General features: G+C 42.5%; 6 protein-coding genes across 12 annotated transcripts; 2 read left to right on the top strand and 4 right to left on the bottom strand.

Moving 5' to 3' along the window:
* The first annotated feature begins 18,459 nt into the window (after nt 1-18,459).
* Nucleotides 18,460-24,117, top strand: MXD3 (MAX dimerization protein 3). The gene is made up of 6 exons (XM_047090609.1): nt 18,460-19,990; nt 20,244-20,349; nt 21,001-21,030; nt 21,158-21,272; nt 23,350-23,533; nt 23,608-24,117. Exons 1-6 carry the CDS (start codon nt 19,921-19,923, stop codon nt 23,721-23,723), a joined length of 621 nt encoding a protein of 206 aa, XP_046946565.1. The 5' UTR covers nt 18,460-19,920; the 3' UTR covers nt 23,724-24,117.
* A 241-nt stretch (nt 24,118-24,358) lies between these two features.
* PRELID1 (PRELI domain containing 1) lies at nt 24,359-27,746 on the bottom strand. Its single transcript, XM_047090596.1, has 5 exons — nt 27,490-27,746; nt 26,700-26,925; nt 25,342-25,455; nt 25,150-25,228; nt 24,359-24,918 (listed from the first exon to the last, which is right to left on the bottom strand). Exons 1-5 carry the CDS (start codon nt 27,579-27,581, stop codon nt 24,770-24,772), a joined length of 660 nt encoding a protein of 219 aa, XP_046946552.1. The 5' UTR covers nt 27,582-27,746; the 3' UTR covers nt 24,359-24,769.
* Nucleotides 27,747-27,838: 92 nt separating this feature from the next.
* Nucleotides 27,839-30,104, top strand: RAB24 (RAB24, member RAS oncogene family). Its single transcript, XM_047090622.1, has 9 exons — nt 27,839-28,118; nt 28,200-28,348; nt 28,432-28,500; nt 28,704-28,782; nt 28,891-28,958; nt 29,035-29,134; nt 29,349-29,399; nt 29,539-29,601; nt 29,727-30,104. Exons 2-9 carry the CDS (start codon nt 28,232-28,234, stop codon nt 29,789-29,791), a joined length of 612 nt encoding a protein of 203 aa, XP_046946578.1. The 5' UTR covers nt 27,839-28,118; nt 28,200-28,231; the 3' UTR covers nt 29,792-30,104.
* Nucleotides 30,105-35,788: 5,684 nt separating this feature from the next.
* NSD1 (nuclear receptor binding SET domain protein 1) lies at nt 35,789-179,585 on the bottom strand. Of its 3 annotated transcripts, none has more exons than XM_047090549.1 (23): nt 179,514-179,585; nt 176,639-177,582; nt 113,520-113,655; nt 104,993-105,165; nt 100,123-102,694; nt 84,400-84,524; nt 82,062-82,332; nt 80,756-80,865; nt 78,251-78,326; nt 75,849-75,967; nt 74,759-74,902; nt 72,410-72,533; nt 65,112-65,312; nt 63,621-63,800; nt 57,620-57,776; nt 55,881-56,086; nt 51,798-51,910; nt 47,063-47,332; nt 45,605-45,721; nt 44,192-44,333; nt 41,255-41,361; nt 39,306-39,510; nt 35,789-37,707 (listed from the first exon to the last, which is right to left on the bottom strand). In XM_047090549.1, the coding sequence occupies exons 2-23, from the start codon at nt 177,563-177,565 to the stop codon at nt 36,077-36,079; spliced, it is 8,106 nt and encodes a 2,701-aa protein (XP_046946505.1). In that variant the 5' UTR covers nt 177,566-177,582; nt 179,514-179,585; the 3' UTR covers nt 35,789-36,076. The 3 variants fall into 3 exon arrangements, with proteins under 3 accessions (XP_046946505.1, XP_046946496.1, XP_046946514.1); XM_047090540.1 differs by lacking the exon at nt 179,514-179,585 and adding an exon at nt 178,716-178,877; XM_047090558.1 differs by lacking the exon at nt 179,514-179,585 and having other exon boundaries at nt 176,639-176,728; nt 177,469-177,581.
* A 25,892-nt stretch (nt 179,586-205,477) lies between these two features.
* FGFR4 (fibroblast growth factor receptor 4) lies at nt 205,478-215,888 on the bottom strand. Of its 3 annotated transcripts, XM_047090641.1 has the most exons (18): nt 215,791-215,888; nt 213,254-213,397; nt 212,310-212,573; nt 212,138-212,218; nt 211,848-212,014; nt 211,162-211,285; nt 210,462-210,652; nt 210,191-210,329; nt 209,674-209,867; nt 209,420-209,565; nt 209,212-209,333; nt 207,936-208,046; nt 207,659-207,849; nt 207,137-207,259; nt 206,977-207,047; nt 206,616-206,753; nt 206,262-206,367; nt 205,478-206,163 (listed from the first exon to the last, which is right to left on the bottom strand). In XM_047090641.1, the coding sequence occupies exons 2-18, from the start codon at nt 213,342-213,344 to the stop codon at nt 206,017-206,019; spliced, it is 2,406 nt and encodes an 801-aa protein (XP_046946597.1). In that variant the 5' UTR covers nt 213,345-213,397; nt 215,791-215,888; the 3' UTR covers nt 205,478-206,016. The 3 variants fall into 3 exon arrangements, with proteins under 3 accessions (XP_046946597.1, XP_046946604.1, XP_046946588.1); XM_047090648.1 differs by lacking the exon at nt 215,791-215,888 and having other exon boundaries at nt 209,470-209,565; nt 209,828-209,867; nt 213,254-213,632; XM_047090632.1 differs by lacking the exon at nt 215,791-215,888 and having other exon boundaries at nt 213,254-213,632.
* A 13,371-nt stretch (nt 215,889-229,259) lies between these two features.
* On the bottom strand, nt 229,260-261,282 carry ZNF346 (zinc finger protein 346). 3 transcript variants are annotated; one of them, XM_047090668.1, is made up of 7 exons: nt 261,088-261,282; nt 248,235-248,338; nt 247,571-247,663; nt 245,671-245,815; nt 241,608-241,793; nt 234,758-234,851; nt 229,260-232,280 (listed from the first exon to the last, which is right to left on the bottom strand). In XM_047090668.1, the coding sequence occupies exons 1-7, from the start codon at nt 261,260-261,262 to the stop codon at nt 232,193-232,195; spliced, it is 885 nt and encodes a 294-aa protein (XP_046946624.1). In that variant the 5' UTR covers nt 261,263-261,282; the 3' UTR covers nt 229,260-232,192. The 3 variants fall into 3 exon arrangements, with proteins under 3 accessions (XP_046946624.1, XP_046946616.1, XP_046946631.1); XM_047090660.1 differs by having other exon boundaries at nt 241,608-241,841; XM_047090675.1 differs by lacking the exon at nt 234,758-234,851 and having other exon boundaries at nt 241,608-241,841.
* Between the last annotated feature and the right edge of the window lie 7,398 nt (nt 261,283-268,680).

Here is a 268,680-nt window from a genome sequence, read left to right on the forward strand (position 1 = left end):
GAAGTCAGTCACTCAACTGACTGAACCACGCAGGTGCCCCTCTTTCCATGTATGATATTTCAAGAAACATTAACTTTACATATCAGAAACAGCTTTTTTTTTTGTTTAACTGCAGTATTGGCACACAATATTACATTAATTTCAGGTGTACAACATAAGAAATTGGCAGCGCTGTTATGCTGTGCTTACCACAAGTATAGCTGCCATCTGTCACCAGGCAACGCTATTTTAATACCATTGACTATATTCCCTATGCTGTACTCTTTATCCTTGTGACTTATTCATGCCATAACTGGAAGCCTGTATCTCCCACTCCCCTTCACCCATTTTGCCCATCCCTCCCCTCTGACAACCATCAGTTCTCTGTATATCTGGATCTTCTTTGTTTTGTTGGTTTCAGTTTTCACATATTAAAGAAGTCATATGGTATTTGTCTTTCTCTGATTTATTTCACTTAGCATAGTACCCACTGGGTCCATTCATGTTGTCGCAAATGGCAAGAGTTCATTTTTTTTTATGTGGCTGAGGAATATTCCACTGTGTGTGTATACTACATCTTCTTTATCCATTTGTTTATCAGTGGGACACTTGGGTTGCCCCTGTACCTTGGCTGTTGTAAATGCTGCAATGAATAGGGGTGCATATATTTTTTCGAATTACTGTTTTTGTTTTCTTTGGCTAAATACCCAGTAGTAGAATTACTGGATCATATTGTATTTCTGTATTTAATTTTTTTTATTAAAATTTTTTTTAATGTTTATTTTTGAGAGAGAGTGTGAGCAGGGCAGGGGCAGAGAAAGGAGACACAGAATCTGAAGCAGGCTCCAGTCTCTGAGCTGTCAGCACAGAGCCTGATGCGGGGCTCAAGCCCACAAACTGTGAGATTATGACCTGAGCCGAAGTCGGATGCTCAACTGACTGAGCCACCCAGGTACCCCTCTATATTTAACTTTTTAGGGAACTTCATACGGTTTTCCACAGTGGCTGCATCAGTTTACACACCCACCAACAGTTGTTTGAGGGTTCCTTTTTTCCCCCCCCACATCCTCACATACACTTATTTCTTGTCTTTTTGATTCCGCCCATTCTGATAGGTGTAAGATCCTATCTCATTGTGGTTTTGATGTGCATTTCCCTGGTGATTGTGATGTTGAGCATCAATTTATGTCTGTTGACCATCTGTCTTCTTTGGAAAAGAGTCTCTTCAGGTCCTCTGCCCACATTTTAGTTGAATTATTTGTGTTTTTGGTGTTGAGTTGTACAACTTTATATGTTTTGGATATTAGCTGCTTATTGGATAGATTGTTTCCAGATATCTCCTCCCATTCAATAAGTTGCTTTTTCAACGTTTTTTTTTTTTTTTTTTAATTTATTTTTGGGACAGAGAGAGACAGAGCATGAACGGGGGAGGGGCAGAGAGAGAGGGAGACACAGAATCGGAAACAGGCTCCAGGCTCTGAGCCATCAGCCCAGAGCCCGACGCGGGGCTCGAACTCACGGACCGCGAGATCGTGACCTGGCTGAAGTCGGACGCGTAACCGACTGCGCCACCCAGGCGCCCCACAATAAGTTGCTTTTTAATTTTGTTGATGGCTTTTAATCACTGTACAAAGTATTTCTATTTTGGTGTAGTCCCAATAGTTTATTTTTTACTTTGATTTTCAAAAGAGTAGCATTGTAAGAATCTTATGATCATTATTTGGCATTGCTTGACTTCAGTCAATAATACTGGCATTGTGTATGTGCACTAAGATCTTGCCCGTGGGCTTTTTTTTTTTCAATGTTTATTTTTGAGAGAGAGACAGAGTGCCAGTAGGGGAGGGGCAGAGAGAGGGAGACAGAATCCGAAGCAGGCTCCACGCCCCAGGCTCCAAGCTGTCAGCACAGAGCTGTACATGGGGCTTGAACCCATGAACTGTGAGATCATGACCTGAGCCCAAGTCAGACGCTTAACCAACTGAGCCACCCAGGCACCCGGCCCATTGTTTTATCATGCTTTATTTTGATTTCCGACTTTAGTTCCATCATGGAATAAAGGCTAATTAATTCAACAAGTCTTTGTTAATAAACTAGTATGTACTAGGCAATAGGCAAGGGTTGCAGAAGTACAGGTCCTGCCTCTGTGGAGTGCAAACTCTGGCTGAGAACATAGATTGTATGATCCAGGATCCAGTCTGCACAATATGCCACACTAAGTATTTCAGACAGAGGGCACTTAATATAGGGGGTTGGTCATGGGGGTGTGGGAAGGCTGAAAGAACAAAAAGGGGCCCGAGATACACCAGAAATTCAGTGTGGGAAACAGATATCTCCCAGAGGTATCAAACAGAAGAGGTGATGTTACCAGAACCCTGGAGCTTGGAGGGCCCTGTGGTTGGTGCTGAAACCTGTGAGCATATGGAAGCTGGTGGTTACTTGGACTTGCAAGGGAGCCACAGCATTGGTGGGGAGGGAGCCTGGGCAGCTGGGCTTTCTCAGACTGCAGGGCAAGTTTCTGGTGCTGGGAGTGCGGGAGGCAGGAGCCCTCTGGCACCTGCTGCTGGCCTTGGAAGAAAGCAAGTCCCTTTTTCCTGCTTCCTCTTCCATCTAATACCTCCTCCCAGTAGCAGAACTCAGCAGGAGGCCAGCTGATTAGGGAGCCTGGGAAACGGTGCAGAGTTCCAGACCCAGAATCACACAACAATATAGGAAGGCAGGCTTGAGGCTTAGAGATGGTGGGTGAATAACCTGCAGGCAGCAGGCTGCTGGGTGGGAGACCATCTGGAGGGTGGACGCCAAGGACCCTGGATTGGCCACCACTGCAGATGGTATTCATACAGAGAGAAACCCACTTCTGTGCATGTATTGTGTTGGGTTTTCTTTAAATCAAAGCTGAACCTAATCCTGGCTCATGCAAGTGGGGATTGGCGACCAGAGGGAGAATCTATTATGTAGAAGGAGGGAAGACTTGAAATGAGTAAGTTGGTAAATTTAGAAGGGAGTGGGATCCTGTGGAGGGAGAATGTTAGGAGGGATATGGGCAAACCCTTGGCTGATGTGGAGTCATGTGGTGGAAGTGACTGATACAGAATAAGCTGGGGGACTTGAGTCACGTGCCAGTGCAATGGCACATCCTCATGGTCTCAGCTGACCTCCTTGGGCACCACTGCTTGGCTGACATCTCCAGATCTCTGGACTCCTGAACCAAGATTCACTCTGCCTGCGAGAGCAATTTCAAGTTGTGTGGCATCACTGCCACCTGGGAGGGCAGAACAGGAAGCCGACAGAAATTACTTGGGATTTTGGTTCCAGAATTGGTTTTAATGTTTTAAAATATGCAATTACTTGCTTTTCTAGTCTCCTTGCTCTGTGATTCTTGTGTCCTGTGTCTTTTTTTTTTTTTTTTTTTTTTGGTTTTGTGGCAAAACCAGAGCTGTCAGGCAGCTTCTCCAGGTTGGCAGGGACACTGGCCCTTGGAGCTCCAGCCACCATGTAAGAAACCCCATCACCTGAAGTCCCCTGCCAGGGAGCCCTGTGGAGGCACTCCAGCTGACAGTTCCAGCTGGTGTCCATCCTTGGCCACTGGGGCCCAGGTGCCAGATGTGCAAGGAAGGAGCCATCTGGGCTCCTGCATCAGCTGTTCAAGTCATCCCAACAGAAGCCCAGATGTCATGGAGTGGAGATGAGTTCACATTTCCATGCTTTTTTCAAATTCCCAGCCCACAGAACCCGTGAGCATAAAAATGATTGTTGTTTTACACCACTAGGCTTCAGGGTAGCCCTTTACGCAGCAGAAGATGATTGGACCACATACATTCCTCGCCATCTCTTAATTTCTCTTTCTGAACTTCCGTTGGAGGTAGAGGAGGGGAAAGGGCATTCAAGTGGTCTCGGCCTTGATCATCCTGTGGTCTTGTGTTTTCGGTCATCTGGTTGTTGGAAAGTAGGCATTTCCCACTATAGATGTGAGCCTTTAGCCAATAAATACCTCATGTTGACTCTGCAGTCCACATTTATGACATTTGGACTAAGAGCATACATGCCTTCCTCCATTAACTGACCCTTGGGGATAAGGTACCCACCTCTTCCCACTCTGGCAGGCAAGGGAAGGGCAGTCCCTACACATACAAGGCCACAGGTTTGTATAATCAGGGTAAGTGGCTCCTGACCTACTGGACCTACTTTAATATACAACAGACATGCTGTGCACCTTATAACTAGGTGAATTCTTCAGAGTGTTGGGTGTTGAAGCCTAGGTCTTTGAAAAACATGAGCATTGCCCTTTCTAGTCTCAGGAAGATGGGATGCAGACATCCAAATGACTGGCATAATTAGACCATGATTCTAAGGATGGGGTCTGTGGGTCACCAGACTGCTGGTAGTGGAGCATGGGAATATACATTTTTTTTAATGTTTGTTTATTTTTGAGACAGAGGGAGGGGCAGAGAGAGAGGGAGACACAGAATCCGAAGCAGGCCTCAGGCTCTGAGCCTGACGTGGGGTTCAAACTCAGGAACTGTGAGATCATGGCTTGAGCTGAAGTCGGGCCCTTAACCGACTGAGCCACCCAGGCGCCACGGAATATTCATTTTTTTTTTTAATTTTTTTTTTTTTCAACGTTTATTTTATTTTTGGGACAGAGAGAGACAGAGCATGAACGGGGGAGGGGCAGAGAGAGAGGGAGACACAGAATCGAAAACAGGCTCCAGGCTCTGAGCCATCAGCCCAGAGCCCGACGCGAGGCTCGAACTCACGGACTGCGAGATCGTGACCTGGCTGAAGTCGGACGCCTAACCGACTGCGCCACCCAGGCGCCCCTCATTTTTTAAAAAATACTTATTTTTGAGAGAGAGTGCATGCGTGTGAGTGGGGGAGGGGCAGAGATCGAGGGAGACAGAGACACAGAATCCGAAGCAGGCTCCTCACTGCACAGAACTGGATGTGGGGCTTGAACTCATGAACCATGACACCATGACCTGAACCAATGTCAGACACTTAAGTGACTGAGCCACCCAGGTGCCCTAGGAATATGCATTTTTATTTATTTATTTTTTTTTTTTTAAATTTTTTTTCAACGTTTTTTATTTATTTTTGGGACAGAGAGAGACAGAGCATGAACGGGGGAGGGGCAGAGAGAGAGGGAGACACAGAATCGGAAACAGGCTCCAGGCTCCGAGCCATCAGCCCAGAGCCTGACGCGGGGCTCGAACTCGCGGACCGTGAGATCGTGACCTGGCTGAAGTCGGATGCTTAACCGACTGCACCACCCAGGCGCCCCGGAATATGCATTTTTAATAAGCACTTGAGGGGAATCCTATGTGCACACTGACAAATCCAGATTTAATTTGGGGTGGCCTTTTCCAGCTGTCTTGCTGATGTTGGTTAGAAGTTAATAGGAGTCATCAGGTGGCACTTCTAGAAAGTTCTTTGAAAGGGCTGGTTCAGCCTGAAGCACACCCTTCTGCCCTACCCCTCCTCCTTGCTGGAGTGTCCAGCTGATGTTCGGAAGTGCAGTGGCCCTCTCAGACTATGAGGTGAACTTTGGGACAGACTTCTCATGCTAAGGATGGGCAGGCAGAAGGCAGGAGCTGCCGGTCTGCAGCCCTCCTATCAGCCTGCACTCCTGATGCTAAACACTTCATTAACATGAGAGAAAAACGAATCTCTGCTTGGTTAATACATGGGTTGGCCTTTTACCCTCACCTAACTCAGTTTCTAACTGGTGCATGAGAGATTTCAGTTATTTAATGAAAATACCAATTTCCTGAAACCATTCTGGGGATTCTGAAGAGTCTCTGGAAATTGATTTTTTTTAAACCTAGTTAACCGTAATTTACATTACCCAGTGGGACCTAATTCTTCACTCAGAAAGGTTCAAGCCCTATTTGAAAGAAAAGAAATAGCTAGGTTTTCAAAGTATTTACAGTTCTGCTGTTCTCTCGAGCACCTTGACTAAGAAAACCTGCATTTTATTCAGCTGCACTCCTGCTCAACCTGTGGCTTGTCTGGCTCTCCTCTGAGCCCCCAGGTGTGCAGGGGCGGGAAGCCTGCCTGCATTTCTGACGATTTTCCCATTTCTGATCAACTTGTGGCCTGTGCCTTTTTATCTGCACCAACAGAGGTACCATCTCTCAGATCTAGTTGGTATTCTCCCAGAGTCTTCCGGTGCCATGCCCTCTATTGCTCCGGAGTGTTTGAGGCCTGACTTCCTCTGGTCTGCCCCTGGATCAGCACACCCACCATTTGTAGGGCAGATCACATACCCGCTTCCCCAGACCACAGAGATGGAAAACAGTGTCTTATTTTAGTTCTTGTTTCCTTGAGTGCTATCTAATGGAGTCACTTCCCATTTATTCTTTCAGGCATGGTGCTTACCCTCTGAATAGTCTCATCCTGTAGATGTGGGGTGTTGTGGGTGTTTTTTGTTTTTGTTTTTTGTTTTTGTTGTTGCTTTTTCTGCTTAAGCTTTTCTGTCCATATGTATCTGACCTGTAGAAATTTCTCTCAAAATTGTGGGGTCTGAACAGACCATTTGTGTGTTCTTTTTTCTAATAATGGGTTTTTTGGAGAGAGACATAAGGGCACATGTCTTCCATTGAGGTCTGGTCTATATGCTGGCATTATTCAGTTGAGCTTTTTCTTTGTGATGTGAAAAGTAGTCAATTTCTGTAGGTAGGGCTTGTGGTTTGAAATTGTGTAGTCTTCAGAGGTAGAATTTGATGTATCTTTATTAGATCAGCTTTATTTGGTTGTCCAGATACCTCACACTCTTCCTTTGTGTGGTTTGTGTGATTGATAAAAACTGATCGAGGTTGTGCTCGCTTTGGCAGCACATATACTAAAACTCAACTGAGGTGATTTGTTTTTGAGCACTGTTATTTTAAGTAACTTTTAATTTATGCATAACATACAGAGTTGGTATTTTTTTTTTTAATTTTTTTTTTTCAACGTTTATTTATTTTTGGGACAGAGAGAGACAGAGCATGAACGGGGGAGGGGCAGAGAGAGAGGGAGACACAGAATCGGAAACAGGCTCCAGGCTCTGAGCCATCAGCCCAGAGCCCGACGCGGGGCTTGAACTCACGGACCGTGAGATCGTGACCTGGCTGAAGTCGGACACTTAACCGACTGCGCCACCCAGGCGCCCCAGAGTTGGTATTTTTTAATGTTGTTTTTTCCCTGAGAGGTATATGAAGAAGTGCTTGATGTTTTTCTTGATCTAACTGTAATCCTTTCTTTCTCTCTCTCTAATCGTACAAGCCATACTTGTACAAAATGAAGCCCTCTTTGATATCTTGTTCCAACTAAATTAAATCATTAGTATTAAGGAAAAATATCCCCTGAGAGATCATATAGATTATAGGCTAGCAAATCACCAGAAGATCTTGATAAGATGATGATTCTTTGAAAAAAGGACATATTGACCTGCCTCATCTGTAAAACTACCCAAAATAGAGGTCAAATGTTAATGATTTTTTTAAATGTTTTATTTATTTTTGAGAGGAAGGGAAAGAGAGAGCATGAGCAGGGGAGGGGGCAGAGAGAGAGGGAGACACAGAATCTGAAGACAGTCTCCAGGCTCTGAACTGTCAGCACAGAGCCTGACGTGGGGCTTGAACTCACAAACCATGAGATCATGACCTGAGCTGAAGTTGGATGCTTAACCGACTGAGCCACCCAGGTGCCCCAAATGTTAATGATTTTTTTAAAACTTATTTTTATTTTTTTATTTTAGAGAGTGTTAGCTGGGGAGAGTGGCAGAGGAGGGAGGGAGGGAGGGAGGGAGACAGAGAGAGGGAATTTTAAGCAGTTTCCATGTTCACGGGGAGTCCGACATGGGGCTCTGTAGGATCCTGACCTGAGCTGGAATCAAGAGTCCATGCTCAGTCAACTGGGGCCCTGAGGCGTCCCAGTGGTGGTCAAATGTTAAGCAAACTGCTTAAATTGTATTTTTTAAAGATGTTAATTTGTTTTTAAGAGAGCAAGGCAGAGGGTGAGTGGCAGGGGAGAAGAAAGAGAGAGGGAGACACAATCTGAAACAAGCTCCAGGCTCTGAGCTGTCAGCACAGAGCTCAACGAGGGGCTCGGGAATGGCGAGATCATGACCTAGGCCGAAGTTGGATGCTTAACTGACTGAGCCACCCAGGCACCCCAGTGTAAATTGTATTTTAAAAAAGTACTTAAGTAATCTCTGTACCCAGTGTGGGGCTCCAACTCATGACCTCGAGGTCAACAGTTGCATGCTCTACCGACCAAGCCAGCCAGGTGCCCCTATGTACATGATCACTTTTAAGTGTAAGCTTGGTGACATTAAGTATATTCACAGTGTTGTGCAACCATCACTGCCATCCATGTCCAGAACTTTTTCATCTTCCCCAACTGATATTCTACTCATTAAACACTAAAACCCATTGCCTCCTCCCCACAGCCCCTGGTAACTTCTGTTCTACTCTTGTCTGAATTTGCCTGTTCTAGATACCTCATATGTTCAGTCATGTAATTATTTGTCCTTTTGTGTCTGGCTTCTTTCACTTAGTATATGTTTTCAAGGTTAGGGTTTCAGTGTCATCAAGGTTAACGTGTATCAGAATAGTATGGCCGAACGATATTTCATTGTATGGATATACCACATTTTATTCATCTGCTGATGGACACTTGGGTTGCTTGTACCTTTTGGCTAGTGTATGTTTGAGTCCCCGCTTTCGGTTCTTTCGGATAGACCCAAGAGTAGAATTGCTGAGTCATATGGCAATTCTGTGTTTACCTTTTTGAGGAACTGCCAGACAAGCAGCTTTACTTTCCCTGGCACTGTAACTCTTTGCATAGGCTCAGAGTTCACCCTCCTTCCTACCAGGGTGTCGCTAGATAAGCTGGACTTGTGACCACACCAGTGCCAACTGTGCCTCACTCAGGGCTGGTCGGCACTCTCTGAGCACCTGTGGAGAAGGTGCTTGTGAAGTGCTCCAGGGAGCCGGTCTGTTGCTTGTTTGATGGTCCTTCCTGAAGTTCAAGCCTATGGGTAGTAAGGAGATCATTTTCTGGCAAGCCAGGCACATTGGCAAAGTTGGGGATCTCAAGAAAGACGACGCCTGTCCAGTTAAAGATTCTGTGAAACCTGGTAGCAGCTGGTGTGATAGCCCTTAGTTCCTGAACGCAAACCGGAGGAACTCAAAAGGACCTTACAAATACTTCTGGCATGCGGCACCTGGGTGGCTCAGTTGGTTGAGCGTCTGACCCTTGATTTTGGCTCAGGTCACGATCCCAGGGTCATAAGATCGAGCCCCACGTTGGACTCTGTGCTGAGCATGGAATCTGCTTGAAATATTCTCTCTCTCTCTCTCTCTCTCTCTCTGTCTCTCTCTCCCCCCTCCCTCTCTCTCTCCCCCCTCCCTCTCTCTCCCTCCCACCCTCTCTCTCCCTTTCTCCCTCTGCCCCTCTCCCCCACTCATGCTCGCTCGCTCTCTAAAAAAACCCAAATACTTCTGGCAGGATAGTAGTTGTAAAAAACTATGACCCTTGGGGTTTTACCAATACCTGGCCTCAGTGCCAGGGTCAAATTTGTCAACTACCCAAGGAAGTCTCTCCATGGAACAGAACAACCCTTGCTTCACCTCTGTAGAGAAAGCATGCCAAATAGCACTGCACATCAAATAATTATATAAATTCAAAACCATGGTGAAGATTTTCACCTCACTGGTGGACTTCTTGGTTCCCTGCCATTTTCTTGGGTTGAACACATTGGCTTCTCCAAGGAACAGTGTTGTTGGGGTTGAGTTTGTATAGGCATGCCTCGTTTTATTGTGCTTCACTTTATTGTGCTTTGCAGATACTGAGTTTTTTTAGGAATTGAAGGTTTGTGGCAACCCTGTGTAGAGCCATGGCACAATGTTGGTGCCATTTTTCAAAGTAGTGTTTGCTTACTTTCTGTCTCTGTGTCACATTTTGGTAATTCTTGAAATATTTCAAATTTTTTCATTATCATTATATTGTTTATGGTGATTTGTGGTCATGGCTCTTTGATGTTACCATTGTTTTTGCAGCACCAAGGACTGCGCTCTTGTAAGACGGTGAACTTAATTGATACATGTTATGTGTGTTCTGACTGCTCAACCAGCTGGTCTTTGCCCCTGCTCTCCCCCTCTCCTTGGGCCTTCCTGTTCCCAGAGACACAACAATATTGAAATTAGGCAAATTAATAACTCAACAGTGACCTCTGAGTGTTTAAGTGAAAGGAAGAGTCTCATGGTCTCTCACTTTAAATCAAAAGCTAGAAATGATTAAGCTCAGTGAGGAAGGCATGCTGAAAGTCAGGCCTCTTGTGCTGAGCAGTCAAGTTGTGCATGCAAAGGGAAAGTTCTTGAAGGAAATTGAAAGTGCTACTCCAGTGAACACATGAATGATAAGAAAGTGAAACAACCTAATTGCTGATAGGGAGAAAATTTGAGTGGTCTGGATAGAAGATCAAACCAGCCACAACATTCCCTGAAGCCAAAGCCTAATTGAGAGCAAGTCCCTGACTCTCTTCAACTCTGTGATGGTTGAGAGGTGAGAAAGCTGCAGAAGAGAAGTTTGAAGCTGGCAGAGGTTTAAGGAAAGAAACCATCTGCATAACATGAAAGTGTAAGATGAGGCAGCAGGTGCTGATGGAGAAGCTGCGAGTTATCCAGAAGATGTAGCCAAGATAATTCACGAAGGTGGCTACACTACACAGCATTTTCCATGTACACCAAGCAAGCAGCCTTATATTGGAAGAAGATGCTATATAGGACTTTCATAGCTAGAGAGGAGCAGTCAGTGCCTGGCTTCAAAGCTGCAAGGGACAGGCTAGTACAGGTGGTGACTTTAAGTACGAGCCAGTGCGGGTTTTTTTTTTTTTTTTTTTTTTTTTTTTTTTTTTTTACACCATTTCTTACCACTTTTTAAAAACTATTTCAAAAATCCTAGGGCCTTTAACAATTATACTAAATCTACTATGCCTGTGCTGTATAACAGATGGCATGGAAATCTGCCCTTCCACCAATATTGATTGGACATGCTAAATGGGAATCCATGAAATTGCACAAGCCCATTCTGGTTGTTAATTTGCTGTAACACAGCCCCATATGGAGCATACTGGAACTTATGGCAAAAGCCTGTGAGTGCCACCTAGTGGCAATTGCTGGGATTTGGGACCAGAAAAATTCCCATTTGAGAGATAGTTACTATTGGACTTTGAGATTTTTCCTGTGACTAAAGGACATCAAATAATTTTGAAACCTGAACTACCCACAATGCCTCTGGTGACGTTGAGGAAGTACTTTAATGGGGAGGGTAATGCCCAGAAGTATTCCATCATAAAATGGAAATGGTTTATATAGGAACAGGCCACCAGGAGAATGAGAGGAAGTACTCATGAGTAGGGAGCCTCTTTTTCCCTATGGTTGATTCTGGAACCATCTTAGTAGCTGCTGGATCCTATGGCTGCTCAGGCAGCACCCTGTGAAAAGCTCTCCATTGACCAACAAAGAGTTGCTTGGTTTCTGGAGGGTAGTTCCATGGTAAATGGACAGCTTCCTGTTTAGAAGCCCACTACTCTGATGGAGAGTGTCAAAACAAATCAGTTCATTGGGCTGAGTTGTATGCTGTTTTTCTAGCAATTATGGAAGAATTGAATAAAGATAAAAGCCCCTATGTTTGCATTTTTATTGACTTACAGGCAGTAGCCACCACGTATCTGGCAAATCAGACTGGTGCCAGTAAACCTGGGGGTGGGGGTGGTACAAATGGATTGTGACAGGAACAGACAGTTACTCTGTTCTTGGCTTAGCCTATTCCGTGGTAGACGTAAGTGCTCAGCATTAAAAGGACTGGAACAGAAGACATGAGAACTATATGGACTGTCAGATCATATATCCTCCAAGGAACACATTTTACAGCCCATAATGTCCAACAGTAGACAGAGGGATGTAAGTTTCAGAGGAATGGTTTGTTGAAAAATTGGAACAGGCAGCTGAAACTTTTTTTTTTTTTTTTGGTCTAAAACAGGGAAATAAAGGCATGAAGGACTGGCTTACACACCTCCATGAGTGTGTGCTCACACTTAACTTGAGGCCAAGGGAGGGTCCCCACTAGAGAGATTCCTCTGCTTTTGGGGACGGATTTGGAGAAGAGGGAATGGGAAGAATGCTGGGATCACTGTCCTTTTTAATTTTTCCCACATCACCTCAACTTCCTTTGTCCTACCTGATACAGTTGGTCCCAGGACCAGGCCTGCAACTGCAGGTGCCAGAAGCAGGGGGATCCCTAAGTAAGAAACTATACCTTTAAACCTTTATGGCAGAATTGCTAAGGGTCTGATGGGGTAGGTTTTGCCTTCACCACATCTGGCAAAATTGGGGCTACCACTGAATGCAGCTGTATTGCCGAGTGGTGGTCTAGACAGGTTCACCTTAGTTCTGTACCTGTTAACTCCAACCTTCCCCCCACCCCTGCCCTGACATGGAAGAGGCCTGAAAGGGGGGGGGGCATATGCTAGACTAATATTTCTCCTGGCAACCTGGACCAGCAGTGGCCAAACCTAATACCCCTTCCAAAGGTAGAAAAGTTAGGCGGTCAATGGAGAAGAGGAGGAATGGTAGCTGGGGGTAAAGGAGTGAATGAGTGGCTTATGCAGTGAGGGAAATGCAGGATGGCTTTGGCACTTGGGGAGAGGCTCAAAGTTGGATGTTGTTGTCTCTCAACCCGGTTACACCAGGTGCCTGAAATGGTGGAGATGCATGTTGCTGTGAGACCACTCTTGCTTTTGGGACCTAAAAAAAATTGAATGGAATGGGAGTCTGCAAACCTGAATGGTATCACTCTGGGGGACATTGCAGTCACACAGTGTGATGATGGACTAGATCAATTGTTAATGCCTGAGTGGGACTCTAGTAATGTGCCAGAGCTTTTCAGGACACATGTGCCAGCACACTCGATAGGGTGTATCACTGGGCTTATTACAGTACTGATACTGATAGATGTATTCAGAAATTGAATTAAAGCCTCCCCAGGAAGTAACACAGATGGAAAATGGCCTGAGAAAGCACTGTATTTACCTCAGTGTCAGCTAATTTCTTTTCTTCTTTTTTTTAAAATTTTTCTGTCAGAGCCTTTTCCTGCTTATTATTATTTTTATTTGAGAGAGAGCAAGAGAGTGTGCACGCGTGCACGCAAGTCAGGAAGAGGAGTATAGAGAGAGGGAATCCCGAGCAGGCTCCCTCAGTGCAGAGCCCGACATGGGGCTCAATCCTGTGACCCTGAGATCATGACCTCAGCCAAAATCAAGAGTAGGATGCTCAACCGACTGAGTCACCCAGGCACCCCAACGCCAGCTAATTTCTAAGCTGAATAGTTCTGCTTAGAACTAGTTTATCATAAGATATGGTGGTGGGGGATGAATAATTAAGACAAAAATATGAAAATGTATATACTGGCTTTATAATAGTGTCTTTAAATCTATCCCCACCTCCACACTGGCCCCTCCAAATCTTAGGGAGTATGATTATTTTGCTGTAAGAGTCTTGGCTAGAGACAAGGGTGGCATTTAACTTCACCACAGAAGAGGCCTCTGTCTTCTGCCCTCAGCTCTTGGAAGATGGTCTTTGTTTGCCCAGAGGCTTAGGCTAGACAAGGAATGGCAATGTGATTTAAGGTGAGGCTTAGGGTCACATGGTAGCAGCCCACTGGAGACTTGAGATCAACCATATGGGGGCTTAATTAATCATGCCAATGTAATGGAGCCCCCAAAACTGAGAATGAGTCTTGGAATAGCCTCCCCAGTGCACAGTACTCTATGTGTATTGTCACACATTGATATTGGGAAAATAACATGTTCTGACTGCATGGGAAGAGGGTGTGGGAGTCCTCATAGTATCTCACAGTTCCCCAGACTCATGAGCTTCTTTCCTTGGCCAGTCTTCCTCTGTGTCCTTTTCCTGTAAGAAACTGTATAATAGAGTGTATACAGTGAGTATTATAGCATTAAGTGGGTTCTGTGAATCCTAACAAGTCCCCCCAGTAGTTGTTTTGGGAATCCCCTGAACTTGCAGTTGGTGGAAGAAGTGACCGTGGTCTTGTGTAGATTGTGTTCACTCTTACTCTACGATTAGCTAAATTCCTCACAAAACTCTACTCAAGAGGAATCTGAATCTTAAGCTGTTTGTTCTGTCAGATAGGGAAGGACTTGGTCTCTCAGGAAAATAGATAAAACACACACACTTTGATAGACTTACAGTCTATTTTTCCTCACTTTTATGTTCTAGAATTACAGAATTATAAAGCATATTTTCTTCTTCTCATGTCTTATAATCAAGAGAAAATATACTCAGCAGAAGTTTCACCAAAAAAACCCCAGTTACTGGAATTAGCAGATAAGGACATAAATGATTGTAAATATATAAAATAATTGGAAAAGAATAATAATAGGGATAGAGAAGGGGTATAATGAGTTGAAGAGTATTTCTCAAAAATTCTTGTCTATCCAGAACCTCAGAATGTGACCTAATGTGGAAATAGAGTCTTTACAGATATAATTAGGTTAAAAATGAGGCCCTAATATTGGGCCCTAATCCAGTGACTGGTGTCCTTACAAGAAGAGGGAAACGGATACAGAGAGACACAGAGGAGAGGGCCTTGTGAAGACAGAGGCAGAGATTGAAGTGAGGCATTTGCAAGCCAAGGAATGCCAGTTGCTAGCAGCCACCAGAAGTGAGGAGGGAGGCCTGGAACAGATTGTCCCTTAGAACCTCAAACCCTGCTGACACCTGGATTTTGGACTTTCAACCTCCAGAACTGTGAGAGAATACATTCTTGTTGTTTTAGGCCATTCATTTTATAGTACTTTGTTATGGCCCTAGGAAATTAATACACAAGGTAATGAGATATCTTAGGATATGGTAGCAAACTTTTTAAAAAGGACCAAATGGAAATTCTAGATCTGAAAAATATAGTAGCTAAAATAAAAACCACAATGGATGGGCTAAACACCAAATTGGATGTTACAGAAGAAAGAATAAGTGAACTTGAAGACAAATAAATGGAATTTACCACACTGAAGCAGAGAGATTAAAAGAAAAAAACAAACCTGAGGGGTGCCTGGATGGCTCAGCTGGTTAAGCATCTGACTGTTGAATTCGGCTCAGGTCATGATCTCACAATTCATGAGTTCAAGGCCCTCATTGGGCTCTGCACTGCCAGTGCAGAGCCTGCTTGGGATTCTCTCTCTCTGCCCCCTGTCTCTGCCCCTTCCCCTTGTGTGCACACCCCCCCGCCCCCGAAATAAACATTAAAACACGTTTTGTTTTGTTTGTTTGTTTAACTTTGATGGATATTATTTTGCTTTGTTGTTTTTTATTTTAATTTTATTTTTTAAATTTACATCCAAATTAGCATACAGTGCAACAGTGATTTCAGGAGTAGATTCCTTAATGCCTCTAACCATTTAACCCATCCCCCCCTCCCACAACCCCTCTAGTAACCCTTTGTTTCTTCTCCATATTTAAGAGTCTCTTATGTTTTGTCCCCCTGTTTTTATATTATTTTTGCTTCCCTTCCCTTATGTTCATCTGTTATGTGTCTTAAAGTCTTCATATGAGTGAAGTCATATAATATTTGTCTTTCTCTGACTAATTTTGCTTAGCATAATACCTCTAGTTCCATCCACATAGTTGCAAGTGGCAAGATTTCATTCTTTTTGATTGCCAAGTAATACTCCATTGTGTGTGTGTGTGTGTGTGTGTGTGTGTGTGTGTGTGTGTGTGTATACACACACACACACACACATCTTCTTTATCCATTCATCCATCAATGGACATTGGGCTCTTTCCATGCTTTGGCTATTGATAGTGCTGCTATAAACATTGGGGTGCATATGTCCCTTTGAAACAGCATACTTGTATCCCTTGGATAAATACCTAGTAGTGCAATTGCTGGATCGTAGGGTAGTTATATTTTTAGTTCTTTTGAGGAACCTCCATACTGTTTTCCAGAGTGGCTGCATCTGCTTGCATTCCCACCAACAATGCAAAAGAGATCCTTTTTCTCCTTATCCTCGCCAACATCTGTTGTTGCCTGAGTTGTTAATGTTAGCCATTCTGACAGGTGTAAGGTGGCATCTCATTGTGGTTTTGATTTGTGTTTCCCTGATGATGAGTGATGTTGAGCATCTTTTCATGTGTTGGTTTGCCATCTGGATGTCTTTTTTGGAAAAGTGTCTATTCATGTCTTTTGCCCATTTCTTCCCTGTATTATTTGTTCTTTGGGTGTTGAGTTTGATAAGTTCTTTATAGATTTTGGATCCTAACCCTTTATCTGCTATGTCATTTGCAAATATCTGCTCCCATTCTGTCGGTTGCCTTTTAGTTTTGCTGATTGTTTCCTTCACTGTGCAGAAGCTTTTTATTTTGATGAGGTCCCAATAGTTCATTTTTGCCTTTGTTTCCCTTGCCTCTGGAGATGTGTTGAGTAAGAAGTTGCTGCAGCTAAGGTCAAAGAGGTTTTTGCCTGCTTTCTTCTAGAGGATTTTGATGGCTTCCTGTCTCACATTTAGGTCTCTCATCCATTTTGAGTTTATTTTTGTGTATAGTGTAAGCAAGTGGTCCAGGTTCATTTTTCTGCATGTCGTGTTCCAGTTTTCCCAGCACCACTTGCTGAAGAGACTGTCTTTCTTCCATTGGATATTATTTCTTGCTTTGTCAAAGATTAGTTGGCCATATGTTTGTGGGTCCATTTCTGGGTTCTCTATTCTGTTCCATTAATCTGAGTGTTTTTGTGCCGACATTAAAAAATGTTTAAAAAAAAAAAACCCAGGGGTGCCTGGGTGGCTCAGTCGGGTAAGCGTCTGACTTCAACTCAGGTCACGATCTCACGGTCTGTGAGTTTGAGCCCCGCGTTGGGCTCTGGGCTGATGGCTCGGAGCCTGGAGCCTGCTTCCGATTCTGTGTTTCTCCGCCCCTCCCCCGTTCATGCTCGATCTCTCTCTGTCTCAAAAATAAATAAACGTTAAAAAAAAAAAAAAGCCCAGACCACACTAATAACATCACTTAGCATTGATATATTATGAGACTGGGAAGCATACATGAAATTGGGATCAAGGGAAAGAAAATCGGGCAGGAAAAAATATTTGAAGAAATAAAGACTGAAAAACTTTCCAGAAACTCACAACATTCTTAAGACAGATACAAAGAAGTCACACCCAGGTGTACCATAGCCAACAGCTGAAAACCATCATCAAGAGAAAACTTAAAAGCAGATAGAGGGAAATGACACATCCCTACCCATCCTCCCCACCTGCCCTGTTTCCTGAGAGGTAGGTGTTGCTTCCTGCCCCCCCCCCCCCCAGGTGGTGGCCCTGACCTTAGTCTCCATGCTGTTTCTAGCTTGAATCCCACCCGTGACTTTCGGGATGAAGTCTGGTCTTCAGTGTGATCACTGTAGTGCCCTTGCAGCTGCTCTGTCACTTCCCACAACTTCTAGTTGGAGTGTCTCTAGTTTTTCAAATGTGCCTTGCTACCTTCTTCTGGGAACTCTCCTTCTTCAGAATCCCTCCCTGCCATCTTTCCCTCCATTCCAAGATGGACCTCCTGGGTCCTAGAGGTCTGAGTAGTAGGTTTGTGCCTGCACTGTATGGGTACTGATGTTAGTGAAATAAGATTGGAAATTCATTCACAAGCCTTGTGTGGCATCCTTTCTTCAGACATAATTGACTGTGGGTGAGGGTTTAGAGAACCAGTCAGCCTACTGTGGGCCTTGCCAGCCTCTGTGGAGTCAGCCTGCACCATGCTCATTTTCTGTATGCTAGCCACATCGGCCTTCTTTTGGTCTGCATGCAGTCTTTTCAGCCTCAGGCCTTTGCACCTGTTGCTCCTCTGTGTGGAATTCTACATACCTCCTATACAGAGATTACACCTCGTCACCACTTGCCCAGAAAAACCTCTGACCACCTGGATTAGGACACACACATGCTTCTAAGAACTTGCCTTTACACTGTGTCTTTTCCTATGAGGACCTGTCCAAGTTGTAACTCTTTTGTGTGATTACTATGTCGATCCCTATCCCTCTTGCCTGTGAGCTCTGCAAAGGCAGGAACTCTGTCTGGTTTTGCCCATTTTGTATTCTCCAGTAACCAGCACAGAGTCTGGGGTCCAGTAACTGCTCTGGTAATACCTTGTGAGTGAATGGATGGGTGAATGGGTGGACAGTTCCAGCAGTAGTGTGGCTCTAGAATGTTAGTGGTTCCTCTAGGAGTGACTCCTAGAGAAACCCGAAGGTTTTTCCCCTCAAGGACTAACTGCTTTGTATCATGTGTTTCCCAGGACTCTTTTTTTTTTTTTTAATGTTTGTTTATTTTTGAGAGAGATACAGAATGCAAGCAGGGGAGGGGTAGAGAGAGAGACAGAATCTGAAACGGGCTCCAGGCCCCGAGCTGTCAGCACAGAGCCCAACGCGCCGCTCGAACTCATGATCAACTCAGGATCCGCGAGATCATGACCTGAGCCGAAGTCCGAGGCTTAACCAACTGAACCACCCAGGCGCCCCCCAGGACTGTCTCTTAATAAAAGAATCCTCCCTCTCCTCCTCCCTCTCCATTTCACACTCAGCCCCAGCCTGGCTTAATTCTCCACCCTGTAACAGCTGCTTTCATCTTCCTGTCTCCACGGTTAGGACTGTCACTGTTCCCGCAGGTTTGGCACACCTACTGGTGCTGCCCTTAGAAGTCACTGCATATACTCCTTTAGAAAGCTAAAACGTCATGTTAAAGAAGTGGACCTGAACTCAGGCAACCAGGGGCTCAGTGGGAGGAAGAAACCTGCGTCTGGTTGCCCTGGCCTCAGAAGTCAGCTGCAGCATACTGGGCACAGATGGGCAAGGGCTCTTGTCCTGCGACAGCGCTGTTGTCACAGGGCTTCCTGAACTTACAGGAGTGAGATCACTTCTCAGTCACACGGCTGAGAAGCAGCAGGGACAGGAGAGGAACCCAACCTTGTCGGCTCCAGAACCCAGGGCTCCCCTACAAACTAAGTCGCCTGCTTCCAGAGTATGGCCTGGTTTGTGAAGTTGGTACCCCCTACTGACATTTTCCTAGCAACAATAGTTTCCCTGCAGATGAGGGGGAGGAGGAGCCAGGAGACCATTCCCCTTCACCACAATAGGAAGCTGAGGCCTAGCAGGGGTCTACAGGGGCAGATGGCAGGCAGGCTAGGGCACAGACCCCCGAGCCTTGGGAGCTGGATCCGTGCCCCCTCCCCTGGCGCCTGCGCACTGCAGTTCCGTTCCCGCCCAACCCCGCCCAATCGCCCGGGTTTTCAAATTTGAAACCTGCTCCTTTTCCCGCCCGAACTTGTAGGCCAGCGGAGGGGGAGGGTGGGGCCGAACGCAGCCAATAGTGCCTCACAAGCTCCCCGGCCCCGCCCTGAAGGTGACGACAGCAAGCCACAGTAGGCAATGGGCAAAGGTGCCCGCTGGCCCCGCCTCCGTGGCGCCCACGTGCAGGAGTCGAGCTGGGGCCTCCCAGAGACCACGGGTGCCCGGATTACCATTCTAAGGGCAGAGTCTTCGCTATCAACTCCGGGCTGGAAACTGAGGCCCTGATACTCCAAGTAGTCAGCGTGGGGTCGCTGAACTTAATGGGCAAGATGCGGCCCCATTCAGCCTGGGGACTCACTCAAAAACTGGGCCTGGAGGAAGCGCCCGTGGCAGCCCTGGGAGTCTGAGGGGCCGGGCTGGCTCGTGGAGGTGGGCTGCGGTTCCCTGGTCCCTTTCCAGAGGGGCGGGGCCAAGAACTGGGCCGTCCGGGGGCGGGGTGTCTCGGAGGCGGGGCCGGGGCCCCTGTGTTTGTTGCACCGTGTCAGTTACATTGTAACAAAAGTGGTGCAGCCGCTCTTCGGGCCAGCACCTTAGGCCCGCCCGCCACCAGCTGTCTCCGACATGGAACCTGTGGCCAGCAATATCCAGGTCCTGCTGCAGGCGGCCGAGTTCCTAGAGCGCCGCGAGAGAGGTGAGGAAGAAACATTGGTCAGACTCCAGGTAGCAACCTCGCTGACACAGGCCTGGACTAGACTTGGCTCCCAACTGGAAGGATGCATGCATGGCCTTAGGCAGTAACCCTGAGGCACCTTTTCTCAGTTTGGCGGGGTGGTGGGGTTGGGAAAATGGCCCTGGCGCCAAAAACCCTTCCCTGACCGTGCCTTGCCAGGGGCGCCTGCAGGGACCAGCCCCAGCCTGAAGCGGGCGGGGGCTGTCTCTGGCAGAAGCTGAGCATGGCTACGCGTCCCTGTGCCCGCACCGCAGTCCGGGCCCAGTCAACAAGAGGAGGAAGCGATCCCCCCAAGCTTCTGGCACGCTGGACAGTGGGCGGTGAGGAGTGCTGGGGACGGTGGGGAGAGGAGGGGGGATGGGTCCCTTCATCGGGCCTCACCTTTGCCCACTTCCTCCTTGTTGCTTGCATCTTCTGGGCCAGATCCTCACTCTGGAGGCAGTTCAGACCTCTCCTGCCATCTCCTCACTCCCCTCTATTCGTTCAGGGACTATTTCTTGAGCACCCCTGTTGTGTCAGGAGCTATAAATAGGATACTTCAGGGTCCTTCTTCCACTCACACTAGCACACTCCACATCTCACCCCACTCGATTTCTCCCACAGGCTTCCTCCTCTTCTCTCGTGTCAGCCCTTTGCACATGCTATTCCCTCCAATTTTAATGCCTCTCCTTCCACTACCCACTTTGGATAGCTTGTTTCTGGCCCAGCTCAACTGTCATCTCTGCCCAGGAAGCCCTTCCTGACTGCTGGTAGGTGGCCTCTTTCGGACCCCACAACCACCTGGGCAGGCCTCCCAGCTTTTGGCCCCATTTGTCTCTTTCTCTCCTGGGGATTCCAGTGCCCAAGGCCGGCACAAGATCCCCACATTGGGCTAGTTTGGAGCAGACAACTATAGTGGATTTTAAGCCCCTGGGACTGAGGGTGTGGTAGTAGCTGACACCCCCTCACCCCATCCTCCCTGGCATTGACAGGTCTGTGCACAACGAGCTGGAGAAGCGCAGGTGAGTCCTAGCTTTGCCTGACATCACCAGGCCCCAGGAACCACCTCCCTCTGGCCTCCCCTCCCCTACTGCCCCTGTGGCCAGCAAGGCTGGGCTGGCACTGCCCTCCAGACCCCTTCCCCTGCAGGAGGGCCCAGTTGAAGAGGTGCCTGGAAGAGCTAAAACAGCAGATGCCCCTCGGGGCTGACTGTGCCCGGTACACCACACTGAGCCTTCTGCGCTGGGCCAGGATGCATATCCAGGTATGGAGCTACCCCTGCACCCTGGGGCCAACCTGCCAGAACTCCTGAGAGGTATAGTAGGGAGGGGCTGAGTGGAACTGGGGAGAGAGGCCTGAGGTCATAGGTCAACAGTGTGACATGGGACAGTTCTCTATGCTTTTAGCTTCCATATGTGTGAAGTAGGAAGAAAAGCAGAAAGTAAGGATTGTTATGAGGCTTGAGTTTGCTCAGTAAATGTTCACGGCTATTACAGCTATTATATCACTTCAATCCTAACTGGCAAGTCACTTAGCCTCTCTGGACTTTATCCTCCTCTGTAAGGAGGGACATGTCTGTTGACAATACTTTGATGTGTCATGTGTCAGGGTCCCTAGAACTGCAGAGGGCTGGTTTTCACTCTCTCACTCTCCCATCCTTCAAGGCCTCTGGTTCTGAGCCCTCTACTCTGATACCATTTTGGAGAGTAGTTCCAGAGGCCAGGAGAGGGGAAGGTCAGAGGAAGTCAGTCACCTATCCTCCCAGGGCCCTTCCGCTGCCTGGGCTAAGCTCAGCACCCCCTGGTGGACAGGAGTGGGGTATGCCCCAGGCAGCACCCCTACTCCCACCCCCAATGGGAGCTTAGGGAATGGACTAAAAGTGGCCTTGGAAACAAGAGGCCTTTTCTTGTCCTTTTGGCCCTTTTGGCCTAGGAAGAAATGGGGGCACAGGAGGCTAAGGACCAAGCAGCACAGCTAATGAGAGGCAGAACCATAACCCAGGCCCAAGTTCCCTGATTTGCAGTTTCCTTCAAGTGTTTATTGAGCACCTGTTCTACCAGGACCTGTTGTAGGCACCAGGGGTTGTGGTAGAGAGATCCAGGTGCTTATGCAGCAAGTATATCACAGTGTAGGGAACGTCAGCACCACCCCATAGTGCCTGCATCCCTGAACTCTGTTGAAGGACACCCTGGTCAGGTAGCAGGCCCATTTCTCACATGGAGCTTGCCTGGCGTGGTTCTTGGAGAGATAATGTGTGCCCCTTGGGTGCTGGCTGGCCCATGGGCAGGAGCTAGGGATTGCTCCTTCCTTGAAGTCCTATATCCCCTGTCCTGGCCCTACCTGTTTTGCCTTCTCCAGGCCGTCTTCCATCTTGCCCTAGAATGTTCTTTGTAGCACATAGATCTCCTTAGGTCTACTGCTGGAAACCTTCCGTGGCTCTTGACAGAACAGTCCCAGTTCCTGCAAAACTGCAGGCCCTTCACAACTCAGGCCTTGCTACTGGTCAGCTTTTGGTCTCCCATATCCCTGTGCCCCACCAGAAAAGCTTAAGTCTCTATGCTCTTCTCAGTTTCCCTCTGCTATGATGCTTCTTCCTGCCCCATTTTGCCTAGGCAGCTCTTACTTATCCTTCTGCACCCAGTACAAGTGTCCCCTCATCCAGTACTCCCCTTCTTGTTGACTAATGCAGACTTCTGCCCACCAAAGGCTCTGGTGGGAGGACCCTTGGCCCTCCAAGTCCCTGGAACCCAGGCTGGCAGAGCTTGAGGAGGATTAATGCTGAAGGCACAGGGTTCCTGGGAGAGTCTTGACTAGGAGTCACAAACTGGTACCCTCGGTTCGGTCTACAGTTTTCTAAAAATTTAAATTAGTTGGCAGCACTTAAAAGGACATTTGACATGAAAAAGTCTGACTTTCCAGCTTCTCTTAAAGAAATTAGGATGTCTGGCAGCACCAAGCCCATTTGCATGTGGCTGTAACTGGCTATTACCTGGAGGTGGCCACCTTGAGCCGTGGTGCCCACTTGCAGGTGTGCGGCAGTCCTCTCCAAAACCTGCTGCTCGCCACTACAAGACTCCTTTCACATCGCTGGACCAGGCTCTGAAGGCCTGAGATCGTGGTGCCCGCCCTCCCCAACTCCTCAACACGAGAGCGTTCACAGGCCATTTACATGGGCCCAGAGGGCAGGAGGGCTGGCTTCCCGGAAGATGCGGGAGCTCTCTGGGGCTCAAATTTAGACACCCCTGGTCCGGAGCGGACAGTCACTGTTGAGGTGTGGTGGGATGAGCCCCGGGCCCCCAGGCAGCTGACCCCACAGCCCCTCGCTCCCTTGGGACCTGCAGAAGCTTGAGGAGCAGGAGCAGCAGGCGCGGCGGCTCAAGGAGAAGCTGCGCAGTAAGCAGCAGAGCCTGCAGCAGCAGCTGGAGCAGCTCCGGGGGCTGGCGGGGCCAGGTGAGAGGGAGCGGCCACGGGCAGACAGCCTGGACTCTTCGGGCCTCTCGTCGGAGCGTTCGGACTCAGACCAAGGTGAGTACCCCGAAGCTGAGGGGTTGTGTAGACTGCGTGGGCCGGGTCTGCTGACTGGACCCTTCCCTGTGTAGAGGAGGCAGAGGTGGACGTGGAGAGCCTGGTGTTCGGGGGCGAGGCTGAGCTGCTGCGGGGCTTCGGCGCAGGCCAGGAGCACAGCTACTCACACAGCAGAACCACCTGGCTATGACCTTCACCGCCCCAAAGTGGGCCTCTACCCTCAGACTACTCTCCGCTCTGCTGGCAGGAGTCCTCCCCAAAGCCTCAGGGGCTGCTCGGAGTCACCTCCTGTTGCAATGGACTAAAAGGACCCTTGTGTGGGAATAGGTGCCTGCCCCCAACCTTGCCGCCGGCTGTGCCTCCTGGGGGAGGGGTGCCTGGGTTTCCCCTGAGCCCCACGGGGCAGGCAGCTTAGGCCTGGGCCACTCTTCCAGGCCTTTTTTTTGTAGCACTTGGCTCTGCTGTCCCCAAGGGGGCAGGAAGCCTCTTGGGCCCTCACATTCCTTCCTAGACAAGGCTCTCTGGCCTTTGTCCCAGATACTGTACAGTATTTTCATTAAAAGCCTCTTTACTAACTTCCTGTACATGGTCTTGCCCGATGAAAATGGGGAACTCCCAGCCGCAGACAAACTGGAAAAGAGGAAATGAGATCAGTAGCCATTACTGACACTGTTGACCATACCAGCAGTGTCCCTTTAATTTTCACAGTTGGGGGCTGTCCCCAATTCATAGGCGGGACGAGGCTGAGTGAGATGACTTGCCTGAGGTCCAAAGCCAGGAAAGCACGGAGTCAAGATTCAAACTAAAGCTTTCTGACTCCAGAGCTAGGGCTGACTGAATTCAACAAGTATTTATTGAGTGCCTGTTATGTGCTAGGCATTGTTCCAGGTACTTGGGACACATCAGAGAGTGCAATAAAGGTCCCTGCCCTCATGGAGCTTACAGTCTAGCATTTATTACCACTGCATCTGCACAATGCCTGTGACCCTGGGCACTTCACTGCGCCTCTCTGTGCCTGTCCTCAGCTGCCCGATGCGGGAGTAAGCAGGCCCAGCTCAGACATGGTAACATGCCTGGTGCACTGTAAATGGCAAACGGGACACCCACCCCCAACCCACCACCCAGACAGTAGAAAGGGCTGGAAGTTGACTTTTAATAATAAAGTACAAGGGGGAAAAGGGTGGAGGGATTTGAGCCGGGTGGTCAGGTGTCCTACCGCACCAGGGCCTGGGCTAGCTACACAAACTGCTGCTGCTGCTGTTGCTGCTTGGTGGCCGCCTTGCTGGCAAGGTCCTTGGCCTTCTCTGTAGCTGCCAGTGCCGTCTCCTTTGCCTTCTCCTTGGCTTCCTTGGCTGTCTCAACAAGGGTTTTGGAAGGGGCCTCACCTGCAGCAAAGGGCAGGGGCTGGCTTCAGAGAATGCCAAGAAGACCTATTTCATCACCCCTCCATGACATTCACCCTCTTTGGGCCAGGCCCCATTGGAAAGGTGGTATTTGCCCCAGGGGAGAGATCAGGAGTCCCAGGCTTAGAGTGGGGTGGTGATAGCCACAGACTCCACACAAATCAGGGCAGCTAGGACTTGACTCCAGCTTCTCTTTGTGCCCAGAGCCCTCACCTTGCAGCTTGGCCAAGATGTATTCAAAGCCCTTCATAGTCTTGGTCACATTGCTTTTGAACCGGGCAAGGCCAAATTCCTGGCAAAAGAAGAAAGGGGTAAAGATTTGGAGCTTCCCACCGATCCCTAGCCAAGCCTTTGTGCCAAATGCCTGGGCCCCCAAAGACCCAGCACCCCCACAAAGCTGCTCACCTGGACAGCTCTGGAGACACCAAATAAACTAGAGGAGACCCAGGCTTCCCGGCGGATTTCGGTCCAGCCGCTGTTATCAGAGTTCACACAGTAAACACATCGTTCCTCCACCACCTGTGCGGGGAATCAGGCCAACCACAACTGTGGGGGTGTCTTTCACTTTACCAAACTTGCACATCAATGTGATCCCCTGCCTCTCTTTCACAAGGTAAGGCAATAAAATGAAAACCTACTTCTTTCACTTACTGTATGCCAAATCTGCATTTTAGGAAGAGCAAGAACATAAAAAAGGCCATTTTGCTAACACCTCTCCTCTCTCTAACTCTTCAAACTAAAAGGCATACAGACTCGAGATCAGTAGGGTGCCTTCCAGCTCTATCCTGTCCTGGATTTTGTTTGCTAGGTTTCCATGCAGTGCTTTTAGCCTGCCTTCCACCACTACAGCTCTTGAGCTCCCATTTCCAAAATGGAAATCTGGCAGTCGTCACAGCTCATCATCAGAGAAGTGGACCAGTATTTCCAAAAGAAACACTTAAAACACATATCTTGACAGCTGGATCACTATCTTTGTAATTTATAAAAACAGGTTATGCCCTCGGGATAGTCTGCTGTGAAGCCTTCAGAAAACTCTGGGGGAGAATATCAAGGTGCCTGCTCACTCTGTGACCTTGCAGGACACTTCCCCTCTCTGAACCTCACTTCCCTCTTTGCATAATAGAGAGTAATACCCACCTTTCCAGGGTCACTGTGAAGATTAGCTGAGAAAGAGAACGAAGAGTTCTCTGAAAGCTTTTAGAATATTCACAAGCGAGAAAATACCGCACTAGCTTTCTTTCAAGTTTTCAAGCTTTTTTATATGCAAAAAAATCAAAACGTGTATGAACCTCTTCCACCAAAATCTCAGACAAAAATCCATTACATAAGACAGATAAATAAATGTCTTAATAAACATCATAAGACAGAACTCCTCTAATTATGGGGCAAGAGGCCCAGAACCTCTCCCCTCTGAGGCACAAAGGAATTCCTTATGGCTTGATGGACTCCTGTTTGAAAATTACCACCTCCCTTCCTCAGCATCACTCCTGTGAGCCCAAACTATACATGTGCCAGGCACAGTGAGGGTACTCTGTATTTAGTACTTGGAACAACTCTGTAGAACACGTACCCTCAGTATCAATGAGTTAGAAGACTGGTCCAGAGATACTAACCAGCTGAAAAGCTCATCTGAGTTACACTCTAGAGCTATCACTCCCTAGTAACCCACATCTGCCCCAGACATAGAATTTCCTTCATGGCTCCCTAGCCACAGGTACCTGGAGTTTTCTACTTCTGGGGGAACAAGGGGAGGGTAGTCTCACCATCAGCCGGGCATGGTTGATGTTCCAGGTGAAGGTGGTCATGGTCTGGTTCTGCGGGTCCACAATAGAATCCTCCAGGATGTACACCGAGTGAGCAACATTGGCAGGAAACAGTCGCTCGGCCCAGCGGGGCATCCTGTTAGTCTTGGTCAGGAGACGCCGGGACAGGAGCTTCTGGTCAGGGGTCACCTCCCGGTGCACTATGTCTTCCGTCAAGACATGTTTGCTGCAAGTATCAGAGTAAAGGTGACTCTAGGGAGCATGCCGCCTGTTGGGTTTCCCATTTGGAGCCTCCTGGCCCAGAATGGCCATGCCTTCCCCAAACTTGGCACGATCACCTGCAGTGATAAGTGGCGTGCCTCGGACCTGATCTAGAGTTCGTTGAGCCTATCCGCAGGCAAATTCCAACTCCCGCCCCCTCACTGACCGGTCCAGCTGGACCTCATGATTTATTACACCCGTGGAGAATGCCACAGGCACTGGAGTTGGCCAACGCCCGGATTTCCAACCTCAAGATCCCTCCCAACTCAAGTTCCCCCGCCTCTTCCTGTCTCACCACCCCGAAATGAGAGAACCTTGGACTACAGCCTCAAGTAAACCACCGCCCAGGCCCAGCCTCTTTCCACTACCTTGCAGGCCTGGCCGCTTCCCGGATAGGGTTTTCTTAACTTACAGATGGCCACGGTTCCGCCGATCCCCTACCTCCGACTCGATGTCGAGTCCTTCCCGGCCCCACACTTCGATCTCCAAACAGCGAGAGGGGAGGACTGCTCTTTCCAGGGCCACGTACCTATAGGGATTCGGGTACCGCTGCCAGAAGGCAGCGAACACTTGGTCCCAGGAACTCCGGAGCACGCTCTGGCCCAGGAAATACTTCACCATCGTCCCGGCCTGGGCGGGCTCAGCATCCAAGCAGCATCAGGGGTGCAAAGCCCGGGGTGGGCACGCGGAGGCCGGGCCGCGGCTCGGCGCACGCCCTCCAGGCTCGCAGCTCAGTCACCACCGCACCGCGCCCAAGAAGCCGCCGCCGCCATGAGGAGTTGTCCGGCTGCGCGCAACTTCCGGCGCATCCGCGCAGTACCCACCACTTCCGGCGCCCGCACACGTGATCCCTCGGCCCCGCCCCTCCCTCCTCACCCCTCCCCCTCCCCCGCGGGAGTCGCTGAGCTGCGGGTCTGACCCAGGTTGAAAGGGCCCCAGGTTCCGTGGGGAATCCGTGCGGGAACGACGCCTAAGCCCAGCAAACGAGCTGGGCGGTGGCGTGCGGCGTGCGGCGCCGTTAAGGGCGCTGCCGCGCGCGCTCTCAGGCCGCCCCGAGTCCTGGGGGGACTTCGAAGGAGGATCCGCGCCTGGGGCCAGAGAACGGGGCAGACGGGGGCACTGCCGGAGGCCGAGCCGACGCAGTGTCTCCAGTCGTAGGTTGGTGCCTGGGGTCGGGGACCGAGGTTTGGGCGCTGCCTGCCTGAGCGGAGATCCGGGTTTGCCTCCGCCCCCGCTCAGGACCCTGACGCGGGTGAGGCGGCCCCGGGAGCATGAGCGGGCAGCGCGTGGACGTCAAGGTGGTGATGCTGGGCAAGGAGTACGTGGGCAAGACGAGCCTGGTGGAACGATACGTGCACGACCGCTTCCTGGTGGGGCCCTATCAGAACGTGAGTGCGCTCCGCGGGGCCGGGCACGAGTGGGAGGGAGCTGACCGGCACCCGCGGCCCTGATCGCTTCCCCCTGATTGCAGACCATCGGGGCCGCCTTCGTGGCCAAGGTGATGTCCGTTGGAGACCGGACGGTGACTTTAGGTATTTGGGTAAGTCCCCTGGGCAAGTAGTCCTGAGATCACCCAATCCTGAGGAGGCTTAGGTTCTCCTATTACTGACTGACTTGTCTCTTAGAGGCCGTTCTCTAAACCCCAGTTTAAAAATAGGGGTCTGAAGGATGTGATAGTAGTTTGCAGTCTTGGGGAGTAGCTCAGTAACTCAGGCCAGGGCTGAGCCGCCCCCTGCCCTTCAGGACACAGCAGGCTCTGAGCGCTACGAGGCGATGAGCCGAATCTACTACCGGGGTGCCAAGGCTGCCATCGTCTGCTACGGTAAGAGAGGCTCTGGCCTGTTCCTCAAACAAGAAGGGTTGGGTGTCAGGCCGGCCTTAGAGAACAGCCCCTGACCCTTGGTGTGTTTCCTGTGCGTCCCACATCAAGACCTGACGGACAGCAGCAGCTTTGAGCGGGCAAAGTTCTGGGTGAAGGAACTGCGCAACCTAGAGGAGGTAAGTGCCAGACCTCACCAGAGGACCAGAGGCTGGTGGTCCATGGGAGTGACCCTGACCTTGCCTTCTGCTCCAGGGCTGTCAGATCTACCTGTGCGGCACCAAGAGTGATCTGCTGGAGGAGGACAGGCGGCGTCGACGTGTGGACTTCCACGACGTCCAGGACTATGCAGACAGTAGCTATTCCTCAGCTCTCTGGGGGTGGGGGAAGTGGCTGCTTGGGTGGATCATAAAATAGGGACTGCCTTAGCTGCCATGGCAAGATCCCTTGGGAAAGTCTTCTGGCCTCCCTGAATGTGTGGGGTCCATTAAGATTCCCTGAATTGCTAGCCTTCCCCTTTTTGTCCACCTGATTCTCAGGTAGGAGGCTTTAGTCATTTCTCCTTACAGATATCAAAGCTCAGCTCTTTGAAACATCCAGCAAGACAGGCCAGAGTGTGGGTGAGTGCTGTCCTGGGCCTCACAGCAGAACAGGCAGGGGCACCAGAGGTGGCAGAGAAGAGCCTAGAGGGCTGGGTTATTGGGTGATTCCAGGGTTACTGGCTTTGAGCCCTCACTGACTTGTCCTTTTTCCTGCCAGACGAGCTCTTCCAGAAAGTGGCAGAGGATTACGTCAGTGTGGCTGCCTTCCAGGTGATGACAGGTGTGTGCTTCCCCAGCCTCTCTGGAGACTTCCTCTAGGCCCGCTGCATCTTGCCCCCTTCACAAGTTACCTGATCCCCAAACAGAACGGTGCTAAGGTGCTAAGTTGCCACCTCTCTTTGACAGAGGACAAGGGCGTGGACCTGGGCCAGAAGGCAAACCCCTACTTCTACAGCTGTTGTCATCACTGAGTCACCACCGCTCAGCTCACCTGGCCTGGGGGGCTGAAGGGGATATTAAAGGGATTCCCCCAGAAGAGCTAGACCTAGCTCTCATCTGGGGTTGAGTGGTCAACTCTCTGAGCTACCCCCAGTCCCCATGGCAGCAGGGGTGGCACCTGCCTGTGCTGGCCCATGGAATGGAGGCAGCATTGGTCTGACTGATGGGCACGAGGAGGGTAAAGGCTTATTTGGACCCAGGCTCCTGCCCTGGACAGCACTTGTGTCTTCAGATTATTTAAGTGGCTTTTGATTTGTAAATAAAATCAATGCACTGTGAATCACACTCAGCCCCTCTCCCTGCTGTGCCAAGACACCTAGTTCTTTCTGGGACCACCTGGCTGTCCTAACTTCCTATATTAAGGCTCCTACCAGCTCTTACTCTTTTGGAAACCAAGTAACTTCACCCCAGGGATGCAGCTGAGATAATAGAGAAACAAAAGGGCTTTTTCCTGTTCTTTAGGGGAGACAAAGATAGGTGAGAGGTTGTGGCTGGGGCAATGCAAAGCTCACGATTCCATCTTGGTGTCGAGAAGAGCAAGGTTTAAATGGTGTCCAGAGATCAAAGGGTCAAGTACTCCTACCTCAGACTGGCTGGTTCTACCACTACTGTCATGTCTAGGTCCATGAGTCATGTCTGTGGCTCAGATCCTAAGCTTCTCAGCAATATCTTACAATGTGGTTTAATGGAAGAAGAATCCTACATTCTGCAAGACAGAAAGGTCTTTTAGATCCAGACTGGGATCCAGTTCAGCTGTCAACAGAAAAGGGACCTGAACTCAGCCTGAGTTTCTCACCTGTAAAATGAGGTGACCATCACCCAGTTCAGGATGCTGAAGATCCAGAGCAAAAAGTAACTCTAGGACTGAATGCTTGTCTTCTCACGCTACCCCCCACCCCCCCGCCCCAGGGCTTTGTGCTGAAGGGGTAGGAAGTTCAGGACTAGGTCAGAAGGAGAGACAGACTCCCAAGATTCCCTCAAAGTATATTTTTGGGCCTTAGAAGTATCAGGCATTACTGTACACAGGGCTGATGCTTCCTCTCCAACTAAAAAGCATATGGCAGTTCTTCCTAGTATGGGAGGCCTGGGCCAGGTCTTCTACAGTGCCTAGCACCTATCTCTGAAGAACTAAAAACCTGGCTAGAATGGCCAGACTCACACTCAGAAAGTACTATGGTTCCACTTCCCTTTTTAAAACCAATTCCTCAAAATACCCTTCCTTTATGGGTAATGGGAGCTTCCTGTATAGGGGCTAAAACAGACACCAGCCATTCCCAAAGGAAGTGAAAAACATTCTGGCAGATGGTGGCTGCAGGGAGAAAACCCACACAACTCCTGGGAGATGCTTAGAGGAGAGGCTCACCTCCACCAAGTCCCGGACCTGGGAACTATCTCAGGGGCTGGTTCTGCTCTCACCCAAACACATCCTCCCTCCTGTTAAAGCTACATCTCCCCACGGACAACAAACAAAACACAGGGCAAGGGCCATAAGAGTAAAGTTAAACTTTACTTTACAGTAATTTTTCTATATACAAAGAATTACAGTACATGTTTATGGGGACTCCTACAGGGCTCCCCTCTTTTTCACTAAGAGTTTCACTTACAGCTGACCATCTATGGGGGGAGGGGGCAAAAGACCAGTGATGGACCTCAGCCGACACCCCCCCCACACCCCTTTCTTAAAAATATAGAGATCTCTATTGTCAGCTTGTTTCTTTGCCAAGACTTAGCTGCTCTTCCATGAGCTCCTGTGTGCTGCACTCATCCATCTTCAACACACTCCTCTACATGCACACACAGGCAGCACCCACCTTGGACCTGGAGACCGCCTGTTCTCTGCCCCTCCCCTGGAAGTTTAAAGCACCAGGACCATTCACTTCTGCTCCTACTCCCTGGGCTCATCTCCTGTCCACAAAGCTTTACTGGACTTCCAGCGTGTTACACCTGAAGCCCCTCAATAGCCTGAAGTTTTGAAAGCCATGGGAAAGCAGCTCCAGAGAAGGGACCATGTAAGAGTTTAACATGATTTTGCTTATGCTGGTAGGAAACATTTCTTCTCAGGCGGTGGATTTCTAATTAAAATAAACTCTTTCCACCTCCTTAAGAAATATTACCCTTAGTCTTCATAAGCAATAGAGGTGCTCCCATGAGAGTGGAAGAGGTAGAGAGGGGCAGAAGGTAACCGAAGGAGAACCCCACAGTAGGAGCTCTCTACCAACCTGTCCTAGGCAGTGTGGACGGAGGCTACACCAGGTGACAAGGTGATACCAGCCCTGAGAAACTCAATGACCACCCTCGTCTGGATACAGCATCTCTTCCATTTAGGACTGCGCTGAACCACTCCAGGGTTGGGTGCAGGATTCACTGAGGCTCTGCCTTCTCTAATAGAGCCTCAAAGAAACCATTCCACATGAAATTTCTTCCTCCCAAACAGGAACCCGGGTTTCTCAAGTCACCAGTCCCTCACCCCTTGGCAGTGCTTATTTATACCAGAAAATTAGCACCATCATTACATTTTTTTGTGTGTGTTCAAAGCAATTATCTATTCTTATTTCAATTGTACTACAGCAACCTCTGGCCCTGCTGCACTGGCCCTAGGAAGCTCAGCTGAGAGCTCACTGGCTATAGCCAACGAAAGTCTCATGCAGCAGCTACCTAGCTCTAAGTGATCTGGAATGTCTAGCACATGAAGCAGCCCAAGCATTATTCAGCAGGAAAAGGGGCTGTGGCAGCTCCTTTCTTGTCATGATCTCAGGTTAGGACACTGGGTCACTCTGACCTCCTGGTTGACAAACCCCAAGAGGATGACAATATCCCCCAAAAACCCTTAGGAGAAAACCCACTTTCTAAGAGCTGAGGGCAAAATCCATCCACATTTAGTGCTTTCCTGATTCCTCTCCACAGGGGAAGCTGCCAGGACCAGACTTCCTTCCTGCCATTCTGTTCTCATGATGTGACCTGGGAGTCCAGCTCCAGTAAGTAGATGCTGCTGAGCCTGGAAAAGGATCGCTGATGCACTTCGTGCCCTGACTGTAGTGTGGGGTAGAGAATGTGAAGATAAAATAATTATTTCCATCAATGCTAAAGATGCAGATTTGGTAGTTTTTCATTAGAGGATCAACACAGTGATTTAAATCACCTCAAACTCAGTAACTTCAGGGGGAAGCAGACATTTAAAAACCTGGGATGCTTCTGTAGCAATGACAGCTATTTTGCTATTACAATGGGTTTGCTCCAGGAGAAGCAAATGAGGCTTTGAATTCAAATTTCAACAGTTTTTCTGACTTAACAGGGCTAGGAGACATATTGGTTCTTTAGCTACCTATGGAAGCCAGCCATGGCTTCCCCCTCTGAAACATTTCCTGAGGACTGGCTTAGAGGCAGACGCTCTTGAGATCCTGATTTCCAGGTCCTTGGCCAAATACCAAAATACCATCCTGCACAAAGATCAGGAGTTTCTAAGAGAAAAGCTTTCCTTTTAACTGCCAATTCACGCCCTCTGGAAAAAAGGTCTCAGTACAAGACTCCAGGAGAGTCCCCAAGGGCTGGCAAGGTCACTCCCTCACCACTGTCCTTCATGCAAGGGTCTCAATTTCCCAACAGTCCAGTCCTTCTAACTCTGCTTCTAATTGTATGGTGACTGCTTTCATGATGTTAACAATCTGGTATCAGATGCTGCTATCAGTGGGCCTGATAGCTCAATTTCTAGTTTCCATTCCACCTAAGAGTCTTTCAGTAACCCTCACAAAAGCCTGGCTGTCCATCCATTTAGATAAAGAACTGCCACCATCCCCCACCCCAAACCAAGCACAACTCAAAAGTTGTTTTCCCAGGCAAGTCTGGAAGGAAGTTTCCAGTAAATGGTGGAGAATGGAAAGAACCAAAACAAAATCACAAAGTGGCCAATCATGGCCCACCTTTCCCTTAACTCCTTGTCCTAGAGCGGCTGTCAAGTCAATTACCTACCAAAGCCTACTTCAGAGAAGCTATTTAAGGATCAAACTTCTCCACTTAAAATTTTTTTACATAGCCTGCACATACCCCGCCCCCCCCCAAATTCACAGTTTATTTCATGAAACAAAGAGCTACGGTAATTTAACACACAACATAGTGAAAGGAGATTCTGACAGTGCAGTGCGAATATCTTTTTCTGATCACAACTACTGATGACAGGAGAGAAAAGGGCACAGGACTGGCACCAAGCAAACCCTACTCATACAGCCTAAGAGATTAGGGAAAGGGACCTACTAGCTGCAGTTATATACTTATTATTCTCACACATGATAAATACTTAATATAGTGAACTTTAATGTTCTGGGTGGATTTCTTTAAAAATATCTTTTCCATGGTTTAAAATTTTTTTAAAAAGAAAATAAGATGCTTTGTTTTCTCTTCCTTTTGAATAAAGAGCATTTCCTCTCTCATGATGTGGGAAGAGAGGATGAAAAGGGGAGAACTAGGCAGGTGGAATTTACAGAGGAGATTCCGAGGTCTAAGTGAGATGCAGAGGTATGCCCCTAAACTTGGGACAGCCCTGCCCAGCCTCGTACCTCTGCCTGAGTTCAAGTGTCTCATCCCGAGACAGACTTTGGGAAATAGATGCAAATTCTTCTTTTAATCTTTATATAAAGCGCAAATGCTTCTGTAACTATTGTTCCCTCCTTAGAAATGATATGGGTAACCTCAATAGGAACTTAGGAGGAGGAAATTGGGACAAAATACAGAATCCTGTTGAGGGTGTAAAAGCCATAACTGAGACAGAATGGCCGGGAGACATTTGGGCCAGGAAATGGCCTGTTGGCTAAAGCTGCTGGCTAAGTTGGCAAAGCAGAGAGGTAAACGTTTGGTCTAGGGACACAGGAGGAGTGAGTGAATGGGAAGGAACTGGCCAAACAGCACTTCCTGTTGGCAGTTGGTGAGCTGGGTGAATAGTAGGGCAGGGTAGCACCAACAGATTTCCCAGCCCTTGGGCCCCAGCTCAGGGCAGCAGTAACAGATAATCAGCAGTTATGAGGAATCATCTCTCAGACTGGACATTGCTCTAAACACCATATCTTGCCAGTCATAGGGGAAGGGTTCTGGCTTGCCTTTGAACTAAGTCAGCAGGCAGGTGCTCTCAATATAGAACACAGCAATTCTCAGGGATAGGGTGGTAGAATCTACCAGTGAAGGAGAGGACTCCCTCCATTCAGATAGGAGGGCAAAGGATCAAAAGAGAAGTAATTTTCTATCAGGATCTGGCACTCTCCCTGAGCCGGCGGTAGATCTAGCCCAGAGCTTGCCAGAGATTCCCTATGTCCACTGCCCGACTCTGAAATCTGAAAGCACCTGAGTGTTTGGGGGGCAGGCATGGGGTGGGGGTTGATGTAAAAGGAGGAAAATCAGTAGAAGAGAAAGGGAAGCTTGCCAATTGCCTTCTTACACTCTGGGAAAGCTACGTCCTTGTAGAGCTCAGCCCCCACAACCAGCTACTCTGCCAAGGACAGATCTTTAGATTCTGCCCAGCCAACAGCTCCACATGGCCTTGATGCAACCCCCTCTCACCTATAGAGGAGACCTCCACTAAGGGTGTGTGCATAAATGTGCACACTCAACCAGGAGACACTTACTCAACACAACCACTTCTGGGGCCACAGAGGACATTACAAAATGAGTCTGTGGAGCTCCAGGGCCCCTCAGAACTTCCTGTTATTTCCTGGTCAAAGGTTCATGAAAACAGCCTGGGAACCCAGGCAGGCATGTTAGGCTCACAGGGATCAGGTCTTCTTTATCTCTGTATCTCCTGTCAGTGACTAGCACCTGGCCTAGCACATGTGAATGCTCAAGAAATCACCACTGATATGAATAGATGTCAGTTCCTCCCAAGTGTTCATCAGGGCCCTCAATGGGGCTCCGTAGAACTAGAGAAATAGCTTCGAGAGCCCCTCTAGCTTCCAACCTAACCAGTGGAATTGAATCCCATGCTTGACTCCAGAGTGGACTTTTTATTTCAAGTTACCATGTGTAAAGGTTGGAGGAAAAAGACCCAAGTCTGTCTGTCTCCTTGGTTGGGGCCCACTTGGATTTCCATACATGGTTTACACAACCACATGCCCCCACTGGCTAATGTCACAAGAGTTCTGAGTGTTGGGATATAAGGAAAGAATAACAGTGGGAAAGTGTTGGGGTCTGTTTTTTTAAGAGGGGAAAAGAAAGATGATTTCCCTTCCCCAAGAACCCTGGGGGCAGCTGGTCTGGTCATGTGACATTTACTCGTATTATTTCTGTTCTGACTCTGCACACTTGTGACTGGAAGGAGCCTGGTTAAGAGCTGGAAGTGTATTTTGCTCTGGTTTAGGGTCTTGCCCTCTTCCAAGAGACCAGCAAGTCTGTGCCAATGTCTGTGTGCTCCCAGAGGACCAGCAAGACGGTGATATTGTCTGTCCAGCCACTATAGGCCAGAGCCCTGGCCCTGGTGAGGCCTTTCCCAGGGCCCAGGGACTCTGCTCTGCGGTTGCCAACTTCTTCTCTTCAGTACAGAGGGAGGATGGGGCCTTCCCAAGAGGCCTGAAGGATTGCCCATTCTTGGCAGCAAGTCCAGGTAGTTGCTGGCCTCCAGCCATCTGCTTCACCTGCTTCACCAGGCCCGGTGCTTGACTGGGAGGCCCTGGTGTCTGCTCCACCCCCGCAGATGCTCTTCCTGAGGCCGGAGTTGTTGGCTCATATAAAAAAGCCTTGGCAGGAGCCTGAGAGAGAAGTCTGGCCTGGGTGAGTGATTTAACCGCTTGCCAGGGGTGCTCCGAAGGGACTGCTGCTTTCCCTGGTGGCTGCAGGATAGGATCTGCCACACTGCCTCTCTCTACAGCTCTCGGCATCTGCCCTAGACCTTTGCTGGCAGTCCATGAGCTTGATTCCAACACCGGCATCTTCTCATCAATCTGTGATGTGACCTCATGAGGTGAAGCAGCCCGTTCTTTCTGGTGAGGAGTTAGGTCCATGAGATCCATTACCAAAGCAGCTCTATTTTTTGACTGAGTATTCTGGTCCACGGGCCTCAGTGCTTTTTCTTTAGCTACCAGGGTCTGGACCACAGCTGATAGTACTTTGTCAGGAGGTGGGAGTCTCTGGGACAAAGAAGCATGGGATTTGTCTGGGGGCCTGTCTGAAGTCTGGGGTTTGGGACCACTGGTGACTAGCAGTCTGTCTGGAGGTGGAAGTCTTAGACCAGTAGGGACTGGGGCTTTCTCCAGTGACTGGGGCCTTGGGCTGGCAGCACCTATGGATTTATCCAGCCTTGGGTCAGCTGTCCCCAGAGGTCTTTCCAGTGGTTGGGACCTGACTGAGGGTGAGGAGCTTATGCCGGTCACTGGAGAGGGTTTGTCAGATAGTTGGGGTCTTGGTCCTGCCACTGCAGGTGGCCTGTCCAGTGGCTTCTGGCTGGATACCAAGGATTGGGGTTTGGTCCCCGACCCAGCAAGGTCCCTGACCCTATCTACAGGCTGGGGCCTGGAGTCAGTTCTGTCAGGAGGTCTTTCAGGCAGCGGTGGCCTCTGACAAGTTCCTGCCAGAGCTTTTTTGGACAGTGACAGTGTCTGGTTGGTGTCAGCAGGCAGCTTATCCAACATCTTGGGCCCCTGAGCAGCCACTCCTGATGAATGCTCTGCCAGGTGAGTGCCTGGGCCTGGAGGCAGCGGTACTGGGGGAGGCACATACTCACGGATCTCCCCAGGTTCCAGAGGGTTGGGCCCGCAGGGGTCATGCTCAGTACAAGACAAACGCCCATCCAACTTGGAGATGAAGAGCATCCCTTCCCGATGCTGCTTACAAAAGGAACTGGGACACATCTCACAGAAGGAGGCTGCTTCCTTCCCACAGATGTCACACTGATGCCAAGGACACTCCCATTTCCCTGAAAACACAGATGTGAAACAAACCCTTAGGAAAATAAGCAAGGTACATGAAATGGGCCATGGCTCTGAGCCTGGGTCAAAGGAGTGATTTCAAACTGCCACCTTCTGCAGATCAGGTCACTCATCCAATACCTCCCCTTGCCCCAGAATCTCAGATTCTCCTGTACAACACATAAAAATAAAAGCCAAGTACCAAGTAGCAAGTAAGTATCAACTAAATATACAAGCAGAGGTAATTTCTTATTACTATGACTATTTCTATCAAGGGGGAAAAAAACCCAAATGTCCCTTTAGATAGAATGTGAAGATAGTACTTTCACAGGTTTGCAAACTCCATTTGTCTTATATAGCCTTTAAAATATTCAACTCTAAGGGGATAATCTCAATTATTTAAACTTCTGCTTATTTGGTTATATTTAGGAATAGGGAACTGATACACAACTGTGAAAAATGGGAACAGATTTTTCCTTTGCTCAATTTTAAGCCTTGAAACCAGCACAAACTTTACCTATACTGTGCACACAGAACCAGTGGAAAAAACCTTTATTTACCATCTATTTGCCCCCATTTCATGACACCTGAGAGTCTCTGTCATGGACAGTGTTTCTGCCTCGGCTCATAGTTTTCAAATAAACTATGCTAGCCCTGACTCCTGGCTCATAGGCAAGATCAGTTCTACTGTGGCCTGTGCCAGCTATAATCTTGAGTTATTGATTTTGAAACGGTTCTCCATTTCTATTTCCTGGCGCTGACAGGTCATGTTGTGGCCTTGCCCTCACACTACCTCCATTTATATGATTTCATTACCCTAGCAACTGTACACTGAAGGAAAGCTAGTTCAGAGACAAACTCCTCTCACTCTCACCCTAAAATTCTTCTCTTTCTGCAATTCCTGGAAGCAGGCCACTAGTGACGTATAATCTCACTGGGAGTGGCTCCGTACTGCTTTCATACCTCTGTCATCAAAAACAGACCACATATCCAAGTCCCTCAAAACTCTTCTAACTCCAAGTAACTGCTCAAAAGTTAGTGGCTTCTCCAGCTACCAATTCCCAGACACTGTCTGCCTAAGCAGCTCTCTCACGTGTTAGCTGATACAGTTGACTCTCCTTCAGAGGGGTGTAGGTGAGGGGGGCTAAAAGGGTGTCTAGTCCACAACTCACTGACTGGAATAACCCCAAACTCTATGCTGTCTTAACCTCTCTTTCTTTAGAAAGGAAACATGGTTTAGTGGCCTTGAGGTCAGAAAACCTGGCTTTCAATCCAGCTCCTCCATCTATATGCTCTATTGTGACAATTCATCTCACCAAACTGGACTCTCAGTTTCCTCATCTGCATCATGGGAAGGTGAAAAGGTCTCATCTTTATGGGTTGCTGGGAGGATAAAATAACATAAATTGTAAATAAAGTGCTTCACATATAATGAGTAAGCTTCTGTTCGCTTCTCTGTAACCTAGGATTCCAAGCCTTTATTGTCATTTATTTCCAGAATGAGAACATGAACCATACCCCCTCAACGCTATGCTTGGGAAGACCAAGGGGCTGTTACAATTACGGCAGAGAACAAAGAGCACCCTAAATGGATTTTAGCACCAACCTGCTGGTCGCTTGGTTAGATTGAGACAGTCAGCGTGGTAAACTTTTGGGCAGCCTGGCTTCTTGCAAGAGACGAGCTGGCCAGCATCCCCACAGCTGAAACACTCATCCTCTCTTTCCTTTGTGATTTCACCCTGGGTCCTGCGCTTCCCCTGTTGCTTCTTCTTGAATTTCTTTGACTTTTCTTCCGTGGCAATGGGTTGATTCTAGAGGTCAGATATTGAGCAGTCAGCATTCTGTCATTAGTTGTATGATCTTGACCAGGTTAACTATTCTCTCTGAGCCTCAGTCTCTCCTCTGGGAAGAGACAATCCTCATAGACTGTTGTAAAGATAAGAGAAAATACAGGAAAGGCACCTGGCACGTCATAGGTACCCAATAAATAGTTGCATTAATTCTAACTTTTCTATGAACTACTCCTGCCACCTGCATGAAATAAGAGAAATAAACTTTTTTGTTAACATACAAGGCTGGTATTAAAGGTTCCCCTTTTGTAAGTTTTATTTTTATGTTTGTCTGGGTATGTATGTGTGTGTATGCATACAGATTTCTTAATTTATTCAACAACCCTTCACTGAGCACTTTAGTAAGAGTCACATGCTAGGAAGACACAGAAAACTAATTCATTATCCTTGCCCTCAACAAGCTATGTGCCTTCATCTATGTCAAATTAGATTCATGTCCACTACTCCCCAAGACAGACCCTGGTGCAGCCAGCACGTCTCCTCTGTGTTCCCTGCAGCCCACACTTGCTTACCAAACCCCATGGTTTTCATCGCATTATTTATGTTAGATTAGAAACATCCAGGATCAATTCAACTTATTACTATCTCACAGTGATCTCCCATTTCTAAACTTCTCTCAAAATTCTTTCTCACTGATTCATGTGTGAAATGTTACATAGATGTTAAGGATGCAGAAACTGATATCCCTAGTGAATGTAACACCTTTACACTTGCGTTAAACATAGTTATTATTTTGATATATAGGGAATAAATCAACTGGACACCTTTAAGAAACAAGACCATTTAACCAACCAATGAAAAAAAAAAAAGATAATTTTGTTATTTAATAAAAGAATATTTTGTGGGTGTTCATCATCTTCATGTGTTTTTGAACCCCTTTAGTTATTGGTTTCTATGCTAATTTGCATTTTTCAGTTCTTAATATTGACTTCTATAATCAAAAAAGCATAATAGGAAATACCCAATTGGAGTCATTGTGTAGTTTACTCTTCATCAAAATTAAACTTCAATTTTCAATGTACTGTAACTTATGATAGAGAAATCTAGATGCATGTTCATCTATTATGGTCCATCCATTATGTAAAAAATTTAACAGTCACTAAAGATGATAGTTAAGAAGACGATGTAACAGCAAGGAAAAAAATTTTATAGTATTTAAGATACAGACTTGCAAGCAATTCTTTACATTTACAGAATTGTAGATCAGTTAAAATGTACATAAAAACCCAGGAAGTAAGACACAACAATATTTATACTTTGTTAAGATGAAAAGATTAAGGGTCCTATGTTTATCTACAGTGTTATACTACATTTAGAATCTTAAATTCAATATTGGATTTTTTGATAGCTTTAAAACAGAGAGAGAGGGAGACACAGACACTAAGAATGTAAGAAGCTTATTAGGAAATGTAAGTGAGATTAGCTGAGACCAATAAAGACATGGAAAGTAACCTACTTTACGGATTCCTATTTTACAGCTTTTTTAGCTAGAAAGGTATCACCAATTAGAAGTCAGACTGCTTAAAACACATCAACAATACCCAAAGATCAGGTCTTGTATAACCAAACTGATCATCAGAATGCTTATTTAAGTGCCAGACCCCAATGTTTTAATTCCAAAGAGACATCTTAAAGAGTCAGCCGTGCCACTGGTTAGGGAGGGAGGACCACACCATTATTCCCGATGGAAACGTTTGGAAGGTACCTTTGGCCTTACACCCAAAAAGCCACTGCAGTTTGGGGCTCCACATTTGCAAACAGTCTTTCCATTCCCAAGACATTCTAGGTTGTAGTTGAAGGTAAGTTCAGTGCCTGCATAAAAGACCATGAATATATTAACATCTATGGCTTTGATTACCTTATTTCTTTAAAAAAATTTTTTTTTAATGTTTGTTTATTTTTGAGAGAGAGACCGAGCAAACGCACAAGCAAGCACGGGGTGGAGACAGAGAGAGAGGGAGACACAGAATCTGAAGCAGGCTCCAGGCTCCAAGCTGTCAGCACATGGCCTGATGCAGGGCTGAAATGCACAAACTGCGAGACCATGACCTGAGCTGAAGCTGGGATGCTTAATTGACTGAGCCACCCAGGTACCCCTAATTACATTATTTCTGTATTAATCATAAAGGATACTGACTTATTAGAGAACAAAACTTTGGGAGGGTAGGAAGGGATTTATTAACTCTAACACCACTATATTAATAAATTCTAATCCTGTAAAATTATTAATCAGCAAATACACTTAATAACAGAAAAACATAAATGGCTCAGCAACTTGGTATTTAAAATAGCCTTTACTACAGAGATGTTAATTATCCCAAGTTGTTTGTTTTCTAACCCATTCAGATTCTAAATATATTAATTCATTACCAAAACCTAACAAACAACAACTCATTGTATACAGTGATCTGCTAGGCACTAGGAATGCAAGTATGAAGAAAACACCTGTTGTTCTGTGCCAAACCTGGCAGAACTTAAGTAAGAGAGACATCTCAATACAGAGTAATGCCAGATAACTCTATACCACAGACCTAAGGTCTGGCTTTAAATCCCTGTTACCACAATCTAGCTGGGTGATCTGAGCCCTGAGTACATTTGTTAAATGAAGAAACAACAATAATCTCACAAGCTTGTTTAGAAAATTTGGCATAATGCACATAGCAGTAATTTGTAAACCATAAAAAGAGATGTACAGGGGCTCCTTAGTTGGCGCAGTCGGTTGAGGGTCTGACTCATTTTGGCTCAGATCATGACATCGTGGTTCGTGAATTCATGCTCCACATCAGGCTCTGTGCAGATGGTGAGGAGTCTGCGCCTCCCTCCCTCCCTCCCTCCCTCTCCTTGGCTCACAGGCACTCTCTCTCTCTCTCAAAATAAATACATGAGCTAAAACAATTAAAAAAAAAAAAACAAACAACAAAGATGTACAGATTTAAGATACAAATTGTCCCCTTTCTGTCAAAAGTGCATTTTATCAGAGCAAAGAGCAAAGAAAACACACCAACATTCAAATTCAAAGCACATTAGGGAAAGCCTAACAAAATAATTCTCTATATGTATGCAAAAGAGATTATTTCTGGGTGGGGGTAATGGTTCACCATTAACATAAAAATGATAATCATTAGGTCAAAATTATCAAATCTTAGGAAGATTTCCCATTGCAGACTGACCTATCTTCCATCAGTGAGACTAACCAATACATATAGTTTTTCATCTAATATTGAATTAATATAGATCATTATTTGCTTATTTGGCTAAGCAAATTATAAAGCAGTTGCCTTATATTTAGGGGTCCAAATGGTTCGAATCACTCATGGCCTGGTGAGGTTCACAATGTAAGGAGCTTACAGGAACTGAGACTGACCCAGATAACAGCAGGGTTATGTCTCCCCTCTCACACCCACTGTGAAATACGGCACTGAATGATAGATAACTCTATTCATACAATTCCATTCTTATTACACAATTTATAAGTATATAACTGAATTTTTATTAATTTAATGCACTTATAAAGCAGCTCAACCATATATATACAAAGTTTAAGATAGCAGGATACTTGACATAACCTGCTGCTTACCCACCATCCACTATATAAACATACCGCACAGAGGATAAATCAGAAGGTACCGGTACACATAAAAGAAAGACTCATACGTTTCTAGAAAAGAGTCCAATATACAATAATCCTTGAGAGGTCTGCACTTAGGGGATGGCAAAGGGCGATGGAGAAAAGATAAACAAGGAGTATGATACATGTAGTAGACAGAAAGTATAACAGGTATGTGAAGAATCCACGAAGCTGAATGAGATAAGGAGAGCAAGCTGAAAAGTTCAGACTCTACCTGACAAGGCTGCAGCTCCCACAGACACTCCACATAACACTGAGCACATTCTGTCTCATTCCCCTCATCCCACCCATGCAGACTGGAAGTCAAGTGAGAACAAGAACAAGGTCTGTGAATTCCCACACCATGCTACTTGAGCTAAGTGAATATGGGAGAAAAGAGAAGAAAAACTTGTGCTAGATTGGTAGAGGAATCTGCCCCCAGGGATAAAGACTATAAAGTTCCAAGTACAAATGTACTGAAAGCAGTCAGGGGAGATTTAAGAACTAAAGTCATGTGGCTAACATTTGAGTAATTAATACACAGGACACTCCTCCAGGGTGGTTAGAAGTGCCAGACTTAAGAATTCAAGTAACATAGGTATACCATATACCTTGCTTTTTTGCAAGGATTAAATATAATATGCTTGGAACAGTGTCTGGCAGTGGTGCCAGGGGCTGAGGAGAGAGAAAATGGGGGTTAGCATTTAATGGGTGCACAGTTTCACTTGGGGAAGATGAAAGGGTTATAGACATGGATGGAGGTGTTAGTTGCACAACAACATGAATGGATCTAATGCCACAAAATTATACACATTAAAAAATGGTTAAATGAGAAGTTTTATGTTATGTATATTTTACCATACCACCACCACCAAGAAAATACTCCAAGCCAAGTACCACCTGGTACCTGTAAGTCTTTTATATATCCTCAAGAATTTGCAAACCTCATTTTGGGATTATGGGGCATATGGGAATTTTTAGATGCTCAAACCTGACATTTCTTTCTTAGCTCCAGAATCCTTAATTGATTCTTACCTGCTTTAATGTCACTCAGGGCAAAAAGACCAACACGGGTATCTCCATTCACAGACCATTTCTGTGTTTCACAGTTGGGCTGGCAGCAATGATTCATGAACCGAGCATAATTTCCTTTGGGACCAGCGTCAATGATTCGGTCCTAGAATTCCAAAAGATGCTGCTCATTAGACACTTCCTGTGTATTTTAATAAGCTAGAATTCCTATTTGTCAAATCTGACTCTCCCAGGAGTGGTTCTCAAAGTGTAGTCACTAATCTACATCTGTTACTTGCTAGAAATGCAAATTCTTGGGCTGCACCTCAGATATACTAAAGCAGAAACTTTTAGGTGGGGCCCAGCAATCTGTGTTATAACAAGCCTACTAGATGATTATGATACATGCTGAAGTTTAGGACCACTGTCTTAGAAGCAGCAGGTTGTCCCATCCTCTCAATTAGGTAGTCCTGAACCCTGGCTACACATTAGACATCACCTAAGTAGGGGGCACCTGGGTGGCTCAGTTGGTTAAGCGTCTGGCTTCAGCTCAGGTCATGATCTCACAGTTCGTGGGTTTGAGCCCCATGTCAGGCTCTGTGCTGACAGCTCAGAACCTGGAGCCTGCTTCAGATTCTGTGTCTCCCTCTCTTTCTGCCCCTCCCCTACTTGCACTCTCTCTCTCAAAAATAAATAAAAGTTAAAAAAAATTTAAAAAAAAATCACCTAAGCAGATTTTAATACTGATAATGTGACCCCATCCCAAACTAAGATGTGAATATCTGGAGGTGATGATCTCATAAACCAAAGGGTTCAACTTGATAAATGTTCACAAAGTTTCACACCAGGAAAGAAATCTGTTGTAACAGCCAGTGGAAGAGGTGGGGGTGGGGAACTGGCAGACCCTAATATTCAGATACAAGGAAGAATTTGATACACAGAAAATAAACACACTAAGATGCTAGAATCAGGAATGAGTCCCAAATAGAATTCTAGGCACCGATGAAATGAAACTCATCAGCAAATTCCTATAATTGGAAAGATGAGTTGGGTTCAGAAGCTGAGTTCTAAAATCAATTTTTAAGACCTTCTTAATGTACTAAATGTTAACAAATCAGTTTCTCAATCTGTAAAGCAAAAGGGTAAAAGAATGATTACTTTGTTGGCTTCAAGTTTTAATCCTATAGGAAAAACTAAAAGACATAATATCCAAATTAAACAGTTCAAAAAGAAAGCAAATAGCTTTGTTGCCTCTGGCAATGAATGTATACCAAGAAATGGGCAAACTGAGCTACTCCAGAACCTTGACCAAGCAATCCCCATAAATTTAAGGGAAAGACACTATTTTGGGTGGTGAATCCATGCCTACAAACACTATGACTAGGACAATATCAATTTCACAATCTTATAACAATGGAAGTAACACAAATTACTTACTTTGTCTAGGGTAAGCATATAGAAATTAGTGATATCATGTTCTTGGGCATAACGGATTCGAGCTCTGCATTCTTCTTCATCTATTAGCTCACCCACATACTCATTCACAAATTCACCCTAGAACAAGAAATAGCTCTTAATGGCAAAAAGCACAACTGTGTTTCCAGGTACACCTTATTTTTTAAAAAATTAATGAAAATAACAATCTCCAAAGAAGTTCATGTACACGTAACTAGTCACTTTAGCGAAGGATTATTCAAGAAACACAAATATGATGCTTCAACTATTTGACAATGGAAACCACCTCCCCACTCCTATCACGGTTACCAGGAGAAAAACTGGGATACACTGGACAATGAAGATCAACCAAGATGAAAGTAAGTAAACTAGGGCTCCATTATAATGCTGATATGGATAGTTGAACCCTTTAAGTGCCCCCAAACCTGAAAGTCAGTTTCCCTAAACTATGATCCTTTTCCGAAGAACATGCTCTGTCTGCTGCCTTTCCACATTTTACAATGCTGTCCTCCTGACACTGTGGCCATACTAGCTTTCACTCTTGCTGTCCACCTTGCCTGCAATGCTTTAACACTCAACTAGTCTAAGCCAACAACTATTTGTCTTTCAATTTTCAACTTAAAATATTCTCAGAGTCAAAGCTAGTTTCAGGCCCTTTACCATTTACCACTGCCTCCAGAACCCTTTGTGCTTCCACACTGGGTGATTACTTGATCAATGTCTGCCCCCCTTAGAATGTAAACTTTATGAAAACATGGACCATGTCTCTATTATTGATCACTGCATTTGGAGCACAATGCCCAACACACAGTAGATAATAACCACTTAGCAAATAACGAAACAGACTGATATTCACTTCCTTTTCTAGAGACAAACTTCAGAATTCTTCAGAAAGCATAACTAGAATAAAGTTTATTTTATTAAAATGTCAAGATTTATTCTACACAAAGACTACATAATATTATCTACCAGAAACTTGCAGGTCCTTCTAAGTTTGAAATTGTAGATGTTAGTGTGCTTTTTAGTACAGAGGGCCTAATCCTCTTCTTCATTTTCCATGAACTCAAACCCAGTGAAAACAGATTTTATTAGGTGATTAACACCTTTGTATCACATGTTCATTATCCCCTTTCTCTTAACTACAGGTTCCAGGATTGTCACAAAAGAGCAAATAAGGTCATAGTATCTCTATGAATTCCCTTCATTTTTTCATCCTCATACACAGTGAACATGTTTAATACTAAGGACTTTAGAGGTAAAGGAGACTTTCCCAAGCCTATAAACTCTAGAAGGACACAGCAAGACTAATAGTAAGGTTAATCCTTAACTATGTTATCTTCCCTCTAATGATCATCTCCTATTCATCAAGAATAACTACTCCTATTAAGCAAATGCAAAGAAGAAAAAAAAAATCTATAAATTATGAAAAACTTTCTTTACCTTTTTAATATCGGTTTTTGTCCGGAGACCCCAGCCCCTCTGTAATGTGCGAAAAATTTCAACCTCTGGATACTGGCGCTTAGTGAAGCACTGGTTTTGGCAGCGTCCTCCAGCAGGACATACTGTGGGGTGGCACTCATAGAGCAGCATGCGGTTGATACACTCGGAGTCTATCCCACAGGGGTTATCATCAGTAGCTTTACAGTTGCAACGGGGAATTTCAGACAAGTCTGCAGTAAAGATCTGTACCCTGCCAATAGGACGGTTCACCTGGAAAAGAAATACATACTATAGAACATCAGGCAAGCCAACACAAGCCAGTTTAGGACCTATTAAAAGATAGACGTCTTTTCCTTGAAGTTGAATGCCACATTTTACAGGATTTTGAACTTCGTGGCATTATTCACAATAGCTAAAATGTGGCAAGAACCCATATACATCCACAGATAGATAACACATGGATATACAAAATGTGGTATAAATAATGGAATATTATTCAGCTTAAAAAGAAAGGAAATTCTGACACATGGTATAATATGGATGAACCTGAAGTACATTATTGTACATGAAATAAGCCAGTCACAAAAAGACAAATACTGTATGATTCCAACTTATATAAGGTACTTATAGTAATCAAAATCATAAAGACAAAAAGTAGAATGGTGGTTTTGAAGAAATGAGAGGAGGGGAGAATGGGAAGCTAATGTTTAATGGGTAGAGTTTCAGGTTTACTAGATGAAAAAAAATACTAGAGATACATGGTGGTAATGGCTGCAAACATTATGAATGCACTTAATATCACTGAACTGTATGTTTAAATAGGATTAGGCTGATAAATTTTATGTTATCTATATTTTACAATAAAAAAATTGAAAAAAGATTTAGGCACGTTTGACATAAAGCCTTACTTAATATACAAATTATGAATCCCACAAAAAATTTTTGAAAATCACTTAAAAAAAGGTAGTTTAACAGCTGGTACACCAAAGTGAACTGTAAACTGAGTTTCTGCTATTACCACATGGTGGCACCACTTTAGCAGCTACATTAAAAGAAAAAATTCTTAAATTATAATGGCTTGCATGAGAAGGTCTTTGGGTAACTGAGGTTCCTGTTATGTGAAGATATATTTTAATATTTATTACCATAATATGAAATCTTTTTAATAGACTATAGCAATGTCACTCATGCATTTATTTAGTAGTAGTCAAAAACAGTGAAAATCTGCTGAGGTAAAACACAGAGGTCAAACAAACAGCTGCTATAACACTGAAGCCATTAGTTTTTCAAATGCTGGTAGCAACAATTTGAGGCAAAAAACAGACATTTCATAATACAGATGGATTTGTGTACTATGAGAATGAGTCTCCCCTACCTGATATTATTTCATGGGTAATAGTAAAACTGTGAGTCTTTAAAAACTCAACCCTTTCATAAAAATTGGCTATTCAGGAATTTTATCAAAATTTTGACAAATCACTTGTTAACATTGTTGTGAGAATAAGAAATAACAAGTAAAAGTTATAGTACAGAGCTTACTACAGCCTCTTAAACATGGTAGATATTAAAATTAAGTTGTCCTTTTAATATCTTATTTATCTATTTATTTATCTATTTATTTATTTATTTGAGAGAGAGAGAGAGAGAGAGAGAGAGAGAGAGAGAGAGAGAGAGAGAATATGAATCTTAAAAGGAGGCTCCATGCTCAGTATGGAGCCCAATGCAGGACTTGATCCCACGACCTGGGATCATGACCTGAGCTGAAATCAAGAGTCAGATGCTTAACTGATTCAGTCAGCTAGGCACCTATTAATGTCCCTTTTAAGTATTTGTCACATCAAATATTTGAGATTACCCTATCTATTCAATCTAAAATCACTATGATTAACAAAAGTTATTTCCACCCGCTAAATTCCCAAAAAGTTTCATTTCTAACATTTTAGTTTTTGCCTACTGTTTAACAATATCATAAAATCTCCACTGTCTTTGCAGAAATATAATGTCTTCAAACCAGTTCTCGATAGCACCTTAGAAGGATGTAACTCTATCAGATCTCTTCCCAGATTTTCCAAATACTGGTAAAAATTGTAAACTTCTTGTTAATGGAGGAATATTGTTACCACATGAAGTTATACTATTGAAGGCATACTATTACCACTGAAGTCACAAAACTCAAGAAAGCAAATTCTAAAAGTATAGAGGTAAGGACTAAGTTCAATCACCTCAGACTGCAGGTCCTACAAATAGGGCATTTGAACATGCACCTCTGTCTCAAGATGACTACCCTTACCTGACCTCCCTCCCACAAAATTTTCATCCTACTCCTTTTCTTCTATAAAGATATGTTTCAATCATTCGGAAGATCTAATCTAATTTGTTACTAATCCCAAGTAAGTTTCTTGCCTAACATAATATAAAGCAAAACAAAAAAAACACATTGTTTAGTAAGAATAAAATATAAATATGTAAGTACAGTTAAATTTAGCTCACTCTAGATCAGAGATTGACAAACTTTTCCTGTCAATGGATAGATGGTAAATTTTAGTCTCTGAAGGGTATAGATTTCTGGTGCATGTAGCTTAATTCTGTCATTGGAGCACAAAAGTAGCATAAGACAATTTCTAAAGAAGCATGGATGAGTGTCAATAAAACTTCATTTATGGATACTGATACTTGAATTTCATATAATTTTCATGTCCTGCTTTTCATTTTTATATTTTTCCCAACCAGAGTAGGCCAGGTTTTGGTCCATGGACTGTTGGTTGGTTTGCCAATGGTTTGCCATTTGGTCCATGGACCACAGTTTGCCAACCCTTGATCTAAAACTTTTTCCTGGAAATATATTTGTTTATAAAAAGGTGGGGACGGTGTATGAAGGAAAGAAGTTGGCTTCTAAATTCTGTGATTTAGATCACTCACAAGAAGTTTCTCTCTCAACAGCTCAATATGGTTGACGTGCTACTCAGAAATGCCTCCCTTGCTATTATCTGACATCTATGACTGTGGGAAACCAGATTACTTTCCCCTTTTTGAGGCCTAACTACACTTAGATCTCTATGCATTATATCTCCATGCACAATAACTCCACTTAACTCTCAGTATATCACCACCAGTGTCCATTTAGACTCAATTTTAGATTGAGTCTCTTTTCATCAGTTTTATTTGTAAGGATTTATATTTTATTAATCTTATTCTTTCTTAGAGGTCTTCCAAAGATCAAAAGCCAAATTTACCTTTTTTTAAAAGGGGGAGGGGGGGGAAACCACCCTCATTCTATCTTGCAACTACCATGTACATCTATTAAAACCCTTTTAAAAATCTAAGCTATATTATGAATTTTAGTGTTCTTAATTTCCTATATTTCATAACATTTTACTATTTTATCATTACTCATAGTTACTCATCAGTGATTCCCAACTCTGCCAATAAAGATTTAACTGACAAGAAAACAGAAAAATAATGAAATCACCAAAGTTCATACATGCAAGAGTTCAACACTCACATTTTAGTTTCTGTATGGCATTGCCCAAAGTGCTAAATCATCTTTCCAAAATGTATTAAAGAGTCGAGATAACATCTTTGTAGTCTGCTTTTAGTAGGGTTGCTTTATTGAGCAAATAAAAATCCCAGACACCTGATTAAATTTGAATTTCAGATTGAAAAAAAAAAAAATAGGTTTCTAGTTTAGGTATGTCCCATGGAATATTTGGGATATACTTGACTACATTAGCCTCTAAAGATGGTGAAATTGATCTTTAAGTGAAACCTCAGACTAGAAGACTTTAGAAGCTCAAATATCAATGGGAATACTAATAATAAATTTCTATAGACAAAAAAGAAATACGGTGTTCAGGAATGACATCAGCATAAATACTGTACAACAAGAAACTGGACAGTCTCATTTTGTTAACAAAGTTAATAATAGCATTCTTTCGTGTCTTCTAATGTTTGAACACAACTAACTTCTTAAAAAGGTTTTTTGAAAAGAGGTTATAGGAGTGCCTGGCTGGCTCAGTTAAGTGTGTGACTCTTGATCTCAGGGTCATGAGTTCAAGCCCCATGTTAGGTGTAGAGATTACCTATTTAAATAAATAAAACTTAGAATAAAGAAGTTTTAGTAAATACTTTTTGAAATGTCTAGTAAATTTGTTCTACATTATTCCTGTATTTTTAACTTCTGTTAATTATTCATAAAAATGACTTAAAACATAAAAAAATACAAAGGATCCGAAGGACCCTGATGATAAACAGTGAGGACTCTTACTCTACTAGGTTCATTAAGGGTTAGGTACACCTAACAGGAACTTTACTGACCTTGGGAAACCCAGTCATAGTGGTCACCTAAAATATCTTTAGTATCAGCCATTACCAAGAAGACTTACCCTGTGTATTATTCAAACTATCTTGGGACTATTTATCATTTTTTATCATGGTTCTTGAACCCCCTTCAAACTGCAAGATGTTGACTGTGCACATAATCTAATCCAATCTACTTCTATAAAAAGACTTTCCAAAGCAACAGAAAAAATTATAAAACACAACTGATTTTACATAAAAGTGTAGACAAGGTGCTAGGAATGCTGCTCTGGAACTTTTTATCTTCTTTCAAATTCATACCTCTACCTAAAAGCAACTGTGTTTGTGCTTCCAATCCTCTTCATGAACACAGCAGGAAGAGAGAGAGATCTATATAGGGTCTCTCCTAGAGTCAGAGTCTCCTGAGGTCTTCTCTCACCTTTATATGCTTGTAAGGTGGTGGCTTCTTGTCATTCTTTCGGTCTTCCTGCAGCTGTCTTAGCTCTTTTTGTGCCTTTAACTCCTCAAACCTTGCTGCAGCTTCTTGAAGAGCTAAGAAAACACACAGCACAAGTCACTTAATCTTAGGTGGACTTGTTCATTTTGCCTTTTTTTCCCCTTTAAAGTTGGAGAAAATCCACGTCTTTTACACAAAACTCAACCAGCATTATATGGAAAATTAAGAAGTATATATGACTGCTATTTTCAAGTTAATTTATAGTTCCCAGGGTATTCAGATTTAGCATTAATACAAAACATAATCCACCATTAAATGGCACAATGCAGGCTACCACCTTCAGAGGAAAATTTAAAACAAAAACAAATCCAGCCAAATGATTTGAAAAAGCCCACAAATAACATCTCCTAACAACGAGACTGCATCTGTTCAGCAAAGTCACTGCCCTTCATTAAGCCAAATTCTTGCCTCAGTTCTGAACCTCTTGCCTCCAGAAACACTCCGTCTCTTTAGTGCCAAATAACATGCTACATTCCTTTGGAAGAAATTCAAAATTAAAGTTTTCCTCTCCTTCTTACCCAATTTTCTAGAGTACCTGTCCTATTCCTCTCCTAAGGCTCATTCTGTAAATATCAACTATTATCTATAAAGATACAATAACAGATCTTCATAGCTGATTTGTATTCAAGTACTATACTTTCATATGCTTGAAAGAGTGTAATATCTTAGAAGTCCAACAAAATCTTAAGATTCTTTCCTTTTCCATGTAAAACTAATTTTTAATTCATTCTCCTTTTTTAGAATTCATTATTCCTGAACCAGATTAAAAATTCTGAAAAGAATTCCAATTCTTTCCCCTCCTTCCTCTCTGCAGCTTTCCCCATATTGTTAGCTATTTAAAGAAAATATCCCCTTTGATCCACCCCTTTTTCTCCATTTCCCTGTCACCATCTAACAGAATTCGTGTTGCCCTGAATCCTCTTATTGTTATAATCACTCCTTTCTTCATGCTATTATTCACCATGTGCTGCCTAGTCTGTCTACTTAATGTCTATCCAAATACTCATCATCCTCTCCACCCCAGAGTCACTTCACTGTGACAGTCTTATCATCTCTGTTCAGAAGTACTGAAACAGCCATCTCACTGACATTCTGGCTATAGCCTCTCACGTTTATGGTCCTCAAGTTTAACTTAGACAAAAGTTTCTAAAAAGTCTGCTCTGACCATGTAACTTACCTACCTTTTCTGGCAAACAGCCCTGTGTTCCCCAACCCCATCTTCAACTGTACTGCATAGAGGTCACTCCGTTTGTTAAAGATTTAATGTATACTTTCACATATGCTGTCTTGTTAACATTTTCATTGTTAATTTTTTTTTTTTTTTTACGTTTAAATGTTTATTTTTGAGACAGAGCAAGTGTTCTGGGGAAGGGCAGAGAGAGATGGAGACAGAGAATCCCAAGCACACTCTGTGCTATCAGCACTGAACCCGACGTGGGGCTCAAACTCATGAACCTTGAGATCATGACCTGAGCTGAAATCAAGAGTCAGATGCTTAACTGACTGAGCCACCCAGGTGCCCCTAAAGTTTATTTTTAGAGGTGGGGAGGGGGTAGGGAGGGAGGGGAAGAAAGAGCATGCCTGGGGGGAGGGGCAGAGAGAGAGGGAGACAGAATCCTGAGCAGGCTCCGCACTGAAAATTTGATGCAGGACTCAAACTCACAAACCGTGAGATCATGACCAAAGCAGAAGTTGGGACACTTAACCAACTGAGCCACCCAGGTGTCCCCCATTTGTTAACTTCTTTGCAGGCAGAGTAGGGCTTAAGAGTTTGGATTCTGGAGTCCAATTGCTAGAGTTTGAAACCTTCCTGTATCACTTATTGGCACTGGAACCTTGGGTAAGTAATTTTTACTTTTATGATCCTTAGTTTCCTCATCTATAAAATAAGGATAATAACATCTAACTTACAGGGGGTATTACAAGGACTTAAAGCAGAAAAAACCTGAACAGGGTCTGGCAAACAATAAATGAGAACTATTATTATGGTTCACTCTTCAAAGTCACTTGGAAAAAAACCATCCAGGACTTCTAACTTTGATCCCCAGCACAGTTATGCTTCCTCTTGGTCTGTTCCCATAGCACACCATGCACATTTTTGCCACAACACTCAAAGAATGGCATTTTGACTGCTTAGATCTCGAATTTGCCCATAAAAACGTGTATTCTTTGAAGGCAGAGGTACCCAGCCAGCCCAGGGTAGAGGCATAGAAAGAGCAGAATCCCAGAGCTTTAGTGGGCTCAGACTTGTGGTACTCCCTACAACTCGACCTTCTCCCCCAGCCTCTGTGGTGGCCAGCTCTATGCAGACAAAGATGTTGCTAAACTGGTCCCCGACCATCCAAGATTACAAGACTCAAGAGCCAAGCTCCTATAGTATTAATACTAACAGCCCATATTTGCACAGAAATGACATGGTCAACAGATAAGTGAGGACCCAATGAAATGACATGAGGCAAATGGAACCTTTGTGAAACTTGTTCCCTATGGACATCATTCTCATTCCTCATCAAGAAAGTTTTACCTGCTTACAATCTTATAAAGAATCTTCATCTAATCAAAAAGTTTCACTATTTTTTAATGTTTATTTTTTTTAACTTAAAGTTTATTTATATATTTTGGGGAGAGAGAGAGAGAGAGAGAGAGAGAGAGAGAGAGAGCGAGCCCAAGCTGGGGAGAGGCACAGAGAGAGGGAAAGAGAAAACTCTGTCAGCACAGAGCCCCACTTGGAGCTCAAATTCACCAACTGTGAGATCATGACCTAAGCTGCAACCAAGAGTCAGAAACTTAACAGACTGAGCCACCCAGATAACCCTTAAATGTTTATTTTTGGGACAGCACAAGTTGGGGAGGGGCAGAGAGAGGGGGACCAAGGGTTAAAAGTGGGCTACGAGCTGACAGCAGTGAGCCCAATGTGAGGCTTGAACTCATGAACTGAGAGATCATGACCTGAGCCAAAGTCGGAGGCTCCACCGACTGAGCCACCCAGGTGCCCCGAAAGTTTCACTTGTTTAGAATCTCTACCTCACCATGCAGATAAAATCTTACATATGTCAATGTCCAAATGAATTAAGAAATAAGAGATACTTATACTGTCTTTCAAAGGACAGCTAAAGGAAGAAAGTAATTATCGTTGATGGCATACCAACTCAACTATGTGCTCTGTGGTTGATGTTTTTATTATCTCACTGAATTCTCAAAGCAACCTTTACTCATTATACAGTAAGAGAAAACTGAGGCTCATAGTTGATTCAACCCCTCCTAGCCCCAAATGTCCCCATTCCTTCACTACCAGGCCAGCTTAAAAAAAATCTCTTTTGATTCAGAACATTAATGCTTTCATTTTCAATATTTTCCTTTATTAACTTCTGGTGAATTTTATTTCTTCCCAACAAATCAAAACAAAACAAAACAAAACAAAACAAAACAAAACAAAACAAAACAAAACCTTGTGGAACAAACAACTCTACTAGAGATTCTGACTCTTGTCTAGCAAACTATACTGTTTATGCTATAAAATAGTTCCAAAGTTCCAGTACTTGGTAAGATGCTGAGAAAACAGAACTGATAAAACACTTCCCTCAAGGGGCACCTGGGTGGCTCAGTTGGTTAAAGCGTCTCACTCTTGATTTCAGCTCAGGTCAAGATCTCAAGGTTCGTGGGATCAAGGCCCACATTGTGGGCTAACAGCACAGAGCCTACTTGGAATTTTCCCCGCCCCTCCCTCACTCAGGCTTTCTCTATCTCTCTTTCTTTCTCAAAAGTAAATAAATAAACCAAAAAAAAAACTCCCTCAAGGAAATTCTAGTTACCTAAAGGTTAGGCTAAAAATAATGAGCTATGTGGATCAAGTTCCCTGTAAAATCCTATAGCTGTAGCTACATAATGCCCCAGAGATCAGAACACAGCAGCTAATGGAATATATGTGAATTCTAACACAAACAGAACAAATACCTGGGTAACAGAGATCTGTGCTGGCCTGAGAAACAAAAAGGATAAAGTTACCTTTTTTATATGTCCCATCCACTCCTTTGCCCATCTTATCCTTGCTGCTCACATCACCCTCCATATAGGGAAAGACTCGAGCCTGGTGTGTCCACAGATAGTCATTAGACCCAAAGAATAACACAGGGAACTCGCCAACATCATGTCTCATCTTATCAATATTGGAAGGTACAGCTCGAGGATGGCAGATCTCAGCTGGCCACCACCTGGGAAAGGTGAAAACAAGCAAGGAAACCTTTAGAAGGCTGCAGAATAATTAGGGAAACAAGCTACTTTTTAGGACAGGAATAAGGAATAACAAGGTCTATCCACATTAAAGTCCAACCTAGCCATTTTTACAATCTAACTAGAGAACAAACAAGTAGTATGTGCTGAAAACGCCCACCTTCATAGATATACTCACATATAAAGTTAGATTCAGTTATTCTAGTTTAAAGAATCTATAAAAGGAAACAATAATTTAACAACATAATAATTATCACATAGATATGAACAAAGCTTTTGACTATAATGTTCACTGAAGAATTATCTTTAAGAATGAAAACCTGGACAGCAATCTAAATGTTCAACAATAAGGGAATGAATGATAAGGTAACTATGGCACATGATACAATGAAATACAATTTGGCTTTTAAAAAACTGTTAGGCATATAGAAAAATGGCACCAAGAAATGCCCCCTAAAATAATAAAATAATAAAATAAAATAAAATAAAATAAAATAAAATAAAATAAAATAAAATAAAATAAAATAAAATAAAATAAAATAAAATAAAATAAAATAAAATAAAATACATGTAAATTAATACTTTACATGTCCACTTTAGGAAGACAATTTGGCATCAGTTATTTAAGGTGGAAACCCCTATCCAAGAAAAACTCCTGTGCATGTACACTAAGGAACACTGACAAACTGCTCCAAACAGGAAAATGGATAAATTAACTACACTATATCGGAAGTCTATATGAAAAACAAACGGAGAATGGCAAAGTATGAACTAGAGCACTACACTAACCACTATAAATCTCAGGAGCATAATAGTGAATGAAAAAAGCAAGCAGCAGGAAAATATAGCATCAATTCCTTTACATAAAGTTCTAAAACATGCAAAACAAAACATTATACATGTGTAAACATAGTAACGCAAAGGAATAAAAAACACAAAATGTTGTATAGTCGTTACTGCTAGGAGTGGGGCAACAGTATATTCAGAAAGGGTCATGGAGGGAGCCTCAAGTACCAGCAATATGCTATTTCTTTAAATGGGAGGAACATACATAGGTATGTACTTATGTATGTATGTATCAGAAAGGTAAATTTCTGATTCTCTTAAATCATGCATGTTATGATATTCTTCTGTATATTCCATGATCAACAAAAATAATTAAAAAAAAGAAAAGACACAAAACTGGGTATAAACCATAAGGCTAATTATTTTGAGGGAACATGCATTGGTGTGTCTTCAAGTAAATATGCTACAATATTAGCAATGTATCTTGTTATGGGTTTGTTTTCATTCATGAATTTTCCAGAGAATATGTATTATTCCTATAATCACAAAACAGAAAATGAGTTTTTTTCTTTTATAATGAAAAAATTAATGGGGGGGGTGCACCTTGCTTAATCAGAAAAATTTTTTTTAAAAATTAAAGAAAAAAAATGCTAAACACTGTATTTAAGATCCCAAGAAACAGAGGATGGTAAAAGAAAAGAGTGTCAGTCTCCTTCATGCTCACTCACCTGTATCGTCCAACTTTTACCCAGACAATTTCCCTGTAATGGGGCTTTTTGCCAGCCTTACAATCATTGCAATACCAGTTTCCTTCAGGGATATCAATGTTCAGGCATTCACGATGAAAAGCAGCAGGGCAAGAATCACAGCACAGAAGGCTGCCTCCTGTGGGAATCAAAAAACCTGGCACTCAGAATCACAAGGCCACATATCATGACCCAGATGAAATAGCTTTTGCTCCTAACCAATTATTTATCTCTCAGCTAAGGACTTAGTAATTTATCCAGAAAGGATTTTCTACAAGAGCATTTATTCCCTCTCCAATATTCCTGTGAACCACAACCTTGGGGGTTTGTTAGATTCACAACAAATAAATATGAGATCTTACTGGCAAAATGAGGTTAGGGCAATGAGGTCAGAAATCAACCTCTAGGGTGCCTGGGTGGCTCAGTCAGTTGAGCAGCCGACTTTGGCTCAGGTCATGATCTCACGGTTCATGACTTTGAGACCCATGTTGGGCTCTGTGCTGACGGCCTGGAGCCTGCTTCGGATTATGTGTCTCCCTCTCTCTCTACCCCTCCCTTGCTCATGCTCTGTCTCTCTTTCTCAAAAATAAACATTTAAAAAAAAGTTAAAAAAAAATCAACTTCTAAAAATATATACATGCACACATATTTATTTCTTTCTCTTCACACACCAGAGACACACCAAATAAAAAGGATACCAGGGACACACAATGACCAGAGTATGAAGAGCACAAATTTTAAGTGATGTCAATTTTGAGCACCAAGATCATATGACCATAGGGAATTCACTTTTCTTGCTAAGGTATCATTTCCTCAGTGATGTTTTCCACAATCACATCTATTTGAAGACGAGATAAGTGAAAAAATGGCCCAGTAGTGTCTGACACATACACAGTCTCCATATGGTCAGTTCCTTCCCTCTTTTGAAATTACTCTTTAATCATTTTTATGTTTGGTACTCTGACACCTATGGGCTCTTTTCAGAGTAACATTTATAAATGCATAAACCTAACATATAGATTGGAAAGACAATGTTACATTAAGATATAATTATCAAAATGTTAGAACAAGAAATTATATGTTTCTTTGTAATGCAAAAATAAGATCTAGCAGTAGCAATGACTGCAAAATACTTTAAGATATCTACAACAAATGAAATACCTATGATTTTCACAGTTGACAAAAAAGTCACAGGTACTAAAGTGATGTTGCCCTAAAATTCAGTTAAATGTATGTTCTCCCTTCTCCATTGAGGTTTTCAGACACCAGGATAATTACATATATTGCAATGACAAGGAATTTTCACTTCCTAAAGATTTTCACTTAAAGTGATTCAATTTATATGTCTGAAGCTGAAATCCTCATGGTTACAGACTGTAAAGAATTTTAGGTAAAGAGGAATCATATTTAGGGAATATAATAAATACCTTAAGGCCACAAATGAGCATGCTTCAAACATGCTAGACTCAAACATATAACTCCAAGTCTTGTCCTTAAGAGTTAGTGAGGGTAAAGCCTTAGCAAAATATATGTTCGTGTCTAGCAGGTCTCAGGCTTTCTGGCCTCACGACAACTTTATATTCTTGGAGATCCCAAAATAAATTTTGTTTATGTAAGCTAAAAATATGTATATTTACTAAACAGAAATCAAAATTAAGAAAATTTTTAAATATTTACTAATTCATTTAAAAATATCAAATTCTATTAATATAAATTTTGTAAAAAAAAATAACTATTTTCCAAAATATATGTTAATGGGGCTCAGTGTTTCACATTTTTACAAATATTTTAAACTGAATTCATTGCAATACGCTGTTTGGTTGAGGCACCTGAAGAAAATCTGTTCTTTCTCAGATAAATACTTATAAAAAAAGGACTATTTTAGTAACTTGTTCAAGACCTATACAAATTCCTTCTTTGATACTATCTATACACTAAAACTCCACGGGTAGACTTTAGTTGCAATGTCAAATCTGAAATAATTTCAATAAACTTTTAGTACTACTACATTAAAATTCATTGATCTGTCTTGCACTTTGAATGGATCTTTTATATATGCATGGTTTTTAACTTTTTAATGTGTACATTGCACATTGGTCATATGGAAAATACTAGTTTGCTGAATTAGGTAGATCTTCCAAATGTTGATCTATTTCATTATATACTATTATAATATCAGTTATTCATATCATGAGGGTTTCACAATAATACTAAAAAGCTGTTAAGCTTCAGGGTGATAGTTACCAGTTTTCCAAATTCTAATTTTCACTTAAGAGCTCAAGTTTTATCACTGGCAACGACTTCTGTCTGTGTGTTTTCCTTGAAAACAGGCTCACTTTTATCCATTTTCAAGAAAATGTCTGACGAATATCCAAGTGTGAAGAGCCATGGTTTGTCACAGTAATTCTTACAACTAAAACTGGCATTCCATGAACAAGGCAGCTAGTTCAGACTGCAACTCAATTGCATGAGTGCTTTAACTTAAGATAACCATCAGTATACAAAAGAACCACTTTATATGCACTTCCCATTTTATAATACAGAATATTAAAAACAATGTTCACCTGAGGATTGATATTCAATGAAATTAATGATTATTATATAAGAATAGTCTTGTGTGAAACTTTTTTTAAAAAAAACTGAGGACTTGAATTCAGCGGGGCGTTGGAAGGCTGAGTCAGCCACACCATGTCTAGTCCGGTTTCGTAGGGAACTGTTGGGGTGACGGTATATGAGGGGCCTCGCCCTGTAAGCTCGGCGCTGCTGGTCGGGGAATAGGCCGGGACCCGCTCAATTGTGGTTTTCCTGCTTTGGGGAAACCGGGTGAATGGCGGGTAGTAAGGCTCACTGGGTCGCGCTGGAAGGTAACCGCTGCCCGGGAATCCAGAGCAGGTGGGTTATCTGGGAGTGCCCCAGGCTGGGGAAGTTGTTGGCAGTGCCTGTGATCTCCGGACCGCAGTCGTTCTCCGGAGGGAGTGGTCTCAGCTACGGCCTTGCTGAGTAGTTCGTGGGCCTTTATAGTTCATGGGCTCTGTAGCTTAGGAGCAGTTCCCTTTTATGTGAAATAGAAAAAAAAGGGGGGGGGGAGGGTGGCGCCTGGGTGGCTCTGTCGGTTAAGCGTCCGACTTCGGCTCAGGTCATGATCTCACGGTACATGGGTTCGAGCCCCGCGTCGGGCTCTGTGCTGACAGCTTGGAACCTGGAGCCTGCTTCGGATTCTGTGTCTCCCTCTCTCTCTACCCCTCCCCGCTCGCACTCTGTCTCTCTCAAAAATAAATAAAATGTTTAAAAAAATAAATAAAAATAAAAAATAAAAAAAACTGAGAGTGTGTGGTGACACAGAACACAAGGGACTGCTTCTACTTATATGGTTTAGAGCCACTGCCTTGATTTCTATTAGGTGCAGCAGTTTTACCCACCACTAGTTTTGAACCATCAGTGTAAATGTCAACAAATTATAAATGGCAAGTAGTATCTTACTATTATTATGAAAAGAGTTATGATTTCATGGAAGCCTCTGAAAGGGCCTACACTTTGAAAGCTGCTACTGTTGCAGCTACTAAGTTTTCTCGGAAACTCAGTTACCATTATGTATATCCATTAATGGATTCAGTAGCTTTTCAGTTAGGATGCTCCATGTTAGGAATGCTATCACATGGGCACTCTCGCTTTTATTCATTTCATCCCACTCTGGAGTTAGAAATGGTCTAATGTTGGAACTGTTTCATCGTCCCATCTCCAAGAAATGTGGAAAACTTTTGGAGCCTACACTTCAGCCTCCCAGACACCTGTTTTTATTCTAAGAGTAGAATTACAGAATGTTGTATTTAAAGTTTATTTATTTTGAGAGAGACTTAGCAAGTGGGAGGGGGCGGGGGGGAGAGGGAGGGAGGGAGAGAGGGAGAAGGAGGGAGGGGGAGGGAGAGAGAGGGAGAAGGGGGGGAGGGAGAGAGAGAGAGAGAGGGAGGGAGGGAGGGAGAGAATCCCAAGCAAGCTCCACGCTTTCAGTGTAGAGCCCGATGTGGGGCTCCATCCCAGGAACTGTGAGATCGTGGTGTGAGCCGACATCAAGAGTCGAATGCTTAACTGACTGAGCCACCTGGGTGCCCCCCGAATGTTATATTTAAAAGCTATTAAATACCAAACTCTTGTCTTTAACTTTCTTCTAAACAAAAGAAGAGTGGTATAATAAATAGGCAGCAGTGTTCACAAGACAGTGTTTATGAGGAGCAGGTATTAGAAGAACAAAAAGAATGTCCTCTTTGTGAATTAAAACATCTCTACCCCAAAGGCTTCCCTCTTTATCTGTAACTGCACTTAACGTGCTTTTTGTTTATTCTATATTAGCAGCATAGAATGGTTTGAGGATACAAACCATGTCCTCTAAGTGTATCTTTTCCTTAAATTGTCATGTTACATGAATCTTCTAAGAGCACAAAAAGTCCAAATTGACCACTTCAATCATATAAAGCAGTTGAAAAACCTTCTTCTATGACTTTAGCACTATTTAGTATATATCCAAATTTCTCAAGAGGGATGTTCATTCAATTAGACATACTGACTTTTTAAATGAGTCCCTCAGAATGTTCATAACCAGCCAAGTTTTCATGAAATTGCATAGCCAATAAGTATTAAAAAAACAGAAAAGTGAGAGAAATTGTTCCCCCTAAATTACTAATCAATAAAATTTAGTCAATTTGAAAAGTAATGAAGAAACTACATGAGAACTGGTGTCACCATCAACAACAGAAAAAACAGTGAAGCAATGTCCACAACAGTCTTAGAAAAAGAACACATATCCTGTTTTATAGTAACCCAACACATGCTTCTAGTATAGAAGCAAATGATGGATAGCCTCAAGCAGAGAAATAAGCACCTCTGGGTGCTTCCTAGAAGTTCAGTCAACCAAGAGAAAAATTAAAATAAGGAAATCAGAATTATAAGCACCATAGTAAATAGAGTAGTGATGATTACTAAACCATCCACTTACAATAACTAGCAAAAATCAGGCTGTGAGGAATTGAAAAAAATGTAGAAGCTTAACACTAACTCTATCAAAGAAGTATGTTTTAAGTTGAAGAAAAAAAAATATAAAGATATAAAATTTATTTTTCTTCCACTTTAGAAGAACTTTTAGGAATACCTCTAACAGTTAAGAAATACTTAATAGATGTTCATAAATTCCTTCACTTTCCTTTTATATTTATGAATAAACGATTTAACAAAAAAGAAACACAATTGTACAATATAATACCATCTTCTAGAACTATTTCTATCTAGATATATACCCCTGCTATCTGCTTATGTGCACAAATGTCTTATGTAGTATCACTTAAAATTAAGTAATGATTTTTTCTGATGGTGGAACTTGGGACGATTTGGGATTATTTATTTATTAATTAGTATTCCTTACCTCCAGTTTATTTAACATATAACACTGTGTATAAAGTGTACAACATAATGACTAGATGTATATACTGTGAAATGATTGCCCAACTAAGGTTAGGGAACACATCAAACATCTCACATAATTATAATTTTTTCTTTTTGGTGGTAGTGAGAACTTTTAAGACCTACTCTCTTTAGCAACTTGCAAATATGCAATACAGTATTAGTCACTATAGTTACCATGGTGTACATTAAGTCCACAAACTTACTAATCTTCTAACTGGAAGTTTGTACTGTTTGATCACATTCCCCCATTTTCCAAGGGTGATTCTATTTCCTTTGCCTTATCTTTCACTTTGTTTCATTTATCATTTTAATGAAAATAAGGTCATTATTCAAAATAACAAAATAAAACCTCTCCCTTATCAGGGAAAAAAAAACAAGTTTAAAAGCTCTGCTATGTTATCCTAAGTTCAAGACATTACATTCCAATATTTTCTCTACTAACAATGTGAAGAAAATGATTTTTGTTGCACTTAAAATATTGTATTAACCTCTTTTTAGACTATTCATACATTAAGCAGTCATGTCTTACCTTCTGAGCATACAAAACACCAGCTAACGTTAACATGCTCATGATTTCGGCAGCCCCGCCGAGGTGTAAAGTGATTAGGGCAGATGATACTATTAGATGCAAGGATCTTGGACCCAGCAGCCAGGCAAAAGTCATTGGCATGGTATGCCACAGGGCAGCGGACACAGCGCATCAGACGACCTAAAATTACAAGCAGGAAAACCAGAGTAGCAGACAAAAAACAAAGAGATTAAATATAAAACAACACGAGTTACTGAAATCTTTGTCAGCACTGAGAAAATGTCACTAATAGAAGGAAACACTACTAGGACAAGGGATGATAAAACACATAATTCACTATGAAAAGCTCAGATGGGAGCTATGTGATAAGTTGCCACAAAGAGTCAGATCTCACGACTATTAAGTGAGCCTGCCTCACCAAGAAAAACCCTATATAATCCATTGCCTAGACTCCTAGGAAACCTGGAATCAGCCTCAAACTGAATAGAAGGGATGTGCACAATCAGAAAGAAGGCCAGCTGGGAGAGAGAAAGACTAATAAATAATATTGCTTGGTACTATGTGATTCTTAAAGCCGGAACTTTAAGGTGAATGAACCCCTTCCAGATAAAATATGTCCTCTAACATGTATCACACCAAATAGAAACCATTACCAAATCATCTAAATGTAATCTACAATAGCAACTAAAAATGGGAAGGTAAACTGATGGTTAAACTGTAATTTTGACCAAGCAAATTAAATTACTGTACTTAAGAGTGAGGAGATCTATAAGTCCAAGGAATCATATTACAAAAGGTACTGCCAGTCTAATTAAAAGCAAAGGCAAAACACTGCTACGTTTTTCCTCCTCAATCCCCTATGGGAGAAATGAGGGCTCTGTGGGCACACAAGCATTTAATAGTAGAGACACAATATTTGGCTTGGGAAAATTAGTAAGAGACCCTATTATTATTGAACAGAAATAAATGATTGTTTTCCCAATGAGAACAGACCTAAAAACTTGAATTTACCTGGAACTATAGGCAGTTTTGGAAACTTTAGCTCTCAATCTAACTATAATGCAGGAAAGAGGTTTTAGGATAGAAGTTTCCATTTAAAAAAAAATAAACCAACACAAAACAAAAACCTCAATTCTACCCTAAATTCATGTCTGAATGATATCACATCTGACAACCATAGATATAAAGGGTCCATAGGAAACGAATAATACACTTTGGTCTAATGGAGTAGGGGGAGAAAGGCATGTAGCACAATATTTTCTCAAACTAAGAAATCGAAATATTTCAAACCACCACATAACATTAGGGCTCCACAGAATACAATGTGGGAACTGCTAGACTAGTCCACTATTCTCCTCTCTCTCACATAAAATGCTGACACTCTTGACAAAAGCTAGAGAGGCCACAAAGAGATGCCAGTTAGCACCTGGAAATACACACTGCCAAGGAAAGCGAGGTTCTACAATTAGACTGGTTCATCTAAACTCATACCTTTAGATGCAGAAACACTGGCTGGATTAGCAGCATGGCAGGTTATACAGATGTGGAGGGAGCACCGGAAGCCCTTGTTCTGCATAACAGTGGGTGGATACTTCTGGACACACTCTTCATGGTAAAACTTTCCACACAAGGGCAAAAGGCACCTTTTAACATCTTCCCCACTCTGCTTACAAACAAAACAGGTATGGATTCCTGGGAAACCGAAATAAAGTAATAAATTAACACCAATTTAAGAGTTCATCCAATGCTAAAGCATTAGATGAAAGTTTGTAAGTACACAATTCTGTACTAAGTTCCAATATGGGGTGTGTGTATGCGTGTGAGTATGTGTGTGCGTGGGTGGGGGGGAGCGGGAAGGGTAGTTCCCATACCACCAAGCAATTCTCTAACACCAGCTAGGTATCTTACAATTCAACTTAATTCTGAGACTATATACCTGGCAATAACATCATATCCCACAGATTAAGGACTCAGTTCTACATGACTGCCCCATCCTCAACTTCAGATGCCACTCTCAAGTCCAGGTTGTCACCTATACTTCTGTGACTGGCTATATATCAGAGGTTCTCATGACCCTGTCTTCCTCAGGTTTGATTAGTTTGCTAAAATGGCTCACAGAGAAAGATTTTTATTTATTTACTGGATCACCGGTTTATTACAAAAGGTTGTAACTCATGAACAGCTAAATGGAAGAGACGAATAGGGCAAGATATGAGGAAAGGGTATGGAACTTTCATGCCCTCTCCAAGAGGCACCACTTTCTTCTTAATCTCCACATATTCACCAATCATTCAGAAGCTCTCTGAAACCCACCCTTTTAGGTTTTGATGGAGATTTCATTGCATAGGCATGGCAGATTAAACCACTGACCAGTGATTCAACCTCCGGCCCTTTTTCCTCGCTAGAGATTAGGGGGCTAGGAATGAAAGTTCTAGCCCTTTAATCAGGATGGGTTCTTCTGGCAATCAAGCCCCCATCCTTAGGTGTGTCTTTCATTAACATAATAAAATACACACAAAGGACATCTTTATCACTCTCACCCCTTAGGAGACACCAAGGTCTTGGGAGCTCTGTGCCATAAACTAAAGACCAAAATACACATTTCTTAGTATAAATCACAACATCACAGTAAAGAACTTTCTAAGAGACTGATTAGGATGACAACGTGAACCCACTGAACAATCAATCACTACTGAGAAAATCTTGACAATGTTTGCTTGCTAATGTGACACAATAGGAACTACACATTACGTACAAAGCATTCCTGCCAGAAGAAAACTGACCTGAAATTAATTCAGCCTCTAGATCTAACTACAAGTTTCCAGGAAATATGGAAGAGATAGAGGAAGAAGTTAAAAGGACACCTCAAAGATGCAATCAACCAAATTTACAATGTGGAAAACTGAGCAGGACCAATCACCGTTGTCTCAACAAATAAATGACACTTAAAAATAGGGTGGGAGTAGTAATGTTGTAGATTAAGAGAAATTAAGAGACATATCAAAAAATAAAGAAAACCTTATCTGGATCTTGATTCAAACACTATAAAAAGACATCTCTGAAACAAATTGGAAAATTTTTAAATGAGACTGGGTACTGTATAATTTTGCTACACATTAGATATATATCTTTAAGTAGTAACTGTTACACCTTTTGAAATACATGGGTAAACAGAGGTAGAACACCAAGAAGTACTGAAGCTAAGTGATGAATACGGGGGAATCTTTACACTGTTCTACTTTTATAAATGTCTGAGGATTTCTTTCTTTTCCTTCTTTTTTAATGTTTTTGAGAGAGAAACAGCGAGAGTGGGGGAGGGGCAGAGAGAGAGAGAGAGAGAGAGAGAGAGAGAGAGAGAGAGAGAGAGAGAAACACAGAATCCGAAGCAGGCTCCAATTCACAAGCAGTGAGACCATGATCTGAGCCAAAGTCACATGCTTAACTGAGTGAGCTACCCAGGTACCCTGAGTGTCTGAGGATTTCTGTAATACAAAGTTTAAGAAAAGAAAAAAAATCCACCTCTCTCTGAGAAGCAATACAATGTAAAGGAAAAAGCTCAGGCTTGAAAGACACATCTGAACTTGCCTCTGACACTTGCTGGAAATTGAAGCTCATTAAAATAGCCCATCTTCACCTATAAATAGTAAGTTTACCCAACTAATAATGATTTTAGGAAAAATTTTTAATTATGCATTTGGAAAGAAGCAAACTACTTACTGTCTAATGCCAAGTAACTCACAGCCAATATTAGATTAGAATAACCTAAATTACGGGACAGTCACTCCCCATTAGGAAAATAGGGTAAGAAATGACTCCTTTATTCTTACTCTATTCATCTTTACTAAAACCAGAGTAAAATTTCCTACCCTCAAAAATAACTCTTTACCTCACGTCCTATACAAAAATTGATTCAAACTAGACCATAGACCTAAATATGAAACCTAAAACTATAAAATTTTCATTAGAAAACAAAGAAAAGTTTTGTGACACTGGATTATGCAAGATTTATTCAATATGACACCAAAGCAAAATCTCTAAAAAGAACAAACTAATAAACTGAATTTCATGAAAATTAAAAACTGCTCTTCAAAAGACACCATTAAGGAAATGAAAGACCAACCCAGAGATTGGTAGAATAATTTTAGAAGTATGTATCAGATAAAGAACTTGTGCCCAGAATATATACAACGGGCTCTTAAAACTCAAAAGTAAGAAAATAAACAAATTAAAAAAAAAAAAAAAAAAGATCTGAATGGACACTTCACCAAGAAGTCAAAAAGCACATTAGGATGCACAGGGGCACATGGGTGGTTCAGTTGGTTGAGCGTCTCATGTCAGCTCACGTCATTATCTTATGGTTTCTGAGTTTGAGCCATGCTGTCAGTGCACAGCCCACTTTGGATCCTCTGTAACCATCCTCTCTGCCCCATCCCTGCTTGTACTCTCTCCCAAAAATGAACATTAAAAAAATTATTAAAAAAAAAAATATATATAAACAAAAACAAAAAAGATACACAATACCATTCATCATTAAGAAATGCACATTAAGGGGCACCTTGGTGGCTCAGTCGGTTGAGCGTCCGACTTCAGCTCAGGTCATAATCTCACAGCTCATGGGTTCGAGCCCCACGTTGGGCTCTGTGCTGACAGCTCGGAGCCTGGAGCCTGCTTCGGATTCTCTGTCTCCCTCTCTCTCTGACCTTAACCCACTTGCATTCTGTCTCTGGCTCTCTCAAAAATAAATAAACATTAAAGAAAAGAAAGAAAAGAAAGAAAGAAATACACATTAAAATAACAATCAGAAGGCACCTGGGTGGCTCAGTGGATTAAGAATATGACTCTTGATTTCGGCTGAGGTTATGACCCTCACGATTCATAGGATCAAGCCCTGCATCAGGCTCTGTGCTAACAGGGTGGAACCTGCTTGGCATTCTCTCTCCCTCCCTCTGCCCCTCCTTGAGCACGTGTGCACACGCTTGCTCTTTCTCTCTTAAAATAAATATTTAAAAATAAAATCACAATGAGATACCATGATATATCTGTCAGAAGGGCTAAATTTAAAAAGACTGACAATATCAAGTGTTGATGAAGATGTGAAAGAACTGAAACTCTCATGCATTACTGATGAAAATTTAAAATGGTACAAACACTTTGGAATACAGTTTGAATGTTTCTTAAAAAATTAAACATGGGGCACCTGGGTGGCGCAGTCGGTTAAGCGTCCGACTTCAGCCAGGTCACAATCTCCCGGTCCGGGAGTTCGAGCCCCGCGTCAGGCTCTGGGCTGATGGCTCAGAGCCTGGAGCCTGTTTCTGATTCTGTGTCTCCCTCTCTCTCTGCCCCTCCCCCGTTCATGCTTTGTCTCTCTCTGTCCCAAAAATAAATAAACGTTGAAAAAAAATTTTTTTTTTAAAATTAAACATATACCTACCATGCCATTCCACCCTTATGTATTTACACAAGTAAAAAGAAAATGTGTCCATCCAAAGACTTGAATGTTCACAGCAGCTTTATTAGTAATACCCCAACCTGAGAACAACCCAAATGTATATCAATAGATGAATGAATAAACCACCTGTGATATATCCATACAATGGCATACTACCCAGCAATAAAAAGGAATGAACCTGCAACAATGTTGTTGAATCTCAAATTAAGGGGCACCTGGGTGGCGCAGTCGGTTAAGCGTCCAACTTCAGCCAGGTCACGATCTCACGGTCCGTGAGTTCGAGCCCCGCGTCAGGCTCTGGGCTGATGGCTCAGAGCCTGGAGCCTGTTTCCGATTCTGTGTCTCCCTGTCTCTCTGCCCCTCCCCCGTTCATGCTCTGTCTCTCTCTGTCCCAAAAATAAATAAACGTTAAAAAAAAAAATCTCAAATTAACTATGCTGAGGGATGGTTTCACAAGGTGTTATATACACATACAGACATATATATGTCAAAACATATCAAACTACACTTTGTGCAGTTTATTGTACATCAACTATACCTCAATAAACTATTTTAAGACAGAGAATGAACTACTGATACACACACTAACATAGATGAGCATCAAAAACGTTATATGGAGCCAGACACAAAAAAACTATATATGTTTTGTTCCACTTATATATATGAAACCCTTAAAAAGGATAAATTTAATGTGTAGTACCAGAAAGCAGATCGTTATTTGCCTGAAATAAGATTTGGGGGAGAGAGGAGCATAAGGATTAACTGTAATAAGTACAAGAGAACCTTCTGAAGTGATGGAAATGTTCTAAATCTTCTCCACGGTTGTGGTTACACAGGTGTATATAAATTTTATCAAAACCTATCAAAACATACATGAAAATGAGTGCATTTTATAGTAGGTAAATTATACTTCAGTGAGGCTAACTTAAAAAAAAATAGTTTTGCCTTAACTTGGTCAGAGAATATCACATTATAATAAAGATAAGACCAGTGGGGTGCCTGTGTGGCTCAGTCGGTTAAGCGTCCAGCTTCGGCTCAGGTCATGATCTTGCGGTTCAGGAGTTTGAGCCCCGTGTTGGGCTCTGTGCTGACAGCTCAGAGCCTGGAGTCTTCTTCAGATTCTATCTCCCTCTCCCTCTGCCCCTCTCTTGCTCGTACTCTCTCTCTCTCTTTCAAAAATAAAATAAAATATTAAGAAAAAAAAAGGTAAGACTAGCAAAACTGGATCACTTGCACAAAAGGCAAGAAGCTCTAAGATTAGGATAAGAGATATGCACATACCAAAACATTTTTTTCTAAATTTCATTTACAGGGCTGGATGGCACTATTTTCCATAATGATCAAAAAGCCCACCATGCAGGGACAAAATGACCCACAGCTATCTTGTCTTCCAGCTTTTATTCACACGCTACTACAAGTAGTGGCAGAAAGATGAGATAACTCAATGTGACAGAGCCACTTATTTAAAGACGCAAGTTGGGGCGCCTCGGTGGCTTGGTCGGTTGGGCGTCCGACTTCGGCTCAGGTCATGATCTCACGGTCCGTGGGTTCGAGCCCCGCGTCGGGCTCTGTACTGACAGCTCTGAGCCTGGAGCCTGTTTCAGATTCTGTGTCTCCCTCTCTCTGTCACCCTCCCCCGTTCGTGCTCTGTCTCTCTCTGTCTCAAAAATAAATAAACGTTAAAAAAAAAGAAAAAAAAAATAAAGACACAAGTTAATTCTGTCTCTTGTTCCCACATGGGCTACTCTAAACCTACACTCTATCCTTCAAGCGAGAGACCACCTTTCCCCATCATTCTCACCAATGTAAGAAAAAACTTCAGCTTCCTTCTTCTGCCTCACAACTTCAAGGAACATTCCTATTTTATTTTTTGCCTCTTCAAAATTATTCTCTCCTGTCTCTATAACTGTACTCCTCCAATGATTCCCTCTTCTGTTATAAGAATTTATTTCTCTATGTGGTTTTTAACCTTTATCCTACCAACACTCAAGATGTTCTTCCTCTTGACCCTATAATATCCTCCTTTCAACTACTGCCCTCTTGTCCATGGTATCAGGCTTCTGTAAGAAATAGTGTATACTGGTATCCAGGCACCCTTCAACCTGGTTTAGTATGGCACCCTCTGGCAAAAAGTCAAGCCTTTCCTCACTGCCAAATACAACTGTCTCTTTTCATGCCAGGACCTCCTTGGTTTCTCTGCCACATCTGCCACTGCTTATGACACCCCACTGCCCCCGGCTTCACAGCCATTCTTTGACTAGCTCCTCCTCACATTCCAGTAGTTCTTCTATGTGGGCATGCCCTAAGTACTGTTGTCCGCCCACTTCTCACTCTACACATGCTTTCACCCAGGGCAGGATCATGCACACTTACGATTTTAATGACTTAGGAGTGTAACAGCTGTCATCCCCCATTTTTTTATTACTCAAATGCTGTAACATTCAGTCCGACTTCACCTCATGTCACGAGTTCGAGCCCCACATCAGGCTCTATGTTGACAGCTCGGAGGTGGGAGCCTGCTTCGAATTCTGTGTCTCCTTCCCTTTCTCTCTCTGCCCTCCCCCGCTCACTCTCTCTCTCTCTAAAAAATGAATAAACATTAAAAAAATTTTTTTTTTAAATCTGTAACATTCACATATAATGCTGAAGAAAGAACAATCTCCTTAGCACAGCCTGTGAGGTACTTTACAGGCTGGTTCCATCTGACCATTCTTAGTTTCTGACCCAATTTGTATATTATAACTCTTAAAATAGGTCTTTCTCTTTTGGTAAACAGTTTTGTCAACATATGATATATACACAGAAAAGTACAGCATCCTAAGTGTATAGTTCACAAATAACCATAAAATAAACTCGCTTATGTAATCACCAGTCAGCTCAAGAAACAGAAAACACTGACAGTAATCCAGAAATCCTCCTTGTCACTACCAATGCCTCTTCCCTAAAATACCTTAAACACACAAACCTATGCCTCCTATTCCCTAAACAGTCTATACTTTAATTATTGGACCTTCTTCTATTCTTCCTCTCCCCACACCAATGACCATGTCTCTCTTAAAACCAAACTCAGTTTTTTTTCTCTGTGGCACTGGTTCATCTTTGTTTACCTATCACTTTAAATGTATCTCTACTACAATACTTTTGCACCGCATTATACCATAAAGTCATTATTCACTTGGAATTCTTTTCTACAGGCAAAGATTACAAAGCACCTATCCGTGTCTGCAGCAACTAGCCCAGTATCGCCACAAAAACAGTGTATCCAATAAATGTTGGGTTTTCCTGAAAAACTTAAAACTCAGACCATCTTTGGAAGAAGACCTTTCTGTATCTACTTCACCTGTGCGACATTCATTGCAGATAAATTTTCCTCTCGGCATCTCAGTTAGTCCAAGGCACTCCAGGTGGAAAGCCCCACAGCACTGAGCCTCACATAACAGCAGCTCACCCAGTTTCTCACAGTTCTGTTAAGAGAAAGAAAACAGGTATGTCTACAGAAAAAAGATTTTAAAGTCCCGAACAGAAGGCCTTCATGAAGGCAGAGGTTAACTAGCAGCTTTCTAGAAAGCAGAAAGCCCTCTCTTTATTCAGCCAATATTTAGTGATTAACTCCTCTATGCCAGGTACCAAAAGGTCCCTTGGCTTTCATGGTTCACATATTCTAAGAACAGAAAATACAAGTAAACAAACAAACAGGAAAGATAATGAGAAGATTAAGTAGAGAATTCAAATAGCTATTTTGGATTGGGTGATTAGGAACGGCCTCTCAGACAGGGTTCTGAGCTACTAGTCAGTCATTTAGTCAGACAGAAAGACCAGGAAGACCAGTACAGAAAGTCCACAGACAGGAAAAACTATGTCATGTCTAAAAATTATAAGGAAAATCAGTGGACTAAAGTGGAACAAAAGTTAGAAGTGGTAGAAGATGAGGTAAGAAAAAGGCAACAGCCTGATTGTGTGGCCTTACACATTATGGTATAATTTCAGATTTTATTCTCATTACAAAGGTATACCATCAAAGGTCTTTACCAAGGGAAGGCTAAAATCAAATATTCATTTAAAAACAGATCTCTCTGATTACTACATGGAAAATGAGTTCAAGAATGAGATATGTGAAAAAAAAAAAAAATAAAGAATGAGATATGTGAGAACAGTAGCAAAGAAACAATCAAGGAAGCTACTCTAATAGTTCAAGCAAGAGATACTGACTAGCTAGACTTGGATTGTAACAGTCCCAAAAGGGCTCTACTCAAAGTTTGAATGACCTTTGAGATACATCTACAACCATCTCAGAGAGGCCACTTTTCTAAGATGATCTCATCTAGGATAGGGTGCCATTTTTGATAGAGCCTTAGGAAATAAAGATCTGGATGTTTGTTTCAAAACACCGTAAGATTTATGAAAATTCTGCAAATTCCCAACATTTGTTACTTTTATCCCTCTAACATCCTGACTTGTTTCCCCATACTGATTAGCAGAAAAATATAAAAATGACAAAAAGTCTTATACTTACTGGGTGAGGAAAGGTGACTAGGCAAGTCTCATACATTTAAGAACCCAAGAAACAGAACTGGTCTTGGCCACTTAACATCATAACTTAAATAAACAAATGAGTAGGAGAACTTTGGGGAAAAGGCCAGAGGCAGCCAGGGTTAAGAACAGACAGACCCCCAAGGTCTTAATCAACCTATAGTGTAAGTTAGTCTTAAACTTTGTCTCTTTCATTATCTCCTATTCACATAAAAATTGACAACTGCCATGTTTTATATATTCACAGTGCCAGTGATACCAGCTTTTATATACAATAAACAAATCTGCTTTCATCATTTAAACAGGAAAACTTCAATTACAATACATATCAAAGAATAATGTTTTAAAATTAACCAAATGTTATGGACTAACCCTTTAATTGGGATGATTATGTAATTCATCTTTCAGATTAGGAACCATAATAAAAGGACACAATATTAATAAATTATACAAGGACAATAGATTTAAACAAAGAGTGCCCAAACAATCCAGGGCCATAAGGCCACTATAGCTTTAACCATTTTTTCTTGATAATCTTTGTGGGCATACACTCTCTGAGAACTAACAGTGTGTTTGGGTGCTCATCCGAATATGATCAATCTTTATATAATAGCGAAAATGAACAAAGAAACAAAGTTGAAATTCTATTGTTCATCATAGCATATCCTGGGCTTGGGTTATTTTTATTTTTTAGCCGTTTTAATTAGAAAAGAGGAAGAAAAACCAAGTATCTTCAATTTTTTATATGTCAGCTTTTAAGAATTTACAAAGGTAAATCAAGCCCATAAAGAGAGAGCATAATCAAAGCATCCATTTAATGGACTCTACTATCAAGTCTGATAAAGGCTCTTTAGAGAGAGGCAATACAACAGAGTGGTTAGGACTCTAAACCCAGATTGCCTGGGTTTCAATCTTGGCTTTGCCGTGTGACTATAAGCAAGCTATGTAACATCTTTATGCCTCAGTTTCCTCATCTATAAAACCGAGGGTAATAATGGTAATCTACTTTACAAGATTGTTAGGACTATATGATGTAATTTAAAGTGATGGAAACTCTTGACATATAGTAGGTACTACATATATACTTATTAAGACATGAAGAGGCCTTCTTTTAAAAGACAAGCAAGCAATCAAAATGCAAGTGGGAAACATCTTCTACCTGACAGACATTCTCCTTGAGTGCAGCTCCTCCGCCTCGTTCGCCCTGCAGCTTTTTCGATGCTGGCATCCCATGATCATTCTCTACACCCTCCTCAACAGTGTCCTTGGGGCTTGCAGCCGTTCTGTGTGTCATCAGTTCTCCCTTGCAGAGAAAAAATAATGTCCCATATCTGTATTATTCATGTCTCCTCCATTTGACCCCCGCCCTCTGGGCTGCTATTTGTCTAGCCATTAAGCACTTACAGATGTTCAGCCAATCACGCGGGCGGACTGCATGCAATGTTAGTTCTAACCCTGCTGTGATTGGGCGGGTAGTGGGCGCCTCATGCCCTGCCACTAACTGCTCTGAGGCTGTTCCACTGGAACTTTTTGAGCTGTTCCATTTTAAGGTTTCACTAAGGGAGAGAAAACATTCTTAAGTTTATTTGATTACTTATTTATCCTTCCAAGATCAGTGTTTCCTAAATAATGCCCACCTTGGGCATTCTATTCAAATTATTCTGGAAAGAAACACTCTGTATCATAATGTGTAATGCTGACCTGACTTGTTCTATTTCTCTTTTAACTTGAGTTGAAAAGCCAGAGATAGCATCAATGACTGCATTGATGCTCTGCAAGGAAATGGTTTTAAATCTACCTTTGTTTCCTTAAAGCCAATGTTTATAAATATTATTCTAAAATTAAGCAGATGCTGGTTTCAAGAAATAAGCAAATTGAGTTTCCTTCCCCTCTAAATGTAGCAGTCTCAACTATAAAAGGGCAGTATGAAAGTTCACTCAGATTATATGGTTACTTGGCATTGTGCTCTTTGGTTTTAGAAAAAGCTTACTTTGTGATGAAACAGTTACAAAATTTATCAGACACCTAGAGCATAGGATGTTAAAGATCATACCCATAGTTGCCATATATTGTCTTGCCTGATTTTTACTAGCATCAGACTCTCTTTCTACTCCAGGATTCCTATTACAGCTTTTCATTAGCTATTTCAGTAGAACATTACTCTTAACTCAAGGGAAAGAGGGATGTGGCCTCTACTGTGAAAAGTAGATTTGCTTTGGAAGGTCAAAAGATGAGGAACTGAGTAATACCTCTGAGATTGGAGTTTCTTTTGATGAGTCGTCATTTTTCATTTTTTTACAATGCACCTTGGCTGTAGAATGCCTCTGTCGTTTTCGCTTCCTTGGTTTATCAAATATCTTCGTAGTGCCTATGACAGGAAAACAGGTGTTACCTCCTGGCTAATCACTTACATGTCCAAGAACTCCTATCCTCAACTAAAAGGACCTCATAGAATTATGGAATGTTAGAATAAAAAACCAATCTTAAAGCCCATTTAATTCCCCAACTTTGTAGATGAGGGAAAAAGGCACAGGGTGGGGAGATTTACCCACGACTACATAATTCGTTGGGAAAATAGCTACACACATATAAATTCTGCCTCATACAGATTAAATAGTAAATGTATAAGTAGGTTAAAACAATTTCATTTTACATGATTGAAATGAAAAACTTCTTAATTCCTCAAAGGACTTTAACATCCTGTAAATGGGGAGGAAATACATTTAGTAGTCAGGAAAAGATACTAAAATTCGACCTCCACAATTAAAGATAGTACATTATAGCACTATATGATTTAAGGATTAAGATGAAAAGCTGAAATACATAATATCTGGCTTGAGGAAAGGGAGATCTCCCTTAACACATTTAGTAACTTAAAGGATATTTAGCAATGGTACTATAACGTTGAACATCCAACAATTTAAAATATATGCATGCTCTAACATGGCCTATATACAAAATGAAATTCCAGTCCTTCCCTCATTATATTTTATACTTATTTCACCTCTTTGTTACAGAAATATCAGGAATTTAAAGTAATATTTCATAAAATGTTCCAGGATAATTAGGCTAGGTATCAACATGAAGACTAGACTTTGGAAAACTGGCTTAGTATTCTCTTCTTGGGACTGCCTGATACAGATGGAGAAGCTCTGCTATCAAAGCTGCTGGCTGCCTATAACTAAAAGAATAATTAACAGAATAGCAGAATGAAGGTTCAAACTTCTCAGTAGCTAAAATATTCAGATGACATTTACAAAAGATAAAGAATAAGTTTTGGGTTTTACAAAAACTGGAGTATAAAAGTGTAAGAGAAGAGCTGATATTACTTTGAAAGTTTTTTTCCTAAAGCAAGCAAATTGATGAAATTATATTTGCACACAAGATTAACATAAGTGAACATATTGCTAGATTTACTTACTAAAAAACTTAATAATCATGGGTCACGTTTAAAGATGTGCTCATTTAAGATCACATGCAATATAACCTTCCCATGATACCCTTTGCTGGCACATCTGATGCTATGTGCTCAAATCTGGCCTAACACTTCAGAAATAACAGTAATCAATAAATGGCACCGGCAGATGAATGACCAAAGTGACACAAAGAATTGGCATGTAGAAAATCTGGGGTGTATAACAAGATGGTAGTGTCGCAATGAATGTGGTCAGGTCTGGAATTAGTCCTCCCAACTCTGCCACCTCTTTCATCTTCACATTCTTCTATAAAATAGGGATAATATGGATAATATCCTAATTCTCTATAATGCTTTCGATGGATTAGAGATTAACAGTCCTAAACAAAGGAACTGAGCAAAGGACATGGTAGAGCAAATGCACAAACTATGATTGCTGTATCTGTTACTCAATAAAGAGCTGCCCATTCCTCCAATTGGCAGAACCAAGATCACCATGTCTAAGTTTCAGGAGTCAGATTAAAAAACAATTTAAAAGATTTCAAAGCCCTTAAGAAGCAACCACAATGGACCAGACTGAAATGTAAGCTCCCTTTTTCAAGCATATACTCACTCACCAAAGATCAAAGATGTGGTAAAAGAAACTAAGACTATTTGTGAAAGACTGGCTTAGATGACTTGTAATTTCCCTCTCAACTCAGACTCCTTATTTTCTGTCCTACACAATAAAAATTGAATCAAAGCCAAGAAAGTAATGATAGAGTTGGAGAACCATCTAATAAGAAAATTAAGTAGCTCATTTTCTCTATTGTTCCTACCAGTTACTTACTCTAACAGAATTCTAATTCCAGGATTCTACATTCTAAATCTGTAATTCTAATTTCAGCATGAAACTGAAGATGACCAGACAATTTTCTAGTGTCATGCATTCTATTGGGAAGCATATTTTGACAAACAAGTCTTTTTTTTTTTCTTTTTTAAAGTTTGCTTATTTATTTTTAAGTAATCTCCAAACCCAACATGGGGCTCAAACTCACAACCTTGAGTTCAACAGTCACGTGCTCTTCCAACTGAGCCAGCCAGGAGCCCCTTGGGCAAACAAGTCTTAGAAGTTGCAACCTTGCTGGTCTTGCTTACATATGTAACAACTTTTCTAGTTAGCTGACAAGATGTTTCCTAGTTATTTCCGCATTACATTTTTAAAATCTCAAACATTTAAATCTCAAAAATACGCACCTCCACCAAACTCTTTAGAATGAGATGCAGCACGTGATTCATTAATGTCATTCTCCAAGTGGCCAGCTTCATAACACTACAAATAAGTAAAATGCAACAGGTTTACAAAGGAACAGAAAATAAACCCTTTGTATTATATGCCAAAAGTTGAACTGTCTACTGTCACAGATACAGAAATCCTAGCTATATTAAAATTAAAAAAAAAAAAAAAAGTATGACAATAATGGATTGAACAGAAACTACATGGGGAAAGACATGAGATAAAACACAACAACAAAAAACACAACTCCAAAAGACTCATACAAACACATACTCCTTCAAAAACCAGGGATAAGAGGTGGGTGGGATTATGCAGCGACCCCCAATAGATCAAGCAGATACAGAATGGTGTTCTGATTGAAGTGGTAGACAAAGACAAAGGGCATGGTCCCAGAAACCGACCCACCATCTCTGTTCTATTTCATACCACCCTGTATTTAAAATCTATCTTCTTAAAACTGAATTTATGCCATTGTTTTTACAAAGACTTATTTATTTGATGAATTCTAAATATTAAGGAGCTCTGGATCAGTGCTCACTTCAGAAGCACATATACTGGAAAGCTCTGAACCACAGAATGTCTTCCTGATTTAAGTGGCTGCAGGTTAATGTAAATGAAAGCAACATTAAAACTCAAAACACTTAGATATCAAGAGTAATTTCCTACACGTTATACCCCTACTAATAATGCCTGTATAAATTAGTTCCAGTCCAAGAAAATGGCTTCTCCTACAATAAAAATATTCTTCAACATGAGTGTAAAACAAAATTTAGTGGCTACAAAAAGTCAACATAATGGATGCCATTCTTGCTGTAAAGGTACTAGAACTTGGGGTGAAAACAAGACAAAATACAGCAGCAAATTTCCAAATGCTCACCATATAGATTAATCAAACCATTCACTTACTGTATGTCAATTACATATCAATAAAATGGGGCGGGGGGATCATTTACTTAATTGCCCCAAATTCTGCTTTTCTTTAAAATCTGTCATTATCTCACTTCTAGCAGTGATCCCACAGCCTTACATAATTCACCTTGTATAACACTAATAAAGTTATCACCTGATTGCAAATGTCCCTTCCACTCTCAAAATATTCAACTGAATCCCAATTTCCCTGTCCCTTACAATATACCTCTTTCAACAATCTTAAAAATGGCTAAGATTTGAATAAGACAAAGCCAGGGGAAGCACTGCAGAAGAAAACTATCACAGCCTTAAAAGTATAAGGTGCAATGATAGGATGATGATTTGGGGACATGATACTATCACTGATCGTTGTACAAACTGCAGATAAAGTTCAGAGAGCAGATGAACCTAAGAATTGAAAAGTCCATGTCCAAAGACAAAATCCCAGTCTTAGGACATTGAAAAGAATAAAAGAACTAAAGAATATAATGCAGCCTTTAAAATGAGGTACAAAAACACAACTATTGAGTTTTACATTTACATGCTAATTGACATGGGTGAATATCTAACAAAAACAAAACTAGAGTCTTCAATATAGGATTAAATGATAGAAGGCTGCTATAGCTGAGGAAAAAAGTCTAAAAACTCAATTTGTGATTTGACTGCAATCTCCATTTTTTTCTTTAAAGAAGAAAATTTAAGAGGAAATCTGTGGGGCGCCCGGGTGGCTCAGTCAGTTGAGCGTCCAACTTCAGCTCAGGTCGTGATCTCACAGCTCTTGGGTTCGAGCCCCGCGTCGGGCTCTGTGCTGGCAGCTCAGAGCCTGGCGCCTGCTTCGGATTCTGTGTCTCCCTCTCTCTCTGCCCCTAACCCACTCGCATTCTGTCTCTGTCTCTCTCAAAAATAAATAAACATTAAAAAAAACACTTTTTTTTAATTTAAAAAAAAAAAAAAAAAAAGGAAATCTGTGTATCCTAACAACTTAATTTCTAAAACCCTGAATTACTCCTCATACATATGGGCAACAGGAAGTTTCTTAAAAATTAATATCCAGCTATCATCATTATAGAATTAGAAAACAATTTTCTATCTCCATCTACTATTTAATGATGCCTTCTTGGCTAATGAAAAACTTAAGTTCAAATATTTCTATTTGGTTTATAACTGAGCTGAGTCTTTTCTTAGCTGGTATGAAAATAGGGCAGTGGGATAAGAGTAGGTTAGTGGCGTATACAGACAGAAGTGAGGTAGAAATCAGGTTAAGAGATTTGAGCCTGGAAAAGAAATGACAACAAACACAAATTTTACTCAATCTTAAAACCTTTTTTCATTTTCATTTGAAAAGAAAATCTAAAAACAACTGATACACATGTCCACACAAATGGAGAACAGTCTCTCAATATAGAATCTTAGACCAAATGTATATACTATAACATTCTGTAATTTCTATGTTAAGTGTGCATCAATGTTGCTAAGTATTACTAAAAGCTCTGTTTTCAAAATCACGTATTTCCATATGGTTTAATCATATTTTAGAATTGACTAAAATAACATACCTTTTTAGAAAGACCAAGATCCCCTTTCTTAGGCATAAATCCAGGGTCTAAATCATTGGATTCAAGAAGTTTCTTAGTTGGTTTTCTCTGACGTTTACTTTCATAATTTCCTGAAATGCATATATCTTTTCATTAGATGATTTAGAAACTGAGCACATGCTAATTTTTAAAAAAAAAATCTATATGCCACAGAAAAATGAATCACCGTATTTTTTATGTTTTTCTCCTCATCTTCTGGGTAGGGACAGGATAGGAATTTATTTATTCTAAAATATTAGTTAACATAAAACAAGAAAATAGTTCTCAATGCAGATACAAACTAATGTGAAGATGTTTTTATATACATCTCTCATAAAAGGACTAAAGGAAAAATCAAAAGGGCAAAACTGCTTTTATGTTAATTAACTGTTAGTAAGGACAAAAGGAGAAGTAAGGTGGAGTAGAGCCTGAATTCCAAGCATAACAGCACCAAGATTACAATTTTTATTCTACTCCTAAACAAATAAAAGAGACATTTACTTTGTAGGGCTGTTCTTAAGAATTATATAAAAAAGCCTAATAACAGATTTTGGTTCATAAATAATGAGATAGTAACTATCATTATTACTCCTTTTAAAAGTATTTGGGATTCTGCCTTAATTAATAAGCACAATTGGGATACTTTTTTTTACTTTAAGGAATAACACCACAAGCTATTGTTGGGAATGTAAAAAAGTTACATTCAAAATTTTCCTTGGGTGACTATAATATTCAAAAGTCAGAAGGTAAATTAAAGACCATATGTTTAGATCCAGCTCCCACCAGGTTGACATGTATATAAAGAATGATAAAGTGAAAAGCAATTGGTTAACTTCAAGGGAGAATTTATAATTAGCTGCTTACTATACGTCAGGTAAATTACATTATGATGTCCATTTTACATATGAGGAAACATGTTGAGAGGTTAAACAACCTTCTAAGTAACACAAGGATTGGTAGAGCTAGTATCTGAAGCATAAGTTTCATTTGTTTATTATACTGTGTAGTGCCCCTCCCTAAAACACTGTTATCCTAAGTATTCACTCACATGGTGTTTGATCAACAGTCATGAAGATCAACAGTAGAGTAAGGAGAGTAGTTTTTAAAATGTCTTCTGGACAGAGTACCACCAATTCATGGTCACTGAATTACATTCAATTAGCCAGCACTTTTGGGATTTCCAGGAGAAAAGTGGGTAGTTTGTTATATAGAGATACACTATTAGCTTTTCATCACAACATACTAAAATCCTATCCACTTACATACTGAGACCCCATCCCCATCTTACCTGGTGTTTTAACTAGCAATTCCTCAGACTCAAGGGCAGGCCGTGGAGAGACTTCCGGAGCCACAGGCACAGACAAGGTCAGCTGTGGCAACTCAGCATGTCCACCTCCAAGTTCTGACTGAGCCAAGGGCCCTTCCAAAAACGGAGCCTCCCTTTCAAGAACTGGAGGCTCTTCTTTGGTTGAAATCAAAGAATTCTCATCCACCCGCTTGTTCTGAGCACTAGATCGACATCGGGCTAAAAGACTTTCCTCTTCACAGCGGGAACTTACCTAAGGGCAAAAAATAGAAGTAGAATCCATAGACCACAAAGTTGCTGTAATTCCAGTGTTAAAAAGAATAATGCACTTAAAAATGAAATTCTGACACATGCTACAACATGAATGAACCTTGAAGATATTACACTAAGTGAAATAGGCCAGACATAAAGAATGAATATTGTATGAGTCCACTTATAATGAGGTAACTAGAATGGTAAAAATTCATAGAGACAGAAAATAGAATGGTGGTTGCCAAGGGCTGAGAAGAGAGTAAAGTAGGAAGTTATTCTTTAACAGGTACAGAGTTTGAGTTTGCCAACATGAAAAAAGGTCTAGAGATGATGGATGGTGGTGCTGGTTGCACAACAATGTGAATGAATGTACTTAAAGACAGAGAACCGTATACCTAAAAATGTCTACAATTCTAAATTTTATATGGATTTCACTATAGTTTTTTAAAAAGGGGAAAATGCAATTAAGATACAGTAAAACTATAAAAATTCTTTAAGGCCATAGTGATAATCCTCCCCACCCACAAAAGATTTTTTTTTTTAACGTTTATTTATTTTTGAGAGAAACAGAACATGAGTTGGGGAAGGGCAGAGAGGGAGACACAGAATCAGAAACGGGTTCCAGGCTCTGAGCTGTCAGCACCAAGGCAGGGCTCAACCCACAAACTGCGAGATCATGACCTGGGCCGAAGCTGGACCCTCAACTGACTGAGCCACCCAGGTGCCCCACACACATACTGCTTCTTGATCAAAGGGAGCAAAATATGACTTAGAAGAAATCAGTCAAGACTGTAGACAACTGAATGTTAAATACCTTCTAATGTCATGGAATATATGACACAATAGCACCTATAATTTAATCTAGCTAAAATTGTTTAACGTGAATCCATCAAATTGTTTTCGATTTAGTAAGAAAGAGGATAGATTAGTGACACCTATGAAGAAGCAATCATACAAATCTAGAAGGGAGATATTGTAAAGGTACTCACTCTCATTACTTAGATAGGGTCATAAAACAGGGGAACTGTTCTGGATTTAAAAGAAATTTAAGAAATGTAACAACCAGATACAACGTGTAATCCTGGAATGGATAAACCAAATATAAAGGTTAAAGGACAAGTGAGGAAAGCTAAATATGGATTTCTTATCAGATAAACTGATCATATGAGATATAGTAATGCTTTATCAGTTATGAAGGAAAACGTTCTATTTTTTAGAGGCGCATATTATTTAGGAGGAGAAAGTAAAGTGTCTTAAATTTACTTTAAAGTACTTCAGCCTAGTGGCGCCTGTGTTGACTCAGCTGGTTAAGCATCCGACTTCAGCCTAGGTCATAATCTTGCAATTCCCGAGTTTGAGCCCCGCATCGGGCTCTGTGCTGACAGCTCAGAGTCTGGAGCCTGTTTCAGATTCTGTGTCTTCCTCAATCTCTCTCTGCCCCTACCCCACTCGTGCTCTATTTCAATCTCTCGAAAATAAAATAAATAAACATTTAAAAAAATTCAATAAAAAAAAAAATAAAGTGCTTCAGCTTAAAAAAACTGAATTAAGGGGCACCTGGGTGGCACAGTCAGAAGAGTGTGCAACTCTTGAACTCAGGGTCATGAGTTCAAGCCCCAAGTTGGGTGTAGAGATTACTTGAATAAATATAAAACTTCAAAAAAAATTGAATTAAGAAATAAAGCAACTAAGATATCAATAACATTTCCTTAAAAAAATTACGATCCTAAAAAAAAAATTACGATCCTACCATCCAAATTTATATTCTATGATTTTACTAAATACTTCACCCTAAATCATTAAACACTCTTTGAAAGAAAAGGGAAAAATTTATATATATATGTAAATATATATGTATTACTATACACAGTGCATAGACACATTTATACATTTCTTGTATAACTAGCATATTCTAGGTACTGTGCCAGAAGCTGGAGCTAAAAAGCTGAAAAAGTAAGATCCCAGTTAAGAAATTTATTATCCCATGCAGACAAAATATAATATTAAAGGCAAATCTGCAGTATCCTAAAAGGATTGATGAAAAGACTGTTGAAATGTTGGAACATACCTTGTGCACCTGTTCCTGCACCTTCTTTTGTTTTTTCTTAGGAGCAAATATCTGATCATATTCTTCTGTATATTCCAGAAGCCACTTGCTTGGCTTCCTAAGACGCTTCTTCTCTGACCGCATAGCTAAAAGAGGAACAAGTTCATATTAACCAAAAAAGTTAGAGGAAAACCCATTGTTTCATACAACCATCCCTGCACTCTCAAAGGTACAGAGATGGGAAACTCTTGTTTTTCAAACACTCTGCTTAAGCTCCAAAAGGCTAAAAGTGATTTGCTATGGTTTCTCATATGCAAAAGTCGAGAGGGGAGAGACCTGTGTTGCTCTATACACATACACATAGCCCATCTGAAGTTAAGGAAAAGATTAAATTGAAACTAACTGGTATTCCATAGTGACAGATACAGCTAATATTAAAATATAGTCTAAATCAAGCAAATTCAAAAAATATACAATGAGTTTTTTAATAACATCTCTCTGGATTATGCAGAATACTGGATGGATATTCAGAGATGAAATATTTACCTAATCAGTACTACCATGTGAATTTCAAAAACAATTTACATAAACTTCATATCATAGTTGTAGTGAGTTTCACATTAGAAACAGGAGTATTTCTAAACAGAATCATTTAAAAATATGTAAGTATATGTACACCATTACCTCAATGACATAAAATGTATATGCCATGTATGTCAAAAGCAGAAAATAAGATAAAAATACATAGTCTGGGGTACCAAAAAAAAAAAAAAAAAAACAAACCTGTCATATTTTATGCTCAAAATTTCAAAGTATCATACCAGTTTTCTCTGAATTAATGGTAAAACAATAATCTATTATAGTTTCCTGATAGACCTTTGTCTCAGCTTAACATGCTATCATCATTTTACAAGGTCTTTGGAGCAAAAGCTAATGCATACAGAATGTAAGATACAGTGTACTCAAGAAGCAAGAGGTATTTCATGACACAACAACCTCAGAGGGAACAATTTCTGCCTCAGTTGAATGTGGCAATACTGACATTCTCTCAATAAAAGAAATGCAAAAGTTGAGACTAAAAGGAAAAGGTCAAATTACAGCTTGGCAAAGGCTTTTACTCCTTAGATACAAGCCATTAAACTGTATTATGACAAAATATGGAAAATAATTTTAATTCTAACTACTGTAATTTCACAATAATAATATACCACTTAGTTATTTAAATCTAATATAAAAGGAGTTGAAAACTTATATTCACCTGAAAACCTGCACATCATTAAAATTTTTTTTCAATGTTTATTTATTTTTGAGAAAGAAAGAGAGAGAGAGAGAAAGAGAGAGACAGACGCGAGTCGAGGAGGGGCAGAGAGAGGAGACACAGAATCTGAGGCAGGCTCCAGGCTCTGAGCTGTCAGCACAGAGCCAGACACGGGGCTTGAACCCACAAACTGTGAGATCATAACCTGAGCTGAAGTCAGGTTTTCACACTTAACTGACTGAGCCACCCAGGCACCCCTGCACATCAATTTTTAAAGCAGCTTTATTCCTAATTACCAAAACTTGGAAGCAACCAAGATGCAGGTGAATGGAAAGATAAACTGTGTTATGTCCAGACAATAGAATATTACTCAGCACTAAAATATCAAGCCATGAAAAGACATGAAAGATATTTAAATGCATATTACCAAGTGAAAAAAGCCAATCTGAAAAGGCTACATACACACTATAGGATTTCAACTATATGACATTCTGGAAAAGGCAAAACTATGAAGACCATAAAAAAATGGTTACAGGGTGAGGAAGGGAGGCCTAGCAGAGAAAGAGGGATAGATAGATAAGCAGAGCACAGACTTCGGGCAATGAAAATAATCTGTAGGATACCATAATCATGGAAACATGTCATTACACATTTGTCCAAACCCAAATAATGTACACCACCAAGAATGAACCCCAAGGTAAACTATGGACTTTGGGCGATTATAATGTGTCAATGTACGTTCATCAATCGAAACAAATGTACCACTCTGGTGGGGGATGTTGGTAACAGGAAAAGTTGTGTGTGTGGACAGAGTGGGCAATCTATGTGTCTTACCCTCAATTTTGCTGTGACCCCAAAACTGCTCTAAAAAAATAAAATATTAACATAAAATAAAAAGTTAATGGTAGAAGCTGAAATAACTACCAAATTTATATACCTATACAGCTCCCACTATAATTATGGGGCTTGTTAAACCTTTCAACCAATGCAATTTTCCTAACAACATTTTTAGACCATAAGCCTGTAAGTGATCCAAATTGGTATTTCCCAAGCAAGTATTTCAAAAGAAGTTAAAACACCCAAAGCCAAGCAATTACTTAAAATGATCCCCTCAAGGGGCGCCTGGGTGGCGCAGTCGGTTAAGCATCAGACTTCAGCCAGGTCACGATCTCGCGGTCCGTGAGTTCGAGCCCCGCGTCAGGCTCTGGGCTGATGGCTTGGAGCCTGGAGCCTGTTTCCGATTCTGTGTCTCCCTCTCTCTCTGCCCCTCCCCCGTTCATGCTCTGTCTCTCTCTGTCCCAAAAATAAATAAACGTTGAAAAAAAAAAATTTAAAATGTTCCCCTCAAATAATATCTGAAAAATCTCTCTTAGAGCAAAGAAATAGCCAAATAGATCTTTAAATAAATATATATATCTGTACCTATGATAGTTGATGGGTAATAACTTTATGCTCTGAAGCAAATACATTATGCCTTTAATATATTCCCATTAGACATAGCACCCAAGTTTTTTAAACACCAACAGCATTTTTTAACACAAGTAAGACCAAAGAAATGATAAGGAATAACAGGGATTTACTATGCCCAAGTCACAGTTCAGCCATGTCATATTCATGAATTTCTAATCTTCAATCTACAAGATAGGTGATAACATCCCCATTTTATAAAAAATGCAACTGAGGCTTGAAGAAGAAAGTGTCTTGCCTAAGCCCATTCAAGTTAGTCCATTATTTAAGTGGCAAGGCAATGATTCGAACCAAAATCTGTCCACACTCCAAAACCATTGGGTACTTTTTACTAAAACCTATCCCTATGTTGTCACATCATCATATTCCTCAACCAGTCTCCCTGCCCCCATCTATCACTACTTCCCCACACTAATTAAATCTCAGTCCTACAGAGGTTGTGTTCTCTCCTTTGTTGTCTTAAAAGGCTGCATGGGCTAATCCTTCTTCCTTTTCCTCCTGAAGCCTCTGTCCCCCATTCTACCTTTGGGTTCACTTCTCTCACAGAGTAACTTCTCAGATTAAGCTTTAGTCCTTTACCTCTCCATTTCCTTGAGATCCACAAGAAAATCAGCAAAAACACAAAAGACCTAGAAATTAAGAGGAACACTGTATCTGACATACCTATTAGAGGTTCCTGCACAAGTGCATGCATTGCTCTTCACCAAGTTATATAAAACAATCCTTTAAAGGTTTAGGGTTTGGCACACTACCAATGGGACTATTTTTATAAATAATGTCTTATTGGAATACAGCCATGCTCATGTATTTACTAATGACTTATGACTGCTTTTGTGCTAGAGAGTTGAGAGTGACAAGACAGTATGGCTTGCAAGCTTAAAATATTTACTATCTGTCCTTTTAAGGAAAGGATTACCGGGGCGCCTGGGTGGCGCAGTGGGTTAAGCGTCTGACTTCAGCCAGGTCACGATCTCGCGGTCCGGGAGTTCGAGCCCCGCGTCGGGCTCTGGGCTGATGGCTCAGAGCCTGGAGCCTGTTTCTGATTCTGTGTCTCCCTCTCTCTCTGCCCCTCCCCCGTTCATGCTCTGTCTCTCTCTGTCCCAAAAATAAATAAACGTTGAAAAAAAAAAATTTTTAAAAAAAGGAAAGGATTACCAATCCCCCCTCCCCTTAAATGTACAATAGAGTTAACACCCTGTAAATAAAAACAGCCTGATCACAACTGAATGACTTAAAACCTAAGATGCTTCCTGAACTTCTGTTCCTGAGCTTGTTTCTTGTCCTCCTCAACTACACCTGCCACCACAACCCCCTACTCCCACTTATGTTCTCACCTAGATTGCTCATCCCACAAAACTACAGTTGAGCTGAAAGCACCTGGAGAAATAACTCACCATATCCAACTCTTCTACAAATGGCCAAAAGGAAATGACTTGCCAAACCAACATAAAGAATATCAAGAGTAAAAGAGGAATATGACCTTCTGATACTAAAGGTAAATATTAAAAGGCAGAAAATTACAAAAGCTAATGGAGAGAGGAATAAATCATGCAAATCTCAATACATGGCACAGAGCAAATATGAAACTGCGCAGGAGCCAAAGTATGATCATAATTAAGTTTCTTGGCAACTACATATCAATTCCTAGCACAGAGCCAGGACCTGTTGTCAAGAATGGAGACACACTGCTCATACAGGACAAGCCTAGCAATGTCTTTTTTGACTACAGAGTGTATATATACCAGCTAAAATAATGAAATATCCATAAAGTTAAATCAACCCCAAATTTTCACAAACTGAAGAAAAGACAAATAAAATGTGGATAAATAAAATGTGGTGTGCCTATACCCTGGAATACTATTCAGCAATAAAAACCAAAATACTGAGGGGTGCCTGAGTGGCTCAGTTGGTTAAGCGTCCAAATTTGGCTCAAGTCACAGTCTCATGGTTCATGAATTCAAGCCCTGCATCAGGCTCTGTGCTGAAAGCTTGGAGCCTGCAGCCTGCTTCAGATTCTGTGTCTCCTTCTCTCTGCCCCTCCCCTGCTTGTGCTCTGTCTCTCAAAAATAAATAAACTTTAAACAAACAAAATAGATACATGCTACAATATGGATAACCACAAAAATATTATGCTAAATGAAAAGAGCAAAACACAAAAGATCACATACTATATGATTCCATTAATATGAAACGTCCAGAAGAGGCAAATGGTGGGGGTTTGGGGGTACAATCAGTGGTTGCTGGGGCTAGGAGTACAAATGAACTAGCTATAAATGGGATGGAGGACTCTCACTGGGTAGAACAAATGTTCTAAAACTGATTTATGGGGATGGCTGCACAACTCAATAAATTTACTAAAAATCACTTATGCACTTAAAACGTATGAACCTTATGGTGTATAAATTGTACCTCGTGCTCTCTTTCTCAAAATAAATAAACTAAAAAAAAAAAAAAAAAGACTGAATTATAGTTCTTTTCCTAAAGAACCACATTACAGTAAGTACTAAGAGCAACATCACTCCTCACTACACATTATTAACCCTTGTCATACACCTACTTTCCTAGTTCGGAAACCTCAGAGGCAAAAGAGATAAAGGAAGGGGGGAAAAAAGGCAAAAGTCCACACATTCCTTCATAATAATAAAGTTACTGAGCCCAACCTCCTGTTGAAAACAAATAAAAATGCTATAAAATGTTTTTAAAACTACTTTAAAAGCAGCAAAGCACTGACAAGATTGTAATGAACTACATACCAAAAATTACAAGTAATAACTAGAGAAATAAAGCAATGAAATGGATTAGGTCCTGAAGACTTTGAGATCCAGCTAAAGCATACGAGGCAGAAGTTTGAGAGAGAATAAACTAGGGCCCCAAATAACTCTATCCTCAGAGTTACAGTAAAGCAAAAGAACACCATGTCCCAGCCTCCAGGAGACCACAAGGAAAGGTACCTTGGCAAGAAGTAGAAGGGGAGCAGGAGGGAAAATAAGTCCTTGAGAAGCTGTGACTGGTGCTCCTGTGGATTTGTAGCTCCCATAAGAAAATCAAGCAACTGATGTAAATTATGAAAAATAAATTATTAAAAAAAAAAGTCAAGCAATTAGTACATCATGTTTAACAGAATAAAGGGCATAAAAAGGAATGATCATCCTAACAGACACAGAAAAACCACCTAACAAACCAGGAATAAAAGGTAACTTTCTCAACTTGAAAGGTCATCTATCAAAGTCATAGTTAACATCATAGTTAATAGTGAAAAATTGGGTATCTTTGCCCTAAGATCAGGAACTAGACAAGAGTGCCTGTTCACTCCACTTATGCTTAACACTGCACTGGAGGCTCTAGCTAGGGCAATTAGTAAAAAGGAAAATTAAATAAATAAATAAATAAATAAATAAATAAATAACCAGATGAGAAAGGATGAAGTAAAAGTATATTAGTTGATGACATGATCATGTGCATAGAAAATCCTAAGGAATTCAAAATAAAATAAATTAGAACTAAAAAATGAGTTCAGCAAGGTTGCAACATGCAAAATCAATATACAAAAATCAAGTGTATTTCTGTATACTTTTAATGAACCCAAATGATCATTTTCATATCTCATTTGTAATAGCATCAAAAAAGAAAATTCAAAAAACAATAAAATATTTAAGAATAAATTAAACAAAAGAACCACAAGAATTAGACACAGAAAACTGTCCTGTGGTTCATAGTTCAGAAAACTTAACAATGGCAACACTGCAGGGGCGCCTGGGTGGCGCAGTCGGTTAAGCGTCCGACTTCAGCCAGGTCACAATCTCGCGGTCCGTGAGTTCGAGCCCCGCGTCAGGCTCTGGGCTGATGGCTCGGAGCCTGGAGCCTGTTTCCGATTCTGTGTCTCCCTCTCTCTCTGCCCCTCCCCCGTTCATGCTCTGTCTCTCTCTGTCCCAAAAATAAATAAAAAACGTTGAACAAAAAAAAAATTAAAAAAAAAAAAAAACAATGGCAACACTGCCAAAACTAATCTACAAATCCAGCACAATTCTTATCAAATTCCCAGCTGGCTTTTTTGCAGAAATTAACATGCTGGTCTGAGAATTACAATGGAAATGCACAAGATCCAGAAAAGTCAAACAATCCTGAAAATTGACAGTTGGAGGACACACTTTCCAATTTCAAGACTACAATAATTACTACAAAAATAGGGCAAGTTAAGACTTTGTGGTACGGACATGGTAAAAACAAAACATATATATATATATCAGGAAGTCTGGGTGGCTCAGTTGGGTAAGAATCTGACTCCAGCTCAGATCATGATCTAACGGTTTATGAGTTCAAGCCCCACACTGGACTCTCTGCTATCAGCACAGTGGCTGCTTCAGATCCCCTCTCTCTCTGCTCATTCCCAGCTCATGCTCTCTCTCAAAAATAAACATTTAAAAATAAATAAAAGACAAATGACCATAAAAAATAACTATAATTTAAAAACTACGTTGAGGGAGGGTACGCCTGGGTGGCTCAGTGGGTTGAATGTCTGACTTTGGCTCAGGTCAGGATCTTGCAGTTCTTGAGTTCCAGCCCCAGTCAGTCTCTGTGCTGACAGCTCAGAGCCTGGAGCCTACATCAGATTCTTTGTCTCCCTCTCTTTCTGCTCCTCCCCCATTCGTGCTCTGTCTCTCCCTCTCAAAACATAAACGTTTAAAAAAAAGAAATTAAAAAAAAAAGAATTAACGCCAGGGTGCCTGAGTGGATCAGTTAAGCATCCAACTTTGGGTCAGGTCATGATATTGCAGTTCATGGGTTTGAGCCCTGCACTGGGCTCTCTGCTGTCAGCACAGTGGCCACTTTGGATCCTCCGTCCACTCCCCTTCTCTCTGCCTGTCCCTTGCTCTCTCTTCAAATAACTAAAAATAAAAATAAAAATAAAAATAAAAATAAAAATAAAAATAAAAATAAAAATAAAAATAAAAATAAAAAAGAATTAATGCCAAAATTTCTCAAACTCTTCCAAAACACTGAGGAGAGAATATTTCCAAATTCATTTTATGAAGTGAGCATTACTCTAATGCCAAAGCCAGACAAATATACTTAAAAATTAAAAAAAGAAAAATTTAACCAATATTCCTTATGAACATTGCTGCAAAAATTCTCACAAACATTAGCAAACTGAATTCAACAGAGCACACTGAAAGGATTACACACCATGACCAAGTGGGATTCACCCCTGGGATAGAAGGATGGTTCAACATATTTTTAAAAAAAGTAATAAAGACATTAACAAAATGAAAATCACATGACCATCTCAACTGATGCAGAAAGGGCTTGACAAAATCTAACACCTTTTCTTCTTTTTTTTTAAAGTAAGCTCTAGGCCGGACATGAGGCTTGAACTCATGACCTTGAGCGAGTCGGACACTCCTTCCAATACTTGTTCCTTAGAAAAACATTCAACAAACAAGGTAGTCACATATGTAAATCCGTGTGGGGGCTGTGTGTGTGTGTGAGAGAGAGAAAATAGCATATATTTCATATATGAAAATACCATAACATGATATTCTATCATAGAAACTGAAAGCTTTTTCTCTAAGAGCAGGAACAAGGCTAGGATGACCACTCTTGCCACTTCTACTTAACACAATACTGAAGTCCAAACAAGAGCAACTAGGCAAGAATTAGAAATAAAAAACATCCAAATTGGTAAGAAAACAGTAAAATGGTCTCTGTTCACCGGTGACATGATCTTACATGAAGAAAATACTAAAGATTCCACCAAAAAATAAAAAAAATTACCAGTTAAGAATAAACAATTGCATAAAGGTGCAGTATACAAAAATCAACTTTTAAAATCAGTTGCATTTCTAAACACTAATAATGAACAATTCAAAAAGCAAATTAAGAAATCAATCCCATTTACAATAGCATGAAATAGAATAAAATACTTATGAATAAATTGAACCAAGGACATGAAAAACATATGCACAGATGATTACAAACACTGCTGAAATTAAAGACAAATGGAAAGATTCCCACATTCATGAACTGGGAGATTTAATATTGTCAAAATGTTCATACTACCCAAGAGTGATCTTCAGACTAACTGCAATTGCTACCAAAACCCCAAAGGCATTTTTTGCAAAAACAGAAAATAAAATCCGAAAATGCACATGGAATCTTAAAGGACCCCATAATAGCCAACAATTATGGAAAAGAACAAACACATTCTGTTTTCTAAATATATTACAAAGCTACATTACAATATGATATTCCCATAAAGACAGACATATAGATGACTGGAACAGAAAGGAGAGCACAGAAATAAACCCTTAGGTGTAAGGTCAAATTCTTTTTGGCCAGTATATTAAGACTACACAACGAGGAAAGGATAGTCTCATCAATAAATGGTGCTGGGAGGGGCGCCTGGGTGGCTCAGTCGGTTAAGCGTCCGACTGCGGCTCAGGTCATGATCTCAGGGTTTGTGAGTTCGAGCCCCGCGTCGGGCTCTGTGCTGACAGCTCAGAGCCTGGAACCTGTTTCAGATTCTGTGTCTCCCTCTCTCTCTCTGACCTCCCCCATTCATGCTCTGTCTCTGTCTCAAAAGTACATAAACGTTAAAAAAAATTTTTTTTAAATAAATACATAAATAAATGGTGCTGGGAAAAGTGGATATTCACATGCAAAAAAGAAAGATGGATCTTTATCATGCACTACATACAAAAATTAACTCAAAATTATATCAAAAACCTAAATCTAAGATCTGAAACTATGAAATTCCAGAAGAAAAGGAAATAGATTCAATTCATAAATGAAATGAGCAATTTTTTCTTTGATAGGACATCAAAAGCACAGACAACAAAACCAAAAACAGACAAATTTGACTACATGAAACTTTTTTCTACAATTTCCTGCACAGCAAAGGAAACAACTAACACAATGGAAATACAACCTACAAAATGAAAGAAAATATTTGCAAACCATATATCAAATAAGGGGTGATCACCCAGATTAAACAAATCAGTTAACAAAAGAACAACCCAACTCAAAAATGGGCAATGGACTTGGAGAGACATTTCTTCAAAGATATACAAATAGCCAATAAGCATATGAAAAGATGCTCAGTATCACTAATCATCAAGGAGATGCAAATCAAAACTAGGAGACATCAACTTACCCCTGTTAGGATGGCCACCATTAAAAAATAAGTAACAAGTACTGAGGATGTGAGGAAACTGGGACACTAGTGCACTGTGCACTGTTGGCAGGATTATAATATGGTACAGCCACTATGGAAAACAGTATAATTTCCTCAAAATATTAAAAATAGAATTCTATAATCCGTTCCAATTCTGGCATGTATTTAAAAGAATTGAAAATGTGATCTCAAAGAGATATGTATTTGCACATCCATGTTCAATGCAGCCTTATTCATGACAGTCAAGTTATGGAAGAACTTAAATGTCCAATCTCAAATGTCCACTGATAGATGAATAGATTAAAAAAATACATGTTATGTACATACAATGAACTATTATTCAGCCTCAATAAAGATGGGAATCACGTCATGTGCTAGATTATGAATGAATCTTGAAGACATTATGCTAAGTGAAATAATCCAATCTCAAAAAGACAAATACTACATGATTCCATTTATAGGAGGTATCTAAAGTAATCCGACTCCTAAAAACAGAAAGAGAATAGTGGTTGCCAGGGGATGGGGGAGAAAGGGGAAAAACGGGGAGTTGCTGTTCAAGGAGTATAGCTTCAGACATGAAAGATGAAAAAGTTCTAGAGATCTGTTGTACAACAATGTGCATACACTTAATACTGTAATGCATATATGGCACTTGTTCAAAAGTTAAATCTATGTATTTTTTACAATAATAATAACCCATTACTACATTTTAACCAAAAGAACCAAACACCAAAGTACCACATATTGTATGATTCTATTGACATGAAATGCACAGAAGAAACAATGGCCTTGAATGATAACTGGATCAGATGAACTTGACAGATATATTCAGAACTTTTCATCCAAAAACAGCAGAATATACATTCTTCTCAAGTGCACATGGAACATTCTCCAAGACACAGTTATAAATGTCTATGCACAAAATTCAGGAACACCCAAATATATAAAACAATCACAAACATAAACGATCTTATTGGTAATAATGTGGTACTTGCAGGGGACTTTAATACTCCACTTACAACAGTGGACAGATCATCTAGACAGAAAATCAGTAAAGAAACAATGGCCCTAAATGATACACTGGGCCAGATGGCCTTGACAGATATATTTAGTATTTTCTTCCTAAAGCATCAGAATACACATTCTTCTCCAGTGCACATGGAACATTCTCCAAGATACATCACATACTGGGTCACAAAGCAGCCCTCAATAAATATAAAAGAATTAAGATCATACCATGCATATTTTCAGATCACAATGCCATGAAACTTGAAATCAACCACAAGAAAAAATTTGGAAAGCCTCCAAATGCATGGAGGTTAAAGAACATCCTACTAAAGAATGAAGGGTCAAACAGGCAATTAAAGAAGAAATTTAAAAATATATGGAAGCAAATGAAAATGAAAACACAACAGTCCAAACACTTTGGGATGCAGCAAAGGCAGTCCTAAGGGGAAAATACATTGCAATCCAGGACTATCTCAAGAAACAAGAAAAATCCCAAATACAAAACCTAATCGCACACCTAAAGGAAATAGAAGTAGAACACAAAGAAACCCCAAAGCCAGCAGGAGAGAAATAATAAAGATTACAGCAGCAATAAACAATACAGAATCAAAAAACAAAACAACCACACACACAAAAAAAAAACAGAACAGATCAATGAATCTGAGAGCTGGTTTTTTGAAAAAAATAAACAAAACTGATAAACTCCTAGTCAGACTACTCAAAAAGATGACCCAAATAAATAAAATCACGAATAAAAGAGGAGAGATCACAACCAACACCACAGACATACAATCATTAGAAAATACTATGAAAAATTATATGCCAACAAACTGGACAACCTGGAAGAAATGGACAACTTCCTAGATACCCACATACTACCAAAACTCAAACAGGAAGAAACAGAAACTCTGAACAGACCAGTAACCAGTGAAGAAATTGAATCAGTTATCAAGAATCTCCCAACAAATAAGAGTCCTGGGCCAGATGCCTTCCCAGGGGAATTCTACCAGACATTTATTTTTTTTTTTTAATTTTTTAACGTTTATTTATTTTTGAGACAGAGAGAGACAGAGCATGAATGGGGGAGGGTCAGAGAGAGAGGGAGACACAGAATCTGAAACAGGCTCCAAGCTCTCAGCTGTCAGCACAGAGCCCAACGCGGGGCTCAAACTCACAGACTGCGAGACCATGACCTGAGCCAAAGTCGGACGCTTAACTGACTAAGCCACCCAGGCGCCTCTCTACCAGACATTTAAAGCAGAGTTAATACCTATCCTTCTCAAGCTGTTCCAAAAAACAGAACTGGAAGGAACACTTCCGGAGTCATTCTATGGAGCTAGCATTACCTTGATTCCCAAAGCAGAGACCCCACTAAAAAGGAGAATTGCAGGCCAATATCCCTGACAAACATGGATGCAAAAATTCTCAACAAGATATTAGCAGACCAAATTCAACAGTATATTAAAAGAATTATTCACCATGATTAAGTGGGATTCATTCCTGGGCTGCAGAGCTGTTTCAATATTTGCAAGTCAATCAATGGGATACATCACATTAACAGAAGAAACGATAAGAACCATATGATCCTGTCAATATATGCAGAAAAAGCCATTTGACAAAATACAGCATCCTTTCTTAATAAAAACCTTCAAGAAGTCAGGATAGAAGGAACATACCTTAACATCATAAAAGCCATATATGAAAAGCCCACGGCTAATCTCATCCTCAACGGGGAGAAACTGAGAGCTTTGCCCCTGAGGTCAGGAACACGACAGGATGTCCACTCTCACCACTGTTGTTTAACATAGTGTTGGAAGTCCTAGACTTAGCAATCAGACAACAAAATGAAATAGGGCATACAAATTGGCAAAGAAGAAGTCTAACCTTCACTTTTTGCAGATGACAGGATACTCTACATGGAAAACCCGAAAGACTCCACCAAAAAGCTGCTAGAACTGACACATGAATTCAGCAAAGTCACAGGATACAAAAATCACTGTACAGAAATTGGTTGCATTTCTATACACCAACAATCAAGCAAAAGAAAGAGAAATCAAGAAACCGATCCCATTTACAATTGCACCAAAACCATAAAATACCTAGGAATAAACCTAACCAAAGATAAAAAATCTGTATGCTGAAAACTATAGAAAACTTATGAAAGAAATTGAAAAAGACACAAAGAAATAGAAAAACATTCCATGGTTCATGGATTGGAAGAACAAATATTGTTAAAATCTCAATACTACCCAACGCAATCTACACATTCAATGCAATCCCAAACAAAATTGCACCGGCATTCTTCTCAAAGCTAGAACAAACAATCCTAAAATTTATATGGAACCACAAAAGACCCTGAGAAGACAAAGTAATGTTGAAAAAGAAAATCAAAGCAGGAGGCATCACAATCCTGGACTTTAGCCTCTACTACGAAGCTGTAATCATCAAGAAAGTATGGTATTGGCACAAAACCAAACACATATACCAATGGAATAGAATAGAGAACCCAGAATTGGACCCACAAATGTATGGCCAACTAATGACAAAGCAGGAAAGAGTACCCAGTGGAAAAAAGACAGTCTCTTTAGCAAATGGTGCTGGGAGAACTGGACAGCAACATGCAGAAGAATGAAACTGGACCACTTTCTTAAAGCATACACAAAAATAAACTTAAAATGGATGAAAGACCTAAATGTGAGACAGGAAACCATCAAAACCCTAGAGGAGAAAACAGTCAACAACCTCTTTGACCTCAGTCACAGGAACTTCCTACTCAACACGTCTCTGATGGCAAGGGAAATAAAAGCAAAAAGAATGACTGGGACCTCATCAAGATAAAAAGCTTCTGCAAAGGAAACAATCAAGAAAACTAAAAGGCAACTGACGGAATGGGAGAAGATATTTGCAAATGACATATCAGATAAAGGGTTAGCATCCAAAATCTATAAAGAACTTATCAAACTCAGCACCTGAAAAACAAATAATTCAGTGAAGAAATGGGCTGAAGACATGAACAAACACTTTTCCAAAGAAGACATCCAGATGGCTAACAGACACATGAAAAGAAGTTCAACATCGCTCACCATCAGAGAAATACAAATCAAAACCACACTGAGATACCACCTCACACTGGTAGAGTGGCTAAAATGAACAACTCAGGAAACAACAGATGTTAGCGAGGATGTAGAGAAAGGGGAACCCTCTTGCACTGTTGGTGGGAATGCAAACTGGTGCAGCTGCTCTGGAAAACAGTGTGGAGTTTCCTCAAAAATTAAAAATAGAACTACCCTACGACCCAGCAATAGCACTACTAGGAATTTATCCAAAGGACACAGGAGTGCTGATTCATAGGGATACTTGTACCCCAATTTTATACCAGCACTTTCAACAATAGCCAAATCATGGAAAGAGCCCAAATGTCCATCAACTGATGAATGGATAAAGATGTGGTTTATACATACAATGGAATACTATTTGACAATGAGAAAGAATGAAATCCTGCCATTTGCAACAACATGGATGGAACTGGAGAGTATTACGTAAAATGAAATCAGTCAGAGAAAGACAGGTATCATATGTTTTCACTCATATGTGGAACTTAAGAAACTTAACAGAAGACCGAAGGGAAGGGGGAAAAATAGTTTCAAACAGAGAGGGAGGCAAACCCATGAGACTCTTAAATACAGAGAACAAATTGAGGGTTGATGAGGGGACAGGGGAGAGGGGAAAATGGGTGATGGGCATTGAAGAGGGCACTTGCTGAGATGAGAACTGGGTGTTGTACGTAAACGATGAATCACAGGAATGTACTCCCAAAACCAAGAGCACAATTTATACACTGTGTATTAGCTAACTTGACAATAAATTATATTACAAAAATAAAAATAAAAAAATAACAGTCAGCATCAAAGTTAAAAAAAAAAAAAAAGAAATGTACAGAACAGGCAAATCTACAGATTGGGGAGAAATGAAAGGAAATTAATAAAGGGTACAGTATTTATTTCTGGGTGATACAAATATTCCAAAACTGATTGTACTGACAACTGCACAAGTCTGTGAATATACTAAAAACCCCTGAAGTAAACTTTAAAACGATGGGATATCTCAAGGTATGTGAATTATATCTCAATAAAACTGTCAGAAAACAGAATCTACTGTGATAAAACAACTTTGAGAATTTTATGTTTAAGGATAGTCAGTGTTATCTTCAATAACTATAGTGTATAATATTGCGTATTAATATTTTAAAAGACCATTTTTCTTCTGCTAAGGTTAAGATACCCTAGTACTTCAGTTTTCTTGTTGTTCTCAAATCTCATTACAGAAGGGAAGTTAAGACATCTTAAGGCCTTCGAGTAAGTACTACAGAATACTTTCTTTTTCCTAAAAGCACATGTCCCCTTCTGTCTACATAATATGTAGTAGACCTTCCTTAAATTGTAGTAAAGAAAGCCTATCATTCAATAAAATGTATTCACTTTCTCTAAACTAACAACTATGTTTAAATTTTAGGCTCAGAGCCTCTCAATTACCTAAAATGCCAGACTGAGTCTCCAAAAGTTCATAGATTTAAAAAGACAGGAAATGTCTTTTTAAAGACATTTCTTTAGTCTAAAAGCAAAAGTAAAAAAAGAGCTCTGGTTAATACATAATTTCTGAAAGTATATGGAAACCTGGTCGTAAAAATTCAGGACCTTCTACAAAAAGCCCTCCCTTCACTTCACATGATAAGTTTTTCTTCCCAATCTACCCTTCCTCCTTTCATCAAAACAAACCACCTTCAGGAGGGTAACATTACCACCACTTCCTCTAGCCCTTTATCATACTCATGAATCCTTACCTGGTTCAGGGAGCTCAGGCTGGGGAGTCAAACTGGGAATTCCTGGCTCTTTTTCCATTTCCTCAATGCTGGCACTCGATTTATCACAAACATTCAACCGTGGCCCAACTGAATCTAAGCAGCTAGCATGATTTGGATCTGCCAGGGCATCTTCTAGTATGTTTGTCGAAGTAGGGGGTCTATGCTCTGGGAACTCATCCCCCTTCTTTACCGGGTCAGCTGGAAGCAAAACCCCAAAGGCACCCTCAGAGTTTTCTTTCTCCCTAAATCTGTTAGTGCGCTTACGAGGTTTAGTGCGCCTTTGGTTTAAACGCTGCCACCGCTTTTTAGGCACCGCTTGATTTACACCATTGGGTTCATCATTCTCACTGTTCACTTCAGTATCCAACTCTGGGCCTTTTCTGTTTTCAAAAGAGGGGCCTTTTTCAGGAATTTTATCAGGGTTAGACTGGTTGACTTTGTCATCAAAATTAACACTGGAAAAATGGGCACTGTCTTCACTTGTTAAATGACCCATTAACTGAAGGGGTTCTTCTTTACCAGGGTCTTCTAGTCCACCTCTTGAGCAGTCATTCTCTGAACCCCCACTTGGTCTGTCTCCCTGCAGTGCAGTCTCAAGAGTCACAGCTGGAAGTCGGTTCAGTTTTCTTTTGCGCTCTGTCTTTAAGGCTTTACGGTTTAATGTGTTCTTTCCCATCTGGGATGAAAAACTATCTCGCAATTTAGATGAAGGTTTTGATCGCCCACAGTTGCGCCTAGTAACACAGTTTGAACGACTTTTACCAGAAGCAGGGAGGTCTCTTCTGTCAGACACTAAGCTGGGGACAGATACAGACAACTCCCCAGACAGTGCAGAGTCACCCCCACTAGGGCTAGGACGGACTGGGTTCTGAGTGCCATCTCCATTTTTTTCTGAATTGTGAGTGGAGCTTCCTGAAACCAAGGCCTTAGAAGCAGCTACAGGACTACTGGTAGAACAGTCCCCAAGACCAGGACTCCGATAGGAAACCAAGTTTTGAGCAGTCATTAAGCGTTGCTCCTTGGTCTTACTATCATGCATATCTTTCAACATCATTAATAATGTACTGAATTTGTAGTCTGGTTCAATAGGTATATGATTCTGACCAGAGGCAGGAGAAAAGAGTAATGGTTTTGATGGCTTTGATGTTCCAGAGTCACTGACATCTTCACTTAAGGATCTATAAGACAGTTCCTTCAACTCTGACAGAACGTGTTTCACCACTGCTGTTTCTATGTCATTTGAATCCCTGGTTTTCTCATGCATGTTGCTCAGTAGTTTTAGCCCATCCACTTTCCCACTTTTGGAAATGCTGGCCAAAGGAGAGCCTTTAGTATCAGAAGAGCAGCATTTCAAACTGCAGTCCTCATTTGTAACTGGAGATTCCACTACAACTGGATTTTCTTTATGTTTGCACTTTATACTTCGGATCTTGGGCTGTTTGCTTTTTGAATGTAACAGAGCTTGACTTGTAGCCCCACCTTTTATTAGGGAATTCTCACTGGAAATGCTTGATGGTGTGTTGAATTTTGGAGAGAAACCATCATTTCTAAACTCTGATTGGGGTTTGCGGATAAGAGTAGACACTTTAAGATCAGAGAGATTAACCTGAGATGTCTCAGTTCCAGGCTCTCCTGTCTTAGTACAATCCATTAAGTGGTCTGTATGTGAATTAGTAATGAGGGACTTCTGCTTTGCTTTTACCTTAGTGTTTGTGGCAGGATACCTAGTATACTTTACCTTTTCATTTTTCTGCACAGATAAAATGTTCTCTGTTCTATCAAAAGCATCTGTAATTTCAAGGACACTGTTATCAGATTCTGAACTATGATCTATGGGATCCAGATCACTGCTTCCATCATCAGAAGTGGTACAGATACTAATGGAATCACTGCGCTTTTCTTCATCACCTGCTCCAATATAACAGAGCTGTACTTTCGAACTACACACCAAACCTCTTTGGAGTTTTTTCTTTTCCCCAGAATGTTTAGAGATCAAGGCACCCTCAGACAAGCCCAGTAAAGAGTCACAATTTGAAGTCTCAAATTCTTTCTTTGCAGTGTTTTTTGCACAAGAAGAAAACAGGAAATTTCCTGGGGCAGTGCTGGACCCTGTGAGGCTGTTTGCTATCCTGGAAAGTTCATTAGAGGCCTGCTTATCAGATACATCCCCAGAAATAAAGTTTAGGCCAAGGTTCTCTGGAATCTTTCCCCTTCGTTCTTCCTTATGTGCTTCAAATTGTATGTGGCCCTTTTTCATACTAGTCCTTTTTGGATTATCAGAACTCTTTCTGGCTCGAGACTTAGCACAAGGCTTTTCCTTCTCATCTGCAGAATGTTCTGAGTCAAAAGCCAGAGATTTCAAGCAGCCATTAAGTAACAGGTCATGTTCTGATTCAGGATCATTTGTACAGTCCTCAAATGGCATGTCCTCCTCACTGTCCAACTTGATTGAACTGGTGACACATCTTCGGTTCTTCGACCCTTTGGGAACATCATACTGTTCAGCAAGACCAACACTGGCTTCCCATTTACTCAAAATTTTCTGAGGAACCTTAAATTTAAAGGAGAAAAAGATTGTAACTTATCAAAAAAAATGCGAAAGGGAACAGGGAGATTATCAGTGAAGACCTCTCAAATAAGCTTTTTCAAGCCTTATAATTTCTTCAAGGCACTTTTTGAAAAAAAAAATTTTAATATTCATTTATGTATTTCGAGAGAGAAAGCAAGCAGGGGAAGGGCAAAGAGAGGGAGAGAGAGAGAATCACAAGCAGGGTCTGCGCTGCCAGTGCAGAGCCCAATGCAGGGCTCAAACCCACTAACAGTGGGATCATATCTGACCCCAAATCAAGAGTCGGATGCTTAACCGACTGAGCCACCCAGGTGAATCAAGACACTTCTATGGTACTAGCCAGGTGGTTAGCACCCACTGCTCACCCAAAGCCTAACAAATGGGGGGACTCCTCAAAACTACTTCTACCATTAAGATCTATCGTTAGAGGAAAGATTAATCCTATACACCCTCCACTCTCCCATAAAATAAAGAATAAAAGAGTGGATCATTAACCAGGATTGCATTCATGCACATGACATTACTAAATCAAGGAATAATCAGACTCTTCCTACCTACCCCTCCACACTTTAAAATAAGGATTTATTTTCTTCCTGACTTATGAAGGTCAAGCACTTGCTCAGTTGTATAAAAGAAAAAGCAAAAGGCTAAAGAAGATGAACATGGAAAAACAAAGAAAGGTGAAATGAGGTCAGATCCACCCTAGGAACCCTAAATTTGAACTTCTGGTTATCACTAAGCCCTTTTATTTCTGGTGATGTATCTGATTGTTCTACACATGTTACATAAAATCTGAATTATAACCAAGCAGTCTCCTAGGCTTAATCATGTAGCCCAGAGACAACAAAAAACCTTGGGTATTACAGATGTTCCTTTCTTGATTCCTCACAACATGGAGACACTGATGCTCCATGCAATACACCTATTTTTTCAAACATTTACTTACCTCCTTGGCTTTATACAAGAGATATTAGGCAAGGTTCCAGTTATCAGCTAACTATACTTTAATACTTGTAAAAGGGGTGTTTCACTGAGCATGTAAAAATTCAAGTCACTGGATAGGTAGCCTCCTCTTATAAAGCAATGAGCTGACCATCTAGTTTATTTTACACTCAAGTACACATTCATTAATTCTCATGACTGTGATAAGAATTAATCAACTTTCCAAAACCTGAAAGCCCTAGTGAACTATTTCACCTTCTAGGACTGACAATAAAGGAATAGTAAAAGAAATAAACCAAATTTTATTCAGCCAACCTTAACACAAATCATCAAGCAAATGGAAAAAAACAATGCTCTTTATTAAAATATTACTGGGGAGTGGGGGGGGTGGTGAGGGGGGACCCTGGGTAGCTCAAGTCGGTTAAGCATCGGACTTTGGCTAAGGTCATGATCTCATGGCTTGTGGGTTCGAGCCCCACAGTGGGCTCTCTACCGTCAGCACAGTGCCCGCTTCAGTTCCTCTGTCTCCCTCTCTCTATGCTCCTCCACTGCTTGCACTCTCCCTCTCTCGAAAATAAACAAACATTAAAAAATTTTAAAAAAAGAAAACTGATTATGAAAATGCAACCTTAAGTGTCAACAACCACATACAAAAAACAAAAAACAGCATATGCAACACCATGGATGGAGCTAGAGTGTAACGCTAAGTGAAAGAAGTCAGAGAGACAAATCCCCTAAGATTTCACTCATGTGGAATTTAAGAAACAAAAGAGCAAAGGGGTAAAAAGAGAAAGAGAGACAAAAAGAAACAGACTCTTTAAACTAGAGAGAACAAACTGATGGTTACCAAAAGGGAGGTGAGCTGGGGGATGGATGAAATAGGTGATAGGGACTGAGGAGTACCAGGTGACTAAACAAAAACAAATAAACCCAAGACAACAAAGAAAAATGTTTGCAGCTTTACATTTCTCATTTTAAAGAGAAATAATTAATCCAGAGAGTGAGAAGTAGAGTATTTCATCTCAATGACCATGTTCTTCTTACAAAAGATATGACCAAAGAAGACTGGTCATGTTATTTTATACTGTCACATCTAAGTGACATGGTAACAGTTATCTGAAATCCTTTCTCAAAAAAATCAAGTATAAATATTTGGAAGGCTAGCCCTATTTCATGCCTGCAAAAATTATTGCTTTCAGCTATTTTCTCACAAATATCCGATTACCAAAGGAAAGAACTTATATTTCAAAATATAATACTTCTTCCTTGCCTTCTCCCTGCCCACCACAAAAAAGACAGTTTGAGAGGCTTTTTTTTTTTTTTTTTTTTTTTTTTTACCTTATGCCTATATCCTTTTTCTTTCTGCTTTCCTCTTCTCCTAAGAACAGGTAGCTCTTCAAATTGATGTCTGCCTTCAAACATGACGATTGCTTTTCCAGCCACCCAGGCTCTCTCTGAAGGGTCCCCAAAAGCCTCCACGTAGTACTGTCGATAGGGCCTCCGGTTTGAAACTAGATAAAGATAAGAACCAGTGTCATTACTTTAAAAAGATGACTGTTCATCATCAAGAGAAGCGCCATGCAATTATTGCCAAAGAAATCTCTATTTTAAAAAAAGAAGAAGAAAAAGTGTTAGAAAACCTATAGAACAATCAACTCTAAGATAGGTCAGAAAGAAGGAAAATTTTAAATATTTCAATTCATGTGGCAAGAAAATGCCCAAGAGTTTCTGAAAGAACTTCAATAGTTTGGTCAGCTGATATACTATATATTCCAAACCTGTGAGAGATCGATTAGTTGTTAATCATAGAACAAATTAATATAGGAACCAAGTTTCCACTACCAACAATCTATAAAAGTCTTATACCCTTGTTACCAGAAAATACAAAGGGCATTTAATAAGACTCAGCACCAGAAATAAAATAATTAGTAAGAACTAACCACCAAACAAACTTTAAAACACTTTGCTAAAATATAATGGAGGGGAAAAAAAAAATTCTTCAACGCTATGCCACATATGATATGCTAACATTTATGGAATGGGTACTCTTGACCAGGCACTCATTTACACTAGGTACTTTGCACAGAGTCTTAGTCCTCACAACAACCAACTCTAAGAAATAAGTAGTACAATCCCCATTTTATAGACACAGTAAGTAAATAACTTCAGAGAAGGCAAATTCAGAGTGAAACACTGGCTTTACAGAGAAAGCAGAACTTGATACTTCAAAATACTGAAATTAAAAAAAAAAAAGCCCAAGAGCAATAAAAATAAAAATATATTGTTATTCTAGTTTCTAGTTTATTCTAGTTTCTTAGTTGTCCAAAATTCTAAGCATACAATTAACAACAACAAAAATACAGATCTTGTTCAGAAAAGATTATAAGCAAATTTACCTAGTATATGTCTCTTCCATCCATACTTAGCATTTTGGCATTTTTCATAGCAGTAAAAAGTCTCACAAAAGAAATATACCAGGACTATACAAGGTGTAATGATCTGTCTCTTTTTAGAAAAGGAAATCATCTAATATACAAATTCATTTATACAGGAACTCACAACTAATTCCCTTAACCATTTTTTAAAGCACAAAAAATACAAACCTCTCTTTCAATAAAAAATAAGGAAAAGCCTACCTCCTTCAGAATAGGGAAGGAAGGAAGGAAGGAAGGAAGGAAGGAAGGAAGGAAGGAAGGAAGGAAGGAAGGAAGGAAGGAAGGAAAAAGAAAGAACAAACAGAGGGAGAAGGAGTGAGAAGAGAAGAAAAAAGAAAAAACAAAAAGAGAATAAAAGGAAAAAGGAAAGAAGAAAGAAAGGGAGAGGAAATTTATAAACTGAACTTTAGAACAAAACTAAGGTCTCCATAGTAACTGGAAGAGCCAAAATGTCAAGTAAATTTCAATGGCAACTTTTTATAAATGCTAATTTCAAAGCTACATAACCAAAGAATGAAGAGTACCTATGAGCTCTCATAAACTTTAGTTGCAATGCCTGCGTTTCTATAAAAATATAGCTTAATAAAAAAATTACATGGTCAAATTTTGTTTTTTAGTCCATTTCAAAAACAATTGAAAATGAAAAAGGTTAAACTCCTTATAGTCTCTACCTACTTAAATTAAATCCTTTGAATAGAAACCACCTATAAAGGGGGATTAAAATTGGTAAGTATAGCCTGAGTGGCTCAGCTGGTTAAGCTCAGCCCCACATTCATGAGTTCATGGGTTCGAGCCCCACATCGGGCTCTGTGCTGACAGCTCAGAGCCTGGGGCCTGCTTCAGATTGTTTCCCCCTCTCTGCCCCTCCCCCACTTGTGCTCTCTCATGCGCGCGCGCGCTCTCTCTCTCTCTCTCTCTCTCTCTCTCTCCCTCTCTAAAACAACATTTTTAAAAACCTGGTAAGAGGGGCACCTGGGTGGCTTAGTCGGTTGAACGTCCGACTTTGGCTCAGGTTAAGATCTCGTTGTCTGTGAGTTCAAGCCCTGCTTGGGGCTCTGCTGGCAGCTCAGAGCCTAGAGCCTGGAGCCTGCTTTGGATTCTGTCTCTCTCTCTGCCCTTTCCCCACTCGTGCTCACTCGCGCACTCTCTCTCAAAAATAAATAAGCATTTTTAAAAATAACGTAAAATAACATAAAATAAAAAAATAAAATAAAAAACTGGTAAGATACTAGGTGCCTGGGTGGCTCAGTCGGTTAAGCATCTGACTTTGGCTCAGGTCACAACCTCGCAGTTAATTAGTTGGAGACCTGCAATGGGCTCTGTGCTGACAGCTCAGAGCCTGGAGCCTGCTTCGGATTCTGTGTATCCCTCTCTCTCTGCTCCTCCCCTGCTCATGCTCTGTGTGTCTCTCTCTCTCTTTCAAAAATAAATAAATATTAAAAAATATTTTTAAAAATTGGTAAGACATATATGTACCTATATATAAGTTCAGAAAGTCAATTGAGAAGTAAATAATTCTCCCATATAAACAAGTAAATTCAAACAACACATTACAATGTGCCAGAACTGTAAAGAGGACAAAAAAAGAAAACTCAGGGCCTGGTGGGTTAAGAGATATACAAACAGATTATGGTAAAAGAACATGAGAATTGCAATACCATAAACATTCACTTTTTAAAAAAGCAGAGATCAGGGGCCCCTGAGTGGCTCAGTTGACCATTTGACTTCGGCTCAAATCATGATCTCGTGGTCTGTGAGTTCAAGCCCCATGCCGGGCTCTGTGATGACAGCTGGGATTCTGTGTCTGTCTGTCTGTCTGTCTGTCTGTCTGTCTGTCTCTGCTCCTCCCCCACTCACGCTCTCTCTCTCAAAAATGAATAAACATTTTAAAAAAAGAAAAAGTAGAGATCATCGGGCACCTGAGTGGCTCAGTCAGTTAAGCATCGGCTCTTGGTTTTGGCTAAGGTCATGATCTCACAGTTCATGGGATGGAGCCCCACATTAAACTCTATGCTGACAGTGCTTAGCCTGCTTAGGATTCTCTCTCCCCCTCTGTCTCTGCCCCTCCCCCACTCTCTCCTTCAAAATAAATAAACATTAAAAGAGAAAGAAAATCCATAAGGAAGACAAAATAAATTTACAGTACTATAGTATATTTACTGAAAAACATCTGTGTGTAAAAGATTACATAAGGACCCAAACATTTCAAATCTCTGTTGTTCAAGGGTCAACAGCCTAAGGCTCTAGGTGAGGTTTCCAAAAGATGATGAAAATGACAACCAATGTATCAGATCATGTGGAAAAAATTAAAACTAGGAGAGTTTTACTATGAATTCATAATAAATATATAAAAGACTAAGAACCCTCTCCGTCACCAACACACACACACACACACACACACACACACACACACACACACATATAACTGCAGAAAAATCAAAAGGTTGTGAGGGCAAAGTAAGCACAGGACATTACATGGCTAAGCTGTGTATACTGTTAACATGATAACACTAAATTCCTAACCAAAATTATAACAGGTAAGATAGCAGGATGCTGGAGGTTGGTGAGAGGTTAAGGCCCAAAGCAAGGATTAAAATGATTAATCCACAACTTCTATAGTGAGAAGTAAAAAGTAATCCAGAAGGAACTTTGAGATACAGAAATTAACTTTCAAAAGATCCAGCTGACAGTTAAAGCTTAAAGAGAGGGTATAGAAAGAGCAGACTGTTTTCTAAACAAGGCTTACAAAATTAACCACTTGACTTTTTTAATCATATGCACTGTATATAACAGAAGTAAACAATGACTTCTAAAAGTGATTTTATAAAAATTTGGGTTTTCTGGGGCACCTGGGTGACTTAGTCGGTTAAGCGACCAACTCCAGATTTCAGCTTACGTCATGATCTCATGGGTTCATGAGTTGAGCCCTGTGTCAGGCTCTAAGCTGACAGTGCAGAGCCTGCATAGGATTTGGTTTCTCCATCTCTCTGCCCCTCTCCTGCTCATTCTCTCTCTCACTCGCTCTCTCCCTCAAAATAAATAAAAAAGCTTTAAAAAAAAATGTGGGTTTTTCTAATACCATTTGAAACATTTGGCTTTGCTAAGAAAACAATAAACATGAATGAGCACAATAATATGAACACTGAAGTACAATTTTTAATTTTTCACTGGTATCAACTAAAAAGTGATACAAAGTAGTAACTGTTGAGCCCAAGTAAAGTGTATATGGGTGTTCACTGTGCTATTCTTCAATTTGTCTATAGGTTTGAAATATTCAAAATAAAAGGTAGGAAGGGGAAATTATACCACTACAAAACAGTCAGACATTAATACTGGTCATAGTTTCAGTGTGGTGGGAAACAGGTAACTTTGACAGCAGTCTATCCAAAATGTCCTATTACTAGGCAGCGTCAATGGCAAGACAGGTGATTCCACCAGTTGATGTGTTATGAAGGAGACAAGCAAAAAATAAAAAAAAGAGCATGTTCAAAGAAAAATGGAGAGTTAACTACTAAGAGTAATAATTAGGATTCCAGAACTTGGCTGACTACAGCTGGCCATAAATATAGGGAAATGAAAACAAAAGTAAAAATTACCAAAAAAAAAGGGGGGGGAGGGGGAGACGTATCATGAGATAACTAGCTGTAAGGTTAAATAGATCCATTTTAACATGTTTTGTCATTTTGTCAATAGGAAACTGTCTTGAATTTAAGAGTTTTAACCTTTTTATAGTGCAAAAATAAAACATGGTATTTTCCAGTCAGTAATGGCACTTGCTCTCTGGTGTGATCACATTCTTGACTCACGAGAAACAGGCCGGACAGGAATCCTCAAGTATACTACACCAAACCTCCAGTCACTGCACCCTTGCCCTCCCCTAGTGTTAAGGATGCTACCTCTCCTCCCACCAAGGCCAATTTCTCACTGTGATACGACTCCCATCTACCTCTTCCTTTTCCCAAAATCCTGTTATGATCCTGTCTTTGATCCCTTACAACTCCTGTCAATACCCTCTATCTCCAGGACTCTTCTCATCAGCACTACTAACATGATCATCCCCATTTTTAGCAATTCTTCTGGACCCCATATATCTTTCTACCTGTTGCATCTCCACTTCTCTACCTTTGTCTCCATTTCCAGTCTAATCTAACTTCAGCCACAACATAACGCCAAAAACATCACTGATCTCCAACCCCCTTACACCTAATGGACATTTTATTCGCTCTCCAGGCAAAGTTCAACCAAATCAATCACATCTTCCTTTGTAAAACATACTAGTCACCAGTACCACATACCAAATAATCCTGGATTTCCGCTTCCATCTCTGATTTTTCCTCCATCTCTCTTCCAAGCTTAGTAGCTACATACAAGCCTCAGATAATGGCTTCCGCAAAGCCACCCTATTTTTCACTGTACATTTTGTCACAAGCCATCTCATCCATGCCTTGTTCATGGCTTCAGTTAACAACAACAAGCAGATGTCACCTTATGGATGTTTCAGTGTTCTCACTAAATGGCACCACTACTGATGTACTGGTGAAGATAAAATCTTGGGAGCCATCCAAAGATACAGAAACCTCAAGACTTTATTCTCCCTCACTCCTCATTACCCATCCATTACCAAATCATATAGATTTATCTCCTAAGTTGTTCTTTATTCTCTATTCACCATATTCGCCTCACCATAATTACTGCAATGACCCTTTTAGCAATTTGCTCTTACTTATTTATAACCTCTTCCAATCCATTTTCTATACTGCAGTCAGAGAAAAGTTTACAAAACACATATCAAATCACATCATCTTCTGCTCATAGCCCTTTACTGGCATCACACTGTTCTAAGAATAAAGTACAGGAATGCATGAGTGGTTTAGTCGGTTGAGCATCCGACTTCAGCTCAGGTCATGATCTCCCAGTTCGTGAGTTTGAGCCCCGCATCAGGCTCTGTGCTGACAACTTGGAGCCTGGAGCCTGCTTCAGATTCTGTATCTCCCTCTCTCTGCCCCTTCCCCGATTACACTCTGTCTCTTTCTCTCTCAAAAATAAATAAACATTAAAAAAAAATTAAGAATAAAGTTCAAAATTTTAAGTCTAAAAGATGCTACATGATTTGACTCATATCAACTTTCCCAGCTTCATACTGTGCCACCTTCCATCACTCTATGGGTGGAAGACCACTCAAAGCCAGAGTACACATTATTTTCTGTGCCTGGAACAATCATCTCCTTCTTTTCCTAGTTAATGCCAACTCATCCTCTCAAGTCTCAGATCAAAGATAACTTTACTAACATAACTGCCTCTGAATATCCTGCACCACAAGTCCAAATTAGGTACCTCTGCTATATCACTAATTGTACACCAGTTTGGACACACTTCTCAGTTAAGTAATTATTTGCCTGATTATTTGTTGTTATCTTATCTCTTTAACTGGACTCTAATTATATAAAAGGGCAAGCAGGACTGATGTTTTGCCCATTAATGGATCACAATACCTAGCACACTAACTGTACAATATAGCTAGAAATTGTTGAATAAATGGCATGGACCCAATTAGGGTGCATAGAATAATACAACAAGTAAGAGCAGAGGGGGAGGAATAAAATAATTTTCTACTAGTAGTACTTAAATGTCCAAACAAGCCACAAAGAATAAGATATTTAAAAAACAGTGAGCTGGGCTGCCTGGGGGGCTCAATTGGTTAAAGATCCAGGTCTTGATTTCAGCTGGGGTCATGATCTCGCAGTTCACGAGTTTGAGCCCATGTCAGGCTGTGTGCTGACAGTGTAGAGCCTGCTTGGGATTCTTTGTTTCTCTCTGCCCCTCTCCTGCTCTCTCTCTCTCAAAATAAATACTTTTAAAAATTCAGATGAATAAAACAAAAAACAGTAGGTCTTTAGACTTCAGATTTAGACTTTAGATTTACAGATGAATAAAACAAAAAACCTATAAAGGTCTTTAGGTATACCTCAATATTCAAAATATAAAATCAAATCCTGCAATTAATCCCACTTTTGGTAAATCATCCTACAGACAGACATGCATATGTGGAAGTTATTCTTTACACTGTTGTGTGTGCAGAGACACATTTATGTTATGTACATATGTATGTAAATATGCATGTATAGGCTTTACAACACAAGATCAGAAACAACCTAAACGTCCATCAACAGGAAAATGGTTATATAAAGTACAGCATATTCAAAAAGTGGAAAACTATGCAGCTGTTAAAAAAGAGAGAGAGAAACTGGGGCGCCTGGGTGGCTCAGTTAGTTAAGTGTCCAACTTTGGCTCATGTCATGATCTCACAGTTCATGCGATCTCATGGTTCATGAGTTTGAGCCCTGCATTGAGCTCTGTGCTGACAGCTCAGTGTCTGGAGCCTGCTTTTAGATTCTGTATCTCCCTCTCTCTGCCCCTCCCCAGCTAGCGCTAGCTCTCGCACGTATGCTCACTCGCTCTCTCTCTCAAAAATAAACATTTAAAAAATTAAAAAATTAAAAAAGACAGTCTTCAATGCACTAACATGGAAAACCTCTAACAAGCAAAAAAAGTAAGCTGTAGAACATGAACAACAACAACAAAAAAAAGTGCTACATTTGTGTTAGAATAAAGATGAGAATATATACTTGGATTTATAGAAAGAAACATTAAAAACTGGTTACTCTTTTTGAAACAGCAGATCAGAGAAAAGGAGGGAGTTGATTTTTTAAATATTGTGAATATATGACCTATGCAAAAACTAAAATACACATATATTAAAATTAAAATTAAATCACAGAACATCTTAATAGAAAAAAGGCAGCTTAAGATCAAGTTTTGGCCCCCACCTCACATTATTTTAAAGATACTGATATTTATGGGGCGCCTGGGTGGCTCAGTCAGTTAAGGATCTGACTTCATCTCACGGCTCATGATTTTGAGGTGCCACACTGGGCTCTGTGCTGAAAGCTCAGAGCCTGGAGCCTGCTTCAGATTCTGTGTCCCCTCTCTCTCAAGAATAAACATTAAAAAAAAAAAAAAAAAGATATCTGATATTCAAACAAGGCGAATAAGAAACAAAGTACCGTAATTAAAGGGAATACTCTAAATCAAGATTTTAAAATTCAAAATAATTCATAAGCCTTCATTATAATTGTTTCAGCTTGAAAACTTAACAGCAAAGGTACAAACCTAAAGACTGAGGTAGATTCTCAAAGTGACAATGTGGAACTTTAGGTAATAAACCTAACATTTTCCTGGCATCTATAAATGGAATAACTGAATTTTTAAATCATAAACTAAAACTTTTAAAAAATTCAAAAAGGTAAAATATATTAATAACAATTCATCCACAAAATACTCAAAGGTAAAAATGGAGTATTACTAAAGATAGCTACGAATTTTTTATTCCATACTGTATTTTATAACATATAATCAACTACTAGTATTACCTTTCATTTTTGAATGTGTGTTAATCAACGGATCAGAACAAATCCTGCAGGGCCACCATGGGCGTCTCTTGAATTTTGCCCAGATGAGATCTCCAACTTCATACTTCAATGGCGTAGACTTTTTCTTGGGTTGACACTTTAGACAGACAAAACATGGGTCATCAGTAAGAATCAAAACCTTTGAAATGGTGTACTATTTTACTATTAGCCTTCTGAGAAAGCAATGCACAGAATTCTAGATGAAAACGCCCAGCTTAACAGCAATTACAAAGAACTAAATTGTCTTAATTGTTCATAACACAGCCCTTTATACAGCTCTTAACTTGTATTTATTTTATGTAAGTAATCTACCTACATTCATAAAGAAAAAAAGTAATTATTTTGAACTATAAAAACCTAAAAACTGAAAAAAGACACAGAATCATTCCTAGAAGATGTTTTTGCCCTAGTCTTTGCATCACAACATGGCTAGGTGAGAGCGGGAAGATTATAAAAAGAATTTAGAAATAATGTCAAGGGACTATGTTGTCCCAAATACATGTCAATTATATCTCAATAAAATGGGGGGGGGGGAGGCAGGTAGACTATGATCCCTTCTGCAGGTTATATTTGACATCCTTCTCAAACATACACATTCCTATTAATTACATAACAATAATGGCTCTAATGAAATAATCCTGAATGCTACAGGCTAAGCTCTAGCAGTGCCAATGCAACTGACCCAGACTTTGGACCTGCAGAATGGTATACTGCACAACTCCAAGGAACACCCTTCATGTAGAATAAAAAGAATACAAATCAAGCTTCTTGGACTTGTCTAATGTAGAGACTCTAGCTGCATCTTGTCTCCAAAAATAATATGCCTAATTTGTCTGCAATCCAACATCCTCCATCTAAGCTCTAAACCCATGCCTGTGCCTTTAACACACCATAAGCAGACCTCTTGCTTAAGATGAAGACAGCTTTGTGTTCAGTAGGACTGAGCTTCCCACAACACCAAAGGAGTTGTAAGTGCACTGAGATATTCCTAGGTAGCCAAAAGAAGCTCCTAGGGTACTTGGACAAAGATCAACCTCTCCCATTTACTTCAAGGAGACATACAAATTTCTGAAAGTGCCATGTCTTGAAAAAGGTTTGGTGAGCTCCTCCTCCAGACTCAATCTTCCCTCCTTAATGCCTAAAATGAATTAAGGATTCAATAAAGAGTATGTTAAATGAACTGACTGAAATCATTCAAATAAATTGAGTATTCAAATGAATAATACTCCACCTCAAGGAAATCAAAAGAATTGAGCTCAATCCAATGACTTGTAAGTTACCAATTCAACTTTAAGACTCTGTTTTCAGGACTGCCTGGGTGGCTCAGTGGGTTAAGCATCAAACTCTTGATTTTGGCTCAGGTCATGATCTCATGGTTCTTGAGTTCAAGCCCTCCATTGGGCTCTGTGCTGGCAGCGCAGAGCCTACTTGGAATTCTCTCCCCCTGTCTCTCCCCCTTCCTTGCTCACCCTGTCTCTGTCTCTGAAAATAAATAAACTTGACAATAATTTGACAGAAGTTAAATCCCATGGAATGCCCTTATTGAAAATATTGTAATTAGTTCTACAAGTATAGACTTACTGGGAAATAAGACAAACTACATGTTATGCTTTGAAAGGAAAAAAAAAGGCCATTTTTGCCTGTTATTAGTTTGTAAGTTATCAGGAAAAAAAGGTTTGAAACTTGGCTTTCGAACTTTGAAACTTTAAAACCAAGATACGAAGACAGGATGGGAAAACAAATTTTTTATTTGCCTGTACTAAAAACTACAATTTGAGTAGGTTCCCATATAATTTATGATCATTTATTTGGCAATCATTGCTAAATATTATATTGGCTGATTTATTCAAGTCCTAAATCATTTTAAAAATAGTAGCTAACATTTACTTGTTTGCTATGTGCTAGACACACATTTTTTAATTCTCTTAAGGTAAATACTGTATTACTACTCTTATTTTACTATATGCCTATGGTCATATGCTATTTAGCAAGTGGCAGAGCCAGGATTCAAATCTGGGTAGTCCAATGCCACAGCCCAAACTCTCAACCACGGCCTTATCATCCAGTAACAATAAAACCCTATGACTATTATATGCTTTATGATAAACTAAGCCATAATCAATCTATGACATGATATTGGTTCAGGCTTCCTCATGTTACTTCAAAAAAGTGATATTATCAGAAGTATAGCCATAAAACACATGCCTTCAAATGTCAACCGTATCTCAACAAGCAATTTTTTAAAAAACATTTTTTTAATGTTTATTTTTGAGGAAGAGAGAAAGAATATGTGAGTAGAAGAAAGGCAGAGAGAGAATCTGAAGAAGGCTCTGTACTGTTAGTGCAGAGCCTAGTGCAGGGCCCGATCCCAGCAACCCTGAGATCATGAACTGAGCCAAATTCAAGATTTGGACACTCAAATGACTGAGCCACCCAGGCATCCCAAAAATATACTTTTAATAGCAAGGAAGGAACATAACATAAGTGGTATTAGGTAAAGCCAGAAGCTGAATCACATAACCAGACAAAGTAGTAATGAGTTCTGTCTTCTGACTCTATTACAAATTATGTTATCTTAAGTCACTTAATTCAACCTGTTTCCTAAGCTATAGAATCAAGAAACACCTGCTCTACCATGAACTATCAAAATGAAAACAATTCTATTCCTAATATTGTAACCCAAAGGAAAAACTCAAAAAGTAAATGAATTGTAGAAAAATACTTCAAGTAGCTATTTATGACAACAAAAAGTTAACGTCCAACAAGAGACCTGTTAAATGAAATATGCTGACAACTCAATGAAATATGCAAAGTGCAGATGAAGTTATGGAATAATGAAGATGTAACACACACTCACACATACAATGTAACCATTCAGAAACCACACTGAAACTATAATGATGATTTTAAAAAATAACAAAGTCAGTGAGAAACACAAAAAATTGTTCCACTGGGGCACCTGGGTGGCTTAGTCAATTAAGCATCCAACTCTTGCATTTGGCTCGAGTCATGATCTCACAGTTGTGAGATCTAGCCCAGAGTTGGGCTCACTCTGAGCAAGGAGCCTACTTAAGATTCTCCCTCCCTGCCTGTCTGCCCCTTCCTCACTTGTGTGCAGGTGCTATCTCAAAAAAAAAAAAAAAAAAGTCTCATTAAATTATTGGTATCATGGATAAAGATTGTCACAAACTTGAAGCATTCATTTTCCCCCATGCTCTTTTTTTTTTTTTTTTTTAAGATTTTATTTTTAAGTAATCTCTACTTCCAACATGGGGCTCAAACTCACAATGCTGAGATCAAGTCACATGCTCTACTGACTGAGCCAGCCTCTTTCTAATGCTATCTTAACTGATTAACCATGAGAACCAAATAAAACAATGTGTGCAAACACAGTGGAAAATAATGTCGATATAAATGCATATTGTTAATATTATATTATTCAGACAATAACAACCAAATCCAACTAACTTTAACGCATAAAAAATTAGACACAGGCAAGGATTCCAGACCAAAGAGAGGCCTGCATTCATGAAGCAGAGAAAATAATAAGGAAAAATATGACCCTTCTCTTCAGAAGAGCTTAAAGATTTCACCTTGGAAAAGTAAAACTTCCAAATAACCAATGTTAAACCCATAATTTATCTGCATACAAACTTACTTAACAACCACAATAGAAAGCTGAACAAGAGACACAAGGATGGGGGGGGCGCCTGGGTGGCTCAGTCGGTTAAGTGTCTGACATTAGCTCAGGTCATGATCTCACAGTTTGTGGGTTTGAGCCCCATGTCAGGCTCTGTGCCGACAGTTCAGAGCCTGGAGCCTGCTTTGGATTCTGTGTCTCCCTCTCTCTCAGAAATAAACATTAAAAAAAAATTTTTTTTAAAGAGACACAAGGATGAATTCCTGATGCCAAGACACTTGGAGAATATCAAGGAAGACTAGAGTGAAGAAATATCATCTGAACTTAGGCAGGACAGGCACATTCCAGAATGGTTTTTCCTAATATCTCTATATGTACAGTTGGAAAAAATACAATGGTTCTAAGTCTTTTTATATACACTACTGAAGTGAACTGTGCTTACCCAAAAGTATGCCCCACCATACCCCACAAGACCTCATTTGGAAATAGAGTCTTTGCAGATAATCAAGATGAGGTCAGTTAGGGTGATTCTTAATCCAAAATAACTGTGTCCTTATGAAAAGGAAAAATTTGGAAACAGAGACAGACACACACAGAGGAAAGATAATGGAAGACACAGGGAAAAATCCTTCCACCAACCAAGGAACTCTTGAGGTAACTAGACATTAAGGAGAGGCCTGGAACAAATATGACAACCCTCAGGAAAAAAACAACCCTTGCCCACAACTTAACACTGAATTTCTAGCCTCCACAACCGTGAGACAATTAAATTTCTATTATTTAAGCCACCCAGTTTGGGACACTTTATTATGTCAGCCCCAGAAACCAATACACATAATCTTGTTTAATCCTCACATGATGAAATGGCAATGTCTCCATTTTGCATATAAAGAAACTGAGGATTGGGGTGCCTGGGTGGCTCAGTTGGTTAAGCACCTGACTTCAGCCCAGGTCATGATCTCGCGGTCTGCAGGTTCAAGCCCCATGTTGGGTTCTGTGCTGATAGCTCAGAGCCTGGAGCCTGCTTTGAAATCTGTCTCCCTTTCTCTCTGCTCCTCCCCTGCACATGCTCTGTCTCTCTCTCTCTCCCAAAAATAAATTAAAAAAAGAAAAAAAAAAGTTAAAAAAAAAAAAAAAGAAACTGAGGATTTTTTTTTATTTTTTTTTCAACGTTTTTATTTATTTTTGGGACAGAGAGAGACAGAGCATGAACGGGGGAGGAGCAGAGAGAGAGGGAGACACAGAATCGGAAACAGGCTCCAGGCTCTGAGCCATCAGCCCAGAGCCTGACGCGGGGCTCGAACCCACGGACCGCGAGATCGTGACCTGGCTGAAGTCGGACACTTAACCGACTGCGCCACCCAGGCGCCCCAAGAAACTGAGGATTGAAAAGGTTACATCACAACTGTAAAGACCTAAAATTTTAACCTGATTAATTCTAAAGACCATGTTTTTTTTTTTTTTAATACAACACATTTTTTCCAATTTCAACTGAATGAATATGGCCAGAACTTGTTTTTAAGTGTTTAAATCAAATCTAAAAACCAACAGGTTCAAAATCTCCATTTCCAGTCTTTCATGGACAGCAACATGTCATTTCAACAGTAAAATTTCCTGTAAAACCCTGTCACTGCTATTTTTAAAGCATTTCCTTCAATCACAATCAAGAACTGGCCGTTGAGCCAAAAGCTATGGTTGAAAGACACTTCAGGTGAGATCTTTAAACACTTTCACTAATAAAATTTCCATGAAGAGGTCCACACCAAACTATATTACATTTCTAAGATAAAATGTGCTCAGGTGGTCCAGGTATGTGCCTGGATGTATGGGACAGGACTTAAATTGTGTTCCATTTCAATGTTTATTAAATGCTACCACAGCATAGATAATCCTTGGATATCAATATCCTTACATGCACATCCAAAACTTAGAGTTGAGTGAACTATTTAAAATCAGCTAACTCACATAACAAGGTCTTTTTTTCTCTTTTTAAAATTTTATTCTGGTAAGGACATTTAATGGAGATCTAGCCTCTTAACAAATTTTAACTGTACAATACATGGATGTCTACTGGTACAACAAACAGTATCTTCTTTTTTTAAAAAAAAATTTTTTTTAACATTTATTTATTTTTGAGACAGAGACAGAGCATGAACAGGGGAGGGTCACAGAAAGAGGGAGACACCGAATCTGAAACAGGCTCCAGGCTCTGAGCTGTCAGCACAGAGCCCGATGCGGGGCTCGAACCCACGGACCGTGAGATCATGACCTGAGCCGAAGTCAGACACTTAACCGACTGAGCCACCCAGGCGCCCCACAAACAATATCTTCTAAAGCAACTTTTTTAACAGTATACATTGATATAGAACTTAAGATAAGGGGGCGCCTGGGTGGCGCAGTCGGTTAAGCGTCCGACTTCAGCCAGGTCACGATCTCGCGGTCCGTGAGTTCGAGCCCCGCGTCGGGCTCCGGGCTGATGGCTCGGAGCCTGGAGCCTGTTTCCGATTCTGTGTCTCCCTCTCTCTCTGCCCCTCCCCCGTTCATGCTCTGTCTCTCTCTGTCCCAAAAATAAATAAACGTTGAAAAAAAAAAAATTAAAAAAAAAAAAAAAGAACTTAAGATAAGGACCTAGGGGTGCAATTACAGAACTTACTGCAACTCAAGGACTCAGTTTTTGTTTTAGTTAGTAAAAATATTCTCAACATTTGCTAACAGTCTACTACTGCTTCTATTGATTCCAGAAAGCAAATATTTTTAATAACTTGATTTAAAATACCCAGTTTTAAAGGCTATAGTAAGAACTACACTGTAAAGAGCTATGTGAATTGTACTTTGGAATTTCACCTTTTTCTAACCTAGTCAAAAGTGACTCCCTTATTCTTATGATAAAAATAGGTAATGCCTCTATTTTATAAATAGGACACCTAAGGTAAGAGATTATATAAAACTCACATTGTTGTTCTTTTAATAATATATTGAGTGAATAAAATAAAAATACAGACTATCTTACATTTGTGTTAACTTATGTGCTTTATAAAGCATCGATATGATTTCATTATAATTTGATAGTAGCAAAGCTTCTCTGAAAGTCTACATAGCACCAAGCCCACAGCAGGATCTCAGAGACTGTAATCACCTAAAGAGAAAAAAGAGACTTCTCATCCTACCTGTATCTAACACTTAGCCCAGTACCTGGTAAAGAATAGATACTCAGTAAGTACTGCCTAGCTGATTCCACAAACTAACATGGTATATACTTTATTATTAAAAAAAATACTTAAGCATGTATTTCCATTTAAAGAAGAGTCCCTAGCAAATCTGCCTTACAAGAAATTATTATAGAGCTCTTTAGCTGAAATAAAGGACAACAGTTCAAACTTTCATGAATAAAGAATGTCTTGATGTGGTATTAATACAAACCACATTACATCAAATTTAGATGTTAATTGCAATCTTAATTACTTCACCAGAGCAACCACTAAGAAAACGACTGTGTGTGTATTTAGGGAGGGAGGGGGCACTATCATATAAATGACAAGACACTTAAAATGTTACACTCGAAAATATCTATTTAACATAAAAGAAGATAGTAACAGAATCAGAGGAACAAAAACACCATAAGATACATTAAAAGTAAAATGGCAGGGGCGCCTGGGTGGCGCAGTCGGTTAAGCGTCCGACTTCAGCCAGGTCACGATCTCGCGGTCCGTGAGTTCGAGCCCCGCGTCGGGCTCTGGGCTGATGGCTCAGAGCCTGGAGCCTGTTTCCGATTCTGTGTCTCCCTCTCTCTCTGCCCCTCCCCCGTTCATGCTCTGTCTCTCTCTGTCCCAAAAATAAATAAATGTTGAAAAAAAAAAAAAAAAAGTAAAATGGCAGACATCAATCCTACCTTATCACTACTTAGATAAAATGTATGGGGATTTAAAACTACAATTCAGGGTCGCCTGAGTGGCTTTATGGTTGAGCATCCAACTCTTGATTTTGGCTCAGCTCATGAGCCCAGGGTTGCAGGATCAAGCCCTACATTCAGCTCTGCACTGAGCGTGGAGCCTGCTTGGGATTCTCTCTTTTCTCCCTCTGCCCCTCTCCCTCAATCCCACTTTCTCTCTAAAATAAAAAAAAATCGGGGCGCCTGGGTGGCGCAGTCGGTTAAGCGTCTGACTTCAGCCAGGTCACGATCTCGCGGTCCGGGAGTTCGAGCCCCGCGTCAGGCTCTGGGCTGATGGCTCAGAGCCTGGAGCCTGTTTCCGATTCTGTGTCTCCCTCTCTCTCTGCCCCTCCCCCGTTCATGCTCTGTCTCTCTCTGTCCCAAAAATAAATAAACGTTGAAAAAAAAAATTTTTTTAAATAAAATAAAAAAAAACTAAATAAAAAAAGCCCTGCAATTCAAAGGCAGAGATTGGCAGAATGGACAAAAAATATAATCCAACTATATGCTGTCTACAAAACACTTTATATCAAATTCAAAAAAAGGAGTTGAAAGCAAAAGGTTGGAAATAACACGAAAACAGTAACAAAAAGGGGTAGCTTCTCTATATTAATATCACAAAATATACTTAAAGGTAAGAAGATTACTAGAGACAAACATGGAAATTGTATAATGACAAAATGTCAATCTAACAGGAAGGTATAACAATTACAAATATACATACAAAAAACCAGACTCCCAAATTCATAAAGCAGTAACTCATAGAAATAAATATAGAAAAAGAGAAACAGTAACAGAGACTTCAAAACCCACTTTCAGTAATGGAGAGAACTAGAGAGAAGATCACTAAGAACATAAAAGGGGTGAACAGCACTAGGCCTAGGCCTAGGAGGCATCTGAAGAACGTTTTACCAAACAACCACAGAATACACAGTCTTCCTAAGTATATATGAACATTCTCAAGGATAGACCATATATTAGGCCACAAAAATAAAATTAAAATAAGTGGAATACAGAATATATTCTCCAACCACAATGGAATGAAATTAGAAACCAAAAAGACAAGGGAAATTGGGAAATTAAACAATATACTACTAAATAACCAGTAAGTCAAAGAATTCACGTGGAAAATTAGAAAATACTTTGAAAAAAAATGAACACAAAATATACCACAACTTAAAAGACAGAGCAAAAGCAGTTCTTAGACGGATTTCATAGCTGAGGACATGTATATATTTTTTAAATCTCTCAAATACCCTAAACTTTCACCTTAAGCTAGCAAGGAACAGCAGACTACACCTAAAGCAAGCAGAAAGAACAACGAAGATTAGAGGGAAAATTAAGAGAATCAAGAATAGAAAAAAAAAAATTGACAAAACCAAAAGCTGGTTCTTTAAAAAGATCAACACAACTCATAAATCTTTAGCAGACCAATAAAAAAGACTCAAATTACTAAAATCAGAAATAAAAGTGTGGCCATCACTACTGATTCTACAGAAACAAAAAGGATTAGGAGAATAAGATGAACAACTGTATGCCTACAAATTAGATAACCTAGATAAAACCCTAAATCCTCAAAACAAAAACTACCAAAACTAAATGACACAGAAACAATATTTGGATAAACCTGTAACTAGCGAAGAGATAGACTCAGTAATGAGTAAACAAAAGCAAAGAAAGAAAAAGAGAAAGAAAGAAAGAAAGAAAGCAAGCAAGCAAGCAAAGAAAAGCCCTGGATCTAATGGCTTCACTGGGAAGTTGTACAAACACTTAAATAAGAACTAACACCCATCCTTATCAAACTTTTCCAAAAAACTAAATAGGGAGGAATACTCCCTAATTCATTCTTTGAGGCCAGTATTTCTCTGATACCAAAGCCAGATGAAGACACCACAAGAAAAATACAGACCAATATCCTTTACCAACATTGATGCAAATATCTTTAACAAAATACTAGCAAAACAAATTGAAAATTACACTTAAAAAACAGAGTATCAAATCAAAACATTATTTTGTTATATGACACAATGTTACACAACAATTACATGTCAATTAAAAAACAAATGGGGGGCAGCTGGGTGGCTCAGTCAGTTAAGCATCGGACTTCAGCTCAGGTCATGATCTCACAGTTCATGGGTTCAAGCCCTGATCAGACTCTGCTGACAGCTCAGAGCCTGGAGCCTGCTTCGGATTCTGTGTCTCCTCCTCTCTCTGCCCCTCTCCAACTCACGCTCTGTCTCTCTCTCTCAAAAATAAACATTAAAAAAAATTTTTTTAAACTGGTTAACTATACTGGAATCAAAAAAATTAATAAAAACAAACAACAACAAAAACCATACATCATAACCAAGTGGGATATATTCCTGAAAGACAAGGAATGTTCAACATATAAAACCAGCAAATATAATATACCTCATTAACAGAATGGGGAAAAAAAATCACATGATCATGACCATGGATGCAGAAAAAGTATTTAGCAAAATTCAACACTCATTCATGATAAAAACCCATACACTAGGAATCGGAAACTATCAACATAATAAAAGTCATATATGAAAATCCCAAAGAGAACATCATGCTTAATTGAGAAAGACTGAAAGAAAGTCTTTCCTCTGAGATAAAGAACATAGCAAGGATGCCTACTTTCTCCACTTCTATTCAGCAAATTCCTGTATGTCCTAGTCAGAGCAACTAGGCGAGAAAAATAAAAGGCAACCACATTTGAAATGAGTAAGTAAAATTATGTCTATTTGCAGATCTTATATGTAGAAAACCACAAAGATCCCACAAAAAATTTTTTATTTTTGAGAGAGGTGGAGAGGGAGGGAGAGGGAGGGACAGGGAGGGACAGGGAGGGAAAGGGAGGGAGAGGGAGAGAGAGGGAGAGAGAGAGAGAGAGCAAAAGAGAGAGAGGGAGAGAGCGAAAGAGAGAGAGAGAAGGCACACAGGCAAGTGGGGGAGGGGCAGAGAGAGGGAAAGAGAATCCAAACGTGGGGCTCAAACTCACAAACAAGATCATGACCTGGGCCGACGTCAGAAGCTCAACCGACTGAGCCACCCAGGCACCCTGAAATAAACCTTTTTTTCTAGCATTGGGACTGTTTATAAATATTTACCATGCCCTAAGCAATAAAGTGTATCTCAATCAATTTGAAAGGATTGGAATCATATGGAATATATTTCCTGTCCATAGTGTAATTAAGCTAATAATTAATTACAAAAGGGGCACTGGGGTGGCTGGCTCAGTTGGTTGAGCACCCGACTCTTTTTTGTTTGTTTTTTAAGTTTATTTATTTATTTTGAGGGAGAGAGGGAGGGTAAGCAGGAGAGCAGCAGAGAGAGGGGGAAAAGAGAATACCAAGCAGGCTCTGCACCACCACTGCAGAGCCTGACCCAGGGCTGGAACTCACAAACCATGAGATCATGACCTGAGCTGAAACCAGGAGTCAGAAGCTCAATAGACTGAGCCACTCAGGTACTCCTAAAAAGTTGGTATTACCACTGTGGAAACAAAACTTGCATAATAAACAAATACAAAAACTGTAATTGTTAGGTACAGAATTCTGAGGTTTTTTTCATTTTAAACATTCTTTAATCATGCAATTGTTTTATGCAACTTGGTTAAAAAGATGTAACAAGTAGGGGCACCTGGGTGGCTCAGTCAGTTGAGCATCCAACTTCGGCTCAGGTCATGATCTCATGGTTTGTGGTTTAAGCCCCACGTCAGGCTCTGTGCTGACAGCTCAGAGCCTGGAACCTGCTTCGGAATCTGTGTCTTCCTCTCTATCTCTCTGCCCCACCCCTGCTCATGCTCTTTCTCTCAAGAAATGAATAAACATTAAAAAAAATTTTTTTAATAAATAAATAAAGATGTAACAAGTAAAACTGGTTAAATGGGTTTTTTAATTTCTCCCATTACTCCTCAGTCATTTTAAGATATATTGTTTAACAATACTAAAAAACCTAAGTAGAAATGACGGTCTTATCTCTCTCTGTAGCATGTCACATAATAGTAGATGCCCAGATGTTTGCTGAATTGATGAAATTTAGTTTAAGTAATTCATGTTGGATCACTCAATCATTCAAATATTTACTAAGTTTGGAAAGTGGTAAAAACAGTGATGTTTCTAGGGGGTAAAAATTATGAAAGACACACTTTATTATTATGTTAGTAAATTATTTTCAAGGAAACTTCTTTATATTTAAGCATTTTATAAATGTTATGAGTGACAAGACTACACTTTCAGGGATCATTTCTATAGTTCATCACTAGAGGACAAAAATATATTCTGACTAGCATATAACTGAATATAGAGATGGAACAAACAAGTCCTCTGGGAGCTCAGTCTCTCTGGGAGAGAGAAATGAACAAAGTAAAACACTATAGCTCCTAAGCTGGGACTGGGATGGGAGGTGTACTCATGTTGGGGAAGAAAGATCACTAGTTTTATTATTAGTAACAAATTTCTCAAAACAAACTTCAAGAGATAGTGACAGTCAAGGTAAGAATAGCTGTAAAATAAGGCTAGAACCTAGATAATATTTCTGTCTCCGATCTCCTATTCCACCAATTCCTACCTCAAAAGCTAACACTACACCAAGCTGTCCACAGTTTCCCTTTTAGATCATACTCTTTTGTCCTTCCATCTCCTTTCTGCCTGGAATTCCTCTTTCTCCTAGGTCTTCTCAGAAAGCCTTACTTCCATCACCTCCTATCTCTTGGCTGGGCTAAGTGCTTAAGTGTCTACTATATCCTATCCTATCTCTTGGTTTACCATTATACAGAATTTAGAATTTGTATTTATCTATTCCAGTCTCTAAACTTCAAGAAGACAAGGTATCATCCACTCCTACATCTCCATTATCTGGGACAAAACACATGTTCAATAAAAATGTTTGAACTGAACTGAAACAGGCTATAATAAGCCATTTCCTAAGCAGCAAAATTAGATGCCAAAACATATGGGTCCTTGGGGCACGTGAGTGGCTCAGTTGGTTAAGCATCCAAATCTTGATCTTTGGTAAGGTCATGATCTCACAGTTCATGAAACTGAGCCCAAGTCAGGATCTGCCAGACAGTGCAGAGATTCTTGGGATTCTCTCTCACCCTCTCTCTCTTGGGATTCTCTCTCACCCTCTCTGTCCCTCCCCTACACACACTCTCTCTTAAAATAAACAAACATTAAAAAATAAACAAACAAACAAATAAATAAATAAATAAATAAATAAAGGCTTGAAAAAATAAAAACCTTATGGGTCCTTAATCCACAAAACCTCATTTGTCTTAAAAAGATAAATGATAATTTTTAAATTTGTTTTTTTATTTAAAAAAAATTGTTTAAGTAATTTCTACACCTAACCCATGTGGTGTTCAGAACTGACAAACTGGAGATCAAGAGTCTCATGCTCCACTTACTGAGCCAGCCAGGTCCCCTGACATAGTCAAACATATCTACATTACAGATCTTTACTTCAAAGATGACCAGCAATCAGTCTCTATCCCCTTAACTCCCTGATTTGGAAATGGGGAATACCACTAAATTTGGGAAAGAACAGCACATCAGAAGTTAGTCACAGACTATTAAACTGTGAAATCATAGTTCTCTAAGCAACCTTCAGATTAGCAATTAGTCTCCCAAATATCCAGATTTTGGAAAGGAGGTACTCTGGCTTTCAAAACAAATATCCCAGTACAATGGAATTATCTCTTTCCCCAACATTTATTCATCATGGGAATATGAGCTGCAGTAAGTCCATTTAGACACTGGGTACACTAACAAATTTGGTTTCCTGGTAACGGTAGAAATTCTGGGAAGGGTCACAGATAAACCTTCCTCTCTAAAGCCTCTCTCTCAGCTCTAACTTAAACTTTTCTGAGCACAAGTGAAAATGGAAACCTACTTCTAATGTTGTATTAGTAAGTTAGAAACATCCCAGCGATTTCCTATGTAAGTCTTCACAATTATGTGTGAGTACTCAAAATCATTCTAGGGTCCCCAGTCTCCCTTCAAAGACAGACCAAAAAAAAAAAAAAAAACAAAAACAAAAAACAAAAAAACAAAAAAACAAAACCAACCAACCAAACAAACAAACAAAAAACCTTCCAGCCCAGTGTCACAACAATATTTCATTCAAGTCAGAATTGAAAAGGACTCAGGGCACCTGAGTGGCTGGGTTGGTTAAGCATCCAACATTGGCTCAGGTCACAATCTCATGGTTCATGAGTTCAAGCCCCACATCAGGCTCTGTGCTGACAGTTAAGAACCTGGAGCCTGCTTCAGATTCTGTGTCTCCCTCTCTCTCTGCCCTCTCCCACTCACCTTCTCTCTCTCTCTCTCTCTCTCTCTCTCTCCCTCTCTCTCTCTCCCGTCTCTCCCTCCCTCTCTCTCAAAAATAAAGTAAAACATTAAAAATTGTTTAAAAAAAAGAATTGAAAAGGACTCAAAGTGCATCTCAACCACAGCACACACTGAGGAATTGTTAAATAAAATAACTAAGTGTAGTGATCTAGCTAGCTACATTTGGCACAAAAATCAGACACTGAACACTTAAATAATTATTTCATAACCTCACAGTAGCTTCTAAGGTTAGGCTAGAAGGGTATTTTTCTCCATATTATGGATGAAAAAACTGAGGCAGAAATGAAGTCATTCGTCTACGTTCATAAAACTAGTATTAAAATAGCAATACAGCAGAGGATTCAAACCTGACTCCAGTACAAATGCCTTTTGCAATGACTATTCTCAAAAGATAAACCAGAATTTTCTTAGAAAGGATTCTATACAAATGAATTTTCCACAACATTTAATTTTTTAATTTTTTTACATTGTTTATTTTTGAGACAGAGAGAGAGAGAGACAGAGTGTGTGCAGGGGAGGGGCCAAGAGAGAGGGAGACACACAATCTGAAGCAAGCTTCAGGCTCTGAGCTGTTAGCACAGGGCCTGACGCAGGGCTCGAACTCACAAATGGTGAGGTCATGAACTGAGCTGAAGTCGGATACTTCACCGACTGAGCCACCCAGGCGCCCCTCCACATATTTAAATATAACTTATATTACCCCAAAATTTGGGAAATCCAAATATTCCTCAATCAAGAACAACTTAAAGTTTGGGTGCCTGGGTGGCTCAGTAGATTAAGCATCCGACTCTTGATTTCAGCTCAGATCATGGTCCCAGGGTTGTGGGACTGAGCCCCATTGTCAGGCTCCATGCTGAGCGTGGAGCCTGCTAGTTTCTCTCTTAACCTCACCCCTCTCCCCAGTTTGCAATTTCCCTCTCTCTCACACAAACAAAAACCCAAAAGAACAATCTAAAGTCTATCACACAAGCAAAGCCACTGATGCTGTTCTTCTGCAGCTGTCAACATATTTTCTAGTTTCCTGATATCCTTTTCTTGAGCCAAGGAGAGAACTGAAATCTCAGAAACAGCTTGAAAGAACATGGTATAGTTTAGAAAAGTAATACTTTAAATGTATTTTAGTCTCATTACTTTTTAAACAGCCAAGAAATGGAAATAATCTGTATGCTGAAAAGGGTCTTAGCTCAATAAATTATAGAACATCAATACACTGGAATACTATACAAAAAATTTATAGACACAGTGAAAAAAGTTATAAAAAGGCATGTATACAATGATCACAAATTTAAAGACATATACTTTCATATGCAAATTATTTAGGGACAAGTATGGAAGACAGAATTCACAAAGATTAACTGGACTGCTAGATATTGCCAGTTGTTTTTTTGGCTATCTACATTTTCTAATTTTTAGACACTCAACATGAATTACATGCATAGTTTTTTAGGTATATTTTTTTATTGAGATAAAATCAACTCACAAGAATCATGGTTTTTGGCTATTTCAAAGTGTCCAAATCAACACTTTCTAGTACAGCTTGCTTAATATTTTGAAGTAAATTTTAACACATATTTCCCTTGTAGGGCAAAATAAAACAGAGAAATGCAACAGGGCAGAATTTCCTAGCAATACTGAGAAAAGTACACCAACAAAATCAGCATTTCATCCCCTGAATTGTCTTGAAAGAATCTGAAAGTGCCCTGTTTCCATGCCTCATTTGTACCATCTGTAAAATGGGAACAATAGTACCTACTTTCATAGGGCTATTACAAGTACTGAATAAGCTAGTATGTAAACAAATTACTATGTGAAGTGCCAGTAGTGACAATGTGTAAGCACTGTAAGTGTTAGCTGATACGAGTCTCCCCTTATCCAGTTTTGCTTTCCACGGTTTCAGTTACCCTTGATCAACCTCAGTCCAGGAGCAGATGATCTTCTTCCTGACATTATCCCCAGGAGGACAATAGTAGCCTAGTGTTTCATCTCAATGCCTATTATCACTTACCTAACATAGGTATTTTATCACCTCATAACATCACAGGAAGAAGGATAAATACACCACCGATAGATGAATAAAGAAGTTGTGCTGTGTATACATATATACAATGGAATATTACTCAGCCATAAAAAAGGACTAAGGTCTTGCTATTTCCAACAACATGGATAAACCTACAGGATATTATGATAAGTGACATAAGAAAGACAAATATTATAATGATTTGACTTATATATGAAATCTAAAAAATAAAATAAACAAAACAAAAAGTAAAATCAGGCCTATAAATACAGAGAACTGATTGCCAGAAAGGAGGAATTGGAGGAGAGGGGCAAAATGAGTGAAGGGGAGTAGGAGATACAGTCTTCCGGTTATGTAATAAGTCACAGGAATAAAAGGCACAGCACAGGGAATATGGTCAAAGGTATTGTAACAGAGTTGCATGTGACAGTAGCTACACTTCTAGTGAACAAAAGCTTAACATATAGAGTTGCTGAATCACTATGTTGTACACCTGACACTAATATAACACTGTGTGTCCACTATACTCAAATAAAAATTTTTTAAAATGGATGAATATAGTACAGCAAGATATTAAGACAGACCACATTCACATAACTTTTATTACAGTATATGGGTGTAATTTTTCTATGTTATTACTATTGTTGTTAATCTCTTACTGTATCTAATTTCTAAATTAAACTTCATCATAGGTATATAAGTATAAAAAAAAACAGTGAATATAGGGTTCAGTTCTAAAATAATCTTTTATTAAAATTAAAATATATAAAGTTTGATCCTATCCCTGTTTTTAACCATCACTGGGGGTCTTGGAACATATCTCCCATGGATAATGGGGAGATGGAAACTAGTAAATTCTTTCAAAACGTTGAAATTAGAAGCCTGTTCTCCCTGCTCTATTCAAGTCTGACTCTAGCCTAAACAACATTCAAAGGTTCTCTTTTTTATCTTAATTACTAGCGTGAAGCCATTATTTTGAGAGACAGTACAACGTAATGGTTAAAAGCAAAGACTTTCTGGAGTCATGCTTCATAAAGTTGTCCAAGTGTCTGGCTTATAGTAACAATTCAAAAACCAGTTGCTATAGTATTATTCCCTGTATTTCCTTAAAAAGTTATGTTATTTCCATCACTTTTACTCAATTAGATAATTAATATATGACAGTATAGGCACTCTCCATTTAACACTATATTTATGAAAAAATAGTTCAAATTCCGAATAAATGACCTTAAAATAATGCTTAAATAGAAACACAATTTAGCACAATTCCAATACTTTATGATCTTCCTTAAAAACTAGGGGTGCCTGGGTGGCTCAGTCGGTGAAGCATCTGATTCGATTTCGGCTCAGGTCATGATCTCATGGTTCATGGGTTCAAGCCGTGAGTTGGACTCCCCACTAACAGAGAGGAGCCTGCTTGGGATTCTCTCTCTCTGTCCCTTCCTTGCTCGTGCACTCTCTCTCAAAATAAGTTTTGTTTTATTTTTTTAAAGATATCTGACCATTTCTTTAAAAATCAAAACTTTTGATGCCTATTTCTCAAGTAACGTACATACCACATACCCAAATAGTATTCAAGGCCCACCATAAACTAACCCCAATCTGTTCACCCCACCTTATTTCCTACATAATCTCTTTCCTACACCTTAAAATCTAAGCAGAGTGTAATTTGTACTACATATTTCCCCGAATGGTATTCCTCCTGCCTCAGAGTGCTCTATACCTTCATTATGCCTTCTCTAAATCTATCCCATGCTTCCTGCAAGACTCAGGTTGAACAAACTCTTCCCTCTTCAAATAACCTACTCCCACAGCATCTTGCCCCTCCCCCCTTTTTTGGCAGTGCTGATTTGCTATCTTACATGTTAATCACTTTAGAGATGCAGCTACTGCTGCTGCTATTAAGGATTTGTCTTGGATCATTTTTATTAAGGAAACTATTAACATATGACAGGAATATGTAGACACATAAAGTCACAACATTATCAAACCCAAAATAGGCTTACAAATCATTACCTTTTCTTTTAAGCCAGCTTAAATCTAGTAACAAGATCTACATTATAACTTACTAAAAATAATGTCCTGAGGGATAGAGTATTCTCCAGTAAAAAATGTGAGAGGCAGAGGGAACAAATGACTTGTCCAAGACTAAGGGATAAGCAGGGTAGAAGATAAAGATCCACACTATTCTGTGCATTGGTAAATCACAAGTCTTTAAAATCTTAATCCCTTATATACATTACATTCAAAAGAGAAATGATACATACTGAATCATACTTTGTATGCCACCATAACAGAAGCTCTGTGTATTGGGTTCTTGTTTACTTTTCTTTTTTTAAATGTAGTTGACACACAATATTACATTAGTTTCAGGTTTACAATTCAGTGATTCGATTTCTCTACACATTATGCTATGTGTTCTGTGTAGAGAAGCTCTGTGTTATACTAGAAATGCATGGGGCTTAATTTCTGCACCAGTGAGATTTTGGAAAGTTATTTCATCTATCTGACCTTGTTTCCTTTAACTGTAAAAGTAGGATAACACTGCCTCCTATTTGTAGGAGGTTGTATCAACTGAACAAATATTAAATCTAAGATTATTCTTAATCCAGTACAGGGCATCAATAATAAACAATAGCTGTGTTTAGCTGGCAACAATTCTTCTACCTTACGAGAATTGTGATTTCTTTTCCCAGTCTCAACTCAAAATTACAAAGAAAGGATTCAATACCATTGTAGGTATGGTGAAATAAAATATACTACAAACATAAGCATTACTCCCACTGCAATATAATCTAATAAATGCATGTGTGTATTCTGTAAGAACCACACAATCCTCTCAATAGATGCATAAAAAGCATTTGACAAAATACAGCATCCTTCCTTGATAAAAATCCTCAAGAAAGTATGGATAGAAGGATCACACCTTAAGATCATAAAAGCCATAAATGAAAGACCCACCACTAATATCATTTATGATATCAATATCATAAATTTAGAGTTTTCCCCCTAAGGTCAGGAAGTGCACAAAGATGTCCACTCTTGTGCTCGCTTTGGCAGCACATATACTAAAGATGTCCACTCTAACAACTGTTATCCAACATAGTGTTAGAAGTCCTAGCCTCAGCAATCAGACAACATAAAGAAATAAAAGGCATCCAAATTAGCAAGGAGAAAGTCAAACTCTCATACTTTGCAGATGAAAACCCAAAAGACTCCACCAAAAAACTGCTAGAACTGAACAATGAATTCGGCAAAGTCACAAGACACAAAATCAATGTACAGAAATCTGTGGCATTTCTATACACCAATAATGAAACAGCAAAAAAAGAAATCAAGGAAATCAATCCCAGTTACAATTGCACCAAAAAACATAAAATACCTAGGAGTAAACCTAACCAAAGAGGTGAAAAATCAAACACTAAAAACTATAGAATGCTTATGAAAGAAATTGAAGACACAAAAAAAATGGAAAAACATTCCATGCTCATGCATTAGAAGAATATGGTTAATATGTCGATACTACCCAAAGCAATCTACATATTCAATGCAATCCTTATCAAAATAACACCAGCATTCTTCACGTAGCTAGAACAATTCTAAAATTTGTACGGCACATGAAAAGACCCCGAATAGCCAAAGCAATCCAGAAAAAGAAAACCAAAGCTGGAGGCATCACAATTCTGGCCTTCAAGCTGTATTACAAAGCTGGAATCATCAAGACAGTATGGTACCGACACAAAAACAGACACATAGATCAATGGAATAGAATGGAGAACCCAGAAATGGACCACAAACATATGGCCAACTAATCTTTAACAAAGCAGGAAAGAATAGCCAATGGAATAAAGACAGTCTCTTCAGCAAACAGTGTTGGGAAAACTGGACAGCTACATGCAGAAGAATGAACCTGGACTACTTTCTTGCACCATACATAAAAATAAACTCAAAATGGATTAAAAACCTAAATGTAAGACAGGAAGCCATCGAAAAAATCTAGAGTAGAAAACAGGCAACAACCTCTTTGACCTCGGCCGCAACACCTTCTTACTTGATGGTCTCGAGAGGCAAGGGAAACAAAAAATGAACTATTGGGACCTCATCAAAACAAAAAGCTTCTGCACGGCAAAGGAAACAATCAACAAACCTAAAAAACAACCAATGGATTGGGAGAAGACATTTGCCAATGACATATTAAAGAGTTAGTATCCAAAATCTCTAAAGAATTTATCAAACTCAACACCCAAAAAACAAATAATTCAGTGAAGAAATGGGCAAGACATGAAGAGACACTTTTCCAAAGAAGACATCCAGATGGCCAACCAACACATGAAATGATGCTCAACATCACTCCTCATCAGGGAAATACAAATCAAAACCACAATGAGATACCACCTCACACCTGTCAGAATGGCTAAAATGAACAACTCAGGCAACAACAGATGTTGGCGAGGATGCGGAAAAAGAGGAACCCTTTTGCACTGCTGGTGGGAATGCAAACTGGTGCAGCCACTATGGAAAACAGGGTGGAAGTTCCTCAAAAAATTAAAAATAGAACTACCCTACAACCCAGCAATTGGACTACTAGGCAATTATCTAAAGGGCACAGGAGTGCTGTTTCAAAGGGGCACGTGCATCCCAATGTTTATAGCAACATTATCAACAATAGCCAAAGTATGGAAAGAGCCCAAATGTCCATCAACTGATGAATGGATAAAGAACATGTGATACACACACACACACACACACACACACACACACACTGGAGTATCAGTTGGTGATCAAAAACAATGAAATCTTGCCATTTGCAACAATGTGGATGGAACTAGAGTGTATTATGCTAAGTGAAATTAGAGAAAGAATTATCAAGACTTCACTCATATGTGGAATTTAGGATACAAAACAGGCGAACATAAGGGAAGGGAAGCAAAAATAATATAAAAACAGGGAGGGGAATAAACCCTATGAGACTCTTAAATACAAAGAAAAAACTGAGTGTTGCTGGAGGGGTTTTGGCTGGCAGGATGGATAAATGGGCAAGGGGCACTAAGAGGACATTTGGCTGGGATGAACACCGGGTGTTATATGTAAGTGATGAATCACTAAATTCTATTCCTGAAATCATTACTACACTATATGTTAGCTAACTTGGATGTAAATTTAAACAATTTTCTAATAAGGAACACAACAGGGCGCCTGGGTGGCGCAGTCGGTTAAGCGTCTGACTTCAGCCAGGTCACGATCTCGCGGTCCGGGAGTTCGAGCCCCGCGTCGGGCTCTGGGCTGATGGCTCAGAGCCTGGAGCCTGTTTCCGATTCTGTGTCTCCCTCTCTCTCTGTCCGTCCCCCGTTCATGCTCTGTCTCTCTCTGTCCCAAAAATAAATAAACGTTGAAAAAAATTTAAAAAAAAAAAATAAAAAATAAAAAGGAACACAACAGAAAAAATAAAATAACAATAATGTTTTGCATATTTAAAGGTTGCTAAGGGAATATATCTTAGACCTCATCACAAGACAGACTTCTTGTAACTATGTGTGGTATTAGGTGTTAACTAGAGTTGTTGTGGTGATCATTTAGCAATATATATAAATATGAAATCATGTATTGTACACCTAAAAATAATATATTATGTCAACTCCACCTCAATAAACTAGATGAATAAAAATAATAATAAAATAAATGCACGTGTGTTTTTCAAAGCCCTTTTAAAATGTTTTGTATCGGGGCGCCTGGGTGGCGCAGTCGGTTAAGCGTCCGACTTCAGCCAGGTCATGATCTCGCGGTCCGTGAGTTCGAGCCCCGCGTCGGGCTCTGGGCTGATGGCTCGGAGCCTGGAGCCTGTTTCCGATTCTGTGTCTCCCTCTCTCTCTGCCTCTCCCCCGTTCATGCTCTGTCTCTCTCTGTCCCCAAAATAAATAAAAAACGTTGAAAAAAAAATTAAAAAAAAAAAAAATGTTTTGTATCACCTGAATCTCAGAAACAACCAGGTAAGTAAGGTAGGCGGCACACGTTTTATTATCTCATAACTTCACACAAGAAAAGAGAGGCTCAGAGTGACATTGCCAGAGGTCAAGAGCCTTTTAGCAAAAAGCAGGAATTAGTGGCCAGTATCTTTTGACCCCCTACTCCACCACACCAAGGGCAAAAGAAAGGTGTAAACTAGAGTACTTGAAGTCTCCTCCAGCCAATCCTCTCTACCTTGGCAGAGGGAGTCAGAACTCAGTCTGTTAACTTTTGCTTTGATGAAAAGGGGACCTGGAACCCAGGGAAGCAAATCTAGCGAGGAATAATAGATAAATGATCTCTGGCAGCATTACAATTTTAGCCTGTGGCAAACAAGGCAAAGGACTAAAAATTACTGTGTAAAAGTTAATTGTTACTGAGTAACTAAGAAATGACCCTTGCTTATTGGCTAGAACCCAAGAACAATAGATCAAATAGAAAGCCTGGACAATAGACCAAAGGAAACTGCTGAAGTCTTGGAAAAGGACAGAGGAAAAGCAGAGAGTCCAACAAGAAAGCTGGAAAGAAGAACTAGAAAGCTGGAAAGCTGCTAGTTTGGTTGTAGAAACTGGTACACTGAGGACCATATGGTAAGGTTGGGGCTAGGTGACCATCAGCAGAAGCCCAGCCTTGAGAAAGGAAGCCAAATACTAGACACCCAAGTACCATAAACTACTAAGAACATCCACACATTCTATTCCCTTTGAAACGTCATACTGATAATGAGGCAGGTATTAATTACTATCTCCTTGTTGTTGTTAAGTATAGAATCTGAGGCTCAGAAATGGGAAATCCCAAATGCCAAACAAAGCCATACTTGTGCTCTGTTCGATTGCATTCTTTCCACTATGTACAGGGGAAAAAAAGATTGTAACATTAGTCTGTTTCAGCCTTTAGTACCTGTAACTGCACTTAATGGCACAACTGTGACCATACTCTCATTCAATGAGAAAATTCTGTTTACAAACTCTCATCAAGCAAATTTTTCTCACAACACCTTTACACTATAATGCAACTAACGGTAGATGCCCCTGGTCTCTTCAAAACAGACACATCATACACATCTGTGCTCTTTACTGTACTTCTTTACCTAGGTCAAAGCCAATTAATGTTGTTAAAAGGTAAGTCACCACTGAGTAATACTAAACTGGAGATTAGAGTTAGCTTACATTTAAAACAAAGACATTTTCAGGGGGCGCCTGGGTGGCTCAGTTGGTTAAGCGGCCGACTTCGGCTCAAGTCATGATCTCGTGGTCCGTGAGTTCAAGCCCCGCGTCGGGCTCTGTGCTGACAGCTCAGAGCTTGGAGCCTGTTTCAGATTCTGTGTCTCCCTCTCTGACCCTCCCCCGTTCATGCTCTGTCTCTCTCTGTCTCAAAAATAAATAAACGTTAAAAAAAAAAAATTAAAAAAAAAGACATTTTCAGAAAACAATAAAACAATTTATACACAGCCTTTTGCGATATAAATAAATAAATAAATAAATAAATAAATAAATAGCTAGCTAGCTAGCTAGCTAGCTAGCTAGCTAGCTAGCTAGCAATCTGGGGCGCCATGGTGGCTCAGTCAGTTGGGTGTCTGACTTCAGCACAGGTCATGGTCTCACAGTTCGTGGGTTGGAGCCCCACATCCAAGCCCTTGTTTCGGGTCCTCTGTCCACTTCTCTGCCTCTCCCCTGCTCACATTCTCTCTCAAAAATAAACATTAAAAAAAATTTTTTTTATTTAAAAACGAACAACTTTTATTAACCATTTACCTAAACTTTACCTGTGCCTTTAAAAAAGCAAAATGATGCTGACACTTAAGTGATTTCCTTAAGACAAAAAGACTAGAACATCCCATCTTCTGTTCTAATGCCTTTTCTCAAAAACAATGTTGTTTTTCCAGTCGTAATATCATATATCCCCGATCCCTCTTGCACAATAGACAAGTCCAGGACACAGGGAATTTTTTTTTTTTTTTAAGTAGGCTCTACGCCCAACATGGGGCTTGAACTCATGACTACAATATCAAGAGTTGCATGCTCTACCTACTGAGCCAGCCAGGCCCCCAGGACACAAGAATTTAGGCAGAGGCTGTGGTGCTCAACAAAACTAGGTATGAAGCAATCTTGACACTAACACTTGCTGACTGTAAATTCAGACAAGTTATTTAACTTCTCTGAACTTCAAGTCCTTCACTTGTAAAATGGAGATAATATATTTAGAAATAAATTTCTACACAGGGTCTGGCACAGTTCCAGTATAAGACACTCAATAAGCTATTGGCACACATTACTTTTGAAATTCACCCACAACTCATGATTCAAATAACTGATCATCTTAAATCAAAGATGAGCTTTGGGGGGTATCTGGGTGGCTCAGTAGGTTAAGCACCCGACCCTTGATTTTGGCTCACGTCATGATCATCTCACAGTTCATGAGATCGAACCCTGTATCGGGCTCTGCACTGACAACACAAAGCCAGCTTGAGGTTTTCTCTCTATGCCCCTCCCCAACTCGTGGGTGCACACGTTCTCTCTCTCAAAACATATAAACATTTAAAAAAAAAAAAAAAAAAAGAGGTTTGCCTGAATGGTTTAGTCGGTTAAGCGTCCAACTGTTGATCTCAGGTCAGGGCATGATCTCACGGTTCATAAGATAGAGCCCCACCTTAGGCTCTGTGCTTATCATGGAACCTGCTTGGGATTCTCCCTCCCCCTCTCTTGACCCCCCTCTCTGCCCCTCCCCTCCGCATAATCTCTCTCTCAAAACAAACAAACTTAACAAAGAAAAAAAAGAAAAAAGAAAGAAAAAAAAATAAGCTTTGGTCATTGAGACAGTTACTCCACTTTAGGGTCTGTGTACCTCACCTGTGCCAGGCCTCTGATGTCCCTCCAAGGCTGGTCCAAACCAGTTATTGCCTCAGCAGGAAGAATACAAGAGAAGGAGATAACTCACAAGAACAAGAGAGTGGGTTTATTTTGTGTACCGTTTTGTTTTTTTTAATTTGAGGGAGTCCATTTAAGAAACTAAACCATAACATGGGGCGCCTGGGTGGCGCAGTCGGTTAAGCGTCCGACTTCAGCCAGGTCAGATCTCGCGGTCCGTGAGTTCGAGCCCCGCGTCGGGCTCTGGGCTGATGGCTCAGAGCCTGGAGCCTGTTTCCAATTCTGTGTCTCCCTCTCTCTCTGCCCCTCCCCCGTTCATGCTCTGTCTCTCTCTGTCCCAAAAATAAACATTAAAAAAAAAATTATAAAAAAATAAAAAAGAAACTAAACCATAACAAACCTGCAAAATATCACTTTTTTTCACTGACCACCAGGCTAAACTAGGCCCTAGGCTACAGAGATGATTAAGACATAATATCTCCCCAACCCCAGCCAAAAACACGAGACATCTCCCTCAAAAAACTAAATCTAGCTCAAGATTTGAATCTGTTCTCCAACTATACAATAATACACCAGTCTTAATTTGAATTAGATGCTCAATTACAGGGCCTGACCTTCAAATAAACAGTGATGATAATTCAGGTGTTGTGAAGGCCCTACAAGAGTGACCATTCCCTAGAATCAGAGGTGTACAATCTTGTGCAGTTAATTCCCTTTGAGCTCATCTATAAAATGGATGTAATACCAATCTGCTATTAGTCCCTGGTTAAGTACTGTCAGAATTACTATTAAGTATGCAAAAATATATAGGTTGTAGCACTTTCATCAATATGCCTGGCACATTAAGCCTGTAAGAGAACAAAGTTTCTTATTGAGTTAAAACCAATTCCAATGCAACCTAAACTTAAGTAAATTAATCTGTTTACCTTTGATTACTAATACAGCTTATAACTGACTAAATAGAGATTAACTTTGCAATCGGCTAAAGATATAAAAAATAGGGGTGCCTGAGTGGCTCAGGCAGTTAAGCCTCTGACTCTTGGTATTGGCTCAGGTCATGATCTCACAGTTTATGGGTTCAAGCCCCGTGTAGGACTCCACATTGGCAGTATGAAGACTGGTTGGGATTTTCTTTCTTTCTTTCTCTCTCTCTCTCTCTCTCTCTCTCTCTCTCTCTCTCTCTCCCCCCCCCCCTTCTCTGACCCTTCCCAGCTCACTCGCTCTCTTTTTCAAAGTAAATAAACTTAATAAATAAAAATAAAGATATAAAAAATAATTACTCATGAGACTCTTAAAAACTGAGAACAAACTGAGGGTTGATGGGGGGTGGGAGGGAGGGGAGGGTGGGTGATGGGTATTGAGGAGGGCACCTTTTGGGATGAGCACTGGGCGTTGTATGGAAACCAATTTGACAATAAATTTCATATATTGAAAAAAAATAATAATTACCCATATTCTTGTATTCATAATTACTCATAAATAATGACTTTATTTAAAAAGCATAATTGGGGTGCCTGGGTGGCTCAGTCGGTTAAGCGGCTGACTTCAGCTCAGGTCATGATCTCGCGGTCAGTGAGTTCCAGCCCCGCGTTGGGCTCTGTGCTGACAGCTCAGAGCCTGGAGTCTGTTTCACATTCTGTGTCTCCCTCTCTCTGACCCTCCCCGTTCATGCTCTGTCTCTCTCTGTCTCAAAAATAAATAAACGTTAAAAAAAAAATTTTTTTTTTAAACAAAACAAAACAAAAAAGCATAATTAATTATAACACTATACCTGGACATTTAAATAACTAAAAGAACTTTCCTTCCAAGAAAAGCACTATAAAAATGATAGGGAATTTTTACATAGTTTGAAATTAGTTTTTAAACACTTAAAAATATATATCTCAGGGGCGCCTGGGTGGCTCAGTCGGTTTTAAGGGTCCAACTCTTGGTTTCAGCTCAGGTCATAATCTCATGGTTCACAAGTTCAAGCCCTCTGTTGGGCTCTGTGCTTCAGCACTTGGGATTCTCTCTCTCTTCCTCTCTCTGCCCCTCCCCGCCCTCGCAAAATAAACAAACTTCTTCTCAAAAGTATGTGTGTGTGCGTGTTTATATATATTTACATATATATATCAGGGGTGCCTGGATGGCTGAGTTGGTTGAGCATCAAACACTTTTTTTGTTTTAAATGCTAACCAATTTGGATGCACAGCTTTTGTTTTATTTTTGAGAGAGAGAGCACAAGTGGGGAAGTGGCAGAGGGAGGGGGGACAGAGGACCAGAAATGGGCTCTGTGCTGAGAACAGGGGCCCAATGTAGGGCTCAAATTCACAAACCGTGAGATCATGAACTTGGAGATCATGACCCTTTGACATCTACCCAAGCTGGTCCCTCTGCCAAAAATGCTCTTTCAATTCTTTTATCCCACTCCCACCCTCTCAGACCCTTTTATACTCAAGTTAACTTTTTTTTTTAACGTTTATTTTTTTAAGATAGCGCCAGCAGGGGAGGGGCAGAAGGAAAGGGGGGCAGAGGATCCTAAGTGGGCTCTCACAGACTCTGCGCTGAAAGCAGTGAGCCCAATGTGGGGCTCAAATTCACAAGCCGAAGATGAGCGCTCAACTGACGGAGTTACCTAGGCGCCCCCAAGGTAACTCTTAACTCAATCTTTGGATCCCAGTCTCTATGTCACTTTCTTAGGGAAGCCTTCCTGAACACTAAACCAAATCAGGTCTCCTGGGAATACATGCTCAAAGTTCCTTAACACTTCTCTTCCTATCCTAGGTTTAACTGCAATTATGTAACTATTATGGGATGACTTGTGTAATGTTTTCTCCACACCCTGGACTGAAGATCCATGAGGACTAACCATGTATGTTTTGCTCATTACTGTACTCCCAGACTTCAAACAGTATCTGGCACACTGTTAATGCTGAGTATTCATTGAAAAACAAATAAATACAAAGAGCAAAAACATAAGGAAATGTTGTAAATGTGAAAGTGTTTATCTTCCACTTCAATCCCAAGAACATAAGTTAACTTTTTTTTTATGTTTATTTTTGAGAGAGAGAGTAAGTGGGGGAGAGGCAGAGAGAGAGGGATAGAGAAAATCGCAAGCAGGCTCTGCACTATCAGTGCCAAGCTCCACGTAGTGCTTGAACCCACAAACCGTGAGATCATGACCTGAGCTGAAACCAATGAGTAGGATGTTCAACTGACTGAGCCACCCAGGCACCCCAAAGCAACGTTAAATACACCTAGGTGAGAAAACACAGCATGCAATGCAAAGGGAAAGTTTAAATGCACAAAGCTAAAAAGTATCCCTTGGAAATGTCACATTAAAAACCATAGCCAAAGGACACTTTGTCCTCCAGTTGCTGGTAATCTACTAGAAATATTCCAGAAACTTAACTAGTGTCTTTGGGTGGAATAAGGGTTGAGTCACACACAGAGGTTAAGTGCTAAGAGACTCCTGATACAGATATGGAGGGGACTAGAAAAAAAAAACAGTATATTCCATAGTTGATCCACACTGCTTAGATTCTCAAAGCTAAACCTACTGGATGTATGGAACTTCTGTATCTAAAGTTTCTGGTGGAGGCACCTGGGTGGCTCAGTCAGTTGAGTGTCCAACTCTTGGGTTTAGGCTCAGATCATGACTGCAAAGTTCCTGACATGGAATCCTGAGACAGGCTCTGCATTGACAACACAGAGCCTGCTTGTGATTCTCTATCTCCCTTTCTCTCTGCCCCTGCCCCCACTCAACCACTCACTTTCTCTAAATAAACTAGAAAAAAAATTTAAGTTTCTGGTGAACAAGTAGGATCAAATACCAACTTAACAAAAGATCAAAGAGCCAACTTAGCAAACTTACTGAGTCAATAAGTATGTTGAACTGATTAGTGACATGTATAATTTGAAAAACCCAATGGTTGGGGTCCAGTATTTGAATTTTAAAAGAAAAGTCTTGCGGTGTCTGGGTGGCTCAGTAGGTTAATCATACTTTGGCTCAGGTCATATCTCACAGTTCCTGAGTTAACACAGAGCCTGCTTCAGATCCTCTTTCTCCCTCTGTTCTTCATTCTTCCCCCGCCCCAAATAAATATTAAAAAAAAAGAAGAAAAGAAAAGAGAAAGAAAAATCGTGAAACTTTAAAAACTGAGACCAAGATGAATCTCAGGCAGAGAGGAAAATAACATGTGAGAGAACATTCTACTATGTGCCAAGCCTTTCCCATATATAATGAAACAGAATCGGGGCGCCTGGGTGGCTCAGTCAGTTGAGCATCTGACTCCGGCTCAGGTTCTGATCTCATGGTTCATGGGTTCAAGCCCCACATTGGGCTCTGTGCTAACAGCTTGCTCAGAGCCTGGAGCCTGCTTCGGATTCTTTGTCTCCTTCTCTCTGCCCCTCCTCTGCTCACACTCTGTGTCTGTCTCTCAAAAATAAGTGTTGAAAGAAAGAAAGAGAGAAAGAGAGAGAGCAAGAGAGAGAGCAAGAGAGAGAGAGAGAGAGAGAAAGAGAGAGAGAGAAAGAGAGAGAGAAAGAGAAGAGAGAGAGAGAGAGAGAAAGAGAGAGAGAAAGAGAGAGAGAGAGAGAGAGAAAGAGAGAGAGAAAGAGAGAGAGAAAAGAGAGAGAGAAAGAGAGAGAGAAGAGAGAGAGAGAGAGAGAGAGAGAAAGAAAGAGAGAGAGAAAGAGAAAGAGAGAAAGAGAGAAAGAGAGAAAGAGAGAAAGAGAGAGAGAAAGAGAGAAAGAGAGAAAGAGAGAAAGAAAGAAAGAAAGAAAGAAAGAAAGAAAGAAAGAAAGAAAGAAAGAAAGAAAACAGAATAAAAAACCGTGGTAGGTAGGTATTACCTGCATATACTATTGAGAAACCCCAGAGAGTTTCCACTAGGATATCATTAATTGCCAAGTTCAACCCTAACTGATCCCAAAGTCTGGGTATCTAGCTGGGCTCTGGACTAAGTTCTGGAGTTAAAAGAATCCTCAGATCACCACCAAAGGCTTTTTGGCAAAATACAAAAAACAAATTTTTTAATGGTCCTAACTTCTTCCAACATGATTTATACTTTACAAAAATGAGTACTTCCAGGGGCGCCTGGGTGGTTCAGTCGGTTAAGTATCCGACTTCGGCTCAGGTTATGATCTTACAGTCCATGAGTTCGAGCCCCGCATCGGGCTCTGTGCTGACCGCTCAGAGCCTGAAGCCTGTTTCAGATTCTGTGTCTCCCTCTCTCTGTGACCCTCCCCCCGTTCATGCTCTGTCTCTCTCTGTCTCAAAAATAAATAAACGTTAAAAAAAATTTTTTTTAATATTTCCAGATTTAAAAAAAAATTGGGGGGGGACGCGGGGCAGGGTGCCTGGGTGGCTCAGTCAGGCGTCCAGTCCAACTTTGGCTCAAGTCATGATCTCATGGTTGGTGGGTTCAAGCCCCACATCAGGCTCTGTGCTGACAGCTCGGAGCCTGGAACTTGATTTCGATTCTGTCTCCCTCTCTCGCTGTCCCTCCCCTGTTCGTGCTCTCTCTGAAAAATAAATTTAAAAACACTAAAAAAAATTTTTTGAACATTTATTTCGGGGGGGGGGGAATGGGGGATACACATGCTCACAACTGGGAAAGGGCCAGAAAGAGGGAGGCAGAGGATCTGAAGCAGGCTCCACACAGTGAGCAGAGAACCCAACTCAGGGCTCAAACTCACAAACTGAAATTAGGACCTAAGCAAAAATCAAGAGTCTGCTGCTTAACTGACTCAGCCACCCAGGTGCCACAAGTACTCCCTGATTTTTTACTGTGCTAATCAGGAAAAGTAATGACAAAAGCCAATTTAAAATTTTTTGGTTAGGGGCGCCTGGCTGGCTCAGTTAGAACAGTGCATAATTCTTGATCTTGGGGTCATGAGTTCGAGTCCACATTGAGTGTAGAGATTACTTAAATAAATAAAACTTAAAATATATATATATTTTTTTTTCCAGTTAAATGCAGACATCATTATACTGGATATACAATCATAAAAACTGATAGAATAATCTAATACTAAATTATTTCTTCAATTTCCTCCTCAATTCAAAACACTGTGAAGTCATTGAAATGAAGAAAGCTAGAATTTTCTCATTTCAATGTTCCATTCACCAATAAACCTTGCTATAAAATGCAGACAGGATGTATCCCTTGCCATTCTAAAGATTAATTCTTGGGGCGCCTGGGTGGCTCAGTCAGTTAAGCGGCCAACTTCGGCTCAGGTCATGATCTCGCGGTCTGTGAGTTCGAGCCCCATGTCGGGCTCTGTGCTGACATGCTCTGTCTCTGTCTCAAAAATAAATAAACATTAAAAAAAAATTAAAAAAAAAAAGATTAATTCTTTAAAACTTTACCCTGCATGTTTAAACGACACACAAAGTATCCTTTTTCCATGAGGTTTAAATGATACATCACTATTGTAGTCAAAAGCTTTAACATTTGCCCAAGAAAAAAAATCTCTAAACGCAATTTTCAAAATGCGATTACTTTTTTTTTTTTTTTAAATTTTTTTTTCAATGTTTATTTATTTTTGGGACAGAGAGAGACAGAGCATGAACGGGGGAGGGGCAGAGAGAGAGGGAGACACAGAATCGGAAACAGGCTCCAGGCTCTGAGCCGTCAGCCCAGAGCCCGACGCGGGGCCCGAACTCACGGACCGCGAGATCGTGACCTGGCTGAAGTCGGACGCCCAACCGACTGCGCCACCAATGCGATTACTTTATGTAACTCATGTATGTATTCAAATTATCTTTCTACTCACCACAGAAATTACAGGAAATTAACCCTAATATCTTTTGTGATCACATTTGTGATAATACAACCCAAACAAAATCTACAAAATAAATATATACAAACTATACTCTGATGAGCTAAAAGGAAGATAACTATTTTGGGCAATGGTGCCCTGACTGTATAATAATTTTCTCCAACTGATTCAGTCTCTCACAGGTCCCTAGTTATTTTCTTTTTACATCTCTGAAACACGAAACTAGCTTTCCTCTCTGCAGGAGGGCCAAGATGAGAAATGACTTAGATATTTATAGAATACTCACTATAATTATATAATTGTACAATAGAATATAATTTATACAATTTGTATATTTGCAAATTATATTTACAGAATACTTATATTCATTCCTCCTGAAGTGATCACTATTTACCTGCTTACCAGAGACTGTGCCAGGCCTCAAGGATACAAAATAAAGATAGTTTAACAAACACAAATCCCAAACTTGAAGTTCTAAGTTTAGTGGAGGATACAGGAATAATAATCAAAATGTATTATAAAATATGCTGTAACAGTATTATGGAAACTCCAAAGGACTTTTTACCCTCCTTGCTGAAAATCAAGAAGAAACGCTGACCAAAATGACATGAGAGTATCAGACTACCTATAAACAGCCTCCCCGTTAACTAGAAAAGTTGTCATCGTAGTTAATTTAACTACCAAATTACCATCTCCATTCATTAAAACTTAAAATATTAGATGTGCTTAAGAGCAAATAATATTTTGATAGACACACCAGAACTTGACAAGCAGGTATTGTCCTTTCAAAGCCATTTAATAACTCCGGGATGACATACACAAGAGGTTGATAAATTTTTTCTGTTAAGGGCTGGATAGTAAATATTTTACTCTATAAGACATACAGTCTTTTTCCCAACTACTCAACTCTCATCATAGCACAAAAATAGCCATAAACAACACTTAAAAAAGCCATGTTCCAACAGAACTTTGTATATATTGTTACTGAAATCTGATATTTTAACATGTTACAAAATATTTTTTCCTCCTACCCTTTCAAAAATGTATAAGCTATTTTTTTTTAATTTATTTATTTTGAAAGAGAGAAAGCACACAGGGGGAAGGGGCAGAGAGAGAGGTAGAGAGACAGAGAGACAGAGAGAATCCCAAGCAGGCTCTGAGCTGTCAGCACAGAGCCTGACTAAGGGCTTGATCTCATGAACCATAAGGTCATGACCTAAGTCGAAATCAAGACTCAAACTTTTAACCGACTGAGCCACCCAGGCACCCCTAAAAGCTATTCTTGGTTCATGAACTGTTACAAACACAGGTGGTTTGCCAAACACTACCACTAAGAAGTGAACTCTACAGATCACATGATAAATATCATTCATGTTAATTTCAAGTCACATTTAGAACCTAAACTGTTATCTAACTATTTAACTTCTTCACCAGATAAAGCAGCAACTTCTGAAAACAGTTGCAGAAAATAAGTTCCAAAATTTTAAGCAGAGGTTGCCACAGCTACATGTCTAGAGCAACATCAGAAGAAACAAGTAAATAGACAATTTCAAGGGTCTCACCACAAAAAATAGAACATAAACAGAGAAAAAACTATCACAAGCAACTATCAAAACAAGGTAAACTACTGAACTACTGGGTAACCAAGCAAATATATAATAAAAATTGGAAACAATACCTCAAAAACGTAAACAAAAAATCACCATACGATCCAGCAATTCCACTCCTATATACTGAAAATAAGTAAAAGCAGGCACTCACAGATATTTGTACACCCATGTTCATAGCAGCACTATTCACAATATTCAAAAAGGTGGAAATAACTTAAATACTCCCCAAATTGATGTACATATTCAATGCACATTCTATGAAAATTCCAAAACCCTCTTTGGAGAAATGGAAAAGCTGAATCTCAAATTCATATGGAACTGCAAGCAGACAGAAAAGACAAAACAATATTGAAAAAAAACCAGGACTCATACATCCTGAATTCAAAACTTAACAGAAAGCTACAGTAATCGAAACAGTGTGATACTGCGTAAGAGAAACAGATCAATGGATAAAATTGAGAGTCCAGATATAAACCCTCACCAATATGTTCAACAGATATTTGACAATGGCACCAACACCATTCAATGGGGAAGGAATAGTCTATGCAAGAATGGTACTGAGATATGTGAATCACATATGCAAAAGATTGAAGTTGGACTCCTTCCTCATTCCATACACAAATATTAACTCAAATTAGATCAATGGCCTAAATACAAGAACCAGAACTATAAAACTGTTAGAAAACTCCACTCCTAGGTATAGACAGAACAGAAATGAAAATATGTATCCATAAAGAGACTTAAACACATGTGTTTACAGCATTATTACTGATAATAGCCAAAAAGTGAAAAAAAATATACAAATGTCCATTGATGCATGGTCAAAAAATTGTGGTAACTAAATAACAATAGACTATTCAGCCATAAAAATAATAATTTTGATCCATTCTTCACGGATGAACTTTGAAAACATTATGTTAAGCAAAAAACATTATTACAGGCATGTAAGTATTACAGGCATGTAAAAAGACATGTATTTTATGATTTCATTTACATGAAATATCCACAATAGGCAAATACAGAGAGACAGAGAGCAGACTGATAAATGTCAAGTGAATATGGAATGACTGCTTAATGGGTATGGGATTTTCATTTGAGGTGGTAAAAAATTCTCTGGAACTAGATAGAGGCAATAGCTGTACAATACTATGAATGTACAAATATCAATGTACAAATATCAAATGACATATTACATTTTGTGCATTCTACCACAGTTCTTTAAAAAGGGGGAGGAGAATATTGGAGTTGTACAAGACAACAGGTGTAATAATTCAGAAATAGTTCATTTTAATTATGATACTTAATTTTAAAATTTCAAATAACATTAAATGTGGATTCGTTAGGTATATACCCAAGAAAGATGAAAACATGAACCCACATGAAAACTTGTACACAAATCTTCCTAGCAGTATTCATAATAGCCAAAATGTGAAAACAAACCAAAGATCCATCAACTGATGAACAGATAAACAAAATGTGGTATATTCATGCGCTGGAATATTAATTACAAAAAGGAACAAAGTACTGATACATGCTACAATATGAATGAACCTTTAAAACATTATGCTAAGTTAAAGAACTCAGTCACAAAGACCACATATTATATGACTCAATTTATATGAAATATTCAAAATGGGAAAATCCATAGAAAAAGAACAGACTGGTGGTTGTTTAGGGCTGAGGGGTGTGACTGCTAATGACATAATGAAAATTTTTAAAGTTTGATTATGGTAATCGATGTGCAACTCAATGAATATATTAAAAATCACTGAATTATATACTTTTTTTTTTTTTCTTTTTAAGATTTTATCTTGGGGCACTTAGGTGGCTCAGGGCAGTTAAACATCCAACTCTGGATTTGGGCTCAGGTCATTATCTCACATTTGTGAGTTCAAGCCTTGCATCTGGCTCTGTGCTGATAGTGCAGAGCCTGCTTGGGATTCCCTCTCCCTCTCTCTCTGCTCCTCCCCCACTCAAGCTAGCTCACTCTCTCTCTCTCTCTCAAGATAAATTAAAAAAAAAAAAAAAAAGATTTTATCTTTAAGTAATCTCTACACCCAATATGGGGCTTGAGCTTATAACACCATGTTATCAAAACACTCATGCTCCACTGACTGAACCAGCCAAACACCTAAAATTACATACTTTAAATGGGTATATTGAATGGTGTATGAATTATACCACAATAAAGCTATTAAAAATTTAAAACATAAAGTTTTATCTGCCCCCACATACTAAAATTAACTCAAACTCATCAAAAATCTAAATGTTAAGAGCTAAAACTATAAAATTCTTTGAAAATACACAGCAATAAGTCTTCATAGCCTAGGATTTGGCAACAGATTCATAAAAAGGAAACCAAAAGAACAATCAACAAAAGAATATACAGGTAAATTGGACTTCATCAAACTTAAGTTTTTTGTGGAGAGCACTATCAAGAGTGCTAGGATATCCACCCAATAGGAAAAAACATTTACAAACCACGTATCTAATAAAGGTCTCATATCTAGAATATATACATGACTTCTACAACTCAACAACAGAAAAAGATAAAGGAAACGATATAGGAAAAAGTCTGAAAATGTACGGTGATGATGGCTACACAACAATGTAAATGTACTTAATACCACTGAAATACACACCTAAAAATCTTTAAAATATAAATTTTATGTGTGTATATTTTACACTCTTTTTTTTAAATAAGTGAAGGACTCAAATAGACATTTCTCCAAAAAAGATGAATAGCCAATTAGCACAGGAAAAGATGCTCATTAGTCATTAAGGCAACGCAAATAAAACGATGAGATACCACTTCACATTCATTAAGATGGATATAATTAAAAAACAAAAAACAAAAAACTAGTAAGTATTGGCCAGGACGTAGAGAAATTAGAATCTTCATACGCTGATGGTAGGAATGTAAAATAGTGCAGTGGGGTAGCCTGGGTAGCTCATTCGGTTAAGCGTCTCACTCTGGATTTCAGCTCAGGTCATGATCTCACGGTTACTGAGATGGAGCCCTGAGTCGGGCTCTGCACTTACAGAATGGGGCCTGCTTGGGATTCTCTCTCCCTCTCTCTCTGTCCCAACCTCGTTTGTGTGCACACATGCTCTCTGTCTCTCAAAATAAAGAAAGATGGGGGAAAAAAAGGACCTTTGTGTTCATGAACTGGAAGATTTAATATTGTCAAAATGTATATACTACTGAGGGGCACCTGGCTGGCTCAGCCAGTAGAGCATGGAACTCTTGATCTCAGGGTTGTGGGTTTTAGCCACACACCGGGCATAGAGATTACTTAAAAATAAAATCTTACCCAAAAAAGTACATACTACTGAAGGCCATCTATAGATTCAACTCGATCCTTATCAAAATTACAAAGGCATTTTTTACTGAAATAGAAAAAAAAAGCCCTAAAATTTATATGGAACCATAAGAGACTCCTGAATACTCAAAGCAATAATGAGGAGCAAGAAGAACAAAGCAAGAAGTCTCACACTTTCTGATTTCAAAATACATTACAAAGCTACAGTAAACAAAACAAACATAAAAACAGACCTATTGACCAAAAGAACAGAAAAGAGAGGCCAAAAATAAACCCACACATTTATAGTAAACTATCTTCAACAACAAGGGCAAGAATATACAATGGGGAAAGGACAGGCTCTTCAACAAATGTATGGGAAAAGTGAATATCCACTTACAAAAGAATGAAATAGAACCTTTAACTTATACCATATACAAAAATCTACTCTAAATTAAGTAAGCCTTAAACTTAAGACCTTAAAGTTCTAAAAGAAAATATAGAGGAAAAGTTTATTGACACTGGCCTTGGCAATGATTTTCCTGGATGACACCAAAAGCATGGGAAACAAAACGATAGATATGCAGGCTTCTGCACACCAAGGGAAATGATCAGCAAGGTGAAAAGACAACATACAGAATGAGAGAAAATATCTGCAAATCATATATCTGGTAAAAAGGAAATACCCAATTTGTAGAAGGAACTCTTATAACCCAACAGCAAAACTATCCAATTTAAAAACGGGCAAAAAAGGGGCGCCTGGCTGGCTCAGTCAGTAGAGCATGTGACTCTTGATTTTGGGGTCCTGAGTTCAAGCCTAACATTGGGCATAGAGCTTGCTTAAAAAACAATAAACAAACAATAAATAAGTAAAAATGGGCAAAAGATCTGAATAGACGTTTCTCAAAGAAGACATAAAATACAATGGTTTAACAGGCATAGAAAAGCCGCTCAATATAAGTAATTATCAGGGAAATGCAAATCAAAACCACAATGTAGTGTCACCTTACACCTATTAAGATGGCTATTCTCAAAAAAAAAAAAAAAAACAAAAAACAGGTAACTGTTGTTGAGAATGTGGAGGAAAAGGGAATCCTTGTACACTGTTGGTGGGAATGGAAATTGGTACTATGAAAATCAGTATGGAGGTCTCCCAAAAAATTAAAACTACAAAAAAATAAAATAAAACTAGAACTACCAGGGCACCTGGGTGGCTCAGTGGGTTAAGTCACCCGACTTTGGCTCAGATCATGATCTCCTGGTTTGTGGGTTGGAGCCCCACATTGGGCTGTATGCTGTCAGCACAGAGCCTGCTTCAGATCCTGTCTCCCTCTCTCTCTACACATCCCCTACTCACGCAAGCACACTGTTTCTCAAAAATAAATAACCACCAAAAAAAAAAAAAAATTGAAATCAGGATCTTAAAGAGATATATACATTCCCATGTTCACCACAGCATTATTTACAATAGCAAAGACCTGGAAACAACCTAAATATCCATCAATACATGAATAGTTAAAGAAAATGTGGTATATATGCATACAATGGAGAGTTATTCAGCCTTTAAAAAAAATTTCTTTTTTTATGTTTTATTTTATATTTGAGAGAGAAAGCAAGCAGGAAAGGAGCAGAAAAACGGAGACAGAATCCAAAGCAGACTCCAGGCTCCGAGTTGTTAGCACAGAGCCCAATGCAGGGCTTGAACTCACAAGCCATGAGATCATGACCTGAGCCAAAGTCGGACACTTAACCATCTGAGCCACCCAGGCACCCCAACTTTTTTTTTTTTTTAAAGCAAGCTCTACACCCAACATGGGGCAACAACTCATGGAACAAATCCAGCCACTTACTACAACATAAATCAACACAGAAGACATTATGCTAAAGGAAATAAGTCAGACACAGAAAAACAAATTCTACACGATCCCACTTAGTATCACAAACATAACTAGTCAAATTCACAGAAGTAGAATGGTAGTTGAGGGGGGAAGAGGATATCAGGGAGGTGTTAGTTAAAGCGTACATAGTTTCACACATACAAGATAAATTCTAGAGATCTACTGCACAGCATAGTGCATACAGTTAACAATACCATATTATATACTTGAAAAATATGTTAAGGGGATAGGTCTTATGTTTAATGTTCGCAAAAGAAGAAAAAGGGGAGGTGCCTGGGTGGCTTAGTTGGTTAAGCAACCAACTTTTGATTTTGGCTCAGATCATGATCTCACAGTCATGAGATGGAGGCCTGCATCAGGCCCTGAGCTGAGAGTGGAGCCTCCTTAAGATTCTCTATCTATCTCCCTCTGCCCCTCTCCCCTGCTCACGCTCTAGCTCTCTAAAATAAAATTTTAAAAAATAAAAAACAAGAAATAAACATTTAGGGCACATCCACAAACTAACCGCCTAGGTGCTTAAAAAAAAAGAGGGAAGAAACTTTTAAGCCCATGGTTCAATGTATGACATTATGTATGGTGCTAATTCTACAGATGTATACTGATCTTTAAGTTTATCAAGAAGTATAGATTAAATATGTACACTTTTGTGTAACAAAAAAAAATTAAAGGGGAAAAAGGTTAAAATTACCACATGGCACAGCAATTCCACCCTGGGGTATTTACAGAAGAGATTCAAAAATAGGTATTCAAATAAAACTTGTATACAACTATTCACAGCAACATCATTCATCATAGCCAAAAAACAGAAACAAAAGGAACAACAAGTGTTGGCGAGGATGTGGAGAAAAAGGAACACTTTTGCACTGGTAGTAGCAATGCAAACTGGTACAGGAATTATGGAAAACAGTATGGAGGTTCCTCAAAAAGTTGTAAGTAGAACCACCCTACAATCAAGCAACCACACTATTGGGTGTCTACCAAAAAAATACAAAAACACTAATTTAAAGGGATATCTGCACCCTGATGTTTATAACACCACTATTTACAATAGCCAAAAAATGGAAGCAACCCAAGTGCCCACTGATACATGAATGGATAAAGAAGATGTGATATATGTATACAATGGAGTATTATTCATCCATAAAAAAGAAAGAAATCTTGCCATCTGTAATGACATGGATGGAGCTCGAGAGTATAATGCTAAGAGAAATAAGTCAGTCAGAAAAAGATAAATTTCATATGATTTCACTCATATGTGGAATTTAAGAAACTAAACAAATAAGCAAAGGAAGAGAGAAAAGAGACAACCAAGAAATCAACTCTATCTTAAGATAGAGAACTAATAGTCACCAGAAGGGAGGTCAGTGGGAGGAGAGGTAAAACAGGTTATGGAGATTAAGGAGTGCACTTGTGATACACATTGGGTGAGGAATGAAATTGCTGAACTGTATTGTACACCTGAAACTAACATAACATTGTTATGTTAACTATACTGGAATTAAAATTTTTAAAAAAGATATGTGACCAACAAAATAGATAAGTAAAATACAAAAAATGGGAACAAACCAATATCGATGAATTGATGACTAAAAAAATGTGGTAAATCCACATCATGAAATATCATTCGGCCACAAAGAGAAATAAAAGTACTGATACCCACTATAATGTGAATGAAACTTGAAAACACGATACTACATAAAAGAAGTCAAACACAGAAAGTCACATACTTTAATTCCATTTTTATAAAATGTCTAGTGTTGGCATACCCATTAAGACAAAAGAAGAACAGTGGTTTCCATGGGTTAGGGAAAAGGAAGGGGCACCTCGTGGAGCATGTGCCTCTTAAATATCAGGGTTCTGAGTTCAAGACCCACATTAGGTGTAGAGATAACTTAAAAATAAAATCTTTATAGACAGGTGGGTGGCTCAGTTTATTAAATATCAAACTCTTGCTTTCAGCTCAGGTCATGATCTCACAATTTTTGAGTTTGAGCCCCAAGTCGGGCTCTGTGGTGATGCATGGAGTCTGTTTCAGATTTTCTCCCTCCCTCCCTCTCTCTGCATCTCCCCTGCTGGCCTGCTGGCTCTCTCTCTCTTTCCAAAAAAAAAATTTTTTAACTTAAAGAATAAAAAATTTAAAAAACAAAATCTTAAAAAAAAAAAAGGAAAAAGGGAAAATGGGGAGCAACTGGTTAAAGAATCAGGAGTTTCTTTTTGGATGATAAAAATGTTCTGCAATTAAATACTAATAAAAGAAATGCCAATGAACTGTATACTTTAAAATCATTAAAATGGTGGGGCACCTGAGTGGCTCAGTCGGTTAAGCATCTAACTTCAGCTTAGGTCATGATCTTGCGGTTTGTGAGGCCTGTGTCAGGCTCTTTGCGGTCAGCAGAGAGCCCACTTTGGATCCTATGTCTCCCTCTCTCTCTGCCCCTCTCCCTATCCTGCTCCTGCACAAGCACGCCCTCTCTCTCTCATAAATAAATAAATACATAAATTAAATCGCTAAAATGGTAAATTTTATAAGCTATTTAAATTGCACCTCATTTTTTTTTTAAGTAGGCTTCAGTCCCAGCATTGAGCCCAAGGTGTGGCTTGAACTCACAACCCTGAGATCAAGACCTGAGCTGAGATCAAGAGTTGGATGCTTAACTGAACTACCCAGGTGTCCCTGATCTCATTTTCTTAACAACTAAGTATTTAGGGGCACTTGGGTTGCTTAGTCAGTTAAGCATCCATCTCTTGATTTTGGCTGAGGTTATGATCTCACGGTTTCCTGAGTTCGAGCCCCAGGTCAGGGTCCACACTGACAGTGTAAAGCCTGCTTGGGATTCTCTCCCTCTCTCTTTTGCCCCTCCCCCACTCACAATGTCCCTTTATCAAAATAAATAAACTTAAAAAAAGTCTTTTCATTTAAAAAAAATAAAACAAAACAAAAAAACTAAGTGTCTAGTTTCCTAAGGTAACTATTTTTTAAATGGAACATTTTGTATATGGTATGATAAAGTTAAAGAACATTTCATTACTTCATAGTTACACTGACATTGTGGTTATTTATTAGTAAATAGATATAACTCAAATCAAACAAATTCTCATACTAGGTAGACGTTAACATGTAGCTTTAAAATACAGTACAGATTTGCAGGTAACATTTGTCTCTCCAATGTTTTTAAGCCAACTTGACATGCAGACATGAAAGAAACTAATAATCAAATGTCTACCTCCAATTTAATCTTCCATTTATAAGACAAGAGTCCACTAAAAATACATTAGTAATGAACAGTGCCCTTAGTCCTTTGTAACCAGAAGAGGCAGCATAGCAGAGAGAAAAATGCTCTGAAACCAGATGGCCCTGACTAGAATACTAGCACCATCACTTGGGAAACCTCTCAATCTGTCTAACCTTGTATTTCCTAATGTGTAAACCTGAAATAATGACTATGCCTAGCAACTCATGGGGTTGCTCTAAGGATTATAAAATGAGATAATACTTAAGTGCTTAGTAGAGAGCCTGGCTGCCTAGCATATGGAATTCAATATATGTTAAATATTATAATTAACAATAGGAGCCAATATCCACCATATGCCATGCACTGTGCTAAGACTTAATTTTCCAAATATTTTATGCATTAAGATACTAAACATAGGAGTCAAGTGTGGTCTCAAATGGAGATCTGTCCAATTCCAAAGCCTATGTTCTTTCTACAATGCCAAATTGCCTTTCTATACAACATATTCATCTTTATAACTTTGTCATTATTTATCAACTAAGGGAGAAGTTAATTAAATTACTTCACATTTCATATAGAAAAGTAAAAACATAATAAGGCTAATTAAATACAATGTTTATAAATACTTAAAAAAAAAAGAAAAACTACAGGGGAGCCTAGCTGACTCAGTCAGTAGAGCATGTGACTCTTGATCTTAGGGTTGTAAGTTTGAGCTTCATGCTGGGTGCAGAGCTTACTTAAAAAGTTAAAAACTATATTTAAAAATAAATACATACATGCATGCTATAATGATTTCCAGTTTGGTCAATTTTAAAAAATCCTTAACAGCATAGAAAAACTCTTACGATTTTTTTAAATGGGATTTAATCTATGTTTTTTCCTAAAGAGTAGCAACCAAAAATAAGAAACAACTAAATACAACTAAATACAAGGGGAGGAATATAATCCAATCATTTAAACAAAAAAAGGGAGAACTCAGGTAAAGGCCTAGACCTTGACTACCCACCTTGAACAACATCCTTTCCTGCCCCACCCTCCCTAACTAATCACAACATATTCAACTCTTTATTCTCCTAAAGCAGCAACTATTTCAATCTTTGGAATCCTAAATCATATTCTTCTCAGCCTAGCACACATTCCCCTGCCCCAACTTCTACCATATTCCCATCTTACAAATGGCTTGCACATTAAAAAAAAAAAAACAAAAAACAAAAAACAAAAAACTGGCAAATGAATGCACTGTCTCAGTTATTGTTAGTAATTATCAAAATGCAATAGTACAATAAAATATACTTGCTAGTGTCACTTTTATTTTTTTTAAATGTTTATTTATTTTTGAGAGAAAGAAAGCATGCAGTGCAAAAAGAAAGGAACCAAGGATCCAAAGCAAGCCTCCTGCGGACAGCAGAGAGCCAGATGCAGGGCTTGAACCCACAAACCATGAGATCACAACCCCAGTGGAAGTCGGACACGCAACTGACTGAGCCACCCAGGTGCTCCTAACTTCTAAGTTTTAAAAGTGACTTTGGGGTGCCTGGGTGGGTCAGTCGGGTAAGTGTCCAACTTCAGCTTGGGTCATATCTCACGGCTTATGGGTTCCAGCCCCATTTCAGACTTGCTGATGCCAGGACGGAACCCGCTTTGGATCCTCGATTCCCCTCTCCCTCTCAATGCCCCTCCCCATCTCTAAAAAAACAACAACAACAACAACAAAAAAACTTAGAAAGTAACTCCTACTATAAAAATAACCACATAAAAAATTAAGTAAAATTCATTCTGTCAGGACAATTATTACCCTAATATCAAAACCAGACAGGGACATTCCAAGAGAACTATACACCTATACGCTAGTATCCCTAATGCCTGAAAATATAAAAATCTTCAAGAAAATACCAGCAACCCAAATACAGCAACCTACAAAAAATATACAACTCTACACAAAATGGAATTTATCCCAAGAATGCAAAACTGGTTCAATATACAAAAAAATCAATATAATGCATACATTAAAAATGAAGAGGGGATGGAACTACACCAAAATAAAAAGATTTTGTACAGTGAAGGAAACCATCAACGAAATGACAAGGCAACCTACTGAATGGGAGAAGATATTTGCAAATAATGTATCTGATAAGAAGTTAATGTCCAAAATATACAAAGAATTTACACAACACAAAAAATCTGATTAAAACAAATAGTCTGATTAAAATAATCTGATTAAAAAGGAGCAAAGGACCTGAATACACACTTTCCCAAAGAAGATATACAGACTAACAACAAATCACCCAAGACAAAATTAAGGGGCTAGCTCAGTTGGTAGAATACACGACTCTCAATCTCAGGGTCCTGAGTTCAAGCCCTGTGTTGGGGCATGGAGCCTACTTACAAACAAAACAAAACAATTCCATTTAAAATAGCATCAAAAAAGTTTAGAATTAAATGTTTAAATGGAGTGTGAGGGGCGCCTGGGTGGCTCAGCGGGTTAAGCATCCGACTTTGGCTCAGGTCATGACCTCATGGTTTGTGCGTTCGAGTCCCACACTGGGCTCTGTAATGACAGCTCAGAGCCTAGAGCCTGCTTCAGATTCTGTGTGTCACTCTCTCTCTCTGCCCCTCCCCTGCTCACACTCTGTCTCTCTCAAAAATAAATAACATTAAGAAATTAGAATAAAATAAAATGTTTAAAAAAAAAAGGAGTGCAAGACTTGTATGCTGAAAACCATAAACCACCACCAAACAATATTAAAGACCTAAATAAATGAAACAATATTCCATGTTTAGGGATTGGAGATAATATTGCTAAGATGAAGAAAAGCCTCAAAACAATCTATAAATTCAACACAGTCTCTATCAAAATTCCAGTTCCCTTTTTTGCAGAAAGTGACAAGCTGATCCTAAACTGTATATGAAAATGCAAGGGGACAGAATAAACAAAACCACCTTGAAAATGAAAAACAAAATTAGAGGACATACACTTCCTGATTTCAAACTTACTACAAAGTTATATCAATCATAAATGTGTGGCAGTGGCATAATTATGGATAGACATACAGATCAACAGAAGAACATAATTGAGAGTCCACAAATAAATCCTGACATATTTACAAGGGTGCCAAAATCATTTACTAAGGAAAGAATAATCTTTTCAACAAATGGTGCTGGGACAACTAGATACCCACATGCAAAAGAAGTTGGGCTCCTATCTCACACCATATACAAAACATTCTAAAATGGATAAAAGACCTAAATTTAAGAGCAAAAATACAATTTTAGAAGAAATCATAGGAGTAAATATTCCTGATTAAGATTTTATTTTTTTTGTTTGTTTAGTATGTATCTTTTTAAGATTTTATTTTTAAGTAATCCCTAAACTCAATGTGGGGCTTTAACTTACAACCCCGGGATCAAGAGTTGCATGTTCTACTGACTGAAACCAACCAGATGCCCCATCTTCCTGATTTTGTATTAGACAATGTTTTCTTACATATGACACCAAAAGCACAAAGAAAAAAAAATTAAATAAACTGGACTTGATCAGAATTAAAAACCTTGTGCTTTGGGGCGCCTGGGTGGCTCCATCAGTTAAGCATCTGACTCTTGATTTGGGCTCAGGTCATGATCTCAATGTTCATGAGTTTGAGTCCCATGTCCAACTCCATGCTGCCAGTGCAGAGCCTGCTTGGGATTCTCTCTCCCTCTCTCTACCTCTCCCCAACTTGCTCTTCCCCTCCCTCTCTCCCAAAATAAACTTTTTAAATAAATGGTTAGGGTAGAAAATTTCATGTTATGTGTACTTTACCACAATTAAAAACTAGGGGCACCTGGGTGGTCAACTGGTTAAGCGTCCGACTCTTGATCTCAGCTCAGGTCTTGATCTCAGGGTCATGAGTTCAAGCCCTGTGTTGGACCCCATGCTGGGTGTGAAGTGTACAATAAATAAACAAACAAATAAGTGGATGAATAAATAAATAAAAGGGGTGTCTGGGTGGCTCAATCAGTTAAGCATCCAACTCTTGATTTCAACTCAGGTTATGATCTCACTGTTCATGAGATGGAGCCCTGTGTCAGGTTCCATGCCTATAGCATGGAGCCTGCTTGGGATTCTCTCTTTCCCTCTCTCTGTCCCTCCCCTGCTGGTGCTCTCTCTCACAAAATAAATAAACATTTAAGAAAATAAAAATAAGTTAAAAAATAAAAAATAAAAACTTGAGGTGCCTGGGTGGCTCTCTCAGTTAAGTGTCTGCCTCTTGATTTCAGCTCAGGTCATGATCTCAGTCATGAGATTGAGCCCCACCTCATGCTCCATGCTGGGCATGGAGCCTGTTTAAGATTCTCTCTCGGGGCACCTGGGTGGCGCAGTCGGTTAAGCGTCCGACTTCAGCCAGGTCACGATCTCGCGCTCCGTGAGTTCGAGCCCCGCGTCAGGCTCTGGGCTGATGGCTCAGAGCCTGGAGCCTGTTTCCGATTCTGTGTCTCCCTCTCTCTCTGCCCCTCCCCCGTTCATGCTCTGTCTCTCTCTGTCCCAAAAATAAATAAACGTTAAAACTCTGTTAAAAAAATTAAAAAAAAAAAAAAAAAAAAAAGATTCTCTCTCTCCCTCTCCCTTTGGCCCTTCCTGTCCCACTCTCTCTCTCTCTCAAAATAAATAAGTAAATAAATAAGTAAATAAATAAATAATAAAAAATAAAGAATTCCCTCTGAAACAGGCACATTCATATACTGCTGGTTGGGATTGTAAACATATATACTTACTCTAAGTGGTGAAGCATAGTAATATCTTTCGAAATTATATATATATTTAATTTTGACCCACAAGCCCAGTTCTTGAGAGTAGAGATTTATTTTACAGATGTATTTACATACACTGAAATATGCGTATGTATGTATGAATTATGCATATGGTTGTTCACTTTTAGCAAAAGAATATATGAATTGAAAATGCCCATATTCTTACAATAGAAAAGAATCCACATGTAAAAAAGAATGAGAGAACTATGTTATAAAATGGAAAGATTTCAGGGCACCTGGCTGGCTCAGTTGATAGAGCATGCAACTTTTGAGCTTCAGGTTCTAAGTCTGAGCCCCACATTGGGTATAGAGATTACTTAAAAATAAGATCTTAAAAATGAATAAATGGAAAGATTTCTACAATATATTAAATGAAAAAGCAAGATTATGTGTGCATAATCTGCTACCTTTGTCATAAAAAGGGTGGGAGGTGCCACATGAATTGAAGGTATTAAATGAGCAGACAACGAACAAGGGTACTTCACTGGTCACCTTTTTGTACTGTATTTTTGAGCCACATACCTATGCAAAAATTCAATTCAGTTTAAAAGTAAAAAGTGGGGGCAGCTGGGTGGTTCAATCAGTTAAGCATCCAACTTTTGGTTTTAGCTAAGATCATGATCTCACAGTTTGTGGGTTCAAGCCCCAGTCGGTCTCTGAATTAACAGTGCAGAGCCTACATGGGATTCTCTCTCTCCCGCTCATATTCTCTCTTTCCCTCTCTAAAAAGAAATAAACTTTAAAATAAATAAATAAATAAATAAATAAATAAATAAATAAATAAAATAGTAGAGGTGCCTGGGTGGCTCAGTTAGTTTAAGGGTCTGACTCCTTGATTTTGGCTCAAGTCATAATCTTAGGGTCCTGAAATCAAGCCCCACACTGGGTTCTACGCTCAGCGCTGGGCCTGCTTAAGATTTTCTCTCTCCCTTGGGGCAACTTAATGGCTCAGTCCATTGAGCTTCTGATTCTGTTTCGGCTCAGGTCATGATCCAAAGGTTCGTGAAATCAATCCCCAAGCAGGGCTCTGTGCTGACAGCACTGATCATGCTTGGGATTCTCTCTCCCAATCTCTCTCTCTCTCAAAATAAACATAAAAAAAATAGAATTTTTCTCTTCCCCCTTGTCCGCTCACAGGAAATTTCTCTCAAAACAAAAAAATAGTAGTTAATCATGGTCTATTTTGCATACTTAAGCATTCTTTTTTTTTTTTTTTTGAAGGGGGGAGCAAATGAGAGAGAAAAGGAGAAGCAGGGCTCACACTTACCTGAAGAAGGGCTCAAACTCAAGAACCATGAGATAATGACCTGAGTCAAAGTCAGATGCTTAATGACTGAGCCACCCAGGCGCCCCTTAAGCTTTCTCCTTTAATCAAAACTATTCATAGGAGTGCCTGGGTGGCTCAGTCGGTTGAGCGTGCAACTTCAGCTCAGGTTATGATCTCACGGTTCGTGGGTTAGAGCCCCGGGTCAGGCTCTGTGCTGACAACTCAGAGCCTGGAGCCTGCTTCGGATTCTGTGTCTCCTGCTCTCTCTGTTCTTCCCCTGCTCGTTCTGTCTCTGTCTCTCAAAAATAAATAAACATTAAAAAAAATTAAAAAAAAAAACTATTCATTTCGGGGATTCTGGGTGGCTCAGTCGGTTAAGCCTCCGACTTCAGCACAGGTCGTGACTTCACGGTTCATGAGTTCAAGCCCCACATCAGGCTCTCTGCTGTCAGTGCAGAGCCTGCTTTGGATCCTGTCTCCCTCTCTCTTTGTCCCTCCCCCACTCTCTCGCTCTCAAAAATAAACATTTAAAAAATATTTCAAGGGGCACCTGGGTGGCTCAGTCAGTTGAGTGTCCAACTTCTGCTCAGGTCATAATTTCACAGTTTGTGGGCTCAAGCCCCGCATCGTGATCTATGCTGACAAGCTTGCTCAGAGCCTGCAGCCAGCTTCGGATTCTGTGTCTCCTCTCTCTGCCTCTCTCTCTCTCTCAAAAATAAACAAAAGTAAAAACTATTTCAAAAATAGGGATGCCTGGGTGGCTCAGTCGGTTGAGTATTCAACTCTTGGTTTGGGCTCAGGTCATGACCTCCCTGTTTATAGAATCGGGCCCCATGTCAGGCTCTGTGCTGACAGCTCAAGAGGCTGCAGCCAGCTTCAGATTCTGTGTCTCCCTCCCTCTCCCTCTCTCTCTCTCTGCCCCTCCACCACTTGTGCTCTCTCTTTAAAATAAACATTTTAAGAAACTTAAAAAAAATTTTTTTTAAATACGGGCGCCTGGGTGGTTCAGTCAGTTGAACATCTGACTCTTGGTTTTGGCTCAGGTCATGATCTCAGTTTTGTGGGTTTGAGCCCCCCACAGGGCTCTGTTCTGACAGCAATGGGCCTGCTTGGGATTCCTTCTCTCTCTGCCCCTCCCTGACTCACACAGTCTCTCAAAAATAAATAAAACTTTAAAAAACATTATCTTAAAATAAATTTTTTTTTTTAATTCATTTCTTGTTGGATAGGTGTGGTAACCAGCCTCCAAGATGGTCCCCAATGATTCCCATCTCTAGGTATTCATGGTATTCAACCCATGGTTTTCCCCTCCCACATTTATCCCCTTAATTCTTCCTGCTTGGTCTCTCCTCTCTTGGATCACTCACCCTGGGGGAAACTAGTACATACTATGAGCAGCCCTATGGAAAAGCTCATCTGGCAAGGAACTAAGGACTCCTACAGCCAACCAGCAACATTTTCTTAGACAGGGATCCTAGAGCCTTTAGAGGACTGCAGCACTGGCTGACATCTTGCTTGTAATCTCATGAGACACTGAGACAGAACCACCCAACTAAGCCACTCCCAGATTCCTAACCCTCTGTGATATTAATGTTTGTTTTAGCCTGCTAAATTTGAAAGTAATTTGTTAGGCAAAACAGATAACTAATACAGAGGGAAACATTCCTTTCACAGCTTTAAGAATTTGTTTTCAAAAAGGTATTAAAGACACTATAAAAATTGTCATCATCATGGTACTGGATATTAAAATAAAATCCATATTAAATCAGTAACTGTGACAGATAGGATTTCTTCACATTTTTATGTCTGTAAAGTTAATCAAATACATAGAAGCACAATAAGCTTTGAATCGATAAAAGAAATCACTTCAAAACACAGATCTGGGTAAATGAAAAATCAAACTTCAGCTGTACAACTACAGAAAAGCATTCACTAAAACTGAAAAGAGATTGGGGCACCTGGGTGGCTCAGTCAGTTAAGCACCCAACTCTATTTTGGCTCAGGTCATGATCTCACAGTTTGTGAGATCTAGCCCCACATCAGGCTCCATGCTGTCAATGCAGAGCCTGCTTGGGATTCTCTCTCTCCCTCTCTCTCTGCGCCTCCTGCACTCTCATTCTCCTTCTCTCAAAATAAATAAAAAATTTAAAAGAAATGCAAAAAAAAAAAAAACCAAAACCAAAACTATTGAAATGGTACGATCCTTTTGGAAAGCCATAGAGAAGTACATACATCAAGATACAAAAAATTTAACCCATTACCCTGATATTCTACTACCAGCAGTTTATCCTTAGGAAATAATTCCACAAACATTATTATGAAATTATTACAAGGAAATAATTCCACAGATATTACCTATCAAGACTCTACTTACAACTCTAACATCTACTCCACCAAAGAAATTATTTCAGTGGTTTAATTAACTGTACTGTAATACTTCTGCCCACTCTACTATGTTAAAGAAGAACATCTGAAATGTAGATTTTATTACCTCTCAACAACTGCTCTGCAATTCTTTACTGATGGTGGCATAAGTAGAGGTGCTATTCCTTGATATACTTACTATAAAAACAAATTCAAGACATTGTCAGTTGAACCAAATGTAATTTGAATAAATGCCTTTAGATGTAAAATTCCAAAGACAATTAGGATGGCATTAATGTCTATTATTTTTAGTGAGTACAGAGACAACTTCTACATCACCTACTTGCACCAGGGACCCCCAACAGCTCCAATTACACTATCAAGAGAAATTTGAGATGACAAGGGGAATATACCATTGCAATTTACAAAGACTAACCTTCAGACTCTTCCTGGTATATAAGGGGATATCATATAACCAGTAATTATTTTTAATTTAATCTAATGTGTAAATACAATTGTTCATAAACAAAATGGATTTTATCCTTCCAGCAATCTTTAGCAGAATATTATGGTATTTTATATAAAATCACTGGAATGTGAAAAGGACTTTAGAAACCTTAATAAGTAATTTTGCCTAATAAAGCAACACTAAAATCTGTTCCAACTTATTAAGGGGAAACCACAAATGTGTATGACTTTGTTGGTTCTCTAGTAAATTATCTAAAAGTGGAAGCAATGTTTAAAATTATAAAATATATATATTTTAAAATTTAAAATTAATTAAAAATAATTAAATATTTAAAATGGTTTGTATATAACCATTACAAAGAATGTAAAGCATCTAGAATATATAAAGAACTCTCAAAACTCAACAGTTTAAAAAAAAAAAATCAAACAATTCAATTAGAAAATGGGCAAAAGAGATGAACATATTTCACTAGAGGATATACAGATGGCAAATCAGCACACAAAAAGATGTTCAACATCATTAGCTATCAGGAAAATGCCAATTAAAACCATAATGAGAGATCATTATATAACTATCAAAATGGTTGAAATAAAAACAGTGACAACACAAGTGCAAATCAAAACCACAATGAGACATCACCTCACACCTGTCAGAATGGCTAAAATCAAAAAAACACAAGAAACAAGTGTTGGCAAGTGGAGAAAAAGGAACCCTTGTGTACTGCTGGCAGGAATGCAAACTGGTACGGCCACTGTGGAAAACAGTATGGAGGTTCCTCAAAAAATTAAAAATAGTATTACCAGATGATCCAGTAGTTCCACTACTGGGTATTACCCAAAGAATACAAAAACACTAATTCAAATATATATATATGCACCCCTATGTTTATTGCAACATTATTTGCAATAGCCAAGATATAGAAGCAACCCAAATGTTCATCAACATATGAATGAATAAAGAAAATGTGGAAGATATATATATGTATCAAACAATCCAATTAGAAATGGGCAAAACATACATACATACACATACACACACATATATACATATATAACAGACTATTACTCAGCCATAAAAAAGAATGAGATTTTGCCATTTGCAACAACATGGATGGATCTAGAGGGCATAAGGCTAAGTGAAATAAATCACAGAAAGACAAAAATATATTTTTCACTTGTGGGATTTAAGAAACAAAGAACAATTTTTTTAAAAAGACCGACAAAAAACTAGACTCTTAAATATAGAAAACAAACTGGTGGTTACCAGAGGGCATGTAGATCTCGGGGAGGGGTGAAAAAGAGTAAGATACACTTATCTTGGGGTGCCTGGGGGGCTCAGTTGGTTGACCATCTGACTTGGTTTCAGCTCAGGCATGATCTCACAGCTTGTAAGTTCAAGCCCTGTGTCGGACTCTGTGCTGACAGTATGGAGCCTGCTTGGAATTCTCATTCCCTCTCTCTTTTGCCCCTTCCCCGCCCTCTCTCTCTTTCTCTCAAATGAACTTTAAAAAAAAAAAAAAAAAAAAAAAAGAGTACACTTATCTTGATGCACACTAATGTATAGAATTGTTGAATCATTATACTGTACACCTCACAGTAATATAACCTGTACATTCATTGTACTGGAATTTTAGAAAGAAAGAAAGAAAGAAAGAGAGAGAGAGAGAGAGAGAGAAAGAAAGAAAGAAAGAAAAAAGATTCACTCATATGAGGACTTTAAGACACAGAACATATAAACATAAGGGAAGAGAAGCAAAAGTAATATAAAAACAGGGAGGGGGACAAAACATAAGAGACTTTTAAATATGGAGAACAAACAGAGGGTTACTGGAGGCATTGTGGGAGGGGGGATGGGCTAAATGGGTAAGGGGCACTAAGGAATCTACTCCTGAAACCACTGTTGCAGTATATGCTAACGAATTTGGAAGTAAATTAAAAAAAGAAGAGAAGAAAAAAGAAAAAAGGAAAAGAAGCGCCTGGCTGGCTCAGCTGGTACAGCATGTGACTCTTGATTTCAGGGTTGTAAGTTCAAGCCCTACAGTGGGTGTAGAGATTATCAAAAACAAAAAACAAAAAAAACAAAACAAAACAAAACAAAACTTAAAAAAAGAAAAAAAAACAGACCAAGAAAAGGAAAGAAATAGTGATAACACCAAATGATGGCAAAGATGCAAAGAGACTCCATCACTCATATACTGCCAGTAAGAATGTAAATGATAGAGTTGCTCTGAAAATCAGCTTGGCAGCTTCTTATAAAACTAAACATGTCACTACCATATGATTCAGCAATTGTACTTGGGCATTTATCCCAGAGAAATGAAAACTTATGTTTACACAAAAACCTATATACAAATGTTCATAACACTTTTACTTCCAATAGACAAAAATTAGAATAAGGCCAGATGTCCTTTAACAGGTGAAGGGCTGAACAAGCTGTGGAATATACACTGTGTGGAATATTACTTAGTAATAAAAAGGAATAAAATATTGATACATTCAATAAACTGAAGGAATCTCCAGGAACTTACAATATAAGTGAAAGAACCCAATCCCCAAAAGCTATATACTATATGATACCATTTATGTAACATTTTTAAAGTAACAAAATTTTACAAACAAAGGACAGAGTAAGTAATTAGCAAAGGCTGGGGAAGGAGCTGTAAGAAAAGAAATGGATTTGATGTAAAAGGGCCAAGGGAGGGATTCTTGTGGTGTTGGAACTGTTTAGTATCTTGACCGTGGTGACACATATGTGAACCTACACCAGTGATAAAAATGTAGAGAACTTAATATACACATTATATATTCTACGTACTACACAAAATGAATACAGGTAGATCTGGAGACATCTAGAACACATCTTCTTAGAAATACAGAATTTTCTTCTAGAAAAAAAAAACATGAAAAACAAAAACTGGGTTCACGTGAACAAGATTGGAGGATTATATCAACATCAATATTCTGGTTGTAATATTTGATGTTTTCATAAAACATTACCATTGCAAAACCAGGCAAAATGCACAAGAGATCCCTCTGTATTATTACTTAAAACTACATGTGAATCTACATTTATCTCAGTAAAAAATTTCAATAATAAAAATGAGAGTGGAGCTCTATCTACATGCTCATATGAAAATATGTCCTTAATATATTAACCAAGGTATTGAACACGTATACAGGCCATTTACATTTCCAAATTTTAAAAAAAGAAAAGGTTTGTATAAAAAGAAAAGTTTAATAGAACATTAAGTACATGAGGGGTGACAGAAATAGAAACTTTTACCTTCCATTTTTAAGTCTGACTTTTTTTTGCCACAAATATTTATTACCTTTCTAACTAAAAAGAATCACAGCCAGGGTGCCTGGGTGGCTCAGTTGGTTAAGCATCTGACTTTTTTTTTTTAATGTTTTTATTAATTTTTGAGAGAGAGGAGAGAGAGTGTGAGCAGTGGGGGGACAGGGGGGGAGAGAGAGAGAGGATCCAAAGCAGGCTCTGTGCTGACAGCAGAGAGAATCTGATATGGGGATTGAACTCACGAACTGTGAGATCATGACCTGAGCCAAAGTCAAATGCTTAACCGACTGAGCCACTCAGGCACCCTGCGTCCCACTCCTGATATCAGCTCAGGTCATGATCTCACAGTTCCTGAGTTTGAGCCCGGCATGGGGCTCTGCACTGACAGGGCGGAGCCTGCTTGGAACTCTGGTCTCTCCCTTTCTCTTTGCCCCTTCCCTGTTTGCTCTTTTAAAACAAATAAATAAACATTAAAAAAAAAAATCCTAGCCATTTCTTCAAAAGGCCACACTTGAAATTATTTTAAAAGTCTAAGGAACAATCATTCAATGAAAATCAAACCCACCACTGCAAAAGAGATGGGATCTCCTTTCAGTGGGTTCTTGTGAAAACTAGGGGGTAGAGAGGTAACATTTACATCCATGACAATGACAAAAGACAACCAGCAAAACAACATAATAAAGTTATACCACTTAACAGCTGGGAGTACACAAAGATCCTGATCCCACTACACAAAGTAAATTCTCGTGATTACCAAGAAAAAATGGATAAAATTCTATTAAACAGAAATAGAAACTGTCAACAGTAGTTTATGTCTTTAACTTACCAAGTAAGGCAGAAGAGTTCAGAAGAATAAAGAAAAAAAAGCAAAAACGCAAAGACAGGCTTCTGGAAATTCACGACTAACTCTCCCAAAAGGTGTTTGGTTCTTGCATATAATAGGCATTGCTTACTGAGCACCTACTTCAGAACTAGCATCTAGTATCTTGTTGCACTCTCAAACAAACCTGTAGGTAAGGTACTAGCCCCAATTTAGAGATGAGGAACTGGGCCTCAGAGATTAAAGGGACTTCTCCAACTAAACAGGAAGAACAGTACACACTCAAACACACTCAGAGATCTGTTCAATTTAAGACCATTATGATTCGGGGTACCTGGGTAGCTCAGTAAGTTAAGTGTCCAACTCTTGATTTCGGTTCAGGTCATGATCTCGTGGTTTGAGATTGAACACCACGTCAGACTCTGTGCTGACAGTGTGAAGCCTGCTTGGGATTCTCTCTCTCTCTCTCTCTCTCTCTCTCTCTCTGCACCCCCTCCCACTCACGTGCTCTCACTCTCTCTCAAAATAAACTCAAAAAAATAATAGTAAGACCACTATGATTTAATATTCACAATTAAAAGACTGAAAAGTGAGGGGGCACCAGGCTGGCTCAGTCGGTGAAGCATCCAACTCTTGATCCCAGGGTCATGAGTTCAAGCCCCAAGTTGGGTGTGGAGCCCACTTTAAAAAAAAAAATTACCTTGTTAAAAGATTGAAGGTGAGAATGTGGAGAAAAATATTAGGATATTAGGAAACTCAAGTTCAAAGACCTTAGAAATTGAGTGCAAGAGGAGATAAAGTCAAAAAAATTCTGAGGTTTTAAAATTTGGTACACCGAGGAGAAGAGCTGACAGTCCATTCATCACCTTCCTATCTAAAACTTACTTCCTGGGGCACCTAGGTGGCTAAGTCGGTTAAGCCTCTGACTTCGGCTCAGGTCACGATCTCACCTCTTGTGGGTTCAAGCTCCACAATGAGCTCTGTGCTGACAGCTCAGAGCCTAGAGCCTCCTTTGGATTCTGTGTCTCCCTCTCTCTCTGCCCCTCCCTGCCTCTCAAAAACAGATAAACATTAAAAAAATTTTTTTTAGTAAGTAAAATAAAATCTACTTCCCTCCCCAAGTTGTACTGCTATAATAGCACCATCCACCCTTTCCTTTGGTAACTATATAAAGGACTACTACAAAAAAGGCATCATGCTACATACTATTAATATGCAATGATGAATCAGACCAAGAGGATAAAGACATGAGCCAGGGGAGGGTGTGAAGTAAAGCAAATCTAATCTATTAGTAAATAGTTCAGTCTGACTGAACCCAGAACACCTTGGATATAGCATATATGAGATTTGAGAAAGTCAAGAAAGGGTCCTATCAAAGAGACACTAAATATGGGCTTTGTTTGTTAGGTAAATAGGGAAAGAAGTGAGGCACTGAAACTAAAGCTTTAACCAGAGACCTAGAATTTCTCATTTTGGAGGTCAGAAGTAATTTTGGATAAGACAGACTGGAAAGAAAAACTATATGAAGAGTGATAAAGACCTCATAGTAGAATGGGAATTAAGAAATGAAAAAAAGACTGGAGAATCTGTGTAATTTAGAAATCGCATAATGGAGTGCCTGGCTGGCTCAGTCGGAAGAGCAGCATGTGACTCTTAATCTCAGGGTCATGAGTTTGAGACCCACGCTGGGTGGAGATTACTTAAATAAAAATTTAAAAAATAAAAATAAAAATAAAAACTTAAAAAAAAAGTCAACTCTTGGGGTGCCTTGGTGGCTCAGTCAGTTAAGCATCCAACTTCAGCTCAAGTAATGATCTCGCAGTGAGTTCAAGTCCCACGTCAGGCTCTGTGCTGATAGCTCAGAGCCTGGAGCCTGCTTCAGATTCTGTTTCCCTCTCTCTGCCCCTCCTCTGCTCACGCTCTTTCTCTCTCAAAAATGCATAAACATTAAAAAAATTTTTTTAAAAAGTCAACTCTATAGGATGGCATACAAGACCTATGTTTATACTTTACCTCCTGACAACCTCATTCTCCCAGATTCCTATCAAAAGAATTTCTTGGCACTTCTATATCCTACCCCTTCTTACTTACTGGCATGCCTCTGTTCAATTATACATAACCTTTCTGTGAAGTTCTTCAGGATTACTCCAGACATGCCACAGTACTGTATTTATAACACCTATTAAACTACTTACTATTCTGTATTGTCAATGTTTACACTGGTGTTCCTTAAATAGTAAAGTTCCTTAAAAACACAAAGTAGGTCTTACCTTTTAATACTAGCAGTGCCTGGCACAGAGAAAGCACTCAAATGTGGTTTGATCATAAAAATGAGGGACTCCAGGGGCGCCTGGGTGGCGCAGTCGGTTAAGCGTCCGACTTCAGCCAGGTCACGATCTCGCGGTCCGTGAGTTCGAGCCCCGCGTCAGGCTCTGGGCTGATGGCTCGGAGCCTGGAGCCTGTTTCCGATTCTGTGTCTCCCTCTCTCTCTGCCCCTCCCCCGTTCATGCTCTCTCTCTGTCCCAAAAATAAATAAACGTTGAAAAAAAAAAAATTAAAAAAAAAAAATGAGGGACTCCAAAGTTTCCAGCCTTGAAATGAACAGGAGGATGATGCCGTCATTAACACAAAAGGAAATGCATGTTTGGCATAAAGGATAGGTTCAAAATTGAATATGATATAGGTAGAAGAGAAAGTTGGTTGGTGATTAGAATTTCTTGGCCTGAAGCTCAGAAGTCAGATCAAGAGCATTTTCACACAGCAGAGTAAGAATAAAGTAAATCCATGAAAGTGGATGAGACTGCAGAGAATCAAAGAGGAAGAAAAGACAGTAAGCAAAGAAGGGCTGTTTAAAGGAGTGGTCAAATACTGCAAATCTAATAGGGTAAGTATTGAAGTGTCACCTGGGACTTATAAAAGAACAGTTGCAGCAGAGTAGAGGATATAGAAGCCAATCCACAGAGCTTTAAGGAGAGGTTAAAAAAGCAGTTAACTCTTGCAAGAAATTCACCATTAAAGGGGAAAGATCATTGGAAGGGTTATAGGATACAGGAAGATGCCTTTAGAATAGGAAGGTATCATCCCGTTTTTAGGCAGAAAAAAATGAAGTAGAAAAGTAGAAAATAGACTCCAGAAGAAAAGAGGAAAGAGGAATGAGTAACACCAGGTCCTCTAGCAGGGAGGACATGAGAGCAGAACATGAGACGTATGGAGATAGGATCTATTTTCTTTTTAGACAGGAAAGAAGAGGGCAGAGAATTGCTGCAACGATGAGGAGAGCAGAGAGAATCTGAGGAATCATTGTCTCAGGGACCACCACAAGCCATACAAAGATCATCTGCACTCATCTCTCCTTCTTTCCTCAAATCCAGACTCTGATTTTGCCTCCAAACCAGATAGCCCAAAACGGCTGCCAATTTCCCTCCTCTGAAATAATCTTTTCGATTTACCCTCTTTCTTTCTACTACTAATTCTGCCCATGTTTTTTTGTTGTTGTTGGGGTTTTTTTGGTTGTTTTTTTTTTTAATGTTTATTTCTGAGAGAGAGAGACAGCCCATCAGCAGGGAAGGGGCAGAGACAGAGGGAGACACAGAATCTGAAGCAGGCTCCAGGCTCTGAGCTGTCAGCCCACAGCCCAACAGGGGGCTCGAACTCACGAACCGTGAGATCATGACCTGAGCCAAAGTCAGATGCTTAACCGAATGAGCCACCCAGGTGCCCCCAAGTCTAAGTTTTAACTACTATTGCAACAGACTCTGACATCCTAAGGTTGCCTCTATTCTCCCCCAGCCAAAGTTTTTCAAACACAGATTTCATCAGATCACTTCTCAGCTAAAATCCCTTGCTGGCTCCTAGTCCTATCACTTCAACATCAAATGCCACAGTCCAAATTTTTAGGCCCTATTACCAGACTACACTTATCCTACCCAACCAATCCTCAACAAATACTTCCTGAAAATACTATGTTCACTTAATTCTCTACATGAAAAATACCCTTCTAGGAGGTACCTGGGTGGCTCAGTCAGTTAGGCATCCAGACTCCTGATTTCAGCTCAAGTCATGATCTGTTTGTGGGTTTGAGCCCCACACTGACAGCGCAGAGCCTGCTTGAGATTCTCTCACCCCTCTCTGTGCCCCTCCCCTCCTTGTGCTCTCTCTCTCAAAATAAACTTAAGAAGACGAAAACAGCCTTCTAAACCCAACCAAACCCAACCCAGCCAAAGCCAATTCAAGTTCCACTTCTTCCTTGAAGCCTTGACTACTCCAGGTTTCATTCATCTCTCCACTCAACTCTTTAACCACTTAAACATCCACAGCATAGAACTCAGTACAGGTGGGTGGTTTTTGAGTACTTTGTAAATCCCCAAGATTGTATAGGATTGTTACAACGCCAAAATATCTATTTTTAAATGGCAAAAAGAAGCCTCTATTCAAACATCTTCCTATGGACAATATAGTGTCTATCTCCACCTAATAATGAACTACTATTACAGTGCCAGTCAATTACAAAGTAAAACTGCAAACAAATCTGGCAAAAAGATGCTGTGTTTCTTGAAATCAATGTAAATAATAAAGAAAAACCACTCTGATTACAGGTATGGAAAAGATGATCTAGGTCAACCAGTAAACAAGTGACAACTGACAACAATAATAGGACAGAAACTTCAAAAAGTGACATGATAAACATCAAAGGATTAAAATATGTTGGGGCACCTGGGTGGCTGAGCTGGTTAAGCATCCAACTCTTGGTTTTGGCTCAGGTCATGATCTCACAGTCTTTGAGTTCAAACCTGACGATGGGCTCCTCAATGACATTGTGGAGTCTGCCTCGAATTCTGTTTCTCTCCCTCTCTCTCTCTCTGACCCTCCGCCAATCACGCATGCACTTTCTCTCTTTAAATAAACTTAAAAACAATGTAAGTCAATGACATAACAGAGGGAAAATAAAACAAGATCAGTAAAATAGCAGTTACCACTGAGTATGCAAGCATTTCCACGATTCTCTCTTCTTTGGTATATGCTTGAAATTTTCTATTGTGGACTTTTTTTTTTTAAATGTTTATTTATTTTTGAGAGAGACAGACACAGAGTGTGAGCAGAGGAGGGGCAGAGAGACACAGAGACATAGAATCTGAAGCAGGCTCCAGGCTCTGGGCTGTCAGCAGAGAGCCTGATGCGGGGCTTAAACTCACAAACCACGAGATCATGACCTGAGCTAAAGTCAGATGCTTAACCGACTGAGCCACCCAGGCACCCCTATTGTGGACACTTTTAAAAGAGAACCTTACTAAAACGGATTACCTCACTATTTTACAAAAATTTAACCTCATTATAATCATGAAAGAGTGAAACAAAATAAAGTATGTCACTTCCCTCTTATACAATTTCACTGGACAATTTTTTTTTAATTTTTTAATGCTTATTATTTATTTTGAAGGAAAGAAAAAGGAAGAGGAGCAGACACGGAGAGATTTCCAAGCAGGCTCCACACTACCAGCACAGAGCCCCACACAGGGCTTGATCCCACAAACCTTGAGATCCTTGACCTGAGGCAAGATTAAAAGTCAGCCGTTCAACTAAGCCACCCAGGTGCCCCTGGACAAAATTTTTTTTACTCTATTTGATTCTTGCCTTATTATAACAAATAGTTGCCATCACAACCAAAGTTTTGATAAAGGTTTAAAAAGTTTATTTTCATATTTCTTCATTTTAATTTTTCGATATAAAATCCTAAGTAAACTCTTTTCTCCTTATTATGAAATTTTAGTTCCCACTGTAAGTGGATTCATTTTTAGTCACCTTCTTTAGATTAAAAGTACAATATGTACATCAGACTATCCTGGAGCTAGCCAGCTACATCCTAAGAATTTTGAGTATCCCTAAATTCATGAATACCACCACAATATAAATTCTCCATAAAACATCTAAGGGAAGAGTAGAAAACAAACTGCTACAAACAGCCTAGTGAGTAAACCAGGCCCAGCCAAGAGTGTCAGAGACCTTCAGAAGTCACTACAGAAAACCAAGAGTACTGAGATAGTTCTAGGATTTCAAGGGTTTTAGTTTTGTCTCTAATAATCTCAAGTGCCTTGAAGGATGACCTGTCTTTTATGACATCTTTCACTACAAAGCTATGAAGATCCAATGAGACAATACAGACCAAAGCACTTAAAAAGTTGTAAATTATTGCCTGTTTAAACTTAGCTCTGGGACCAACTTTCCTTCAGTATTTTATCAAGTACCTACGTATTATTAAGCACTATACACTGCATACATTCACTGGCAGGAATTAGAAGGTGTCAACCCAATTAAATATAAAAGCACCAAGTCAGGATTATTAACTATAATGACAATCATTATTCACATCACTATATTCAGATAAAATAACTGAAAAGCAGAGGATAAACTGAAGAGGCTGCTTATTTATGGCAGAGGGCAAACAGTCTGCTTATAGCTAGACATACAAAATAAGACAGTATGATTTTGAATCATGTGCCTTTCTCTAACTCTATAAAGGGAATTTACAATCCTAATAACTATATTACTCTCACCAAGAGAATCTTACTCTATCAAAGTATCACATAACAAAAAATACCAACAGCATTTGCTAATGATTTTCTAAAATTTCCAGCCCTAGGCATAGAATCCAATGCAGAGTAAGTGCTCTATACTTGCTGCAAAGGATCAACTGTGCAGTAATCTGTATATATTAAGTGTGTAGCCATATAGAATTATTTTTAATTACACCTTTCCCAAACTATATTATTCAGCTAAATTTGCACTTTAACACTGACTTCACTATTTCAAATCTTCAGCTAAAAAATATCAAAGGCAAAAATCAAAGCAATACATTGCATCCACGACCTTAAACCAAAGGCCTACAATTGGTTACTCGCCTCTTCAAGCCCATAAAGTCTTTAAGCAATTTATACTTTCTGCCAGAAAAAAAAAAATTTCTATTTATACACAATTTTGCTAACTCCCATTTTAGATATATAACATACTATCTATAGGCTCCAATATTTTCAATTGTTTATAATAGAGCCAATATTCCAATGACATCTCTTTGACAAGAAACAGATTTATATGTCATTATATACATATGCTTCTAGAGAAACATCTCCACTGTCAAATGCAAGATTTTATGTAAACACAAGGGCATCACTATATATGTAAAAAAATTTCCATGTGAACCCAAGAAAGAGTTTGTCTAAGCTGCCAATAGGTCACCAACACAACTTATCCACCCTAAAAAATACCAAGGACAATACAGACTCAAAGTGACTACCAAAACAAATTTTTAAAATGTGCAACTGCCAACTTAAGAAACCAAGGAGTACTAAAGCATATTTAAAACATGAATCAACAAACAAAAGCAACACACCCACATTCTCTGTGACTTTAAAGAATATCAAGGCTATATGGTAAAGTGAATGTTTAATGCACTCAAAACAGTCACCACATACGATTTTTTTTCTGATTAAATTTTTATATAGATTGCAGAGGCATGGAAGTAAGGAGATCCTCCGTGGTGACACTGCAGGTGACCATAACAATACATCTGGGGAGAAACAAAATCAGAATGAAATATTTAAAGCTGAGAAAAATTTTTTAACAACCAAGAAGTTTGATTTTAAAGGTGATGAAACTGAGGCTAAGAGAACTGAGCATTCCGCTAACTATGGACAGTCCAAGAAATTCTGTATAAGATCAAATAAAAAAGAACTTTATCATTTACCACTCGTTAACAACAATACACAGCACTACTAAATAACAACTCAAAGTAGATTTTCTTCCGGTTCTATACACTTACACATACCACAACACACAAACACTTCAAAATTAAAACCTAAGTTCAAGAGTCTACTCTGATGGTGGCAGTTACCTACAGCAATAGGATACTATACCTTCACAACAGGTAGTTCAGAAAAACTGGCCTAATTTAAATTTTGACTGATGTCCAAGAAGGTCTTCTCATCTTAGCTACTTTCAATTTGTACCCAAAATGCACTTCAATGTGAAGCAAGCATCACCCCATCAACTAAAAAAACACGCCAGGCCTTACGTAAAAAAAGAACTCCAGGAAACTAACTGGTTCACCTGCACTCACGATACCAGTACGCCAAAACATTTAAAAAATAACTAAGTAAAACTAAACAAATGTATGCTCCATCTTGAAAAATGAAATCTGAACTCAATTAAAGGCCCTTAAGAGTTTTAACTCTTAGCCAGTCCTCAACTGAGAGTTAACTGGAAAAATCTGAGGGAAAAAAAAATCATACAACAGAGATAAATTTAAAAATCAGAGTAAAATCTCCCCAAAAAGCCTATCATTAGCAATAGGCACTCAGCTGTGAACTGATAAACAACCAAAAACCAATCAGTTATGTTTCCCTTTAAGTTGCCTGTATATATACACTTATGTATATATTTAAGTTGTACCAAAAACTGCTTACAAATGGCAATTCCTGTGAAGTAGATGATGATGAAGTTCCAGGTAATTCTAGCATGTTTCCTAATGTACTGGTACTGGAATCTGGATCATCCTGAAAAGATAAATTTATTGAATTTAATTGCTCTTCTATGGTAACGTTTGTATCTCCTAGTGAAAAGGGGGCTGGGAGAAGGGCTGCTTTTTCATTGCTGCCGTCCACTTCATTTCTTTGCTTATTTTTCTGTGTTTCAGTTTGAGGAGCTAATGGCAAGAATGGCGATTTGACTGCACCATTTCTACTCTCTGATGTGCTGTCTTGTTCATTTCCCATGGCCACGTCTACACCATTCTCTGATTTAGGCTCATAATTGCAGGTGGCATTGGTCTGAGTTTCCTCAAAGATCTCCTCTATACTCTCATCCTCTGTGACTGGCTGTTCTGGGTCCATTTCAGAATCTACATCTGCATCGTCCACACAAGTAAAATTCTCAAAGTGCAGAAAGCCATTCTTGATAGTCTTTGTTACTTTTACCTGGAGTTCAGGGGAGTTATTACAAGAGGGTTCCTGTTTCATAGCAAGTGCTGTTGGACCACCAGGACTCAAGGAAGTGCAAACAACTGGCGACTGAGCTCTTGAATCACTTTTTTCAGGGTCTTGAAAGGATTCTGATCCATCAGCAGACCCATTTAAATACTCTACATTGATCATGGAGGCCAAATCCTGTAGTCTCCGCAGTGGAATGTAACAAGATGGAGAATCTTGTCCATAAGCATTTTGGGATGTTCCACTGGCAGTCGATAACTGCATAGTACACCCATTAAGTGGCTCAGAAAAATTGGATTGACCATTACCGAAAGGGCTGTCCTTGTCTTCAGGGGCATCTAAATTCACTGGATTGGAAAAGGGCAGCAGACAATTTCTTCTGGGTAGTTCACAGGTCTGATCCATCCTGGGCCAGCATCAACCTGAAATCCAAAAACAGCAATTAATCTTAGTTTACAGGCCATTTGACTCTTATCTTCAAAATGGCAGCCACTTCTGAAGGCCTAGTGGCCTCAATGCCTTTCTGCTGCACTTCCATGGGCGGAAAAAGTTCCCCAGCTGACGATGGAAAAATGGCCTCGGTGAGCCTCCGCAAACTCCATCTTCCCGGAGCTGGGCAGATCTTGCCACATGCAAACAGCCCGTCCCTTTTTCCTGCACTGCAGACTGGTGGACAGTTGGGCTGAACTAACATTAAAATCCCTTTGGCAGTAGAAATTCCTAAATCTCAAACAGAAATTGTCCTCCCCATCCCCCGCTGGTGGGGGGGGGGGGTGTCCAGCGGCCGGATCTCCCAAAGGGAGAGGGCTGCAGGGTTCGAAGGGGGCTCCCGGACGCTGCACAAAAAAGGTTACCCTCCTCCTTCCTGGATCGCTCGGGCGCAGCGGTCACAATAGCGCTGCACCCTGCGCCCAGCCGGCACTGAAGCCTTTGCAGCGGCCGTGCGCAGGCCGCAGGCGAGTCGGCCTAAGCGGGTGCACCCCGAACCTCGCCTTTCAGACTGCAAGACTGCTCAGTCCACGGCTGCAGGGCCCAGAGGCCACGACGCGGCAGGGGGAGAGAAACAGAGGCAGCCGGCGAAGCCGAGTCAGGGCAGCAGCAGCTGCTACAGCTTGACAAACATGGCTGCTGCCGACGCCGCCGCCGCCTGCCCGGGCCGCGCTCCTTCCCGCAGCCGCGGCAGCACCTCCTGGCCGAGCCGATCGCACTCATCAATATTAAGCAGCAAGCAAAGTTTGCTGCAGGAGGGTAGCCGGCCCCGCGCCCACCAGCTGGCTACCTGTGGGGAGGCGGAGGCCGAGGTGCGCGCGGGAGGCCGGCGGGGCACGGGCCGCGCCGGGAGGAAGTTCTCCGCGGCCGGGCCGGCTAGGCCTGAGCCCGGCTGGTAGTGATGGAGGGGGAGGGGGCCCGCGGCAACAACGCCGCGGGCCACCAACACCGCGCCGCGCCCGGCCCTCACCCGCGCCCCTCACCTCACGGCCACCACCATCTTCCCCGCCCGGCCGCCTCCTCCCTCTTCGCGCCTGCCCGCCACCCACCCAAGCGCACTAGTTACCGTGCCCCGCGCCCCCTCCCGGGCCGGCTGGGGGGAGGGGGTGACCCTCATTACACTGGGGCGCGAGCGGAGCTGAGGGGAGAGAGCGGAGCCGCTCGCTGCACCCCCCTCCCCCCCGCGTCTCTCTTCAGGGGAGAAGGCAGCGAGCGCGACCTGCCCCGGCCTATTCCGCCGCCGCCTCCTCCTCCTCACACCCCCACCGCGCGCGCCCCCGCGGCGGCGCGTGCGACCCAGCGCCTCGCGCCGGCCCGCGTGCGGCTGGGGCACCGAGTGCGCGCGCACCCCTTCCCCCCACCGCGCGCGCGCTCCCTCTCCTCACTCTTCGGGGTTCAGGGCGGGTGAAGTCGGGCTCGCGAGCGCGCCGCCCAATCAGCGGAGCCGCCGCTGCCGCCCCCTCCCCTCCCCTTGCGCGCCCGCTCGCGGCCCGGGCCTACGGGCCGGCCCGGCAACCCGGGCGGGGCCTGAGGCAGGCTCCCCAGGGGCCTCGCGCGCCTCCCCGGAGTGTCTGGGCCTGCGGGCGTCGTGGGTGGCACTCAGATCCCCTCACCTACCTCAGGGCGCTACGCTGGCCCCGGGCTGCACACGGCTCCTGAACCCTACCCGTCTCGAGCCCCATCCCCGGCGGCACCTGGCCCGGCTGAGGCCTGTCCGACCGCCCAGCCAGCCCCGTTCGGGCCCGCGTCAGTCCCAGCCTCCATCTTAGGTTACAGCCCGGCTCCCCATCCACTGGGCACCTGCCCTCAGCTCGCTCGGCTCGGCCCGAGGCCAAGGCAACCCCCCTCCTACCGCGGGGCTCACCTGGGGGCTTGGGCTGGGGTCTTCGAAGCCTCAGGCCCCGAGCAGGCGTGGCCGCAGGTGAACCCCCTGCCCAGCCGCACCCCAAACCCACACCACCACCACCACAGACCAAGCTGAGCAGGAAACAAAATGGAGGCAGCAGCTCGGGTCTGCCTCCCAGAGCCAAGCTTGTGCAGCCCCAGGGCTCCCTCCTGCCGCAGGCCCGACGCCCGCGAAGCAGGGGGCTGGCTCGTTCCGGGGAAAACAGGCAGCCGCCCTAGAGCAGCGCAGTCAGGCTGGGGACTCGGCCCTGCGGTCCCCACAGCCCCTCACCCACCACCCCTTCCCTTCCCCCTCCTCCCTATTTCTCTCCCTCCCCCTGCCCGGCCTTGCGGGGTGAGCGGCGATCGGGAGCCGGGTCGGGTCGGGTTACCCGCCCGGGCACTGCCTGCCCGGCCGTGGCCTCGGCCGGGTGATGAGGCCAGGCGACCCCCGCGCCGAGCCCACCCCCCGCACCGGAGCCGGGTAGCAGCCTGACTGCGCGCCCGCACCTCGGCCTGCCGCCGTGCGGCCCCCGCCCTGTGAGGCCGTGTCCCCAGCCCGGGCACCACCGGGACGAAGCTCCCTCACCACCCCCGAGCCCAGGGGTCCTCGCTGCCTCGGGCGGGGCGAGGGGAGCGCTGGGGGGAGGGGTCCATTAATCCCTGCACCGCCTCCCGCGCCTAGTCTGGGTCTGGGCCTGGCACGGGGACTCGGGCCGCAGGCGCGGGCGGGCGTCAGTAGGTGTGTGTGCGCGCGGGGCAGGGGACGCGAGCTGGGGGCCCGGAGGGGCCGCGCCTCGCACCGCGGACGCTGCAGTTCTCCGCACCCAGGCAGATGGCCCTCTCGTGCCACAGCCGCCCAGCGCAGGCCGCTTGCTCCGCAGCCCTGATCCCCCGGGAGCGCGCGCCTCGCCCCTGCGAGCCGGGCTTCGGGACCCCGGCGGAACTGCGCTGGGAGGGCGGACCGCCGGGCTGGCCCAGCCAGGCCTAATGGCCTAATCGCCTAATCCTCGGCCTGGTGTGCTGTCTGCTCCCAGGGCGTCTTGGAACTCGAGGCCTGCACCCAGCGCGCGGGGCCCCGCAGCTCTGGCCTAGAGCGGCCGCGACGCGTCCAACCATCAAAGACGGCGTAAGGACAGGTCAAGGAAACCAAACCCAGCCTCACCCCGAGACTCCGGCCCCCTAAGCCCTTCCCCCAGTTCTCTCTGACTTCGTCGCCCCCTGGGCTTGAAACCCGGCAAAAAGCTCACCTCTGCAGCTAGTTGTTAACCTAAAGTGCTAAGGGCATCCTCGCTGTTGAGAGAAAACCACAACCTACCGCCATAAAAATCCCGCCTCCTCCAGAAAGCCTTCTGTGATTAGAGTTAACTCCATCTCAAAGCTGAGGGCGCCGCCCTCGAGAGCCACGTGACCATGAGTCCTCCCTGGGCTTAGTAAATGTGCATAATTATTGCCCCAGTGGAGTGTTTACCCGCAGCCCTTCTATCTGTTAGCCGTGAGCCCACTTGGGAGAAAGGCCGCTTTTGGCCTTGTCCTGCGCGTCGTCGGCACGGGAGTCCCTAAACGCCACCCTTAATCCTTCCCCACCTTTCTCCCGGAGACTAGCCCCAGTAGACTAGGAGTTCAGGGTGCCCCTAATCTCCTACTCTCCAAAGCCCACAGTCCAGCCCTGGAGACACACAAGTAAACAGGTCCATAGCACACCGTGTAGGTGCTGGGATGCAGCCCCTGCCAAGACACCAAGCAGGCTTTCTTAGAGGGAAGATGTCCCCTGGAACCAAAGTAATGCTCCCCCACCCCCACCCTGGCACTCCAACTATGACCCCAGGGGGCCTCTGAGGTACTCTGAAGGTTCCCAGGTACAAAGTAAGGTTGGTAGTGTTCTGTGCACTAGGACCAGCCGGAGGAAAGCTGGGTCTACACCACAGGGTCCTGCCCTACAGGGACCAGCCCTTGCTCTGCTAAGGAGTCATTCCTGCCAACCCCATCTGGGCAATTCAGTGGGGAAGCTTTGACTATTTCCTTCTTCACACCTAATAATTTGAGCTAAGCATTTCTGACTGACAATTACCCCCTGCCAATTGCCCCAATTCATCAAGGCTCCTCTCAACATTTTACTTTCCCCGCAGACCAACCTGAGGGCCTCAGAGCTGCCCCTGTCTGGGCTTGAGCCAGTCACTTAACAGCCCCAAGCCTCAGTTTCCTCACCTGTGGCACAATGAACAGGGGTGGCTATGAGGTTCTTCCAAGGGAAAGGTAAGTTATAGGAGCCTGTGCAGACTAAGCACCTGCTGAATGCTGAAATGTAATTCATTGCTTCATTCAGCAAACAATTTCTGCTTTCTGGTCAATATGCTGGGTGCTGGGAAAAACAAAGGACTAGATGCCTGCCCCAGGAATCCCCAGGCCTCAGGAAAAGACAATTAAATAAAGGTGCTGAGTATGAAGGGGTACGGGGACAATGGTTCCTCCCAGAGCTGACCTCTGGACATCACTGCAATACGGGAAACCCTCTTTACAACTTTCCAGCCCCCAAGAAAAAGCAGTAGGGGTTAAAAGGGAGACAGGCAGCTGGATGAACAGGTTACTGGAACCCCAGGGTAAAACTCTTGGACTTTCCTGCCTGTTAAGTAGAATTTGGCTGCAATGGTCTCAACTACAACAGCCCCCTCTGGGGCCTCCGCATCCACCGGGCCCTGGCCAAGCGCCTCATGTATGTTTGTTTTGGGTTGAAGGGACCCACAGGACCACATATTCTCACAAGGACACTGGCTCTTGAAGTCAGAGAAGAAGGGACAGGATTTGGTCCTACCCTCCTCCTCATCTTTGCTCAGGGACCTTTTTTCGCCCTGTATCTCTCATCCTTAAGACTGAGATTAGAATCAAATACGTGCTAAGTCTCTGCTGTATGCTAGATACCATGCTGGGCACTTGACGCACCTTAGTTCCTTTAACCCTTCAGCAGCCCTGTGAAGAACTGAAGTCCAAAAGTTTAAGCAAGGTGTCAGAGTCTTAACTGTCACCTGGTGTGCTTGGCCTTACCTGTTGCTCTTAGCTGGCACACAGATACCATCTTTAAGGGCCCAACACAGTGCCTCACCCACAGGTGTTCAGGAATTTGAGTGTCAGGCAGTGAGATTACCTTAGCCTCAGTTTCCTCATCTGTGAATTATAGTTACTGATAATTCCTACCCTGCTGAGATAGATACCTGTCAAGACTTTTGGCCAATGTACAGTGACCCCTTTTTTCTTAGAACTGCCCCCCTTTCATTCATTAATTCTACAGATATTTATTAAGCTCTCCCCTCATAGCCTTGTGAAGAAGGCAGATAAATAAAAACAAGGTAGAGAGCTGAACAGTAAGAGAGAAACTGAAGGTGCTGGGGGATTTGGGGAGGCCTCAGGGGCAGTCAGGGAAGCAATAAGAGGTCTCAGGTAAGGATAGGAAAGGCCATGGGTGCCTGACTATGCAGGGCCTTGTTGTTCAAATTAAAGAATTTAGGCTTGGGGCACCTGGGTGGCTCAGTTGGTTGAGGGTCCAACTTGGGCTCAGGTCATCATCTCATGGTCCAAGTGTTCAAACCCCATGTCAGGGTCAGTGCTGGCAGCTTGGAACCTGGAGCCTGCTTCAGATTCCTGTCTCCCTCTCTCTCTGCCCCTCCCCTGCTCTCACTGTCTCCCTCTCTTTCGACAATAAACATTAAAAAGATAATAATAAAAAGAGTTTTTAAAGAATTTAGGCTTTCTCTGGAGGTCAGTAGGAAACCATGGAAGGTTATGGATCACATCTATGCAGTACAAAGCTAACTGTGCCAGCAGTGTCCAGATGACATTGGTACTTCCTCTAGAAACACTACCCTGGCCAGGGTCTTGCCTCTGGGATATGCTAGAACTGTCATATCAGTAACAGTTGTGGCTTCTCCTCCTTTGTGCCAGATATCCTCCAAGACACCCTCTCATTTAATCCTGAGTTGAGCACTGTTGTTCTCCCCATCTTCAGGAGAGGAAGCATGACTTTGTCAAAACCAAACTCCTAACCCAAACTCCCAGTTCACACTCTTCATCTCCACTGGACGTGAACATCATCTGCTTTCTGACTAAACAGCCAGGTCTGGTGGGGAGGTATGGAGGCCTTTGCTAATTAGTCCTAAATGCTGCTGGTAAACACCACAATCATCCCTTTTTATGGGTCTAGGGGTTGGGAATTCCTTTCTCTGCCCACTCAGTGGTTTCCCCAGAACTGGATCAAGCTTCTACTTAAGATCAAGGAAGGATTGGCCACATCTTAAGCCATATAGTTTTCCAGCAGTGTTTCCTTCCTACCCCAAATACCAGGTTTCTCTCTGCTAATCTGACCCTGTAGCCCCGAAGGACTCAAGTTTCCACCTTCAAGTGTTCTTTTTCTCAGATATTCTCTTATGAAAGCCCTGTGTGTAGTGACCACTGATCCCTGCCCTTTTGCCCTCATCACTTCCCTGGCTGCCCAATGTACTCACTGTGCCTGGACAGGCTGTATTCCATCCAGCCTGTGCTCATACTATTCCCTCTGCCTTTTCTACTGTCAGGCAAACTCCTACTCAATCTTCGGGGCCCAGTTTAGAAGACTCCTCCTCCTGGAACCCTTCCCTGATCCTACCCCAGCAGGCAGTCATTTTTCTCTGAATGAGCCACTACAGTAACCATTGGCTTCCAAATACAGTCCCAGCCGGTTGGTGAGCCCCTTACACCAGGCTCAGGACATATACTTCTCTGATCTCCAGTGACCAAGCCCAAGACTGTGAGGCACAGAGAAGTACTAGAGAAACATTTCCTAATGCCTGATCTGTCCGCTCCCCTCTTCTCCATGTTCATGTCTCCATTAGACAAAAGAATTATGGTTTGAATTATGGACCAAATAGGTAAGACTTAAACCATCCCTGGGGTGCCTGGAAGGCTCAATTAAGCTCCCAACTTCAGCTCAGGTCGTGATCTCACAGTTCACAAGTTTGAGCCCCACGTCAGGCTCTGTGCTAACAGTTCAGAGCCTGAAGCCTGCTTTGGATTCTGTGTTTCCCTCTCTCTCTCTCTACCCCTCCCCCCCATTCTCTCTCTCAAAAATAAGTAAAACATTAAAAAAATTTTAAATACATCTTAATCAAAACCTTGGGGCTGTAGATTCAGCTCTATTTTTTTTTCAGCTCTATTGATCTGGAGAAAACATCCCCCTTATTTCTAAAATGGCAGTCAGGCCCCATCATCAAATCCCTCAGCCAACTGACTGACTATCAGTCCAAAAAGATGACTCCGTTTCTCAATTAAAGCCATTATATTATTATGCATCCCGATGACAACCTTCCCCCTGCTGGGTTCTAGTCCTAGGACAGACAGACAAGGCTAGAGCCTTGCCCTGAGTTTGTGGTGAGAGAAGTCCTTGGGAAGCTCTGAGGGGTCTCCCAGCACCCACTCTCCTGAAGTACTCCATCAGGGGAGAGTCATTTGGGTGAAATGTAGCTTTTCACATAAAAACCATCTGAAAAGAAACGTAGAGAGAGGCATTTTCTCAGGTAGACCAAGGATTTCATATAAAAGTTATTTGAGTATGGGAACTTGTTCCATTAACTCCAACCATGTCAGAACAATCTGGAAAATCTTCGCATCTACCAGGTGCAGACTTTAGGCAAAAATTGTGACTGGGAAAACAACCATGGTAAGAATAATCTGGAAAATCTTCACATCCCCAAGATGAAGACCTTAGGCAAAAACCATTTGGAAAATGTGCGGCTGTGTAGAAAACGGGAGGCAATTGTTGGAGAGGGACTAGAGATAGAGAGCTTTTTCTTTTTTTTCTTTTTTTTTTTTTTTTAAATTTTTTTTGATGTTTTAATTTATTTTTGACACAGAGAGAGACAGAGCATGAGCAGGGGAGGGGCAGAGAGAGGGAGACACAGAATCTGAAGCAGGCTCCAGGCTCTGAGTTGTTGGCACAGAGCCTGACGTGGGGCTCAAACTCACGAAGTGTGAGATCATGACCTGAGCTGAAGTCGGACGCCCAACCGACTGAGCCACTCAGGTGTCCCTAGAGAGCTTTTTCTGAAGGCAGAAGAGACTTGGTCTTGTGTAAACTGTTCCACCACAGGGCCTGTGTTTGCTGTTTCCTCTGCCTGGAGGACTGCCCTCCCAGGTCTCCCAGGATTCTGTCAATCAGCTTAAGAGTCCCTCTTCAGACAGGACCTCCTGGCTCCTCCCTCACCTTCAGAAACCCTATCCGCTCCAGGTCACTCTATCACATCTTTCCGTTGAAGTGACTTAGAGCAATTGCCATTCTCTGAAATTATCTGATTTTTTTTTTTACTACTTCTTTCTCTATTTTATTTTTATTGAGATATAATTCACACACCATAAAATTCACCCTTTTAAGAGTACAATCCAGTGGTTTTTAATAAACTTACAAAGTTATGCAACCATCATCATGATGTAATTCCAGAGCATTTCATTACTCTTAAGAGAAACTCTGTGCCCATTAGCAGTCACTCTCCATTCCCTCCCTTCTCCTAGGCCTTGGCAACCACTCTACTCTCTGTCTCTATTTGCTTATTTTGGACATTTCATATCAGTGAAATCATTTAATATATGGCCTTTTATTTATTAAAAAAATTTTTTATTAAGCAATCTCTATGCCCAATGTGGGGTTTGAACTTACAACCCCAAGATCAAGAGTCATATTCTCTACCAACTAAGCCAGCCTGGTGTCCCTAATATGTGGTCTTTTTATGTCTGGCTTTTTTTTTATCATTGAGCATAATGTTTTCCAGGTTCATTCATCTTGTAGCATGTATCAGTACTACGCTCCTTTTTATGGCCGAATAATATTCCATTGTATGGATATAACACACTTGTTTATCAATTGATTTCCCTCAGTTGATGGATATTTGGGTTGCTTTTACTTTGGGGCTATTATGAACAATGTTACTCTTTTTTTTTTAATGTTTATTTATTATTGAGAGACAGAGAGAGACAGAGCATGAGCATGGGAGGGGCAGAGATAGGAGGAGACACAGAATTTGAAGGAGGCTCCAGGCTCTGAGCTGTCAGCACAGAGCCCGATGTGGGGCTCGAACCCACCAACTGCAAGATCATGACCTGAGCCGAAGTCGGATGCCCAACTGACTGAGCTACCCAGGCGCCCCTGGACAATGTTACTTTTAACATTTGTGTACAAATTTTTGTGTGGAGGTAGGTTTTTATTTCTCTTGGGTATAAATCTAGGAGTGGAATTGCTGAGCCAGATGGTAACTCCATGTTTAACTCTGAAGAATTTTTTGAAGATGTTACCAAAGTGATTGTAACATTTTACATTCTCATTAGCAATGTATAAGCGTTCCAATTTCATCACATTTTTACCAACACTTGTTGTTATCTGCTTTTTTTGAGTACAGTCATCCTAGTAGGTGTAAAATGGTATCTCATTGTGATTTTCATTTGCATTTCCCTAATGACTAATAATCATTGAGCACCTTTTAGTGTGTTTACTGGCCATTTGTGTATCTTCTTTGGAGAAATGTTTACTCAGATTATTTGTGCATTTTTAAAATTGGTTAATTTGTCTTTTGTTGTTGTTGAGTTAAAAGAGCTCTTCACATATTCTAGATACAAGTCCTTTATTGAATATAAGATTTACAAATATTTTCTCCCATTCTGTGAATTGTCTTTTCTCTTTCTTGATAGAATCCTTCAAAATACAAAAGTTTTTAATGTTTGTGCAGTCCAACTTGCCGATTTTTTTTCTTTCGTTGCTGTGCTTTTGGTAATATCTAAGAAACCATTTCCTGATTCCAGTTCATGAAATCTTACCCGTATGTTTTCTCCTAAGAGTTTTATAGTTTTAGGTCTTACATTTAGGACTTTGATCCATTTTGAGTTAATTTGTAGTGTGAGATAGGGATCTAACTGTATTGTTTTGCATGTGGATATCCAGTTGTCCCAGCACCACTTGTTGAAAACATTGTCTTTTACCAATGAATAGTCTTGACATCCTTCGTGAAAAATCAACTGAACACAGAAGCATGGGTTTATTTTAGAATTCTCAATCGATCTGTTCCATTGACTGATAAGCCTATCTTTATGTACTACACAGTTTTCATAGACTAATTTCCCACCCCCCACACTCCCATCTTTCTCACTGTCTTGAATATAAGTACCAAGAGGTCAAGACTCCTTTACTGCTGTGTTTCCAATGCCCATAACAGGGCCTGGTGTGGAGTAGGTGCTTAGGTGCTCAGTAAATATTTGTGGATTGAATGAACAAATCTTTGAGTGTGTATAATGCTGTTGGGAAGAAGCCATTGGGAGGGGAAGGTTAAAGGTATAGGAGCAAGAGGTCCCTCGGGTCAAGGAGGTGCAAAGTGTGTGAATGTATTGTGGGTGAAGCGATGGGCCCTGGAGCAAAGGAGAAATCCCTTATACTCTGAGAATGTGTAGGGAAAGGCAAAATAGAGCCTCACTATGTTTTAAGTGAGAATGGAAGGAAATTGAGAGCGGTCCCTCACAGTGCCTCTGTTTTCTTGGAGAGGTAGGAAGTAAGAGGGAAGGCAGGAGGTATAGGCTCAAGGAAGCTAAGAATAGCTGAGGGCCTTGGGGCCTGAGTCCAGAGTTGGACCTAAGCAGTTGGCATACTCATGATTGGATTCCTTCAGGGTCCTAGGGGACAGTAGATGAAGGGGCAAGGGGGAATGTAAGGTTGTAGCCTTGGCACCCAGGCTTGCAGAAACAGGAGAACTACACCACATAGCCCTTGACCATAGGCAACCTTTTCTAAACCCTAAGTGCCAGCCATCCCTAGACACACACAGGATAGTGTGAAGTGCTAAGGAGGGTTTAGACAGGGCTACCTTCTGTGGGTGACTTCTAAAAGCCGGAATGACTTGAGGCTGGATTCCTTCATTGAAATATCTACTTTAGTCCATCCCAACCCAGACCTTAAAAGTCTTCTGAGATCTAGTCAGGGAGGTATTCTCCCTTACTGCAGTAATAAACTAGGTTTTGCTTAATGGGGGGAATGGAAGTCATAAAGGTTATGACTTATGGCAGCACAGCTGGCCAACATTCTTGGGATAGGGACAAAGGTAAGCCATGGGGGCCAGCTTGGGAATAGAAATGAGGCCCAGCTAAATGAACCAACATGCCTGTGCCCCTTAATGAGTTTGGCTAGTCTCTAGACTTCCTGTCTACATGCTTTTTGTCTGCAAATTGTAATATTCTCCACCCTTCAGGAGGTCTTGGCAGATATTCTTTTTTTTTTTAAATGTTTATTTATTTTTGAAAGTGGGGAGGGGCAGAGAGAGTGAGGGAGACAGAGGATCTGAAGCAGGCTCTGCACTGTCAGCTATGAGCCCGATGCAGGGCTCCAACTCATGAACTGTGAGATCATGACCTGAGCCAAAGTCAGACACTCAACCAACTGAGACACCCTTCTGGAAGGTATTCTTAAAGAATATAAAAGGAATATAGAGGAACCAAATGGTTGAATGTGGCTAAAAGGGAGAGAGGAGAGTTTTAAGAAGTTATCAGAAGCAGACTATAAAAGGCTCAGAGGCATTGGGGCTTAATTCTGCTGGCATGAGGAGCGCCAAGATCAGATGTAACATTGAAAAAGATGGCCGTGGGACCATGGGGGAGGGTGAGAGTGGAGGGAGAACTGGGAAGATGCTGAGGTCATGAAGCAAGAGGTAGCTGTGACCTGGACCAGGATGGTGGCAGGGAAATGGGGATAAAGAATGGACTAAAGGGTTTCAGAAGGTAGAATGACAGGACCTGGAAACTAAAAAGGAGCATTAAGGGAATATGATGAGTCAAGGCAGGGTCCAGTTTCCATCTCAGATAAGGTGGCTAAAGGAATGAAGCTATCAACCACTGAGATGGGGAGACAGAAGAAATATGGCTGGGGCAGGGATAGGAAATAGATTCTTTCTGTTGTTGTTGTTGTTGTTGTTGTTAATATTGTATTGTGACAGTTTTCAAACATACAGAAAAATAAGAAAGAAAAATATGACCAATGCCATCTAGATTCAATATATGTTAATATATAGATAGATATTTTAAGTAAGCTCTGCGCCCAACATGGGGCTTGAACTCAGGACGCTGAGATCAAGAGTTGCATGCTCTACTGACTGAGGCAGCCAGGCACTCCAATATATGTTAACATTTTGTGGCATACTTGTCCATAGATAATTTTTATGAAGCATTTCAAAGTGAAAAATATATATTCTGATACTTCTCACCTGAGCACGTAGCAAACTTCTCTCAAACATGAGGATGTTCTCTTATATAACCAAAATACCACCTAACAATGATTTCTCAATATCTAATACTCTTTCCATATTCAAATTTTCGCCAAATGTCTTTGGGAGATGGTTTTTCTGACCTATAATCTAATCAATATCATATATTGTATCGGTCTTTGTATTTCTTATGCCTCTTATAATCTAAAATTCCCACACATCAGGGGTGCCTGGGTGGTTCAGTCAGTTGGGCATCCGACTTTGGCTCAGGTCATGATCTCACAGTCCATGAGTTCGAGCCCCACGTCAGGCTCTGTGCTGACAGCTCAGAGCCTGGAGCCTGCTTTGGATTCTGTGTCTCCCTCTCTCTCTGCTCCTCCCCTGCTTATGTTCTGTCTCTCTGTCTCAAAAATAAATAAAAACATTAAAAAAATCTTAATCATATGATAAAATTCCCACACATCAAAACATAAACAAATAATAAAATGCCCCCACATCATGTTTTACATGACATTTGGCTTTTGAAGTGACCAGGCCAGTTATCCTGAGAATGCCCCTTGTTTGCAGTTAGCTGATGCTTCCCCTTGGTGTCATTTAATCTGTTCCTCTGCCCCTTCATTTCCAGTAAAGTGGACATTAGGTCAGGGGCTTGATTAGATTTGGGTTAAAGTTTTTAGCAAGAATGATTTTAAGTAAGGCAGCTACTGGTGTTTGGACATGTTAGGTTTGGGGAGCCCAAGGGGCATTAGGGGTAGACATCCTGTCCACAGCTTGACATACATGTGGTTTAAAGATCTGGAAGAAGAGTCAAGCAAGAGAATATACTGCAAGAGTCATCACAGAGGAGATGGGACCTGAAGTCTTTGGTGGGGATGGGAGAGGCAGTAAGAAAACACAGGGAATGTGAGAAGGAGAATCCCAGGGAGTTTCCAAAAGAGTGAGTGGTAACACAAGATAATGAGATGACCACCTGAGGCCTGACAGTCAAAAAGCCACCCCTTCCCCCCGCCGCAAATCCTGGGTCCCTTATACGGAGAGTCAATTTATGGGTCTAGAGTTGATAACAAGAACCTTGGGGAGAATTTCAGAGACCTTAAATGATAGGACATCTCCAAACCAAAACTGGAAGCACAGGCTTGGATAGTCAATGGGAGGATGCAGTTGGTTTCAGAAAGTCTGATTAGTTGCATTAATGAGCCTACAGCAACAAATAAGATCAGAAAGGAGGACTTGGGACGCTTCAAGTTGGTGGCCTCTCCAGCCCTGCCCAGGGAGGGAGCCCAGGGGGCTGCCAGGGAATTTAGGGCCATGTTGGGCCTGGGTCTCTCCAGCGGGCAGGGACTGAAGCTAAACTATAGTAACAGAGGCCCCTGCTGCCTTCTATATCCCAGACCTGTGGCAATGATGAGTCAGAAACACCCTTAGAACACCCTGTCACATGCTTTCCATGTGCTGACACCAGCTCTTCACTATGGCCTAAGACCCTTCCAAGATGAGGTCCTGCCTGCAAGTCCAGGCTCATTGCCTACCTTGTTCCCCTCCTTATCCACCTCTCAGCCACACTAACCTCCTTTGGTTCCTGGATGCAGAAGCCTTTTCCCTCTCCATAGATCCGTGTGGTGGGTCTTTAGTGTGCTAGCTGCCTGTGCTGGTGTCTGAGTGGCAGCAAGCTCTGAAGTTACGAACATAGACTGTGACCTAGAAGGCCTGGTTTGAATTCCTCAGCTCTGACACTTAATAGCCATGAACCTCTCTGTACCTGTGTATCTTCTCTATAAAGTGGGATTGTTGGGAGTTAATATGAGTTTGAATAGTGATTCATGATTATTGTTCTAATGAGATTCAAAAAATCAAGGTCTGCCTAAGCTCACAGAGCTGGCCTTCAAAGATGTTCTTCCAGTACACCCTTTTGTGTTATAAATATCCTCATCTAACTGCTGTTTTCTGTGCTATAGATTCCATGATTTTGTTCTACAACTTCTGTTTCTGTAGGTTAAAATTACCCTTGGGAAAACAAATGAAGGGATTGTAAGGTCAGAAGACTGAAAAGGCATACTGGCACATCCTTGTTGACAAGCAGTTTACATTCTTAGTAAGGCATCAGGAATAAAAAGTAGCCTTAACACAAGGCCATGTGTGACGAGGATGGTGAGTTCCTTGAGGATAGTTAGCAGTATTAACAATCATAAAACATAACCAATAATTTTTGGGAGCTCACCACGTACCAGGAACTGGGTTTCACAATCCTCACAAAAACTTCTAGGTAAGTATCAATAGTACCATTTTATAGATAAGGAACCTAAGGCTCAAAAATATCAAACACCTGTCGTAAGTCACATGGTGAGTGACTTGAACCTGGTTCTGTCTTCCTCCAAATAACCGCTTTGGACCAGTGGGCCAGGCAGCAACACTGGGCGAGAGAGTAGAAAGAAGATTTAGCAAAAGGGATCGGGTTTTGTACTTCTGAGCCGGCGGAAACCCGGCATGGTGGGGGAAGGCAGGACCGCAGCCTTGGAGTTCCGCAGCCTTGGAGCTCCGCCCTGGTCCACAGGGGCTACACGCACGTGGCCCTCTGGGCCGCGGGGCTGCACTGCAGATTGGGACTCAGCTCTGAGCCACACGTAGGGCCGCGTTCCTAGGAGAGCGCCTCTGATTGGCCGGCTCGGTCAGGTGGTTCCCGCGGACCAATCAGCGGTGGCCAGGCCGTGGGCCGCGCGATCTGCACCGCTGGCTTGGAGTCAGGAGAAGGTGATCTTTATTGGGTTGTACCGGGAAAAGGCCGCCAAATATCCGGTGATGTCTGGCGTGCTCCAGATCTAGCCTGCGTCTCCGCTGGCCCTCTGCCGTCACCAACTCTTTCCCACTGCTCCCCGTAGGAGACGGAAGTCGACTGTGCCAGCTCTCCTTTGGGATCTGGATCCCGCCCTCATGCTTCCTCCGCTTTTGTTCATCTTGCTCCTCTTGCTGCTCTGGAGCTCCAACCTTCCGGTCTTTTTGCTCCCCCATGGCAGCCCACAGTGTAGTCTCGCTCTCTCTCTCAGGAGAAAAACCTTATTGCCCCTCTAGCCAAACTCTGCCTCTTCTCTCCACCACCTAGGGCCTCCCTCATCTCCTCCCTCATCTCCCTGCAGGCTGCCCTCAGGTCACCAACAGTCCCAATTTGACCGAACCTGGGGGCATTTCATAACCTTTGATGCTCCACTTCGGGCAGCATTGGACTCTGTTGACCTCTTGGAATTGAAAAGGTTCCGGGGACTCCCACTCTTGTCTGTTACCCCTCCTACAAGCCTTTCTCTATGCGTTCATGTCGCAGGCATGCCTCCCACTTTTCCTGTCCAGCAAATAGAGGCCCACTTTGCTGATCGTTTACCCAGTCTTCCTGAGGAGTCTCATCTGCTCATCACTGGCATTCCCTAAATGCCAGCAATGCCTGAGTCTCAATCTCTAGTCTAGATTGTCTCAAAGCTCCAAACTCGCTACCTGCATGTCTTGGGTACCTCGGGCTCAAGGTAGGTTATTTACTTTATTTATTTATTTATTTATTTATTTATTTATTTATTTATTTATTTTTAAAGTTTTATTTAATCTCTGCACCCAACGGCAGGGGTGGGGGCTTGAATTCACGACCCCAAGATCAAGAGTCACACGCTCCCCTGGCAGAGCCAGCTCCGTGCCCTTCAGTTAATGTTTGTTAAGCAGTGTGTTCATTTCTAATCCAAATATATTTTAAAATCTATCTTTGGGGCGCCTGGGTGGCGCAGTCGGTTAAGCGTCCGACTTCAGCCAGGTCACGATCTCGCGGTCCGGGAGTTCGAGCCCCGCGTCGGGCTCTGGGCTGATGGCTCAGAGCCTGGAGCCTGTTTCCGACTCTGTGTCTCCCTCTCTCTCTGCCCCTCCCCCGTTCATGCTCTGTCTCTCTCTGTCTCAAAAATAAATAAACGTTGAAAAAAAAATTTAAAATCTATCTTTATATGTAAAATAAACATATAAATATTTCTTTATTTGTTGCTGTCTTTTGTGACCAGCACACAGTGGATGCCTCATTACTGTGTGCTAATTTCATGTAGGAATGAATGTCTGGCATAGTGCCTGACACAGAGGAGGTGCTTAAAGTTGCTACATCCCTCATCTTGGTTCCTCTCCTCTCAGGTATGGAAACAGTCCCATCACCTCACCTCCAAAAGTAAAAGCTACATAAGTGAGCTAAACTTCTGAGAGAGAAAGCCAATGTGAAAGTCCTCCGTGTCCTATCTAATATTTCACTTCCACGGCAGTCTAACCTGTAGGCTCAGCCAAGGCAGCACTGCCTAGTGATGGGAGCAGGAGCTCTTAGAGGTACCTAGAATACGTTCGTTCTTCGCTCTTGTTTTGGCTGAAAAGAAGGGTGGTTAAGAGGACTTTCATGTTGCACTGTTGCCACCGTGTGACTAGCTGGGGAATTACATAGGGGAGGTTCTCCAGCCTGGGAAGAGCTCCCTGGACTCAAGTTTGAGGATTGAGAATGTGCTCCCTGCTGCCAGTGCCCTCCTCTGCTGTCCTAGCTCCCTCGGGCCTCCAAGGCCAGTGCTGTCACCTGTAGAGGAGAAAGCATCCCACCCCTGGGTGTAGGAACTATCTGCACCTTCTCTGACTCCAAAATTTTGGGGGCTCCTTGATGTGACATTCAAGGCCTTCAGAGCTGGTGCCCTTGACACCTGCTCTGTGCTTGGAACTCAGGGCATCCTAGCTCCAGACTTGCTCTGAGATGCTCCCTTTGCTTTCTTCTCCCTTCCCAGCTTGTCCCCTACCCCACAAGCTTTATTTGTCCTCCCCTGATTCAAGACTCTGAAACACATTTCCCCAATGAGCATGTTAAGTTCCTGTGACAGTATTCATGTGAACAGCAACCTTTTATTGAGCATCTAATATGTGCCTGGTGCTGTGCTGGGCCCCTTATGGACATTTTATTTCTTCACAGACCCCATAGAACAATTTACTGTGATTACTCCAATTTTGTAGAAGACTTGAATAATCTCTGCTGAGGCAGAGAAAGGTAAAGCCAGCCACCTAAAATCAGCCAGCTGTGAGGTGACAGAGCCCTGCCAGTAACTGCTAGGCCACCTAGTGTAGTGGAGGAGGCAGACGGGCAAACAGACTCTGGTTCATCATCTTTGCCACTCAGTACTGACTTCCCAACTTTGAGCCTAGTGTCCTGTCCTGCTCTAAAATGGGATGGCAGCTCCCACAGTACACAGGTTCTAGGTCTGAGGGGCGGGCAGCATTGGAAACCTAGCACCAGGAGATGAGAAGTTGGGTGCAGGGGGTTGGAGCAGGCAGCCAGAGCTGGTGTGGAACACACTGAAGTAAGTAGGGGTCCCCTCTGGGAGGCTACAGCCAAAAACTGGGAGTCTCAACTCAGAACCCAGACAGCAAGAAGTAGGGGTTCTAAGGTCCACCCATCATTTCCCACCTTGCAACCCCTGCCTGTTCTCCCCACACCCACTTTAGCCTCTTCAATGCCTTTCTCACTTGGCATTTCTCACCTGGCTTTGGCTTACTTTCATGTGGGCCTTTCCAAACATACATCTGATCAGAAAATCTTGTCACTCACCAGGAATCAACCCTTCAACTGGCCAGGCCACGTGGAGGTCTGTGGCTGCAGTGTGCCAGCTCTGTCCTTTTTTCTGGTCTCTAGCCCCCTCCCATTTCCTTGAAAGCATTGTAGGCTTTGCACATGCCGTTCCCACTGCCTGAAACACTCTTTCCCTCCCCTCTTTGCCTAGTTAATATTGGGGTGCTGGAAGATCTCCTCCTGATAGATATGGAAATTGAGATCTGAAAGAAGAGTAGGAGTTTGGAAAACCGGTAGGGAGAAGGAGAGTGTTCTAGGAAGAGAGAACAACCTGTAAAAAGGGGCGGAGATGCTTGGGAGAGTGTTGGGAAGGGGGGAGGGAGAGCAGAAGGAGGAGGTTGGGATTGAAACTAATAGGAATGAAGCGTTTCTAAGGCCAGGTCTAAATCCTCAAATGCTTTGTTAAAGAGCCTGGACCCAGGGGTACCTGGCTGGCTCAGTCGGAAGAGAATGCAACTCTTGGTCTCAGGGTCGTGAGTTCGAGCCCCAAGTTGTGTATAGAGATTACTAAAAAAAAAAATAAATAAATAAACTTAAAAAAAAAAAAGATCTTGGACCCAATTCTGAGGGCAGTGGAAGGTTTTTGACCAGGGATAATTTAAATTTTTAAAAAATGTTTATTTATTGTATGGAAACCAATTTGACAATAAATTTCATATATTAAATAAGTAAATAAAAAGTTTGTTTATTTTTGAGAGAGAGACAGAGTACAAGCAGGGGAGGGGCAGACAGTGGGAGACACAGAATCCGAAGCAGGCTCCAGGCTCTGAGCTGTCAGCACAGCTGACGTGGGGCTCGAACTTGTGAACTGAGAGATCATGACCTGAGGTGAAGTCGGACACTCAACGGACTGAGCCACCCAGGCGCCGCGAGCAGGGATAAAAATTATAGTAGTTTTGCTTACCAGTGATTCCCCTGGGTGGGGTGGAGAGGAGCTTATCAGCACCACGCTTAAAAATACAGCACCCAGAACTGAATAGTCCTCTAGGAATGACCTGATCACCAGCAGGAGAAGACATCTCTTAACAGGATCCCCTCATGAAACCTCTGTATAGCCCAAGGGACGCAAACCTCACTCCACAGGATGAGGTGGGATGCTGCACTTCTTGTAGCTTCCAGTAGGTGGCACCGTCACCCTACTGTATCCCCCTCCACTCTTTTCTCTCTCTCTCTCTCTCTCTCTCTCTCTCTGTGCTGGAGACCTCTCCCAGGACACAATTACAAGGCAGAGACCAGAGAGGAAAGAAGAGGTGGATGAGGAAAGGAAAGGAAGAGGCCCAGGCATGAAGCTGGGAGAGGTTGGGATGCAAGGCACAAGGATGGGGGTGTTGGGGTGGTGTTGGGTCCCTATTGGTTTTTTTCAGGGTTGAGCACAGTGCATTCGTCTTAGATTTTCACCATTATCTGCCCTGCCTACTTCCTTGTTACCCTTCTTCAGGCGCCTAAAACACATGTGGACTCTACCTGGTCTCCCAATTCTTGGCCCTTTTCCATCTACAAGTTTTTGACCACCTTCCTCTCCTTCCTGTCCCCATTAGCAAATCCTTTTATTCTACATCTTAGATAAATTTCTACTTCTTTCCATCCTCTACCAGCACCCCCCCCCACACACACACACACCCTTCCAAGCCTAGGCCACCCCCCTACCTCTGGTCGAAGCCTAGGGGACTGCAATGCAGCTGTGCAGGATAGTGCTGGTCCCAGGTCAGAGAATAAGAGGGGAAGTGGACAGTTCCTTTGTAGACTCTCTGGGGCTCATTATTTCTGACCCCTTGGGAGACCATGTGTATATTTGGGAATGCTGTTCCTGTTCCCAGCTCTGTAGCATCCAGAATCAATTAGATTCTGTGGCAGTCTCCTCATCCATCTCCCCACATCTGCATTAGTAGCCCCTTGCTTTCTGGCCTCTTCACTCTCCTGGGAATGAAATCCACAGCCTGCAAGGCTGTGTGTAGTATGGCCGCATTTGGCATCATGTTCTCCTTTACTCTGTATATGCTCTGCCCAAGTGACTGGAATTGAATGCCTCAAATTCTCCCCACTCCTCTGCCTGCTTCCAGACCTTCATGGAGACTGTTCCTCTGCCTGGAATGCTTAACACTAACCACAAGGCCAAGTGCTCCCCTCCTTCATCACAAATATCACTTCCTCATGGAGCCCTTCTCTGAGCCAGGTCAGGATCAGTCACCATTGTAGTCACCATCAGAGCTGCAGACAATTGGCCTTGAGAGTCTGTATTTACTTAGCACTTTCCTAGGAGTTGGTGTAATGTCTGTCTCCATCTCTAGATTTTACCTGTCTTTATCACAGGGTATACCCAATGAGTAGAATGGCACCTGGCCTATAGTAGGTGCTCAATAAACATTTGTTGATTTATTGCACCTTCTGCCCCCCAACACTCTCACACACACACACTTAGACCTTCTTCTGTCTGGTTAGCTCTTCATTCTTCCCAACATGAGCACCCGGGTCACCTCCCCTAGAAGTATCACTGACCCCTCACCTGGGCACCTGCTTCTCCTGGGCCTCATTCTTTTGTCTGTTTTTGAATTCCCTTTGATCCTCATTCCCCACTCTTACCACCCTGCCCTTCAGGTAGTTGTGCTAATGATTTTGTGTGTGCTCTCATAATGTGTGGTTTCTGTGTCATTTCGTTTGTCCAAATGGCTTTATGCTTTAGAGCTCATTCTACTTCTTATCCTTTCCCCTCAGCACTAGGTTTCTGAGGTCCCTCCATGTGGCTATGTCCATTGGGTCCTCCATACATGTTACTGATTCATTTCCCAGTAATGAACTCCAGAGTGCCTCCAACCCCATCCCAAGCTTTTCTGTGTGGTCATTTGTGAGGATTGGGGGTTGGAGGTGTACATTCAGGGCAGAATTGCTAGATCATAGGATATATATTTATGTAATTAGCTGCAAGCTCCCAGACGGCTCTGGGATGGCTATACCTACAGTCTAGAAAGGCCCCCCATATTCCTGCCAATACCTGGCATTCTCTAGCTTTCTAAATTTTGAGAGAGAGAGAGAGAGAGAGAGAGCAAGCAGGAGAGGGGCAGAGAGAGAGGGAGACACAGACTCCGAAGCAGGCTTCAGGCTCTGAGCTCCAAGCTGTCAGCACAGAGCCTGATGTGGGGCTCAAACTCATGAACTGTGAGATCATGACCTGAGCTGAAGTTGGACACTTAACTGACTGAGCCACTGAGGTGCCCCTCTTGGACTCTTCTTGTTAGGATCTTCTCACATGCTTGTATCCTTATCGGTCAATTACCTTATCATATGCTCTCTGTATTTGCATCTGGAGGTGTCTTTTTCTTGTATATTTACAGTCCTTTCTTAGAGATTGGTCCCTTATCTCCCATGCTATCCTCAACACTGTGGGGGAATGCTGGTTTACAAGCAGAAACCCTGAGTCTGGAGGTCCTTTAAGGGCACTGGCAGTCCTGAGGCCTCCCTGGGTTTCCAGCTCCACATCAGGACCGGGCCCCAAGTCAGAGGATGGGTTGACCATCTCTTTTGTGGATACTGTGGGGCCCATCACTGTGGTTCCCTCAGGAGGCTACATGTACATTACAGGTGCATTGTCTCAGCTCCCAGTGGGTTTGGGAGGCCTCTTTGAGATCAGTTTGCCAACCTGGGATTTGAATTTTGAATTTGGGAATTTCATTCAACATGTATTCATTCCATGAGCATCTATGGACTACTTACTATGTGAAACACCCCATTGTAGACATTTGAGATACACTTGTGGACAGAACAGCCCTTTAGCTTCTCAGAGCTCACCTTCTAATGAGGTGGCAGCCGGTAAAGAATGAGCAAATAAGATAGTTACAGAAGAAAACAAATAAAGTGCTAAAATATGGAATAACAGAGGGAGGACTTTAGCCAGGGTGTTCAGGAGAGGACACTCTTAAGAGGTGACCTTTGTTCTGAGAGCCAGCCAAAAGAACCAGGGGACAAGCATTAAAGGCACAGACCTATAAGTGCAAAGGCCCTGAGGTTCATGTAAGCTTGGGGTGGTACAAAAAGAGAAAGACAATTAGTGGGGCTGGCGACTAGGTGGAGGAGGGGTAAGTGAGGGATTTGGGGAGTGGGCGGGGATCAGTTCCAGCTGCATCTAGTAGGCCTTGGTTTCAGCCTGAGCTGGTGTAGAAAGCAGGCAGAAGGACGGTGTGGCTGTCTAGGAGGGTGCTAGGCCCTGCAGGTTCTGAATCTGGCAATGGGGCAGCCTGAGGTTTGGGCCAGCCAGCCTTGGAAGCTGGTGTGTACCCAAAGGGAATACTTTTCTTCTCTGGTGATTTTTCTTTACTTTTTAAAGAAAAAATTTCTATTTTTAATCTTTGTAAACAAGTAATGCACGTACCATGTATAAAAATATAAAGAAACAAAGGTCCCCTCCCTCCCTTACCTTAGCTGCCTAGTTCCCCTCCCCAGAAGCAACCTTTGTGACCACTTGCCCACCGTTCCCCAACCATTGCATCCCTACAACCTCAGGCACTTATTTCACATGGATATGAATGCCCTAGGCACACTGTACCTCCCATTTCCCCCTCAGTAGTTTAAGTTGGAGAGAACTCCCCATGTGTGCATTTAGAGCAGCCCCTTTGTGAAGGCTCTAGAGCTGTCCTGTCCATACACAGCTCCTTATATTTATGTTTAAATTAACTAAATGAATCAGTTCCTCAGTCGCAGGAGCCACATTTGGTTAGTGGCCACTGTCTTGGATAGTACAGATCTGGAACATTTCTATCATTATGGAAAGTTCTGTTGGACTGTGCTGAGCTAGAGAATTCCATGCTACCCGTCATTTATTTTTAACCTCTCTTCAGGGGTTGCTCAGAAGGCCCCCACCACCACCACACACACACACAGGGTTAGAAGCTCTGCCGTGTTGGTGAAGCTCTCCTAAGCATGTGTGCTGGGTCCCCCAGCAACAATAATAATCTTGGTCCCCAGGATCTAAGAGCTGTTCCTTTTTAAAGATTCTAGAGCTGTGCCCCCTGATACTGGTCTCATTGTCTCAGTCCTGCCAGCCAACCCACCTCTCCTGGGCTTCAGTTGTTGGAGGAAAGGACCTGTCTGGCTGGGAACCATGTTGTCACCCTTACCAGATCATACGGTTATTTGACAAGCCTTAGAGTGGCCTGCTCTGCACTGGGCCTGAGTTCCCAGAGGTGGAGCCTGAGAGGCCCCTGCCCTGAGTGGGACAGAAGGAGACATCAGTGGGTCATACCAGTTGTGCAAAGCAGTGGAATGCCTAGGCTGTGCTGTGAGTTCAGCGTGGACTTTCTGGAGGAGATAGCTGAGTTCTGAAGGGTACAAGGGTGACTGGGAGGTTCAAGAGCTGTGAGGAATCCACAGCCATCCCACACAGGGCCAGGTGGCAAGACCAGCAGGGCCATGTCAGGCTGCGCCCCAAGTACCCACACAAGAACATGAGCCTGGCACTGGGGGGCCCGGAAAGAGCTGGTGCTATGGAATGTGAACAGCCACTGGGTTGGAGAGGATGTGGGGAAAGGCTGGGTGTGTTCAGCTGTTGGCAATTTCACGCCCCCTCCTCAGCCACTTCTTGGGGACAGACCCCAGCCGTGGGGCCCAGGTGCAGACAAAGGTCAGATTTCCATAGCAAGAGAATACAAGGAGATTTCCTCCAGAGGGGAGCCCTCTCCCCTCAGAGAGAGCTGCAGCTGCCTTAAGCACATACTCGGGGATTAGGCTAAATCCTGCAGCAGGTGGAGGAGTGGGAGGGGAGACTCTCAGGGAGCTGGGGTGTGGGAAGGGGTGGGCAGTGGCAGGCCTAGGGTGTGCACCTGAGTGTGTCTGTACCTGGGAATGGGTCTCTTTATGTTCCTTCAGCACTATACTGCCCCTTAGTTCTGCCAGGCGAGGCCCTGGATTTTAGGGGCAAGGATAGTAACCACTAAGTTGGATCTAGGGCTATACAAACAGGAGGAGGGGGGAGCATGCAAGAAGACACAGTTTCCCCTGGGGAGCAGAGAAAGTGGGTATAAGGGGTTGCTTCTCATTGAAAATCCTTTATGCCAGTGGAGTTTTTGTTTAAATTGTTTAAACTGTATGCCTCTTTAAAACTGCCCTTTCCAAAGTGGTGCCCATCCCCTGAGAACTCGATAGAAATGCAGATTTCCAGACTTCACCTCAAACCTGCCAAATACAAAATTCAGGGGTGGAGCCCAGCAATCCAAGCCCTCCAGGTGATTTTTTTTTAAGTTTATTTTTTTATTATTTTAATGTTTATTTATTTATTTTGGGAGAGAGAGAGAGAGAGAGAGACAGAGAGAGAGAGAGAGAATCCAAGCAGGCTCTGTTCTGTCAGAGCCCAATGCAGGGTTTGACCTTACCAACTGAGACCATGACCTGAGCTGAAATCAAGAGTTGGACGCTTAACTGACTGAGCCACCCAGACACCCCAGTCTCCAGGTGATTCTGATATGTGTTAAGGTTTCAGAACTACTGATTAAAAAAACTGTTAAAGCAGTGCTTGCTTCCTGGTGTTCAGTTTAGGGGAAGGAGATTACTATTATTTTAATGTTTATTCATTTTTTTGAGAGAGAGACACAGAACATGAGTGAGGGAGGCTCAGAGAAAGAGGGAGACACAGAATCTGAAACAGGCTCCAGGCTCTGAGCTGTCAGCACAAAGCCCGACATGGGGTTTGAACCCACGAACTGCAAGATCATGACCTGAGCTGAAGTGGGACACTTAACCCACTGTGCCACCCAGGGGCCCCATGGGGAAGGAGATAATTGAGAGCATCTCTTCTCTAGCCTCTGAATAGCGGGACTCATCAGGAGGAGGAGCCCAGGCTGGAAAGGAGAACCAGGGGGGCCTCCTGGAGAAATTAGGTTTGAGTGAGATCAACAGGGCAAGAAGGGTTTAGCTAAAGAGTGTGGCCCAAGAAGACACAGCCCATGTGAGGTGACAGGGATGGAAGTCAAAGGGCTGGGGCTCAAAGAGCTCTGTGCTTGGGTGTCATGAAGGTCCATCCGCCTGCGTGCATGGACGTTTCATTAGTAGATGTCTCTTCATGAAAACCTGGTCCTTGGAACAGTGGGCAGTTGGGGCTGTGAGAATGAGTTCTGCACTAGGACAGAGCACCTAGTCCAAAGCACTGACTCTCTCAATTGCCCCCATGTAACCCTGGCCCAGTCACTTCATTCTTCTGAGCCTCAGTGTCCTCATCTGGGCAGCAGGAACAAAAATGCCTTCCAGGAAGGGCTGCCATGAGGAGAGAATGAGATCATGGCAACCCAGCCCTGGGGGCCATTCCCTCCTAATTTCTGAGTAACAACAGCCATTGTTTTTTGTTTTTTGTTTTTTAATGTTTATTTATTTTTGAGAGAGAGAGACAGAGCATGAACAGGGGAGGGGCAGAGAGAGAGGGAGACACAGAATCTGAAACAGGCTCCAGGCTCTGAGCTGTCAGCACAGAGCCCAACGCGGGGCTCGAACTCACAGACCGTGAGATCATGACCTGAGCCGAAGTCGGACGCTTAACCGACCGAGCCACCCAGGCGCCCCACAACAGCCATTGTTGACTGAGGGCTTCTAACAGTTCTCTGAGATGTGTCATCATTTCTGTGCTTCAGGCTCAGAGAGAGTAACTTCAGTCGTAACATCCCTAGCGACCTGCCCCCCCCCCCCCCAGACAACCTGATCTTCCCTCCCAGGTGCTGATTCCCTCCCAGTAGACTCCTGTTCCTTGGCTTGAACTTTCCAGATTGGTGTGACTATCTACCTGTTGCTCCTACCAGAGCCCTGACTAATACACACACAACCAACAAATGGCAGAGTCTGGAGATAACCCTGTGCTTTTTCTGCAAGCTCCTGAAGCCAGCATCACTGGGTAGGAAGCCATTCAGAACTCTGGCAGACTGAGAGGGCCAGGCTCCAGATGCTGCCATGCTGGTCTGAGAGGCTCGGGGGAGGGAAGCTGGAACGGAAAGCTTGCATGGGGGAATTAGCGGCATCTGTCTCATTCTGACTTGGGACGTCAGGAATGTGGCAAGCGGGTGCCTGCCAAGGAGGCTGGCAGGGAGGGGGCACAGGGTGGGTAGCGGAACCCCTCCTGGCCCCCGAGACCTACAAGGCACCATCTGCCTCTGTCATTCTGAGTGACCTGACTCTGGTCTCCCATGTGCACAGGACCTTCTGGGAACCTGGGCTCTGGGGAAGGTTGGGGGAGGTGGGGGGCAGGGGTCAACTCAGCTCCTTCCTTAGTCTCCCATCCTTGTGATCCTGGGCCTATCACATTCTTAGTTTCCCCATCATTAAATTGGGAAGGCTGATGTTTGTCTGGTGAGGCTGTAGTGAGGGACAGTGGTGGGTGGCTGAGCCCAGCTCAGCCGTGGGCTTACAATGGGAAAGTGGAAAAATGGGAGTTCTCATACATCATTCCCTGTCTTTGTCACTACTCTAGCCTCCCAACACTTTCCTCCCCCAGGTGAGTTCTTAGGGACCTGCCTGTCATGTGACTGGGCTAGGCATAGTGACCTCCTGTGGAAGACTAGGTTTGGGAGCGGGGCTCAGAAAGTTTGCACGCTCTTGGAAGCTAGCAGGGGTCCTTGAGTGCAGGGGGAGCATAAGCCAAGAGCTGCTTGTGGAAGCTGCCTCCCAAGCCACCTGCAGGGGAATGGGAGAGAAGGGGAGGAGGCCTTGGGCTGGGAGGGGGTGACTTAGGAGGAGGACAGACAGGGCTGCTGTGAAGCCCAAGTACCAGTTCTCAGTGCAATGCTCAACAAAACCCATGTGAACTCTGCATGGCATCCTTTCCCAAGCATGTGCTCATCCAAGACTCATTTCATCGTAAACTCCTAGCCCTGGGAGGTAGGCAGAGTAGGCGTACCCCACTGGTGAAGAAAGTGACAATCAGAGAAATAATAGCATTGGCCTGGGGACACTGGAAGTGGCAGGCTTCGAACCTCCTGGCTCCAGGTCTGGTGTTCTCTCCATCCCATTAGGGAATAGAGTTCCAACGGAAAGGAAGTAGTCAGGGATGACTCCCTGGTTTCTGGCCTGATGCCTTTCCCTGAGATGAGGGGTAGGGGTCCTCATGGAGGTGGCTTTGTGTGGGAAGATGAGTAGTTCAGTTTGGGACATGGTGAGTCAGAGGGGGCACTGGTGGGAGTGCGAAGAGACTTGGAACAGGAAGAGAAGCATGGCCAGAAGCTGCTGCTCAGTCTCAGGCTGCTCCCAGCCCCAGATTCTTACATCCTGTCCCTTCTGACCCTGTATGTATTTTCAGCTGCCACCCCCTGGGAGGCCATGAGGCAATCCAGGTGGCCCCCACAAAGGGTCTGTCCTGTCCCAGGAGGACAGGGCAGGAGGGAGCACCAGGCACTGGGTCAGGTAACTCCATCCTGGTTCAGGGGCTGGAGAACAGCAGTAACTGCCTGGATGGACCCCGGGAAGGTTCCAGGCTCAGAGCCCTGGGAAACTGATCTCCTCACCCCCTCCCCAGAGGGTGTTTGAGAACAGGGCCATGACGGTCTCTCCAGGGGAGGACCAGGCAGGCAGGGACAGCTGCAGCCTAGCTGGGCGGCAACCAGCTGCTGCCCGGGAGACTGGCCAGGGTGGGGCAGGCGGGGCAGGCACAGCCCCCACAAGCCCCCAGCCTGAGCAGCAGAGCGTGGGAGCAGGCAGCAGCCTTGAAGCTGTGTTTCAGGCTTTCACGCTGTGTTAACGGTCAGCTTGGTTAATGCTGAGCAGATGGGGGAGGGGTGCTGCCAGCTCCCTTGGGGACAGTCCCAGAGCAGGCACATGCACATGCATGTGCAGAGGGTATAAGAGTTCCATCCAGTGGATGGTGCCATGTGGACTCCTCTGCCATTAGCACTCGTTCACACCATCATGTGCACAAGATGGGGCAAGACAGACAGACCAAGTCAGAGGTGCACACAGGTTCCTGGGTTCGCCCTGAGGTAGCTGGAAGTGGATGCAAACCCAAGGCCTGGCACAAAGCCCTCAGTCTGTGTCACTCAGGCAAGACTCCCAGCTTGGGGATCCCTCCACCCTGTTTCCCCTCCATCCACTGCAGGGAAGACACCAGGAACACAGAGGTTTATTTCAAAAAATAATTTATAAAAGGCCATTTGCTTCTGTGTTTTCGGCAGGCTTCCAGCCACTCAGCTGGGAACACAGGGGCCAATGCTCTTGCCACCAAGATGCTGGGACAAACAGCAAAGGAGAGGCAGGGGAGGCCTGGGGAAATGGGGTTCGGAGGCCCAAGACCTCTCTTGGTGCAGGGAAGCAGGGAGGTTTAGGACAGCTCTATAGCCAGGTCCAGCCAAACCCCTGGACTAAGTGCTAAGGGCCAGGAGGCCAGGCAGAACCCTAACACTCAGGCCACTAGGACACCTGGGTCATGACTCCAAAGACTGGGGTTGAAGTCTGGTTTGGGAATCTGAGGCCAGAGCTGGAAGCCTCATCGAGGGGCCCCCGGAACAAGGACAGACCTCCCCAAGGCAGAACTAGAGATCTGGGACACTACCCTAAGGTTGGGGCCTGAGGCTGCCAAGGTCAAGCACTGCCAGGTTGCCGCTAAACCAGGAGGCTGAAGGCTGCTGGCCTGCCTGCCTATAACAACCTTGTGGCCCTGCTCATGTCTGCACTCCAGGGAAGGAGAAGGAGCTGGGCCCCAGTGGCAGGGGGTCATGGCAGAAGACAGAGTCGTTGGAGGAGCAGGTGCTGCTGGCATCCCCTCCAGCAGGGGAGTAGGGTCCAAAGGTCAGGCGGAGGTCCAGGTACTATGGGGAACAGTGCTGGTCAGTCCTGGTAGTCGGCTGAGATGAGGCCCAGAGGGGGGAGGGCAGAGGGAGGTCATGGGACAAGAGGAGAGCAGTACCTCCTCGGAGACGGCCAGCAGGACCTTGTCCAGTGCCTCCACCAGCTGCTTGAAAGTAGGCCTCTGAGAAGGTGCTGCGTGCCAGCATTCACGCATCAGCCCATACCTGGTGGAGAGGGTGGAGGGTCAGAAGAGTCTCAGGACTGAATGTGGGGGGAGACCTTATGGCAAGGGTATGATAAAGGGGCAGAGTTTGATAAGGGTTAGGTGGGGCTACTCAGAAGAAGGGTCACAGAAACTAGGCCAGGATCTCCCCTCAGATGGTGACAGTGAGTTAGGGGACCAGGTCCTAAGGACAAGGTCAGAGCAGAGGATGAGGACTGCAAAGTGGGAGAGAAGGGAGTGAGGTCTCACAGCTCTGGGGGACAGTTTGGGGGCCGGTCCATCCGATGCCCTTCCCGCAGAAGTGAGAACAGCTCCTCCACAGGGATGCCGGGGTATGGGGAACCCCCGAGAGTGAAGATCTCCCACAGCAGGATCCCAAACGACCACCTAGAGACAGAAACAGTGCTCAGCAGGGCAGAGCTTTGCTCCCTACTCCTGGGGCTGGGATGGGGGGCCTCACAGGCATGATCCACCATCGAGGGTGGGGATTGGAGTCTGGGCCCACTCAGGTCCTAGGGTTTTGTGACCTTGGGCAAGTGCTTTGCCCCTTTTGTGGGGTAGGACAATGATTGCTGGCAGCTACTCCAGACCCCCAACCTCCAGGACTCACACGTCACTCTGGTGTGTATAGACTCGGTCAAACAAGGCCTCGGGTGCCATCCACTTTACAGGCAGGCGGCCCTGGATGGGAGAAGTGGGGGCATTGATGCCAAGTCCCACAGGTCCTGGTGCCCCCCACCCCCTTTCCAGCTTTGCCCTGCCTCCCTCACGTTGCTGGTTTTCTTGTAGTAGTCAATGTGGTGGACGCCACGGGCCAGCCCAAAGTCTGCTATCTTCATCACATTGTCCTCTGTCACCAGTACGTTTCGGGCAGCCAGGTCCCGGTGGATGCACTAGGGGCAGGGCAGGGGACTTAGGTTTATTAGGACACATGGCTGGATGCTGGGCACACTGCACTTCACAGTAACCCTGGGGGTAGGCATCATCCACTCATTCTACGAATGAAGACGTCAAGATGCAGAGAGGGGGAAACCAAAGCTAACTTCAGGGTCCCACCTCTCTCTTGCATGGTCTCTTCCCTTGCCCGATGAGTTAGGGATTGTGTGAGGAAGGAATAGGGACGTGCAGTGTCAACTGTGTATGGATGGGTGGTACAGAAGGACTTGGGAACATTTAGACAGGATAATGGGAAAGGGGAAAGAGGGAGAAGATGGGGACATTCAGTGCCAGCGGCAGGAAAGTACACAGGTGGAGCAGTTAGAATGGTCCAGAGTGCTGCCCACTGCCCATACCTTCCTTGACTCCAGATACTGCATGCCTCTGGCCACCTGGTAGGCACAGGAAACCAGAGCAGGGAAGGAAAGCGGCCCTTCGCTGCTCCTTGGCCCATCAGGGCTGAGGTCGGGGCCTGGGGGACGCCGGGCCCGCAGGAACTCCCGCAGGTTTCCCTTGGCGGCACACTCCACAATCACATACAGAGGCCCTGTAGAGGTGAGAATGGACAGGGAGGCTGCTGAGGCTGTGGCTCCATACCCCACTGTCCCTGTCCTTAGCCCCATTCCAACCCACCTTCCTGAGTACAGACACCCAACAGGTTGATAATGTTCTTATGTCGGCCGATCAGCTTCATCACCTCCATCTCAGAGACCAGGTCTGCCAAGTCCTTGTCGGAGGCATTGTCTGCAAGGGTGACATCCAGGGTGACTATACGTGGGGGAGGTGCAGGGTTGACTATATAGGACATTGAGTGCTGGACCTGGAGTCAGGAAGCTCTGGGCCTGAATTCGTGCTAGGCTCTGCGGCCTTTAAAAAGTCTTCTAACGTCTCTGAACCTCAGGATCATCTTGTATAAAATGGGGCAATGGATCATGCCCTACTTCTCACAGCAGTTGCAAGGATGAAACAAGATCAAGGATCTACAGGAGGTAGGCCTCTCTGTGAGTGGGACGAGGAAACAGAGGAGAGGAGGAAGAACTCTGAACAGGAAGACGCTGTGTCTGGAGGTTTGGCATTCATTCTTGATGGGGTAAGAGCTCCTGGGGGCGGGAAGCAGGCTGGCGCCCTGAGGCCTGTCTGACTGGGGCCTGGTGTCCTTTTGGCCTGAGAATTCAGGGAGCTGCCCGTGAAGTACAGCTAGGGGACGCTGAGAAAAAGCTGCTCCAGATCTTCTTGGGAAGGCTGAGGACCAGGGCTGACCTGTGGCCCTTGGCCAATGACATACCCTCCCTGCCAAACCTCACAATGCACATTTCTCAATCCCTGCCTCCCAGAAAGCACCAGGTGGCCCCAGCTGTGCAGAGAGGAGGGGGTGGGGGAGCAGAACAATGGTTTTGGCTGCTCTTGTAGAGGAAGTGGGGGATAGCAGTGAGAAGCCCCGATGGCGGGTCCCAGGTGTGTCCTAGGCGCTTTGGGGCTGGTGCTTGGGCTGTTCTAGAGTGGTGGACACGGGGAGAGACTTGGGGGAGGGCCCGGATGGGGAGGCTGAAGGTATGGCCTGTGAGGCTGACATGGTTATCTGAGACCCAGGCTGACGTGGGGCCAGGGCTAACGTGGGGGTGCCTAACCCCAGTCATCCCAAATCCTTGTAGTTCTCATCATTCAAGTGGTTAAGATTTATGTACCAGGCACTTTTCACGAGCCTCAGCCTGGGAACTATTGTTTACCCCATGTGACATGTGAGGAAACAGGCTCAGAAACGGCTGGCCAGGGTCGGTAGCAGAGTTGGGCCCTAGGCCCAAGAGTGGCATCTTGCAGCCCTTCTGGCCACCAGTGCTCAACTGGTAGCACCATGAGCCCCTTCTGTTAGTCTCACGGCCACAGCACCTCCCCTGGCGTCACCACTCACCCTTGAGCATCTTGACAGCCACAGTGCTGGCTTGGTCAGGCCGGGCAGGGTCCATGCCGAAGGCCTCTGCACGCACCACCTGCCCGAAGCAGCCCTCACCCAGGGGCTTCCCAAGCACCAACCTGGAAATTAGAAAGCCGAGGCCTCAGCCATAGGAACATCATTCCTGCCTGGAACCTGAACCTTATGCTCACTCCATGCAACATACCTGTCCCGGGGGAACTCCCACAGCGGGTCGAGAGGTAGGTCTAGACTCACAAGGCCAGCGAGCAAGGGAGGGCCACTGGAGGAGAGACGAACACCCCGCACCAAGGACGAGCTTGACTTGGCTGAAGAACCTGACTCCAGGGAGAACTGTAAGGTGGGTGACTTGGTCAGCCTGCTGGAGCTGAGCTGGGTTGGGAAGGCAGGCCAAGAGCCTCGCTATGGGGACACAGGAAGGCGTGGGTAACAGCAAGGTACCTGTCGGGCCAGAGGGAAGCGGGACAGCTTCTGCACAGTGGCGGGCCGCCTAGGGTGCCGGCTGATGAGTATCTGCCCTCGATATAGCCCGGCCAGCAGCAGGAGGACAACCAATGCCAGAGAGCCTGACACGTACAGGATGATGTCCGTGAACCTGGCTTCAGGTGCTGGTGCTGTCCATGTGAGGTCCTCCTCTGTCCACAGACAGACACATATATAGACAGAAAACTAACAGGTCAGTGGTCAGATGGCCAGCTCCACATCTTCTAACTCAGGCCCTCTCAGCTCCCAGCACACATGGGGACATTTGACAAGCAAGCTGGAGCTATACCCAGTCCTGCACACCCATACCCCAGAGGCTCACAAGGCAATCGTATGTGGACATGCACAGAAGGACCGCTAATGAGGGATCAAACACACAAATCCGCATGCTATGTCCCAAGCCCCACAGGACACAGCCCACTGCTGGATCAGAGCAGGGTTCCTGAAGCCTCTCCTGGCCCCCTCAAGTGCTCACCTGGCAGCACCGTGAGCCAGGCTGACTGGTAGGAGAGGCCAATGGAGTTGCCTGCCAGGCAGGTGTATTCGCCTGCGTCCTCGGCTGACACGTTCCGAAGGTATAGGACCTCCACCTCTGAGCTATTGATGTCTGCTGTCTGGGGACCGGGGACATAATCAGGGGTCGCCACAGGGCCTGGGGCGATACTGTGGCTAGGAAGGAGGCTGGGGACCCACCCCCCACATCCCATGCGAGAGTAGTAGGCTTCAGGTGCTGGTGGGGGCTAGACCTTCAGGACTTGCACGTAGGGGAAGCCGTCGGCACCGAAACTGCTGCCATTGATGACGATGTGCTTCAGCCACTGGATGTGGGGTTGGGCGTCGCTGTATACCTTGCAGAGCAGCTCTACGTCGCTGCCTACCACAGCTGTGGTGTTGGCTGGGAGCCCCGCCTGCAGGATGGGCCGGTGCGGGGACCGCTCTGGGGGCCGGGCCAGGCGGTCAACCCTGACCAGTGGCACCCACAGAAGCACCCTGGTCATCTGCCTCCTGCCTCCCCCCAGCTCCAGGGAAGGAACTTCCTGATATGCAGCTCAGATCTTGTCCACCCCCTGCTTACCATAGCTCCCCATTGCCTTTGCAGTCAAGGACAGCTTCACAGTCTAGCATTTAAAGCCCTCCACGACATGGCTCCCCACTTACATGCACACTCCAGGCATACAGCTCTTCACAAATGCATTGTATTTGTCACACCTAGGACCTTTATTCAGCCTGTGCCCTCTGCCTGGATGTCTTCCCCACTTTTTCTCTCAGCTGACCCTATTCCTCCAGGCCAACATTACCCCCTGTGCTTCCCTCTGACCCACTAGGATACTTAGGGCAGCTTGAGCCATCTAAGACCAAGTCCATGTTGCCTGCCAGACTGGGCCCTACCCGAGGGCAGTGTCAGGGCTCCCACCCCCATACCGCCTTGCCTGCCCGTCCGCTCACCCAGCACATCCAGCAGATAGCTGTAGCGGATGCTGCCCATAGAGTTCTCCACGAGGCAAGTGTATGTGCCACGGTCCGAGGGCACCACACTTTCCATCACCAGGCTCCAGTGCTGGTGGCGCAGCTGGGGACAGGGGAAGTGTCCATGAGGGGCCACTCACCTGTGCCCATCCAGGGGTCAAGGGAATGAGGGGGCTAGATCCCGCTCACAGGGGCCTTCTCAAGCTTTCTAGGCCCTGGGGAAGCCAGGCCAAGGCCAGAGACCCTGAGATGAAGGAGAAGGCTCCAGGAAGTGTCTGAGCCCTGGGTCTGGGTCTTTGAGTTTCAGCAGGGGCTCTTCCTGGCTGTACCACCTTGGGCCAGTTTTTGCCCTCTCTCAGTTTCCTCACTACAGCCTGGAGCAGGCTCTGCAGGGTCTTATCATGAGAATTAGTTGCTGAAACTCAATACCTGCCGGTTATTGATCCTTCCCACTTCCCACAGAAAGCTAAGGCTGTGAGATTAAGTCATTTGCCGCAGGGTGGCAGAGTGGGTACTTGAATCAGAGCTGTCCAAGTCCACAAGTTTAGTGCTGCTAGGGCCCACAGCTGCCTTCCTCATTAGAGAAGGAATGACTTATAGGTATGATGGGACCAAGAGGGGAGTGAAAATGGAGGAACAGATGGTCTTGGAACCTGGAGACTCACCCGAATGCCTCCAATGCGATGCTCCCCGTGGAAATCCTTTCCATCCTTGAGCCAGCGGATGGTGGGCATGGGGTTGCCTGCAGCTGGACAGCGGAACTTTACAGTGTTCCCAGCAGGCACTGCATGCAGTTTCTTCTCCATGCGCTGAGGGTGTGTCCAGTAGGGTGCTGGAGAGGAGGGGAAAGGAGAACTTAGTGTCCCCAGGATGACCACCTGCTTCCACACAGGTCTCTTCTTCTCAGTGACCAGCTGGGAAGTAGGAAAATGAGTCCTTGAGGACTCATACTGACCTTGCTGGGGGTAAATGTGCCCGTTCGAGGGGTTCCCGTGGGCCTTAGGGTCCTTATTACCATTTCTGGAGGTCAAGGAGTCTATGTCAAGAATAAAAAGAGATGTCTGAGGTCTAGGATGGGGAGGATCTCTCTCCCCAGGCACCCTTTAGCCCCTTCTAGACCCCCTTACCATCCACAACCAAGGTAACATTGTGCAGGACAAGCATGGAGCCTCGTGCCAGGCAGAGGTAGCAGCCAGCATCCTCCGGTAGGAAGCTGGCGATCTCCAAGCGGCCCCTCCAGCCTCGTACCCGGCCAGCAGGTGCTAGGCGACTGCCCTCCTTGTACCAGTGGCCACCACGCTCAGCCCGCCCACAGCATAACCGCACAGGCTGCCCAAGGGCCACGGTCAGCTCCTGCTCTTGCTGCTCTGGGCTGGGGGCCAGGCAGGGCTCTGTGGGCCAAGGGCAGAAGTCAGTGAGCCCCACAGCCCCAGCTGAGGGAGCCCCCTGCATATGGGGAACATGCTGCACAGGCAGGGCACAAGCACCTCTCGACACATGCTGGACACCTGCTGCTCCTCAACTTACACACACATAATCACATGCTACAGATGCTCTGTGTAAGGCAATTACCACGCCTCTGGTGCACATCACACACGCAGTGCAGAGCACACATGCTGAACTGGTCATGCCATTGCCTGACACACACATACATACACACACACATACAACACATGCTATAGATGCCACATACAGGGCACATGCCACATCTCCCAGGCACACCACACTCACAGTGCATATACCATACATGCTGTCTGGGCCTCCCAAACCCAGTGCATAGAACACACACACACCCACCCGCACACACACATACACACACACAGCCGACGGGCTCACCACCAGTTCTGCAGCCCAGCACAGGACCCTTCACCCTGCAAGGTCAGTCCTCTCTCGTGGACACAGAGATAGGTGGATGCTTGCTGGGAGCCAGACACTTTGTCTCAAATGGTTGGGCCCTGCCCTGCTGTCACCTCTTCAAGGGACTGGGCCAGGATCTTCTCCTGCTTTTCTCAGCTAGTAGCCCCCTCCAGGTGCCCACCCCTGCCATCCTCTCTCACCTTAAAGGCCATACCTAGCTCCATTTCCTCAGAGGTCTCAAGGGACAAAGCTGGAGCCCCAGGCACCTCCAGCAGGACCCCCAACAGGGCCAACAGCAGCTGCATATCCTTCCTGCTGCTCACAAGGACCCAGGCTGGGCTTCCCACCAACTGCCTTCCTGAAAAGGAGGGAGAAGAACCCCTGCTATGCATGAACCTTTGTTGGTACTATTCCCCTATTTTGCAGATGAAGAAACTGAGACAGGAAGTGGTTAGAAGTCTTGTACAACCCCCCCCCCCCCCCACCATCACACAGCAGCAAGGCAGAGACTGGAAGCAGCTTTGCTGTTGCCAGAGCCCAAAGCTTCTTCACAGTAGGTTGTGCAGGGGGGCAGGGCTGGGCTTCCTGCTCTCCTCCAGTCCTGCTGAGACCTTGGCACAAGTTCACAGAAAGGGCAGTTTGGGGATTCTTTCCTTGGAGGAAAGCAGAGAACGGAGACAGATCTTCTGCTCACTCTCAGCACACATCATTTATTTTTTTGCTGAATAAATGAATTTATTGCTGGAGAACAAAAAAAAAAATATATGAAATACAATACAAGGCCAAACCTCAGCATCTGGATGTTATCTGATCTGACCCACACTTCTTATAGCATTACTGACATTTTCGTGACCAGCTTTGAATACCTCTGGTGGCAGGGCGCTCACTACTGACAAGGCAGTACATTCCATGGCAAGCAGTTCTTCCTCATGCTGAACCAGAAATGCATGCTGGGAATACCTCTGCTTTTTGTGTCCTCACAACTCTATTTGAGGCAACACGGGCTCTTGCGTCCAACAAAGTGAAGTTCAAATCCTGACTCTAACCAACTTGCAAGTTCCAGTCCCTCTCTGGGTGTCCTCACAGGACTGCTTTGAGCATAAAAGAGAACATATGTAGGGAACACAGGGAGCACAGGATGTTGGAATGTTCTCCTCCCCCTTCCTCCCCACGACTGTCATTCTGGGTCTGCCCTTGGCCAATCACCTCTGATTCTGGTGCAGTTCAGGTGTGATGTACACACCCACCCTATCTGGTTATCCTCCTCCATATGCCACCAAGGATGTCTGCATCCTTGGTGACCAGTATAGTCCCAGGGGCTACTGGCTATTACCTGGAGCTGAATAACAGTCACTAGGCACTGGTGTCTCTGAATTTACCTTGCCCAGGAAGCCAACTGCACCCTTCTCATCAGCTGCTGCCCCCCTTCCAGCTCTGGCTCTGAGGCAGGGGGCACGTAGTTTGTCTTGGCCAAAGCCATTATCTCCCCCTTCAAACTGCTCCTTCCCTGGGTTGCCCCTGAAGCTGGGGTATCATCTCATCTCATGCCCCCTCACCCCTCCTCCACCTCCAGTCCATCTGCCTCCTCAATCCTTCTGTGGTCCATCCCATCACCGTTGCTTGGACCCAGGGCAGGCCATAGTCATCTCTGGCTTGGGCCTTTGCAGACATCTCCCTTGACTCTCCAGCCTCCACTCTCCAGCAGGGCTTTAAAAATTACAAATATTTGCCATGTCACCACCCCACACCCCCTCAGCTTTCAAACCCTTAATGGCTGCCCTTGTCCAGTAGGATCCAATCTACAGTTTATCCAGCATCCCAAGCCGCCCTCCTTGCCCTTGTCAATCCTCTTTGGTTGCACAGTCTGCTCCTTCAGCCTCTTCAGCACTGAAACCACTGACTTTCAAAACTGGGCATATCTTCTCTCTTGCACATACACACCTCTGCGTCCCCATTTCTCTTCTTCATCGGACTCAGATGCCACTGTCCCTGCACACACCCCCAGTTTCTATGGCTCTCCTCCACAAAATCCCTCCACCCTGCTCTGCTCTGCAGGGAGTGCGGCTCTCAGGGTCCACAGCTCTAGTTGGGAAAGGAGTGGGGAGGCCCAGGATTTTATTCCCATTCCGGGCTGCCCTGATCTTGTAACCTCAGGACACTTAGTCGGATCACACGCGGCGGCAGACAGACCGACCCACTGCCTTGTTCAGGGGCTGAAGGGCCTGACACTGTCATCAGACAGTCCTGGGTTCTCCTTCAGCTTTCCGCACTAAAGCGTTGGGGGACCCGGGGCAAATGACTGCACGTCTCGGATCCTCAGCTTCCTCATCTCTACTCGGGGAGCGCAGACAGTCCAGCGCGCGCGGCCAAGGGACCAGCGCTCATTTTTCCTCCTCCCCCCCTACCCGGCCACCCTGGGGGGAGGTGCAAGCAGGCAGGTCCAGAGGGGAGCAGCAGAGACAGCCGGCCCGCCCCCGCCCCGGTGGGCAATGAGTAACCAGCTCCGCGGCCAGGGTGCTCTTTGGACGGAGCGGGACAAAAGGCCCTGTGTGCGCTGCGGGTTACTGATTTACCGTCCCCTCCACCCCCCTTCCGAGAGGACGCCCAGGTCCCCAGTGCTGGGAGGGGGCAGTCCCTGAGCCCCGCCGCCGCTCGCCCCCTGGCGGCTGGGAGCGCAACCTGGGTCCTCAAGGGGTCCCGGCTCACTTCGAGCCTCCGTGGTCCCTCTGCAGGCACAGGGTCCCAGCTCACCTGGGTCCTCCGCGGCCGCGCTCCCAGCTCCGGCCAGCCCCGACACCCGCTCCTAGTGGGGACTGCAGACTCAGCCAGGGCGCTCCTCCGCCCCGGGCCAGAGAGCCAGGAATGCACCCGCGACAGTGGCGTGGCCGCTGGAGGCCCAGCGCCCCGCCCACCTTGGGCCCCGCCCCTCCTGGACCAGCTCTAACCTGACAGTGACTTGGCGGGGGACAACCCAAGGCCCCGCCCACCTTGGGCCCGCCCCTCCTGGATCAGCACTATCAGGACCACCGCCAAAGCTGCTGGAAGTACAGTGTCCCGTCCGCTTGGACATCAGTCCCCAAACCCAACAGAGCCGAGTGGCCATCTGGGTCAGCCCAATCCCGGGGCCCCGCCCCAGGTTGCTGCACACCCCATCAGACTCCGCCTCTTTTCGATGCACCCGGACCAGGCTTCCAAGTTCTAGTTATTTGCTCTATCCTCTGCTAGTCACCCCTTAGACAGCAAGACCCAGCAGTCCTGAACGGCCAGCCTCCACAGACCTTGGTTCTGCCTGCCTACTTCTGTCTTCTGTAAGTGGCTGGGAGATCCCCTCTGCCCCTAACCCACTCTGTCCGTTCTCTGCACAACTCTCAGGGTGATATTTGCAAAACAAATCTGGGGGCTGCTGGCTGGCTCAGTAGATGGAGCATGGGGCTCTTGATCTCGCGGTTGTGAGTTCAAGCCTCACGTTGGGTGTGGAGATTGCTTAAATAAACTTTAAAAAAATCTTAAAAAAAAATACAAATCTGAATGTATCCATCACCCCTTTAAAACTTTCTGGCAGTTTTCTATAATGATTCTTGGCATGACCAGGCCCCTATCCACATCTCCTGATGAATTCTTTATTTCTTCCTTGCTCCCACTCTACCTCTGGGCCTTTGCACATATGATTCCTTCTTCCTGGAATGATCTTTCCCCTCTAGGTCTGGTTGATTCCATTGCATTCTTAGATGTCAGCTCACTTCCTCAGAGAAGCCCTCTGGACCTGTCAGGCTCCACTTAGATGCCTTCTGTCCTATGGGCATGGAGAAAGGCAGGAAGTAAAGCACAGATTTCAGGACTCAAATCTCAGTGCCATCACACTTGGAGTAACCTTGGCAGGTTAGTCCATCCCTGTGTTTTCATTTTCTCAACAGTAAAGTAAATATAATGATAGTATCATCCTCATGAATTTTTTTGTGAAAAGTAAACATGTGTAAGCCTTTAGAACATTGCCTGGTGTGTAACATTTGCTTTGTAATGTTCACTATGATTATTTAGGACCTGTTACTTTTTCAACTTCATGGGACATTCCAGAATTGTAACTAAAACAGTTGTGTAGATAGAAGCCAGGAACTGCCTACAGACTTCAACACCTGCACGCAGTAGGTGCTGCTCCACCTTGCTCAGGTCTGCCACGCTTGTAAGTACCCCTCCTCTTGAGCATCTAGATAGTGGCCAAATGAGGAGGTCAGCTGACCTTTGTCTTCTGCCCCATCCTCACCTGAAGTCTAAGCCCTCCACTCCTAAGAAGGAGAAGAAAACCCCTTAGCTGGGGTCTCAGACTCACCTCCCAATTCCTCTGGCAGGTGGAGACTTGCCCCAGGAGAACCAGCTTCCTTTTCCATTGTTATGCGAAGGAGTCTAGCTCTCATTAACATTATTCCCAATGGAATAGACGTCTTTCCTTTGCATAACTAAAAAGCCCATCAAAGGGATTTTTTTTTTCCTTCTCAAAAAAATAATGGTCTCCTCCCAAAGATTAATCAGAAAATAATTGGCTATCTTTTTTTGTTTTTTGTTTATTTATTTTTGAGAGAGAGAGAACCCAAGTGGGGCAGGGGCAGAGAGAAAGAAGGGGACAGAGGATCCAAAGCAGGCCCCGTGCTGACAGCAGCATGCCCAATGTGGGGCTCAAACTAGAACTGTGAGATCATGACCTGAGCTGAAGTCAGACAATCAACCTGCTGAGCTACTTGGGCACCCAGGTGCCCCTTGGCTATCTTTTAAAACCAACTGGTTCTGATTCCTTCTCAGGGTCCTTCCTTGCTGGAACACCTGGAAAGGATAAAGCTCCTGGCACTGGGGGTGCCCAGCAAATGGAAGCCTCCTGCCCAGAGGGGCCTCACCAGACCTCCCAGACTCCTGGAGTGACTCAGCTCCCCAACTCTGGTCCTCTGCTGGCTCCCCTTAGTGAATGTGGTTGTTTGGGGTTGGGGTGAGCTGCCAGCAGGAGATGGACCCCACACAGCTTTCATTCAACTTCAGGCACTTCTCAGGTTTACTGGAGCCAAAGGCAGAGGAAAGGTTTTCATAGCCCAGCCTGTGCATACTCCTTGCCTCCTGAGATGCCCAAGTCCCTTAGACTGGCAACCCTATACCCCACACCCCCTGAGTCTGCACATGACCTGTTTGCCTCCCATCCCACACTCAACAACCTCTCACACTGACCCTCTGTGGCATGTGATGCTCTTTCACGTCGTTCATTCATACACACATTCATTTGCCAGGTGTCAATTAAAGGTTCACTATATGGTATGCATTGTTCCAAATCGTGGGGATAAAGCAGTAATCCGACCCAACCTCTCTCCTTCAAGGAGCTGCTGACACTGTAGTGGGGAGAGATATATATGTAAACAAAGCACAGAAGGAGACATGCTGAGGGAGTCTGGGAGAGGCATCCAAGCCTGTCTCCTCATCACGGCCTCACTCTCTTGGTAACAATCTTCCACCAGTTACATTTGCAGTCTTTCTCTCAAAACCTTTCAAACACAACCACACACACACACACACACACACACACACGCCTAGCAGGGGCTCAGGAGCCTGACGTTCTAAGATCCTGCCTTTAGCCTGCCTCTGCCTTAGTTTCTCCATCCAGAAAATGGGCACACTCCTGCTTCCTTTGCCCCAGGGATGTTGGAGGAAGTGAATGAATTAAGAGATGGGACTGGGTTTCATCAAAACAGGAAGTAGGGGAGGAAGCTCTTGTCTTGGATCAGCTCCCACTATCTGCCAAGTGATATGCTAAGCTAGGTGTTATATATGCATTATAACCTTCGACCTCCCCGTAAGCCAAATGGGGGTTGGAATCCTTAGCTCCATTTTGCAGGTAAGGAAACAGAAGCTCAGGCAGATGGAATGACTTGTCTAAAGTCATGTAGCAGGGTAGCTGGCTGGCTACATGATACAACTCTACAGACCAAGAGTTGCATGCTCAGTTGAGTATGCAATTCTTGATCTCAGGGTCATGAGTTCAAGCCCCATTAGAGCTTACTTAAAAAAATAATAAAAAAAAATAAAGTCACAAAGCAAGTGAACAACAGAACTGAGACTTGAACATTGATCTTCTGGGACAAAGAGAGAGAGCTCAGGGTGACTCTCCACAGAGCTGGGACTTTTGATGCTACTGCATCAGCCTGCTTTCTGCCCCCATTCTTAACTTCAGCCCTGGAAGATACAGATTCACCTGAAGGTGAGTTTGAGAGGGAGCTGGGGCTGGGCACTGATCTCCCTGTCCATTTGGCTAATACTGATGGGACACGTACGAAGTACCAGGCCCTAGGCAGGGGTTTGCAGACTCTGGGCTCCTGAAGTGCAAGGCTAGGCCAGGAGGGACTCCTGAGGCCAGGCCCTGCCCCCCACCTGCCTGGGAGCAGAGTTGGGGGGAGGGGGCAGACGTTGCCTGGTGCCGACCATGTTGCTCTTGGATGGTAGCCGGACCCAGGGAACACTGGGGCTCTTGTGCGGAAGAGCTGCCCTGAGCCCCTGCCCAGGCCCCATTCCAGCCCAGGCCTGGCCCAAGCCCTGGCCCCTGAGCCAGTCCTGTGCTTTCTTGTCTTCTTTCCTTTATTTCTTTCCTTTAAAATGAGGTTTATTTTGAGAAAGTTTTAAAATATAGAAAAAATGCACAGGGTTATATCATATACTTGCTACTCAATTGACAATTGTTATTACTTTACCATTTTTTCCAACCCTTTTTCACCCTGGCTTCTCCCACAGACTCCAGGGAGGTCTGGCTTGGCTTGTCAGAATGGAGGTGACACTGACAGCAACTGAGTGGTGAGAGGTTGGGTGTTAGAGCCAGACTGATGGCAGGTTTGAATCCTGAAAGCTTGTGACCTTTGACAAGTCACTTAATATTAAACCTCAGTTTCATTTTCTGTAAAGTGGGAATAGTAACTTTTCTGTGAGGACTCAATGTAGTGATGTATTAAGCCTTATGCCAATGCCTGGCACATAGCCCATGCTCAGTAAAAAGTGGCCAATATTCATATTAGTAGCTATGGGTCTAGGTAGGACCTACCCAAATGTATGGGTAACCTACTTTTGTGACCAAGAGGGAGGGACTATTAGGGTCACCCCTCCTCCAGCCCTTATATCTCCTCATTCCCCACTCTTTCAGCACATCTATGTCCAATTTCTATGGGAGACAACAAAGCCAGGAATTGCAAGCTGCCCAGGACATTATGGTAGAGGCAGGGAACCTGGCACTGATGTTGGCAACCTTAGAGAGCTCTTGGGGAGGCCCCTCGGACGAAGCCAGATAGAGGGGAATGGGCTAGGAGGAAGCTGAGGCTCTTTCTGGGATATTCTGGTGCTTCCCAGAGTCTCAGCAGCACCCTTGGCCCCCTTGTCAGTTGGTCCCAGACACTGTGGACCCATGTCTTGGGAGGCTTTCAGGGTTTGCCAGACTCAGCTCTCTCTAGACTTGGGCCTACAAACGTCATACCTACTGGGGCTTGACAGGCACATATTTTTGGAGGAGAGAGAGGGCCAGGACAGCTGTGAAGTGGCAGAAGCTGGGCATGCAGGGTTAGAGGGTTGATAGTCTGAAAGGAATCAGGAAAGAAGCCTCAGAGGGGCCCTCAACCTCCTCCACCTTGCCTGATGTCCACCTGGACCATGTAGGATTTTGTTTGGGTATAAAACAAAGCAAAACAAAACAAAACAAAACAAAAAAACCAAAAAACAGAAAACCTAAATGTCAAGGGTTTAAACAAAACAGGTTAATCCATCCCTATTAGTCCCAGGTCTCCCAAGTCTGGAGATGGGTGAAGGCGGGTCTGAAATCAGGGTTGAGGTCTCTTAAATTCTCTACACCTTCCCCTAATGGTGGCAAGATGGTGGCTTCAGCTCCTGCCATCACATTTGTGTTTATGCAGAGTTAAAAAGAAGCCACAAAGAGTTGAATCTGTATCCAGCAACTTCTGATCTTATTTCTTTGGCCAGACTGTGACACATGGGCACCCCTAACTACAATGGAGGTCAGGAAGGTCTGCTAAAAAGAAGGGGTGACTGAGAATTGGGCAGGTAGCTCATAGTCTCTGTATCATCACTCTTCAGCACCAAAATGACTTTCTTTCTTTCTTTCTTTCTTTCTTTCTTTCTTTCTTTCTTTCTTTCTTTCTTTCAGTGAGGGCACAGGTAAGTGAAGGGCAGAGAGAAAGAGAGGAGAAAGGGAGGGAGAGAGAGAGAATCCCATGAGGGGCAGAGAGGGGGAAGTGGGGAAGGGAGAGAGGGAGTGAGAGAAGCAGGGCTTGTGCTCACCCGAAGTGGGACTCAAGCTCACAGGATGCACTTATGAACTTATGAACCGTGAGATCATGACCTGAGCCAAAGTCAGATGCTTAACTGACTGAGCCACCTAGGTGCTCCTATTTTTTTTATTTATAGTTTTTTAAAACTTCTATCCCCTCCCTGATGGGGGCTTGAACTCATGATTCAGAGATCGTGAGTTGCATACTCCACTGACTGAGCCAGCCAGGAACCCCAACAAAATGACTTTTTGAAAACACAGATTTAGGGGCACCTGAGTGGCTCAGTTGGTTAAGTGTCTGACTTTGGCTTGGGTCAAGATCGCATGATTCGTGAGTTCCAGCCCCGCATCAGGCTCTGCCCTGATAGATTGGAGCCTACTTCAGATCCTCTGTCTCCCTCTCTCTGCCACCCAACCTCCCTGCTCTGTGCACCAGCCCCTCAGCCCCGTGCACATTCTCTCAAAAATAAACATTAAAAAATAAAACACAGATTTAACCAACTTACTCCTCAGCTTTACTCTCTCCCTACCTCCCAGTGGCATCCCCAGCTCCTCAGCCTGGCCCTCAGTGTCCTTCAAGACTGGCCTCTACTGCTCTCTCCTGTCCTATCTCCCCTCTCACCAGAGATATGGGTTCTGCGTTCCAGCTGCACTGAACTCCAGGCAAGCCCTCCCGAAGGTGTCTGGTTGGTTCACACACCTTGGTGCCTTTGCTCTTGCTGCTCTTGTTGCTGGGAGTATCACTTCCTTGGTCCTACCTCCCCTCCTCTCTTCCCTCCGGCCATCACATCAGATGCCTGCCATTCAGCTTTCTGACTCCTCTCAGGACTTCCCTCTTCTCTGAGAACCTTCCTGACCACCTTGAGCTGGACAGTCAAACACACTTCCTCTCTCTGAAAACAGCTCTTCCATTTTCTTTGAAGTCCTAGACTTCCTCTACTCCCAGGCCAACCAGGATTTGGGTGGAGCCAACTTCTCCCTGGTTCCTGTGGTGGGCATGTGCCCCTGGACTTGGCTAATGAGAATATTCCATCCCCCAGGCTATTATTATTGGGTCAGGGATGAGGATGTGACCCAAGCAGGGCTAATGAGAGCCAGTCTGGGTCTTTTATTGGAACTAATGGGAAACTAACACTCTCAGAGGTTACTGAGGCGTGAATATGGAAGCCTAGAACTTCTTGAGAGAGGCTGCTTATGAATGAGGCCAACACAGGAAACAAGAAGGCCAAGAGATGGAACATGCCTGGATTTAGCTATGTCTAAAGGCAAAAATTACTACTTTGTCTCATTAATGTGAGACAAATAATTTTTCTTAAGCTAATTTTTTTTTTTTTTTTTTTTTTTTTACTCTTCATAAATGAAAGGCCCCTAATAAATGTCCTCCCCAGTAGAAATGACTCCTCTCCCATGGAGCACCTGGGTGGCTCAGTCAAGTTAAGCATCTGACTTTGGCTCAGCTCATGATCTTACAGTGAGTTGGAGCCCCACATTGGGCTCTATGCTGACAGCTCAGAGCCTGGAGCCTGGAGCCTGCTTCGGATTCTGTGTCTCCATCTGTCTCTGCCCCTCCCCTGTTCACCCTCTGTCTGTCTCTCTCTGAAATAAACATTAAAAAAAATTTATAAAAAAAGCAAAAGAGGGGCACCTGTGTGGCTCAGTCGGTTAAGCGTCCGACTTCAACTCAGGTCACAATCTCGCGGTCCGTGAGTTCGAGCCCCGCGTCGGGCTCCGGGCTGATGGCTCAGAGCCTGGAGCCTGCTTCCGGTTCTGTCTCCCTCTCTCTCTGCCCCTCCCCCGTTCATGCTCTCTCTCTGTCTCAAAAATAAATAAACATTAAAAAAAATTAAAAAAAAAAAGCAAAAGAAATGACTCCTCCCTCCATTGTGTCTCTACTATCCTCTGTTGGCTCCCATGCCATCCCATTCACCTGTTCACATGTCAGTGAATTCATCATGTCATTGCTCCTATTTGTTTAAAATCTTTTTTTTTTTAATGTTTGTTATTTTTGAGAGGCAGGGGGGAGGAGGGGCAGAGAGGGAAGGGGAAAGAGGATCCGAAGGGGGCCCTGCACTGACAGCAGTGAGCTGGATGTGGGGCTTGAACTCACAAACTGTGAGATCATGACCTGAGCCAAAGTCAGTTGCTCAACAGACTGAGCCACTCAGGTGCCCATTTAAAATCTTTCAACAGCTTCCTGTTGCTTTTAGGACCTGTATTAGTTATCTGTTGCTGCATAACAAATTACCCCAAAACTTAAGGCTTTAGGTAACAAATATTTGGCTGGCTGTTGGCAGGAGACTTCCATTTCTCTCCACACAAGCCTCTCCACAGGGCTGCATGAACATCTTCATGACATGTCAGCTGGTTTCCCTCAGAGCCAGTGAATCAAGACAGAAAGACTAACACTGCAATGTCTTTTATAACTTACACACAGAAGTCACACTTCATCATTTCTGCTTTTATTATTTTTTTTAATTTAAGTAGGCTTCACGCCCAGTGTGGAGCCCAATGCAGGGCTTGAACTCACGACCCTGAGATCAAGACCTGAGCTGAGAGCAAGAGTTGGTTGCTTAACTGACTGAGCCACCCAGGTGCCCCTCATTTCTGCTTTCTTCTATTTGTCTGAAGTGAGTCACTAATTATAGTTCCCTAGGAGTAGGTGGTGTAGTAGGGGGAGAGAGATTAAACTTGACCTTTTGAGGAGAGGAATATAAGAAATTTGTAGACATATTTTAGAACAACCACAAGGCCATCATACCCTGGCCTAGAACAACCTGTAGAGGGATATGAACGCTTTTGTTTGTTTGTTCATGTTTGTCATATGAACCCTTTTCTGGGTTTGGGGAATACCCCCATTTCATGTGGCAGCATTCACCTTTCACAATAGAAGCTGAAAATGTTAGCTATTCCCCCGGTTTCTCTTCCAGCTGAGGCCTAAGTTCTGCAAATTCATAACATCCATTCCAGAGAGCCAGTGATGCCCAGGTATAGGGCTTGGAAGGCCCAAGAGGAATGTTCTCTGGTGGGGGCTGTGGTAACAAGACTGAGCTCTTGGGCACAGGGTGGTGATTTCTTGATCTGTATCTGGATTGGCTGGGCTAGTGGCACAGGCAGCAGAGTCCAGCATTTTAGTGTTGGTAGAGATAATGGTGTCCTTCCTCCATGGTCCTGTCCTTCCATTCTGTGATGTGACACAGGCAGGATGCTGGTCTTATAGCCCACGCCTTATTCTTTAGTGTTTTTGGTAGTTCTGTGAACTTAAACTTGCTAGAGTTTGTTTCTTTTGCTTTCAGCTGAAAATCTTGATACACCCTGAGGGACCTGGCTTCCCCAGTCTTTCTTATCTGGTGACATATTCTCCCTCTTTCAAGGTGCTAGGCATCATCTTGCCATAGGGCCTTAGCAAATGCTGTTCCCTCTACCTGGAACATCCTCTCCCCACCTCTCTCTACTTACCCATGGACTAATTCCTATTCAGCCTTCAAGTTTCAGCTTGCATGTCACCTGCCCTGCCCCGCCCCCAGCTTAGGCTCAGTCCTTCTATTTTCTGCTTCGTCTACATTGGCATTTTCCTTTGCAGCATTTTATCACAGTTGGAATGAGGTCCTCTATGACATGAAACTGTGTCTCATTCCAGGGTTCTAGCATACAGTGGGGGCTAAGGAAAAATAAATTTCCCTTCCCACCTCTCTAGGGACCTCTGTCCTATCTTAATAGCCCTCTGCCAGGCACTGCTCAGCCTCTATTAAATTTCCTGACTTTCAAGGAATATTTTCATTCAGGTGCAAGTAAGATATCCCAACTCAAATGGACTTACAAAAAATAGTGAGTTTATTGACTTAAGCAATTTAAAAATGTTGGTTTATTTATTTTGAGAGAGAGCGAGCATGAGTGGGGGACGGGCAGCGAGCAAGAAAGAGAAAATCCCAAGCAGGCTCCGTGCTGTCAGCGCACAGCCCTATGTGAGGCTTGAATTCATGAATCATGAGATCATGACCTGAACTGATATCAAGAGTTGGACGCTTAACCAACTGGGTCAACCAGGTGCCCCTGGCTTATGCAATTTTAAAGTCCAGAGGTGGATCAGGCTTTAGGAATAGCTAGACCAAGACTCTCTCTTTTTCTTTCTTTCCTCTGGCTCCATTCTGTGGCAGGTGCTTCCCAAGAAGTAACAAAGAAGGCTAACCAACAGCTCTGCGCTCAAAACCTTCCCATTTAGCAACTCTTTCCCAATTGTTCTAGCAGAAGCCAGGGGGGGTGGAGGTCATCTCGAGCCAGACCACATCAGCTGAGGGTGGGATTCCTCGAGGAAGAAGAAAGGTAAATAGATACCAGGAGACCAAAACAAGGTATGGTTACTAGGTGTGATTCTGGAAGCCTTTCTGCAAAATAAACCATTCCCACACATAGTGATTTGAAACATTTACTATTTGTCAAAATTCTGTGGATTAGGTGGGCTCAGCTTGGCAGTTCTCTGGCTAGTCTCTTCTGAGGTTGTTTATGCTGGTGGCATATGTATCTTCTTAGGTAAGTGGAGGTCACTGGGTTGATGAAGAAGCTGAAACATGTATTAGTACTCCTGGGGTGGGGGGAAACAGTACTCCTGGTTATGATAGAAATCCAACTTAAGTTGACTTAAAGAAAAAGAGTATTGACTGGTAACTAAAAAGTCCTGAGAGTATTAGCTTCAGGCCTCGTTAGATCTAGGTGTTCATCAGAAACCAGTCTCTTCCCAACTCTCAGCTGTTTTCTCCTGTGATGATTTAATTTTCACACAGATTGTCTTTATGTAGTGGCAAAGATGACTACTAACAGCTCCAGAATTATTCTGATTGCCCAGGCTTGGGTCACAAGTTCATCCCTGGAACTAGGGACTGGGGTCAGTCTCTCAGAACCACAGGATAGAAGAATGGAAGAGAGATGTTACCCAAGGTAAAAGAGTGAAAGAAAGGCTGATGAGTAGGGCCAACATCAGGTGTCCTCCCAAGCAGCTGACTAAATTACAGTCTTCAAACAGTGTCCTCTGGAAGGAAATGTTCTGAGGGAAGGGCAAGATGGCCTTTGGAAGTAGAGGTGTGCTAACAAAGACTTGGGAACACGGGGGGTCAAATCCCTCCATGATTACTTCTTGGTTGTGTAAGCTCTGCAAGGTTTTACCTCTGAATTTCTGCTGTGAAATCAAGCCTTTTTCAGGTTGTCTTGAGGGCTAAATGAAATATCAAATACAGGAGCTCAGAAGTCATCCTATTCTCTTCAGTATTCAAATAGTAAGGTCCTGGCGCAGGTCTACTTTGCCCAGTAAAAAAAAAAAAAAAAAGGAGCGTTCTCCACCTAGTGGCCATCAGGGTCACCGCGCTGTAGCATTGACCCATTTACAGAACCCTCTAAGGTTTCTTGTGAGCCCCTGGACAGAGGAAGCAGAATTTGTGGAGGACAGTGAGCCTGCGAGTGCCAGAACAGGGATATGCCTGCCCTTTCTGTAATGTGGACTTGCATGGGGCAGAGTAGGTGAGGTTGTTAGGTGGACAGATGGTCAGAAGGAGAAATTGTTTTTTCCTATTCTATTTAACACTAATGATGGCTGATCAGAAGGTCTGGATAGGGATGGGAACAGCTCATCTGGTAGAGGCTTTGGTGAAGGGTTCCTTTGTTACCTGCTTTGGGAAGAACCCCTAGCTGCCCATCACTGCCTCTGTAGTACTTGGGCTCAAACTGTGATTTCTTACAACTTCTGAGCCAGACAGAAAATAGGAGGCTTCAGGTCACATGAAGCTGGTGGCAGGGTGCAAGACCAACACCCAAGAACCCTGAATCCCAGAGTAGTGTCCCCTGTGACACACTTCATGGCTGCTGTATGTCTACATACATAGCTCTATGTCTGCACTTACGGGTTATTACATCCCAACACCTGCTTTTCATCCAGCTCAGGGCTAAGAGCTTTACATGCCTAATTCTCCTCAGGTGTCATTGGCTGCAGAACCTGAGGTGCCCCTGAGGTTCCTGGGATAAGATGAGGTTCCCTAGCAGTGAAAGGTGGCTTCTTGCTGGAGCCCAGGGAAGAACCACCTCTGGCCAGCATGTTGCCCCCCTCCTCTCATCAGATTGAATTAGGTTTCTGGCATTTCATAACTCATTGAGACTTAATACAGGACTCTGTGCCAGATGCCATCTGCCTCCAGACTCACCTCCCCAGGAAGACCCAGAGATTACTTCAGGCCAATAATAGAAGGAGCAGCAGTCATCATTTACATAGTATCTACCATATGTCAGGTACTGTAATTGTTTCATATGTATCTATTCTTTTCATTCCCACAATAACCCATACGGTAGGTACTAGTGTTTCACCCTTAAGTACAGGTTAGCTCATCAAGATCATACAGCCCCACAGAGCTAAGATCTGAACTGCAGCTGCCTGGTTCCAGAGCCTGTTTTTTTTTTGCTGTACACTAGACTGTCTCTCCCGCCATGAGACCTTCCTTAGCCACCAGAGCCATGAGCAGGAGCTCCCTCTGATGTTTACCTGCTGGATTGTGTATTGTGGGTCCTGGGCACTGACATCAGAGACCATTCCAGGCTAGAGAAATTCAAACCTGATCTCAGGAATGCTCAGAGTAAGAGGAGCTCTGATATGAAGTCAATATGAACCCTTGGGTTCAAATTCCCATGTGCCACCAGAATGTCCAAAATTAGAAAGACTGACAACACCAAATGCTGGTAAGTTGGTAGAACCACTGTGGAAAACCATTTGGTAGTATCTAGACAAATTAAACATACACCTATCCTATAATGCAGTGATTCTACTCCTGGATATATGTGTGCACATGCACACCAAATGACACATACAAAATTTTTCAGAAGAGCTTTATTTATAATAGTTCAAAACTAGAAATAACCCAATTGTCCATCAACAGAATGGCTAAATTGTGGTGTATTCATATAACGGACTACTACTACAGAGCATGAAAAAAAAAAAAAAACTTCTGACACACATACACACACAAACATGGATGAATCTCACAGACATAATATTGAGCAAAGGGGATGTGATTCCATTTTTATAGAATTCAAGAGCAAGCAAAACTAATCTAGGGGGATAGAGGTGAAAATAGTGTTTACTTCTGGGAGATAATAACTAGGAAGGGAAACAAAGGAAACTTCTGGGGAGCTGGCAATGTTCTGTATCTTGATCTGGAGGGTGACCACCCAGATGTACACATACATGTAAGGATTCATCAAATTGTGCTCTAAAAACTGGAGCACGTTACTAAATATATCTCAAAAAGTTAGGGAAAAAGTGATATTTCAAATACAGACAACTTCTGGGTACGGCTGACAAGTTATTTTTGCCTACCCACATCCATTCTCCTCCCTTAGTCTGAAAGGAGCCCCACACTTTCCTCTTTTCTGTTTCAGTCAATGTGTTTTAGGTGTAGCTCACTCTTTCTCAGTCCCCAAATCAAGGGCCTAGTCGCAGTGATTGGTTTAAGAACTGGAACAGGGCCAAGCTGGTTAATGAATGAATCCCAGAATTTTTTTGTTGGAACTAGTAGGAAAAGATGATCTTTCCAATGTAGTTGCCTCTCCATTAGGAGACAAGCCTGGAGCTGCCAGTGGCCATCTTGCTACCTTCTGGAGAGAGTTGGCCTGAGAAAGAGGCCACACAGAGGAAAGCAGAGTGAAATTAAATTCTTCCTGATGACAGTGTGTCAGAACCTGGATCTAGCCATCCCTGTACTGAAATTTTTTATTAGGTGAATCAATAAATTTCCTTTTTTAGCTAACCACTTTGATTTCAGTATATTTTAATGGTTATTTTTGACAGAGAGACAGAGTACGAGCAGGGGATGGGCAGAAAGAGAGAGAGACACAGAATCCGAAGCAGGCTCCAGGTTCTGAGCTGTCAGCACAGAGCAGGACTTGGGGCTCAAACTCACGAACTGTGAGATCATGACCTAAGCCGAAGTTGGACACTTAGCCAACTGAGCCACTCAGGCATCCCATGTTTCTTACAGTTATAAACTGGAGTCTAATAAACTGGGAATCTTGGGTAAAATTATGAGAAATATGGGGGAGCTTGGAATAAAAAATAACCACTGACCCTTGTCCAATCTGTTTTGTGGCTGCTTGCTCTATGAGCCCATGGCCCTGTCAGATGGTAGGTGAGGCAGGCCCAGGGGTTATATCAGAAGGATTCTGGTCCTTTTTGGAAAGGGTTCTGGACGAGGAATCTAGAGAACTGGATTCTACTCTCCATTTTGTTGCTTCTTAGTGCCAGGACCTTGGATAAAATAGTACATCACTTTGACCCTTTTCTATAAAATGGAGTATCATTACCTAGTTCAAAAGGCTGTTATGCAGATCAAATGCAAGTTTCCCAACTTCTCCAGCTTTTTCATACCCTGAGGTGAGTTAAGACCTTTATCCTGGGCATTCTTGCTGGGCTCTGTAGGACCCTCTGACCATTGCCATAATGATCTTTAACAAGTATGTGAGCTTCCCAAGAGCAAGAAAGTGTTCATCCCTGTGCCCTCTTGCCGAAAGGGCTGGGCACGCGGCTAACAGGGACTCCTGAATCCAGACTAAGGTCTTGCAGGCCAAGGTTCATGATACAGCAGCCCACCCACCCTTCTGCCCTTCATTTCCTTGCATGATAGATGAGGCTGATTCGGACATCCTGGATAAATTAGAAGGACTGCAGGGAAATTGCTGAGACAGTCTGGGCTTTGGAAGCTGAGAGCTGAGAACCCACCATGGGGGCCACGTAGGGCCTTTCCCAGCTGGTCAAGAGCAGGTACCCAAAAAAGGCTTGCTGAGTGAAGAATGGGAGCTGAGGCTGCCTGGGAACCTTCCTCAGGTCTGGCTGTCTGAAACTAAGGTTGGACAAAAGGCTCCTGAGGCCATCACACTCACTCCTTCCCTAGCTCATTTCTGGGTCATAGAAAAGCTTCCTGCAAGAATCTCCAGGCCTGTAAGTCCATGGAACAAACCTAGTGCTGAGTAAGAGCTGTGAGGGAAAAGGCCATCTTTCCTCATACTCATTCATTCATTCAACAAACACTTCATGACACACCACTCCACATTACAGAAGTTGAGATGAAAAAGGTTAGGTCTCTGTCCTGAAGGCATTAGCCTGGAGAGAGCCAGACTGGACACAACCTCCATTTTGGCTTCCTTATCTATCTCTTATCCTGCTCCCCTGCATTCCTTCTCCACCTAACAGCCAAATGATCCTCTCAAACAAAGTAGATTCTCATCTTAAACCTTCTAACGACCTCCATGAGACCCTCTGTGACAGGGGGAGATGGATAAGTGGATGACGTTGTATTAAGTTTAGGGCACCTGGAAAGTCTCCCACAGGTTGCCAAATAATTAAAAGTTTATCTTTGTCCCACCTTCTTAGATCAGTATTTAGAGCCCTGGGTGTATGAGAGGGTTGAGGGTGAGGGGTCAAGACACACATACTAGATCCAACAGTAATATGGCCCCAAATCCCAGGTTTGTTAAGTTGCAGTCTGGCTCATGGGAGAAATTCTTTATTTAGATGCTTCAGTGACCAAGAGACAGAGCATAAGCACGCGCACACACACACCCATACACAATACATAAAGGCATTTCACAGGCAAAGGGATAGGCAATGGGGTGGGGGGGGGGGGAGAGGCCACGAGAGCAGCTAGGGGCTTCTTTGACTCAATGAAGGGGGGCCTATGATGGTGACACTCCTTGGAATTCCCGCTTGAAAGCTACAAGGAAATATCCACTCCCAGTGAAATCCCAGGCCGTAAAAGACAGCAGAGTTGGAGATATCTAGGTTTGGGGCCTGGGGAACACCTGTTTCCTCACTGCAGAAACCTGCACTGGCTCTCCTTTCTTTCCCTGGTACCCAGGAATCTCCTGGTGGATAATGGAAGAGGGCTAGCACCACAGCAACCTGGACAGGTGGTCTCCTACATGAGGAGGAGAGGGCTAGTAGAGCCAAGGAGCAGCAATGGACCTTTGAGCTGGCTGGCATGAGATAGTTCACCTTTTAAGGGCACAGAATCATCAAGAAAACTTGCATGTGGGGGCTTTCCCACATGACCCTGGGTCAGAGCACCTCTCTGATGGGGGAGGGGAAAGGCCCCCCCCTTAGAGCTTTCATAATCCCACTAGATACCGAGGCCTCCTCCAGCTCTAGCTTTTCCCCAGCTGATGCATATCCTTAGCACCATTCAGGAACTGTGGAGAAGAGGCAGAAGGACAGCACTGCTCTGCCAGGACTGTGTCATTGCTCCAGGAGGAGACTTCACAGTGGGCAGAAAACTGTGTAACTGGCCAGCATCTGGTCTCAGGCTCAGGAAAGCCTGCACTTTTTGGGGAAAGGGAGTGTGTCATGTTAGCTCCAAGCTCCCATAGGGCAGCCACTTCCATCTGCCCTTTCCTACCTAGGCAGAACTCTGGTGTGAAAGCTCCAGGTTTCACTGGAGCTGCCTGGAGCCCAGGGACAGCTCAGTTCTTTAGCCGCAGAGACTGGTTCAAAAATGACCTGCAAAGGAAAGACAGGCCTGGGGCTCATGACATATGGCCCAAAGAGGCTGGGGAAGGGGAAAGGCCATCCTCCAAACTACTATTCTGTGAGGCCCCAAGTCCTTTCAAGATCCATCCCCTTCCCTTGTCCTGACCTAGAGGGCCCATTCCAAAGGGGAAGAGCAGGGGTGGATTAGCCTGGACCAATCAGAGGCTATCTGTGGCCCACTCCTGCCTAAGGCCTATGTGTTCTCCAGGTATAAGAAAGGAGGAAGAAGGGAGCCAAGGGCTGACCATGGTCACGGGAAGCTGGCTCACGGCTGGTTCAACCTGGGGTGCTGGACAGAAACACCTCTAGTCTTCCAAGGTGGCTGAGTCTTTCTGAATGGGCTGCCTTTGCATTGGAATCTGGCCCAGGGGTGATGCCATTGTTTTTGGTGACCTGTAGTTTGAGAAGGAATAAACACACACGATCAGTTTGTGGTGGTTATGATGGTGCTCCAGGTAATTTTCTAAAGATAGTACAGCTCTTCCAGGGCCTTGGAGTAATAAGGTAACCAGGTCTCCTTTACTGAGGGTCACTGCATGCTAGGCACAATGCTGGGTGCTTTGCTTCTAGCATCCTATTTAATCTTCATGGCAATTCTACAAGGCGGGGATAGTACCCCTGTTTTGTATATAAGGAAACTAAAGTTCAGAAAGTCTAAGTCACCTGACCCCAGTAGGCTTTTTATTGTTGTTTTATTTTGTTTTTTTTTTTTTAATTTTTAAAATTAAATAATTATGTTGTTGTTGTTGTTGACCATCCCTCCACCCTTAAGCTTTTTAAAAGTGTGGCAGGTTCAGGACAGCAGCCCACATCTCTCCACTACGAAACCATTTATTCTGCCTATAGGGCCCTATATGACCTGGATAGTACAGACTGATCATTCTTTCCCTCACACTGAGTCAAAAGTGGCTCTCCAGTCACTCTATCCCACTTTCTGCGTACCTAGTAATAACTGATATTGTCTTATTTGTTTATGGATTTGTTTAGGATTTGCTTCTACCACTAGATGGGGATCCAAAAAAATCAGGGAACAGCATTGATCCTGGTTCCTACTGTAGCCCTAGTGCTCCATAGAGGACCTGGCACATAGTAGGTACTCAATAAATATTTGTTGAATGAATGAAAGCTTACCTCTAATAGTTCCCTTTTCTGGTACCAGCATTTCACATACTTTATCTCTAACTCTCAGGTCATCCCATAAGGTGAGGATAATGAGCCCCATATGCAATGGCAGAGCAAAATAAATGTACTTTGGAATCAAAAGGTTTGAATTCTGGGTCTAACTCCAAGTAACTAAGTGGCTTGGGCAAGTCATTTAACCTACCTGACATTGGGTTTCCTCAGGTCGTAAAGGGGTGTGTGTGTGTGTGTGTGTGTGTGTGTGTGTGTGTGTCTTAATTCAGAGCTGCTACTGTGAATTAAATGAAATTAACTTAGGTGTTCAACAAATAGTAGCTATAATCTTACAGAAGAGGAAGTGGAGGCTCAGAGAAGTTTACTGACTCACCCAAAGTCACATAGCTGAAAATATGGAAAGAAAAGAGTAAATACTAGCATTTTCAAGACTGGGTACCCCCAGGGTAGGGCTCTGGTTGTCTCCAGGTTGTATGCTGAAACTGCTACCAGTCAAGCTGCAAGGGAGATGTGCTGAAATGGGAGTGAGCCCCAGGCTGGACTGTGCAGGCTTGTCTCAAGTCCATATCTAAAAGAAGCCTCAAAAGTCCTCAGATCTGCTGCAATGTGGGAGGGGAAACTTCAGTCAGAGTGGAGAGGACCAAGGACATTTTGACTAATATTTTGTGTTTCCACCACCTTTAGTTAATTCAGCTCTGTGAACAATGCAGAACCTACCATTTAAGTCAAAGAAATCAGTTTATTAGACTTGGTTGCCTGAAACTCAATTTCCTTATCTATAAAATGAGTATATTCTCATCTCAGAAAGTTATGTTGTAGCACACTGTCCACACTACCCAGTTCCCTTCTGAGAGGAAGAGACAGAACTGCATAAGCCCTCCCCTTACCAGGCCCTAGCCTCCTCATGTCACACGGTGCCATAACCTCCTTGTTAGCATGATGCCCTAGAAAAGCATGCTGTGAGCCAGACAAGACTCCGTTTGAATTATAGGCTCTGTCTCATAGTATCACTTGAATGGTGGTTGCCTCTGTCTATAATAATAATACCTTCTTCCTAGGGTTGTTGTGTGGATTACCTGAGAGGATTTGCTTGGCATATGCCCTGCAACAGAACAGGGGTTCAAAGAGTGTTAGTCATTTTCAAGGTTATCATGAACAGATGACTGTGTTTACCTCTTCCCTTCAAAGCACTTATCAGAATTTGTAATTATTGGTTGTTTACTCGTTTATTGTTTGTTTCCTCCCATCAGAACGTAAGGTCACAAGAGCAGGGACCGGATCTGTTTTGGCCACCACCCAGAGGGTGTTCAATAAATACTTGATCAATGAATGAACAAATCTGGTCATATTTGGTAATAACCTGGAGAGGGAGCTTTTGCCATAGAACTGATGGCAGTAGAGACTAGGTTCTTAGGCCAGTGACAGGCTTGAGGGAAGGGAAACTTCCCTAGTCAGACTGCTATAGGGCAGGAAATCTAAGTACTTTTAGGAGACCACCAAGGAAAGTGTCTTAAGTTTCTCTACTCAAACCTTCAGTGGCAGGTCCAAAGGCTGCGGAGAAGCTGATGGGAGGAAAAACTTACAGAGGAGACACTTTTGTTAACTGATTGATTTTCTGTTGACTGAGAAAAGGCTGCCAGGATTCCATTTTAGCAAAGTAGTACCTGGCTTTGTTTTGATTTAGAAGCCTTGAGTTCTTGTAGCAGACCCTTGAATTTCAAAGGAAGATTACTCACTGGTTCTTGTGTTTGAAGCCGCTGACATGAGCTTGATACTGTTCTATGGAGTTCAGCACTATCTTACACGTCTTGCAGGGGTAACCCTTCCCAGCTGAAACACACATAAAAGTCAAGATACTTAGTTATCCAGGAACAAGGGACCTGGGGACTGCTGCTTTTGACAGTAAATGCCCTTCTGAGGATGGATGGTGGGGTGAGATTAGGTGGTTGGCCCTGATGAGAATCCCAGAGGCCTCAATGCTCAGGGGACACTGGCTGTGTGCCTATGTGCTTTCTGAGGTTGGGAACCTCCTCACTCCCCTCTGTACCCCCAAGTCCCAGAATCGAACCTGGTCTACAGTAGCTGTCTGTTGAGTAAATAAAAGATTGACAGAACAAAGAGGTGACATTTGGTGTATCTTTTTACCTGGACTGTGCTAAGTGGCCTCATTAAGGATGCCCTTCACTGAGAGATCTCTGGGAAACTGCCACTCTCCCTAGGCTTGCAATAACAGTAATTAATGAGAATGCCTGCTATGAAAATTAATCTAGTCTTTCTATCTTGGGGTTCACAGACACTCTTACTACCAGGGCTGATCCAATGACAAAGTGGCCTTTGTCCACATGGCCAAGATATGGAGCTGGACTCCTGGCTCTGCCTTCATGTGATCTTGACTAAACCCCTTCCCCTTTCTGATCCTCAGCTTTTCTCAACTGTAAGTCAATTATAACATAACTTATAACCATAATACTTATAATAAAAGCCAGTATCATTAACCAAATACCTGATATAGGCCATGCACGCTATATAATTTTGCTTGGCCCTCATAATGATTTTCCTGGGAAAATCATTATCATTATTTTATAAAGGAAAATAAGGCAAAGTCACATGTCTAAGAACACAGTGTTAGTAAGTGGCAAACTCAGGCTTGGCTGACCACAAAGGCTGTACTTATTCTAGCGTGACAGATGTTAGCTGTACAAGAAAGGCAGCTGTACACATGACTTCAAGAGCCCTCTGGTTCTGACACTCTTCTAACCATCTGCCACCCTAAAGTTTCACAGCTCTGGAGTGAGATCACCTAGGCTCAAATCCCAGCTCTATCATTTCTTACCTGTAGGACCACAGGCCAGTTACTTAACCTCTCTGAGATTTGGTTTCCTCATTTGTAAAAGTGGGGCTTCTCTGAGACTCAGGTTCCTTACCTATAAAATGAGGTTAATATTAGTATCAACCTCATAAAGTTACTGCAATGATTTAAATAAAAGCATTTGACACATAGTAAGTGCTCAACAAATGTGAGCTCTTATTACTAGTATTTTTTCACTCTTATGGGCTCCATTCATCAGTCTGGCAAAGAGGTGGAGAGTATCTTTTAACCAGCCTTCTATGGCAGCTGTAGCTGAGAACACCAATGATCTCCTCTACTCCAATTAGCTAGCCGATGTTCCTTTGTATCTTCAGGTATTTCCTGGAAGACACACCCCTTTAGAGCATTTAAGGGGAATATTACTGCAATCAGAATTCAGGTCCATTTTAGACATTTATGGCCAGCATTTGCAGAAGGCTTAATCTTAGACCCCCAGCTCTTCTCTTTCTAAACTCTCTAGGGGTTTCACTCATTCTGCTGACTTTCATTACCACCTAAAATATATGAAACCACTAATATTTAACGATTACTGACCTACCAAAATGGCAATATCTCTAACCCAGACCTCTCATTTGAGTTCTAGACCTATATATCCAACTGCCTACTTGGATATCTCATGGGCATCTTAACTCCAAGCTGACAAAACCTGGCTATCCACCTAATTGCTTAAGACTAAATCTGGTTATCATCTTCGACTATTCCCTCTCCTTCACCTCCCACGTTTTGTTTTTTTGTTTTTTTTTTTTTTTTTTGGTAAAGATCTTATTTTTATGTCATCTCTACACCCAATGTAGGGCTTGAACTCACAATCCCGAGATCAAGAATTGCACGCTCTGAAGGCTGACCCAGCCAGGCCCCCCTCACCTCCCATATTTGATGGCCAAATCCAGATAATTCTTTTTTCTTTTTTAAGTTCATTGATTTATTTTGAGTGAGAGAGGGAGAGTGCGAGCAAGGGTGCAGAGAGAGAGAGGGGGAGAGAGAATCCCCAGCAGGCTCCACACTGACAGCACGGAGCTGGATGTAGGGCTAAATCTTACAAACTGTGATATCATGATCCGAGCTGAAATCAAGAGTTGGATGTTTAACTGAGCCACCCAGACGCCCCTAAATCCTGACAATTCCACTTCCTACATAGCTCTTGAATCCATCTACTTCTGTCTATCTCCTCCACTGCTACCTTACTTAGTCCAAGCTCCCATCCTCTCTAGTATGAATTACTACAATACCATCATTGCTGGGGTCTCCCCACTCCTCTTCCTCCCTTTTCCAAACCATTCTCCATTTTGTAAGCAGAATGATCTAATAATGCTTAAATTGCCATTGGCTTCCCAATGCTTTTAGGTCAAAGGCCCAAATCCCTAACAAGACCAACAATACCAGGACTGGATGCTCCATCATCTCCTCAGGATCGTTTTGCCCCACATTATCCTCCTTTCACTCTGGGAAACCTTCACTGATCCCTGTTCCAATTTAAGTTGTCCCATTTGTTTCCTTTCCTTTTTTTTTTTTTTAAAGATTTTATTTTTAAGTAATTTCTACACCTAACATGGGGCTTGAACTTACAACCCTGAGATCAAGAACCGTGTGCTCTGCCAACTGAGTCAGCCATGTGCCCCATTTGTTTCCTTTTCTAAAGCTTGTCACACTTGCAGTTATTTGCTCAATGCCTGTCTTTTCTACTGAACTCTAAGCTTCATGAGAACATGGACAACACCTGTCTTGTTTACTATCATATATACAATGCCTGACAAATATTAGGAAAGCACTTAGCAAATATTTCTTGACTATATATGATTTTTTGTTTTGAGAGAGAGAGTGCGCGTGAATGAGTGTGTGCCTGAGCAGGGGAGGGGGGCAGAGGGAGAGGTGAAGAGGGAGAGAGGGAGAGAGGGAGAGAGGGAGAGAAGGAGAGAGGGAGAGACGGAGAAAGGGAGAAAGGGAGAGGGAGAGAGAGACAGCAAGGGAGAGAGAGAGAAAGATAGAGAGAAAGAGAGAGAGAGAGAGAGAGAGAGAGAGAGAGAGAGAGAGAGAATCTTAAGCAGGCTCCATGCTCCAACACAGGGCTTGATCCCATGACCCTGGGATCATGACCTGAACTGAAATCAAGAGTTGGATACTGACTGAGCCACTCAGGCACTCTTTGACTATATATGAACTTAACAAGACCTGAAAACCTGTCCTAAGCATAGTTGAAGAGACTCGGGGGATCAGCATGGGGCAGAGAAAGCAGCCCTGTTCTATGTAGGAGGCAAGGCCCTAAGCAGGGAAAGAAAGTGATGGGGTAAAGCAGAGGAGGATTCCAGTAACCTGGGGTGAGTGTTGAATGCTCTGACAGTTGGAAGGATTTGGCTGCCTGAATGATATGCAGGCTTTAGTTTTAGCATTCTTGGATAAATGAGAGAAATGTGAGCCAGGAATATAAAGCAAATTTCAAGTCTTTGATCTGCTTGGTAGACGCTGCATCTTCCCCTTGGGGAAGAGATCTGGACACTCTGGATCATCTCACATTTGATCCATACTTGTCATGAGACACTCTGACAGGAGCCCCATGGAAACTATTCTCTGGACCCACTATAGAATTTAACCCAAATTTCAATGTGGCTCAGGTGCTGCCTAGTGTGGGACCCAGGAAAAATCACCTCATCTTTCTGATCCTAATGACCTCATTTGTAAAATGGGGACAATCAAACTTGCACAGCAGAGCTGCTGTGAGGATTAAATCCGGCAATTACATGTGAGAGTACCTAGCCTAAAGTCTGGACTGTAACAGCCACAGGTAAGTATAGGATGACTGACTGAATGAATGAATGAACAAGCTTCAACAGAGGCCAGCAGGGAAAAGTCAAGCTGCTAACAAACCTAAAACCTTTGCTAAGGTGGAATCCCTGTTAGCTGAAGTCACTGCCTGCATATCCTAGGTCAACATTCCACCTCTGTGGGTAAGAAGGGGGTCAAAATGAGTTCAATGCCTCTGATGTCCTACAGTTGGAAAGCCTCCTGCCAAGTACACTCAGAGCTGGAGGCAGGAGGAAGGAGTGTAAGTTTTGGAGCCAGACAGAGCTAGAGACACATATTGATGTTCTCACTTATCAACATCAGGTCCTATCAGCTCTATGACCTTGAGCAAGTCACTCTGAGTCTCAACTTCTTTATCTGTAAAATGCGAAAATCACACCTATTTTTAGGAATGCTGTGGAAATTAAATTATAATGTATATATTAATATCAAAAGGCGTGTGATGCCCCTGCCCCCTGCCTAGGTTTTCATGAAAAATTGTGGCTGATCTGTAAAGCAGTCAGATGCCTTAAGCAAGAAAAAAGCATCCAGGATACAGTTCTAGGATTAAGTTTGGTAATCAGCCTTAGGCAAAGGGAGGAGTAGATATAGGAAGGAGACTTTGGCTTGAGATAAAAGTATAGAATGGGGGAGTGCCTGGGTGGCTCAGTCGGTTAAGCATCTGACTTGCATCAGACTTCCGCTCAGGTCATGATCTCCCGGTTCGTGGGTTCAAGCCTTGCATTGGGCTCCATGCTGACAGTGCAGGGCCTGCTTGGAATTGTCTCTCTCCCTTTCTCTCTGCCCCTTTCCCACTCACACTTTCTTTCTCTCAAAATAAATAAAGTTAAAAAATAAAAAGAATAGAACGGGTACAAGTTAAGACAAGCAGCCTAAAATATGGCAGTGCCAAACATTAAAAAAAAAGGGGAGGGGCCTGGGTGGCTCAGTCGGTTAAGCTTTGGACTTCAGCTCAGGTCATGATCTCGTGGTTGGTGGGTTTGAGCCCCTCATTGGACTCTGCGCTGACAGCATGGAGCCTGGAGCCTGCTTCAGATTCTTTGTCCTCCTCTCTCTCTGCCCCTCACGCACTCATGCTCTCTCTCTCAAAAATAAATAAACATTAAAAAAAAAAAATTAAACATGGCAGTGTCTGAGTCCTGCTAGTGGACAAGAGAGAATGAGGATATGACCAGAGCAGGGCCAAATAAAGATGGCCAAGAGCTGGAGCAAAGAAGAGTCAGCTGCAAGAGAACCCTGGGTCGTGCCAGCTGGATACTGTGTTGTCCCTATCAGTCTCAGGCCAAAATAGGAGGGTGTCACAGAGGGTTCTGAGGAGCTTGGTTCTGAAGTTCCCATATTTCTCAGCATATGGGGCTGATCCTGTTAAAGAGGAAGGCACTGCCTGCATATGGGAACACCAAGCACTTAATTTTGAAGAGGTTTATAAAGCAGGGTCCTTCAGTGGCATTGGAAGAGCACTCCTTGGCACCCTGCTAAAGGGACCTTCCCTTATTTCATAGCCACTAGTTTGTACCCATCTCATCTGTGTCAGTATTGCTCAAGGACAACCTGTGTTGTAAGGCTGCTTTGGGTTTGGGGATTGATAGAGAGGCATGATCTCCCTTGCCCATATGTGGTCTGGAACATCTACAGTATCTGGGTGTTCACCTTTCTAAGACTGTGGCAAGAGCACAGATGACTCCAAGTAGCAGGTTCCCTGAGGCCAAGTTGTTTGTACTTGGATGCCATGGGGACCTCAAGTGTTGACTGGTGCTGCATCTCCATGGCCTGAGTGGAAACCCTGAGGACTCATACGAATGTAGGCTCCATGAGACAGGCACTGTGTCAGTCTTGGTCACCACTGTACCCCAAAGAGGGTACACAGTAGGTACTCAATAAATATTTACTGACTGAATGAAAGAGAAAATAATAATCTCCCCTCCTCCACTCTTATTATAAGCCCTGAGAAGTTAATGTGATGGGAAGGGCTCTTAACTCTTCATGAATACTTACTCCTGTGATGTTGACTGGCATCTAGAAGTCAGGGTAAAAGCTAATATTCTCTGAGTCAGAGTGGGGTATGGGCAGGCCTCAACTGCTGAGAAGTGAGGGGCCCTGAGGACACTCTAATATCTGGCAGAGGCTGCTGAGGGCCTTCACACAAGGAATATGGATGACAGGGAGCTTAAATCAGAGGTTGCAAACTGGTGGCCCTTGGCCCAAATCTGGCTTGCAGACAGATTTGGCTCATACACAGTTTAACATTTTTTAAATTTAGTAGCACATTTAAAATGGAGAGGAATTCTATTTTTTTTTAAGATTATTTTTAAGTAATCTCTACATCCGACATGGGATTTCAACTCACAGCCCTGAGACCAAGAGTTGCATACTCTACCGACTGAGCCAGCCAGGCCCCCTAAAAATTAGGGAAATTCTTTTTTTTCAAAAATTTTTTTAATGTTTATTTATTTTTGAGAGAGAGACAGACAGACAGAATGTAAGTAGAGGAGGGGCAAAGAGACAGAGAGACACAGATTCCGAAGCAGGCTCTAGGCTCTGTTAGCACAGAACCCAACGTGGGGCTTGAACTCATGAACTATGAGATCATAGCCTGAGCCAAAGTCAGACACTTAACTGACTGAGCCATTCAGGTGCCTCAAAAATGAGGGGAATTCTTAAACAAATCTGACTTTCTAGATTCCTTGAAAAACTGAAAGATATGGTAATAACTAACTGGAGCTGGCTAGGAGAGGCATGCACTCTTCAGCTGGTCATGCTTATTTACTTATTTTTATTTCCTATCTGGTTTCTGCAGGCATTTGAGGGTGCAATGCCTGTGAGGGGAGATGTAAGGAGGAAAAGACAGCATTGGTAGTATGGAGAACTCTAGTCCTCAAGCCCTGATCCAGCTCTCGGTGTGAGCTGGGCCCCCTTACCTGATGAGTCAGTGACAGCAGGGTCGGCCAGCCGCCCATAGTGTGCCATGAGTTTGAGCTTGGTTTCCTGTTTCCTGTGTTTCTTGCCCACATAATGTTGTTGAGCCATGACAGGGTCGTTGAAAGTCGCATGGCAGAGGCTGCAGAACTTGTCTGGGTCTATCATTTCTCTATTCTGGTGCAAGGCTAAGGTGGAGGCCACAAGGAAAGGGTTTGTAAGGCGTTTCGACAGAGCTGCGGTGAGAGAGTTCAAACAGAAACAATGAAAAAAGACCCAGAAGGTGCCAAGCTTTCGAGTATGCTGAATGGAAAGAAAGGCTGGGTCACTAGTCACACTTGCAGATGTAGCACTGCCTGTGTGAATCACACAGTGAAAGTCTTATCTAATTGGGAAAACTGGCAAGATTTGGGAGAGCTCAAAGACCAGCTACTTTGGTCAGCAGTTTTCACTACTTTGGGCATATGAATCCTGATTTCCTCATATTCTGAGGAGGTTCTGCACTTCTGCTATCCAGTTGTCAAATTATAACAGTCTAGAAATGTACATGTTTCTAGTTCTTTTATCCCTCAGAATTCCCCAGAGCTTCACAGCAAGTGGGACAAAAAACTGGGAGCCAATGCACAGATGTAGTAATTGAGAGCCTGAGGATTGGGAGGGTCATTTAGAAAAGGTAACCGTACTAGGAGGCCTTTTGGGTTACACTGTCTTCTAGGCTGAGTAGGAGAAAGAGAGGATGATACTGACGTTAAGTTACATGCTTTGTACGTATATTTCCTCCTTTGGTCCTCAGAACTACCCCATGAGATAAATATCATCTTACCACATTATAGAGAAAAATCAAGGCTCAGATGGGTAAAGTGACTTGCCCAAGATTACCCTGGTAGTGAGTGAATCCATCTGCGTGACCCTAAAGACTATGCCCTCTTCGCTATGCCAGGCTGCCAGAGTGTGGTAGGGAAACCTGAGGGAGGGCTATAGTCCATGCTTTTACCTTCAGAAAACATCCTTGGTTCTGGTCAATGAATTCAGGTAGTCAGAGTGTGTTATGAGTCCCCTGTGGGTCAACAAATGTCCTGATACTCCTGGCAGGCCACACAGCTGCTTTATAAAGTGGATGCCAAGACTCACGAATGAGTCCATGTGGCTAGAATGGTGTCAACCCAGTAACCACTGTTTTAAAAATGTGGCCTAGACCCTCCACCAATGGTGGAAGAGGAGTGGGGCTCAGCAGCACTCAGACAGATGGCTCAGATGCTTGCTCAGCAAGTTGCTTGAAAAGTAATGCACATGTTGTAGAATATTTGATAATATGAGAAAACATTCAATATGTGGTGTTACATTAAAAAGAAAGCAGGTTATACAGAAATCTGTTTCTTATGTCCTCAATTTTGTAAAACAAACGAAAAAACATACTGGTGATGCATGGAAAAAAGGCCAAAAGCATAGAGTAAAAGGGTGCTTTTCAGTAATATCCAACTTTTCTATAATGAATATAGACTTCTGACATCAGAAAAGAGATAATAATGGTCGTTGAAACATAAAAGGCAAAAGAAAAAAAAAAGACATAAAAGGCCATTTTTTAAAAGATACTGAAGCATCAGAGGTGAACGGTTAAGTTGGAGGAACCGCTTCACGGACATCCAAAAAATAACTATGGGAGTCTTCTCTCAGGAAATAGCTTGAAATATGGAAAGAGTTTTCTACAGGGATGTTTGCTGTACTGTTATTTATAAATATCAAAAAAGGGGAGGGGGAAAATGTTCAACATTAGAGGAATGGTGTTATGATAGGATATTATAAAGTCATTAAAATGTTTATGAAAAAGTTTTTAATAACATGGGGAAATACAAATGTTATATTAAACAGAAAGAGTATAAAAGAAAATTACACACAATATGATCTTATTATTGTTAAAAGATATATGCACAATCATATGTGGGTAGTAGCATTTTGAAATGTCACTAATATATTAACAGTGTTTCTCTGTGGTAGGATTTGGGGGATATTTTACTTTCTTCTTTGTACTTTTTTGCATCATTTCAGCTAGAATTATTCATAATGAATATGCATCATTTTTATAAATATAAGGTTATTTAAAGTATTCTATGTTTATATGCACGTATATATGGATTTAATCTGTACATACATAAAACTATACACACAGATATACACACATACACATAACAAAAGATTATAGGAAAAACAATACTCCAAAATATTAACAGTGGTTACCTCTGAATGGCAAAATTATGCGTACTTTTTCTTTTCATATATCTGTATTTTCCATATTTTCTACAAGATGCTTCTATTACTTTCACATTAGAAACATGTTTAACTTCATAAATATAGTTATAAACTCATGTAAAAACATAGAAATGTGCTTAAACTACAAAATTCAATGAAAAGTAAAAGCAGGATACAAACAGTACATGCACTATGATTACAACCATATAAAAGCATATCTGTACGTGGCAAAGGCTGAAAATGAATACGGAAAATAACCTCGTAAGTATGGAATCTTTGGGACCTGGCATATACCAGGGAATTTTCCCCTTTATAGAAAAGATCAATCCATAAAGACAAATAACCTTATAAAGTTTTTGTTCTTAAGCTATTTTCTCTTGGCCTAATGTTTTAATCTTTTTGGTACCATGAATGGTACCAACACTGACTTTATTATTTTTTTTAAGTTTTATTTTTTTTTTAGTAATCTCTACACACAGCATGGGGCTCGAACTCACGACCACAAGATCAAGAGTTGTATGTTCCACTGACTGAGCCAGACAGGCACCCCCCAACACCGACCTCAAACAAAAGCAATTAGTACTAGTATAACTTAATGATAAGCAAGGCCAATAACATGCTCCAGGTGGTAGATGCCTCACCAAATACTTCATTTTATAAGGGGATTCCACTTGTGGGCTATCTTAATGACAGTGATAATACTAATGATAGCAGCTGTCATTTACTAAGCATCTATTATGTCCTAGATTCCTTAAATACATTTCATCCTCACAACCTATAGTTAGTATTATTAACATCTTATAGGTGAGGAAACTTAGGCACAAAGAAGTTAAGTCATATAGATAGTAAATAGCAGCATCAGGATTTAAACCTGCATGTCTGTGGCTTCAAAGTCCATATTCTGTTGTTTCATAGCATGAATAACCAGATTTGGGTGTGTTAAGAGGGTATAATTATGAGTAATTTTTCACCTTATCTTCAAAGTCTTCTAAAACATTGTTGTCTTGTTTTCATGATACAGTATTATAAAAAAGAATAAGTATTATAAATAGTATAGTCAGTCTACTTCCTGGTCCAAGATAAAGAAGCAAAAATTACAAAAAAAAAAAAAAAAAAAGACATAAAAATCAAAGAACTTTCACTCTTGACTAACTGCAGTTAGTGGAGGTTAAAAATCCCAGAAAGTCAGGAGTTAATGAGATGAAAGCGAGGGTTGAGCAACAGTGGTGACAAGATAAAGGGGACTATTTTAGAAGTCAACGCACTGGAATGAATTCATGGCAGTTGCAAACATGGCTTGCTGGGCAGTAGTGGCAGCACTCAAGTATTCAGCTTTGAAAAGCAAGTCCCTGTCTTGAGGAGAACAGGCAGCTTTGAGGATTAAAGAGAACAGGGCATAACCTGAGCACACGAAAAAGACAAGGATTTAGCTTTCAACTTGGAACACATGGTAATAATGGCAGGTGGATGCTGGGAGGGAAAAATCTAAGTGGGAGAGGTAAGAGATAGAATGCTCTCATGGTATGCATGGCCTGGAGGACTTTGACACTCTCGATTATAATTATTCATCAGGACAAAAGCTCAGGGCTAAGACACTTCTACAAAGAAAAACTGATGTAACCAAAGAAAGGGAAGTTAGGTGAGCACAACTCTGAGACTGCATTTCAATCTAGCTGGGCCTACTTTGGTATTTTTAAGGACTCTCAAAAGTTCGACCTCTCCAAGTCTGTGGCCCTAGGCATTGCATTCTGGACATTGGCATTGGTGCCCTGAGGATGGGAGGGGTACCGATACAGCACTACTCAGGAAAACCAGTACCTTCCACCTTAGTGGATTGCTGCTTCAGCTTTAAGTTCTTTGCGTGGGTCTTCCCCAGGTAGTGCGACTGGGCCACGACAGGGGAGGAAAAGGTCATGTTACAGATGGGGCAGCACTGGTTCTTGTCTTTGCTTCTGCTGTTCTTCTGGTTGGGAGAAAGAACACAGGTCTGATCACGCCACTGCCCAGCCAGAAAATCTTCCATGGTTCCCCATTGCCCACAGAAGAATGGGCATTCAAGGCCCCCTTCACACACTAACCCCAACCTACCTTTCTGGATCCTTCTCCAGCTACTTCATTTTAGGCTCTACTCACCATTCCCCACTTTATTCCCTGTTACTTCCTTGCTTTGTTTAGGTCATTCTTGCTCCCTAGAATGATCTTCCTTTTTTCCTGCCTGGCATATATCTGCTTAGCCTTCAAGACTCATACATATATGTCACTTCTTCTGGGAGACTTTTACTCAACTCAGTACACAATTATTGAGCTGCTTTGTGTGAGTATTCAGAAAATAATTAATCTTGTTCCTCCTCTGCATGCCTAGAGTACATTAAACAGATCTCTATCATAGCACTTGTCACCCAAACTGACAGTGTCATAGCTTAGGAGACTTTTCTGTGAACCAAAGTGCAGTGTTTGGGTATGGACCATTGGACTCATCTTTATTTCCTATCCTTAGCACCCTGCTGGAGTCTGACAAATAGTAGATACTCAGGATTTGTTGAACAAGCAGATATTATTTGTTGATTGTGATTACACCAGAAAACAATGTATTTCAAGCCTATGTTAAGAGCTCCCAGCCTCTCTCTGAGGTCTGATCTCTGAATAAAGTATTCATTCTAAGAGGATTTTTTAATCCTGGCACTATTGACATTTTGGAGTAAATAATTCTTTGTTGCAGAGGAAGAAGAAAGTCAGTCACTTCATTTGAACTACTGGGCCACCCTGAGAGTTGAAGTAATCAAGATACAAAGAGGTGAAGTGACTTGTCTAGGGTCCCAGAGTTGATCTTGTCTCTCTGAATTCTAAATCATAAGCAGAAGGGCAACTAGGGGATGGGTCCAGTGAATTTGGAGAAGGGATGAGCAAGGCCCTTCCACGCCTGTGAACACTGTAATAGGAGGCTATCTGTAAATTTTCATTCATTGAGCATCCATCAAGAATTGTAATTTTACCTTACAATACCCTTAAAAGGTAGGAATTATTATCTCCATTTTATGAATAAAGTACAGAGAGATTAAGTGATTTGCCCAAAGTCATCAAACCAATAAGTTGAAGAGCTAGCATAGGGCCCTAGTCTGCTACTTCTCATCCCATGACATTTGAACAACCTCCCATAAAACAAAATTAATGGTACCCTTGAGGGATTAGGATTGTTTCAGCATAATTCTCACAGTATTTCTAAGCCAAAAAGCAATGCATTTACACCTCAATCAGAACAGGCATTTGGAAAGTTGTTTCTTCCACCTGTTTATTCAAAACATTCAAGTGCTGAACTCAGCTCTTTCCCTCCCATTTCAAGAAAGCAAGCAGCCTGGCTTCCTTCCACTTTTTCTCCTTGAGTAGTAAATGAGAAGCTTTTGGTCCTGCTCCAATAAACCACTGGGTGGTAATGCATAACAATGGCTCCATATACTGAGCCGCTGCGTGTTTGGTGCTTTTGATAAAATTTCCCTCATTTTAGGTTGGAAAAATCCTAAAATGTTGATATTAACATCCTCATTTTTATGGAGGAAGAAATCAAGGCTCAGAGAAGTAACAACACTTGTCCAAGTCACACAACATGGCTAGGATTTGAAGCCAATTCAGTCTGACTCAAAGCCCACATTCTTTCCACCACACCAACCTGCCTGCTGGCTTCATCTGGAAGCGAGTGGTCTCAACATGGCAGCTGGATTACCTGATCTGAGTCTAGCTTCTTCGTTTCCCCCTTTAATGTCTCCATTCCATGGATTGCTAGGTATCTCTTCACTTTGTTGGCATGTTTTTTGCTCTGCAAGAACCCAGGAAAAAGATCAAAGATAGCCAAATGCCATTTCATATCTAACAAGGCACTCAAAAACACTAGATTTTCATTTGATTCATCCTCACAAAAATTTTGAGGAGAGGGTGGGAGAAGAAACCTAGTTTATTGAGTTCCTACTCTGTTTAAAGCACTTTAAATGCTATCAAATCTAATCTGCACAGCAATCTATGAGAAAATTATCATCATCTCTGTCATACTGATAAGGAAACTAAGGCTGAAGATGGTGAGGTTTCTTGCCCAAGATGAGCAGCAGAGCTGTGATTCTAACTCGGTCTATTTAAAGCCAAAGTGCATACTTTCTACTACATTAAGCTGAGAAGGAAGACGTAAGTATAATGATCTTGATTTGGACGGGAGAAATGAGATGCAAAAAATTAAGTCAATCTTCAAGTCACAGTCAACATGCATGGAGGTGATGTCTGGGTGGCTAAGAAGGAAGTGAGGGCTTGGCACGGAGCGTGGAAAGTAAAGTTTTTCTTTTTTTTTGGTGTGTGTGTGTGGCGGGGGGAGTAAAGTATTTAAAGGTACAGTGGCATACCTGGTAGTGTGCCAGCTTCTGGGACTCAGAAATTAGCAAGGCGCAGCAAACCTTACACTGAGTATTGGTAAAGAGACACTGGTTCTTCTGGATCATGTGCTCCACTACAGAGAGGAAAATAAAAAAATCTTTGAGTTAAAAACCTGCTTCAACAGTGCCATCTTTGAACCCTCTCAAACACAGGCAATGAGTAATGGAATGCCATACCATCATATCTCGGCAAAGCTTTGTCACTCCTCACCTATGTTTTCATGACGCATGCTATGTTCTCATATCACTTACCTAATTACTTACTTTACAACTTCGTGTAAGGCAATTTTCTTTACTAAGTAATTTTTTTTGAAATATAATTGACATATAACATTGTATTAGTTTCAGGTATACAATATAATGATTTGATATTTGTATATATTACAAAATGGTCACCATGATAGATCTAGTTAACATCTGTCACCATACAGTTATAAATCTTTTTCTCGTGATGAGAACTTTTCAGATTTACTCTCTTAGCAACTTTCAAATATACAACACAGCATTAACTATAATCACCATGCTATAAATTCTTTTAAAAAGGAATCTTTAAGGGCGCCTGGGTGGCTCAGTTGGTTAAGCATATGACTCTTGATTATGGTTCGGGTCATGATCCCAGGGTTGTAGGATTAAGCCCTGTGTTAGGGCTCAGTGTGGAGCCTGCTTGGAATTCTCTTTCTCCTTCTCTCTGTGCCTCTCCCCTCCTGTTTTTTTTTTCTTTCTTTTTTAAAAAAATGAATCTTTAGATCATAAACTTAAACTAGATACCAATAAAAATGAAATAATTCTAGCCAGACACTGGTGACAGGCTTGGAGCTCTCCCTTAAAAGAATAAGAGAGCAGCAACTATGAAGAGAGGTGTTGAGACATGGCAGCACCTGAGACTTCTTCCCAGATAGAATCAGAAAGATTGAAAGACTTGAAAAGGGAATCATTTTTTCATTCTTTGTAAAAAAATTGTAATGATAAATTCTTTATCTTTTTATTATATGTGAACATTTTCTGTGGAATTAAAAATGAAGGCACCCCCAAATTTATTCCACTAGAAGATCAACACCATTTGCTGATTTTACTATTTTATTGTATTTTATTTTTAAAATATTTTATGTAATCTCTACACCCCATGTGGGGCTCAAACTCACAACCCCAACATCAAGTGTTACACACTTGATGCCTACTGAGCCAGCTAGGTGCCCCACATTTTCTGATTTTAAGAATTTACATTGGTATAACTGTACATACAGAATTGGTTAGAAAATTGCATTGGGGTTTAGTTATTAAAAGACTAGAACATTCTTTTTGTATGGAAATAATGTGTTTGTTTATTAGGGAAACATTAAAAATTGGTTTCTTTTGAATAAATCAGAAGATTTGAAAAGAAGTTTTGGAGGATAAGTATCAATTAGAAGATGCTGCTGGATAATCTTTTACTTTCAGGAAAAAAGGTAAATTAATCCTGTTATTATATAGTAAACATAAACTATAATCTAATACCAGTTAAATGTGTATGGTACAAACCACGGTTAGGATCTTGGGTTCCCCAGGCATGTTGACTTGGGTTCAAATCCTGCAGCTGTTACTTACTGTTACTGCGTGATTTTATAGAAATTGCTTAATCTCCTCCTGTGGTTTTCCTTTGTTTAAAATGGGGATACAGAAGTCCTACCTCATCTGCAGTTTCACTTCCTGTGATTTCAGTTACCCACAGTTAACCGCAGTCTGGAAGCAGATGATCTTCTTTCTTACACATCAATATAGTAGCCTAACGCTGTGTCACAATGCCTACGTCATTCACCTCACTTTATCTCACCATATAGGTATTTTATCATTTCATGTTACCACAGGGTAAGTACAGCACAGTAAGATATTTTGAGAGAGAAACAGAGATACCACATTCACATGAATTTTATTACAGTATAGATATTTTTATTTTTAATTTTTTTAACGTTTATTTATTATTGAGAGAGAGACACACACAGAGCATGAGCAGGGGAAGGGCAGAGAGAGGGGGAGACACAGAATCCGAAGCAGGCTCCAAGCTCCGAGCGGTAAGCACAGAGCCCGACACGGGGCTCGAACTCACAAACTGTGAGATCATGACCTGAGCCGAAGTCGGTCGCTCAACCAACTGAGCCACCCAGGCGCCCCACAGTATATCGTTATAATTGTTTTATTTTACTAAGTTATTGTTGTCAATCTCTTATTACTGTGCCTAATTTCTAAATTAAACTTTATCATAGGTATGTATGTATACAGGAAAAAACACAGTGTATATAGGGTTTGGTACAATCTGTGGTTTTAGGAATTCAGTAGGGGTCTTGGAATATATCCCCCATGAATAAAGGAGACTACTGTACTAGTAACTTGTATCTCATTGAATGTATTCTCCTTGTGGTTTTTCCATACAAAGCAGTGCAATGTCTGGCTTAGTGCATGCTCACTGTCAGTGTTACATATCAAATTCTTTTTCGGGTCCTGTGGTTCTAAGCAAACTAATTATTTTCTATGTTGTACCTGTGAAGGTTTTTTTTTTTAAAGATTTTATTTTAAGTAATCTTTATGCCCAACATGGGGCTTGAAGCCCAAGATCAAGAGTTGCATGCTCCACCAACTAAGTCAGCTAGATGCTCCAGGATATTTCTTTTTTTTTAATTTTTTAATGTTTATTTATTTTTGAGAGAGAGAGAGAGAGGAAGAGACAGAATCCGAAGCAGGCTCCAGGCTCTGAACTGTCAGCACAGAGCCTGATGCATGGCTTGAACTCACAAGCTGTGAGATCATGACCTGAGCTGAAGTTGGACACTTAACCGAATGAGCCAGCCAGGAGCCCCTCCAGGGTATTTCTTATTCTATAACTTGATATGTGTTAAATTTTTTCTCACTGTTCTTGATCTGACTTTGAAACACCTAAAATCAGCTAACATATTACACAAGTTCTACACTGTAGGTACCTATGATATTAACCTGTTCTTTTTTTTTAAGTTTATTTTGAGAGAGAGAGAGAGAGAGAAGAGGGAGAGAGGGAAAGGAAAGGGTGGGAGGGAGAGAGAGGGAGAGAGAGGGAGGGAGAGGGAGAGAACGTGAGTGGTGGAGGGGGGGAAGGGGGAGAGAGAGAGAGAAAGAAACCACAAGATCATGACCCTAGCCAAAACCAACAGTCGGATGCTCAACTGACTGAACCACCCAGGCGCCCCCATATTAGCTTGTTTTTAATCACTGGGCCCAGAGAACTAAGCCTTACCTTTGGGGAGAAATAAAATTTCACCCAAGGCATGAGTTCTATAATGACACCAATAATCTGAGGCAGGGCAGAGTTCAGAAAACCATGAGGGGACAGCAAGCCCATGTTTTATATTTTTCACTCTGGAGCAAAACATGGCCAAAATGCCTTGGAGGAAGATTCTTGGTAGGAAACTTTTAAGGTGACTTTCTCTACTCTACAAGATCTAAAGTTTATCTATGCCAGCCCTTTTGGGCAGAAAGGCTATTGTCTGGCTGTATTTCTGCCCCTTAGAATCTGTTTATTTCCACATTTTTCTCCTATGGTGATTGGTAAATTTTTGTGAAAGACCTTGCCAGGCTCATCTGGGTTCAGAGAAACCAAGGAAAGTGGATCTGTCAACATATCTGGGCCAGAGTTAATTAATTAATTAATTTTTAAGTAGGCCCCACACTGGGTGTGGAGCCAAATTTGAGGCTTGAACTAACAACCCTGAGATCAAGACCTAAGCTGGTATCAAGACTCAGATGTTCTGTCCCAGAACTTTTATTTTAAAGGGAGAATGAGAGGCTACTCAGAATGCAAAGCTCAGGGCACCTGGGTGGCTCAATTGGTTTAGTGTCCAACTCTTGATTTTGGCTCAAGTCATGATATCACAGTTCCTGAGATTGAGCTCTATGTTGGGCTCTGTGCTGACAGCACAGAGTCTGCTTGGGATTCTCTCTCTTTCTCTCTCTCCCTCTCTCTCTCTCTCTCTCCCAAAATAAATAAACTTAAAAAAAAAGGGGGTGCCTGGGTGGCTCAGTCGGTTAAGCGGCCGACTTCGGCTCAGGTCATGATCTCGCGGTCAGTGACTTCGAGCCCCGCGTCGGGCTCTGTGCTGACAGCTCAGAGCCTGGAGCCTGTTTCGGATTCTGTGTCTCCCTCTCTCTGACCCTCCCCCGTTCATGCTCTGTCTCTCTCTGTCTCAAAAAATAAATAAACGTTAAAAAAAAAAAAATTAAAAAAAAAAAAAAGGATTGCAAAGCCCACAAGGGGGAGATGGTACCCAGGAGTAAGAATCCGGCCATCCTCTCCAGACCTGGAGATGCTGGATTTCTTTCTTTCTTTCTTTCTTTTTTTTTTTAATTAAAGGAGATGAAATTCTTTTATTGTTTTAAGTTTCTTTATTTCTTTTTTTTAAAATAATTTGTTAATGTTTATTTATTTTCGAGGGAGAAAGAGAGAGGGAGCGGCAGAGAGAGAGGGGACAGAGGATCTGAAGCAGGCTTCGCACCGACAGAAGAGAGCCCGATGCGGGGCTCGAACCTACAAACCGCGAGATCATGACCTGATCTGACGCTTAACTGACTGAGCCACCCAGGTGCCCCAATGAAATTCTTTTTCTTTTCTTTTTTTTTTTTTTTTTTATAATTTTTTTTTCAACGTTTATTTTTTTTTTTTTTGGGACAGAGAGAGACAGAGCATGAACGGGGGAGGGGCAGAGAGAGAGGGAGACACAGAATCGGAAACAGGCTCCAGGCTCTGAGCCATTAGCCCAGAGCCTGACGCGGGGCTCGAACTCACGGACCGCGAGATCGTGACCTGGCTGAAGTCGGACGCTTAACCAACTGCGCCACCCAGGCGCCCCTGAAATTCTTTTTCAAAGATATTCAGAATCTGACTTCCAAAGACTAAACAGGGCAGAGACCATGTTGTTTATGACTTTGTATCCCCAGTATCTAGTATGATACCTGACCCATAGCAGGAGCTTGGTAAATAACTACTAAATGAATAAAGACGCACCTCTCTGGCCTCAGAGTATATCCACACAGTCCACAAATATATATTCAGAATACATCCTATGTGCCAGCACTGGGCCATATCAACAAAACACAGTACAAAGTAAATAAAAAGCAAAATAGTGACAGAGAGGGAGAAATGCTATGAAAACAAAATCAGTGCTAGAGAATGATGGGGGCAACACAGTCAATGAAGACCATCTTAGGAGACATCAGCCACAAGGAGGTCTGGGGGAAATAGTGTTGCAGCCTGAGACAGTGCCAAATCTCTGAGGCAGGGATGAGTTTGGCATATTCAAAGAAGGGAAAGGAGGTCAATGTGGCATGAGTATGGTGAATGAGACAAAAGTGGTAGGAAATAAAGCTGGAGAGGCAGTGTGAGGCCTACAAGATCATTTTGGATGAATACAAGGCCTCAGAAGCCATGATTTGAACTATGGATTTTGTTTTTAGTGCAAGAAGAGGCAATAAGATCTGGCTTATGTTTTGGAAAGAATACTCTGATCATTGTGTCAGTAGACTGTATGGAGATGGCAATGGAGGTTGGCAATGGAGACAGAGAAAAGTGCATGGATTTGGAATTACGTTCTAGAAGTAGATCTGATACACAATTTCTTTGATTTGATGTGAGAGAATGAAGGAAGGAGTCAAGGGTAACTCTTAGGTTTTGAACTTGAGCAACTAAACTAAGATGAGATGAAACTGGAGGAAGACAGCCTTGGAGGAGAATTTAAGACTTTTCTTTGGCTATGTTAAACATGAGTGGTCTATCAGATATATGTGTAGAGATATCAAGTAGTCAGTTGAAGATTCAAGTCTGGAGCTCAAGAGAGAGGTCAGAACTGGAGATATAAGTTGAGAATCATCAATATATCAATCATAAATAAGGCTATGGGCTAGAAAAGAATGCCTAGTGTAGATGGAAAAGGAAGGAGGCCCTGGGATAGAGTCTTAGAGCCCTTCAAACCCTGAGAGAGAACTGTCCAGCTAAGCCTTTCCTAAATTCCTGACCCATAAAAACCATGAGAGGTTCACAAGGTTGGAGGAAGCTAAGGTCCATGTTGGGAAAAAGAACTTCATAAATTATCAGAATTCTGAGAAGGTGGCCTGAATGTGCATCTCAGTTGCCCTGATATCCATACATAACACTACTACCTCTCCAAAATTGGTCAGATTTGATATAAGAAATCTGATGCTTAGAAAAATCATTGGAGGGGTGCCTGGGTAGCTCAGTTGGTTAAGTGTCCAACTTCAGGTCATGATCTCACAGTTGGTAGTTCAAGCTTTGCATTGGGCTCTATGCTGACAGCATGGAGTCTACTTGGGATTCTCTCCTCCTCTTTCTCTGTCCCTCCCCCACTCATGATTTCTCTCTCTCTCTCTCTCTCTCTCTCTCAAAATAAGTAAACTTAAAAAAAAAAAACAACAACATTGGACAGGCTGAAGGTACTAGGTTGGGCCTCCACAAATGTCTCTAGGAACAATATATGACTGTTTCAACAGAAGATCTATAGTGTCTGAGGCTTCCATCACAGCCTTGCTGGAAGTAAGAAGCTTCCATTGTCAATGACCCTACATCTCAGCCCATAAAGCTGGATAAAGGATGCTGATGCTGAAACACTGATGTAGGATGATCTCATAATGCAATGATCTTTCTTTCTTTCTTTCTTTCTTTCTTTCTTTCTTTCTTTCTTTCTTTCTTTCTTCCCCCCTATTTTAGAGAGAGGGAGAGAGAGCATGAGTGGGGGAGAGGATCAGAGGGAGGGAGGGGAAGAGGGAGGGAGGGAGAGAGAGAGAGAGAGAGAATATCTTAACAGACTCCATACTCAGCACAAAGCCTGACATGGGGCTTGATCCCATGATGCTGGGATCATGATCTGAGCCAAAGGGTCAGCCGCCCAACCGACTGAGTCACCCAGGCACCCCTCCATGACCTTTATTGACCATAACAGTAGCCAACAGCCATACGAATATGGTCTTCACTGCATTTGTGTCTTCCCTATATTATGGTAAGACATGATTGGCAGGATTTAATTTGTATTCATATTGTAGCCAACTATCTAGATGTATGGGGAAGAGACTAAGAGATCTGGCATAGGGCTGATTTTCACAGGGTCAATGAAGTATGGACAGAGACAGCTGGTGTAGAGAAGCAAGATAATTCATAAACTTAAGGAATTTAGGGAAAGTAGTATTTGGGGGAGAAAATGATCGTGACACCTCAATTCAAGTTACAATTGTCTTTGGGTGACTTAATGTGCCTTAAGTTGCCTTAGGATACTAGGGCCAGAATAGCTGGCGTGACTAAACCATCTCCAATATTCCAATTAATGGTGAACACCGCTAATCTATAATGACTTACTATTCCTTTTTTTTTTTTTAAGTTTATTTATGTACTTTGACAGAGAGCAAGCTAGAGAGGGGTAGAAAGAGGGAGGGAGGGAGGGGGGGAGAGAGAGAGAGAGAGAGAGAGAGAGAGAGAGAGAGAGAGAGAGAGAGAATCCCAAGCAGGTTCCACACTTCCAGCAAGGAGCTCAATGTGGGGCTCAAACCCACAAACCGTGAGATCGTGACCTGAGTTGAAACACAGAGTCGGACACTTAACCAAATGAGCCACCCAGGCGCCCCATGACTTGCTATTCCTTGGGCCTTAGAATCTCAACTCAGCTCCACAGAAATTCATCAGTTGTCTGAAGTTGGTTCTCAGGGATAGATATAACCTATTTGGAACCCTGCTTCTTATTGCTTATTAGGAGGTAGTGGATTTCTAGGTACAGCTATTGTTAGAAAGCAGTAAACAACAAAAGATCCTAGTAAAAGCAAGCTGGACATAATCTACCAGTGGGTCAGACTGTTTAGGCAGTGTAGTCTAACAGGCAGGGTGGTCTATAAGAATGAATTGGACATTAGCCCCGTTAAGGTTATTTAGCTTCAGTACTTCTATCTATTTTGTGAATCCATACTGTTGATGGTGTGTAAAAACTCAAATTTTATTATCAAAAAAGGCATGAAGAAAACAAATGTAATGGCATTGATGATGTGGTGTTAAAAAGTTTTCTACTTAAAATACGTATAACACAGAGTTGAGCTGAAAGCACAATAAATGAAATGAAAAAAACACTAGAGGGGCGCCTGGGTGGCGCAGTCGGTTAAGTGTCCGACTTCAGCCAGGTCACGATCTCGCGGTCCGTGAGTTCGAGCCCCGCGTCAGGCTCTGGGCTGATGGCTCAGAGCCTGGAGCCTGTTTCCGATTCTGTGTCTCCCTCTCTCTCCGCCCCTCCCCCGTTCATGCTCTGTCTCTCTCTGTCCCAAAAATAAATAAATGTTGAAAAAAAAAAAAAAACAACACTAGAAAAAATCAGTATCAGTTTCTAAGTAGCAGAATAATCAGTGAACTTGCAGATAGATCAACAGAAATACTCAAACTGAAGAAAAGAGAAAAAGAAAATTGATAATGAACAGAGCCACAGATACATGTGGGATACATCAAGCATACCAAACAAATACATACCAAACATATATATGGGGAGTCTCAGAAGAAGAGAAAGGAATAGGAAAAAACCCCACATGTTTGAAGAAACAATGTCTGAAAACTTCCCATATTTGATCAAAGAAAAACATTAATCCATACAGCTAAAAGCCTCAAGGTACTCAAAATATGATAAATACCAAGAGATCTACACCTAGATACATCATAGTCAAGCTACTGGAAGATAGAAACTCTTTAAAGCATCAAGAGAAAGATGACTCATCCTGTACAGTGGAATAATTTGATTAATGACTTACTTCTTATCTGTAACAATGAAAGCCAGAGAGCAGTGGAATAACATATTCAAAGTAGTGAGAAAGATCAACACTGTCAACTAATAATTCCATGTCCAGTAAAACTATCCTTCAAACAGTATGCTAAGTGACAGAAGCCAGTCACAAAAGGCCACATACTATACAATTCAATTTACATGAAACATTCAGAATAAGCAAATCTATAGAAACAGAAAGGAGATAAACAATTGTCAGAGGTGACTGCTAATGGGTGTAGGGTTTCTTTCCGGGGTGATGAAAATGTTCTAAAATTAGATAGTGGTGATGGTTGTACAATTCTGTGAATATACTAAAAACCACTAAATTATATATTTTACAAAGGTGCATTTTATGGTACATGAATTATGTATCAATAAAGATGTTATTTTAAAAAATATATACTTTGGGGCGCCTGGGTGGCTCAGTTGGCTGAGTGTCCGACTTTGGCTCAGGTCATGATCTCGCAGTTCGTGAGTTTGAGTCTGGCGTTGGGGTCTGTGCTGACAGCTCAGAGCCTGGAGCCTGCTTCAGATTCTGTGTCTCCCTCTCTCTCTGCCCCTCCCCTGTTCACACTCTGTCTCCCCCTGTCTCTCAAAAATAAATAAACATTAAAAAAAATTTTTTTAATAATAAAAAAAAATATATATATATACTTTAAGACTGAAAACACAATAAAGACATTCCCAGATAAAGACTGAGAGAATTCACTGTTAGCAGGTTTGCCTTGCAAGAAATACTAAAGAAAGCCCTGTTAGCTGAAAGAAAGTGGTACTAAGTGGTAATGAATCCAGAGGAAGAAAAAAGAACACCAGAAATGGTAAATATGTATGCTAATATAAAAGACATTATAAATATTTTTTTAATATTTTTTAAATCTTTAAATAAAATCAATAAAAAATTTTTTTAATCTTTATTTACTTTTAAGAAAGAGAGAGACAGAGTATAGGGGAAGGGTAGAGGCAGAGACAGAGGGAGACACAGAATCTGAAGCAGGCTCCAGGCTCTGGCTGTCAGCACAGAGTCCAACACAGCGCTTGAACTCACGAAACGCGAGTTCATGACCTGAGCTGAAGTTGGATGCTTAACTGACTGAGCCATCCAGGCGCCCACCCCAAAAATTTTTTTAATGTTTTTTTTGAAAGAGAGAGAGAGACAGAGTGTGAGTAGGGGAGGGGTAGATAAAGAGGGAGACAAAGAATCCAAAGCAGGCTCCAGGCTCTGAGCTGTCAGCACAGAGCCAGATGAGGCACTCAAATCCACAAACTGTGAGATCATGACCTGAGCTGAAGTCGGAGGGTTAACTGACTGAGCCACCCAGGTGCCCCACAAATACACTTTTTTAAATAACTTCTCTTCACTTCTTTAGAACAGATGTTGTATAAATCAATAATTATGACACTGAATAATTAGGTTTATAACATATATCAATGTAACAAATATGACAATAATAGTACAAAGGAGGGTGAGGAATGGAGCACTATTAGAGGAATGTCTTTATACATTTTATCAGATTTAAGTTAGTATTAATTTGAAGTAGACTGTGATGAGTTAAGATGCATCATATAGTCCCTCGAGCACTAAGAAAATACAATTAAAAAGTAAAAAAAAAAAAAAAAAAAAGGGCACCTGGGTGTCTTGGTTGAGAGTCTGACTTCAGCTTAGGTCACAATCTCACGGTTCATGGATTTGAGCCCCACATCGGGCTCTGCTATCAGCACAAAGCCTGCTTCAGATCCTGTCTCCTTCTCACTCTGCCCCTTCTCTGCTTGTGCTCTCTTTCTCAAAAATAAATACATTAAAAAAAAAAGTATAAAAAATTGACAGAGGAAGTAAAATGGTCCACTAAAAAATACTAACCACAAAGGAAGTCAGTAAAGGAGAAAAGGAAGAACAAAATGAAAAGGAGATAAATAGCAAAATAGAAAATGTAAATCTAGCCATTATCAATAATTAAATTAAATGCAAACAGTCTAAACAGCCCACTCAAAAGCCAGAGACTGTCAAAGGATAAAAAGCAAGATCTATACAATGGGATTCTATTAGCAACAAAACATAATGAAGCACATAATGAATGCACGGTACAACGTGGCTGAACCTCAAAAACATGCTGAGAGAAGCCAAATGCATTCATATTGTATGATTTTATTTATATGAAATGTTCAGAAAAGGCAAATTTTAGAGACAGTGGTAGCCCAGGGCAGGAGGTAAGAGTGGAGATTTAATGTAAAGAAGCAGAAAGGAACTAACTGGAGTGACGGAAATATTCTAAAACAGAATTGTGGCTACACAACTCTATACTTTTAGCAAAAAATCATTGCATTGTACAGTTAGAATGGGTGAATTTTATGGTATATAAATTATAACTCAATAAAAGTGCTAAGAGAAAAACAAAACAAAAACCAAGATGAGTAGAACCTGGTGTTACAGGTATCTATCTAGACCTCATATAAATACTGGAAAGTGAGGACAGTAGGGAAATGAACTGGGTCCTAAGTGACACTGTACATTCATACACACATAAGCAATTCACTTTTTAGAGCACAGCTGCTGTGTTCTCTGCTTCAAGGTCCAGCAGATGCCTTCCCTGTCCCTCAAGGACAAAGGTCACTTCCTCTTTGTGCACGACCAATTCTTACACATTCCTCTTTACTGCACCCATTACATTATACTGAAACTGTTTTGGTGTCTGCTTCCTGGACTAGACTATAAACCCCTCCCAGGGGGAAGGACAGTATCTTCCTCATCTCTGTAGCTCTGATGCCCAGCCAGTCCTAGGAACTGAGCATACATCAATGATTGTCAAATTAGTGAAAGGAAAATTGGGGTGCGTTTGGGGGGATTTGTACCAAACAAGTTTGAAATTATGAGGGAGACAGAAGGCCCATATTAATTTAGTAGGAGTCAGACTAGACTAGTTTTCAAACTGGAGAAGTACATACAAGGGTATAGGTCTATGTACCACAGACCCCAAATTTAAACATATCTTCTTTGGATGTGGTCAAAAAGTCCATTTTATCCCAGGACAATCAGTTCACAAGCAACATATTAAACTTTCCATGATTAGTCTGCTCAGCAAACAAACAAACCTTCTGATTTCCGAGCAGATTACTTGACAGGATTAGCACAGAAGGCCAGACGGTTCTTGTACTTCTGGACTGGAGTTAAGCAGCTAGTGGTAAGGACCACGAAGGGAGTCACGCAACCAGGTCAGGCCAGCCCTTTCCATCCTCCTCTATCTCCATCTTACCCAGTGCCAGGTCAAATGCAGAGCAAGCTAGGAAGCTTCAGCCCAGAAGTGCCCCCCAGTGTACCCTGTTCTTCACAACTTCGGGACAAGCCTAGGATACAAAGAAGTTGGACCCAAAGTATACCCTGGCCAGTTTTTCAGGCTCCTGGCCCCCATCGCATAAAAAGGACCCAGGTAGTAGAGACTCGACAAATAGAAACAGGGGTAAACCAGGTTCAGTCACCAAGGCCAGGAAGAACATGGGGTAAGAAGGCCTTCTGGAGTTCTTGCAAGTGTGGGGCATGAGAGAAGGGAGGCAAGATACACTAGGGGTGTGGGAACTTGGAGACTGGGACAATGGAGAGTCAGGGGAAAATGGTGGGGGGATAGCAGTCTGGCGGAGAAGGTTCTGTGGGTCTCCGGGAAGGCACGAATAGGAATTACAGTCCTCGAGTTTAGGGAAGAGCTGCGCTCTGGTGGATGAGAAAGGCGGGGGAACCCCCACCCCCAACGGTGTGAGCATGAGAAGGCCCTTGACTACTGGAGAGCCGAGACCTGATTCGCTGGGTGCGGCGGCCTCAATTTTCCGTGGAGCTGGCCCACGGTACCCAGGCCCTGCTGGGCTGCACGAGTCAAGGAGTCCCGGGCGCGTCACGCAAGGGGGCGGGCCGGGCGCCAGGGGGTGTGACCGGAGACCTGGGGGCTGGTCCGCGTTCCCAACCCGCGCTTCCTCCGCTCCGAATGAAACGAGCGGGTGGGCGAGGGACTTACTGCCTCTGAGGTCCTCGGACTCACCTTCCTCCCTCCCCACTGGTTGGGCCCCGGACACTGCTTCCCACAGGCGGCGCGCCCTCTCGCGGTCGAAGCGCAGTCCGTCCGGTTCCCGGCCTTCTCGCTCCTCCGAGCTGTTGTATGGCAGGGCCCCTCCGCTGTCCGCGGCCTCCACGGTGCCCAACGCAGTATACTCCATCTTTCCTGCAAGCCGTAACCGGCAGATAGCCGCTCATAAACCTTGGTCTCGCGAGATGTGGGTAGGAGGGTGACTTTGCCGGGCCAACAAGTCTCGCGAGGTTTGGGAGCTGCAGCCCGCGTTGCAATGCGGGCCTTGGTGCTTCTCTTTGATGGCTGGTGAGCCTCCGAGCTTGTACCGTGGAACTGAAAGTTAGTCGCTGGTTTCACAGTAGCCCCCTTACTCTGATACAGGTTCGTGCAGGTTCTCACCTTGCTCACCATCAGCCTTTGACACTTCGAAATAGTTCTCTTGAAGGCCCTGTTACGTGGGAATATTTTCTCCGTTTTACTGTTAGGGAAACTGAGGCCTAGAACCTAAAAAAAGTTTACTCAAGTTTGCCACCAGAATGTAGTAGAGCTAGGACTCCATCTCCGTAATAAATACCAGTTGAGTTTCAACTTCTAACTCCTAGCCCAGACCCCCCCCCAACCCTTAAACTCTCAATGCAACTGTCAAACCTGAAATTTTATCTTCCATCCCCCACAGATACTCCCCTAGTCTTTCAGGAGCCACCATCTCTTGGCAAGGTTATTGTGACATCTTCACTAGTCCTTTCCCTTGCCCTTCAGATATTCTCAGCACAACAGCCCTAGCAGTCCTCATAGCAAACCATGTCATGATACCCTGATGCTCATATTTTCCAACACTTTCCTATCCTACTCTTGATAAAAGCCAAAGAAAGTCCTTAGTTTAGCCAAAAGACCCTATACAGTCTGACTTCCTTTAACCTCCCTGATTTTATCTCCTACTGTGTTAGCCTCCAACACCTTCATTACTGTCCCAGTTACCCTGACCACCTGGATTGCATTTTCCCCATATATTCTCATGGCTCAGTCTTTCATTTCTTTCTCTGGCTACCCTATCTAAAACACACATGTCATGTTCTTCTTTCCTGCTTTATTATTTTTTCCTTCTTAACACTTAACATTATCATAGTATGATTTTACTTTTTATCTTTTTTGTTTGTTTCCCCACTAGTAGGCACACCCCTAGAAAGTAGAGATTTTTGTCTATTTTGTTCTCAGATGGAACTCCAGCACCTTGAAATAGAGCCTGGGTTCTCATGGGTACATATAAATATCTGTCAATGAAATTTTTGATATAATTACCTTATTTCAACTTCATTTATTCAAATGCTTATTGAGAGTTTAATTATGAGTTAGATGTTGTTTTGGGCATTGGAATACAGTGGTGAACAAGACAGAAAGGGAATCTCTGATATTGTGTTTTTATTCTACTGGAGGAGAGTGTAATAAGTCAACAGATTGTAATAAGTACTAAGAACATAAAACGAATATATATTGGGTGAATGATGTGCAAGGAACATTAGTCAGGGTGGTCAGAGAAAGCCTCTAAAGAAATGACATTTTACCTAAGCCTGATTGATGAGAAGTGGGAGGCCATGTAAAGAACTGGTGAAGAATGTTCCAGGGAGAGGGAACAGGAGGTACAAAGCCCCTATGGCAGGAGTGAACTTGCTCTGTTGGGAGGAATAGGAAAAAGGACACTGTGGCTGGAGCCCAGTGAACAAGGGAGAAGTAATATCAGAGGAGGCAAAAAGAAAAAAAGAAAGAGACAGGTTTCTTGCCTGAGATCACACAGCTGACCAGCAAGAGATACTTATTTACACTGTAAATATTGAGCATTAGCTAGTGGCAGCCTTCATGCCTGACTCCTCTATAGTGTAATAGATGATTGATGTTTATGCAGTGTTTTATAGTTTATGAAGCATCTTTAACATACATTATAACATTAAATCCTCAGAGTGGTTTTCCTATGAAGGATTCTTTCTTATTGGACAGTAAAGAAACAGACTGGGAGAAGTAAAAGTTTTATCAGGGTCACACAGCTAGTTAATGACAGAGTCCATACTTGAACACCAGTCCTCAGACTGCACATCCATGTCCTTTTGTCAGTACCAGATGACCAGCCTAAAAACCAATGACTGTACATTACTTATTAATCTTAAAGAAAGTTTCTACTTATCCAAATTTCCATAGCCCGAGTTATTCACTAGAAATCCCAAGGTATAGAGGACATTTTAGTCAAAATCCCAGAATTCAAGCATATATATTTAACACAATGGAGCAAAATACAGTCCCCCTCCCCTTGCTCCCATCTAATTAGATGCTCAAAACTATTTATTTATATTTATTTATTTATTTTGAGAGAGACAGAGACAGAATGAGTGGGGGAGGGGCAGAGAGAGGGGGAGAGAGAGTCCCAACCAGGCTCTGCATGGGGCTTGAACTTATGAAACTGTGAGATCATGACCTGAGCTGAAGCCAGGAGTTGGATGCTTAACTGACTGAGTCACCCAGGCGCCCCTGAAAACAATTTAGATTTATTCTCCAGTGAATGCTACCATGATTTGTTTTCTGTGCCACTGAGGCAGAGTCCTGAGCTATGGCGCTGAGTGTCTGAATAGCCCTTTTTCTGCTTTGTCCTTGTGTAAGTGCTTTCAGTAATGGCCCAGGCCTGGACTCCTTGTTGGAACTTGACAGTGCATGTGATGCCTTGTATTTCGGGCTGGCGTTTATTTCTTCCCTGTGGAAAATGAGACCCACTTCCCAACATGTTCTGTGTATTGTTGCTATGAGAGAAGAACAATCCCAGGGAAATGGCTTTGCCAAGGGACAAATTGGCCACTGTTCGGCAGATTCTTCATTTGAGTAAACACTGATTGTGTATGTTCTCGGGCATGCAAACCCATAGTACAGAGCTTAGTAAACTATGGCTCTTGTTCTCAGGGAGATTAAACTCTAAAGGTGAAATTATCTATCGTATGCATAATATCATACAGTATGTGTTAACTGCTATAGTAAGAAGTGACAACTGTTTTGATTGTACCTGGGATTTATAGAGGTGACTGAATGCTGATAAGAGTTCAGACCCATTGAGAGTTTTATTATGCACACTTCCCAAGAGGAAGGGTTATGCCATGCCATGCAGAACCACAGTACACAGGGAAAGTACCAGGGTTGGTCAGGAGGCAGAAAGAACAGCCAAGAGCATGGCCCAGAGCCTTTATTGTAGTCAACACTGGAAGGAATGGGTGGGGATAGGTAAGAAGTTGAGGACTGACTAGTTTGAATAATTATAGCAGGGCTCCAGGCTATGGGAGTGGACCCTAGTAGTCTGGTACCTAGCTTTGGGCTGATTTAGGAAAGGGGGAATATTGGCTTGGTGTGTGAGTTAGATAAAAGAGATGGCTGGAGATGCTGACTTTGGATTGGTTGATTTGCATATGAAATGTGTGTTTAGTCGTTTGCCTAATCCTGAGAGGGGCCATTCCACCCTAGTCTTCAAAGATGTCAAAGCTTAATAAAATACAGAAAACAACAACAACAACAACAACATGATTAGTAAAACAACCAAGGCCAGTGTGAATGGAGTGGGATGATGAAGCCACAGCTGTGGGGGTCTTGATGGTTTCTGACTTACCTCATATGAGGCTTTCAACTTCTCAGCTCTGTGAACACATTTCTAGTTGTTAGAAGTGACCATAATTTAGGTTTTACTAACAGGATGTTAACAAGCATGGTTTGAGTCAGAATCTGAGATTGGTCCAAAACAGCAGGGTTTGCTCTTGAGGAAAACTGGAAAAGCTATGCTGGGGGCAGGGGAGAGAAGGAGGGTACATCTTTGCTGCAATCCTAGTCTACTTCTCAGGATGGGTTATTTTATTTTATTTATTTTTATTTATTTTATTTTTTATTATATTAAAAAATTTTTTTTAATGTTTATTCATTTTTGAGAGAAGAGCACAAGCAGAGGTGGGGCAGAGAGAGAGGGAGACACAGAACCTGAAGCAGGCTCTGTGCTTTGAGCTGTAAGCGCAGAGCCCAACACGGGGCTTGAATTTACAAACTGTGAGCTCATGATCTGAACTGAAGTCGGATGCCTAATTGACTGAGCCACCCAGGCACCCCAGGGTGGGTCGTTTTATAGTGACTTCAGGGTTACAGGGAAGCCTTGTCTTTAGGAGATGCCAGGTTTTACATCTGTGACTTTCCAAAGACAGATTGAGGGTCTAGGGTGTGGTGTCTAAATGGTGTGTCTCTCAATTAGATGAGGGTCTCCAAATGTGGGGCAATGATTGGGTGGAAGCAAGCAGGTTGCATAGGAGGTGGAAGAATTCACTGAGGCAGAACAAAGGAGATAGAAGTTTATTGAATACACCACAAGGTAGCAAGGTAGTGGGTGAGCAAGACAGCAGAGAGGCTGTCTACAACAAGGCAGTGGGAGGGGGCTGCTTTTAAGGAGGGAAGGTGAGGAAGTATGGCAACTTACGGAATTTTACGTTTTTTGGTAACTGTGCCTAGTTGTAAGTAGCCCATTGGTTGGTTAGGGCCTCTGGATATTTTGAGGTGAGTCTCCTCCTGTCTGTACTCAGTCAGGTGGCAGTTGTGGGCCCTTTCCACGTTCCATTGCTCAAGCCTGTTTGCCTGAAAGTGGCCTACATATAGGGGAGTTTGCTGATCATGGATTAGGATTTCCAGAGGGTTTTGAGAAAGAGGGGAAGGTGGAGGATTAGATTCAAGTAGAGCTTTCCAATTTTTTCCTTGTCACAGCCCATTTAGAAAATGAGCATATGTATATGTCAAGTTAAAGTAAACAGATATGGCAGCTTCTTCTCACCCCAGTGGTGGTCCAGCAACTTCAACCATTCCAACCTTGCTGAGCCACCCTTGGGGCAGGAGGGATGGATGTTCAGAGCCATGTGAGGTGCAATGGATGGCCATGATGTTTTACACCCTGACAGTGTCTGAGGTAAACAGGATTGGGATTAGCCCCTATAATCTCTGAGAAATAAACAGGACATCAATTAAAGCCATCAAGTACTCAGCCTGACATAAACTGCTCCACTCTGCAGTCATGACCTATGTGACCTTAGGTAAATTATTTAACATTTGTAAGTCTGCTTCTTTAACTATAAAATTTGGAAATGATACCAACTTTAAATGGTGATTGTGAAGATTAACCAAAATAATCTCCATAAACTACTTAGCACATTGCCTGGCACAAAGTAAATGGTAGCTGTTACTGGTTTATTCTGAATGCTGTATTTTTCTGATAATTTCACAAACTGATATTAGGCTCCATTTTGGTAAAGCTAAACCCCAGTTTTCTAGAATGAGTTTTAGATCCCCCAGTTTCTAGAACCAGTTTCAATTAATTGTGCATTTGATTATGGATCTAGTTTAGTCTAATGTATCCAAGGAAATCTAGAGTGATTTATTTATTTGTTTAAAAAATGTGTATGTATTTATTTTGAGAGAGAGTGTGCATGTTGGTGGAGGGGCAGAGAAAAAGAGAGAAAACCCAAATAGGTGCCAGCAGCGCACTGCCTGACTTGGGGCTTGAACTCAAGAACTGTGAGATAATGACCTGAGCTGAAATCAAGAGTCAGATGCTTAACTGACTGAACCACCTGGGTGCCCCTAGAATGGTTTAAAATGATCCAGTGAAGCTCTGTCATCTCTGCTGAAGAACTGTCAAGAAATCAGTAAAGATCTTGAACTGTCATAGTAATTTGAGTCACATCACATCAACAGGCTTTATTTTGGGCCTACTCTATTATATGTCAGTATGTTTGTCCATACGGGCTCCCATAAAGTAGATAGTAGGGCTTAAAGAACAATTTATTTCTCATAGTTCTGAAGGCTGAAAGGTCCAAGATCAAAGTACCAGTAGATCTGGTGTGTGGTGGGAACTGTCTTCCTAGTTTATGGACTGCCATCTTCTCCCTCTCTGTCCTCACATGGATGAAGGGGTGAGAGAGGTCTCTATGGTCTCTTTCATGAGGTCACTCATCTCATTCATGAGGGCTCCACACTCATCACCTAATTAGTTCCTAAAGGCCCCAATTCTTTTTTTGTTTTGTTTTGTTTTTTGTTTTTTTTTTTTTAATTTTTTTTCAACGTTTATTTATTTTTGGGACAGAGAGAGACAGAGCATGAACGGGAGAGGGGCAGAGAGAGAGGGAGACACAGAATCGGAAACAGGCTCCAGGCTCTGAGCCATCAGCCCAGAGCCCGACGCGGGGCTCAAACTCCCGGACCGCGAGATCGTGACCTGGCTGAAGTCGGACGCTTAACCGACTGCGCCACCCAGGCGCCCAAAGGCCCCAATTCTTAATAGCATCACATTGAGGGTTAGGAGTTCAGCATTTTAATTTTTGGAGGACTTAAGCAGTTTACTACAGACAGGCACTGTACTATACTCCCCTACAGACAATACTTAATGGCTTCCTGTTGCTTATAGGACAAGGTTAAAATGTCCTACCTGGTATAAGAGTCTGACTCTATAGTCTAACTCCTTCCCTCTCCACTCTCTTTTTCTAATACTCTCCAAAGCACCTATGCTCCAGCCACACTGAAAGGACTTTTCAGCCTTGTGGTTTGTTCTCTGGCTGGGGCATCCTTTCACAGCTCTTTTCCTTTGTGTGTACTGTTCCTACTGCCTTTAATGCCCTTCCACCATATTGTCATGTCCATTTGACATACTTTGTTGATGTTGCTTTGTATTCTTTGACTATAATACATCATAGCTGTGAGTGCAACTGTATACTGAATTCTATGAGTCCTTGAGTCGATCTTCAAACCTGGGTGATCATGTGGATCCCTAACACACCTGCTAAATGAAATTCTCCTTGACTTCTTCTCTTCCTCTAGGAAGAAGTAAATAACTCATTTCTCCATACTTCTATAACACTTTCTACTGTCTTTTCCTTATTAAAAATTTTTAAATTATCATTATTTAATACATATAAAAATATTATATGTAACTTATAAAGAGTAATAATATAATGAACACCCATGAATTCATCATCTAATCTGAGCTAGAAATTATCAACCTACCTATTTTTTTATTAACAAAAAAAATTTTTTTTAAATGTATGAAATTTATTGTCAAATTGGTTTCCATACAACACCCAGTGCTCATCCCAACAGGTGCCCTCCTCAATACCCATCACTCACCCTCCCCTCCCTCCCACCCCCCATCAGCCCTCAGTTTGTTCTCAGTTTTTAAGAGTCTCTTATACTTTAACAAAAATTTTTAACATTTATTTATTTTTGAGAAACAGAGAGAGCACAAGCAGGGGAGGGACAGAGAGAGACACACACACACAGAATCCAAAGCAGGCTCTAGGCTCTGAGCTGTCAGCACAGAGCCCAACCTGAGCTGAAGTCAGCCACTTATCCAACTGTGCCACCCAGGCACCCCAGGAGATACAGAATCTTAAGCAGACTCCAGGCTCTGAGCTGTCCTCACAGAGCCTGACGTGGGGGCTTGAACTCAGGAACGGTGAGATCATGACCTGAGCTAAAGTAGGACACCCAACCAATTGAGCCACCCAGACGCCCTTAAGT

The sequence above is a fragment of the Lynx rufus genome, unplaced genomic scaffold (assembly GCF_022079265.1).
Source record: "Lynx rufus isolate CCGP_SWC_20201006 ecotype Redwood Valley unplaced genomic scaffold, mLynRuf1.p SCAF_1, whole genome shotgun sequence".
Lineage (NCBI taxonomy): Eukaryota > Metazoa > Chordata > Mammalia > Carnivora > Felidae > Lynx > Lynx rufus.

Coding starts and splice junctions, on each gene's coding strand:
- MXD3 (XM_047090609.1), top strand. CDS start 19,921: ATGGAACCTGTGGCCAGCAATATCCAGGTCCTGCTGCAGGCGGCCGAG. Junction 19,991..20,243: donor CCTAGAGCGCCGCGAGAGAG/GTGAGGAAGAAA, acceptor TGTCTCTGGCAG/AAGCTGAGCATGGCTACGCG. Junction 21,031..21,157: donor AACGAGCTGGAGAAGCGCAG/GTGAGTCCTAGC, acceptor CTTCCCCTGCAG/GAGGGCCCAGTTGAAGAGGT.
- PRELID1 (XM_047090596.1), bottom strand. CDS start 27,581: ATGGTGAAGTATTTCCTGGGCCAGAGCGTGCTCCGGAGTTCCTGGGAC. Junction 26,926..27,489: donor CGGTACCCGAATCCCTATAG/GTACGTGGCCCT, acceptor TGATACTTGCAG/CAAACATGTCTTGACGGAAG. Junction 25,456..26,699: donor TCAACCATGCCCGGCTGATG/GTGAGACTACCC, acceptor TTCCCCGCACAG/GTGGTGGAGGAACGATGTGT.
- RAB24 (XM_047090622.1), top strand. CDS start 28,232: ATGAGCGGGCAGCGCGTGGACGTCAAGGTGGTGATGCTGGGCAAGGAG. Junction 28,349..28,431: donor TGGTGGGGCCCTATCAGAAC/GTGAGTGCGCTC, acceptor CCCTGATTGCAG/ACCATCGGGGCCGCCTTCGT. Junction 29,602..29,726: donor TGCCTTCCAGGTGATGACAG/GTGTGTGCTTCC, acceptor TCTCTTTGACAG/AGGACAAGGGCGTGGACCTG.
- NSD1 (XM_047090549.1), bottom strand. CDS start 177,565: ATGGATCAGACCTGTGAACTACCCAGAAGAAATTGTCTGCTGCCCTTT. Junction 65,313..72,409: donor CTGCAATGAATGTCGCACAG/GTGAAGTAGATA, acceptor TCGGTTTCCCAG/GAATCCATACCTGTTTTGTT. Junction 57,777..63,620: donor GTGTTTTGTATGCTCAGAAG/GTAAGACATGAC, acceptor TGATTCCCACAG/GAGGCAGCCTTCTGTGCTGT.
- FGFR4 (XM_047090632.1), bottom strand. CDS start 213,431: ATGCATAGCAGGGGTTCTTCTCCCTCCTTTTCAGGAAGGCAGTTGGTG. Junction 209,868..210,190: donor CTGGCTCACGGTGCTGCCAG/GTGAGCACTTGA, acceptor GTCTGTGGACAG/AGGAGGACCTCACATGGACA. Junction 207,048..207,136: donor ACTACAAGAAAACCAGCAAC/GTGAGGGAGGCA, acceptor TCTCCCATCCAG/GGCCGCCTGCCTGTAAAGTG.
- ZNF346 (XM_047090660.1), bottom strand. CDS start 261,262: ATGGAGTATACTGCGTTGGGCACCGTGGAGGCCGCGGACAGCGGAGGG. Junction 245,816..247,570: donor AGAAGCTAGACTCAGATCAG/GTAATCCAGCTG, acceptor TCTCCCAACCAG/AAGAACAGCAGAAGCAAAGA. Junction 234,852..241,607: donor TGCTGTCACTGACTCATCAG/GTAAGGGGGCCC, acceptor TGTGTGTTTCAG/CTGGGAAGGGTTACCCCTGC.